The sequence below is a fragment of the Thunnus maccoyii genome, chromosome 13 (assembly GCF_910596095.1).
Source record: "Thunnus maccoyii chromosome 13, fThuMac1.1, whole genome shotgun sequence".
NCBI classification, from domain to species: Eukaryota; Metazoa; Chordata; class Actinopteri; order Scombriformes; family Scombridae; genus Thunnus; species Thunnus maccoyii.
This window is the reverse complement of record NC_056545.1, coordinates 1,529,561-1,785,989: the sequence shown is the minus strand read 5'-3', so window position 1 is coordinate 1,785,989 and position 256,429 is coordinate 1,529,561. Positions and strand designations below refer to the sequence as shown.

The window sequence follows — 256,429 nt, the reverse complement described above, 5'->3', positions numbered from 1 at the left end:
AGCTAGATAAGCTAGAAGCTAAACTTTAATACTGTGAAAGCTGGAAGTTGACATGAAATGACTGAAAAGGCTGAAAGAGGTATTTGATGATGTGGGATGAGAACCAGTTGGTTCTTCCAGCTCTTGACATTAAATCAATTCATGCTTTATAATCTGCATTTTCATGGCTTAAAACCAACCCTGTCTGCAAAAGAGAGGTTTAAAACAACAAAAAGCTAACTTGAGTCTGTTTTTAACAAGATGGGAGTACTGCCAAGTACTCAGATACTTTAATTAAGTAAAAGAACCAACGCAGCAATGTAAAAATACTCGATTACAAGTAAAAGTCCTGCATGAAAAATTCTACTACAGTAAAAGTACATAATTATTATGAGCTTGATGTAGTTCAAGTATTGCAGTAAAACTTTCAACCTTAAAACTCAGGAGATAAAGACACAGGTGCAGAAACCTCCATAGATAGAGCTTTGAATGGACAGAGGACAACTGTTAGGGTGATCTCTTTCAGCCAAGCAAACTGGGAGATCCACATCTGCAAATGTGAACTCTTTTGTTTATTTCAATAAAACTCTGAAAGACAACTTGCTCTCTATGAATTCATCTTTAAATTTCCACAACGAATCTGGTGATGAGGATGGGATGTCAACATGTGAACCAGTGATGGCTCATCGCTGAGGCAAAAAACCTGCACGGCAGTGGTCAGGGGACCTTGACAAGCCCCAAACCTCCCCTCTAAGTGCATCTTAAGCAAAGTCTCATTGGGTGAGAAGGGGGCAACCAAGGTGTTGAGTTTGCTGGAAATCCGTTGAATTCACTCAGAGGAATTGTCTGGTAAGAGAAAAAAGTGTTCTGTGATATTAACATAATTGTGACAGCAAACAATGGATGTTGAAAAAGATCAGACAGAGTGGTAATCCTGGAATACTGTTCAGAGTCAAATCTGTTCCACTTTTACATTTGAGAGCAGTGAAACATATTGAACACTGTGTTCTTTTGGCCTGATCATTTTGTGAAGCTGATACACACTCTTTGGGTGTTCTGAGTTAAATTATTATTATTCAAAAGGTATCATTCAAAATTGTTTTTGCTTTTTCACATTCAATGAACCTATTGTGGCTGTTGTACGTGACAGCAGACTATAGTGATATAGTGTGTTCTGAGATAGATAGAAGTGAGAAGTGTGTGTGTGTTTGGTGTGTGTGTGAGAGAGAAAAAGGAGAAGGAAATGGCAGGACAGATGGGGTCAGTTTGCATACTGCATTTCAAGTGAGGCAACTCAAAGTGCTTCTCATAAAACATTGAAAGCATTCAGCAAGTGTGAAAGAAACACATTACAAAAGGATGGTCTTAAAATGTTTGATCTGGACCTGCTCTACATGAGAGGTGTCATGAGATTGCTTTTGTTGTGATTTGGTGCTGTATGGATGGAAAATCAGGCTATCAGATAACCAGTCACTGTTTCTTTTTTTGTTCCCCATCAGATGGTGCACTGTTAAAGATTTTGTCAAAGGTTTTCCAATAAATTACTGTAAAAGTGTCTTGCTGTTGCTGGAATTAGCAGTTTGTTGCTGTTTTTATAAATATATCATAGAGTTGTAGCTTTCTACTTTTACAGTAAAATACTGCCACAAGATTGTGGTTCACTGCTGTTCACTTGTACCATTTCATCAGCCAAGGCTGGCAGTAGTATGCTGCATTCTTTCCCAATCTTTTGTGTTGATTACATAATTGGCTTTTTACTCACGAAGCTTTTATTGCACTTACAGTAACACAAGTGTCCATGGACAGGAGGGGACTGACTCTGCTCCCTCAGAACTCTGCAACCCCTGGGATTGGCCAGGATGCACCTTCTGAGTGGGCAGACGGAAACTTTAAAAACAGTGTCTTATCTGAGACTCTATGCTGCTTTTTTTTGCTTCTGTTTGCTTTTGTCTTTGTCTTCTTGCTTTCTGCCATGGCGGTTGAAAGCTTGCATTTTGCTAGTCTGAAGATGTGACTCAGAGCAACAGGAAGTGAAACCTCAGAATCTGGAGTCATGAGTTGAGGGTCAAGCCTATAAAAGCATGAGAGTCTAAACCAGGGGTTCCCTTCCAATGGGAACTTTTCAAGTCCAGACTGGCCGACTCACTCATTATTTCAATATCCAGACTCCAGCTCCTCACCCCAGCACATCAGACTGCATTCTCCACAAGAGGCCGCCCCAGGGAGCAAAATGCGGGTGACCAACGCTCAGCACTGTACCTTAACGCCTCCTGTGTAGACACTGGGAGCTCTTGCAAATGCTGCTCTGCTAAACATGCTCTGCTTACTGTGGAGACACACAAGGAAACTATATTGAGTCTCTAGCACATTTTGCTGCCAGTTATGGTTGTGCTAGCTTCTCTGTCTTCTGCTCTGCTCTATTTGTGTTTGTGCTTAGCATAGTTTGTAACATATAATAAAGTTTGGTAAATTCTTGTAAACTTAGCTACTGGCTGAAAAAGCCCCTCCTTTCAACCAGCTGCAGAGGGAGGAGGAGGAGGACACGATGAAGATACTGACTGATGTCTGTGTTCTTCATCTTTTCTAATCTTCAAGATTTTACCTTTAAGAGGAATTTTATGGGTTTCACATTCAATCAGTGGATGTTTTCTGTAGACGGTACATAAACACATCAATAAATGAATACATAAATGTGGTACTCTAAAGTGTTAGTAGCCACATAATCTGTCATTCAGTCAAAGTTAATGAAGTTCACTGACACAATGCAGGTAACGATTCATAAGAAATACTGTGCTGCATTTTAATCACAGCCAATGTGTGTTTATATTAAAAACCAACATCCCAACAATTAGGGAAGTCTCTTAAAAACAATGTGCATTCACTGAGAAACTTAATTATGTGTAGATTTTAAACAAGCAAGTATTGTACTTTGGTACAATATTTATACTTTACACGAGTGTTTCCATTTTATGCAACTTTATACTTTTACTTCTGAAGTGGTTATACCCCCTGCTGGTGTGGATAAGGCACCGACAGACAGCTGTCCTCTACCTCTGACCTAGGTATCGAACATAGTTCCCAAAATCTACAGACGCACGACCACCCTGGCCTTGCTTAGGGAACCAAAATTCAGCCTGGCTTCCATAATCACCAGCTGTCGTTGAACCACTACCAATGGGCCTATATAGTTAAGTATGTCCTGACAGCCTTGGTCACAACGAAATGTGTAGGTGCAATAGGTGTTGGAGGTTTGAAAATACTCCAAGATGACCTACAAACTGGAGGAGGCCCACTCTTGCAGTCGAGGGCACTCGTCCGGTTTTATAGGGCAGCCTCAGAGCCCTAGCCCTAACAGTTTAGCCAATTAGACTCCTAATTATAAACCCTCAACCTAATATTGTACTGAAATCCTACCTCTAACACATGTACAACTGTATATTAGCATTAGTAACTGAACCTGAACCATTACTACACTATCATTTAATATACAGCACAAATTTTTAACTTAACAAGAGTCAATAAATGTTTAATCTAATCAATTACAGAAACTACTATCAGCCTATACCAAGGGAGGCGTCTTTTCTTACCTTAAAGGAACACAAGATGCAAGATGCATGAATGCAGCTCCTGTATTGACTCAGAATTTCAGGTGGTTGCCTGATGATGAAGTTTTGTGATGTTTGTTTGTATTTGTATAGTCATTCTTGAAGGTTCAGTTCTAGTTTAGTACACGTTACACAAGGTGTGCAAATTCCTCAGAAACTGGTGCAACACATTAAGTTATGTTAATTTGTCCCCAACTTTAATTAAATAAAGTAGTTTAAAGTAGGCTTGAATAGAGCTTGTCTTGGTCACATATGGTGGAACTTTCAACACTTGACTACATCATAAAGGCAACTATTAGTTTTTACTCCACTACAATTATCTAAAAGCTATAGCATTTTTTTCTGATTAAGATTTTGTGTTAAAAAGATAGATAGAATCAAAATACATAAAACAATGAGGTAGGTAAGAGAAAGGTTAAATTACATACAATAATTAAATGGACTAAAACAGATATATATAAAAATAAATAAATAAAAAACTTTTCTGACAGCACAAGACAATAAACTGCGGTTTTGGTTGAAATGAAAGTGGAAGTACCTGCTCAGCTCAGCCAAACCACTGTTCACCGGAAAGGGGGAGCTGTGCATTTGACACTGGATATTATGAGGATTTTTAGTCAAAGTTAGAAAAGTAAAAGATTGATGGTGAAATATCTGTCTTCATGTTATTATTTGATCATTTAATGTAGATAAACAGGGTGGCAAGCAGTTTGTAAAACATTATTTAAGTTGGTATCTGCCACGCAGCCGCATAAAAGACCGATTCAAATTTCTTCCCGCCACTGAGAGCAACTCTAACTGTCGACACAGTCCGGCTGTGGTGGAAGAAAAGGACAAAGTGAGTATTAACATTTCTAACAACACATTACTTATTCCTTTTGAAAAATGAATCTACTGTGAGGTGAGATCCTTAATCACATTAAAATACTAAACCAACCAGGTTGGAACAAAGCAAGGTGAAGAGCCCGACAGATTAGCCGCATGTTCTGGCTGTTATGTTTTACTGGATTAATGTGTCCTGTACAGTAACTTAAGGTACACATTGTTCATTGTTTGTGTAGTATTATTTGGAGAGGGCTGTTTGTCCCACAGATGACTGTCAGCTGTGTGTTTATCAGTATGTTTTACTATATTTAATTATACCTGATAATATTCTCCTGTGAAATCAAGTGTTGGCAGCTGGACTGTTGGATTATTACATTCTCAGGGACATGCAAAAAAAACTTATGTTTGGATAGAAGACAATCGGAAATATAGTGTATGTCATACAATAAACTACTGTTATCTAAACATAGATATAATATAAAATATATACCAAATATACCCAGAGTATTTAAAATTTGTATTTTTGTCACATTTCGTCCTCAGTTTCTTAATAATGTGCTCTGAAATGCACTTTGTACATGCAAAGATATGTATTTATGTTAAGAAAAAAGATGACGTGTATTTTTGAAGGATATTTTTGAAAAATAAATTTGCTTGGCTTGAATTCTTTAAAAGTGGGTCGCAACTTAATGACCATGGGAAAATGTGGGTCCCATGGTGAGACCAGTTGCGAACCCCTGGTCTAAGAGACAGATTGATGGTTTAGATGAACAAATCATTGTTCAAGTTAATTCAGGAAGGTCAATTGGAGAAAAACAGTCTAAATATATATCAGGTTTTACAGCTGTTTCTAAGGTTCCTGTGTCTGGGGATAAATCAGTGCCTGTTGAGGGCAGGAGGTGTTGAATTTTGTCTCTAATAGTTAGAATTTACACTGTATACACATTAGTAATCATTCTGTTTGTCTTATTTTTCTCATTTTTCTGTCTTTTGTCTATTTGTCAGAGATGCCAAACATTTTAGAGAAAAAATGGAAAACAGCCCTGACCTCCATCCTTGAGGAGCTGGATAAGTCAGAATACAAGAAGATGCTGTTTTGTTCCTGTTTTGACAAAATCCCTAAAAGTGTGAAGACTGGCACGTCCAGAGAGAAGATGCCCCAAATAATCATCCAGCACTTAGGAGTAGATGAGTCCGTCTCTGCAATCAATGAAGCAATGGATCTGATACCGAGGAAGGACTCTGCAGTCCAGGACCTGTTGCGCCCCTTTGTGGACAAACTGAGCAACAAACATGAAGAAGAGAACAGAGGTGAGTTCACACACTTATTAGTTGTTTATGTGAGGCCTCCGCAGACGCCTGCTATGAGCGTGCACAGAGGCTTTTATGGTCAGTGCATTGTCTGTGAAACAGGAGGCAGCAGCACAGACCAGGGTTTCTGCAGGTTCACCAAGTTACGTTTAAGACTTTAAGACCTTTTTAATATCATATAAAATGACATTTAATACCTGTATCACTATAAAACCATCTAAAGAAAGTATGGTGGAAAACCAGAAGGCACAATATGACCTACAATTACTTATTATATCAAAATTTCATTTTTGCTGAAAAATGTGATGATTTAATGCTTTTCTCTGTCATACATGACAGCAAATTGAATATATTTGGGTTTTGGACAGTTCAGATATAACAAGACATCTGTAGACGTCAACTTTGATACTGGGAAATTGCAATTTTTTTACCATGTTCTGACATTTTATAGACAAAAAGATTCATTTTTTCAATAGTCCTACATCAACACCACATCTCTCTACAGACAAAAGGTACCACTGGAATAGTCAAAAATGCTAAATGAGAGAATACGTTTGTTTGATTGTTCCGATAGATTCCATGAAGGAAAACAGGGAGGAAACAACCAAAAACCAGAGGGTGACGATGACAACGTTGGCTGAAACCAAAGGTAGGCTTCTCAAAAGATACACGTTAACATCTCTGCAAACCTACATGGAGAAGAGTGTTTTGGGTAACGGTAGATAGCAGAGGAGCTGACATGTACACCCTCCAAATCTTAACAATTGTGTTTGCAGCCTTGCAAATCGATCAAGTTGATGGGTTGCTTCAGTTCCGCACACTATACTAGTAGCTCCCAGCAAATTTAATTTTTTATTTCAATCTACCAGAGAACCTCCACTATCCAAATGTGTCGGAGAACGTGAAAAGCCCTCTGTAGAGCCAGTGTTTTGTCCATTCTGGGCTACTGTAGAAACATGGTGGTGCAACATGGTGGGCTCCATGGAAGAGGACTTTCTGTAGATATAAAGGGCTCATTCTAAGCTAACAAAAACACAACAATTCTTATTTTCAGGTGATTATATACTAATTAAAACATACTTATGAATATTATATTCTTTTTCTGCCAAGTCTTTTCTGCTCTATTCCACAAATGGGGATAAACAGACAGAATGATGTCAAACAAAACCTAAACAGCCTCTGCTGCACAGAGGAAGGCATCAGTGTGAAACTGACTGACTGAATGTTTGTTTCTTCTTTTAAAGATCAATTGAAGAGCAGCCAACCTGACAAGGTAAGAATAAAATAAAAAAATACAGTCACTTTGATATATTGATGCCCTGTTGCCTTTGTTGTAAATGTAGTAAACTAGTGAGTTATGCTCACAGCAATTGTATCGCTGAGTTTCTAGGCTGTGTTCAGACAGAAAGCAGCTCTAAGTTGCAAAACGCAGCCCCTTCATTCATTTCAGTGATATTCAGTGAGATCAGATAATGCAGAGGACTCCAGCAAAAAGATGTACATCCAAAAAGTTGAACCTGGATCAGCTTTTGCCAGTGTTGCATCAAAGCCTTTATTCTTTTCTTGTGTTTCGCTACAATATTGACGTAAGCATATGTTTATTTTCTAGGAGAGAAAGATTCCACCATTGTTGAGTGCATTTCTTTGAGACTTTGTACTGATTTATTCATGTTTGCGTTTATGTTGTCTGAGGGAGATTTCTTTGTCTCCTTTTGTGTCCAGAGAAAAACCATCAAAGATGTACTGGCCAGCGGTGAACTGGGTAACGCAGCCATAACTGGGAAAGTTGTACAGAAATCTGCTCTGCGCACATATGAAACCCAACAAAAGGAGAAAAAGTTTTTCTTTTATCTGGGAGTCAGTGATGAGGAATCCTGCATTAAAGTGATGGTGTACGGAGAAGATCGCCATCAAGATATCCAGGAGGGGAGCTGCTATTCGTTCAGAGATGTAATCATGGAAGAAAATGTCATGAAAGTTACCAAATGGAGCAAAGTGGAAAGAACGAGTCCCATTGACGTCCCTGAGAAGCTGGAGGTGGAAGCTGAGATGCTCATTTATCCCCAGAGGCCAGTTTGCAGCATAACAAAGGCCAAAGAGTACGCTGACAAGACAGTAGTGAGTGTTGAAGGAACTGTAACAAAGGTGAGTTTCCATAAGACATCCAGCAATACTAATGGTGAAAAGTGCCAAGAGTTGGACTATCTGCCAGTGGGATAACAGTGGAATACTGTTATCATGTGGCACACAGCAGAGACATACCATAATCAGCAGTAAAGAATCACCATAAACTGGTGAGGGGTGATATATCAACATACCCTTTCATGTACCATATGCAGGTCAAACAGCAGCAACATACCATTAGTAAAAGTGGCAAAACACTAAGAATCAGCATATGACACTAAAACAGTGTGCTTGAGAAAACTTACCTGAATTGGAAGTGATAATCTGTTTATGAATCACACACAGTATCGATATAATAATCAGTGGCATATGTTGGTAAGAATCGGTATATGCTGGTGAGAAGTGGTTTATGACAGTGGAACATGCATGTCATATACCAACATACCAACATAACATACCGTTTATCTCCACCATTCTGGTTTGTAGCACTTAAACCATAGTGCTACAATCCAGAATGGCCGCCTTTAGCTTCCCTACATCAGGCCTGTTCAAAATTGTTTGCTGCCTCACCTCCATGAACAAACTAAATCCTGTCTTGTTTCCTTTTTGTATCCTGTTTAGCATTTTGGTAGCAAAGACAACCCACTGACCTCTGACAACATCAATATAATCAGTTCTACAGGAAGTAGAGGTGGAATCACACCTCGGGTTATGTTACATGGAATGTGAAAATCATCCAATACATGTAATTAGACTGACAAACCCAGTGTAACTAAAGATTGCACAATCTTTTGTCGAATTTGTTGAAAATGAAGGAACTTGTTGGATTGTTTCCATTATTGTTGTTTTTTTAGATTGGTCCCGTCGAAGTCGTCAACATGAAGAACCAACGGAGGAAGAAAGACAAGCAAGATTTCCATCTTAATGATGGGAAAGATTCCATCAGGATCACCTTGTGGGGCAAAGACACCAAACAACTCAGAGGAACATCAGATGGGGACTTTGTCAGAGTGACCAACGTGAAGACCAGTCACTACTATGAAACCGTCTCGCTGAACTCAACCGATTTCACCAGAATTTTCAAGGTAGCTGCTGCCAACATGCTGCACACTGTTCTACTGATGCTACTATCAGTTTGGGATATTTTAGTTTTTCTCTCAAGACACAAACAAGTTGTTAAAGAGTTGTTTGTTGCTCAGTTTGTTGGTTGAATGAGGAGCTTCTGGATGTCATAATCAGTGACAAAACATCACTAGTAGTCTTTGATAGAACTCTGTTTACATGTAAGTGATCTACCAGAAACACGTTGTAGAGCAGGTTTGTGTACAATACGGGGAGTAACTAACAGGGAGTTTGTTCCAGACATGTGGAGCATAAAACTGGACGCTGCTTCCTCATTTTTAGTTTTGACTCTGGGGACAGAAAGTAGATCTGTCCCAGACCACCTGAGAGGTCTGGATGGTTCATAACGTAGCAGCAGATCAGAAATGTATTTCGGCCCTAAACCATTCAGTGCTTTATAAACCAACAGCATTATTTTAAAATCAATTCTTTGACAGACAGGAAGCCAGCGTAAAGATCTGAGAACTGGAGTGATGTGATCCACTTTCTTGGTCTTAGTGAGGACTCGAGCGGCGGTGTTCTGATCATTTTTTTAAGGAGACCTGTGAAGACAGGGTTACAGTAGTCAAGTCTACTGAAGATAAATGCATGGACCAGTTTTTCCAAATCCTGCTGAGACACAAGTTCTTTAATTGTTGAGGTGATAGTGGGCTGACTTTGTAATTGTCTAGATGTGGCTGTTGAAATTCAGGTCAGAAGAGACGTGTTGACAATCTGTAGAAGATCTGAGACCATGCATTTGGAAACAATTTTGAAAAATCTTGTAGGCAGAATATCAAGGCGGCAGGTTGTCCTTTAAGTTCTTATGGTTGATCCATCCATCGGCCTTGATGGATGGAAGATCAGGGGCTACTGACACAGGAGGGTTTGTTAGCCTGTCGACGGTAGCGAATAAGTTATGTGCATTATTATTGTCTGATTTTGAAATTTGAAGACTCATGTTTAACACTCAACTTTAAAAAAAATGTTGCTTTTTTCCCAGGGCTCTGTCACCCTTCTGAGAACTTAATATGTCAAATTCAGAAGTAAGATATATCAGCCTTCGGTTAGAGTCCCCCCTAAAATTTGGGAAACATAAATTGATGAGCAAGGTTACAAAAGCAGACTCATATTACGATATTGATATAATTTTGATATATTGCCCAGCCCTAATTGAAAAGCTCTTCTAGGGATGGGAGGTACAATCTATTTTAGGCTATAAATGCTGTGGTTTGTGCTATTAGTATGCTGTAAGAAACGAATTAAACATGACGCCCTCCTCCCTGCTTAGCTGTATACTACTGAGTGATTCTCAGTGTATTTCTCAACATGTCCTGTCTCTTGACTGTGAATGTTTATCTGTGTTTGCAGATTCAAAGTGCCATCCAGAATGTCAAATTGAGATTATAGGAATCAAAACTGCCACTAAGATGGAGACTCAGATGGAAGCAGGCTTCAACGACCAGGCGGAGACTCCACACAGCCAGATTCAAGATTCAAAAAAACTTTATTGTTTTGTTTATTGTGAATATTTCTGTATGAAGTGATTTATTTATGGCAGAAATGGAGGGGATGAAGGGAATTTAAAGGTGTTCCTCTTTGCATGTGTAACCTTATAGCGACAGCCTGATAGCAGTAGCTGGAAGAAGTGGTGTTGGTGAAGGGGTCCTGTGTGTAATGATGGTGGCTTTCCTTGTTTTATTGACTGGGTGTTTTGCCAGGGGGGTGAAAACACACTGGCACTCATTTACCATTGAAAACTTCTGGGAAACAATTTTTCTTCTGACTTCTGATCCCCTGAATTTTCATCTAAAAGTTGAAATTCTTAATTTGTCCAACAATTTGGTTTCTGACCAAATACCTGCTTCACAACTAATGACGTTCCCATCAGCCTCAGCTGTACTTTAGTACTTTACTCAGCTGTACTTTACTTTTACAGCTGTGAAATCCCTGTAACTCAATTGAGAAAATTTGCCTGACCTCCATAAAAAACTGTTCTTAAAGAAACCACAGTCCATCCTGTCAGACTGCTCCCATCCTTGCATCCAGAGTCCCATATCTTTCCTGTTGGCTCCTTTTCAGACTGCCGCTAGCTGCAACCAACAGATACAAGTACTTTTTTACCCTCTGCTATCAGTCTGGTAAATTCAGTAGGGAACAGGTCATCTCAATACCTTTATGTGAATTTCATTTTAATTGTTTGACTTTTATACATGTTTATTTATACATTCTAGGTTTGTTGTTGTCTTTGTTTACTGCTGTGTTTCTTGTGTTGTACCTCTACAGTTGACCTCTGGGGACAATAAAGCTTTTGAATCTTGAATCTTTTTTTTTTTTTACTGCACAAAATTCAATTACAAACCTTTATGGGATATTTGAATAATACAAAGTGTACATTTGTCTTGAAACAGTACTTAAGACTAAAAAAATGACAAAAATAAAAAACACATTTAAGTGTGACATTTCAAAAAGTTAACTAAGAGTGAAGGTCCTGTTCAAGCAGCATAAACAAGTCTAATAATAAAAAAAATGTTTCAGGGTGTTTCTGTCCGTCATGCATTGAAGAGATCTTGTAAATAACTGGAGTTCATTCTTCCATCTGTTGATTTTACCTTTAAATATTTACATCTATGAATAAAGTTTTACCCAATAAAATTAAGTTGTTTACCAGAAAATCCCATTTTTTCTCCTTCATAAGAACTCCAGTTTTAATGGACATCACATTTAAAGGTTGCATCAATATAACCTTAGATTGAAGCCAGCTATGAAATGAAAGCCAGAATTCCTGCACAGATTCACACTGGAAGAAAATATGTTCTACTGTCTCAATATATCTTGAATCTTTATGTTTAGTGCTAATTAGCAAGTGTTAGCATGTTAGCATGCTATTCTAATAATGTGAACATGGTAAACATTGAGGTAAATTCATAAATTCACCTGAAATGGCTGCTGTCACCAAGTCTGAAACTAAAGATTAAACTGATCACTAAAGCAACGATCAAAGAGCCTGAAAAACTCAGTATTGACAATATTGATTAAAGGATTACTATGCAGGATCCTTAAAAACAATGTATAGACTCATACATAAGTGATCCCTCACAATCATCACTTATGACCACTAGAAGTGTGTGGCAGTGTATTTATCTGCACCTGGCAGAGGTGTGAGTTTGTGAGTTGTGTGTGAGCTGAGCAGGTATAAGTTGAGCGGAGCATGATGGGAGTTGAAGTCCGTTTTGGACTCTTTTTGTTTGACTTGGTGCCTTTCTTTGTAGGCTTTGTGACTGCACGCAGGCCTGCTTTGTCTCATACACATGGTATGAGGCCCAACAGTGGTAAGCTAGAAAAAAGAAACCTTAAATTCATGCACCGAGATGGGGTCTTAACCCTTTTATAAAATATTAACTAGATTGACACAGCTGTTAAATATACAAATGTTAACTTTAATTTTTAATCCAGCTCCTGTGTTCTGCTACTCTGGTTTCTCCTTCAACATGTTACGGTGCGTACCATTATATGCAAAATGCAAGATGTAAACATTTTCGCACAGGATAGCAACAATTAAAGTGAGTTATGCATCTGTTGTTGAGTGACGGTATGGGGGTTGTGGGTGTGTGCAGTGGGGTAATACAGGGTTATTCCGTCTAAATCCAGAAGAATTCCAACTGCCAGCTTTATGCAGATGATGCGGTCATATATGTACCAGCCAAGTCACCTAGCAAGGCAGCAGAGATCTTGACTGCATGTTTGGATGATGTCCATCAATGGCTGCAACGTAATCATCTTGTCTTGAATTTGAAAAAAAACAGTTTCTATGTGTTTCTCCATTAGAAAACAGGGCTCACTTGAAAATTTTGAAATCAAGATACGGAATGAAGAAATCGAGGAGCTCAATGATTTCAAGTTTTAAGGAATAATCTTAGATTCGTAACTCAAATTTGATAAACATGTAAAGAAGATTTCAAAAACAGTAAAGTCGAACCTTAATTGTTTCAAACTAATCAGGCACTACATACCAACTCAGGCAGCTCAGTTATTTAAGATTTTCTCTCATTTTTTGTATTGTATGACAGTATGGACTCAAGCATCACCGTCCACAATCAGACACCTCACATCCTCATTCAATCAGGCACTAAAAATAATGGACAAAAAGTCTGTTCGGTGGCATCACTGTCACATACTGAAAAGACACAATCTACTTAGTTTTGAGAGCTTTTCTCATTTTTGTTTACTTAAATTAGTTTTCACATGTATCAGTAGTTTAGCCCCCGAGCCTCTTTCTAGATATATCCAAAGACAAGACAGTACCAGAGTAACGAGGAGCACGGTGAATGGCAACTGTAAAATACCATATCGTAGATCTAAATTTGGACAATCAGCCTTCTCCATACAGGCCTGTCAACTCTGGAACTCATTACCAACTGAAAATCAAATTAATTTCAGATATAAAATCTTTTAAAACAAAGATTAAGTGCTGGCTAAAAGCAAACCAGAGCTGTACCCATTTTTAGGTAATTGTATTGTTTTTTTGTTTTTTTTCCTCAAACTGTACATCACAATCAATGTAATTCAGTATGTGTATTTTTATTGTACTCCCGTACCTGTAGTGCACTGTGGTTTTTATGATGATGAAAGCTGTATATTTTAATTACACTGTATATGTAAAACCCAACTAGGGACAAAAGTTGAAAATTAGCAATAGCTATAAACTCTGTGCAGTACATCAGTTTCATGCTCTGTATCGGAACTATGTTAAATTGCATCGTCCCTATCAAATCAAATAAAAGAAAGACACTGGGTCTGTCATTCAGTTAAAGTTAATGAAGTTCGCTGACACAATGCAGGTAAATATTCATAAGAAGTATTGTGCTGCATTTTAATCACAGACAATGTGTGTTTATGTTAAAACCAACATCCCAACAATTATAAATATAAAATTAACACTGAGAAGCCTGTAGGTAATTATGTGTAGATTATAAACAAGCAAGTTCTGTACTTTGGAACAATATTTATACTTTACTTGAGTTTTTCATTTTATGCAACTTTATACTTTTACTTCACTACATCTTAAAGGGAAATATTAGTTTTTACTCCACTACATTTATCTAAAAACTATAGCATTTTTTTCTGATTAGATAGATAGATAGATAGATAGATAGATAGATAGATACTTAAATAAAAGATCTGAATACTTCTTCCATTTCTGACTGAGGCTGAACCGTTAACTCGTATCTGACAGTACAGTACAAGTACTACCACAAATACTACAGTTATTACTGTAGTAACTGTTATTACTACAGTTATTACTGTGTTTGAAAGTGAAAGTATCTGCTTGGTTCAGGTATGACTGGGCTAAAACATTGTTCACTTGAAAAGGGGGAGTTGTGTGTTTGAAACAGGATATTATGAGGATTAACAGTCAAAGTTAGAAAAGTAAAACACTGACAGTGAACTATCTGTCTTCATATAAGTATTTTATCATTTATTGTAGATAAATAGGGCAGCAAGCAATTTGTAAAATATTATTCAAATTGGTATCTGCCACGCAGCCACACTAAAAACATATTCAAATTTCTTCCCGCCACTGAGAGCAACTCTGTCAATAACCGATAAACCTCAAAGAAGGAAAAAGTCCGGTTGTGGTTGAAGAAAAAGACAAAGTGAGTATTAATATCTCTTACAACACATTGCTTATTCCTTTTGATAATGGAAACACTGTGAGGTGAGATCTTTAATTACATTAATTACAAACAAACACTAAACCAGCTAGGTTGGAACAAAGGAAAGGTGAAGAGCCTGGGGGGGTACTTTATCAAACCACCTGTTCAACAAGCATAAACGTGTAGAAAAGCAATATTTTCAACTGCTTTGCCCGCAGTCTCCCATCCATAAGTAAGTTTTACACAACCACAGAGCACCACAACGAAAGCTGTCTGTATGTAGCCTAACTGTTTATCTGAGTTTGCCACGTATCTTAACATTTGGCCAATTCTTGTAAACTTAATACTGGCTGAGACAAACCAGTACCTCCTCTCTACCAGCGGTACCTGCAGACAGTGAGTCATATCAGCAGTGGAGGGCGGAGGACAGGATGAAGGACTGTCTGCAGGGAGTAGCTGCACACACATGCTGTACAGTACCAGAAACAGGTTGTGATAACGAAAAGGAAAAACTATGAAATTAGGAGATTAACGGCAGTAATTACCAGTCGGGAGCACAGCGGGAGAAAGGGTTAAAAATAGAGAAACTCCCATGAAAATTGGGAGTGTTGGCAGGTATGTTGGTTGTGTTCTTGTTTTAACACGAGTGAAATGATTATAGCTGTGATCTGTTGTACTGGATTAATGTGTCCTGTGCAGTAATTTAGGGTACACATGGTTCATTGTTTGTGTGGAGTTATCTGTAGATGACTGTCAGCCGTGTGTTTATCAGTATGTTTTACTATATTTAATTATGCCTGATAATATTCTGCTGTGAAATCAAGTGTTGGTTTGTTTTGACAAAATCCCTAAAAGTGTGAAGACCGGCGAGTCCAGAGAGGAAATGCCCCAATTAATCATTCTGTCTGTCTTATTTTTCTCATTTTTCTGTCTCTTGTCTCTGTTTGTCAGAGATGTCAAACATTTTAGAGAAAAAATGGAAAACAGCCCTGACCTCCATCCTGGAGGAGCTGGATAAGTCAGAATACAACAAGATGCTGTTTTGTTATTGTTTTGACAAAATCCCTAAAAGTGTGAAGACTGGCACGTCCAGAGAGGAGATGCCCCAAATAATCATCCAGCACTTAGGAGTAGATGAGTCCATCTTTGCAATCAATGAAGCAATGGATCTGATACCGAGGAAGGACTCTGCAGTCCAGGACCTGCTGCGCCCCTTTGTGGACAAACTGAGCAACAAACATGAAGAAGAGAACAGAGGTGAGTTCACACACTTATTAGTTGTTTATGTGAGGCCTCCGCAGACGCCTGCTATGAGCGTGCACAGAGGCTTTTATGGTCAGTGCATTGTCTGTGAAACAGGAGGCAGCAGCACAGACCAGGGTTTCTGCAGGTTCACCAAGTTACGTTTAAGATTTTAAGACCTTTTTAATATCATATAAAATGACATTTAATACCTGTATCACTATCAAACCATCTAAAGAAAGTATGGTGGAAAACCAGAACTACTTATTATATCAAAAATGCCAAAAAACCTGTTTTCAGCTTCTCAAATGTGATGATTTAATGCTTTTCTCTGTCATACATGACAGTAAACTGAATATATTTGGGTTTTGGACAGTTCAGATATAACAAGACATCTGAAGACATCACCTTTGATCCTGGGAAATTGTCATTTTTCACCATGTTCTGATATTTTATAGACAAAAAGATTCAGTATATTCTAATCATTAGTTGCAGTCCTACATAAACAGCACATCTCTCCACAGACAAAAAGTGCCACTGGAATAGGTCTGGCCTGTACTCTAAAATGCTAAATGAGAAAATATGTTTGTTTGATTGTTCCGATAGACTCCATGAAGGAAAACAGGGAGGAAACAACCAAAAACCAGAGGGTGACGATGACAACGTTGGCTGAAACCAAAGGTAGGCTTCTCAAAAGATACATGTAAACATCTCTGCAAACGTACGTGGAGAAGAGTGTTTTGGGTAACGGTAGATAGCAGATGAGCTGACATGTACACCCTCCAAATCTCAACAATTGTGTTTGTGGCCCTGCACATCGATCAAGTTGATGGGTTGATTCATTTCTCGTCAGTAGGCCGATCAGAAAACAAACATATTACATACAAGTATGAAAGAAACTGACATGGGAACGTCTCATTACATTACTGCCCTACATCACATGATGACGATTGTGGAGTCCATCCTGTCATCATGTGTTGCCATGGTAAACAGTTTTAATCATCATTAACAGTGGCAGACCCACCAAAAGTAGACGAATACATTATCTGGAACACCAAGGTTCAGTCGGTCACAGAGAATAGAGAAATAGCACAATAAATTCAGACACATTACGAATAATATGAGAGGAAAAACAAGACAGAAAAGTTAGATATATAAATATAAACACATTTTCTCATTCAAGAGAACAGGAAGGTGTGTCCAGACATTTGACTGGTGCTATACATTAGAAAAAAATTACATCTTTGGCAAAATTACCAGAACGACCCAAATGCAAGCTGATTGTGCATTTTAGGACAAACAGTTTTCAGATGAAGACTGTATGAAGAGCAGTCTGAAATACCATAAATCATACTCAACATCTTTCAAATAAACCAAATACACTAATTAAAAAATACTTATATATATATAACTCCAGTTTTCAGATCACAACACTGATTACCAGTTTCTCGAAGAACTGACTTCAAAATACTACTACTTGTTCATAATTTACTGAATGGTTTAGGTCCAAGATACATATCAGATCTCTTGACTTCTGCTGGTTAATGAAATGAGACCAAAACAAACAAGAGCTCTGCTGCACAGAGGAAGGCATCAGTGTCAAACTGACTGACTGTGGGGTTACCCTAACCCTGACCCTGTTTGTTTCTTCTTTTAAAGATCAATTGAAGAGCAGCCAACCTGACAAGGTAAGAGTAAAATAAAAAATACAGTCACTTTGATATATCGATGCCCTGTTGTCTTTGTTGTAAATGTAGTAAATGAGTGAGTTATGCTCACAGCAATTGTATCGTTGAGTTTCTAGGCTGTGTTCAGACAGAAAGCAGCCCTAAGTTACAAAACGCAGCCCCTTCATTCATTTCAGTGAGATCAGATAATGCAGGACTCCAGCAAAAAGATGCCTTTATTCTTTTCTTGTGTTTCGCCACAATATTGACGTAAGCATATGTTAATTTTCCAGGAGAGAAAGATTCCAACATGGGTGAGTGCATTTCTTTGAGACTTTGTACTGATTTATTCAGACATTCATCTTTGCATTTATGTTGTCTGAGGGAGATTTCTTTGTCTCCTTTTGTGTCCAGAGAAAAACCATCAAAGATGTACTGACCAGCGGTGACCTGGGTAACAAAGTCATAACTGGGAAAGTTGTACAGAAATCTGCTCTGCACACATACCGAACCAAACAAAAGGAGAAAAAGTTTTTCTTTTATCTGGGAGTCAGTGATGAGACATCCTGCATTAAAGTGATGGTGTACGGAGAAGATCGCCATCAAGATATCCAGGAGGGGAGCTGCTACTTGTTCAAAAATGTAATCATGGAAGAAAATGTCATGAAAGTTACCAAACAGAGCAAAGTGACAAGAACGAGTCCCATTGACGTCCCTGAGGAGCTGGAGGTGGAAGCTGAGAGGCTCATTGATCACCAGAAGCCAGTTTGCAGTATAACAAAGGCCAAAGAGTATGCAGACAAGACAGCAGTGAGTGTTGAAGGAACTGTGACAGAGGTGAGATTCCATAAGACATTCAGCAATACTAATGGTGAAAAGTGCTGAGAGTTGGCCTATCTGGAACTTGTTGGATTGTTTCCATTGTTGTTGTTTTTTACAGATTGGTCCCGTCGAACTCGTCAACATGAAGAACCAACAGAGGAAGAAAGAGAAGCAAGATTTCCATCTTAATGATGGCAAAGATTCCATCAGGATCACCTTGTGGGGCAAAGACACCAAACAACTCAGGGAAATATCAGATGGAGACTTTGTCAGAGTGACCAACGTGAGGACCAATCACTACTATGAAACCGTCTCGCTGAACTCAACCGATTTCACCAGAATTTACAAGGTAGCTGCTGCCAACATGCTGCACACTGTTTGACTGATGCTAATGTCATTTTGGGATATTTTAGTTTTTCTCTTAAGACACAAATGAGTTGTTTGTTGCTCAGTTTGTTGGTTGAATGAGGAGCTTCTTGATATCATAATCAGTGACAAAAAATCACTAGTAGTTTTTGATAGAACACTCTTCCGTCAAGGTAGCTGCTGCCAATTTAATGTGAATTCTTAATTCCTTCAGCCTATTGGACCAGAACAGATGTGTTCTTCACAAATAGGTGGCCATCTAATAGAAATGGTGTGTTGATGCCATTTCCTTCTAACTATAAAACTTTTAATCCACCATAAATTAAGCAGTCTGGTGTAGTTATGAGTGATCTAGGTTGAGTTTTATAGTCATTTTATTGCATCAATCTTTGTGTTTGTACATTTTTTGTATGTATTTTCTAGTTTGGTTCTGTGTTTTGTGTGTTTTGTGTAATTGAAAGTAGGGCTCGGTGATATGTATAAAATCTAATATCATGATATTTTTTGACAAAATACTTCTATCGATATTGCAACAATATTGACGGGATGACTGTTGGTGCGTTCACAAAATATTTACACAATGAGATTTTTTATGAATAATCATCAGTAATGTGGATATATAATAAAACCAACAAATAATGTCAGCTGAGCAGAATTGGGCCAATAACCCCTCCAGATTAAAACTGAAAAAAGAGCCATCAGACTCTACAATCACTTAAAAACAAGCGACCCTCAAACATTCCACCAGAGATGAACCAGGAAAAGAGACTCAGTTCCCTAATCTCCAGCAGCCCTACAGTCAACGTGCCCAACCAAATTATAACAAGACAAAAAGAAAAATACATCTCTTATCGGAAAGACACCACAAAAACTCAAAGTAAAATGGAGTGTTACTTGGCCCTAAACTGACAGTACACAGTGGCAGAATATCTGACCAGTGTGACCAGTGTGATGAGACAGACGCTGACTCAGTGGACGCAGTCAGGACAGACTGTGTACACAGAGAACAGTGCAGACACAGTTACAGGTTTTTGCTACACTACAACAAATATGCAGAAATTAGAACATTATTCTTCACCAAAATTCAACACAAATATCAAGAATTTGCAACATAATCAGAAAGGAACCAATTTAAATATCTATTAGGTGAAAAACAAAATTGCTGCATTTTGGCAGCTTAATATCTGACCTCTTGCCACAACCTGAGGGACACCGAGTGAAACGCCACTAGATTACATACTGGTTGTTCTTTGTGTTCATATTGACTGTTGTTTGTTTGCTTGCTTGTTGATTGATGGTCATATTTGAGTTACAATGCCCTATTTATTCGGGTTTGTGATTGTACATATAGGCATACATTTGTAATTATTATTATTGTTGTAACTGTTGTCTTTATTAATTATGTATAACTAATGTGGTTATTACTATTATTATTGTTAATATTTGTTTACTTTGCCCATATAAGAACCTTTTCATGCCAATAAAGGTCATTAAATTGAAGACTGAATTGAAATTGATGAAGCATCTGTTAGCTACACTGACTAAGTGAATCTCAATTGTTCAAAGTGCTCAGATTCTCTGATACTGGTGCAGATTATGTCTGAATACAGAGTTTAGCGATTTAACGTTACCACCTGTGTGACGTCAGTACCACGGAAGCGGTAGCCTCCATGGATATAATCACCTTGACGTCACGCTAACTACAACAGTCACTTCCGGGTAAACAACTGGCGGCAGATCATCAAACTTGTTTATTTCTGTTACCATTTTCAGCTGTAACTGTAACGTTCAAAGACATATCATTAAACACGGTGGTCCGACCTATCTGACGTTTCTGCTGGGCTTGTTTTATGTGCTGCGTCTTTGCTTTGTCTTGTTTTGAGGGGGATCGGCGGTAAAACCCGGAACGGACTTTTGACTTGTCTTTCTTTTATGTTCATTAAACTGGATTGAACTAAAGTGATTCGGGGTTGTGGGGGAAACAAAACGGACGAGTGGATTGAACTCTGAGACTGTGGGACAAGTTACACACACACACACACACACACACACACACACACACACACAGACACACACACACACACACACTGACAAACCCGAACCCGCCTCCTCTCTGTCTCGTTACTTGACACCACCATACACAACAAGACTGAGCAATTTTCTCTTCAGTTGAGAATTTATCACAGTCGTTCCTCGCCCCCGTTTGCTTCGCGCCATTAAATTGTATGCACGTAACGCAGGGGCTTTCGACCCGGAAGTTACCCAAATATGCCCATGGATGTATTATAAGAGCTCTTGTTATACATCCATGAATATACCGGGCTGCAGCGTTTAATCCCACCCACTGTGGGTTTGACTGTTGAATTCGGGCGGGTTAAACATTGATTGTGATTGGATGCTGGAATTTGGGCGGGTGAATGCTCAAATTACTGTAAAGAAACATTGTGATTGGTCCATGGTAACAGACCGTTTTGGCGCGGCAGGTTAACTTCTTCCCGCCACTGAGAGCAACTTAAACAGTCAACAGCTTACAGATCTCAAAGAAGGAAACAGTCCGGCTGTGGTTGAAGAAAAAGGACAAAGTGAGTATTAATATTTTTAAAAACATGATGTTTATTACTTTTGAAAAATGAATCTACTGTGAGGGGAGATCCTTAATCACATTAACTCCTAGACAAACACTAAACTAACCAGGTTGGAAGAAAGCTAGGTGAATAGCCCGACAGATTAGCTTCATGTTCTGGCTGTTTGTGTTCCTGTTTTAACATGACTGAAATGATTATAGTTATGATCTGTTTTATAAGATTAATGTGTCCTGTACAGTAACTGAAAGGTAACCATGGTTCATTGTTTGTGTGTAGTTATCTGGAAAGGACTGTTTGTCCCATAGATGACTGTCTGCTGTGTGTTTATCAGTATGTTTTATTATGTGAACCTACTGCTCTGAAGTCTGTTTTCTGACTATTTGCTCTGGTGAAATCAGAAATCAGTGTTAACAAAGTGCTTTTAGTGATGAAAAAAAAATCTAATTATGTTTGGATGCAATGCACACAATACCAGAGATATGTGTAATAAATGGCTGCTTACCCAATAAATATCAAACTAAAAATAGCTATTTTAAGATAGTGACAGACCAGAATAAACTCTCTATTAACTCTGTACTGCAGCACTTTGGCTACAAGGTTAAAGTGCCAACTTTAATTTGAGGCTATTCACATGTTTCACTGTGTGTTAGATGCCAAAGATTTCAGAGAAAGACTGGAAATCAGCCCTGACCTTCATACTCCAGGAGCTGAAGGAGGATCAGTACAATATACTGCTGGAATACTTGTCAAAAATCCCTCAAAGTCGGAGGAAGTCCAGAGAAGAGATGCCTCAAATAATCATTGAGCACTACGGAGTAAAAGAGTCCATTTCAGAAATCAAAGAAGCAATGGAGCGGATACCGAGGAGGGACTCTGCAGTCCAGGACCTGCTGCGCCCCTTTGTGGGCAAACTGAAGAACAAACGTGAAAAAGACAAAACGGGTGAGTTCATATAATTAAGGTTTTTAATTTTTGGTTTTGTCTAATAAGTATTTATCTCTGTTGGATGTTAGTGTTTCATTTTTAACTACATTGAATCACAGAGGATGTCAGAGTGAAAACTAATCTTTAAACAATCTTTAACATTGTTGAAATATTCACCTCTTCAGGTTTTATTTAGATGAGACACATCTGAGGAACCAGACACATATAGAGCTGCAATGATTAGTTGATTAGCTGATCAGGAGAAAACTAATCAAATATTTTAACAATCCATTAATGGTTTAAGTCACTTTTCAAATGTAAAAGTCAAACATTCTTTGGTTTCAGCCAAAACTATGAGGAGTTGTTGCTCTTCTTCGTAATATAGAATATTAACACAAATATTGTTGGGTTTTAAGTTGTTGGTTGGAAAAAAACAAGGAATCTGAAGACGTCGCCTCGGACTGACTAACTTAACTTAATTATAACGGGCATCAATATTTTCTGACATTTCATTGACTAAACGATTAATCGAGAAAGTTATCAGCAGATTAAACCATTTTTTCCCCCCAAAGACATTTTTTCTTCCTTTTTAATAATAAAAGACTATTGACAATTATGAATGAATTAAAAAAAAACTTGTTGACATTATTTTAGACTGTAATCAGGGATAACTAAATGTGATTTCAGTTCAACTTCAAGCGCAATAAAATGTCTTAACCTTTTAATAGGTTGTTCTAGTTTGACTTGAGACTGTTTCTCTTACATCACTGTCTGTTAAAGACATGTCAGCACAGTAAAAGTAAAACAGGCTTAATTATTTCTGAAAAAATGCCAAATGAGAGAATCCCAAAAGATTGACTCCATCTGGGAAATGAGGGATACATAACCAAAAACCGGAGGATAATGAAGTTGGCTGAGTTGTCATAGAAGAATTTAAGAAGAAGGGTGACATGGAACTAAACATGGAACTAAAGAAGGTGTTTAAATTTACATTTTCAAATTAAATTTTCAGGGAAAAAGAGGAAATATGCTGGTGATCCAGAGCATGAGGAGCAAAAGTCTTCAGCAGGTAGGTTAACACACACAGACCAGCTGTGAGATGAAGCGCAGCCGGTTTACTTTGATTTAATTACCTGATTTCTTTTGTCCTCTACTTCTGGTTTGTCATGTTGGCAGATCTGGGTAGACCCTGGGTAGATACTGTAATTGCCCAGCTATTATCATCAAAGGAAAACTCAGGTTTATCTCAACCTGGGTCTTATTTTCATAGTGTGATCCATCACTTCTATCATCTTTAATAACATACTGCCCAACAAGTAAATATCTGAGATCTGTAAATGGCTCAGCGCCCCTGCATAGTGATTTTTCTTTTCATGGCACTGATGTCCATAGTCATAATAGTCAGATATAAGATTCCTTAGTGTGGCCTTGATGTAAACTGACTTTATGAATGTAAAAACCCCATGTAAAACATGGAAGGCAGTTATATAATGTAGTGTACTTTCGTATTTAAATAGAAATATAATACACTAGACCAATAACAATAAAACAAATGTGAATAAATGGCCAGAATAATGCCAAGAAAAACTCAGTGCTCTGGTTTGTCATGTGAAGTTTTCTGGTTAATGAAATGAGAGCAAAACAATCTAAAGCTCCACAGCACAGAGGAAACACTGACTGATGTTTGTTTCTTCTTTTAAAGATCAACTGAAGAACAGCCAACCTGACACGGTAAGAGTTATGAAGTAAACTTCATGATTTATGGTACATCATGAAGTATCTTATTTATTAAAATATGTCTAATACAGCATTCCCACTGGCTCTGTTCTAGACATGAGGGATTTAAGGGATGTAAAAATACTCAAGAATCCTGTCTTTGAAAAATGTACTGTAGAGATAAATGAATAATTAACACAGGGACACAGGATTAGAGCTCTGAAAATGTGTTTTTCATTTCTTCGTTTCTTCAAGATACAGATACAGTTATCAGTTAGAACCGATCTCCATTCAGAAGCGGCTCCACATTATTGGACGTAATTATCGTTTGCAATTCAACGGTTGGAACAATAACAGTCATTTAATTTGCTTATTAATTGGCCACCGATGTTTCATGTATTCCTATTCTGATCAGATGGAAATTATGAACCATAAATACAATCACAAGTAGAATGTCAGTAAAATGTTTTAAAATATAAAAACTGTTTAGCTTCTGCATTATTAGTAACTGAGCATTAATGAAATGTTTGTTTTCCAGGAGAGAAACAACCAGACATGGGTACGTTTTCTTTCACTGCTCACAACTTTTGACTTCATACTGATTCATTCAGACATTTATGTTTGTATTTATGTTGCTTACATGGAGATTTTTTCTCTCCTTTATAGAGAAAAACCATCCGTGATCTGAAAGCCAGCGGTCAACTTCTTGACACAGAGGCCATTGTTGGGAAAGTTATGCAGAAATCAGGGCTGCACACATATAAAAAACAGGATGATAAGGAAAACGCTTTCTTTTATGTGTCAGTTGCTGATGACACAGGATTCATTGAAGTGACGGTTTATGGAAAACATCGCTATCAAGAAATCAATGAAGAGAGATCCTACTTGTTCAGAAAGCTAATTATAGACAAGAATGGTGTGAAAGTTATCAAAAAGAGCAAAGTGCCAGAAACACATGCTGTTGAAGTTCCAGCAGAGCTAGAGAAGGAAGCTCGGAAGCTCATTTGTATCCAGAGTCCAGTTTGCTCAGTCGCAAAAGCCAAAACATATCCTGAGAAGTATGGAGTGAGTGTTGAAGGAACTGTTACAGAGGTGAGTTTAAATTAGAGAACTTACTAGTCACCAGGATGCTTAACTACTGTGTACTTAAAGGATCATTCTAATGATTTTCTACATTTATCTTCTTGTCACCAAATCTCGTAAAATTTGTAAAACAAAACAAAAACCAAATATACAGTATATGTGGGCTTTTTCCAATCTTGTTTCTGCTGTTGGTTTGTTCAGATTTATCCCGTTAAAGAAACTGAGGTGACGTCCCAACAGAGGACGACAAAGACGCAAGAATTCCACCTAGAAGATGACACAGACTCCATCAGCATCTGCATGTGGGGAGGAAACACCGAGCAAAGCAAAGAAATATCAGTTGGAGACGTCATCAAAGTGACCAACGTGAAGACCAGTCACTACCATGATACCGTGTCGCTGAACTCTACTGGATTCACCAGAATTTTTACGGTAGTTTCTATCCACCTGCTTTAAGAGATCTGATGTTAATGTAATATTCTTGTTTTTCTTTCCAAGTCACAAGTCAGATATACTTGTTTAGTCTTCAGTAGAATTACAAGGTTCTGGATATGATATTACCATTTATCCCTGTAAAATCCATAAGCTGTTAACTACTGCATGTTTTTAATGTATTTCTCAGCATGTTCTACCTTTAACTATGAATATTGATGTGTCTTTGTGCAGATTGAAAGGGCTCCTGTCCAGACAGTCAGAATTCAGATTCAGGCGATCGAAAGCACCGATACGCAGACGCAGACGTTCCTGGACGCAGTGATCAACGGGCAGATAAAAACATTTGTTGTAGCTTCTCAACTTCTGGCGAGCGAGTTTGACTCGATTGATTTTAGAAAAAGTCTTCTTGATAAAATGCCATTCTTAGCAGATGTAGAAATACAAGGAAGTAAAATTAATAAAATGAAGTACATCACAAAAATCTGATAAACATAAACAAAACATAAAACATTAATTAGCAGTTGGGCCAGTACCACGAGCAGGTATGCTGACTATTATCTGATGGCTATGGTAAATTGAAGTATGGTTTTTAATCAGCTTTGACTGAGCACTTTGGTGATTTGTTCTCTTATTACATCCATTATCTGAACTAAGAGGGATATAATAGTTTCATAATAGTTTGTATAATTTTACTGTACAGAAATACATTTCCTTCACCCGTTCTCTCATTTTGTTGTTGATGTTTTAATGTTTTTTGTCGTGTTGTAAAAAAGCTGTTGGTACATTTTTATGAATGTTTTCAAAATGTCAGTATCGATTTCTGTCTCCTGTACATAAACATCTTTACTGTATTATCATATGTTAATAAAGTGTGGAAGCACACTGAATTCAGCAAAGAAAATAAATTGGTAATGTTTATTGTATTTATGCGACTCTCACAGTTCTGAAATGTTTATCTTGGAATGAAGAGAAATGAAAATGTGATTAACAGTTATTGTGAGAAGATGTAATTTGGTTTGTTTGTGGCTGGTTGTTAAAACTACAAGTGGAGAAATGTCACTGACTTTTTAAAGAAGTTATTGAAAGAAAGCAGACATAAAACTGACTAAAAGATGCACGCCCCTCCCCCCATATTTATACTATTACTTCACTACATCTTAAAGAGAAATAGATAGATATCAAAGTTCAATTATGTTAATATGATCACTTCATAAAATGATTAATTAGTAAAAAGCTGCTCCACTTCATAAACTACAGCTTATAAATTAAAACTTTTAAGCAACTTTATAAGATATAGCTGCTTAAATGTTAATGCATCAATGATTATGAGAATCCTGCAATATATAATATATAATAATGCTCTAAAAGTAGCCATTCTGCATAACAAGTACTTTTAGTTTTGAGACTGTAAATACATTTTGTTGCTAACACTGCAGTATTTTTTACAGTATGTTCACACGTTCACTTACAAGAAACTGCAGTTATTTGTTTGAATTGAAACCGAAAGTACACGCCGGGTTCAGACCGGGCTGAACCATTGTTCACAGGAAAGGGGGAGCGGTGTGTTTGAAACGGGATATTGTGAGGATTAACGGTCAAAGTTAGACAAATAAAATACCGATGGTGAAATATCTGTCTCCATATGAATATTTTAGCATTTAATGTAGATAAATAAGGTGGCAAGCAGGTTGTAAAACATTATTTCAGTCGGTATCTGCCACTCAGCCGCACAAACAAAAAAAAACTTCTTCCCGCCACACAGGAACTCACAGCTCATAGATCTGAGAGAAGGAAGCAGTTCAGCTTTGGTTGAAGAAAAGAACAAAGTAAGTATTCATATTTCTCACAACTTGCTCATTCATTCTGAAAATGAATATACTAAAAGATAAGACACAGATTCATGTTCTGGCTGTTTGTGTTCCTGTTTTAACACGACTGACATGATTACAGCTGTACAGGAACTTAAGGTTAGGTTAGTTCATTGTGTACGTTGGTGTTATCAGGAGAGGACTCTTTGTCCCACAGATAACCGTCAGCTGTGTGTTTATCAGTATCTTTTACTATATTTAATTATGCCTGATAATATTCTGCTGTATTACATCATCAGGGACATGCAAAAATATAATTATGTTTGGATAGAAGGCACTCAGAAATATACTGTACATGTCATACAATAAACTACTGTTATCTGAACATAGATATAATAGTCAAGTTCAAGTTCTTAATTGTTACATCTCATTATGCATGAATAAGAGAGTAAAAATCTTAAGTTTCAGCTCCTTGACAATGCAGTAAGGATAAAATAGTAAAATAGTAAAAGCAATAGTAATAGATAAGAGTATAAACAACAAGAAGAGTATGTATTAGTATTATGTGTTAGTAGCCTATATATGTAAAGTGCTATGTGCATGTGTCCTACCTATAATATATGAATAAATATCTATATGTGTAAATATACCAACAAAAAATACAATGTAAATCTGTATAGTTAATGCACTCAGTGTACTTAAATTAAGTACTACAAAAAATATGAGAAGGAGCACTGTGCTTTACTGCCTTATGTTCAAGTCTAGCATGTTTTTAGGAACTGTCAATAGAAGTATAGATTAGTACAGACTAATTTGGGAGTATCTTTCAGCCCTAAATAGCGTCTGCTATTGCTGGGTGATATGGACAAAATCAAATATCACAATATTTTTGACCAAATACCTCGATGTCAATATTTCAGCAATATTGTAGGGATGAATATTGGTGCTTTCACAAAATATTTATACAATGAGATTTTTGATAAATAATCAAGAATATGGATATAATGACTAAGTGGGAAAAGGCAACAGCGAGAACAGTCTGGTAAGTTCAGAAAATTACATCACTTTACTGTAATGCAGTTTTAAAACCAGGAAAAGACAACACTTATACCATATCACAACATTGCGATATCCAAAATCTAAGATGATATCGAGTCTCATAACACAGTATCGATACATCATCAATATATTTTCCAGCCCTGGCGTCTGCAGGTATTCCTTTCAGGCTGCATTCAGGACCACAGCAGCTTTCACCAATAAGGGAAGTGAATTCTGTATGTAGCCTGAGCAGAAAAATATGTCCATGGACTGTTTTGACAAAAATGGGAAAGTAGTAGAAATTACACCCCTGCACTGACAGACCGGCAGTGTTTCACCATCCTAGCTGACTCACAACTGTAATTTAAGGGTACAAACAGTTCAATGGGCCACTTCTCAAAGACTGAACCCAATAAGATACTGGAGATACTTGCTCCAGTATTTTCTTCTAACAATTTGTCCTATTCTGAGAACACCGACCTCCACTCAACTTTAATTTGAGGGTGTTTAGATTGACTCACCTTTTTAATCTCATGTTTAAGTAGTCTGGTATTTAACATTTTTGGAACTTTGGACAATTTTATTAATCTTACTGAAAAGTTTATATTTCATTCTACTATCATATTGAATGTTAACATGTTGTAACATGTGTTGTCCAGTAGATGGAAGCATAGACCTGCCAATACTAAACAAAGCACTGTATACACATTTGTTTTCATGACCTTCACTCAAGTCAAGTCAAGCTTTATTGTCAATCCACAGCATGTGGACATTGGACAGCAACATTATATTATAATGGCTGTAACAAGGATTTTTGGCACTTAAATAACAGTTTTTTGGAATTCAAGTCTTGAAAAGCTTCACCTACATTTGGAATAACAACATTTTGCAATGTTGCAATGTGTTTTTTTTCTGGTCTGTCTTATTTTTCTCACTTGTCTGTCTCTTGTGTCTTTATGTGTCAGAGATGTCAAATATTTCAGAGAGAGAATGGAAAACGGCCCTGACCGCCATCCTGGAGGAGCTGGATAAGTCAGAATACAACAAGATGCTGGGGTGTTGCTGTTTTGACAAAATCCCTAAAGGTGTGAAGACTGGCACGTCCAGAGAGGAGATGCCCCAAATAATCATCCAGCACTTAGGAGTAGATGAGTCCATCTTTGCAATCAATGAAGCAATGGATCTGATACCGAGGAAGGACCCTGAAATCCAGGACCTGCTGTGCCCCTTTGTGGACAAACTGAAGAGCAAACATGAAGAAGAGAACAAAGGTGAGCTCACATAGTTATTAGTTGTTTATGTGAGGCCTCTGCAGACGCCTGCTATGAACGTGCACAGAGGCTTTTATGGTCAATGCATTGTCTGTGAAACAGCAGGCGGCAGCACAGACCAGGGTTTCTGCAGGTTCACCAGGTTATGTTTAAGACTTTTAATATCACCTAAAATGACATTTAATACCTGTATCACCATTAAACCATCTAAAGAAGCAAAAATGTCAAATTTGTGCTGTTTTCAGTTTCTCAAATGTGATGATTTAAAGCTTTTCTCTGTCATACATGACATTAAACTGAATATATTTGGGTTTTGGACAGTTCAGATATAATAAGACATTTGAAGACGTCACCTTTGGTCCTGGGAAATTGTCATTTTTTACCATGTTCTGACATTTTATAGACAAAAAGATTCAATATATTTTTTCAATAGTCCTACATCAGCAGCACATCATGGACATGGGAATGTCTCATTACATTACCGCCCTGCATCACATGATGATGATTGTGGAGTCCATCCTGTCATCATGTGTTGTGTGTCTTGACAGATCATTAACAGTAGCAGACCCACCAAAAGTAGACAAATACAGTATCTGGAACACAAAAAGTTCAGTAGGTCACAGAAAATAGAGAAATAGCACAATCAATTTAATGACAATGTCAATGACAGAAAACCAGTTGGGACAATAAGGCCTATGATAATTTATTAAGAACATGAATTTATTGACATTTATATCACATTTTTGTCAGTACTTCCCAGCTGTTGATGTGGAGCTGTGCAAGTAAAGTGTGTGTTTAACTTTTCAAATTTGCTGATGAGGAGCAAAAGTTTGCCACTGGTGGGTTAATGCACACAACATAACAGATAAATAGTGATGAAGAGTTTTACAAAATATCTACAGCACCAGTCAAAAGTCTGGACACGCCAACAGGAAGGCGCTGTGTGTGTTTGACTGGTGCTGTACATTAGAATAAAATGAGAGGAAGGCATCAGTGTGGAAACTGACTGACTGACTGTTTGTTTCTTCTTTTAAAGATCAACTGAAGAGCAGCCAACCTGACAAGGTAAGAGTAATGAAATTAAGGTTAATGATGAATACTACACATTGCATACAGTCTCACGTCAAATTTTCACGCTACCATTATCGTAGGTAAAAAATATCACAGTAAGAGAAACTTTGAAGGGAGCACGACTTAGCTTAGAATGTAGCCCGCTTTCCCCTCTTCTGTTAACACTCCCAATGGCGGCTGCGCCACTACTGCAAGATTGGTGAGCGGACAGTATCGATGGGGAAACTGTCCATGATGGTAGTGAGGAGTGTGTAATCTGTTCTCAGGTTTAGAAGTTCCTGACGGCTGTAGGAGAGGTTAGCATTACCTAAGCTTTTTAGTAAATGTAAAACTAACATAAAAATAACAAAGATAACATGGCATAGTATTGGGAGCCGCCACTTTGTGGCTGCGTCTCGTGTGCCACCATCTTGACTAAGATCACCATGTGCTTGTTCAGAGCAGACACACGATTGTAAAACAATGTTTCTTCTATCTCTGACATAATAAACATGTTCAGCATTCTACTGTCTATTCTACTATATTAAAAATCTCTATTGCTCTTCATCACTTGTCACTTTATTGGAAAGGCAGGACTTTTGTCAGGATCTTGAAGAGTGATGACTAATGTTTTTTCAGTGAGCTGATTAGTGGACTTGTGATTTTTGAAAGGATCCTCTAAAATGAACCTGTTTCATTGTTGTTCAATCTCTTATTTTAGTCATTTTAGTTTGGTTTAAAGATGAGTGAGTCTTTTCTGCTTTTTTCATTTCTCTATGTGTTATGGATGTCATGGAAAGTGGAAAACTTCCCTGACCTCCATCCTGGACGAGCTCGATGAGACGGAATACAAGAAGATGTTGTTGAATTTGGACAAAATCCCTAAAGGTCTGAAGGCTAGTAAGTCCAAAGAAGAGATGCCCCAAATAATCATCCAGACCTACGGAGTAGAACAATCAGTCCTTGAAATCAAGGGCGTAATGGATCTGATACCGAGAAGGGACGCTGCAGTCCAGGACCTGCTGCGCCCCTTTGTGGACCAACTGAAGAAAAAGGACCAGACAATGAAGGGTCAGTTCACTGTTTGCAGTGTGAATCACTGGCTTTACCCCAGCCTCAGACTTTATTTCATTTTATAACAACATTGAACCACGATGGCTGTAATTAGGATTTTGGACAGTATTTTTGTGGCAGAGCTGTGACAGTTTAGTATTTTGCTAACCTTGAAATCCAGTTGGCAACTCTGTCTAGTAGTTTCCTTAGTAGTTTTCCTTCGCTGAGGCCCTAATAACAATAATAGACTAATGAAAAATGCTTTATGCCCAGTGGAAACATCCATACTGTATCTGGATTTCAATTAAATGTCTATTTATGCATAATTAAGTAACTAATTATGTAATTATGCTAAAAACAGCTGGTATTCATCCATTGTTTGGATTAATTCTACTGCTAGCAATTTTTGATCAAGTTGAACAACCAAAATGTATTTAAAGTAAAATCTGAGATGTATTTGCACTTTAAGCCTGTAGTTATTGTTTTACTCTTCACAAATATCCCAGATGGATGGAACCATTCCATCATATATTTTTTACTGTAATTTAACACTGTGTCTCCCTATTTTTGCAGTTGAAGAGCCATGTGGACAATCTTCAAAACCTGGTGGCAGTGAGTTCTTCTCTGTTTTTTTTTTTTTCAACATGACAAACTAGAGATGAGCTAGTGTAGAAAATGTGTGGCGTTGTTTTTGAGTTTCACATTAAGCTTTACACTCCCAACAGAGGATGTACCCTGGAAAAATATGTTATGTATCTAAAAGGTACCTTATAGTACTGTTCAGAGATTTGTCTCTCAAACTGAGGAAATGAAGGATAAAAACACTCAGCAGGCCAAATATTTGAGCCATCTTAGTGCTGCTGTGTTTGAATTTTTAATTTGAGTATTAGTTTGAACATGTTGGAGGAGTTACTCAGTAAATATGGGCTACACCACACAAGTTACAGCATTGAGTTAAGATTAAGGGTACAACTAACGATTTTCATTATCGATGAATCTGTCGATTATGTTCTCGATTTATTGATTCTTTATTTGGTCTATAAAATGTCAGAATCAGAGAATTTTGGCATTTTTACTTAAAAATGACTCAAAACGATAAATCAATTATCAAAATAGTGGGCGATTATTTTTTGTCAATTGACTAAGTCTAAGTCATTCTGAGAAAGATTAGAGAGAATAATTATAGAAGAGCCAGAGGAAACTTTCATTGCACATGTCCTCAGACGAGCTGCATCCTTTTACCTTTATGATCCACTGACCTGCACACTGTGTATTGTGTACAGCAAGTGTGATTTTATGCTGCATTCACTTGAGATGTGAAAAGCCGCTGGCAGCTGAAACCTGTAACTGTTTAGGTGGTGATATTATTCACCAAGATGGAAGTTATTATTTGGTCTTTTCATGGGATTTATCGACTGTAAGAAAAATATGCAGCATCACCAGCCTTATCCTTTAAAGTCTTTTCTCAAACGAACTTGAATGAGCGCACTTTTAAAAATAGAAGAAAAAAACAGAAGTGTGTAAAGAAACTTGTTTAAGATACATTTATTAAGCAATATACACTTATATATATATACATATAAATTTTCCCTTAATGTGTTTCAGCTGCAGGTCCCTCCGCTGGAGCAACTGGTGGAAAAACAATGGCAGGAGGTTGGTGTTAATTGCTTTTAATTGGTTACTTCAATTGAATTGGTTTTGCAGCAGATTCCTCCACCATTGTGTTCAGATTGATTAGAAACCCAGAATCTGACAATACAACCTACTAACTTATTTACTACATGGTTGGATATCTAGAACATGATCAACAGTTATGAAAGAAAACCATAGTCACTCTTAAATTCTGAGTCTTTCCACCCAAGAAAAACGACTCAACAGGTCGTAATGTCAGTCGCCCAAAAACGACACAGTTAGTAGCGACAGCTGCCATCTAGTGGTCGTAGTAATTCTGACCCGGAGCAGTGGTGCAGTTCAGATGAAGAATATTTATGTGGAGACGGTGGGCTGGGTGGATGGTATCACCCAAACAGTGGACTTTCCCAACCCGTCTCCAACTGGAAATCAGGACAGTTTTTTAAAAAGTGTGATTACGATCGTCCCCTAACCTTAATCCTGTGGTTATTATTGTAGCCATGACGACGAGGGTCACCTAACTTCAATGAAGTAGTAACTTTAACCCACATCATGTTTCTCTAACCTTAACAAAGAGATCATTTTAACTCAAACCATGATCTTTCCCTAAACCTAACCAGACATTAACCACAGCGTTGTCACATCATAAAACATCATTATTGTTTAACAGTGATGTGTAACAGACAGATGATGTCCTGCTGATCACTGCCGTGACTCCAAAACGACATGTGGGAGTGTTTTCTAATCTTTCAGCGTTAATCAGCAGGACAACATTGATCTTTGCTTTGCTGTAGCTTCATATTTAGTGGACAGATATAATCTTCTCATCTCACTTTGACAAGGAAGCAAATAAGCATATTTCCCAAAATGTCAATCTATTCCTTTAAAGATAATCATAAAATCTAAGACTACAAAATCACATTTGTTCACTTTCTTTCATCTCTTAACTGTAAATTTAAAACCTTATTTTTTAAGGTGTAGTTTAATTTAAATTAATGTTACATTTGTTTTTTAAAACATCAAAATGAACATTTAACCACTGATGTATGAGTCATGTGTGTTATATTTAATCCTCATTACCCACAGCAACAACAGTAAGGACTCATCCTGACGCCTGCATGAAGTTAAAATGCTTTAATAAAAACTCATAATATAATAATATTAAAGAATCTTCAGTCACAGAAAATCCAAGGCATGAATTGTCTGTGTTTTTAATATTTGATGAATGTCAGTCATCTACACTTAAAATACTGAAAGCAGTTGTTTTGTAGCATTTTGCAATGAAACCCCTCTTCAGAAGAAATGTATAAATTGTCTATATTTTTATTATTTACAAATCCAATCAATCTGTGTTTTTCTTCTCCTCTCTCCTCAGACAAGCACTTTGTGGATGAACATAGGGCCGATCTGATCCAGAGAGTGACCAACATTGAGCCCATTTTGGATGAGCTCTTGGGTGATTTCATCCAAACAGAAGCTTATAATAAAATCAGGGCTAAGACTACATCTCAGGAAAAGATGCGGGAGCTCTACGATGGTACACTGAAAGCTGGTGAAGAAGTCAAAGATGCCTTCTACAAACTCCTTGAGAAATATGAGGGATGTCTGGTCAGAGACATCAAGAAGAAGACCAAACATACTTGAACAAAAATGTTCTTTTTTTATACATAAGAAATCATTTTTATATCAGTGCTCTTTCTCTGTGGAGCTTTTCAGCAAATTTGTATGTCACAGTTTACAGTGGATGCTTAATGAGACTCAACTGTCATATATATATCATATATCAAATATGCTGAAAGCTTCTTTTTTATTTGTTTTTATTCTGTCCAATTATAATCCATTTACATTTCGGTGGTCAGTCTGTTTTTAAATTTATAATAAAATGTCCTGATTACTGTGTGGCTCTTACATTTGAGTGAGTTGACTGTTCTGAATGTGTGACTTGTGTTCAGATCCCAAAAGAAGAAGGTGCTACTGTACCATTGTTTGACCTACGTTTAGAGGAAGAACAAGTGCTGCAGATCCTCTCTGAAATGTTATGAATGTGAGAGGAGTGGTTGTGATCAACCTGTGTCCTTGTCTACCTGACCAGAGATGCAAACAACTCGCTTTTCGGCGAATGTCACTTTTTGTTGTTGACAGTTGATGATGGAGCTTTCCAGAACCGCCTATGTAGATACCAGATCAGGTGATCAGATGATTGGTTGATGATCGACTGTAGGTCGGAGAGTGTACGGATGCCGTGAGTTGCTGTTGCTACCATTTAAATTTGCAAATTTTGATTGTGCGATTGTTTGTGTAGAGAAATACATCTACATCTAATGAAATATAAATGCCAAACTTTCCATGTAATTATTTCATATCTGTTTGTGTAGAGAGTGTAAGGTCACTATGTATACAGATGGGTGACAAATTAAAGGAAAAACTGGTCCGGGTGAATATTTAACCCCTACAGTGAGGGGATCTGGGGGCTCTGTTATGCTTTGGGGGGCATTTTGCTGGTATGGTTTGGGTCCACTTGTCCCCTTAGAGGTGAAGGGTCACTGCTAATCAATACAAAGTTGTTGTGAGTGATCAGCTTTATCCTATGATGAAACATTTCTACCCTGATAGGAGTGGTCTCCTCCAGGATGACAATGCCCCAATTCACAGGACACGAGGGGTCACTGAATGGTTTGATGAGTATTAAATGATGTGAATCATTTGACAGACTGAAACAAACATGAATGTTTTGTTCTTTGGTTCATTCATTTCATGTTTTGAGTGACTAATGGCCTTTTGTAGGTCAAATTAGGTGTTGTGCTGTGAAAGGATGATTACACTTAATATTTATATATATTTATTTATAGAACTCTCTTTTTTATATACTGTTTTTTTTATCTGTGTTTTTAATGGTACTGTTCTCGTAATTTCGTTCTGATTTGCATCACTGATGTTTTTGCTGAATGACAATAAAAAGGAATCTTGATCTTGATTTTGAGAATTGTAAAGGAAAGAGATAAGGAATTGGTGGAAGAAAATGTATCTTGTTGCAAGAAAATAATTTACTTACAGAAGCCCTGAAAGGCAAGTGAGAAAAAAAATATTTCAGGAGATCCCATTTCTAAGCCTCTCCTGTGTTTATGACTAAAGAACAGGCGGAAAAACAGTTTTGCCAGGATAATTTTTTTGGTTTTTTTTTCATCTGAAAATAGTGATGATTTTTTTTTCTTTTTAGTCTTTTGTATATATTCTCTGAGTCTGTTTCATAAATTCTCCATCACTGGTTCAAACCTGTTTATTTTCAAAGGAAGAAACACTTTTGTACCTGCTGAATATGTCGACGTGTCTCTTCCATCAGGCTTCACTTCTTCCTGCTGTTTTCTGAAGAAAGTGTTTACATGTTGTTTGTCATTAATGCTACTGAGGATCAAACTGGACGGTGTTTAATGTGACAGAAGTTTAATGGTGGATAATCCTTTGCAATAAAGTGTGTGTGTGTGTTTAAAGTTTTAGAACGTCACGGGTTTGTTGTTTGAATGCATGACGCCATTTACCACACTCACGTACGCTCAAATTGTAATTTCATTTTATGCTATTCTATTTATTTTTAACAGGAAAAACAGTTAAAAACATCCCTGTTTTTAAGAGTGAATTCTCCATAAAAGATTATAGCAGAAAAGTAGCCTAACAACACAGCAATGTCAAAATACTCCATTACAAGTAAAAGCCCTGCATGAAAAATCCTACTACAGTAAAAGTACATAAGTATTATGAGCTTGATGTAGTTAAAGTATTGCAGTAACTTTTCTCATTATGGCATGATAAGTTGGCAAGTTGTTAAAACAAAACAAAGATCTAGTCTGACCAATGAGAGTCTACACTGGCTCAGGTGAAAATGACTGGTTTATATGGTTTGATTACGTTTATTTCATGATTGGAATGGGACATGCTGAACTATCGTCGGTCCAGGTATCGTCGGATAATTCCAAAATTGCACGGTCTTTTGAATTTGGCTTTCTGGATTTTCGTTGGGAAACAAAAAAGGAATAGATAACGTGATTTCGTTTTTAGTTTAAAATGAAAAAAGGAAAAAAAAAACATGTGACTTCCGTTTTTGGTTTCAAACGCAAAAACGAATTGGCTGAATGTCCGCAGACCTGTTCGATATTCAATCCAAAAAGGAATAACGATAAAACGAATCAACAAAAACCAAAAACGGGCCAGTTTGTGATCAGGAAGGTTACGGTCTTCTGTGGATAGAGGAGATACTGGGCTTTGATGCTGATGAGAGAGAGGCTGCTGAACTGAAAGCACATTCAAGTGCACATCATCATGTTATAACAACATACCAATCATGATAATGATATGATAGCTTATAGTTAACAGGCTTATATGTCGTTATAACGAGATACGTTGATCGTGTGCAGTAAATTTTGTGATATAGCCTGCAGTAGTGTTATAACAAGAAAAGCTTATTGTAAAACAACAAAAACTAAAATGGGACAAGTTGATATCTAGTAATAACGATAGAATATGTCAGAATAACATGAAAAATATCTTGTTACGTGAGAAGGATTTTGTTAAAACGAGAAACGTTTCAAGTTCAAACAGGAAATTGAGTAGACTAAACATTTGTCGTTGGGTGGCAGCAATGTGCAGCCCTTACTAAGCCACAGGTGAACAGGCTTTTATTTCCCACAACATAAAAGTGAAAACACTCGTAGGCTTACTTTAGGGAGAGGCAACCATTGTTCACTGTAGAGGGGGATTCAGTCAGCAAGAAAAATGGATATTATCAGGATTTAAAATCAAAGTAGGAAAATTAAAAAACAAAAAAACAAAACAAAAAGATGATATTAAAGTTTTTCTAAATATGTCTAACTTTTATTCTATCAAAATGGCAAGCCGGGAGGTAAATAATTGTAAGGTGGCAGCTTCCATTAACCTATCTCTGCACACACATTTATAATGTTTGTCTCCGCTCACAGAACAAAACAGTCTGCTTTGGCTTGAAGAAAGAACAAAGTGAAGATTAGGCCTTTAATTAACAGATTTCAACACTGTTCTTATTGTTGTTTGTTTTGTGAGACGAACCTACTGTGATCTTCATCATCACATTTATTACAACACTAATCTATCCAGGGTGGGCCAACAGCAAAGGTGAGTACCCTGAAATTTGTGTTTTAATGGTGACAGATAGCTTACGTCATGGCCACCTATTCACTTCTGGATTTATTTGTCATCAGTGGATAATATTTAAGGTAGAAATGTAGAAGCTACCTCGTTTCACCTGAACTAACCCGAGCTTTGTCTTCTGGATCCGAAGCAGGACATAAAACTCACGTCTCCCAAGCGTGAAGTTCACTTGTTAATTTACATAATTTCCTTTATTTATTGAATGTTTCCTTAAATTAAACATTTAATTGTGAATTTGATTTACTGACTTTGTATTCACACATAGACTGTACAGCAAAACTAGTTTTTCGTGTTTGTAATCAGGGAGAGAGGATCTCTCAAACCTCCGTTCAGTCTTCTCTTGTGATCACACACTTGATATTAACATGCGTCTTAACCCTGCATGCCAGCATGGACTGAGGTGCACCTGCCTCAATAACGGCCTGAACCAACAGTCCCAAAAAACCTCTGTTCCTCCTTCAGGTAGCCTTATAGCTGCCATATCTCAGTAATTGTTGCACCTCCCTTTTTTCACTCGGTGCAACCTGCCACAACTATTTAAAAACCACAATAGAAGTGACTTTACAAACCAAAATTGCCAGCTGGTTTGCATTTAGGATAAATTAGCCTATTTCATTTATGTTCAATGACTAATGTTAGCTGAGCTGACACATCACATAACAAGACAAAGTTACAAAAGAAAATTCTACATAGTTAAATATCCGTTTCATACCTCTAATCTGTTATCACAGCGCAGAGTAACAGAGACACCGTTTCTGAAGGCACAAACGTAACTTTACTATACTTCAACTGTTTGGTGGGTTGGGCAAATGGCTGTGATTGGATGTATGGCCGTTCAATCAATCTAACTTGACCAATAGGTTTTCATGTATGGGGAACTAAGTTTCGATTTATCAATAACTACCTCGGCGATTGAATCATGTTTCCGTGAATGTTCAGGTGTCACAACACTCATAACACCTGCGGCTGTGACGCACCTGGAAAAATAAAGGTGAGTACCCTGAAGTTTCTGTTTTAATGGTGATAGATAGTCTACGTCATGGCCACCTATTCACTCTGGATGTATTTGTCATCAGTGGATAATATTTAAGGTAGAAATGTAGAAGCTACCTCGTTTCACCTGAACTAACATTGATGATCCTGAGTTTTGTTTTCTGGGGCTGGAGCAGGAAATAAACCTGGCTCAGCTCCCAAGCGTGAAGTTCACTTGTTCATGTTAATGAACCTGCTGCGTCTCATTTGTATTCATGTTCGGCAGCAGTGATCAGCAGCTGTCCTGTAGGTCCTGGCTGCCACTGCTTCAGCCTCGGACGGTTTGAGTCGAGCCCCGCTTATTTCTGGTCCTCAAAACTGGTATTTTAGAGCAGAACAACGTGGAGCGTCGAGAGGAAGGGCACGGAGCACAGAGATTGGTCCATAATGAAAGTTGAAGAATGTATCTGTGACAGTTTCTATTCAGTCCTTTTGTATCATTCAGAGCAGACACATGGTTGTAAAACAATGTTTGTTCTATCTCTGACATAATGAACATGGTCGGCATTCTACTGTCTGTTCTACTATCCTTAAACATCTCTGTTGCTCTTATTCACTTGTCACTTTATTGGAAACTCAGGACTTTTGTCAGGATGCTGTAGAATGATGACTAATGTTTTTTTCAGTGAGCTGATTGGCTGGTTGGTGACATGTTTAGATTTTTGATAGGATCCTCTAAAGTGAACCTGTTTCATTGTTATTCAATCTCTTACAAAGTTTATTCCTGTAAACTGTTGTATAAATGCTGCGATGGGATAAAAGGTGGACAGAAGATTTATAGGAAATTTTGTTTTATTTAGGTTTAAAGATGAGTGAGTCTTTTCTGCTTTTTCATTTCTCTGTGTTACAGATGTCGACGAAATTTGAGCATAAGTGGAATACTTCCCTGACCTCCATCCTGTTGGAGCTGGATGAGTCAGAATACAAGAGGATGCTGTTTAATTTGAACAATATCCCTAAAGGTCTGAAGACTAGCAAGTCCAGAGAGGAGATGCCCCAAATAATAATCCAGTACTATGGACTAGAACAATCAGTCTTTGCAATCAAGAAAGTCATGAATCTGATACCGAGGAGAGACGCTGCGGTCCAGGACCTGCTGCGCCCCTCTGTGGAGCAACTGAAGAAAATACAACAGACAAAGAACAAGGGTCAGTTCGCAGTTTGTAAATAATTGACTTTAGCTTTTGGTGAAGTGTTCACCCCAGCCTCAGTCTTTGTTTCATTTTATAACAACATTGAACCACAATGGCTGTAATTAGGATTTCTTTATATTTTGCTAACCATGAAATTCAGTTGGCCCCTTTGTCTAGTAGTTTCTGGGCCAGTGCTCAGTAGTTCTGGCAAGAAATTAACAAATTCATCTTGTACCGATTCTTTTTTGAGTTGCAAAACTTACATGATTTGTCAACAGGTGAACCTATAAACAGACTAATGAGACACCACCTCTCTGTATTGCCTGGTCTGTGCACTGAAGGGGTTAAACTCTTGATAACCTGTAATTATGTGTTGAGGTTTTAACTGCTGTCGACTGCTCATTAATAACATATGGCCCATCAAAACTAGATAGATACAGTATCAATCTATGAAAATGCTTACTGGCTATATTAAAGATGAAAAATACAAGATGATCTACATCATAAAATACAGTGATGTTTTCTGTTCACATGAGAAAAATGTATAAATCACAGTACATGAAGTTTAGTAGTATTCTCTTTAGATAATACCCCTGTAGTAGCTTTTCTTCTTGGGGTCCACAGACGTTTTAGAAAAGCACAATATGACAGTCATTGATCAAAGGCACGCACATTAAAAATATGATTATTAACAATCTCAACATCAGTGACATCAGTGTAGAAACACATTTACTGATGTTTGTTTTTCTTTTAAAGATAAAAAGCCGAGCAGCAAACTCAACAAGGTAAGAGTTCCCTTTTAAATAAATCATTTAATGCTGTATATGGTAACATATACCATACACATAAATCAATAATATATCAATAAATCAGTGCGCTTTAAAGACATTAAAGAAAAGAGCGACTACATGTTCAAAAAGGTAATAGTGGAGGGAAACATCATCATCAAAGTTACCAGACTGACCACAGTGTCAAAGACAAGAGCCATTAAAGTCCCAGCAAAGGTGCAGAGGGAAGCTCAGATGATCATTGACCTGAAAGCAGCTTCTTCCATGGTCCAAACATCAGCTCAGAAGATGCCAGTGAACGTTCAATGAACTGCTAAAGGGTTGAGTTTCCTTTAGAGACATAACCACTCTACTAAAGAAGTAATATTCTGGGTCTGAAGTGATAAAGTTAGTGAAATAGTGCTCCAGATTTTTCGATGCTTTAGTTCTTGTTGATACTGCACTTGTTTTTTCACTTCTGCTTAATAATCCAACTCGAAATCATAGTATTATCTGTTTTTAAATGTTCTGTGTTGTCATTGGTTTGTTCAGATTGGTCCTGGCAAACCAGTAAAGTCCAAACAGAAGATGACAGGAACACAAAGCAAAGGAACCAAAGTGACGCCCAAGACAACAAAGGTAGATGATATTCACACAGTGATGTAAACATCTGTTTGAAATATGATCGTTTTTCTCTCAAGTCAGCTGTGTTCACTTTTTTTTTTTTGGTGGAATGAGGCTCATCTGGACACTGACAGTCATATAGTACAGTGGGTGAAATAAGTATTCAACACGTCAACATTTTCTTCAGTAAACATATTTCCAGTGCAGCTATTCACATGCAATTAAGACCAGACATTGGTATTAACTCAATAAGACAACACAGCTAAAGAAACCATAACATTCTAATCAATGAAAAAAGTTATGGGCATTAAATTGGAATAACACAGGATAAAAGTATTGAACACACCAACTGAAATACTTGGTGGAGAAGACTTTGTTTGCAATGACAGCTTCAAAGCTTCACTAGTATAAGACTGGAACAATGTATGCAAGTATAAAACATATGTACATAACATAAAACGGGTCCTTTCAGTGGAGTCAGAGTCAAAACAGTGGATTAAAAATTGGGTTTGTCTCTCTAAAATCCACAGAACATAAACAGTATCTGTACTTACAATATTTACCATTTACAATTATTGTTGACAACACAATCTCTCACTCACTAACTCCACTCATATACTCACACATACACACTCAAAATAGTGGCTGTACTCACAACAATATTTGGCAATATTTACAATTTTTACATTTTACAGTATTAGTATCATTTTCTAAATGCTGATATTGATTTGGTATCTATGTATTCATTCTTGTGACATCCCTAATTATATCCACTTTGTAATGTGGTTATCAAGTTGTTTAGAAGAATGATCCAAAGACTACCCGGGGTCCTTGAGAGGGCTGCAGGTGGTTCCCAGCAAAAGCACGAATAGATTAATTTCACTTATATTACACTAACTTCCAGGTATTGCATCTTCTTAAAGGGGATTTTTTCAGACAAAATCCTCTCAAACACGGGTCTGTGGTCTATTGTGCATCTATTTTGGAGTCCTTAATATGAAAATTTAAGATTGCCTGGTTTCTTAAAATCCCAACAGTGCTGGATTTTTCTAGCTTCCATTTATGTCCATTGCTCACTTTTTGCTCCTCTGAAGTGGGCAAAAAGTTGTTGTATGTCATGTCTTTTTATTTGGAACACTCAGTAAATTTGAACCCATGATTTGAAAGTTTTTGTTTTTTATAAATGAAATTCTGAATGAATGTTTCATAAATTTCTGCTTTATTTTTTTCATCAATTTAATAAATAAGTAAGTAAGTAGTAGTTATAGTAGTATGCATATTTATAATGTCTTTGTCATTGTTCAACAATGTTCATAGTATTATCTGTTTTTAAACGTTCAGTTTTGTGTCATTGATTTGTTCAGATTGGTCCTGGCAAACCAGTAAAATCCGAACAGAAGAAGACAGGAACACAAAGCAAAGGAACCAAAGTGACGCCAAAGACAACCAAGCTAACTGGTATTCGCACACTGCAGAGATCCATTATGTTAACTGTTTGAAATACGATTGTTTTTCTCTCAAATCAGCTGTGTTCACTTTATTTGGTAGAATGAGGCTCATTTGAACACTGACAGTCATATAATACATTAGACCATCCTCCCCGCTCAGATCATAAGCTGTTTGAAATGTACTTTCAGCATCTCCTTAACTTGGACTATGAATGTCAATCTGTCTTTGTGCAGGTTCGAAGTGATGACGTCCAGATTGGGAGGATTACGATCACAAGAGTAATAAAATCCACTAAGACAAAGTTTCACCTGGAGGCAGAGTTCAACAACAGACAGCAGACGTTTGTTGTGACATCTCGACTTCTGGCAAAGGCTTTTGGCTTCAAACTGGAGGATGATTTTAAAGAGAGACTCCTTGATTTAATGCCATTCTCAGCAGACGCAAAAATACAAGGAAATAAAATTACAGAGATGAAAAACATGTAAAAATGACATACATTATTAGACCTTGTTCTTGTAGCTTTGGTCTAACCAGGCAGCTGGTGGGTGGGATGATAGGCTGAGTGTGTGCAACCTCTGACGGGGATGTGTGTATTCTGTCTGTTTGCTCCCAACTTTAATGATTACATTCAGTCCAACTGAAATCACATTTAATCATCTGTCTTTGCAGTCAAAATAATGTCAGGGTGCTATATATAAGTGTTGCTAATGGTTCTTGTTCTTTCTTACACGGTTATATTTGTGTTTATGTTTATTGCTTAATGTTCATGTTTACTGCATTTTCTGTTGACCACTGGATCACATTGAATTCCTTGTACTTGTTATACGTTGAATAAATCTGATTCTGATTCTTTATTATTAGTGTGAAGAAAAAAGGTCTTTGGGGAAATATCAGAAATACTCTGGTCACAACATGGAACTCAACTGTATCACTCCCAAGTTATATATTCTATTTGTTTTCTGTTAATTGTTGGTCTGATCAACAAAAGAACCATTATCAACTTACATCATTTATTAGAAAGATTTTTCTTTTCATGATCTATTATTTCCCCCGTTAACTTTTATTATGGATAAAATTAAAGTCGGAGAGTCTGTCTGTCAGCAAGAAACACTTTTAATATTAATTATATATCTATATTTTACATCATTTATCACCATTTCCATTCAGTCACATGTGAGGCTGAACATTCTTAAGCATCACATTTGATATGAGTTGCATCATTTCAATTTTCCCTAAAACATTTAGCCTAATAAAACATTTCCAGCGTTCAAAAGACAATCTTATTATATTCTGAGTTATTAAATAATGAATTCACGATCAGAATATTAATAATTATGCAAATTATGAATAAATAATATAAACACATTCTACCAGTAGAAATGGTTCCTGTGCCTCTGAGCAGGACACAGTATAAATACTGAATGCAGGTTTTTATTCATGTGCAGGTGTTTGTCAAACAGGTAACAGGCTGCAGAGATGAAACAGCTGCTCTGGTAGTGATAACTGTGAACCTTTATTAGTGTTATCACAATGCACAAGTGTGCAGACACAAACTCCATCAAAAGTCTCTACAGCTGTTTAAGCTGGTGGACAGCTGATCAGCTGTGATCAGCTGCTGCCGTCACATGATGCTTCATTCTCATTCAGGAATGGACGTCTCATTTCTCTAAGAACATATTTCCTCCAGTTGAAATGCAAATTTAGTTTCTCAAAAGGTCCTTGGTCCCCTGGGAAAGTTCCTGCAGTGGAAACACCTTATCTTTTTAAAATTTATCAGATTAATAACATCTTTATTGAACAAAATATCATTAATGAAAGCAGTGAGACCACTTTTATTTAGAATTTTATCTGAATCTTTCCATACAACTGCAGCACAATTGATTGGCCAGCAGATGTCACTGTTTACTTAAAATGGTTTGAAACAACGACCCACGTTCAGCACAGGTACTTTACAGTGGTTCAGTGCTTCAGAAAGATTATTAATTACTAATTAATCTCTGGTTGTTGAGACATCTGACTGTGAGCTCAAGTGTCCAGACTTAATCCTGAGAACGAACAGGTGAATTTGCACATTTTCATTCGCATAAAGTCAGAAAAACATGAATTAAAACGAACATGTATTTATACTAAAGTTATACAAAAGTGACCACAAAATATTAAGAAGTAGTTTATAGTCTCCCATCATCATATCCAGTTATTCATGTTTTTTTTCTGACTTCAAGCAGGTTATATCATGTTCACGTTATCTAACCAACGTTGTTGCCGTGGTAGCGACTTGTTGATCACAACGTAGACGCACACTAAAGCATACGCTGCTTTATCGTCTATTTTTTTCTTAATCGGACCATCAAATTCTGATAATGAAATGAATCATTTCATGGACGTTGTGTGATGCTCAAAACAATTTATCAACCATTTTACAGCCACAACAGGGCTGGTTACGACCAGTATATACTGACCATCAGGGGTGGAGCAGCGATTTTAAAAGTGTGGGGGTTCTAGGGGTAGGACATGAGCACCACAACCCCCCACCTTCAACCCCCATTCCAGTCTCCACAGAATGCCAAATCAAAATTAATGCCATGCATTTCAACATTTTTCTACCACAATAGTTGTAACCACTGCTTCAACTTACCATAAAATAATTATGGAGACCATATAACTGTAACAACTCAGGAGAATGTATTTAGGGTCTGGTGGCAGTTTACTACCTGGAGCATAGCTATCCTTATCATATTTCAGATAATCACAGCATATCCTTATCTCATTTCCTTACAGACCTTACAGACATGAAATTAAAGGAAACTTACACTTCCATTAAAATTAAATGGATAGGTATAAATGCAAAACAAATTGAACCCTGGTAACAAATCAGTATCTTCAAATAATTGGCTTAATAACATTAAAGGTTCAACCTTGAAATGTTTTATTTTGCCCTTAAAACTTACATAGTCCTTTCTGAGTCCAAGGACTAGTAGAACCGAAACAGACTTCTGAAAAAAGGGTCTGTTTGAGGAGGAATTCAAAGGGGACCTTTAATTGTCTTTAATTAGGAAATTAAATACCGAAAGTTGTCAGGAAGTAGCAGCAGCCGTCAGTTCCTGTCAAACAGCCACAGGGAACAAGCCGTCCCTCTTCATCTAAAGTCCACCTCAAAGCTAACAGGAGAAAATCACATAAACTGGTGATTTGAGGCTAAACTAGCTCTAACAGGCTAACTGCCACAGCTACAACCATCTGTGCCCTTTTTAAGCTCAATAATAAACAGTAATGTTACTGTTCTTTAGCTTTAATACACAATATAAACTATAGCTCACTGTAACTTCTATTAAATGCAAAACACACATTACTCCCTGACATAAGGAGTAAAACTATGACGTCTAAAGCAACATATTCCTTTGGCATTTAGCTTCAAACACCATAAACCATATGAATTTACATTAACTTGTATAAACAAAGTCCGTCTAGCATGGTGGCTAATTATTAATTAGCTTAACTCACAACCTGAGTAACATTAGTGAGTGGTGGGGGCAGCAAGCAGACTGACGTTAAAACAAACAAACAAAAATAAGAAAAAAAAGAAAACTAGTCCGCCCCAAGGGAAATTCCCATCTTTTTGCCCGCTACCAACTCATTTGCCAGGGCGGACTAGACAGAAAAGAAAACTTTAAAAAACAAACAAACAAATAATACAAATAATCCCAAGGCAAGAGCAGCTAACGGACCACTGATGTTCTGTTGATTTACTTTCACTCCGACTATCAGCCGCCTTCAACCCAGCAGGGAAGCAGGTCAGTCGTTCCTGCCCTCTCACCTTCCCTGCATCATGGATGTATGAAGATAACCCTGCATGCCAGCATGGACTGAGGTGCACCTGCCTCAATCCAACGGCCTGAACCAACAGTCCCAAAAAACCTCTGTTCCTCCTTCAGGTAGCCTTATAGCTGCCATATCTCAGTAATTGTTGCACCCCTCTATCCAGGGTGGGCCAACAGTAAAGGTGAGTACGCTGAAATTTGTGTTTTAATGGTGCTTTGTCTTCTGGATCCGAAGCAGGACATAAAACTCACGCCTCCCAAGCGTGAAGTTCACTTGTTAATGTACATAATTTCCTTTATTTATTGGATGTTTCCTTAAATTAAACATTTAATTGTGAATTTGATTTACTGACTTTGTATTCACACATAGGCTGTACAGCAAAACCAGTTTTTCGTGTTTGTAATCAGAGAGAGAGGATCTCTCAAACCTCCGTTCAGTCTTCTCTTGTGATCACACACCTGATATTAACATGCGTCATAACCCTCATGCCAGCATGGACTGAGGTGCACCTGCCTCAATCCAACGGCCTGAACCAACAGTCCCAAAAAACCAAAAAACCTCTGTTCCTCCTTCAGGTAGCCTTATAGCTGCCATATCTCAGTAATTGTTGCACCTCCCCTTTTTCACTCGGTGCAACCTGCCACAACTATTTAAAAACCACAATAGAAGTGACTTTACAAACCAGCTGGTTTGCATTTAGGATAAATTAGCCTATTTCATTTATGTTCAATGACTAATGTTAGCTGAGCTGACACATCACATAACAAGACAAAGTTACAAAAGAAAATTCTACATAGTTAAATATCCGTTTCATACCTCTAATCTGTTATCACAGCGCAGAGTAACAGAAGCACCGTTTCTTAATGCACAAACGTAACTTTACTATACTTCAACTGTTTACTCTTCCTGGCCTGGTGGGTTGGGTTGGGCTGGTGGGTCAAATGGCTGTGATTGGATGTATGGTCGTTCAATCAATCCAACTTTTCATGTATGGGGAACTAAGTTTCGTTTTATCAATATTTGCCTCTGGAAAAAGTGGAGGGGATGGAATCATGTTTCTGTGAAACTGCGGGTATCACAACACTCATAACACCTGCAGCTGCAATGCGCCTGCTGGCCATCAAGCATACTGGGACAGATACAGGTGGGCTGTCAAAACATTTTTACCGGCCCTCTCTATGTGCCTGTCAGGCCATATTCAGACCAAATCAGGTTTTGCAGTGCACTGCTGCAGGGTTGAGCCCACGTGTGGGGACGTGTTTCTAGCTCACTCTACCACAGTTGCTCTCTCTCTCTCTCTTTTTTTCTCTTGTCTTTTTTTAAAATTAGTCAGGAAGCTGAGAGAAAAGTCTAACTTTACTTTCAAATTTACAAAGAGAGATGTCCTCCCATCCTCCTAGTGACGTCTTTGTACTCAGACAATCACAGCCCAGTACTTTCCTTTACTCTACGCCAATGTAGTGAACCAGCAGCAGAGATGAGAAGTGTTGTTGTGAGCCAATAACGTGCCACCATGTCTTAACCACAACCCAGAATTCACGTTACGTCACATCATCAACATCCTGCCACAAACCAGGAACAACAGGTTCCCAGGGTGTGTAGAGAGATTCTAGCATGCGTTGGTTACATTTGATCGGTTGCAATAAGGATGTTTTACACTTTGTTAACAGTTTTGTGAATTACGAATCTTGAAAAGCCTTGCCTTCGTTTGGAATAACAATGTTTTGCAGGGTGGTAACATTTTGTTTTCAGTGCTTCCTCTTTCTGACTGGTGGCTGAGTTTACGGCCGGTGGACAGTGTTCATCAGCCACCTCTTTTTTTCATTTTCTGTCTCTCGTCTCTCCGAGCGTTGGAGATGTCGACAAGGATTTCAGAGAGAGAATGGAAAACGGCCCTGACCTCCATCCTGGAGGAGCTGGATGAGTCAGAATACAACAAGATGCTGCTGAGTTTGCACAAAATCCCCAAACGTGCAAAGACTGGCAGATCCAAAGAGGAGATGCCCCAAATAATCATCCAGCACTACGGAGTAAATGACTCCATCTTTGCAATCAAAGAAGCAATGGAGCGGATACCAAGGAGGGACTCGGCAGTCCAGGACCTGCTGTGCCCCTTTGTGGACAAACTGAACAAAGTGTTGGAGAATTCTGCTGACGTCTCGACAGAGCTGGAGACGGAAGCTCAGACGCTCATCGAGCACCAGAGGCCAGTTTGTTCCATTGCAAATACCCAGATGTGTGTTGAAAAGAAAGATATGAGTGAGGGAACCCTTGTGAAGGTTAGCATCCATTACATAAATATTTGTCTTGACTGCTCTATACTTAATGCCTGCATATCCAGGGTTTGATAATGGTACCATATCAATAAACAGATAAATGTGGATTAACAGTGATTATACATTTTAAAAGTATGATGACCAAAGACACCCACAAATGCAGAGACTTCATCAAGGTGACTAAAAGGTTAAATCACTACAAAACTGTAGGGCTGGAATCACCAAAATGTATAAAGTAGCTGCTACATCCACACTGCAGAGATATCTGTTTGAAATATGTTTGAAATATGAAATATGTTTTATGTCTGTCAGCTGCTGTTTGTTCAGTTTGTTGGTAGAAGTGTTGCTACTGATAACAAAAATACACAGAAAAATACACTCTGCCCAGACTTCACTGTTGGAAAGAGTTTCACTTCCTCAAACTTTCCCCTAAACAACACACAAACCTACTCTGGCCATATGAGTAGGAGTGGTACATTGCATTTCCCTTTTATTAAAAAGCTGGAAAAAATACAGTAGACGTTTTTGTCAAATGTTACATGAGTGATGTATAAACCACAGCAGAACAAAATGAAAACTGAACTATAAATAAAAATTGAAAATAAGTCACTTCTCAGAAATGCAGTTCTGGACAATGACATTTATAATACATAACAACCAACTTGCCAACTTGTCATTGTGCAGGTTCAAAGTGATGTCGTTCAGACCAGAAGACATAACCGGACTGACAAAAGTAAGTGGGGCAGAGACTCACCTGGAATGCAGAATCAAAAAATAAATGGCTGCCAGCAGGTATTTAGATACAACTCACTACAAATAATTTACAAATACAGGAAATTTCCTAAATTTGAGATTACAATTAATTAATTTTCAATTATTTCAAGGCTTCAATTTACAGTGCAGAAAAGAAGGAAATATCAAAGCAGAAAGAAGAAAAGAAGCAGAAAAGAGAACAAGAAACAGACAAACTGAAAAATATCATCAGAGAGCTGAAGGAGGAAAGAGAACGAGAAACAGACGAACTGAAAAATATCATCAGAGAGCTGAAGGAGGAAAGAGAACGAGAAACAGACGAACTGAAAAATATCATCAGAGAGCTGAAGGAGGAAAGAGAACGAGAAACAGACGAACTGAAAAATATCATCAGAGAGCTGAAGGAGGAGAGAGACAAATGCGTCAGTGAACTGACAAAAAGAATAGATGCAGCAGAGTCAAGAATTGCAGAACAAGAGGAACGTGAAATCGCTGTGACCAAAATGCTTCACCACACTCTGTGCCAAAAGACACAACTGGAAGAGAGATGTGAGAATCTCGAAAAACACTACCGAGCGAACAATCTAAGAATTCATTCAGTGCCTGAGAAATGTGAAGGAAATAACATAGTTGGGTTTGTGGAGACCCTAATACGGGAGAACCTGGATGTTAAGGGTGAAATCCACATTGAACGAGCGCACCGGGTGAACAGGCAGAAGAAGAACGACATACGTCCAAGGTCAATAATGGTTCGCTTCCAAAACTACAGCGTGACGGAAAGGGTGCTTCAGGCCGCCTGGGCAAAGAAGGACATTCGGGTGAATGACAGCAGGATATATTTTAATTCAGACTTCACTACCAAGGTGTTCAAGGTGCATGCACAATACAGGAAAGTAAGAAAGCAACTTAAGGACAAAAATATCAAGTCGCGCATTATTTCTCGTGCAAGACTGAGAATATTTGAGAAAAATGGAAATATTAAGGTGTTTGACAACCCCCAAGCTGCGGCAGAAGGTCTACGAGAGTTTGGCATCAACATGGAGATTCCAGCCGGGGAGCTGGACTTGGAGTCTCAGCTGCAGGCTGCAAGCAGCAGGAAATAGAGAGGAAAGAAAATTAGTATTTCCTGATTTCTTCCTGAGCAGTTGGGAGACTCAGCAGTAACATATTTCTCTGTTCTCTATTTCTCTGTCTAGTTTGGCACTGTCTCATCAGGCGAGGACAGAATAGTGTGGTGGAAACTGCCGTCCTATGACCAAACGAATGTGCTAGTGAGTGTGCAAAAATAAAATTATGTCAATAAGAGACAGTTCCCAGGGAAGTTAGCAAGAAGGCTAATCAGTGGTGTAGCATTTTGGTTTCCTGTGTTTTTTGAGAGAAGTGGAGGATGCTGTGACAGTATTATTTCTAAGATAAACCAAAGCGTCGAGGTAACTAATGAACTCAACAATAATGACCAAATACTTTTGAATATGATTAAAATACAAGGTGAAGTACAATATGATGTTTTGTGACTTTGCGGGGTGTTCTCTATTTGCAATGCCATTTATGCACAGTAAACCTATTCACATTGAACTCAAAGTTCAATGTATGTTTTGTCTTTCTCTAGAAGTTTTGAGTTTGATACTATGTTGTGACCTGAAGATTTATTGGCCCATATTGGCCCCAGATTTGTTGATGTTGAATTATTGAAGCACATGTATGACATTAGTCTGCTGATCCCAGAAGAAGTTGCAAAAAAACTGATTGGTTATTGGTGATTTTATACTCTCATATGTTAACATTTGCATAGTTCTGCTCATTTTTATATCTGTTTTATCTTATATTTGTATTAGTACTAAAAAAGCTTGTATTTCATTTCCTTTCAATCAGATCCATAATTCGGACAGTCTGCTCTACTGTAATGTGAAATCTTATATATAGATATGTATGTTCAGGTTATATGATTCTGCCTTCACGTCTTTTCTTGCTGTTATTCCTTGTTTAGAATGTGGAACCGTTGCTGCTCTATTATATAGTTCAAGAAAAGTCGATAGCTTTTCTTGAACTAAAATAATGAATGTTTCTGTTGTTTATTTATATTGTGCGTAAGATGCAGCCAATAAAAGATTTTTAATATTTGTATTGTAATATTTGAGTGAAGTCTGTGCTGAGAATATTAACACTGAGTCATGTACATGTAAGCAGAATTTTGATGTTGTCCAGGTAGATTTAACAACAACTTACACTGTTGGGTATAGTTCATCTAAGATAATACATATTTTATAAACTGATCACTTTATATGCATATAATGTATTGATCTTAAAAGTAGCAAGTAACTCCAGCTGTCAGATAAATGTACATAGTTCAATAAAAAATACATTATTTCCCTCTGAAAGGTGGTGGAGAACAATTTATTAAACAGAAATATTAATGTAAAATACCCTGAAATTGTATGTTAAGTACAGAACTTGGGTACCACTGCATACTAAAACAATCATATACATAATCTTATAATAAGAACAAATCACCCATCACACAACTTTTATATTAAGACCGTATTTTGTAAAAGTAAAGTGGTTTTACAAACCAATGTTTGTTAAAAGTATTTCAAGAACTACTATTATGCAACAGTAGTCTTAGATTATTTTCCCTCCCTCACATCATATTTATATGAAATCTGGCTGATTTAACTCTTAGTGCGTGCCAACAGTACTTCCTGTGCCACGCCAGCAGAGGAAAAGTGCTGACAGAACAAACGTCCACTGCTCAGTTTTCACTTCCTCAAACCTTAAAATAAGTCACTTCTCAGAAATCTATTTTTGTGGCGCTGTTGTTGCTTCACTTCTGCTGAATCAGTGTGCAGCAATTATCAATGAAAAACTGGAGGAAAGACTTTACCTTAAAGGACGGTTCATAATGTTTCCAGTGTGTTAAACCAGCAGTCAGGTGTCTGTAATCATTCCTCCTGTTCATACTGGATATTAAAAGATCCTTCAAATGTGCTTTCAATGGAAGTGATGGAGGATAAAATCCACAGTCTTTTTAGCATCAAATTCCCTCTTTGTGTTTCCTCGGACAGTGTTTCCCTGTTGAGCTGCAGGTGGAAGTATAGTAACAAAAAGAGGAACTTTGGCACTAAAAAGACTGTAACGTTGAAAGATATCTACTTGATTTGACTCATTTGGACGCTGAAGCTTCTATTTTTTTTTCTTAATCGGACCATAATTTACAAGATGAACATCATGCTGTATTGAAGAAGACTTGAAACTAGGGATTGAGACCATAAACTCATTAGGACAGTGTTTATTGAGGTAATAAATCAAGAGAGAAGTAGGGTCATTTTCTCATAGACTTCCATACAATCAGATTTCTTCATGGAGTCGGTGGAGTCGCCCCCTGATGGCCATTAGAGAGAATGCAGGTTGGTAGATCAGTCGTATGGTACAATATTGTATTTGTATGTTTGTCTTAACCTTTGTGATTTATGCCAGTTCATTCTGCATCCTCCTGGTGGTTGTTGTTTTTTTTATTTAAACAAACAAAGTTTTTATTATGGTTGTCATGTTTCATGTACTTCATGCTCATGACAGTTTGTTGATGAAATTCCCACTTTTTTTTAGGACATGAATTATTTATTTATTACTTGTTCATTGCGAGTTTGCTGTATGTTTGCTGGTAATTTTATTGGTTAAAAAATATGTTTACAAACTTAACCTACAATTACACACACAGCAAAGATGTCAGTGGAAATTATGAGACACTTTGTTACTTTGTTCACTTCTTTGGTTTACTTGTTAATCAGCAGGACCAACTTATTGGTTGTACTTGGTTTTGTCATAATTATAATGGACTTGGACTTTAATGCATTTTTTAAAAAAACTTCTGCATTATTATAGGATCTAATTGTTAACTGCCTGTTTTGTGTTGTTCATATGGCCCATGCTGTGCACTCATTCATTCATGAATAAATATTTTTGTATGTTTATGACCATCAGGTTGATTTCAGACTTCAGATAAACTTAAATACATTTTTGTACAGAAGGAGGACTGTGGATTTTGTCCTCCATCACTTCCATTGTAAGGTCATTATGAAGGGATCTTCTAATGGTCAGTATGAACAGGAGGAATGATTACAGCAAGAAAAACAGCTTTAATGTTCATTTGAAGACTGACTGTTGGTTTAAGACACACTTGAAAAACTGTCCTTGAAAGAACTTCTGCAGACGTTTCATGTTTCCTTTTGCCTGAAAATACCAAACAAACAAACAAACAATGAAAAAAACAATATCAATGGCTGCAGATGTTGCATCATAACTTTTAAACAAAGTGGTTCAGTGCTTCAGAAAAGTTATTAATTATTAATTAATCTGTAGTTGTTGATATTTCTGAGTTTGGACTCAAGTGTTCAGACTTAATCCTGAGATCCAGAAATCACAAGAAAGAAGAACAAATAACTTTTATTTCTACTCGACTTTATTAAAAAATATTATCAACAAAATCATCAGGAAACATGCACACACACACACACACACACACACACACACACACACACACATCAGTATCCGTCCATGTGAACTACATACATACACAGTTTCTGTTCAACAGGAGGAAACAGACATCATGTAGAGATTCCTGTTTGTGGAGAAACACTGAAACTGGTTTTAATTGGAAAAGAAAAGAAGGAACTCTTGGCAAGCTGACAGTTAATCTACAACAAAAAGAAAAAAAATGACCAATCAATCAATCAATAAGTGAAGGGTTTCATTCCAAAAAACACTTTGCATCTAATTTATTAATAATTAAAGGTGGAGGATAAAAATGACCTGATATTTCCTGTTTGATTTTCCAAAAATATACAGTATTTATATCATTACATGCAGCTTGTTTTGGAAGGAAACTCTTCACTCTAGAAAATCTGACGAGCCGACATCCAAACTGTAATCAATCAAGCTCCAATAAAAAAAACCTCTTGTTGTTGTTGTTGTTGTTGTTTATCTCCGGTAACGTGCACAAACACTCTTCTGATTCACATTCAAACCAAAACAGAAAAACAAGAAATCTACAAAAATAGACCGTTAGGCATTTTACACTTTGCATGTTGAGTTTTTCTCTGAGTCGCGTCCCAAAAAAAAAGAAAAACAAAAAAAACAAACAAAACAAAAAGCAACTTGTTCGCGTCGTTTGCACAACATCACCGCTCTTCTTCTTTAATATTAAGATAGATCTTTATTCACATATTGACAGATGAACAAATGCTACTGTCGCACTACGCTAAGCTAACAGCTGCTTTTTTTTTTTTTTTTTTTTTTTAAACTTACTTAAGATAAAACCAAATCTTCGAATAGAAAAATAACGAGCAGTCATGTTGTCAAAGAAGAGATGGGAGTCAGAGCCCGACGACCACACACACAGCGCTGAGCTGCGGGGGGGTCAGAGGTCAAATCATTCAAAAGTTACATCTACAAAGACGCTTTTCAAAAAAAACAGGCAGAAACAAACTCAGAAGACGGTGTTTTTTTTTTTTGGGAGCATTTCAATGTAAATGATTCAGTGAGAATCTCAATAAACAATAAACGTTGCTGAAGATCATTTAAAGGATCAGATCAGAGTGTTTGAAAGTTTGGACCCTTTATTTTTATTTAGAAACGTTTGTATTTTAGTTTCTGTTCCAGGAAGTCGTTGGTTTCTGTTTATTTATGTTTCTGTATGTTCAGGAAACTTTATCGACACACTGTTACGACCATTTAATGTTTAAATGGTCTTATTATTTATTTTTAATATGTGTTTTTAATCCAGGAGTCTTGAGAGAAGTATTGATATCGATTTTTACTGGTGAATTAAAGTAAATATTTCTTAAAAGTTAAAGTTTAGGTTGTATTTGATTTATTTTTGCAGTTTAAGCACAAATGAATTAGAAACTTCATGCAGCTCATCGTCTCTTTAACACAATTCTGACTTATTTTAAACAGAAATTGTAAATAAATGAGTGAAAACCAACTGCAGAGCTGCAAAAAGTCAATTAAATCAACCACTTTGATGATCAAGTCATTTCAAAACGGTTCATTTTTAAGCAAAAGTGCCAAATGTGACGGATCCAAGTTTTATTTTTCTTGCTCTTCTATTATATTAAACTGAATATTTGGAGGTTTTTGGACTAAGATGTTACACTAGACATTAGGAACAGTGAAAATCTGCAAATTAATCAATAATAAATAATAATGGTTAACTGCAGAAACACATTCAAACATTTACTGAACTGTTTACTGTGAGATTTGTAATAAAAAGGAGCAAAAACATGAAACATCTGGTTTGATCCTTTAAGATGAAAATATGACTTCAAGTTGTTTCTCTTTGAATCAAACACACACACAGATGTTGAGGAATGAAATATTGAAGCTTTGTGTCCGTTTTCTACAGAAGGAACTGAAAGCGAAGACGTGAAGCTGAATAAATGTAAAAAAATGTTTGTCAGCAGTCAGAAACGGGATCAATGGACTCAGTTTTTGAGTTTTTTTGCTCCTTTTTTCTTTCTGTGTGTCAGAGGTTCATGATGTTTGAGCAGCTGATCTTTCAGCCGGTGAAGACCTCATGTATGCTTTGATTGAAGTAGCGGCATGTTCTTCCCTCCTGCTCTGTGCTCTCATTGGCTGACGATGAGCTGTCGCAGGTACGACTGCGTGAGGCCTCGCAGCTCCTCCAGCGTGTAGTCCTCCGGCATCGGCAGGCGGGTGATGTTCTGCGCCAGCTGGTTGAGCGGCATGTTGTGGGAGTCGGACGCTGCGTCGCCGTGCTGCAGCTTCAGCACCACGCGCAGGATGTTGGCTACACGCTTCGCCATCTCTGCACGGAGGGAAGAGGAGGTCGGTTAGTCGTGCAGGTTTTCGTTCTCGACAGACAACAGCAGCTGGTTTCGCTAATCAGTTACCGACCTGAACAACCTCGTTCATCAGTTTTCTCTACAAATAATCTGTAAACACACGACGAAGGAACTCTCAGACTCTCCTGCTGTGTGTCCAGCTTTCAGTAATAGTTATGACATATTTTGAACTGTGAAGTTCATGTACGGTTACACTTCTACTGCTGAGAAACCAGCTGACGGACTATCTGACCTCTCAGCTTCAACCTCAGCAGGAAACCTTCCTGTCTGCAGTTCCTGATCTGTTTTTAATGAGGACAGATGTGTCAGTGAATCCAGCCGCAGACCGTCGTGCTCTTACCTGATTGGGCGAGGCGGTCTCTGGCGGTGCTGCAGGGCAGCAGCTCGATTCTGCTGCATAGAGACGTGACGTCGGTGTAAAGACGCTCCAGCTCGTAACCGGCATTCTCCATCTGACGGAGGGAGGAAAACACTCAGAGTCACTTCACACACGTATACATCTAAAGCTCTAGAAGTTCAGGTACTCTGGAGCGAAACACTGTTTGTGTTTCCAGGTTGATCCTACAGATTAGACTCATGACGAATTAAAACATCAAACGTAACATTTACACACGAGGAAACAACAACACAGATGTGTCCTGTTGTTCTTTGTCTTTATGCAGCTGAATAAAAGCAGCGTTTGTCTCCAGTTAATCATCAGCTGAGTGTTTGATGATTTTATTTCTGCTTTAGAACCAAACGACACAAAACAATCAGAAATCAATGTTTGTTTCTGTCATTCGCAGCTTTGCTCTCTCTACCGCCGCTCCCTCTCTTCATTCACTCTCTAGCTCGCCCGACCACCGCCGCTCTCTTTCTTTTTTAAAAATGAGTCAGGAAGTCGACATCAAAGCTGAACTTCACTTTAAATGTTAACAAATGAAGACAAATGTCTTCCCTTCGTCCTGAATCGATACTGGAGCACGTCTTTGTTTTATGAATGAAGCCGTTCACAAGCTGAAGCAGCTGCTGTTTGTGTTTGACCAAACAGCAACAGTCATCACTGCAAACCCCGCCCCCCAAAGGTCCTGTGCTTTTGGAAAGTACTCCAAGTACTGTTTTTGGGGGGTAAAACAATCTCTCTGGAGCTTAACTTAGACTCTGGTCCCTCCGATGGAAACGCAGTTAGAGGAACTGAGTTCTTCCAAAGGTTCCTGCAGTGGAAACCTCCAGTACTGTACTGGAGTATTTCCATTTCATGCTACTTTCTACTCCAGTTCAGAGAGAAATATTGTAGATTTAACTCTTATGCATTTATTTGAAAACTGCTACAGTACATACTACATACAAAACATGATCTCTTTCTAAAACAATAAATAAGTATCATAAAACCAACCGGGGCCATTCTGCACAATGAGGACTTCTACTTCTCGAGTATTTTCTTGCCAAAACTTCTGAGCTTTAACTCAAAAGTTGTACTAAAGTACTAAAGTTACAGATTTTGAATATGTTGGTAAACATATGAACCTGCTCAATGTCCCGTAGAGTCTTGATGACCCTGATGTAGTCCAGGTAAACCCTCCCTGCAGTGTCCCAGTCCTGGATGGTGGTGCTGTGTTCAGGGACCGCCAGTCCCTCCAGGAACTCCAGCAGGTAGTCGTGGTTGTCGTTGATGATGCAATCTACGGGAGGACGGAAGGGACACAATGACAAGATTACAAAACCGGAAAAATGTTTGGCTTCTCTGAAAGATCAATAATATATCATAATAATAATAATAATAATAATAATAATAATAATAATACTACATTTAATTTGTACTGCAGTTTTCATTCATAGTGAAACTCAAAGTGCTGCAGTATTAATAACATGATAAACATTTAATTTTTTTTAAAAAAAAGGATTAAAATCAGATTAAGAAGAGAAGATTAATACCAAAAATCCAAATTAATCAGATTATAAAAAACGACTTTTGCAGGAGAAGCACTGACCAGAAGTCACAAACAGCAACTTATTTGTGTTTTCTTGATTATTGTAAACTATGTTCAGCTCTGATACGTGAGGACATAAAATATGTTAAAAACAGTTTAAACTGATGTGATTGTTTTTACCTGAGGCCAGGTGTTGGATCAGCAGCCGGTGACACTGGTTCCAGTATCCGGCTCGGTACAGGTGCAGCGCCTCCTGGTGTCGGTCGCCGTCGCGCCGCGCTCGGGTGGCCTTGGCCTCGTGGATCCACTGCTCCGGGATCAGCAGCCTCTCGGTCAGGAAGCGCTCCCTCCGGACCGACTCGTCCGTCTCCTGCAGGGGGCAGTGGAGCGTCAGCAGCTCCCTCACCGCTCGCTCCCGCTGACTGGAGACGCACAGAGGAAGATCATTAACGTCACAGCTCTCAGTGTTTCCCCTGTAGTAGTACACGAGAACCCCCGCCAGGCTAAAAAACATTTTTTAAATGCCAAAAATAACGACTAATAACCATTCATTCAGAAACCAATAGCGTTTCAAAACGTGAGACAACATCTGTGTCGTTGACATGGAAACTGCAGGTAGCGTAACTCCTTTTAAGGAATAGCGCAGTACGTGAGCGAGAGAGCGAGCGTCAGAAAAGTGACGGTGAATGTGAGCGGAGCAGAGGAACAGGTTAACAGTAAGGCCGTAGTGAATCAGGCGGGGCAGCGTTCAGCTGCAGGGTGGAGTGGAGGTGTGGGGTGGGGGGGGGTGTGAGCGTGTTTATTTGTCCTCCGGAATGTAACCGTTGTGAAACAATCAGAAAATAACGTTTTATTGATCTGATTCACCGGTTTTCTCGCTCCCTCTCTCTCTCGCTGGTGCTCTCGCTCTCTTTCTCTCATCTTTTTTAAAATGAGTCAGGAAGCAGATGTCATTAGTTAGTAAATTGTCTTCCACACCAGGTGCTCAAGCTGTAAAGACTGATAATTACACCTTGAGGTGGACGGGCAGTCCACGCCTTTACTTGAAGAGTTTACCAACTTTTATGTCAACAGTGTCACGGCTCTTGTCAATCAGATGTAATTGTCTTTTTAATATAGACGTCAGCTGTCGATAACCTTCAGCTCAACATCTGAAAACTAAAGATCACAGTCTTCAGGAGACACAGAAGAAACAGAAACTTTGTGAAACCAGTTAAAAATGTGAGAGTTTAAGTTTCTTGGCACTAAAAATCTCTGCCAACTTTAAATGAGAAAGCAACATGTACAACGTCTGCAAGGTTTGGCTCTTTGGAGGATCATAAAACTTGTTTCCAGGTAAAGCTGTGGTCTAGTTTTCTCTGTGACAAGTTTGGTTTTGGTCGTCTGACTTCTGCTGAATCAGACTGCATGAAGGATTTCTGATCCTTGTTCTTGTTCTTGTAACGTTTACTTGACAGGAGGAATAAAACTTTAACTTCAGGGCTGCAACTAACAATTATTCTCATTATCGAAAAATCTCTCAATTATTTTCTCAGTTAATCGATTACTTGTTTGCTCTATAAAACGTCAGAATCACTGCATCCTAAAGCCAAAGATGACGTCCTCAAATGTCTTGTTTTGTCCACAAAGATAATCAGTTTACTGTCACAGAGACTAAAGAAACCTGAAAATATTCACATCTGAGAAGCTGATAAATTGTTGCAGCTGTAGTTAACTTCACTGTCATGTTTTCTTTTAGTGTCTATAACAGAATAAGGGGAGATCGACGTACGTGTGGTCGGGGATGTGCAGCAGGATGAAGACGGCCAGGTGCCAGAGGCCGGCGCTCTCCAGCTGAGCGGCGTAGCTGGCGTGGAGGAGTCCCTGCCCCGAGACGCTCAGGTGGCTGTAATGCAGCGCCTGCAGGACGCCCCACAGGTGCCAGCTGAGACGGTAATCCAGACGCTCCCAGGTGACCGTCAGAGGGTCCAACAGCTGCTCCAGCCTGTAGTGTCTGCAGGAAAACACACAGAGAGAGAGAGAGACGACTTGTTTCCATGTTCGGACGCTGGAAAAACGGTCAGGATTTATAAAAGTGGAACTGGGAATCTAAATGTGATGTTGAACAGATGTGTATTGACCAGACATGTTATCGAAATAGAGCTACAACGCCCGGTGGAATCCCGGGGTAAGTTGAACATCAGCAGATGAAGGTTTTAAAGTTTGGTTCAGGTGCAGGTTGTAGTTCCTGATGTTTACCTGTCGCTGTAGAGTTTGAGCAGATGGAAGCAGAGGTCGTACAGCTGCCGTTTAGACTCTTCCTCCTCCTCCTCCTCCTCCTCCTCATCCATGTCTGGCTGTTCCGCCTCCAGGTACGGAGGCAGGGGGGCGCAGGCGTACCTCCCGCCCTCACACGAGCCCTGCAGGACGGAGAGGACAACAACGATGATCAGTGGACGACAGCAGCCAGATGTTTTCAGTGAAACGTAACCCGCGTTTTAGATGAACTGAACACCTTCACGTATAAATATCGTGACCACAGAGCGGCAGGTAGTGGCTCACCTGGAAGGCGACTTCGTATTTGGTGAGTGCGTCGGCCACGGAGGCGGTGGGAGGCAACATGAACCAGAGGTGGACCGCCACACAACGCTTCCAGTCCAACTCTGAGCACACGTTCACCACAGAGTCAGACGACTGCCACACCTGCAGGGACGGACAGGAAACACCGTCAGCATCGAACTACAGACGCTGAACAACACGCAGACACACTTTTAACATCATTTACTGTCTAGAAGCTACAAAACAGACTCTGTAACAAGCCTCAGGTAGATTAAATGTCCCACTGATGAAGGAAAACGTTATACTTTGGATTATTAGTCAAGCATTTATCATCTTTTATCTCTTTGGTGAATCTCTCCAGTTTAATAAAAGTATTTCTGTGATTTTCTCAAACTCAGGAAACAAATCAAACGTGTCGTACAGGTTTCCCGGCGAGCAGCGTGAAGATGCGCAGTCGTTCCTCAGGCAGGTAGCTGTCGGACTGCATGCGGTTCCAGTCGGCGAGCTGAAGGGCCAGAAGGTCCCGGCTGTACTGAGAACCCATCGCCTGAGACAGCAGCAGGGACAGACGGTGGTCTCCTGAGGACAAAAACAGCTGGATGTTAGCAGTGATGTCAGCATTAGTATGAAGATATTTATCAAACAGACGCTCTCTACATACCACAATAACTGCTCCAGAGGAGTTTTAAAACCACGACTGTGACTTCAAACAGATTCAGTGTAACGCAGGACGACTGCAGCTGCTTTATTACAGGGCTGATGTTGCATCTGGACTTTTCAGAGTCTAGTTTGATATTTTCCCTGATGAAGTTTTTAAATTTAGAACAAACTTCTTCAGACCAACTTCAGATCACATTTCTGGCCTCAAGAGTTTCTGCAGAGTTTTGAAGAAACGACGTTCAGGATGAAAACTATTTGTTCTTTGTGTTTTGCATAAAGAATCAACTCTGACTCGTGTCTTCCTGTCTGCAGTGTTTCCATATTTCTGATACTATCATCATAGTTGTAAACCTCCAGTCGCCTCCTCACCTTCCTTCTGTGCGAGCCGACACGCCTCACTGATGCGGTTTCCCGTCAGGTAGCTGAAGATGGCCTCGGTGTGGCGTCCTTTCCCTGCCTGAGCCACCTCCTCCTCCACCCTGTAGGTGGCGCCGCGGGACAGCCAGGCTGAGAAGGTCCGCCTCCTCTCCAGCTGCTGCTGATACTCGCTGGGCGTCTCCATGTCTGGCTCCTGGTCTGCGGGGCCCAACCGGCCCCACAGGGCCTCACACAGGGTCCAGACCTCGGCCCAGTAACCCAGCAGGGCTGAAGGAGAGAGAGAGAGAGAGAGAGAGATAGAGTTATGAAACATAAAACATCACTCAACCCTACGTAGATACTTCAGCTGGTTACTTACGGTCCGCGTCGCCCTGCTTGTCGCTCAGCTCCATGATCCACTCGGCGTACTCGTGCAGCGCCGCCACGCCGGGCTCCGGTTGGACCAGAGGGCAGGCAGAGGCGTCTGTGGTGCTGACGGTGCTGTGCTTGAGGCAGATCTCCAGGGGGCGCTGCAGCACCACCTGGCTCTCCTCCTCCTCCTCCTCCTCCTCCTCCTCTTCTTCACTGATCTTCCCTCCCGGAGGCTCCAGACCCTCCAGCTGCTCCAACACCACCTTATAGGGGCTTTCTGTCAGTCTGCAGGAGAGAACAGCTGCGTTTACAACCAGTGTTGACGGACAGCAGACGGAGGAGATCACATCAACAGTCAGACTGATGGCTGCTTTGTTGCACCAGTAACCACATCTAAGTGATGTCACAGTGAACATTTACATCACTGCAACAAGTTGAGATGTTAAGTTGGTCTTTAAGCCCAGTTTACACTTCCTGCGACTTTGTGAAATTTCATCATCTGCCTCCGTCGTCGAGGGTCCAGACTGATGATCAGCATTATATTTTATTCACACTTCACTCTGCAACAGCTGAGCAAGCAAGCAAAGTTTATTTACCTTTCACAAACACCAGTTACAAAGTGCTTCGCAGTCACAGAAATAAAATAAAATAAAATAAAGTGAAATAAAAATAAAATAAAATCAGAATAAAGAAGAGCAAAGACATCAGATAAAATACACAAGTAGAGCAGATAAAATGGACAAGTTAATATAAAATAGCACAAACTACCCAAATGCCTGTCTGAACAAACGGGTTTTTAGCTGCTTTTTCAGGGAGTCTACATTATCCTACGCTAACCCCCCTAACCCCTAACGCTAAGGGTTAGCATTAGGGGTTAGGGGTTAGGATTAGGGTTAGGGTTAGGGTTATGGGTAGGGTTAGGATTAGGGTTAGGGGGTAGGGGTTAGTGGTTAGGATTAGGGTTAGGGGTTTGGGTTAGGGTTATGGGTTAGGGTTGGGGGTAGGGTTAGGATTAGGGTTAGGGGGTAGGGGTTAGTGGTTAGGATTAGGGTTAGGGGTTTGGGTTATGGGTTAGGGTTAGGGGGTAGGGGTTAGTGGTTAGGATTAGGGTTAGGGGTTTGGGTTAGGGTTATGGGTTAGGGTTAGGATTAGGGTGTAGGGGTTAGTGGTTAGGATTAGGGTTATGGGTTAGGGTTAGGGGGTAGGGGTTAGTGGTTAGGATTAGGGTTAGGGGTTTGGGTTATGGGTTAGGGGGTAGGGGTTAGTGGTTAGGGGTTTGGGTTATGGGTTAGGGGGTAGGGGTTAGTGGTTAGGGGTTTGGGTTATGGGTTAGGGGGTAGGGGTTAGTGGTTAGGATTAGGGTTAGGGGTTAGGATTAGGGTTAGGGGGTAGGGGTTAGTGGTTAGGATTAGGGTTATGGGTTAGGGTTAGGGGGTAGTGGTTAGGATTAGGGTTAGGGGGTAGGGTTAAGGGTTAGTGGTTAGGATTAGGGTTAGGGGGTAGGGGTTAGGGGTTAGGATTAGGGTTATGGTTATGGTTAGGGGTTAGGATTAGGGTTAGGATTAGGGTTAGTGGTTGGGGTTAGCTTGTTAAGGTTGTTGGAAGACTATTCCAAAGCTTTGGGGCTGCTGACTGGAAGGCATGATCCCCCGGGTCTTAAAATGTGTACGAGGTACACTTAGAAAGCCCTGGGTAGAGGATCTAAGAGCTCGACTAGGGTGTAGGGGTGCAGAAGGTCACTAATGTACTATGGAGCCATGTAGGGCTCTATAATTGAGCACCAACATTTTAAAATGAATTCTAAAAGCCAGTGCAGTGAGATTAAAGTAAAGGTTGTATGTGACCATCTGTTGGATTGTGTTAAAAGCCCAACAGCAGCAGCAGCAGCAGCAGCGTTTTGGACAGTTTGTAAACGTTGTATGGAAGATTTATTCAGACAAGTAACAGCTGAGTGACCATCATTAAACATGATGAACATCCTCTAAAACTCATCTGTTCATGTGCAAAAGATCCTGAGTAACAAGGACTGAACATGAAGAATTTTCAGTCTACGAGGGAAAATCGATGTAATCTAAGTTTTAAAAATGTTGATAATTTTCAAACACTCATCTATGTGTGTGTGTGTGTGTCTTACGGTTTACTCCTGGCAGGTTTCGGCAGGAAGCTGAAGTCGGTCTTGTTGGTCAGTTCTTGGTCGAGCTGTTTGGACGGCGGTGAGCTCAGCCGGTGGCCGCAGTGCGCCAGCGTCCAGCCGGGACCCCACCCCACCCGAAACGATCGACCAGCAAACAGCCCCGCGTCCATCAGCAACCCTCCCTGCAGAAACAACAACACAGTTATTATTATAGTGGAGAAAAGGTCCTGTGAGGAAGCAGCAGCTTCATAATCTATAAAGTAAACAGACAAGTGGTGACTCTTCCAAAACAGGAAGAAACCAACATTTATATGACAAACCTGCTGAACGGAAAGATTTAACCATCACTTGCAAACAGAATTAATTATTTCTGCTTGAATCTGAAGGTTAAATGTACTTTTCTCAAAGAAAGAAGAAGTTTCACATGAAGGCTTTTATTGTTCACCAGATGTTTTAAGTTCCTTTTGGATCTGATGACAATTTCACATGTTGCTCTCATGTCTGAATAAACTTTTAGTTACAAGTCGGGAGTCAAACTGAAACACAAATCTGAACTGAAGTCTGTCAGATGAACACAAAGAGTCAAACATGTTTCACTTCAACACATTTATAATCTCCATCTTCATCTCTGACGCATAAAGAAAGTCTAATCAGTTTAATAAACTATGAAACGCTCTCGTATCAGATCAGTCTATAAAAAACTATGAGCATGTGGGACCATCTGTGTAGGTCTGTTAGCCGCTAACTTCCGGTTAGCGCTCCGCTAACTTATACGGGTATAAAATGATTCAATCGTGCGTCTCTTCTAGACTTTCCAAATGTTATCACACCAAATGGATTAACTTTTGATAGTGAAACGAGTCATTTCGAAGGGGTTGATGCTCAAAATAATTTATCCACCGTTTTACAGCCGCAGCAGTAGTGACGGATCAGACTACTGCAGCCAGGAGGCACAAGCATCCATCGGCAGGGTTTGTGTAATTACTCTCGCTGCCAGAAGGGAGAGACGCTCATTCATTAAGACTTCAACAGCAAAATAAGTTTGAAAATCTATCAGTGACGCAGCCTGAGAGACAAGATAGACTCTAACTGTCTGAATAAAACTGTGAGGAACATTAACGTAAACGTTTCCTCTGTCTGAAATGTTACGTCTGAAAAAATTTCCTTTAAAATATTAGTTATATATTTTTAAGTCAACTTCAAAAACTTAAAAAAATAAAATATGATCAATGCAGGTTTCTGCCAACATCGTTAACTGACGAATAATAATTTCTCTCTTTCTCTCTGCTGGATGTGTTGGTTTGTGTCGTTGTTCTATAAAACTCATTCAGACGTTACATGTATATAAAATAAACCATGTTGAGGGTACCAACCTTCCCCTGCGTGACCGACTCTTTGAGGGGGACGGGGCCGCCCAGCCGTCGGACCCCCACCGTCCTGATGGCGGGCTCTGGAGGCCGAGAAGGCAGCAGGAAGGAGGAGGGGCTGGGCCCCGCCCAGTGTAACGACCGGGAGGATTCGACCGCCGCCGGAGACGCCCCCGACAGAGGAGCAGGAAGAGAAGGGCGGGGAGAGTCTGACAGCTGAGAGAGGAGGAGGCCCGAGGTAAAACGAGCCTGAAGGAGACCACCGACTGGAGAGAGAGAGAGGAGATGAAAAGATCAACAAGACAAAAAACAACAAGAAATCAGCTGATAGTAGCTTCTTTATTAAGACTCTTCCACCATCAGGCATGTAATCCAGTCCTGCATGTTTCTCCTCAATCTAACACACCTGATTCTAATTATTAACTCATTATCAAGCTTCAGCTGCTTGATAACGAGTTAATAATTAGAATCAGGTGACCTCTGATTGAGTCTATATGACAAGTAACATGAATTCAAACATTTGTCTTTGTTTACTATAATAAAACTACAATAAAACTATGAAAAAACAATGTTATTACCAGTAGGCCCAGCCCACTGACTCAAAACTGAATATATATACATATAAATGTATCAATATGAACACACTGAACACAGTATTGATACAGTTAAAATGAACCACTTCTGCTGAATCTAACCCAATGTTAACCTTTACTACGACAGTGTTCAGACTGTAGTCGGGAGGCACAGAGGAGACTTTGTGTTCTGATTCAGAGCTGAAGTTGTCAATAACTCGCCTTCACTTTAATCAGCAGGTGCAAAACACAGGAACTTGGTTTAGATCTCGGGGAGTTGTAGCATTTATTCACTGACAAACAGCCTTAACTGAACACACACTGCTCGGCTACGTTAGCAGCTTTACTGCTAACTTCATACCGTCTGCTCCGGCCGCCAGCATCACCCTCACACACACACGCTAAAAACACAAGTGGAGGTTTCCTACCGGAGGGTCGGCTCTGAGCTCCCGGCAGGATGAGGCGAGGGGACGAGACGTCAGCAGGGACCTTCATCGCTCCATGGTCGTGGAACATGTCGCTCTCCTCCTCATCCTCAGCAAACAGAGATGCCTTCATAATCTGACAACACCAGGAAGGAAACAGTTTTATATTGTGGCGGCGGTCTGATGGAGTGACGTACTTCCTGTCTGGGGGCGGAGACTCTTGACTCTACCTGCAGGGTGTGAGGGTTGATCCCCAGCGAGGACGCTATGTGGCTGGACGCAGAGACGGCGTCGTGCTCCGCGGAGATCAAACCTCCGAGCTTCCCGGCCGTCGTGTCCATGTCTCCCACCAGCAGGTCGCCGTCCTCCTCTCCTCCCAGCGTGCTCTCTGTCGGGAAGCTCTGGGTGATGTCAGCCATGTCGCTGTCCAACTCCGCCACGCCGCCTGGAAGATCCACGACGACGGTGGACTGAAGACACACACAGATGAAGAAGAGAGTGTTACAGTACAAATAAGGCACATTCTTCTTCCTCATCAAAACCTGGCGCCTACATTACCCACAATGCAACTCAACCTCTGACAGTTTGGTCTGAGATTGTGGTGTGTTATGCTAGTAGCAGCTAATGTAGCCTGGAGCTGTTAGCCTCCAGCAGAGACGAGGAGCTACAGACGTCTGCTAACTCTAAACCTCCAGATTTGATTACGTTTCTAACTTTTAGTCGTCAGCCCCGACTGATGCCGACTCAAGTGACATCATCAGTGACATCATCAGCTCCCTAAAAAGGATTTATACTACTTTTTACACCTGAAAACACACTTATGTGTAGCGGTGGAAAGAAACTAAGTACATTTACTCAAGTACAGTTTAGAGGTACTTGTACTTTACTTGAGTATTTCCATGTGATGCTACTTTCTACATTTCAGAGGGAAATATTGTACTTTCTACTCCACTACATTTATTTGACAGCTTTAGTTACTTTTCAGATGAAGATTTGACACAATGGATAATATAACAAGCTTTTAAAATACAACACATTGTTAAAGATGAAACCAGTGGTTTCCAACCTTTTTGTCTTTTGACGTCTTACAAAAAGCAGTGTGTAGTCGGGGTCACATTTCACATGTCTATGAGTTGTTAACAGCTCCACCAAATAGTGATTTTTCCCTCTAAACTTCTCACATGCTTTCATTTCAATAAATGTTCAAATGATCCAATATTTCAGCAAAAATCAATCTCATAAAACTTATGTACTTTTACCATAGTAGCATTTTTCATGCAGGACTTTTACTTGTAGTGGAGTATTTTTACATTGTGGTACTTTTACTCGAGTAAAGGATGTGAATATTTCCATCACTGCTGAGGTGGACTGATCACAAACAGACAAACATAAACCTGCGTTGGTTGATCAGTTTGTTGACTGACATCAATAATTTACTACTTTCTTTGTTTTTTGCCTTTATAAATTCTTTCTGGCCTTCTTTTTTGGGTTTAGGAACAAACAGAGTCAAAGGTCAGTGTGTTGAACCCAAATAAATGACTTGAATTTGGTCAAATATTACATTTAATTGAATTTAATGAATAAAATCTCAAATATCTGAGTTTTATTATCTTACAGCTAAAAGTTCCAGCTAAGAGTTTCCTTTGAAGACCTTTAAATATATATTTATAGATATATTTTATATTTTGGATAATATGGATTTTATAAACTGAATAACAAATTTTATGCAAAACAAAATACTATATCTGCAAACAAATCATTACATAATTCTACATAGAGGCAACTTAATTTCTACAGAGACCCGGTGGTACAGAGCTCCAGATCCAGTGTTACCGGATTGTTTTGGTTTGTTGGTGAGCTGACTGTTAGCTCATTATTAATTATGACTTTAAAAGTTTGTGATCATTTAATAAGTTTTAATGGTTCAAATGTCATATTAAATGTTGTGTGTGTGTTCTGGTCCTTTAACAGTCAGAATCTGTCAGATGAGTTGATGTGTTTTTGTTCTCAATCTGAATCTAAATTCCATTTTCATATATAAACTTTTATTTAGTTGTATATTTTATCATGTATGAGGATGTACAGGTAACTCATAAACATTTAATTATGATTATTACACCAGCAGATCAGAATGATTCATTAATAACCTGCAAGTTCTCTTTTAAATTATAATTACATCAACATTTCATTACAGATCAAAGTCAGTCATTGGATCTGAAAATGAGTTTTATATTAATGGTTAGTCTGGATCAGCTACCTGTCAACAGACTGCACTATGATAGCTTAACGTTTAAGGGCTTGTTGCTATGACAACAGTTCAGATCAATTTTAAGCTTCAAAAAAAACAAAAAATCTAGAAACACTCATCCACACACTCACTCACACTTACTCCCTCACTCTCTCTCACACACTCACTCACTCAATCTCACACACACTCTCTCACTCACACTTACTCACACACACACACTCACTCAGTCACAACAACCTGGTCCATTCACATTAATATCAATAAACAATAACAGACATATTTATTAAAACTGTGAAACATGAGAAATATGGAGTCAAACTTCCTTCAGAGGAATCAGAGTCTGTTTATATTCTGACATTAAATACTGTTTATTTTCTGTTTCTACTCAGACACTGAATAAAGTCTGAGACTCATTTTGGCACCAACAATAAAAACTATTCAGACAAATATAAAATATATAGAAACATAACTGACATGATGCTGATGCTCAAACATGAGGTTTTATCAGCAGTTTGAATCATGAATCAACTGGTTTAGCAGCGTTTAAGTTGCTCTTTATACAAACTGAAGACAAAAAGGTTCAAATTCAATTAACTTTATTAGTTTGACTTTCATTATTCGCAGAATGAAGTTTAATACAAAACGTGTGTCACACATGTTTAAAGCAGGTCAGAGTTTAACATGTTTCCCTGCTCCAACTTTTAACTTCATATCAAACACAAGAAACTCATAATAACAATAATAATAATAATAATAATAATAATAATAATAAACATACTTTATATTCTTTGTGTGAAACATTGAAGAACAAAACACAAACTGTATCAACACGTCCTACATGTTGTATCCTCAGACTGACATCAAACACCGAGACGTGTGTGTGTGTATGTGTGTGTGTGTGTGTGTGTGTGTGTGTGTGTTGATATGTGTGTGTGTGTCGGATATGGAGATAAAACTCAAACCAGCTCTATAAACACACATGTATATTCAGAGGAAACCATCATCATCATCATCATTAACTGTCACATTTACCTCTTTAATGATTTCTTATCAAACACACACGTGAACGAGACTTCCTGTTCTCACACAGAAGCTTTTATTAATCATTCGTACATCGTGGTTTATGTCCGAGTAATTTAATGTAGTTAAAACATCGGTTTGTTTGCCTACAAGTGAAAAATGTGATGTTTAACATCTATTATAGAGCTGCAACAGTGTTTTAGGATGAAACTCAGTCACTGCTGGTAAACAACTGAACAACTTCAACACAGCATCTTCCTCTCTACCCGCTCATCCTCATCTTCATCCTTCAACTTTCACTGATTATCACTAAATATTTGTATATTTGTGTCGTTTAGGTTCCTGGAAGCTTTATTACTTTGCTGAATGAGTTGCACAATTTAAAAAAAAAAACGTTCAACATGAACGCAGAGAAAGTCATCAAGAATGAACCAGAACTCAACAAATATCAGCCAAGATATTGATTATTTACTCCGACATCGATGTATCGGCCTCTAACTCTGTGCTAATGAGCCACACGTCCACGTCTCTGCACACTGCTCTCACGTCAACAACGTCAAACGAAGACCAGCGACCACATTTACAATCTCAGATCTCTGTGAAAACATTCGATATTTCTCATTATTTAAAGGCTACACTCAATAATCAATAAAAAAAAAAACGGATCATAACCACAAATCAACTCCAGCGATATATAAACACTTCAGAGGCTTTTCCACCCTGAGAAGAATAAATATTTGGTGGAAAACTTTTACACCATCACTCAGAACACTCAGAGCGACGAGGAAACTGAATCTACTGAACTGTTTTGAAAGTGACGCGCTACCAGCGAACAGACAGGTGTGTCAGTGAGGATGAGGAGGATGAGTGTAGATGGGCGCAGGCGGCTCTACCTGGGCCTGTGGCGCCATCTGCTGCTGCTGCTGCTGCTGGGAGGGAGGAAGTTGCTGCTGCTGCTGCAGCATCGTCGTCGTCGTCATCGTCTTCAGCTTCTTGGGGTCGGCTTTGAGCGGGACGTCGTCTTCCTCGTCCGAGTCCTGGAGTCCGTATTTGGAGAAATGGGCCACCTGGGAGAGGAAGGAGGAGTCAGATACACCTGAGCAAACATCACAGCACAGAGCTGGAAACTGATCTGAGGACCAGATCAGACCAGGTCCACGTTATAGTCTAATATAGTCGATATGTGGATCTGAGCATGCTCAGTATCAGCTCTGATCACATGGCAGGTTTTCACTTCAGTTATAAAGACTTAGTTAGTGTTTTTTCTAGGCTTGTAGTCTGCTGGTCGGTTAGTTGGTCGATATGCTCTCGTCTGACTAAATTCTCATTGGTCGAATAATCTCCGTGTTATTTTCATAAGGAGAAAAGTGCTACATCAACAGCTTTAATCCAGGATTAATCCATTATTTCCTGCGGCGGGAGGGACAGACTAACAAATTACCTGAAAACCACGGGGGTGTATTCAAAACACCCCCGTGGTTTTCACAACTTTGAACTCGCCCAACCTGATGGAGCCTGCTGGGTGTAACTGTACTCAACGTTTACTGAACGTTTACTGAACGTTTACTGAATCTGTGTTTCTCCATAATGACACAACGAGAACCCCCGCCAGGCCAAAAAATATATATTTTTTAATATTTGAAATCCGAATGAATGGATACAGCGTTTGGGAGTCTCTGAGCAGCGCTGTACCGGTACGTGAGTCTACGTCCGTGACGTTGCCTGGGAAACCACTGGTCGCGCGGCTCCGTTAAGGAGTATGTTTGCATAGCGAGCGGGAAAGAGCGAGGGACAGAGAAGTGACGGTGGATGCGAGCGGAGCAGAGGAAAAGGTTAGTAGTAAGTTGTCAGTCTGGCAGTAAATGTACAGACTACAGTGTGTCAGTTAATAAATGCTAAAAAGTCACGTCTGTTGTTTTGTCAAATGCTGGAACAGTGAAGGAGGTTAGCTCCAAAGTTAGCAACAATAGGTTAGCATAACCTGAAGATGCTAAACAGAGAAATACAGAACAGAGAAACTATTCTCTGTTTTTAGCTTCTTAGCTTAGCTTCTTGTTTGTTTGATCTGATTTAAAGCAGCTGAGGTTGATTCCTCTCAAACTGACCTCGAACACCCAGGATCCGGTCTCGGTTCTGTACTCCAGGAAGCGAGCTCCCTGTTTGCGGGAGGCTTTCTCCAGCCGGCCCTCGTAGTTCATGTCTGTCAGACGCTCGGGGCTCCTGATCTGAGTGCAGGTCGTCTTGTCGTTCGGCCAAACGCCGTCCAGAGTGACCTCCGCCCGCCTACGACCGTACAGAGAGAGAGACGGGGTCAGGTTAGCTACGAGAACTGGATCTGCACTACAACAACCTGCTCAACAGTCACCAACACCTGTTTCACCATCAAACCAGCCGAAGTATGAAGGTATGACGGAAAACTTTTTCTTAAACAGATAACGATCAACATTTCAGCAAACAATCTTCAGTCCACCGTTCATTCCTGTCACTCACCTGTTTAGCCCCTCCCCCTCCGGCGGCTTGTTTTTGTCATCCGGGTACACGATGACCTCTTTGCGTCTGAAGTGGACGATCTCGTCGAGGTTCAGTCCCGTCACGTTCACCTCGCCGGGGAAGAAGATGGAGCCGTAGCCTGTGAGGGGCCAATCAGAACAGAGCGGTGAGGACGTCCGTCCAATCAGAGCTCACGTGCTTTACGAGGCTTTTAAACTGAAGTAAGCGAGTGACGACGTTACCTTTCCTGCCGACGGAGAAGTTCTCCACCACACACTCCCCGTTTTCATCCACCATCTCGGCCAGCTCCTCCATGGAGGGGATGGTGTAATAACCAACACGGTTCAGAACGATGCCTGGAGAACAGCAAACACAACGAAACTCAAAGATGATCTTCTGTTGGTCCAGTGAACAAACTTAATGTGTCTGTAGAAATCTGAGTCTTAAAGTTGACTTTGGCAGGTCGACACAGCTGCTTAGAAACATTCATGAATGTAATTTTAATCTGTTAGTATGACTTTTATCTGACCCTATGTATTTCACTGATTTTGGATGTTGGACAGATGACCTAAATATTCCATAATTTGCATGTCATTTTAGGTAGTATGATATAGCCCTTCTTGGGGGGACCTTTAAATACAAATAATGGGTTTATGGTCAAGTTTGGGACTGTTCCAGATGTGGTATGTTGTGACACATAATATGTTGTGACGTAGCTGTCAATTACTTGATTGGAGGGCTCCCAACTGACCTAGTGCCCATGGAAAACCTATGTTATTCATGTGACAAGATACAGATGTGTAACCCCATATAAGCTATGCACCGACAGGGGTACGGTGCCCAGACCATCTTTGTACATGGAATGGACCCGATGGCCATCGTCTAATAAACGTCTTCAAAATAAGAACTTCGCCAGCTCTTCCTTTGAACGATATCATCACACATCCTTCCTTTCATAATCTAAAAACTATTTGATTTGGATCATGTTTTGTCTTTAAGATGCTCTGTGCACACTGGTCTGTGTTTGTCAGGGACCAGCTCACAATCAACCGTCTTTGACTCATAATATTTGTAATGAAGACTTTGAAGGAATTTAATAAAGAGTGTCTTGAGTTATGGCCAAAAACGTGTTTTGTGAGGTCACAGTGACCTTGACCTTTGACCACCGAATTCTAATCAGTGCATTCTTGAGTCCAAGTGGACGTTTGTGCCAAATTTGAAGAAATTCCTTCGAGGCGTTCCTGAGATATCAAGTTAACGAGATGGAACGGACAGACGGACGACCCCAAACACAACACGGCTGTCGCTGTCACGGAGGCATTTTAAAAAAAAACTCAACTGTACAATTTAAAACTTCTCTGAAAACAGGTTGAATCTGGTCGCAGAGAGATCGACAAAGGTCCTGTTTACACCTGCTATTAACATCTGTCTCTACTGCTTTATTCATGTCTTTAAGTCTCACATAGCTCTGGTATGAAATGAATATTGTTTAACTACTTGTTTTAGTCAAAAGGAGAGAAAAACCTTCTATGAACACCTCGTCAGTTCACCAGCCCGTCAAACTAAAGTAAACACAAAGGCTCTGTTTACACCTGGTATTAACATCCGTCTCAGGTGATCCGATCACTAGTGGACAGCTCTAAATACAGGTGTAAACACACCCAAGACGCATTGAGGACAGAATGAGATGCGATCACTCAGACCACATCCGGAGGTGGTCTGGACCGCATGTGGCCACATTCTTTTAGCAAACGCAATGCATCCTGGGCCACACTGAAGGACCGCCTACTCAACTGACGTCCTCTATTTTCCAGCAGACTAAACACCAACTGGTCTCATAACAGGACAAACAAATTATTTTGTTTTTCATGTGAATTAAGAATGTACTCCACGTCCCGTGTTGTCTCCTAACAGGTTTCCCTCTTCAAATCAACAGTTAGAATAGAAATTAAACCATTAACTTTTCGCTTGACTACGTAGCTGGATAGTTTCCTTTGTCCTGTCAAGTTGATAACGACAGTTTTTAGTTTTGCTGGTCGACATAATGAACTCAGGACAGTTTGAACCTGGACTGTGTGTGTAACAGCTGATCTACTGGATGTGTAGAAGAACACAGAACATTAATTAACATTAGATCCTGTCAGCAGAGATTTAAATAATCAATCAAGTTATGCTGCTGTGTCACAGTGTCGGTTAATAACAATGACGAGCTGTCCACTTGTGATCGGATCACCCGAGACGCGCGTTAATACGTCAGGTGTAAACAGGGCCAGAGACGTTACGGGTCAACATGTTCAGGTGTGAGAAGGTTGGTATCTGACCTGCTGGGTGAGGAGACTGCGACTCCTGCTGCTCCTCCTCTCGACCCTCCAGCAGAGACTCCTCCCCCAGAGACGCAGACACGTCCTCGCTGCTCAGCTGAGGACAGAAATAAAAAACAATTACAGTAAAAATCTTGAGTTCATACACACAGGAAACTGTATAATATCTCACTAATTCATGTCTGTCATGTGATGTTTGAGACTCTTTACAGTACAAACTATCTGCTGTTTATGTGTGAAAACATGACGTCAGCTGGATGTCAAAGCTTCCTTTGTTGTCTCGCTGTCCGACATGCACATGTTGCCTCTGTGTATCTGAGCGTCCCGGGCTGCGAGCTGTGTGTGTGTGTGTGTGTGTGTGTGTGTGTGTGTGTGTGTATGTGTGTGTGTGTGTGTGTGCGCGCTGACCTCCAGGCCGTTCCTGGCAGGTTTGTGCATGTTGAGGTCGCTGATGGTGTCCTGCAGGCTGGTCTGGTTGCGGCCCTGCGGGATCGGCTTGGCGATGGGGTTGACGTAAAACTGGGTGACCTCGGGGTCGTCGTCCGCCTGGCTGCTGGGGCCCGGTAACTCCCTCAACTCGTCCTCGTCCTCCATGTGGCTGCAGAGAGGAGAAGAGGAAGAAGAGGAAGAGGAGAGAGCCCTGCAGCATTAAGACTTTATCCACAATATTCAACTTATCAAACATTACGCTGGTGTTTAATATACAGTTAATTAAAGCAGAGTGAAGCAGAAACACTGTGTGTGTGTGTGTGTGCGTGTGTGTGTGTGTGTGTGTAGAGACCTGTGTCCGTTCTGTGGATACTCTGATGGTGAAGCGAGGTCGTCTGTCTCTTTGTTGATTGGACTGCTGTACTGACTGCTGTTCAGGTTCTTCAGGACAAGTTTCTTGATGCTCTTTCTGTCGACAAAACACACACAAACACAGTTAGTACTACATTAAAGGCAACTTTTGTACTGTGGCAGCACACTGAAGTTGTGTAAGATTTCTTTTAGGGATGCGCGATATTGGATTTTTGCCGATATGCAGATATATTTCCAACTCATTGTGGCCGATACTGATATATGCACATGTTTTTTTCCAGCTGGCTGAGGAGACTATTATGCATGCAAGCATAGATTGTACTAAGTATGATCAAGAAAGACAATATATGAAGGAAGAATTGAGGAACACTGGACTTCAGGAGCTCAGTGTTCAAACTTTAATGAACCTGCCAAGTGGGAGCAGCAGTAGTTGCTCTTAATCTCTGGTCCACACTCCGGAGCAGAAGGTGGCGGTAATGCACCTAATACGCTGGTTGACAACCGCCGTTATAAACCAAAAAGAAGAATTTTTTTTCCAGACAGAGTGATACCTCCTGTCAGCCGAGGTGTTTCCTATCTGTGCAGCCGAACGTAGCAGCTCCTCTGTGGACTGTTTCACCCTGACGGTCCCGGTGTTTCCTCCGCAGGCTGCACTTCACTCAGCTGCTTCTTCCCGCTTTAACCTGAATAACAAACCGTGGCTCACATGGAGAGCTGAGGCTAATGTTAGCTGGGAGGCTAGCGGAGCGTTAGCAGCAGCATGACTGGAGTTAGCCTCAGCCAGCTAGCCTCCCAGCTAACATTAGCCTCGGCTCTCCACATGGATCCAACCGGAGCACCGAGCCCCGGTTTGTTATTCAGGTTAAAGTGGGAAGAAGCAGCTGAGTGAAGTGCAGCCTGCGGAGGAAACACCGGGACCGTCACGGTGAAACAGTCCATAGAGGGAAACACAGTCAGGCGGCGGAGGAGAAGGCGTTATATCAGCCTCTCATCATAATCAGCAGAATTCACCGATGCCGATATTTCATTTTAGAGCTTTTATCAGCCGATACCGATGACGTGCCGATAATATCGTGCATCCCTGATTTCTTTCGTCTTTCTAGTTCTGTTCACAGATCATCTGTTGCAGGTCAGTCCGTCCTCCTCTGATGCTCCTCATGAGGTTTCTCCCAGTTTTTCCCTGTTAAAAGGGTTTTTAGGGAGTTTTTCTTTATTTGAATCGAGGGTCTAAGGACAGAAGACGTCGTATCGCTGTACAGATTATAAAACCTCCTGAGGCTTTATGATACTGGGTTATACAACTGATGTACACAGCTTCTAATCTAAAGTAGTCAGTTTGTTCTCCACTTTACTTTTTTTTGTATCTGTATATAGATTTGATTTAATTTTGACTAATTTTGGTAAATTTTGATTTTTTTTTTTTATTCCTCTGCTTGCTTTATATTTTTTTTGTGGCCTGTTTCCTGTCTGGGATCAATTAAGCACCACCTCACCTCGTCTTAATTAAACGTTTACTTTTTTCTTTAAAATTTGAAGTGATGAAACCTTGAAACCACAGACTGTATAAAAATATGAACGTAGTTACCATGACGACACCCGTTGGTTTCTGAAGAGCGGTTTTGAAGCTCAAAGCGAGCCGCTCCGGCCGTCGCCATCTTAGCAGTATGTGACGCTGCCTAACTCCCAGCCAATCAAAAATGGGTAAAGAGGCCGAATGGCTGAAACAAGCCACCTAGCGGCTGGCGGACCTGTCACTCAAAGCAGCCATGTCCTTCATTATACATAACTTTACAGCTTAATAACATTTAAACGGGTGAGTTATAAAAAGATAAAGTTGGGTATTTTAACATGGAGGTCTATGATTGACTCGCTTTTGGAGCCTCAAGTGGTCGTTCAAGGAACTGCAGTTTTTGGCACTTCCTGTTGGCTTCATTTTACAGCCCCGGAGGTTGCCGCTTCGAAAAAAACAACAACAACAACCCAAACAGCTTTTCAGACATCGTTGCCATGGCGACAGTACAGGCAGTACCTGGGTATGAAGGCTCCGTTGGTGAGCGACGGCTCGTCGTCGTCCAGGCCGTCGAACAGCTGTGACTTGGAGGCGCCCGACGACGTCAGCGCTTTGGGGCGGACCCGGGTCGCCGGTCGAGGGGTCAGCTTGTAGTGGGTGGGAGTGGTCAGAGCCTTCTGGGCCGTCGGATTGGTCGGTTTCAGACGCTGTCAGAACACACAAAAGGAGATGTAACAAGAACGGACAAATGTCAATAAAAACACAAGAGCAGTTTCTTCAGATGACTGTCTGAATAAAGCGCTTCTGTTCAGTCGCTCTCACCTCCTCTTTCTTCTTCGGGTCTGAAAGCGGGTTTCTGAACAGCGGCGAGTCTCCGTACGGCGAGTACGCCAGAACGCTGAGCTGCTGCTGCAGCATGGCCTGCTGGGCGGCCGCTGCGTTCGGATCGGTGAGCGCTGGAGAAGAAATAACAGATAACTTCACTGCTCCGTCTGGTCACACAGTCAATATAAAACACAAGACAGTTTGATTTGATGGGAGAACTGGGATTGTTTTACATCGACTGGACTGGTTTACTGGTTAGAGTTTAATATTAAATAAGATCAAGACGCATTGTAAACTCTTAATTTCCTCCAAACGTAGCCTCTGCTCACCGACGGGTTGCTGTGAAGCTCCGAAGCCCAGCGTGCTGGTTCCGCTGTTGAATCCGGCTGCTCCGAACGTTCCCATCGTTCCCAGTGTGGTGCCCAGTTTGTTCTGGTTATTCCCAAAGAGAGACGTCTGCCCAGTGCCCACTGCTGAACAAACACACCTCTGCATTAATATGATAATAATAATAATAATAATAATCTCTACTCATCGTTATATCGTCTCGTTTTGTTTTACATGTGTAACTTTGTTTGTAATTGGTCGATTATTTTCATGATTGATCGTTTAGTCTATAAAATGTATAATCAATATATTCAAACCGCTTCTTTTGGCAAATCAACAGTCCAAACTAGAGCTGCAGCAATTAGTCGATTAATCAATTAGTCGCCAACTACTTTGATAATTGATTAATCGTTAAATCGTATCGTAAACTTCATATCTTCAGGTTGCATCTCGGGCTTTGGGACATTTTACAGACCAAACAACTAATCGAGAAAATGATCCAGAGATTAATCAATAATGAAAATAAACAGCACATATTCATATTCTCCATTACGAAGCTGAAACTAGAGACCAGTCAGTATATTTGCTTCATAAATGACTTCAACGAATATTATAACGATCATCAAAATACTAAAACAATCTAAAATACTAAATAATCAACTAATTGATTAACTGACTAATTGTTTCAGCTCTGCTGCTGTGAGTAAACTACTGGTTCTACTGGTACCTGTTCCAAAGCTGGTTCCCAGTCCGGTCCCCAGTCCTCCGGTGGCCGGCTTGTTCCCGAACAGACTCCCCGCCGCCGGGTTGGCGCCAAAACCTTCAGTCAGCCAGAAACAAACAGTAAACGTTAATGTGGATGCAGTTGGTTTATGTTCAGAGTTAAATGCTAATGAAGCAGCAGTACTGTTGCTATGGTTACCGCCAGCTCTAATTTAGAATACTGGCTGTTGAACAGAACGGCGTGGTTTAAACAAATACTTTGACCCGGCTCCGCTCTGAGCACCGGCGGACGTACCGAAGGTGGAGGTGTTGGTTCCGGTTCCCAGTGTGAGAGCCGGCTTGTTGCCGAAGAGCCCGGTGCCGGCGCCGAAGGACGGAGCGCTGGTGGTGGTGGTGCCGAACCCGGCCGTCTTATTACCGAATAAACTTTGCTTTAAAAAGACAAAAACACACACAGTAACGTTAAAAACACGTCAGAAAACCATTTGATTTATTCAAAACTGCAGAGCGGATGCACTCGTCATGAATCTTTCTGTTCTGATAATACAAACACATCCTTCAGTCCCTGGTTGGTACCTGTGTGCCGACATTTCCAAATCCGGCGTTCGTTTGGCCGAACAGTCCGGTGGCCGTCCCGAAACCGGTGGCGGCGCTGGTCTGAGCCGTGCCGAACAAGCCGCCCGACTGAGACGCCGCCGTGTTTCCAAACAAACCCTGAAACACAAACATCGAGACGTCCTCAACACTCCGGCTATTATTATGAAAAGTGACAAAATGAAAAGGCCAATTTCAGTGATGTGATTTCATATCATGTCGTGGTGATTTAGGTTTCTTAATGCCTTGGACTTGAAAAGGAGCAAAGCTGCAAGCAGAAACAAGAGAAGACAGAAGCAGAAACAAGAGAAGACAGAAGCAGAAACAAGAGAAGACAGAAGCAGAAACAAGAGAAGACAGACGCAGAAACAAGAGAAGACAGAAGCAGAAACAAGAGAAGACAGACACAGAAACAAGAGAAGACAGAAGCAGAAACAGGAGAAGACAGACGCAGAAACAGGAGAAGACAGAAGCAGAAACAAGAGAAGACAGAAGCAGAAACAAGAGAAGACAGAAGCAGAAACAAGAGAAGACAGACGCAGAAACAGGAGAAGACAGAAGCAGAAACAAGAGAAGACAGAAGCAGAAACAAGAGAAGACAGACGCAGAAACAAGAGAAGACAGAAGCAGAAACAAGAGAAGACAGAAGCAGAAACAAGAGAAGACAGACACAGAAACAAGAGAAGACAGAAGCAGAAACAGGAGAAGACAGACGCAGAAACAGGAGAAGACAGAAGCAGAAACAAGAGAAGACAGAAGCAGAAACAAGAGAAGACAGAAGCAGAAACAAGAGAAGACAGACGCAGAAACAAGAGAAGACAGACGCAGAAACAAGAGAAGACAGACCCAGAAACAAGAGAAGACAGACCCAGAAACAAGAGAAGACAGACGCAGAAACAAGAGAAGACAGAAGCAGAAACAAGAGAAGACAGAAGCAGAAACAAGAGAAGACAGACGCTGAAACAAGAGAAGACAGAAGCAGAAACAAGAGAAGACAGACCCAGAAACAAGAGAAGACAGACGCAGAAACAAGAGAAGACAGAAGCAGAAACAAGAGAAGACAGAAGCAGAAACAAGAGAAGACAGACCCAGAAACAAGAGAAGACAGACGCAGAAACAAGAGAAGACAGAAGCAGAAACAAGAGAAGACAGAAGCAGAAACAAGAGAAGACAGACGCTGAAACAAGAGAAGACAGAAGCAGAAACAAGAGAAGACAGAAGCAGAAACAAGAGAAGACAGACGCAGAAACAAGAGAAGACAGACGCTGAAACAAGAGAAGACAGACGCAGAAACAAGAGAAGACAGAAGCAGAAACAAGAGAAGACAGAAGCAAGAGAAGACAGAAGCAGAAACAAGAGAAGACAGAAGCAGAAACAAGAGAAGACAGACGCAGAAACAAGAGAAGACAGAAGCAGAAACAAGAGAAGACAGAAGCAGAAACAAGAGAAGACAGAAGCAGAAACAAGAGAAGACAGACGCTGAAACAAGAGAAGACAGAAGCAGAAACAAGAGAAGACAGAAGCAGAAACAAGAGAAGACAGAAGCAGAAACAAGAGAAGACAGACGCAGAAACAAGAGAAGACAGACGCTGAAACAAGAGAAGACAGACGCAGAAACAAGAGAAGACAGAAGCAGAAACAAGAGAAGACAGAAGCAGAAACAAGAGAAGACAGAAGCAGAAACAAGAGAAGACAGAAGCAGAAACAAGAGAAGACAGACCCAGAAACAAGAGAAGACAGACGCAGAAACAAGAGAAGACAGAAGCAGAAACAAGAGAAGACAGAAGCAGAAACAAGAGAAGACAGAAGCAGAAACAAGAGAAGACAGACCCAGAAACAAGAGAAGACAGACGCAGAAACAAGAGAAGACAGACGCAGAAACAAGAGAAGACAGAAGCAGAAACAAGAGAAGACAGACGCAGAAACAAGAGAAGACAGAAGCAGAAACAAGAGAAGACAGAAGCAGAAACAAGAGAAGACAGACGCAGAAACAAGAGAAGACAGACGCAGAAACAAGAGAAGACAGACGCAGAAACAAGAGAAGACAGAAGCAGAAACAAGAGAAGACAGAAGCAGAAACAAGAGAAGACAGAAGCAGAAACAAGAGAAGACAGACGCTGAAACAAGAGAAGACAGAAGCAGAAACAAGAGAAGACAGAAGCAGAAACAAGAGAAGACAGAAGCAGAAACAAGAGAAGACAGACGCAGAAACAAGAGAAGACAGACGCTGAAACAAGAGAAGACAGACGCAGAAACAAGAGAAGACAGAAGCAGAAACAAGAGAAGACAGAAGCAGAAACAAGAGAAGACAGAAGCAGAAACAAGAGAAGACAGAAGCAGAAACAAGAGAAGACAGACCCAGAAACAAGAGAAGACAGACGCAGAAACAAGAGAAGACAGAAGCAGAAACAAGAGAAGACAGAAGCAGAAACAAGAGAAGACAGAAGCAGAAACAAGAGAAGACAGAAGCAGAAACAAGAGAAGACAGAAGCAGAAACAAGAGAAGACAGAAGCAGAAACAAGAGAAGACAGAAGCAGAAACAAGAGAAGACAGAAGCAGAAACAAGAGAAGACAGAAGCAGAAACAAGAGAAGACAGACGCAGAAACAAGAGAAGACAGACGCAGAAACAAGAGAAGACAGAAGCAGAAACAAGAGAAGACAGAAGCAGAAACAAGAGAAGACAGAAGCAGAAACAAGAGAAGACAGAAGCAGAAACAAGAGAAGACAGAAGCAGAAACAAGAGAAGACAGACGCAGAAACAAGAGAAGACAGACGCAGAAACAAGAGAAGACAGAAGCAGAAACAAGAGAAGACAGACCCAGAAACAAGAGAAGACAGACGCTGAGGAGTCTCACCATGCTGCTGGTGTTGGCCTGTCCCATGGTGTTGGTGTTGCCGAAGGAGAAGCCGGTGCTCTGCGTGGTGGTCGTCTGACCGAACGGCTTGAAGAGACTTGAGGCGGCTTGTTGCTGGTTCTGTTGGCCGAACAGGCCGCCGGTGGTCGCATTGAAACCAGCAGCAGGTGCTAGAAGAGGACAGACACACAGCACATCACCTCACTCGCTCTAATGATAATAATGTTCATCTGAATCAAAGTGGTGGACCAGCATCCATAGAGCCGTGCTGCGTCAACGCTCACCTGCGCCAAAGGTGCTCTTGTTCTGTCCGAAGGAGAAGCTGGTGTTGGGGGCGGAGGTGCCGAACAGGCCGGTGGTGGCGCTGGACGTGGCCGTAGCCGAACCAAACAGACCGCCCGTCCCTGCGGCTATCGGGTTGGTCGGGCCCTTCCTGCCCGCCTGGTAGTCCTCCAGCCTCAACTCCTGCAGGGAGACACGGCAGAGAGACGTAAAGACTGAGAGGAAGTCACAACATGAGCAGAGTACAGACGAGATGGATACATGGAAGGATGAGAACAGACAACTCGCTCCGACAAATCTCTTCCTAAGTTTGATGTTTTATACGTTTCCAGTCTGAGCAGGTCTGACACTGATGTGTGAATGACGTGTGTCGGCCGACCGAACTCACCTCCAGCGATTTGTTCTCGTACTCCTTCATGGCCGTGATGCACTGGTGCTTGGTGTTGATGCTGGTGGTCACGCCCGCTTTCACCATTGTGTCACTTCCTGTTGGAGGCTGAAAGGGTTAAAAAAAAAAACAAAAAAACAAAAGCATTATTATTTAAAAATAATAATGTTTTGGATCAACGTGTTTTGTGTGTTTATTCAGTAAAATTTGATGAAAAAAACAAGTCTGATTTTTGTATTTTTTTTTAAATATATGACACAATTTCAATACTTATATCAATTATTACGGTTTATTGACTTACATAACCTTTTAGCTGAGGTTGTACAGATTCTAGGGATATGAAGCTTTTGAAGATACTCCAAAAAAATACCAACGTAGGCTCTGGCGGACCGTTCAAAGAGTTAAGTGTTTGATACTAGCAGGAAATCATACAGTGTTTGTCTGCTGTTGGACGTCGAAGTGCAGCTTTAGATTTCAACTGACAACCAAACTTCACAAAAAGAGACTGAAAAATGTTTCTCCATATAAATTAAAAAGGGTTTTTTGGGTTTCTGTCCTGTTGCTACAGCAGGAAGTGCTTCGTTAAAGACTCACGTTGAATTTTACGGTCGTTCCTGGCTGCTGTGCGGCGGAGAACCCGGAGCCTCCGAACAGGGAGTTGGACCCGCCGAAAGGGTTGGAGGTGGTGTTGGTCGCCCCGAACAGCCCGCCGCTGCTGGTGCTCGTCCCGAAGCCTGGAGGACACGATGGGAGGCGGACGATTCATTAGACAAACCAATCAACATGACAGCTGGACAGACTGCAGCGCTGGATTACTGTTATTTCACATCCTTTAAAGTTTTGTGGTTTTATTTCATACTTCTAAAAGGTCATATTACTTCCCCCTCATATCCTTGCTATGTCTTCTGTTCAGGCTACTGTGATCAATCAAACTGTGACTCTCTTTAACGTCCCCACTGGTCGATTTCAGAAGCTGTCAGTACTGATCTAATCTGATAGAAGTCAAGTATAAAAAGCGTTCTCACTTCCAAAAGATGAGGGTTTGTTGGCGCCAAAGGCATTGTTCTGCTGTGAGAAGAGTCCTCCGGTGGTGCCTGATCCGGTGTTACCAAACAGGCTGGTCGAAGTGCCGCTGGCTGCACCGAAACCGAAGCCAGTACTCGTGGAGGACGTCGCCGGCTGGCTGAACGTACTGGACCCAAACAGACCGCCTGGAGGAAACAAACAGCTTTATTTAACATCTTTAAAACAGGTGTAAATCAATACACACTGATACCATTGACCTGTCTTCTAAAAGATAGAGGTGGTTGAATTAAAAACACGAAGTCTGAAAATCTAAACCAGTTTCCCAGACATCTGGCTGTTTCACTTCAACACAAGAGCTGACGAACCAGGTTTATTCTGTGTGGAACCAAAGAGACCTCCGGTGTTGGTTGTCGCCCCAAACGCAGACGTCCCGAAGCCTCCCGTCGTCCCGAAACCCGTGTCTGCAGATACAGAGGTCACATGAGGACAGACTGACGCTTCCAATCATCTGCCAGGAACTAAAACTACAGACACTGAAACACTTTCAGACTGCATTTCACTCACAACAGACCAGATCAGGATCATCATGATACTCTGATAGTTGATCAGTATCAGGGCTGGACCATGATACTCTGATAGTCGATCAGTATCAGGGCTGGACCATGATACTCTGATAGTTGATCAGTATCAGGGCTGGACCGTGATACTCTGATAGTTGATCAGTATCAGGGCTGGACCGTGATACTCTGATAGTTGATCAGTATCAGGGCTGGACCGTGATACTCTGATAGTTGATCAGTATCAGGGCTGGACCATGACACTCTGATAGTTGATCAGTATCAGGGCTGGACCATGACACTCTGATAGTTGATCAGTATCAGGGCTGGACCATGATACTCTGATAGTTGATCAGTATCAGGGCTGGACCATGATACTCTGATAGTTGATCAGTATCAGGGCTGGACCATGATACTCTGATAGTTGATCAGTATCAGGGCTGGACCATGATACTCTGATAGTTGATCAGTATCAGGGCTGGACCATGATACTCTGATAGTTGATCAGTATCAGGGCTGGACCATGATACTCTGATAGTTGATCAGTATCAGGGCTGGACCATGATACTGATAGTTGATCAGTATCAGGGCTGGACCATGATACTCTGATAGTTGATCAGTATCAGGGCTGGACCATGATACTCTGATAGTTGATCAGTATCAGGGCTGGACCATGATACTGATAGTTGATCAGTATCAGGGCTGGACCATGATACTCTGATAGTTGATCAGTATCAGGGCTGGACCATGATACTCTGATAGTTGATCAGTATCAGGGCTGGACCATATCCACGGTTAAACGTCATTTTCAGTCATATTTGTTTGAAAGAACAGCAGGCGATGTTTCCTTTCTCCGACATGTTTATACTGACTGTTTGTTGTTGTAGGTATTTTCATATATTCATGTTGTTGACACCTCACCTTGCTAACCGCTAACATAACAGATTTACTGTTCACTGACTTTCAACAAAGTCACACCATGAACAAACTGCTCTACTCATAATGATCATTTGAGCCATTATAGAGAAAATGTTATGATCCGTTCGGACATTATGTCTGTTTGCTTAAAGGTGTGCTATGCAGGATTTTCCTAAAATAACAACGTATAGACTCATACAACAGTAATCCCTCTAAATCATCACTTATGACCCACTACAAGTGTGGCGGTGTCTGTATCTGATTATTTTGTTGTGTTCGGGGACGTTTCTGAGCTTCAGCCTGTGGGCAGAGGGTGTGTAGCATCCAGCAAACAACAACACGCAGGATGTGAGTGCTGCGCACCGTAAACACATAGCGACATAAACAAGAGGAAGCTACGTAAATGGCGGACACAGCGCCGATGTTCTGCTTGTTTAACAGCTACGGCAGCGAGCGGTCGTAGTGTGTGTGTGTGTGTGTGTGTGTGTGTGTGTGTGTGCGTGTGTGTGAAGGAGGAACCAACTTTGAATGTTGTGTTTACAGACAGCAACCAATAAATCCTCCATAGTGAATCTTTAACTACAGACTCTAAATGTTCAGGAGTCAAAACATAATAGTGACTTTGTTTCAAGCCTCGACTCGGTCTGGTACTGTTGTGACTTTGAATCCTCTAGAAATAAAACACATTAATAAATACAATAACTTACTTTGCTGTCCAAAGGTCGATGAGGTGCCAAATCCCCCCGTCCCTCCACCGAAGGGAGTACCAAATGACTTGTTGAACATCTTGCCCTGCTAGCAGGACAGCATAAGTCTTCTGTATGGAGACAAACAAGAATATCAACTTCATTAACTTTAAAATAACTGCACTGCTAAAGCAACGTGTTTATATCCCGCAGCAGCGTTTCACAACATCAGTCAACGTGACAGTTAAAAGGTTTAGATTGAGCTAAACGGCTGCCACAGAAAATTATAGTTTAATTTTTATAAGACTTAACTACCACAATAATAAACTGCTACAAAGCTCAATATGGAAGGCAGAATCTACATTTTACAGATTGAATCCCTGTTTGAAGAGTTTTGGTTTTCTTTACTCGTCCAACATGAATCTCATTCAGTTTACAGTTAACTGCTTTAACGTAGAGCTGCAACGATTAGTTGATAAGTTGTCAACTATTAAATTAATTGCCAACTATTCTGATAATCGATTTAAAAGATTGTCCAAACTCTCTGATTCCAGCTTCAAGTGTGAATATTTTCCTTTATATCCGTTTCTGGTGTTTTATGACAAACTGAATATCTTTGAGTTGTTGACAACGTCATCTTCAGCTTTTGGGAAACATTGACCGACATTTTTCATAATTTTCTGACACTTTAGACACCAAACAACTACGATAACCAAAGTACAACGAACTGACATATGAATTATATTATAAATGGAACTCAAGTACAGTATTTTCTTTATAATATAATTTCAAACACATGGTTCTCATGTACAGAAAATACATTAAACATTAGCATTGAAATATAGTTGTTTCTGTGATATGCAGTATGCTTTTTATCCACGGAAGTAATTACATGCGACTCTTCGGTGATAGTAGTTTTGTTGTTGTTTATTTGTTTTAAATCGTTGTTTTCCTTTGCTTGCAATTTTACCACAAAAAAGGCACATAAAACATCGCAAATTGTTTCGCAATTTTTAAGAAAAGTCGCTGCAAAATCAATCATTTTTGACTGCAATAATCACACCAAAACTCCCGGAGAGAATAAACACTGCTCTACCGTCACTAGTTTTACATTACAATTGAAATAATGGCTGAAAAGGAACCTAACCACACAGATAATAAACAGAGAGCATTTTAGTTTTGTCTGATGTAATTCTTTAAACGGGTGGTGCCTTTAGTTTTGTATGATGTAATGTTTATTTACTCCTGTACTGATTCCAACACCTGATACCGTCATTCTCTTCTAAATGTGCCTGCTTAGGGACTGCTGATGGCATTTAGCTACCGTGCCCCTGATAAATAAACAAATAAAATAAATAATATAAATAAACATATTTAGGTGAGGGTCCCCTGGCCTGAAGCAGAGGACCCTTACCTGTCTCCCGGCTCCACGTGCAGCTAACCGGGCCGTGCTGTCAGTCAGAAGTATTGATCACAAATACAACGCTGACGTCAGCCGTGTTGGTTAGTCAGGTGAGTCTGAACTAGATAAGAACCGAGTCCGTCACTCAGCGGGTCGGAACCAGGTGAGACCGGTTATTAACCGCAGGTAAACAAACGCCCTGAGTAGCCCGAAGCAGTTTCCGTTTTAGCCAACAACATGTTAGCTCAAAATATTCACCGCACAGACCGAGTTACCAACAACTCAACTCTTCTTCGCTAAATGTCAAAAAGAATTTTTTTAAAAAGAAAAATCAATATATACACATATTATTATGGGACATTTATCAAGAAACGGACAGCTGCAAGTTGTAAGTTTAGTGCGTTTTCAAGCTAACGTTAGCCAGTTAGCTCTCCCGCTAGCCGCTCAGCGCTGCTACGTAAATGATAGCAAAACAAAAGTAAACCCGACAAAGAACAGTTGTTACTTTCACAAACATTTACCTTAAACAACGTTGCTGTGGATGTTCGGTTTCTGTATCGACCACAACGTTAAAACTACTGTCTTCAAAATGTCCAGCGATAAAAATCTCTTTAGCTAAACATCGGAATAGCCGGATAGCTTCACAACGAGGAGGGAAAACTGTCGAGCAGCAACCGTCATCACGCACTTTCATACGTCATGCGTCATGACGTTAAGTTCCTTTTGTTAAAGAATTTTTTGTTCTTCTCAACTTTATTGAAAACTGTCAAATTCAAAAACTAACAAATAAACAAGTACGAACAACAAAAAGAGTAAATAAAGTGCCAGGGAATTAAATTATGACATAATAAAAGAAAAATAAAAACATTTGCTAAAACGATTGTGCAAGAAGCTTTTTAAATTCAATAAATATAAAACAATACACAGGAGGAGGAAAAAAATACATAAATAAATAAAAGTGGTACAGATAAATATTCAAGTAACATTAGTCAGTAATTTTATATGTTTTAAAAATTGTTTGAGTCTATGTTGCTTTTTATTTTGACCGAACTTATCTTGACCTTATTCCTAACTGATATTGAGTCTATTATAACTCTATATCATGCTGCAAAATAAAAAAGCAACAGACATTTTGACCACTACACTTTATACTTTAGTACAGAAACTCTTACCTATTTTTTGAATTATTACTTAATTTATTTAAATTAAATTCATATTTTATATAATCAAATCATCTCAAGTGGAACAAAAGAGGAAATTCATTTGGTCAGAGGTGCTAAAGAATAAACAGGAGCAGTACAAAAATACATAAACTAAAATAATAATGATAATAGTTTATGTATAGAGCTTTTTTCAAGCAATAAGCACTTTGCTCATTCACAGGACATAAGCAGCATTTCAAAGAAACATTGCAAAATACATTGAACAAATGCAAATACAGGAACAGAGACAATCTATGAAAGGAAAGCAGTGCATTGTTGTCTCAGGGTGCTCTGTATATTCACCATCCCTATTAGTTCATTGATCTCGACAATGTATGACTTCATTTGCATAGCCTACATTGAGACGAAGCAAGGGGCTGCAAGGATTATTCTTATTATAGATTAATCTGCAGATTATTTTACTGATTAATCGTTTTGTTTGTAAAATGCCAGTAATGACTAATGACTAATTTCAAATGTCTTGTTTTGTCCGACCAACAGTCCAAAGATATTCAGTTTACTATATGATGACCAAAAGCACCAAATCATATTGATGAAATTTTGATTAAAAAACTACTAAAATGATTAATTGTTTATCAAAACAGTTGCAGACTAATTAATTAATCATTGCAACTCTATATTTAATGATATTTTAGTCCAACTTGAGCACAAAGAAAAGAAATGATAAAGAAATAAAGAAATGGTTTTCTCGGTTCAGTGTGGAAGAACTTGACTGGCCTGCATAGAGCTGTGACCTCAACCCCAATTTAGAACAACCCAGACTTCTCCATCAATAAAAAAAAAAAATTACGTTTCACTGCCTGGAAGGATAAATTAATCTTCACCATATCATTCAAGATAGTACCTTTGCTAAAATGTCAGACTCCCTCAACCGTAAAACAGCTGATTTCAATAAAACCTGCTCTACAGTCATCAATAAATGATCCTGCTGATGTCTTCTTTCGATAAAGCATAAATGAATGAATACACACTCTTTTATTTGTTACTATTTTATTTTATTATTTTCCTTTTTTATCTTATTTTATTTCTTTAAGTTAAATATAACTATTTACCCGCCATATACTGATGTGTTTTATTTTATTATGCAAATACAGCTTCCCCCTGATGTTTACTTTTATTTTTACTATGGTAATTACCGCAGTAGTATTTTATACATTTTGATTAATTAATCACTATTTAATCTTGTTTTACTTTATTTTTGCATCACACCCTCATTGATGGGTAACTCATTATTATAATGAATTTTGATATGAATGGCGTTAATGATGAAGATCATGTATTATGGTGATCATTTTGATGATGACGAATGATATTGTTATTATTATATTACATATATTACATACTATTATATATGCGGATAACAATGTGGAAGATGTTGCTGCTACATTTATTATTATTATTGATACATTATTATTATTATTATTATTATTATTACCATTATTCTTGTTGTGGTGGTGGTGACATCATTATCATCATCATTATTATCGTTATGAATGCTGTACAGACAGTCTGGTAGGATGAGGATTGTTAATACTGCAAATGTTAAATAGAACAATGATTGTGAGGCTGATTAGTATTATTATTATATAGATTATTATTTGTAGGTGGAGATTGATGATCATGATGATGATGATTACTGTTATGCTTACAAAATATTACACTGATTTTTTCTAATAATACAATGATGTTGATTTTATACCAATGATGATTATTATTATTTTTATTGTTATTACTAATGTTAATAAGATGACAAAGATGATGATGATGGTATTTCTTTTTCTTCTTTTGTTTATTTGTTTTAAATCATTATTATTATTTGCTTATTATTATTACTATTATTGATATGAGTCATTTTCCACTAGAAGAAACAGACAACAACACACAGAGATCTTCAATCTCAGGCTGTAAACACAGAAACTGCTGACACAACAACCCATTTATTTCACTTTTTTTATTATTATTATTTGGGGGGAAATGTAGTATTTGTTAACAGGACAAATTTCAGTCTCTTAAGTTCACATCAGTCATTAAACTTACTTAATTATTTTCATTTCTACCATTTTACAAGCGCAACAATACACAGGCATCTTCCCGTTCAGACTAAACACAGACATACAATTAACAATTACACTGAATCTCCTCACTCAACAATCCACTCTGTTCATCTACTTGTTCTCTTCTCTTAATTTAATTTTATTAACTTTTTTTTTTATCTTTTATAAATTATTTTTTTATGTGCTCTTCATCCCAACCATATCTGATTTTTGGGACCACCTCGGACTGGGTTCTGGTGGCTGGGGGGGCTTGGTGGGTTTGGGGGACTGGACTAATTCGGGACAGCTTGAAGTCAGAGGACCTGTTCCCCAATAAGCCTCTCTCCAAATAGAAAGCTGCTCCTCAGACCCCTCCTGTGGGGGGTGGGGGCTGTTCTAAAGGGGATTTCATTTATTTCCTGCCTGATTTTATGCTGACCTATGGAGGCCAGTCTGATTACAGCATGAGTTGAACAAACACATAGAAAGGTTCATTCCATGTATCTCAGGATGAGTTCTCAGCCTTGGCTGGGAAGACTGAGAGTTTCAGTCGACAGCATAAATAGTAAACAAGAACAGGTCTGATGGTCTGATCTCTGAGCCCATAGATGAGAGCGCTCAGACATCTGGGGAGAATGATAATAAACACATAAAAAATATTCTGAACACGCACAAGCATTATTCTCGTGACAGTTTTTGAGATGGCTATAAGTAATGGGTTGTGTATAGTTGAAGAGAGACTGAGGCCCAGCTGCACCAGGTGCAGCAGCAGTGTGTTACGAGCTTTATGGGCTGAAGCTTTGTCTGTGGAGGCTGACCTGGCTGCTATAATCACACCAATATAAGAAGAAATGACTGCCACACCAGCTGATATAAACAGAAAACAAGTGTAGGCTTTGTCATAATGATCAGATATTGGCACAAGAAACATGACAAATGTGCTGCAAAAATGTTTCATATGCAGGCTCTCCAGGTCCTGAAATGGAAAATTTAACAGCAAAAGAACTCGTGTGAGGACATTTAGTGAACAAAAAGCCCAAACCATGGTGATGGCCACCCCTGTGTTTCTGATGGTGTTGATGGTAGCGTGCCTCAGTGGGTAGCACACAGCTACATATCTCTCCAGAGACATCACCACCAGTGTGAGAGGAGAGATTTCATTTGTAAGATTGGCGATCATAATAAGAACAATACACACAGGATATGTCAACATTACTCTACAAATAGACAGTATGTACAGTATCTGGCTCAGTGTCATCTGTACAGTGTCTGCAAAAAGGAGGTTATACAGAAGAATGTAACGAGAAGTCTCACGAAACACCAGTTTACTCCTCAAAGTGAAAAGCATGGTCACATTAATGAAGAAGAATATACAACATGGTACTGTAGTCAAAGTGGTAAGCATCACTCTTTCCACTAACCCCAGTCCAACAGTGATGTTGGTCTGAGACTGAGTTGCATCAGACATCTCAGAGAAACATTTAATGCATAATAATTATGAACCTGTTGATGTCATTGGAACATAAAAGCACAAAAAAAAATGAAAATCCAACATATTTTAAGCACAAATGAATGTTGAGTCACATCAAAAACCTCAAATCATCAAAATTCATTTTCCCTACACAGATATTTACCAAGTTGAAGTCAATGCTTCTTTCCATGTAGGCAGAGCTGGTCTGCAGGGTTTGCCTGCCTTCACATACTATATATCAGCTTTGTCCTACAACATCATGTGACACTGTGACACGTGAACATGGTGAACAGCTTTGTAATAATGGGTGTAATGTATTGTTATATTGTTTCTAATTGGACCATGTACAGTATGAAACATAAATGTTGGCATTTGATGCACTGCACCAGATTTAGCTTCAAGCTGATTTTTATCTGCAGTCCCTTACAATTAAAACATATAGCAGCACAATAACAAACAGTACAAAGAAAAAAACACACATTATACAAAATACAAAGCTGCACACAAAAGCACATCGCATACACCCACAATGTCAACTAGAAATTAATAATGTCAGTTTGTCAAATTAAAAGATTATTTGCATTAATGAGAAGACATGAGACATGAGATGAAATTTAGATTCAGTGGTTACAGAGCTGAGTGGTTTTTAGCAGATTTTTTAATTTGGTTTTGAACTCTTCATATCATCAGGTAGGGCATTCCACTGAGTTGTGGCTTTCACAGAGAAAGCTGACTGTCCAAATGCAGTGCGACGAAATGGTACAATCTTGTATAGAGGATATTCTGGAGGATCTAATAGAACTTACTGAGTGAATGAACACAAAGTCACATAGTGGAGGAGGACAAACCATTTAAAATTGTATGAACTAGGCACAAATTTGAGAATAATGTAAAATTCCCAAAGCTCAGTAAATTGTATTTCTCCAGAACCCTACAGTGATTGAATGGCATTGGTATTTTGTCCGGAGTTTTTAGAGTTTTGTTTGTAAAAGGACTCAAGAGGTTTTATGGTTGTTTCTCCAGCCTGCCCCCAACATGTGATGCAATAAGACATATGGAAAGAATCATAGCTGCATAAATATCTTGGCTGCGTCCAAAGAGAGACAGTTTCTAATATGTCTAAAATGTGCTAAGTTGTACCTTATGTTTTTAACCGTTTTTTTTAACATGTTTCTTGAAGTTCAAATTTGGATCCAGTGTCACACCAAGATATTTAAAATCACTAACTATATCGATCTTTTCACCTTAGATGAGAATATCAGTGTATGTCAGGAGGTTGTACTTTTGTTAAAAAAAACATGCCTTTTGTCTTGTTTACATTTAGACTCAGACATGATTGATCAAGCCAATGTGTGATCCTTTCCAATGTGATTGTTAGCTTAACAGCAGCTAACTCAGCTGTTTTTGCGTGTGTATACACAACGGTGTCATCTGCATACATTTGTAGTTCTACATCATGACACTGTTGAGGGAGATCATTAATATATAGACTAAATAATAGGGGACCTAACATTGACCCTTGTGGAACACCCATTGTGCACTTCATGTTACTGGACAGTGTGTCACCAACTTTAACACATTGTCTCCTATTAGATAAATATGAAGACATCTATGCCAGTGCTCTAGATGAGAAGTTAATTTAGAGAGTTTCAATATTAAAACATCATGATTGACTGTGTCGAATGCTTTACGCAGATCTAAAAATACAGCACCAACTACTCCTCCTTTGTCAAGTCTTGATTTAATTTGCTCGATTAAGTGCAAGGTAGCAGTTTCAGTGGAATGATTTGCTCTAAAGCAAAATTGCATACAATGTAGACCAAAATTGTTTGTATTAAGAAATATTGTCATTTGTTTAATGACAACTTTCTCAGCAGCCTTTGAGAGTACTGGCAGTATACTTATTGGTCTGTAGTTACTGGCTTCAAGGCGGTCTCCAGATTTAAAAATAGGCGTGACAACGGCACATTTCCAGTCATCAGGAAAGGGGCTGTGTTAAAAAGACAAGTTAATTAAATGAGCAATAGGGGGAGTTAAAATATCTTCGTGTGATTTGACAAACATGGTGTCAAATTGTAAAGCATCTCTACTTTTGGAGCTTTTTTAAGGAGCTGGTGATTTTGTTTGCCTGTAACTCATTAGTCTCTACCAGCTCAGAAACCTGACCTGTAGCATCTATAGGAGCAATATCCAGTTTCCTTTTCATTATTTTTTTCCTAACTCATTCACAGACTCATAAAAAATATATTAAAGACAGAAGCAACAGTAAGATGATCTTCAATTAACAAAATTTTGGGTCCCTCCTTGTGAGATTATCAATGTTTTTCCAGATCAATTTACTGTTGCCTTTTGCCTCATTCAATATATTGAGATAAAAACGCAATTTAGCTTCTCTTAGCTCTTGGATAACTTTGTTCCTTAAACCTTTATAAATCAGCATGTCAGTGTCTCAGTGTTTAATTGCCTTCCTCAGTGCAGCATCTCTAGATTTCATAAGTTCCCACAGATTTTCATTAAACCACAGTAAATTGTTTTTATTTTTAGATGTTATCTCTATCTTCACATTAAATCTTTCCCTCACAGTATTGATTCTGTGATTAAAAGTATCACAGCCATAGTCCAGATCATCAGCGGACAGTACATCATCCCAGCTCAAGCTGTTAATTTCATTGATAAATTCTTCTTCTTAGCTCTGGGTATGCATTGAAGGATAATTGTCTTAGTTGCCATGGTATGTCTTACACAGTGTAAACTTAGTAAGTTGGACCATTTCATAGTCCAACTTTCAAGTATATTGTAGGTTATATTTAGTTGTTAATCTAGAAGCATAAGATGTATAAAGCTGCAGAATTCACACTGTATCCATAAACCTTAGCAGAATAGCTAAATAGGCCCGTTGATAATAGTAATAACATACTTCCATGTTGCTGCAACACAAAGGGAGGAAGTCCTGGTGACAGCCAGATCACAACTTTCATTTAGGAACTATTTTTGAACTAGTAATGGATGTTTTGACTGGATGTTCAAACAATGGTCAAACAACATTTCACTGTTTGCTGGGGTCTAATAGAACTACAGACACTGAATGTAGCAGCAAAATCTGCAGCAGATTTCTTTAATTCCTAAGATGACTGAATGATCATATTCAAACCAAAACTCATCTGTGCTGCCTTGAATGAACACACTGCTGCTTACAACTCTGGACTTGAAACTGCAGAGTCATGTGGTCAAAGATGCCTCCAAGTATGTAGCAAAAATTTTAAACTATGATAAACCACAAAGGCAGACCCCCTACTACATTCTTAAGCCCACACCTTTTTGAACATTTACTGCTTCCACATAGTTTTAGATACAAGCTTCATTTGAACTTTAAATGAGTCATGAGACATTGACCTACAAATCTTGAATTTACATGTTTTTTCTATCTTTTATTGTTTTTGAGATATTAGAGTGTGAGTTTTAAAGTCTTTTCTTGCTCCTCCTGTGATTTTATAATGAGTGTGTATTGCGGAATGTTTCACAGCACTGAGGGAGTGACATCACCAGGAGCAGTTGGAGAGGAGGATTTCAGAGTACGCTTCTTGTGAAATCTCCTCATAAATCCCATGACTTTGGCCAAATCTAACATTAAAAATCATATTTTAGTAGGAAATTTCGTGGCGAATCCATTGATACAGGTTTGAAAGTGGTACTTATAGTTTAGATGTCAAAAGCCTCTATTTGACACAAAGTTCATGCCCATAGATTGCCTTCCCATTGTTTTACCTCGTAAGGTGTGATGTGACAGTGTAACTTTCAGGGCTTATAAAATCCAAACCATTCAAATTATTACAAAGTTTTTAACAACTTTTTTTCAGAATAGTGTCATGAGTCACCTATTAAAGTTTGAAGCCGATACCATTTACGCCGTCGGAGGAGATAGCGTTTGTTCTTATTTTGAAAGGCTAATTGCGGACTTCCTGTTGGATTTAGGTCAGGGGTGTCAGCATATGATTTGTAGGTCTTGATGAGATGAATAATTGAGTTTTAGTTTGATCTTTCTATGACATTTCTATGTTTAGGGGGTCAAATTTAGGGTTTAAGTGGCGTAATAATAAAGAAACAAACAAATAAACACATGAAAAACAACAGGGTCCTCGCCCTTAGGCGAGGCCTTTTGGGCTCGGTCCCTAATTATTCGTCTCATCAAGACCTACAAATCGTACACTGACACCGCTGACCTAAGTCCAACAGGAAGTCCGCAATTAGCCTTTCAAAATAAGACTTTGCCCCAATTTTGGCCCCCGAACAAACGCTATCTCCTCCAAGGGCATTAATGGTATTGGCTTCAAACTTTAATATATGACTTATGACACTATGCTGAAAAAAGTTGCTGAAAACTTTGTAATAACTCGAACAGTTTGGATTTTATAAGCCCTCAAAGTTGCAGTGACACATCACCCTTACAATGTAAAACAAGGGGGAGGCAATCTATGGGCATGAACTTTGTGTCAAACAGAGGCTTCTGATGTCTAAACTATAAGTCTGACCACTTTCAAACCTGTATCAATGAATTTGCCATGACATTTCCTATTAAAATATGATTTTTAATGTAAGATTTGGCCAAAGTCATGGGATTATATATATTATATGTTATAAAATCACAGGAGGAGCAAGAAAAGACTTTAAAAGTCAAACTCTAATATCTCAAAAACAGTAAAAGATAGAAAAAACATGTAAATTCAAGATTTGTAGGTCAAAGTCTCGTGACTCATTTAAAGTTCAAATGAAGTTTGTATCTAAAACTATGTGGAAGCAGTAAATGTTCAAAAAGGTGTGGGTTCGCTCACACTCTCCATTCAAATATATGAGTATTTTTCTGTGTCCAGCTGCAGTTACTTATTGTCTCTACACACCTGACAGTACACATTTCAATCAAACTTTCAAAATAAAAGCATACCACACTTGTAAGAAATATCCCCCATTTTTAAAAAGCAAAATGATCTGATCCTGACAGGCCAGAATGCAAGGTCCTGACCAACTCTGATTTTTTATTTTCTCTTTCTTCCTTCCTTCGGTTAATATTGTCTCCCTCTTATGCTCTTTCTCTACTCTATATTTTTCACACACACACACACACACACACACACACACACCACACACACACACACACACACTCACTCACACACCTACCTACCTAAACACATGCGTATTACAATAAGAAAATCTAAGCCAAACTTCATGCCTATTTCTTTTTTGGCTTGTTTGTTTGTTTGCTTTTCATTGTCATTACTGTTGTTGTTGTTATTGCTGCTGTTTTGCCTTTTCTCTCTCTTTTGTTTTGCTTTGTTTAAGATTAGTTCTTCGTGTTGTCTTGTGCTGTCATTTTTTTGTTGTTGTTGGTTTTCATGTTTGTCACTTGTATTGCACTATAAACAAATAAAACAATTTTTAAAAAATGTATGTGCATTTACAAAGGACATGATATAATGTAGCTACAGCTCATGCATTTTAATTTTGAGTGTTTACATATTTATAAACATGTCTTGGATGTTACAGAAAGAGGGAATAAATCTTAGTGAGTTAGTATGGAAAACATTCATTTGTTTTTGGTTGTCAGAATGATGATTTTGACAGGTTTCTAACACTGGATGTCAATAAATATTTACCAAACTACAGATGAACATAGGTATTCTCAAAAAATGTTTTTCATTTATTTCTTGCCTGATTTTATGCTGACCTATGGAGGCCAGTCTGATTACAGCATGAATTGAACAAACACATAGAAAGGTTCATTCCATGTATCTCAGGATGAGTTCTCAGCCTTGGCTGGGACAACTGAGAGTTTCAGTCGACAGCATAAATAGTAAACAATAACAGGTCTGATGGTCTGATCTCTGAGCCCATAGATGAGAGCGCTCAGACATCTGGGGAGAATGATAATAAACACATAAAAAATATTCTGAACGCGCACAAGCATTATTCTCGTGACAGTTTTTGAGATGGCTATAAGTAATGGGTTGTGTATAGTTGAAGAGAGACTGAGGCCCAGCTGCACCAGGTGCAGCAGCAGTGTGTTACGAGCTTTACGGACTGAAGCTTTGTCTGTGGAGGCTGACCTGGCTGCTACTATCACACCAATATAAGAAGAAATGACTGCCACACCAGCTGATATAAACAGAAAACAAGTGTAGGCTTTGTCATAATGATCAGATATTGGCACAAGAAACATGACAAGTGTGCTACAGAAATTTTTCATCTGCAGGCTCTCCAGGTCCTGAAATGGAAAATTTAACAGCAAAAGAACTCGTGTGAGGACATTTAGTGAACAAAAAGCCCAAACCATGGTGATGGCCACCCCTGTGTTTCTGATGGTGATGATGGTAGCGTGCCTCAGTGGGTAGCACACAGCTACATATCTCTCCAGAGACATCACCACCAGTGTGAGAGGAGAGATTTCATTTGTAAGATTTGCGATCATAATAAGAACACCACACACAGGAAATGTCAACATTATTCTACAAATAGACAGTATGTACAGTATCTGGCTCAGTGTCATCTGTACAGTGTCTGCAAAAAGGAGGTTATACAGAAGAATGTAACGAGAAGTCTCACGAAACACCACTTTACTCCTCAAAATGAAAAGCATGGTCACATTAATGAAGAAGAATATACAACATGGTACTGTAGTCAAAGTGGTAAGCATCACTCTTTCCACTAACCCCAGTCCAACAGTGATGTTGGTCTGAGATTGAGTTGCATCAGACATCTCAGAGAAACATTTAATACATAATAATTATGAACCTGATTATGTCATTGGAACATAAAAGCGCAAAAAATCTCCTCCTGTTTGTATTCTGAGAACAATGAAAATGCAAGGTATTTTAAGCACAAATGAATGTTGAGTCACATCAAAAACCTCAAATCATCAAAATTCATTTTCCCTACACAGATATTTACCAAGTTGGAGTCAATGCTTCTTTCCATGTAGGCAGAGCTGGTCTGCAGGGTTTGCCTGCCTTCACATACTATATATCAGCTTTGTCCTACGACATCATGTGATACTGTGACACGTGAACATGGTGAACAGATTAGTAATAATGGGTGTAATGTATGTCTTACACAGTGTAAACTTAGTAAGTTGGACCATTTTATAAAGTATATTGTAGGTTATATTTAGTTGTTAATCTAGAAGCATAAGATGTATAAAGCTGCAGAATTCACACTGTATCCATAAACCTTAGCAGAATAGCTAAATAGGCCCGTTGATAATAGTAACAACATACTTCCATGTTGCTGGAACACCCAGGGAGGAAGTCCTGGTGACAGCCAGATCACATTTTGGAACTATTTTTGAACTAATAATGGATGTTTTGAATGGATGTTCAAAAAATGGTCAAACAACATTTCAGTGTTTGCTGGGGTCTAATAGAACTACAGACACTGAATGTAGCAGCAAAATCTGCAGCAGATTTCTTTAATTTCTAAGATGACTGAATGATCATATTCATATCACAAACCACAAAGGCAGACCCCCTACTACATTCTTAAGGGGTAACAATGAACTGATCTACTAACAAGTATTGTGTGTGTATCCAAAGCCTGATATATCTTATTCCTCTGTGCTGTAGACCTCTGTTGTTGTCCAAAACTATTAAAAACATGTCAGTGAGCCACATTGCTGCACTGGGTGACATGTTCCTCACTCATTGTGATTCTTAAAATACATTTGTCATCTTTAGGAAACTGAGTCAGTTTGTTTCTTGCTAAATCATGAATGCTAGAAATGCTGACTTATAAAGCCCTGTCAGATAACAGCATGTGTTGCACAAATACATACAGAGATTTATTTAATTCCATGTATCCTAAGGTGAGACCTCAGCCCTGGCTGGGAGTTTCAGTTGACATCATAGATAATAGGCCTACAAGAGGAGGTTTGGTTAGACTTCTCTTCCACTGCCTTTAAGCCAAGAAATGTATCATTAACATGATCCCATCATCCATGATAACACTATCATGTTTAGTACCATTCAACTTGTTTCACTTTCAGAATGCTAAAGCTACTACTGAAAATGCAAAATTAGGAATCATGCAATTGTTAAATTGTAAATACTTTGATTAAAAGAATAACCACATTTAGGAATTGTACCCACCTGTCCATGGACAGAAGGGGACTGACTCTGCTCCCCCAGAACTCTGCAACCCCTGGGATTGGCCAGGATGCACCTTCTGGGTGGGCAGACTGAAACTTTAAAACAGTATCCTATCTGAGACTCTAGGCTGTTTTAGGCCACTCTTTTGGGCTGCTTGTTGCTGATTCTTCTTGCTTTTGACTTTGTCTTCTTGCTTTCTGCAAGATCATTGAAAAAGATGTTTTGATGTCTTCCAGTCAGGATTTTGACCACACCAAAGCACTGAGACTGCTCTTTTTAAGGTCTTCAATGACATACACTTAAACACTGACAGTGGTAGAACTTCACTATTAGTATTACTGGATCTCAGTGTTGCATTTGACATAGTTGACCACAACATATTACTAGACAGACTGGAAAACTGGGTGGGACTTTCTGGCACAGTACTAAACTGGTTTGAATCCTACTTAAAGGACAGGGACTACTTTGTGTCTATAGGTAATTACACATCTGACATGCGGAGTTCCCCAAGGCTCCATTCTGGGGCCTCTTCTGTTCAACATCTACATGCTCCCACTAGCTCAGATTATGGAAAACAACAAAATATGCTACCACAGTTATGCGGATGACACAAATTTACAAAACCACATCACCAGGGGACTATGGTCTAATACGAGCACTGAGTAAGTGCATTGAACAAATCAACAATTGGATGTGCCAGAATTTTCTTCAATTAAACAAAGATAAAACTGAAGTAATTGTTTTTGGAGCCAAGGAAGAACGTTTAAAAGTCAGCGCTCAGCTTCAATTGATAATGTTAAAAACTACAAACCAAGCCAGAAATCTTGGTGTCGTCATGGACTCAGACCTGAATTTCAACAGCAACATTAAGACAATTACAAAGTCAGCCTACTATCACCTGAAGAATATATCAAGAATTAAAGGACTTATATCTCAGCAGGATTTGGAAAAACTTGTCCTGTATTTATCTTCAGCAGACTCGACTACTGTTATGCTGTCTTCATAGGTCTCCCTAAAAAATCGATCAGACAGCTGCAGCTGATTCCGACGCTGCTGCTCAAGTCCTCGCTAACACCAAGAAAGTGGATCATATGACTCCAGTTCTCAGATCTTTACACTGGCTTCCTGTCTGTCAAAGAATTGATTTTTGGATTGATATTGCTGTTGGTTTATAAAGCACTGAATGGTTTAGAGCCAAAATACATTACTGATCTGCTGCTACTTTATGAAGCATCCAGACCTCTCAGGTGGTCTGGATCAGGTCTGCTTTCTGTCCCAAGAGTAAAAACTAAACATGGAGAAGCAGTGTTCAGTTTTTATGCTCCACATATCTGAAACAAACTCCCAGAAAACTGCAGGTCTGCGCAACTCTCAGTTCTTTTAAATCACAGCTGAAGACTTTTCTGTTTGCTGCCTTTTATTAAACCAAATTTGAGGGTTAATAGCTTCTTTTTATTTCCAAATTTAACACTTTTTAATTGTTTTTATGTCTTTAATTGTGTTACTTTTATATTCTGTTTTGATGCCTTTTATGCTCTATGTAAAGCACTTTGAATTCCCTTGTTGTTGAAATGTGCTATACAAATAAACTTGCCTTGCCTTGCCTTCTGCCATGCAGGTGGAAAGCTTGCATTGTGCTAGTCTGAAGATGTGACTCAGAGCAACAGGAGGTGAAACCTCAGAATCAGAATCTTTAGTCATGAGTTGAGGGTCAAGCCTAGAGGAGCATGAGAGCATAAACCAGGAGCTCTCTTCCAATGAGAACTTTTCAAGTCCGGACTGGCCTACTCACTAATCATTTCAAAAGTCCAGACTCCAACTTCTCACCTCAACACACTGGACTCCATTCTTCGCAAGAAGCCACCCAAGGGAACAAGCAAGTATTCATACAAAACCTTCATCAACTTGCTTAAACCCTGGTGCTTTCATAATTTGCGATTTCAATTGGCAATTCAGAACTAAACTGTTGTACCATTGATTTGACTCACTGATTCTCAGGTAACAGTCATCTCATCCGTTTGTCAGGTCTCTCATACCGAACTACACAAAAGATAACTTTGCATCATGCATATGAATCATTCACTAGCCATAGCCTTGTGTATCAGTTTCCCCTTTCCCCCTTGTGTCTTGTTTGTAAAATGTTGTAGTGTTGTAGTATTTTTAGCTGTAGTATTAGTAATAAATGCGTGTGTAATGAAAGTGGACTTTTTTGTGTTTTCTGGTACTTGCATCTCATTCACTTAACCTTAAAAAACCTATACGCTCGCAAAATCATAATTACAATTAATAACAACCATAATTCTAATTGACCTCTCTCGTGTGGCCAACAATGGAGACTATTTCCCATTACTATACCTACTCTAATATGAGTTATGTCACTTGACAAAAAAATTCATGTTGGAGTTAAACACAGTAATAACTCATAATTCCCCCATAAAATCATAAAGCTATTTGAGTGCACAAAGTCCTACACTAGCGACTGCCACACTTGTAGCTTTAGCCAGGCTTGCTAAAGCCAGCAAGATGAGCTGAAGTCAGACCTTTCAACTGACTGGGCAAAGTTTTTTCTTAAGAATGTAGTCAAATTCAATTTCAAATCCAAATAAGCTTTATTGGCATGACAGATCAAAAACCTATAATGCCAAAGCAGTGCAGAAAATTATGAACATTGACAGATGCTTAGCAATAAATATACAATAATATGCAAATATCAACAATCATATCAAATACAAAATAATAAAAGGCATTTTTAAACACTCAGAAACATTTAATACAGAGCTTGTTCATTTTAGCGTATGACAACATTTAACATATTTTGCAGCTATTAATGCACACTGACTTTTCTCACCACATACATAGGGCAGTTTCTGAGGATCAGGAAGATGGATAAATTCAGGATACATAATTCAGGATACATTTTCTTTTTTCAAAGAAAACCTCTCTCAAATTGTATAGTTCCCACATTATAATAGGAAGTGAGATGCTGTCTCCACCTCTCTTTTATGACAAAGTGAACACAGTTTGTTCAGCCTGTGATGGCCTTTTTCTTTGTTCAGAACTCAGTCACTGTCAACATTTTCTATCAGTCATGGTGGTCAGGTACTCTGCTACCATGTTCTCTCTGTTTAGGATCAAATACAATTCTAATTTTCTTTGTGATTTTGTGGTTTTGTTCCAATATTTGATATAATTTTCTTTTTGTTTTGAAATGATTTAGTTGGGCAGAGCTTCAGGACCAGCTGGCAGGAGTCTGGGTCACTAGATTGGAGCTGTTTATAAAATCTGATGGCTCGCTTTTTAATTTTAATTGTTAACACTGCACAGATTGCATTTATACCTGACTAAGGTCTGATCAAAATGCGAGCCAGACCACCTCCAGACGTGGTCTGGCTGATCTTATCACATTACGATCACATTGCATTCTGTGTGAATTTACACCTGCATTAATATGTTTCTTTTCCTTACCCAGATAGGATATTCACACACATATAATACAGCATGTTAAAGGCAGGTGTAAATGGGGTCTCCCACTCCAGGACACACAGTTGCATAGCTGATAGAGGTGTTGCTTCACTCTCATAGACTTAGGCTTGGCACTTCTTATTTTGTTGACAACAAAGGCTGACTAATGTGCAATGTGTTATCTGTTAACACACTTTACTCATTATGTTATGAACACTGTAAGCAACATTTTACCAATGAACATTTTAATAAAAAAGTTGCTGTTTGTAAAGTGTCTGTTATGTCGTGTACTATCCTTATATTTGGACAGTTTTATTGGAAAGAAAGGTAAAATATTGATACTGCACAAATTAATACTAGAACCAGCACTGTGGAAGGTAGTTTAAATAATATGTAAATGTGACCCAAATCGTGCAAAAATAAAAACTAGGTCCAGCAAGCTTTGAAAAAGACCACCCTCAGAAGTGGTCTGACTGCTTTTATCACATTACAGTTACAATGCATTTTGCATGAATTTACACCTGCTTTAACATGTTTTTTCCCTTATCCAGATAGGATATTCACACACAGATGATACAGCATGTTAAAGTCAGGTGTAAATGGGGTCTCCCACTCTGCAACACATACTCAAATAAAGGAGACCCTCTCATTTTCCAATGAAAAAAACCTGTTGCTCTTCGTGGGGACCCCACATCCATACCACCCTGGGTAAAGCAAAGGAAAAGAGTCCAACTCCTACTCAGGAGTTTTATTCTAAAGCCAATGTTGTGTATAGATGTGAGCCCAGCTGTATATACAGTAGTAGGTCTGTATGTATGCCTCTCTATACGTCAAGGGCCACAATAAAAATAAGTAGGTAAATATTGTCTTGACATTTTGTAGTTGTGTGTGATTTAATATCCTACTCTTTATGTCAAATACACTAAACTAAAGGCCTGTAGCATTCAAGGAACTCTGTGGTTTTTTTTAACACCAGTTGCAGCATGTAGTGCTCTACATACACCTGGCAGACATGTACACACATGTACAAACATGCCTTCTTGTACAGTTTTATTCATTCAACTGTTTGGCATTTACATTAAATATGAATAAAAGTACAATTTAAAAATATTAACCATCACTTAGACTTTGTTATTGGCCATAGTGGACCAAACCTTCATACTGTTTATAACATAGTTTTTTCCCCAATCACTTTTTTCCCCTGCCACTTAACAGCAGAAAATAACATGTACTACTGTAATTAAAAATCATTAATAATGCAATCTTTAGCTCTTTTATTTATGAAGAAAAATATCATTGTATTTTATACAACATACCAAGCTTGAATTAAATCAAAATGAATACATCTACTATATATGCTCCCCCTACATATTCCATGAAAAGATCTGAAGAGATTTCCCCAGAATAATACATTTGAATTTAAAACTGCCCTTTCAACATTTTAACATGAAATTAAAAGTAAAATGAAAACAGCTTCAACAAATTATAATCCTTTTCAAACACCTTTTGTTTGTTGTCAGACTGTTAATATTTTGACAGGCTTCTATTCTGTGGACAAAAATACTGATAAACCTACATATAAAAATTGTTATTGTGATTATTTATAATTTGTCTCCTGCTAAATCAAAGATATTCTACTTTTTGGGTTGTTAAACATATCAACCATATTTACAAGCACATGCAAAACTTGATCCAGTCCATGAAGCCTAAAGTGAGACCTCAGCCTTGGCTGAGATGACTGAGAGTTTCAGTCGACAGCATAGATGGTACACGAGGACAGGTCTGATAGTTTGGTCTCTGATGCCATAAATGAGAGAACTAAGACATCTGGGGAAAATGAAAATGCACACATAAAAAACATTCTGGACACGCACAAATACTAGCCTTGTTACAGTTTTTGAAAGAGCTATGAGGATTGGGTTGTAAACAGTTGAGGAGAGACTGAGGCCCAGCTGCACCAGGTGCAGCAGCAGTGTGTTACGAGCTTTACGGGCTGAAGCTTTGTCTGTGGAGGCTGACCTGGCTGCTACTATCACACCAATATAGGAGGACGTGATTGCAGCACCTGCTGATACAAACAGAAAACAAGTATAGGCTTTGTCATAATGATTAGACATTGGGCCAAGAAACATGGCTATGTCAGAGCAAAAGTCTTTCATCTGCAGGCTCTCCAGGTCTTCAAATGGAAAATCTAACAGCAAAAGAACTCGAGTGAGAACATTTAGTGAACTGAACACCCAAACTACAATGATGGCCACACCTGTGTTTCTGATGGTGATGATGGTAGCGTGCCTCAGTGGGTAGCACACAGCTACATATCTCTCCAGAGACATCAACACCAGTGTGAGAGGAGACACTTCATTTGTGAGATCAGCAATCATAGTGAGAACACCACATACAGGATATGTCAGTTTCATTCTACAGAAAGCCAATATGTACAGTAACTGGCTTAGTATCAGCTGTGCTGTGTCTGCAAAAAGGAGGTTATACAGAAGAATGTAACGAGAGGTCTCTCTAAACACTGGTTTACTCCTCAAGGTAAAAAGCATGGTTCCATTAATGAAGAGGAACACACAGCATGGCACTGTTATCAGAGTGCAAAATAACGCTCTCTCCAGTAACCCCTGAAACTGCTGTACAGAACTGACATTGGTCAGAGATTGGTTTGCATAAGTCATTTCAGAGAGACAGTAAAGACATTAACCTACTGATCTCATTGGAAAACTACCACACAGCAATTTTCTTCCAGTTTGTAATCCCACAACAATGAAGATCCAGCATCAGCAGAGATGCCTGTTGAGTTAACATGCAAAAATCTAAAATCATGCACATAAGTTATTCCTCTGCAAACAGTTAGAGCAGGTAAGAGTCAGTGCTTGTCTCCATGTAAGCAGAGCTGCTCTGCAGGGTTTGCCTGACCTCACATACTCTTTATGAGCTCTGTCCTCACACCCATTTCACATAACACCATCACATGACACCATCACCATCACCATTCCCGGTGTCCTGGTCTACCTGATCATGTTTTCCAGAGTGGAAATACAAATAAAAGAGAATCTATCCAACTTGGTGGATTTATGGAGAATGTGGTATTGTTTTTATTTGATGTATTACTTGTATTAAGTATTGTCCAAGCATATTATTCTATAGAAAGATTTCCCTTGCCAATTACATGGACATCCAGGCTGTCCTGAAGGTCTATTTCCTGCAAAATAAGAACACAAACAGATGTCCAAATTTAGTGTATTCTGAACAGTGTTGGGCAAGTTACTTTAAAAAAAAAAAAAATTAATTAGTGATTACACATTACTCATTGTAAAAGCAATTATATTAATTTACTCATTGCTCAGCAGTAACAGTAACATGTTATATTACTCGTCAGTTAACTTTTGTTACTCAGCCATCAGCTCCATCAAAATTGCCTTTAAACAGCTCCGAATCCTCCACAGCCACACGCTGTACCTTTTGTATTTAACACATGTAGAAACAGAAAATGAGATGTTTGTGGTTTAACAAGCAGGCAGGAGACAGTTTGGAAGGATTTACTGACCATCCAACAGCTAGTGTTAGCGTAGCCTCAGTAACGGTGTTTCCATTAATGTATTTTTATGTACATTTTGAAGTATTGTACTAGAAAAGGTTGATGAAAATGTCAAAATTCAAAAATAAAACTTCCTTAATTTCGGAAAAAAAGTTTTTGGCCTGCTTTGTTGGTCTTTGCCTTTTACAACAGAGTTAATGCGCTAAATGGGAGATGGAAACACCTTTGCTGAAGTAACTCTGATGTAGCAAACATTTAACTCACATGAGTGACCAGCTGTTTCTGCTTGTTGGCATCTTCCGGGATATTAACCTAAACCTACGAAAACATGGCTGGTAGCAGCTGACATGAAAGAACAATTACAACTTGCCCTGAAGACTCTCTCTCCATTTTTCTCTCGTAGATGGCCAAGGCGACTGGTTTTGTGTCCAGTTCACAATCTCTACGTCTTCTACCGTGTTTATTACAGCCATGTGTAATGCAGCTTATACTTATACAATACCAACTTCTGATGAAACTACACTACTCTAACCCTAACACTAAAGTTAATTATAACATTGTGGTCACCTAAATAACATCTTGTTCAGCGTTTGGTTGTAATAAAAGACCCATCAGTGAGTCGGATGATCAGTTTTTCTGGTGAGTACATTTTGTTATAACAGTTTTAGGCCTGTTTTTGCTAGCGAAAATTAGCATTAGCATTATCACTGTTAACCATAGATTGTAAATGCAGCTAGCGGTATGGTCAGTGCCACCCTCTCGTCCAAATATGGTAATTTCTGGCTCCAAAAATCAAACATGGCGACGGCCAAATCCAAGATGGCGATGGTCAAATTGCTACACTCGAGGCTTCAAAACGGCAGTTCGCAAACCAATGAGTGACATCATGGTGACTACGTCCATATTGTTTTTACAGTCTATGTCAGCAACAGACATCCTCCCATTGTAAACCACAGTGAGAGGAATCATCTTGTTTAAATGTTCCTTGCAGCATTTTGACCAATCGATCCCACATGTGAAGCATCACTATTGTGCTAGTGAGGTTCCATTAACAGCCTCTTGAGTGGTTTATTCTACCCTTTGGTACCACTGGCTTACTGCATGAAGTATGCTCTGCAGTATCATGTTGCAACTACAGCAACCAAGAATATGTTGTTAGGTTCTAAGTCAAGAAATGTTTGTACTTTAGGTCTGATGCAGTTTCTTGTGGTTTTGACTGAGGCCCTTAGTTCTAGTGTCGGAAATGTCACAGCATGCACTGATATTGTAGATAGAATGATATGCTTTCACTTTTGTGAATATCATTGGAGTTGATTAAATTTCTGACCTTGATGCCTGATTCAGTGGAAAGTGCTGTGGGTGTAAAGTTGCCATGAGATCTGTATTTACTGCATGCATCCATCATATCCATCCAACTTTAACACTACAGCGAACAGATTTGTGATCTATTTTCACTTCCACACATGTGCAATGTGTGGATTCAGCATTATTATTAGTCCCCTGTTGTTCTGATAGGAATATGGCACTGAGGGTTGCTGTCCTTATACTGGATTATTTGCAATTCTTTCTTATGCTACTGCATCCAGATTAAGAACAATCTGGATTTGCAAAGATTTTCTTGTGGGTAACAGCAAATCTGTAAATGATGATTTATTTTTTTCTCTGAGTTTTTACAAACACATTTAAGAGAAAACATAATCAAATATTAAGTTAATGAGGCCCATAGTTTGATTTCAGATGCAATGTGCTTTAATAGACCCAAAACACTGAAAAACATATCACCGTCTTCATACTTTCTGACTGCACTGTACATAGCATACTTCAAATCCACTGACATTAAAGAGACATGCTTTCAGATGTATTAAAATATTCTAATTTGTACTATACTAATACTAATAATTGGTGTCTCTTATGGTTTTTCCATAAATAAAGTTCAGATATTAGGGATGCATGATATTGGATTTTTTGCCGATATCCGATATGCCAATATTTCCAACTCATTGTGGCCGATTGCCGATACCGATATATGCACATGTTTTTTTCCAGCTGGCTGAGGAGACTATTATGCATGCAGGCATAAATTGTACTAAGTATGATCAAGAAAGACAATATATGAAGGAAGAATTTAGGAAGACTGGAGTTCAGGAGCTCAGTGTTAAAACTTTAATGAACCTGCCAAGTGGGAGCAGCAGTAGAGTTTTCTTAATCTCACATCTCTACACATACAAGGAATTTGCCTTGGTGTTGTGGCGCATAACAGTCAAAAAGTAGAAGGTAAAGAGAAAAATACCACTACCATGAAAGATAGGTGATACAACTATATAAATAAAAACATACAGTTTAAATGTGAAATATTGTAAATATTGTAAAAAATATATTCTAAGTGAAAAGAGCTATGGAATTGTACAAGATATTGACTGGCAATGTGTAAAAGTTCACATAATAAAAACAGCATAAACAGGTAAAATTGCAGTAAATCAAAAAAGTATTGTCACTATAATCTTATAAAATAGTGTCAATCCTATCCTGATGTGCACTGGAATACTTTTTTGATTTACAGTAATTTGCCCTGCAGCTGGCACCCACGAGAGAGGCACTCCTGTGCACGGGTTATCGTCTTTACAAATAAGTTAATGTAACACATCTTAAAAAAAATCTGACAGGGAAGCCGACCAGGAACAGAAATTAACCACTGAGCCAGCAAAGATCCCTGACAGAGAAACTGAAATACACTTGAAATTGAAATGCATTAAAACACAAACGATCTCTGACACAGTCTCAACTAAATTTACAGTTTCACAAAAGATGTATTACAGGGCCTTTTATCTAAAATACATTATTTCGAACAATTGTTAATAGTTTTGTGTTTACCACTATCTATCAATCCATCAGGATTGTAGAGAGGAGACACTGGCAGAGACCAGATGGTTATGTTTTTTCCCTCAACCTGCACTATATGTGTCATTAAATGTGGCAACAATCTGCAATGTTCTAAGTCTGTGAAATGGTATTTTCCCCTGTTCTGTGTCCGTTCGAAGGCCGTGAAGTGATGTTTGTCTTTGTCCTGACATGTTGACCGTGATAGAAATAAGTTCTAGAGTCTTGTGTCATATTTGACAATATGAATGTTTTTTTTAAAAATATAATAAAAATATTTTTCAATTATGAATAATGTAAACTGAAAAGCTTTATTTATTTCAAGCCATATCATCTACTAGATTTTAATCAAATCAGATTGATCCCAACATACGGTGATGTAGTGTATCTACTGAGAGAGAACGCTGACCTCAGCTTTGGCTGGGATGACTGAGAGTTTCAGTCGACAGCATAGATGGTACATAAGGACAGGTCTGATGGTCTGATCTCTGAGCCCATAGATAAGAGAACTCAGACATCTGGGGAAGAGGATAATACACACATAAATAACAATCTGGATACGCACAATTATTAACCTACTTCCTATTTCTGAAATAGCTACAAGCAGTGGATTGTGCATAGTTGAGGAGAGACTGAGGCCCAGCTGCACCAGGTGCAGCAGCAGTGTGTTACGAGCTTTACGGGCTGAAGCTTCATTTGTGGAGGCTGACCTGGCTGCTACTATCACACCAATATAGGAGGAAGTGATTGCCACACCAGCTGAAACAAACAGAAAACTAGTGTAGGCTTTGTCATAATAATCAGACAATGCACCAAGCCTCATAGCTATGTCAGAGCAATAGTCTTTCATCTGCAGGCTCTCCAGATCTCCAAATGGAAAATTTAGTAGTAAAAGAACTCGAGTGAGGACATTTAATGAACAAAAGGCCCAAATTACAACAATAGCCACACCTGTGTTTCTGATAGTGATGATGGTAGCGTGCCTCAGTGGGTAGCACACAGCTACATATCTCTCCAGAGACATTAACACCAGTGTGAGAGGAGAGATTTCATTTGTGAGATAAGCAAGCATAGTAAGAACACCACATACAGGATATGACATCCTTAATCTAAAAGCAGCAATGATGTACAGTAACTGGCTCTGTGCCAGCAATACAGTGTCTGCAAAAAGTAGGTTATACAGAAGAATGTAACGGGAGGTCTCACGAAATACTGGTTTACTCCTCAAAGTGAATAACATGATCCCATTAATGGAAAGAAACACACAGCATGGCAGGGTTGTCAGAATGGAGAACATCACTATACCAAGTAGCCCCTGATACTGTGGTCCAACAGTGATATTGGTCTGATACTGATTTGCATATGACATCTTAGAGAAACAGGTGAGACATGAACAATGTCTTGTTGATGTAACTGTAAAAGCAAACAACAAAGCAACAAATCTTCTCCAGTTTGTATTCCTAAAACAGTGAACAGTCCTCTTTAGAGCTAAACCCCAAATCATCCACATATATGTTTTTCAGTGCAGAAAGTTTGCAGGTTTGAGCCCATGCTTGTCTCCATGTGGGCAGAGCTGTTCTGCAAGGTTTCCCCACCCTCACATATTGTTTATGAACTCTGTCCTCATACCAAGGTCATGTGACACCATCACATGTCAGCAGATCAGTAGTGGAAGAGAAAAGCTGACTACAGCAGACTAATGACTAATGGAGAATCAGGTATATACAGTGTATATTTTTGTCTCCTCACCTTGTTTCTACCTGGTCAGCCGTCATACTGGAGATGAAGAGAGGAAGACCAAATTCTGTCCAAACCTTCCTAACAGATCCACAATGACACTCCTCTCTTCACCCTTAATATTTAAAAATACTGAGACATAGTACCATGTTAAAGAACATAATCAAAATAAGTTTGTGATGCAGGCAACTATAAGCCTACTTTAGGCTAAATGTGGAGCTGTAGGTAAATATAAATATATGATCAGACATTCTGGTTCTTATCTACAATCCTTTTATGTAATGTTTTAGTGCAAAAATGCACCTTTGTATTGTTTTTCTAGAAATTGCTAATGAAGCACAACCACTTTTCAACTTTCTCCGCAGCCACTTCCTCGAGTCTGTCCTGGGCCAGATGTTATGTACAGTATAATCTCAATGTAATGTGGACCTTCCCCGGCATCTCCTTTCAATCTCCACATGGTGTAATCCAGGAGGCTGTTTGAATGTCTCCTTTGTTTTTTGGTCTAGAGTAAAGTCAGAAGAGCTGTATTAGAAGATGACAGGGAACGAGCCGGCACATATGAGGTTAAAAGTCTGAGATGTAGCTGGGGGCCAGCTCCATCTGGGCTTTAAAATAAGCACAATTTTCAAATCTATCCTAAAACTAACTGGCAACCAGTGCAAATATGCTAGAATGGGTGTGATATGCTCTTGTTTTTTTGGAACCAGTTAAAATCCTGGTGGGAAAGCGTTCCCGTGTCTTCCATCTCTGCTCCATCCACACTGGGTGTTTAGGTTCAGGAGTTCCTGAACATTTTCCTTCCACCGTCCATCTCCAGTCAGGGTCAATAGTTCTCCGCCCCTCCCTTAGTCCCCAATAGTTTTCCAGAACGTCTTTGAGGCCAAACAAACATGGCCTCCAACAACCACATGTTTTCACATAAGTGAGGGCCATGAGTGCTGGGACCAGGAAGACTGTACAGTTGAACAGACTAGCTGATGACAAACACTCTGTTTAGCAAGGCCACAAAGGAGCTAATCTAATGTTAGCTCGCTAATGTTGAACTAAACTGAATCTGCATTAAAAGACCATACCAGTATTTTTCAATCAATCAATAGCTTGTTTCCATCAACATGTTTTTAGGCTTTTTTATTTTTTAAGTATTGCATTAGAAAAAGTTGTTGGGAACAGTTAATTCGAAAAAACGTCCTCAATTTTGTAAAAAAAAAATTATGCAGGTTTTTTGCCTTTTTCAAAAAAGAGTTAATGCACTAAATGGGAGATGGAAACACCTTTGCTGGGTAAGTTCTGACGTAGTGAACATTTAACTCACATGACTGATGTTTCATCTGCATGAGCGTGATTCCGATGTTTTCTACACTGTGCATGTTGACACTTTGAAATAAAGATTAAGAAAAACGTATGTTTCCGCCCCAATGAAGAGATGAAAAATGACGGCAGATAAAAACAATCGATCAGTGTGGAGCGATGAGGAGACTAATGCTCCCCAAATTACTACTTGAAACAAAAGAAATATCATATTTCCATCATGTTTTTTATGTTATTATTCACTGTTTGAGGTTTGACTGGTGCTTGTGTTTCTTGTTGAGCCCTGTTCTTCTGCAGTGGTATAACTGGAACCTGATTGGAGGATTAGCACCACCTGCTGCTTATCTTGATGAACCAACTCCTAATATTCACATGACAGTAGTGGATGTAAATGCGCATAAATTGGCATTTTCTTTTGCTGATTTTCTGAAATTTCAGTTAAAATTTCCAATACATTTGGATGGAATCCCAGCTAATCAATCTTTGTTATACCCAAGTTTGGGTTTGGTCGCTGCAAATCAATTCACAGTTGTGAGTGATCACCTTTATCCTATGATGAAACATTTCTATCCTGATGGGAGTGGTCTCTTCCAGGATGACAATTCCCCAATTTATATGAGGGGTCACTGAATGGTTTGATGAGTATGAAAATTATGTGAATCATATGCTATGGCCTTCACAGTCACCAGATCTCAACCCAACTGAACACCTATGGGAGACTTTGGACCATGTTAGACAACGCTCTCCACCACCATCATCAAAACACCAAATGAGGGAACATCTTTTGGAAGAATGGTGTTCATCCCTTCAGTAGAGCTCAGAGACTGTAGAATCAATGCCAAGGCACATTGAAGCTGTTCTGGCAGCACGTGGCGGCCCAACACCTTACTAAGAAACTTTATGTTGGTTTTTCCTTTAATTTGTCACCCGTCTGCACCTTCCTACCTTGGAAGAATCTCCTCAACCTACCTTGGATTATATAACACCCAAAGTCTAAAACCTTTCTACAGTCCTTACAACGGTAATCTACCCTAAAACAACCAGATGGAAGTAATTCAGATGATCTGGGCAAGCCAGAATAGCTTCAGCCTTCCTAAGAATATGTTTATTATAGATATCAGAGAGCTGAACCTGCCACACAAAGTAATTTTACTGGACACATTGACAAGACTGTTTAATCTATTTTTGTTGGCTAAGGTAACCATACCACACCACAATGCAAACAGAGCAGATTGAATGAAACTTTGATCGAGAGTTAACTTTTCTATGAAAATACAGACGCAGTTAAGCTTTCTCATAAACCTAATCAACATGTGATTAAAAATGTATGACAGTTAATGCTGGACTAGGAGGAGATTTCCTGAAATCAACAATCATGTCCTTTGTTTTGAATTTTGGACCCCATATATTTTTATTTTGCATTGCTGTGTAAAATATACCTAACTATGCAAACGGGAGAAGGAACAGTCTCAGGTCGTGGCAACTTTAGATTCATAAAAACACACAAAAATCTTGACAAGTGCACCTTGAAATGGGCAAGCACAGTTTTAACTTTACAAATTTTAAGTTTAGACATTCAGTAAAGATCGAAGATAAGTTTTCTCTATTTACTTTGTTTTAACTTGTTCAACTTTGCCATAATTTTTCTCCACAGAGGAACCCCATCATCCCCTCTCCATTAAGATTCCTGATCAACCCTCACAGGAATCATTAACCATGACAATATTTACTGAAAACATTAATTAGTAAGGCTTTGAATATTTAATGTGTCTAAATTAGCTATCCGGGGACCAGGTCAGATGGGAGGGATTTCTCTTTGTGACAGAAAAACAACATTTACTCTCAAGAAATCAGCAAAAGTAATTTATTTACATTTATTTAAATGAAAATATTTGAAACTATCACTTTGATCGATTTAAGTACTCAAACTCAAACAGATTCCAAACTTTAGTTAGGAATCTGTCTTCCCAAGAAATACAGAATCAATTGTTTCAGTAACCTCCCTAAAATGACATATGTTTATGTTCAAGTGACAGTGCATTAACATCAGTTCTTTGTTATTTTCCTTCATGCTTTTTATATACTTTTTTACTTCTGTCTCTGGATAACCATAATTTTACAGCGCAAATCAAAACATTCTCAGCTCAGGTGAACAAGTCTTTCTGTCACCTATACAGAATCCACGTCTACTTGCCTCCATTCCCATCTTTCCATATGACATTGTGACACCTCTAAAATTAAGTTTGGGTCAGTGTGGAAATGATTTAAACTCAAGAACAGGTCTTGAACTCTTGTGTCTCAGCCAAACAACATCAAACAGTAGGGGCTGATCATTTTTGTCACAATAGTAGTTTAAGGTTGCTTAAAAAGACATTTAAAAAGAAAGTCTAGCACAAGGTCTCGTCCATGTCATTCTTAATACATAAAGATATATGTGATCTCATAACTTAAGTGTCAGATATTGATAACACAAAGAGAACAAAAAGGGTCTTTCGCAAACACCTTTTCTGGGGACATTTCTAAGATTAACCGAGGCAGCTCCATTAGTACAAACTGGGCCTATTTCAAGCATCATTTACCCAAAACTTGCGACTGACTTGGATTGCCATCTTTTGATGCATTCTAGAAAAAGAGCAAGAGCCTTACGCTTTGAGAGACTTTTTTCAGAGCCCCTGCAAACCTCATATTTGCAATTTGAATGTTCGAAGACTTTTGCATGAGTAATAGTCATAATTGCAATTGCTCAAATGAATCTCTACAATGCACTTTTATGACTCATTCTAGAGGACGCAGAAAACTCAGCTTAAGCTCTGAAACCTTAAAGTGCTCGCTACACCAACCAAAAATTGACCTCACAAATTCCCTGTAACCCTAGGCCCCCAAGATAGTTTTGTTCAACTTTGGAGAAGGAGGTAGCAAGATTTATGTCTATTTAATTAACAATTTAATTAACAGCGGGAATAACTCTGTAATGACTTTAGACAACTACTTTTCGAAAATACCCAACTCCATTCTCAGAACCCACGAAGTAACTGACCAAGACTGTTCACCACAATGAGGAGCAAAATGAGGACGCTTTCTACAGGCAATGGACAGAATAACTGATAATGCAGATGCAATGTATGCTTGGTTGTTGTACCTGAGGTTACAGAAGGAATGGATCTTGTGAATTTTTTCAGGCAGTGGTTACCTGATCTTACAATAACAACCAAGACAGGAAGCATCAAGTTGGACCGTGCACACTGCTTCCTAGCCCAAAAAACGGTCCCAAACAACACCCCCGACTGATCATTGTGAAGTTTCACAACATCACCAACAAACAATGTGTCATGAATGCAGTTCATTGTTTTGCTGCAGGAACGAACCATCCCACACACTGGACCAAGGATTTCTTTCTTCAGTGATTGCTCAGCAGCAGTCGTCAAGACACGCAAAGCCTTGATGTGATCAATCAATCAATCAATTTTATTTAAAGTGCAGAATCACCATGCAACATGGTCCCAATACACTTTACAGTTAAAAATGACAACATACAGCAATCAGTTTACAACAATAACAATTAAAAGTGAAACAACCATATTAAAGACATCAATGTTAAATAGATATTGAAAGGTGATGGGCTTGGCTAAGTTTTAGTGAATGCACAGTAACTGATGCAACACTTAAGATGTCGGTCAACAGCACAGAGAGGAGGTTTTGAACACTGGAGAGCATTTGTGGACTTGCTTGTATTTTGTTTTGTTTTCATGTTTTTACACAGCTCAGTGTATTTTTCAGTGTATTTTTGGGTCTGTACTTGGAATATAGAAGGGATTCATAATCCCATAGAATGTATGAAAATACTTTTCTTCTTGAAAAAGAAAATATAGAAATTGCACTGGTGCAAGAAACTCATCTTGATGACATGGAACAAAACAAGTTACAACAGGGGATATTTGGACAAGTATTCTTTGTGTCATTTACAACCAGAATTAGGGGTGTTGCTATTAGGTGGACTCTGCCTTTAAAGGTGCTTAATTGTGTTAAACATAAAATACATACAAGGGCAAGGTATTCAAATAATAAATGTTTATCATCCACCAGCTTACCCATCAGATTTTCTTACTAAAGTGCTCTTGGACCTTGCAGAAATGACAGATGACACAGTTATTTGGGGTGATGATTTTAATTGTATATTAAATTCACTTATATATAGATTTCCTCATGGCACTATGGCTCCTTCCACCCAAGCAAATGTTCTTCGTGCTATTTGTGAAAATCTTGGATTTGATGAATGGAGAAGTCTTCACCCCTGTAACAAAGAGTATACTTTCTTTTCTGCACCACATGGGTGCCAGACTAGAGTCAATTATTTTTTTCAACCCAGAACTGAATTACACTCAGTTTTGTCTTGTAGTATAGGCAGTATAATCATCTCTGACAATGCCAGTGTGTTTATGAATGTAAAACTGCCAGTGGAGACTTAACACAGTTATTCTTAAAGATAATACTTTTACATCTTATTTTTCCACTGAATTGAAGGCATTTTTGTCCATTAACTTACAATCAATGGATAATCCCTCACTTTTATAGAAAACTTGCAAAGCCTATGCAAGAGGGTTGATCATATCATAATCTGCCACCAGGAGGCACCAACAAATGGAAAAACAAAAGTCTTTAGAGGGTAAGACAGAGTGTCAGATAAAGAAAAAGCTTACATTACCTCTCCATCACCTACTTTATGGAAAGAAATATCTGCTCTCAGATCAGTTATAAATTGTGTCTTTACTAAAGATACAGAGAAAAAAATGAAGTATACCAAACACCGCTTTTATGAATATGGAGATAAGACAGGGAAAGGTCTTGCATACCTTGCTAAAAAAAAAAAAGTAGAGTCCCAGTCTATAGCAGCTATTGTTAATGCTGAGGGCAACAGAGTATATGAAAATAGGTTGATAGATGACCACTTCAAGAAATTTTACACAAATTTGTACTCTTCTGAAGAGAAGTGATGTACCTCAATTATTGGAAGACTTATTTGCTCAGATCAAGCTCCCAATAATATCAGAAGAACAGAAAAGTCTTCTCAATGGCCCCATTAGAGGAGATTAAGTAATTAATGCCATGAGGAATCTCAGAGTGGAAAGTAACTTGCTTTTAGAGCCATTACTTGATATGTTTAATCATTCATTCTCTACTACAGAATTACCACAGACTCTTAAGGAGGCTGATATATCACTTATATTTAAAAAAGGGAAACACCCTGAGTCTTGTTCCTCCTATAGACTGATAGCTATTTTAAATGTAGACCAAAAGTTGCTTTCTAAAATTCTAGCTACTCATTTATAGCACCTTTTGCCTATACTAATTAAAGATCAGACTGTTTTTTTTTTTTTATAAAAGGCCAAAATTCAGTCTCTTTAATGTTATTCAGGCCTTAGAACAAAAATCTGTAGATGATCTAATGCTTTATGCTCTGCAAAACACATTATGTTCCGCAAACATTGATGCATAGATACTTTTTATGACAGAAATTGAAAAAAATTAAATGAAAAATATCATTGTGGCATGTGCACAAGTTTGGGCACCATAAAGTCCCTGAAGTCTTTTTACAAGGTCTCAGACCTTAATCAACCCGTTAGGCCTGAGGCATGTCAACAATTGTCATTAGGAAATGTGAGCTGCTGCCAGTTTCAAAGCTTTACAAATACTCTACTACTCAAATAGTACTGTTCAAACCTTGAGCAAACATTCAGCACCCATGAGTTCCTCGCTGAAAATGAAAGTTATTGATGCCCACACTGCAGGGGAAGGCTGCAAGAAGATTGCAAAGCCTTGTCAGCTTGCAGTTTCCACAGTGTGAAATGTAATTAAGAGATGGTAGTTTAGGGCAACTGTAGAGGTCAAGATGAGATCTGGAAGATCAAGAAAACTCTAGGAGAGAACTGTTGATATGCTGGTCAGAGAGGCAAATTAAAACCCACATTTGACTGCAAAAAACCTGCAGGAAGATTTAGCAGACTCAGGAGTGGTGGTGCAGCAATGCACAAACAAGACCTTCATGGAAGAGTCAGTAGAAGAAAACCTTACTTGTGTCCTCATCGTAAAATCCAACATCAGAGGTGAAACTGAACATCTACAGAGGCCTGATGCCTTTTGACAACAAGTGCTGTGGACTGTTTAAATAAAACTCTCTCTCTCATTTAGAAAAGGTATGTTTGGAGAAAAAAACGGAGCAGCATTTCATTAAGTATTAAGTTGTATTTGTGCTGGTTCCTTTGGAATATCTTACAAGTATTCTACACACCAAAACAGATCAGTTCTACAAAGTCTGGCAGCCCTTTCTGAATTATCTTGGACCTGATTTTTCTTCCATTATTTTACAAGAAGTCTCTTGTAACCTGCGACTTACTTGCAATATATGCTACTTCCTGTAACCTCCTGTATGTTTGTGAACGAAACTGTTTTTGTTTGTTTGCATGTTTTATTATTGCTTATATGTTTGTCTTATTATTATTATTATTGTTCTTGTTGAAAAACATGAAAATCCATTAAATGTATTATTAAAAAACTATGCTCTACTATATGTTGGCAAACAGGGAGAATGAACAGTCTGAGGCTGTGGCAACAGAGAAATTGCTCTTTGTTATAGCCATACTTTAGCCTGAAATGTGAAATGACACAGTTGTTTATTTACAACTTTGTGCGAACTTATACTTATTTACAAGTTCATTCATTTAAGATTCAAGTTAACTTTGAGGATAGACATTGAAAAGTTTTCTTCATTCACTTTGGATTTACACATCACCCCCTCTCCATTGAGATTACTGATAAACACCCATAGGAGGCATTAATTATGTCAATATTTACTGAAAACATTAATGAGTAAGGGTTTGAATATTTAATGTGTCTAAATGAGTTATCAGGGGAGCAGGTCAGATGTGGGGATTTCTCTCTGTGATACCTCAGAGTCTTTCAGCAAACTAAAAACATCATTGCTGTAACAACAATAACACACCTCATTACTTGGTTAGAAGAAATCCAACTTTTACTGACTTGCATCTAATTACTGTTTTACACTTTGTTGTAGGCATTAGATATTAAAGTGGAACCATATGAAACCTCATATAAAATATAATAGACAACCAACAATACAGTTTTTAGATTGTAGGGATACAACACATGGCCATCAGAAGTCAAATCCAAATTTGGAGGAAGTTAAAGAACTTAAATGGTATACTGAGGTAGCTGTCAATCAAACAAGCATGTTATTCATATTCAGGGTGGTGTGAAGAGAACTTGTGAATTGTGAATTAGTTTCTGAAAGTGCACAAGTGTTTGGCTGAAACTACAAAACTAAATGGCTCAAGTGTTTTCCTTATAACAGAAGCAATAAAACAAAACCTACAGACAGGAGAGGTTGTGGCATGGCGTGGCGTGGCGTGGCGTGGCGTGGCGTGGCAAGTTAAGACTGCAGTGAAATAAATCAATAATTAGTGGAAAGTGCCAAGCTAACATATTGGTAACTCCAGAAATAACATTGTAACAATATTATGCCAACATCGCTTTCAGAAACTATATCATTGTGTTGCTGTCCGCCGCAATTCAACAAAGATGTTGTACAACAACTCATCCCTCATATTAAGAAGTATGGTGGGGAATCAGGGCATTGAAAAAGCTCAAATCAAATGCCATGGGACAATAAATATTGGACACTGCCATCTGTACAATAACTTCATATTGCCACACTACCGTGAGCTTCAAAAATGAAACAAAGGACAAGGGAAGCAGCAAAAAACCACAGCGGGAAGGCTTGTAGATTCAACCCAGCTGACTGTCACTCTGAGTCTGCTGCTGTGCAGGGACGTTCATCATTGCTCTGGTCCAGCTTCTGCTAGAGCGGTGAAGTGTCCGTGCATTTACTGTGGAAAGACAATGAGAGCGAACGCAGAGGCCGTTGCCTGTGATCTGTGCGACGAATTTGTTCACATCAAATGTGGAAATATCAGCCTAAAGACCTATGAACTGGCTGCTAGAAATCACTATAATATACAACTGGTATGTAACAGTTGTTAAGTGAGGAAAGTAAGTAAGGAAAGTAAGGAAATGTGCGCCCCCGATGTGCTGGATTACAGCTGGGAGGGGGTATGCTTTGTGGAGGGGGCAGAGGACAGACTAGACATACCCATTGTAGCAAGTGTCCAGACCACCGAAGCAAAGTGACTTTTATGAACTTTTAGAGATGGCTTGTGTTGAGAGTAATGTGTTGATGGAGAGGGAGTGAATTATTCTAGGTGATTTTAACACAGATGTATTGTTGGCTCCTAGCAAAAGCTGCCTGGTTAAAAATTCTCAAACATTTGTAGAGTTTTTGGACTAAAACAACTTATATCTGAACCAACCAGAGAAGGTGTAAATAGTCAGTCTATTCTGGACCTGGTAGTGGCCACGGACAATGAGATCTGCCAGTCACGTGTCTGGACATTAGTCTCAGTGACCATAAAATAATATTCTGCACCTGCAAGGTTACTAAATCCCAGATTAATCCTGTAAATCACCGCTCTGTTAAGTTATGATGTACTAGACAATACAATAAGGAGGTTTCTGAGCATAAGCTTGCTGAACAAGATTGGACTGTTGTTTTTGAAAGTAATGATGTCATGGCATGAGATTTGTTTGAAGGAAGGTTTTTAGCTGTGCTGGATGTAGTTGCACCAGTGAAAGAGGTAAAATAAAAGAGAAGTGCCAAATAGATGACAGCTGAGATTCTGGATCTCATTAGACAGAGGGATTGTTATTTGATGAAGTTTAAGAAGTCTAATCTGCATACTGACTATGACAGATATGTACAGTGCAGAAATCAAGCTAGATGTAAAATACAAAAAGCCAAGGTCCAGTATTACATGGATGCTGTTGTGGAGAATGTTCATCAACCCAAACAACTGTGGAAAGTCCTTAAAGACATGAGCTCAACAGGGAAATGTAACACAAAATCATGTAATTTTGGAATAGATATTGAAAATACCATGTGTTTTGTTAAACAAAGGATTTCTGGACATTTCAATACATTTATTTATAACCACTGCCGCTAGTCTGGTTTCTAAACTACCAAATGGCTCTGGGAGATATGAACTCCCATTTCTGAACACTTTTTATCAAAACAAAAATGTTATTCCTGACACCTTTGAGATGGTAAAAGTAATGGAAATGCTATCCTCACCATGTACAAACAAAGCAACTGGCTGGATCTAATTCCAGCCAGATTTTTGAGGGACAGCACCAGTGTCACTTGTGGGGTCATTGCTCATATTTTGAATCTTGTTAAAGCAGGGAAAAGTTCCAAGTCAGTTGATTAGGCCAGAGTCCTCCCCCTGTTTAAGAAGAAGAGTGGGGAAACTATAGGCCAGTATCAATCCTACCAACCATATTGAAGTTATTGGAGAGGATAGTGTTTGATCAGGATGAAGAGTGTCTGATCCAGCACCTTCTGTATGAGTTTCAGTCCGGTTTTAGAGCAGCCTACTCCACCAATACCTGCCTCACTCACCTTTGTGATTACATCAGATCCAGGTATGTATGTTGAAGGGACCTTGTCAGGACCAAGGGATATAACATGCAGTGTGCCGTAAGGCTCAATATCAAGGCCTCTTTTATTCCTCATTTATGTAAATGACATGCCACCAAATCAAGGTCACTCTTAGGAGAGAGTGGCTCATAGACAACAAGCCATGTCATGTATGTTACTTGATTATGATACCTGCTCTGTTAGCACCATTTAGCAAAAGTAGCGAACGTTCAACCAAATGGGTCTGAGGAAGCGGGATGTGTTTCCAGAGCGTGAAAGGCAACACCCTGCACTCCTTATTTAGAAGGTCCTGGTTCTAAAATGGAAGAGATGGCTCTGACCAGAAGCTGCAATGGCTTCATACTGGCTACAATGCAAACCAACAGGTGACGTCATACATCTGTACCTCCATCTTTATATAGTCTATGGTCTAGACCTAATCTGTATTCTGGCCCTATCTAAGGTTAGCTAACATAACTAGAAGTTATGAAGTACCCCATTTACTCCAAATAATATATATACTTCACTGCATTACATTACATCACTGTGTAAAGTACATCTACTATATGTTGGCAAACAGAGATTGCTCTTTGTTATAGTCACACTTTGGCCTGAAATGTGAAATGACACAGTTGTTTATTTACAACTTTGTGCAAACTTATACTTATTTACAAGTTCAGTCATTTAAGATTCAAGTTAACTTTGAGGATAGACATTGAAAAGTTTTCTTCATTCACTTTGCACTTACACATCACCCCCTCTCCATTGAGATTACTGATAAACACCCATAGGAGGCATTAATTATGTCAATATTTACTGAAAACATTAATGAGTAAGGGTTTGAATATTTAATGTGTCTAAATGAGTTATCAGGGGAGCAGGTCAGATGTGGGGATTTCTCTCTGTGATACCTCAGAGTCTTTCAGCAAACTAAAAACATCATTGCTGTAACAACAATAACACACCTCATTACTTGGTTAGAAGTACAACTTTTACTGACTTGCATCTAATTACTGTTTTACACTTTGTTGTAGGCATTAGATATTAAAGTGGAACCATATGAAACCTCATAAAAAATATAATAGATGACCAACAATAAAGTTTTTTAGATTGTAGGGATACAACACATGGCCATCAGAAGTCAAATCCAAATTTGGAGGAAGTGAAATAACTTAAATGGTATACTGAGGTAGCTGTCAATCAAACAAGCATGCACTAAAACAATATTGCCTTTACAATGCAATTTTTAAAAATTGAATATTTAACCCATAAGTTTTCACACTAACTCCCTGTAGCGCTGAAAAGTGTTTTGCTGTTTGTATTTTGCTCTTTTGAAGAGGGCAGTGACTATAGCCAACTTGTATTCAGTGAATTCTGGCAACATAGATAAAACGTATCAAAACATTTAGTGAAATTCCTCAAAATACTCTACATAAGATCAGTAGGTTCCTTATATTCAGCATGGTGTGAAGAGAACTTGTGAGGTTGTGAATTATTTCAAATTGCTCTTTGATTTCTTTTGATCAGTTTCTGAAAGTGGACAAATATTTGGCTAAAACTACAAACCTTAATGGCTCAAGTGTTTTCCTTATAATGGAACCAGTAAAACATGATTTGATGGCTGCCAAAACTCCAAAAACACATTGCAAAAAAAACCTTCAAAACTGATCAGCTGACATAACAACGTAGAGTATTAATAACTTGTATTTTTTTGCATAGAGGCCTCCGCAGAAGCCAAGTAACACTTTGTGTTTGTTTGTATCTGTGCCTCGGAGACAAGAGACATACAAAAGAGGAACCCCATAAACTACGTAACTAAAGCTTTGTCCTACACAGAGATTAATCCACAGCAAGTTAAGACTAAGACTCCTGTCTCACCATCCTTGTGGAGCCGTGAGGTGACTTTTGCCCTGATTTGCATAATGCTAACATTCTTCATCGTTTGACCCCTCCATTTTTTCATGTTTTTGATCAGTCCTACGCCACCTGGAGTCCCACAATGTCTTGAAAAATGATATGCTTGCAATATGTTTATATTTGTTCTGAACAGCCAACTTCAAAGGCGTACTAAAAAGCTGACCGTCATATAGGGGGACATGACACTGTTTAAATACAGGGATAATGGCGCATATTTTCAGTCTCTGCTAAATGTCATCCATAGTGTTGTTGTGCTGTGTTGTTTACATGAAAAGTGACAGAAATAAGAATAAGGATGAAAAAGAAGAGCTAGAGACAGAAGTTCAAACCCTGGCTCCTTTCTCACCTCTGCACAGCTGACCAATCACAAGTGGGTATGAATGTATGAAAGTTACAGAAATGGCTCTACACAACCCCTTTTGGCATTGTAGACACAGGCACAAGTGATAGGTAAAACTACAAGTAGTAAATAACATCTGTAGTTAGGCCAACATTGTACTTGAGTAAAAAACAGCCTTTTCTCTGGCGATGCTGGAAACAGGACAGTGGTGTGAAGTGTGTGAAGCCTAGCCACCGCCGGTGTGGGGGTTGTACATAGATTTCTCTGTTTTTTGGCCTTTACACAACAGTTACTTTTAGGAAATTGTTGAAACAACCTATTATGCTAATGTTAGGTCTAGTACGCAAAACTACACACTGAAAATGAAGTATTTTCTGTCAGTAATCAGTAATTAGTAATTTCATGTAAAAATCAAAACTACTTGAATGTCTGAGTTTGGATACGTTAACTGGAAACTAAACTAAACTAACTAAAAAGTGAGTGGAAGCAGTGAAAAATGGAAAAGTTTTGAGGAGACAGTAGTAGAGATGACATCATTAATTTCTAATGTGATGATGATGAAGTTCATGTAACAGTGTCCTGTGAAGTGGGTGTAATGAAAAACTATATATACTGTATGTTGCTGGAAAAAACAGCTCCAGACCAGTTCTTCCTTCCTGGTGGAAACGAACACCGTCTGACTGCTCAACACTGATGGATAATTTGGGTTTCTACACTCAACAGCTGTTTGTGCTGATGGGTCATTTTTAACTACTTTGTCATGATGAACTTTAGTTTGTACGTTATGTGGTTTACTAGTACAACTACAGCAAGCCAAAGAAGTCTTTTTTCCTCACATATGTATAATGTTGTCTTTGCTGCAGCCTAAGGCCAATATCACTGCTGGTCTCCACTATCAAACTTCACAGGAGGTAATGATGTTTGGCATGTTATCCATGGGATCAAGCTGCTCTTTTCTCTACATTAACAGTGTTTTGCTGTTCACCCTGAGGAGTAAGCAGGTGTTTTGTGAGACATCCCGTTACATCCTGCTGTACAACATGCTCTTTGCAGACACTGTTCACATGGCATCAAACCTCCTGCTTTACTTTTTGGCTTCCTTACGGATAAAAATTACTTATTACGCGTGTGGTGCCCTCGTCCTGCTCTCAGTTTTCACAGCCACAATCTCCCCTCTCTCCCTGGCTGTGATGTCACTTGAGAGATATGTGGCTGTATGCTATCCACTGAGACATGCTACAATCTTCAACATGAGAAGCACAGGCATGGCCATTGCTCTGGTGTGGGGCTTCAGTTTTATCCACATCCTCATTCGAGGTTTTATGTTGTTATATTTGTTCACAAAACTCTCCCTAAAGCAGATGGGTGACTTTTGCTCAAAAGAGGCCGTCTTTTTTGCACCAATGTTTAATGATTTTGAAGAAGCTTACGCCAGCACTCTCTTTCTGTCAATAGGTGTAGTAATCATCGCCTCCTACATTGGTGTAGCACTCGTAGCCAGGTCTGTCTCAACAGACAAAGCCTCGGCCAGAAAGGCTCTTCAAACTCTCCTTCTTCACCTGATTCAGCTAAGTCTGATTCTCATCTCCACCTTCATCTCCACCATCCTCATAGCCATTGCTAGAACAGTGGGGAGATTAGTCCTAATGCGTATTTACAATGCATGCTTTGTGTGCTTGAATATTCTTCCAAGGTGTCTGAGTGCTCTCATTTATGGACTCAGGGATCAAACTATCAGAGCCATCTTCATGCAGAATCTCTGCTGTCATTTGAGATGCTCAGTTTTCCTCAACAAGAACCAGTGAGAAAATTTACATTTTTTGTTTGTTCTCTGACATATATTTAAAATGACGATAATAATACAGAGCCGTGTTTACCATTTAAAGAGGCTTAGATGGAAAGAAAAGCATAAATGTCCCTTAATTCAGCATATAATAAATCAGACAACATGTATGTGTTCTTTCACAATGTCTCAGTGGTTTACTCATTTCTGTCTGAGAGCTGTCTCCAGATAGTTACGACCATGACAAGCAGTGAAGCTATACTGTATGATGAACTCCTTGTCTTGTCACTGCATATTAAGTCAGTTCTTTATATATTTCATACTTTTTCACAAAAATTACATATATATATATGAATGTATATGAATGAATATATATATATATATAGTATATATTAACTACTTTCTTGTTTCTAAAACGTTTTATTGTTAACATCATCAGAGGTGCAAATAATTTCTCTTACAAAAGAACAAACAAGCAGGAATTAAACTTTGCACGACTAATATACAAGATGTGTACATGCCAATAAACAGTAGGAACAAGATTATTCAATGATAGTTAGGAGCTATACTCATTGATAAACTCATGTAGAAGATTAAAATGGCTTTCCTTTCTGTTAATAATTTGTGGTTTTATGTTTGTAAGTAACACATTAAAGCACTTATATACAATTGACATTTCAACCCCTAAAATGTGTCAATGGTTAATTTATTAGTACTGCAATAAATAGAAATATATGTCATGTTGGTGCCTGGAAATTGACATTTCACAGGTTGTTTAATGCGTAATAAAGCTTGAAACCAAAGAGAAAATTGCAGAATGATGTTTTTTATTGACGAAAAGCCAAATCAAACAGATGTAGACACAAAATTTATGCCTACACAGACCATATGCATTCACTGCATGTTTGAATGTGTCCACCTATGCAGACTCAGCCAACTTTGCCTCAGCAAGTCATCCCTGGACCGTCTACAAATGGTCCAGAATGCTGCTGCAAGGCATTTGACCAGGTCCAACTCACATCACACCCCTCTAATCTAGAAGGCCAAAAGCTATGGCCTTCACAGTCACCAGATCTCAACCCAACGAAACAACTATCAACAACAACAACCATCACCAAGGCTGAAGAACAGCATTCCTCAAAAAGATATTCCAAACATTTTCTGCTGTTGCTACTTCACATTAAAAGCTTCTCACTGGTGTACGACTGTGTGGCTTTTATTATGAAGCATGTACAGACTGCACTATTGGTCAGCAAATATTGGTCTACACAGCAACATGTTTTGTGCTGTTTGGTCAGCATATCAGTTTTAAATATTGCAAAGGAGGATGGGTAAAAGAGGAAATAGCCACAGTGAGCTGGTAGATGAAGAGCAGCAGGCCACAGGCTCTTTTAATACAGTTGTGGGAACCAGTGAACATGTAATATGTCATAAAGGTAAACAACTTCTGTCCTGTCTGAAGGAAAACCATTTGCACTGTGCATCACAGATATAATTGCAGCAGTTCACTATTCAGCGTGAGCATTTCTGTCATATGGAAGAAGGCCATTCAATTGCAAATCCTTGTGGAGCCGTGAGGTGACTTTTGCCCTGATTTGCATAATGCTAACATTCTTCATCATTTGACCCTTCCATTTTTTCATGTTTCTGATCAGTCCTACGCCACCTGGAATCCCACAATGTCTTGAAAAATGATTTACTTGCATCCCATAGAAAGTGAATGAGGGCAAACATTTTTGTAATTGTGAAACACCGACAGTGTAGTTTGTGTTAACAGAAGGTTAATGTTCCAGACTTCATTATAACTCTGAGGACAGAAGATTACATATTTTGTATGCCTTACTAGATATATATTTGAGAGTAGTTTTCTTAAAACCATTGTTTAGGCTATTAAGTAACACCAAACATGGTATGTTATAGTTGCAGTGATATTGAGTATTACTGCTGTAATAAACGTCACTACGTTAATATGACATGTTGGAAATGAAATGTGTTTATAGTTGTTCTGAACAGCCAACCTCAAAGGCGTACTAAAAAGCTGACAGTCATATAGGGGAGGGGTGACATGACACTGTTTAAATACAGGGATAATGGCGCATATTTTCAGTCTCTGCTAAATGTCATCCATAGTGTTGTTGTGCTGTGTTGTTTACATGAAAAGTGACAGAAATAAGAATAAGGATGAAAAAGAAGAGCTAGAGACAGAAGTTCAAACCCTGGCTCCTTTCTCACCTCTGCACAGCTGACCAATCACAAGTGGGTATGAATGTCGGTGCGTCAATTTCAGAAAGTAACAGAAAGTTACAGAAATGGCTCTACACAACCCCTTTTGGAATTGTAGACACAGGCACAAGTGATATAGGTAAAACTACAAGTAGTAAATAACATCTGTAGTTAGGCCAACATTGTACTTGAGTAAAAAACAGCCTTTTCTCTGGCGATGCTGGAAACAGGACAGTGGTGTGAAGTGTGTGAAGCCTAGCCACCGCCGGTGTGGGGGTTGTACATAGATTTCTCTGTTTTTTGGCCTTTACACAACAGTTACTTTTAGGAAATTGTTGAAACAACCTATTATGCTAATGTTAGGTCTAGTACGCAAAACTACACACTGAAAATGAAGTATTTTCTGTCAGTAATCAGTAATTAGTAATTTCATGTAAAAATCAAAACTACTTGAATGTCTGAGTTTGGATACGTTAACTGGAAACTAAACTAAACTAACTAAAAAGTGAGTGGAAGCAGTGAAAAATGGAAAAGTTTTGAGGAGACAGTAGTAGAGATGACATCATTAATTTCTAATGTGATGATGATGAAGTTCATGTAACAGTGTCCTGTGAAGTGGGTGTAATGAAAAACTATATATACTGTATGTTGCTGGAAAAAACAGCTCCAGACCAGTTCTTCCTTCCTGGTGGAAACGAACACCGTCTGACTGCTCAACACTGATGGATAATTTGGGTTTCTACACTCAACAGCTGTTTGTGCTGATGGGTCATTTTTAACTACTTTGTCATGATGAACTTTAGTTTGTACGTTATGTGGTTTACTAGTACAACTACAGCAAGCCAAAGAAGTCTTTTTTCCTCACATATGTATAATGTTGTCTTTGCTGCAGCCTAAGGCCAATATCACTGCTGGTCTCCACTATCAAACTTCACAGGAGGTAATGATGTTTGGCATGTTATCCATGGGATCAAGCTGCTCTTTTCTCTACATTAACAGTGTTTTGCTGTTCACCCTGAGGAGTAAGCAGGTGTTTTGTGAGACATCCCGTTACATCCTGCTGTACAACATGCTCTTTGCAGACACTGTTCACATGGCATCAAACCTCCTGCTTTACTTTTTGGCTTCCTTACGGATAAAAATTACTTATTACGCGTGTGGTGCCCTCGTCCTGCTCTCAGTTTTCACAATCACAATCTCCCCTCTCTCCCTGGCTGTGATGTCACTTGAGAGATATGTGGCTGTATGCTATCCACTGAGACATGCTACAATCTTCAACATGAGAAGCACAGGCATGGCCATTGCTCTGGTTTGGGGCTTCAGTTTTATCCACATCCTCATTCGAGGTTTTATGTTGTTATATTTGTTCCCAAAACTCTCCCTAAAGCAGATGGGTGACTTTTGCTCAAAAGAGGCCGTCTTTTTTGCACCAATGTTTAATGATTTTGAAGAAGCTTACGCCAGCACTCTCTTTCTGTCAATAGGTGTAGTAATCATCGCCTCCTACATTGGTGTAGCACTCGTAGCCAGGTCTGTCTCAACAGACAAAGCCTCGGCCAGAAAGGCTCTTCAAACTCTCCTTCTTCACCTGATTCAGCTAAACCTGATTCTCATCTCCACCTTCATCTCCACCATCCTCATAGCCATTGCTAGAACAGTGGGGAGATTAGTCCTTATGCGTATTTACAATGCATGCTTTGTGTGCTTGAATATCCTTCCAAGGTGTCTGAGTGCTCTCATTTATGGACTCAGGGATCAAACTATCAGAGCCATCTTCATGCAGAATCTCTGCTGTCATTTGAGATGCTCAGTTTTCCTCAACAAGAACCAGTGAGAAAATTTAAATTTTTTGTTTGTTCTCTGACATATATTTAAAATGACGATAATAATACAGAGCCGTGTTTACCATTTAAAGAGGCTTAGATGGAAAGAAAAGCATAAATGTCCCTTAATTCAGCATATAATAAATCAGACAACATGTATGTGTTCTTTCACAATGTCTCAGTAGTTTACTCATTTCTGTCTGAGAGCTGTCTCCAGATAGTTACCATGACAAGCAGTGAAGCTATACTGTATGATGAACTCCTTGTCTTGTCACTGCATATTAAGTCAGTTCTTTATATATTTCATACTTTTTCACAAAAATTACATATATATATATGAATGTATATGAATGAATATATATATATATAGTATATATTAACTACTTTCTTGTTTCTAAAACGTTTTATTGTTAACATCATCAGAGGTGCAAATAATTTCTCTTACAAAAGAACAAACAAGCAGGAATTAAACTTTGCACGACTAATATACAAGATGTGTATATGCCAATAAACAGTAGGAACAAGATTATTCAATGATAGTTAGGAGCTATACTCATTGATAAACTCATGTGGAAGATTAAAATGGCTTTCCTTTCTGTTAATAATTTGTGGTTTTATGTTTGTAAGTAGCACTTTAAAGCACTTATATACAATTGACATTTCAACCCCTAAAATGTGTCACTGGTTAATTTATTAGTACTGCAATAAATAGAAATGTATCTCATGTTGGTGCCCGGAAATTGACATTTCACAGGTTGTTTAATGCGTAATAAAGCTTGAAACCAAAGAGAAAATTGCAGAATGATGTTTTTTATTGATGAAAAGCCAGATCAAACAGATGTAGACACAAAATTTATGCCTACACAGACCATATGCATTCACTGCATGTTTGAATGTGTCCACCTATGCAGACTCAGCCAACTTTGCCTCAGCAAGTCATCCCTGGACCGTCTACAAATGGTCCAGAATGCTGCTGCAAGGCTTTTGACCAGGTCCAACTCACATAACACCCCTCTAATCTAGAAGGCCTAAAGCTATGGCCTTCACAGTCACCAGATCTCAACCCAACTAAACAACTATCAACAACAACAACCATCACCAAGGCTGAAGAACAGCATTCCTCAAAAAGATATTCCAAACATTTTCTGCTGTTGCTACTTCACATTAAAAGCTTCTCACTGGTGTACGACTGTGTGGCTTTTATTATGAAGCATGTACAGACTGCACTATTGGTCAGCAAATATTGGTCTACACAGCAACATGTTTTGTGCTGTTTGGTCAGCATATCAGTTTTAAATATTGCAAAGGAGGATGGGTAAAAGAGGAAATAGCCACAGTGAGCTGGTAGATGAAGAGCAGCAGGCCACAGGCTCTTTTAATACAGTTGTGCGAACCAGTGAACATGTAATATGTCATAAAGGTAAACAACTTTGTTTTGCTGTCCTGTCTGAAGGAAAACCATTTGCACTGTGCATCACAGATATAATTGCAGCAGTTCACTATTCAGCGTGAGCATTTCTGTCATATGGAAGAAGGCCATTAAATTTTGTAAACATGCACAATCCCTTACCTTGTGAGACAGCTGGATTCGCAAGATCACAACATCACAAGACCACGTGAAAACCAACTAAACCAATTTAACACTTGTAATCTTGTTAGGCTACAAGTTATGTGATTGTGTCCAAACCACGAGTGGTTTGGATCAATCAGCGTCTTAAATCCAGCTGCCTCGCAAGGTAAGACGGTGATAGACGGTGATAGATGGTTCATCCAATGATGAACTGTAAAATAGTAACTTACTGTAAAATAAATTACAGTAAGTTACTTGTCAATTGCTGCCAGTTATTTAAAGTAGGTTTCTTACAGTGTGTTTATACCTATACTGAGTAAGTTGAATACTGACTTACTGGTTATCGTTTACTGTCATTGTTTCCAGAACCACACAAGTCCTGCACCTGGTTACATATAAATATAACAGTGATACAGCATTAGTGGAAATTGGTTGACCAGTAAAGGGCTAAACTGTGCACCTGTTCCTGTGATTTTCTGACCACATTCACACACACATAAACTTCACCTACTAAAACCAGTAACCTGATTGAAGGATCTGTCATCCTTCGTTATAAACATCTCAATTGGTCAGGTCATGCACTATCCATCGACAGGCATTCTTGTTGCTACTGTATCGCAACTTTTACAACATGAAAATATTTAAAGTCATATGCTTTCATGCCCACGTTAAACATAAAAGAACAAAAATAAACAATACTGGACCAGGGAATTGGTACATAATGGTGAAGGAATTACATTACTTAATGCTAATACAGTATGTTAGAGGGTAACATATTAGCAATTGGTGATGTAATTCCTCTCACATTATTTACCAATTCCCTGGTTCATGTCATCATGTCTTCCATAACGGCACTCAGCATTTTTGTTTTTACAATACTATTACTTACATGTGAAGGTGTCAGGTGAAGTGGGTGTGAGGACTGAGCTCATATAGTCTGTGAACGCAGGCAAACGCTGCAGAGCAGCACTGCTGACACTGAAACAGACAAGGCCTCTAACCTACTAACTGTCTGCACAGGATAAATGTATGTGGACGATTCAGAGTTTTGCATGTGATCTCAACAACATCTGTGCTCAAAATTCGAGGGATCTTCATTCTTATGGGAACACAAACTGTACAAGATTCATTTTGCCTTTGTGCTTCAATAAAATCAACAGTTTCATACTTTTATTACAGGATTCTCTAATATGTTGTATGCAAATCAGTCTCAGCAGTATCAGGAGCTACTGGGAACAGTAGTAGAACATTTGTGTCACATCCCCAAATTTAATCCAGGGGATGAAAGAGCCATACATAAAACAAAATGAGCCCGGGAGAAAGGAATAAAAGGTAACTGATGCTTTCATGAAATAAAGAATTTACAATATAACAATAGCAGTAACTTGAAGCTGGCCTCTTCTGAAAAAAGGGGGAGGCTGGTCCACCTATAACAGAGAATCAAAAAATATTTAAATTAAGTTAGGCCAAACCAAAAATGATCACCACCCTCCCTTCCAAATAGGAGTAAAATCTACCAAACTGAGTACACAACCTTTCACATTTGATTAACCACACACACACACACACACAGGACAGTGTGTCAACCACTACATTGTCCATCCCTCTCTGATCTCAATGTTGAGACCCTGCGCCAAGCATGTGGTTGTACATTCAAGACAAAAAGACAAGAGGGTTGTGGCCAGTGTCCATGATCACTGGGGATGGAACCAACATACACTTCAAAGTGCTGGGTGGCAAGGACCACGGCTAATGTCTCCTTCTCAAAAGTGGAATGGTTCAGTTGATGGCGTTTGAACTTGATAGAGAAGTAACACACTGGGTGGCTCTCATCACCCTCGCCGTCCTGCAGCAGCACAGCACCGGCTCCAGAAGCACTGGCATCCACTTTTAGCTTAAAGGGAAGAGAGAAGTTAGGAACAGCCAAGACAGGACCACTGTAGAGGAGGGACTTAGCAGGATTAAAGGCATGGTCATATTCTTCATCCCACACAAAAGGAAGGACTACACAGCTTAGTAAGCGGAGCAGCCACCACAGAGAAACTTCTGCAAAAACACCAACAGTAACCAGCCATGCCTAAGAAAGTCAAAGTTCATGTTTGGTAGTAGGAACAACATAGCTGAGACCTTGACATCTGCCAGATGGACTTGTCCATGACCAACCTGTTTCCCTAGGTATGTAATGGTAGCCTTACCAGACTCATATTTAGCAAGACTGGGGGTCAACAACGCCTCAGCAAGTCATTTGAACACCTCTGCCAGATGGGAAAGATGGTCCCCCCCGGTGTTAGTGTACATCACCACATCATCAAGATGCATATTACAATGGGGGATCTCCTAACACCAAGTGCATCAGGCACTGAAAAGTGGGTGCATTGCTCATACCAAATGCCATCACTGTATACTGCAAAAAGTAGACAGGTGTTACAAATGCAGAGATGTCAGAAGCTCTGGGGCTCAAAGGAATCTGCCAGTATCCTTTGTGTAGATCTAGCATGGCGATGAACACAGCTGAACCAATGCTATTGATGTAGTCTTCTGTGCAAGGTGAGGGGAAGGAATCTGGTACAGTTACTGCGTTAACTTTACAGAAGTCTTACAGAAACAAGGGGTGCCATCAGATTTAGGAGTTAGTAAACACAGAGAACTCCAGGGATTATAACTAGGCTTGGCTTAACAGTTTTCCAGCAAGCATTCAGCCTCTTTCTTCATTATCTCTCTTTCCTAAAATGTTTCCAAGCATGTTGTTGAATATGAGCAGCAGAACTGACATCAATGTCATGCTGTAACACATTGATACAAGATGGCACATCACTTAACAGAGTGGGGTAGGAATGGAGTAAATGGACTACTTCATCGTGCTGACGTTCAGGCAGGTAAGAGAGTTGTGACTCAATATTTGAGATAAACTCAAACAACCTACCACACTGCTGACCATCAGTAAGCTCTACCAAACCATCATCAGGCAAAGATCCAGCACAAACCAAAAAAGCAGATCTTTCACTGGGGGCAGCAGTCTCTGCAGATTTTCCTGCTTCCCCTGAGCAGCTTCTTGGGAATGATAGGACTTTAACATGTTAAAATGGCATAAGTGTTTTTCTTCTCCGCCCAGGTGCGTGGATGACATAATTGGTATTGGAGACTATGCTTTCTACCACATAGGGACCTGAAAAGCTGGCAGTGAGGGCAGAGCCAGGCACTGGTAGTAAGACCAAAACCTGATTCCCAGACTGAACTGTTGCTCAACCACTTTCCTGCCAAACCACTTCTTCATACTACTCTGGGAGGAAGAGAGAGCTTCTCTTGCCGATTAGGAGGCACAATGCAGCTGTTCTCTACACTAGGAGACAAAATCCAACACATTAGTCTTTGAAGAAGAACCAGAAATGAACTGCTCTTTGAACACTTTCTTAGGGCCCAAAAGACCCCTGTTTAGTATCATGGATGGCAAAGAGAACAAATGGGTACCCTTCATCCCAGCTTCATCTTGTATCATGACAGTACTTTCTAAACACTGACTTCAGGGTTTAATGCCAATGTTCAAATGTGCCTTGTGACCCTAGGTGGTACACACTGGACACTGAGTGAGAGACACCTAAAGACTGTAAAGTCTGTTTGAAAGTTGAAGAGAGAAAATTAGTTCCTTTTCTGGTGAGGGTCTGCACAACTTTTTGTAGCCCAAAGGTAGTAAAGAACTTTGTTAGAGCTCTAGTTATGGCTGATTCAGTGATCTTCCACAAAGAGATTACTTCAGGGAACTGGATGGAAGCACAATTACAGACAGCAGAACAGACAGGACAGGAATACTGTCAAACTCAGCGCTAACACACACATCCTTTTTCCTGCAATAATCAAATTGACTGAAAGTAGGATTAGCCAAAAACTCATCCAAGTTAAATGTTGCCATTCTCACTCTCAAGCAAACACATGGACACACACAGGACAACACCATAGCTTTCACCAGGCTAAACTAGGCTAGGCTATGCTAGGCTAACATGAGATCCCCACCACTACAACTCACCCATATAACTACAGTCCACATTCACCACATCTACCAGTGGTGAATACAATGATCCTGATACTGGATGCCACACACACAATGGTCAAATACTCTGCCCGACCTTACAAAAACAAATTCCCCCAGATCCTGCCTAACCCAAACTTTACCTACCTATCTTCTAGAGCATGCCGGGCCTGAGGTGACTTAAAAGGCTGAAACTTCAGTGGCCAGAGCCCTGAAACACCTAACTCCACCAGGGAACTTTATCCCTGCCTAGGGTTTACTTTACAAAAATAAGAAAGGCAAAATAAAAAAGGAATGCCCGATAGAAAGACTGATACAGCCCAGCTGGACACTCACCTATCTAACTGAGGGAGCCGTTGTAATGCTTAGTGAAGGCTAGACAATGGACACCCGACACCAATACCCACTGCGACATCCACCAGAGACAACACACAAAAAACAATAAAACAATAAATAAACTTAATTAATAAACTTAAAACAATAAATAAATTCATTGGTCTTCTTTCGATTCTGGACGAGCCCCCAAATGTGTTACGTCCCAAAATTTAAATTCAGGGGATGAAACAGAGCAACACATTAAACAAAATCAGCCCAGGAGAAAGGAAGAAAGGGAAACTGATGTTTTCATGAGCAAAAAAGGGGGAGTCCGGTCTAGCTACAACAGAGACCACAAACAGTAGGCCAAACCAAAAATGATCACCACCCTCCCTTCCAAACAGGAGTAAAACTTACTGAACCTGGTACACGACCACTTGCATATGATTAATCACACACACACAGCGCAAATGCTGCCAAATGACCCACTGGCCCCGTTTATACCTCTCCTCAGGCTTTTTTAAGCTCCAGGCCTTCATCATCATCATTGCTCACAGGTATGATCCACCACCCACAGCAGAGTAGGAGGGGGGGAGGTGGAACCTGGAGAAACACGAGAGGAAAAACACACACACATAGACACCTATGAAACTAAGGCCATGAGAATTTGTCATTTCCAGTTGACATTGTGGATGCATGTGATGTGCTACTGTGTGTAACTTTGTATTATTTGTCCTGTGTTTTTGTTTTTGCTTTTTTGCTTCGTATTGTTGCATATGCTTTAATTATGGAATTGCAAATGAAATTTTGCTGTAAGGTATCTCTGGTACAGTATGTAAAGTAATAATATTTATGTTTAATTCTGTACATGGTCACTCACAAATAAAATAAATAAATAAACTAGTATCCTTTAGGATGAGGGGTTGACATTTCTTGTAATGTTTATGTTGAAAATAAAACTATATGTAGTTATACTATCTCTTCATTCAGTTAAACTTGAATAGATTAAAAGTTGTTTTTCCTTGTTTCCCTGAATCTCTACAACTAAAGTGGCAAGTACAAAGTTACGATGACCCATAAAGTCAAAATGGCAACATTTATGAGAAAAATACGCCAGTTTAAAAAAATACCAGAACTTTCCTATAACATGTTGTTATAATGTCTGTGTGTTTCAGGTCTGCCACACTCCTCTCTGCATGTTTGGATTGCCTGCACCTGAACTGTGTCTGATCGTCAGTGAAGTTGTATATCAAACCTCTGAACCAGTGCTTCAGCCATTTTGCCACTGAGCTACTGGTTGGGCTGGGGCTGTCAAGTTTGCTGTTCATACTGTGTTGCTGTCAGCACCTTGGATATAGCTCTGTGTAACTTGCTGATGATTTTCAGGAAGCCTTGTAGGGGTTCTCTGGCTTTTTTTTTTGCTCTCCCTTTTTTCTCCTGTTTTGTGGCTAGCCAGGCAGCGTAGCATCATCCTTTTTTCCATTCTGCAACAAGTGAGACTTTTCTTTTCTAGTTAGAGAGGGATTTTGTTTGGTGTTTTGGCCTTGGAGACCCTGACACCGAAGTTGCTTCCTTTTCTTTTACTATATCAGTCAGTTTATCTGTCAATAATCCTTTTTGTTAATAAATGGTGCTCCCTGTTACACTTTGCAATTGTTTTAGTGGCCTCTCTCTCACAGTTTTTGCATAGGGTTTTGGGTCACCTAATTATGTTAATCCTTGTGTCCCCCTCTAGACAGTAAAGGTCGTAACACATGTCCAAGTAGAATCCCAAACCACATCTGTTAACGGTGCTGACGTAATGTCACATGAACAAGGTGGAAAGACATAGTTCATAAACAACATGTGAGAGCAGGCAAACCCTGCAGACCAGCTCTGCATACATGGAAACAAGCTGCTTACTGTCTGCACAGGGTAAAAGCATATCAATGATTGTGGGTTTTAGATGTGAACTAAGAGGTCTTCACTGCTTTAAAGATGGGATGTTGTCACTGTTAGAGATACAAACTAGACAGCATTTATATATATCAACAGGTTAATCTTTTTGATGTTTATAGTGTTTCTTTAAGATGTTGTATGCAAATCAGTCGCAGACCAACATCACTGTTGGACTGCAGTATCAGGAGTTACTGGGATTAGTGATGTTTTCCATTCTGACGTCAGTGCCATGCTGTGTGTTTCTCTTCATTAATGGGACCATGCTATTCACCATGAGGAGTAAACCTGTGTTTCGAGAGACCTCCCGTTACATTCTTCTGTATAACCTCCTTTTGGGAGACACTGTACATATGGCACAGAGTCAGTTAATGTACATTCTAGGTGCTTGTAGATTAAGGCTGACCTATGCTGTATGTGGTGTTCTTGTTATGCTCGCCGAGCTCACAAACAAAATCTCTCCTCTCACACTGGTGTTGATGTCTCTGGAGAGATATGTAGCTGTGTGCTACCCACTGAGGCACACTACCATCATCACTGTCAGAAACACTGGGGTGGCCATATGTGTGATCTGGACCTTCAGTTCAGTAAATGTCCTCACTCAAGTTTTATTGATGTTAAATTTTCAGTTTGAAGACCTTGTGAGCATGCAGATGGCAGACTTTTGTGGCAAAGACAGTATGATGCTTGATCAAATATCAGATCTTTATGAAAAAGCCTACACTTGTTTTCTGTTTGTTTCAGCCGGTATGGTAGTCGCTTGTTCCTATGTTGGTGTGATGATAGCAGCCAGATCAGCTTCCACAGACCAAAGTTCAGCCAGTAAAGCTCGTAAAACACTGCTGCTGCATCTGGTGCAGCTGGGCCTCAGTCTCTCTTCAGCTATACACAACCCATTACTGTTCTTTATCTCCAAAAACCTAAAAAGGGTCATATTTGTGCGCATCCAGATTGTTATTTATTTTTGTATTATCATCCTTCCCAGATGTCTGAGTGCTCTTATCTATGGAATCAGAGACCAGACCATCAGACCTGTTCTCATGTACCATCTATGCTGCCAGTGGAGATGCTTACCTTTGCTCTCAGTTGTCCCAACCAAGGCTAAAATCATACTTGTCACTTAATAAATCTCCATATATTCAACTACATAGAGAATAGAAAAGTCAAGTGAGTTCCTGATGCTTTTGTGATCTGTTATATATAAATGTACACTGAAATAAAATAATGTGGCTTACGGTATTATGCCCCGCTCTACTTGAATTGTACATAGTAATCACATAGTTTCTTCTTACTTGAACTGAGTGCAGACTGCACTCCCATAGCTGTAACATTACAGACAGTAGGTAGTTAGAGGGTCAGTCAAAGCACACCATTGAAATTACTGCAACCTTGAATTTTCATTCAAGAGATAAAGTCTACTTAGAGAATTACAAAGTTTTTTATGTAAGAAAATGTAATCAAGCAGAAGAGTAAGTGAAACAGGACGTGCAATAATTAAGTCACAAGAAGATATGACATAACATCTGACTTCTAACAAGTTATTGTCTAATATTAACAACAGGATAGTTTTACTTTTCAGTCATAGCTTATACACACAATTGAAAAGTTCTTTACTCCTCAGCCATAACATGAGTTTACATGGCTAGTAAGAGCTGTAGAGAGCATTCAAATTAAGTGAACTCTTATTTCAACATGCTTGTAACTGCAAATTGTCATTGCATGGCACTGCAGCCCATGAAGTTCAAATATGAGTGTGTTTGTATTTGTCTGTTGATATTTAGTCATTTGCATGAATTGAATCCAAATTGTTAGCAAAGCTGTGCACAAACTAGTTAACAAGCAGAAGAGTGAGTGAAACAGAGGACATGCAATAATTAAGTCACAAGAAGATATGACATAACATCTGACTTCTAACAAGTTATTTTCTAATATTGACAACAGGATAGTTTTTCAGTCATAGCTTATACACACAATTGAAAAGTTCTTTACTCCTCAGCCATGACATGAGTTTACATGGCTAGTAATAACTGTAGAGGGCATTCAAATTAAGTGCAGCCCATGAAGTTAAAATACAAGTGTGTTTGTATTTGTCTGTTGATATTTAGTCATTTGCATGAATTGAATCCAAATTGTTAGCAAAGCTGTGCACAAACTAGTTAACAACACTAATATCTGCTGTTACAAAATATGTAAAAATGATTTCCTTGCACAGTATCAGAAAATTAAACCACTAGAGCAGCTGTCCTCCTGATAAATCCTGAGCTCCATCAGATTTTATCTCAGAAAATAAAGTTTAATTCTATTTCTCCTAGAGAGTTTCTCACACTGCTTGACATTATTTAAAAAGCAATACAGCCTACAGGGACCGGAAGAGGTAGAGTTTAATGTCCACAGTAAGCGGCTGTGTCGCGTTCCAGCACTCTTGGGCATGCCTGGTTTTAATGGCGTCTTCACCATAGCAACGGTCGCTGAGGATCATGGGTAGGCTAATGTAGCCGCTTCTGTTATTGTACAAAACTGACAAAAATACTTGATTTCTGAACCAAAATTGTATGGTCTTTTGAATTTGGTTTTCTGGATTTTTGTTGGGAAGCAAAAAAGGAATAGATTATGTGATTTCGTTTTTCATTTTTGGTTTAAAATGAAAAAAGGAAAAAACCATGTGACTTCCGTTTTTGGTTTCAAACGGAAAAACGAATTGGCTGAATGTCTGCAGACCTGCTCAATATTCGAGCCAAAAAGGAATAACGGTAAAACGAATCGGCAAAAACCAAAAACAGGCCGGGTTTGATTAGTTTTTCGTTATTTGATTCTGACACCAAAAACGTTTTTTTGTTTTGAAACGATTTTTGAATTACAAATGAATTACGAATTATCCGATGATACCAGGACCAAAAAGCAACAATAGTTAAATTAAGTTAGGCCAAACCAAAAATGATCACCACCTTCCCTTCCAAATTGGAGTAAAATCTTCCAAACTGGGGACACAACCATTCGCATTTGATTAACCACACACACACACACACACACACACACACACACAGGACAGTGTGTAAACCACTACATTGTCCATCCCTCTTTTGTGCTTGATCTCAATGTTGAGACCCTGCACCAAGCATCAACCACTGGTTGTGGTTGTACATTTGAGACAGAAAGACAAGAGGGTTGTGGTCAGTGTCCATGATCACTGGGGATGGAACCAACCAAGTGCTGGAGGGCAAGGACGACGGCTAATGTCTCCTTCTCAATAGTGGAATAGTTCAGTTTATGGCGTTTGAACTTGATAGAGAAGTAACACACTGGGCGGCTCTCCTCACCCTCTCTGTCCTGCAGCAGCACAGCACCGGCTCCAGAAGCACTGGCATCCACTTTTAGCTTAAAGGGAAGAGAGAAGTTAGGAGCAGCTTAGTAAGCGGAGCAGCCACCACAGAGAAACTTCTGCAAAAACACCAATAGTAACCAGCCATGCCCAAGAAAGTCAAAGTTCATGTTTGGTAGTAGGAGCTAGATAGAACATAGCTGAGACCTTGACATCTGCCAGATGGACTTGTCCATGACCAACCTGTTTCCCTAGGTATGTAATGGTAGCCTTACCAAACTCATATTTAGCGAGACTGGGGGTCAACAACGCCTCAGCAAGTCATTTGAACACCTCTGCCAGATGGGAAAGATGGTCCCCCCCGGTGTTAGTGTACATCAACACATCATCAAGATGCAGGTGTTACAAATGCAGAGATGTCAGAAGATGTCAGAAGCTCTGGGGCTCAAAGGAAACTGCCAGTATCCTTTGTGTAGATCTAGCATGGCGATGAACACAGCTGAACCAATGCTGTTGATGTAGTCGCCTGTGCAAGGTGAGGGGAAGGAATCTGGTACAGTTACTGCGTTAACTTTACAGAAGTCTTACAGAAACAAGGGGCGCCATCAGATTTAGGAGTTAGTAAACACAGGGAACTCCAGGGATTATAACTAGGCTTGGCTTAACAGTTTTCCAGCAAGCATTCAGCCTCTTTCTTCATTATCTCTCTTTCCTAAAATGTTTCCAAGCATGTTGTTGAATATGAGCAGCAGAACTGACATCAATGTCATGCTGTAACACATTGATACAAGATGGCACATCACTTAACAGAGTGGGGTAGGAATGGAGTAAATGGACTACTTCATCGTGCTGACGTTCAGACAGGTAAGAGAGTTATGACTCAATATTTGAGAGAACCTCAAACAACCTACCACACTGCTGACCATCAGTAAGCTCTACCAAACCATCATCAGGCAAAGATCCAGCACAAACCAAAAGAGCAGATCTTTCACTGGGGGCAGCAGTCTCTGCAGATTTTCCTGCTTCCCCTGAACAGCTTCTTGGGAATAATAGGACTTTAACATGTTAAAATGGCATAAGTGTGTTCTTCTTCTCCGCCCAGGTGCGTGGATGACATAATTGGTATTGGAGACTTTGCTTTCTACCACATAGGGACCTGAAAAGCTGGCAGTGAGGGCAGAGCCAGGCACTGGTAGTAAGACCAAAACCTGATTCCCAGACTGAAACTGTTGCTCAACCACTTTCCTGTCAAACCACTTCTTCATACTACTCTGGGAGGAAGAGGGAGCTTCTCTTGCCGATTAGGAGGCACAATGCAGCTGTTCCCTACACTAGGAGACAAAATCCAACACATTAGTCTTTGAAGAAGAACCAGAAATGAACTGCTCTTTGAACACTTTCTTAGGGCCCAAGAGACCCCTGTTTAGCATCATGGATGGCAAAGAGAACAAATGGGTACCCTTCATCCCAGCTTCGTCTTGTATCATGACAGTACTTTCTCAACACTGACTTCAGGGTTTAATGCCAATGTTCAAATGTGCCTTGTGACCCTAGGTGGTACACACTGGACACTGAGTGAGAGACACCTAAAGACTGTAAAGTCTGTTTGAAAGTTGTAGAGAGAAAATTAGTTCCTTTTCTGGTGAGAGTCTGCACAACTTTTTGTAGCCCAAAGGTAGTAAAGAACTTTGTTAGAGCTCTAGTTATGGCTGATTCAGTGATCTTCCACAAAGAGATTACTTCAGGGAACTGGATGGAAGCACAATTACAGACAGCAGAACAGAAAGGACATTAATATTGTCAAACTCAGCGCTAACACACACATCCTTTTTCCTGCAATAATCAAATTGACTGAAAGTAGGATTAGCCAAAAACTCATCCAAGTTAAATGTTGCCATTCTCATTCTCAAGCAAACACATGGACACACACAGGACAACACCATAGCTTTCACCAGGCTAAACTAGGCTAGGCTATGCTAGGCTAACATGAGATCCCCACCACTACAACTCACCCATATAACTACGGTCCACATTCACCACATCTACCAGTGGTGAATACAATGATCCTGATACTGGATGCCACACACACAATGGTCAAATACTCTGCCCGACCTTACAAAAACAAATTCCCCCAGATCCTGCCTAACCCAAACTTTACCTACCTATCTTCTAGAGCATGCCGGGCCTGAGTTGACTTAAAAAGCTGAAACTTCAGTGGCCAGAGCCCTGAAACACCTAACTCCACCAGGGAACTTTATCCCTGCCTAGGGTTTACAAAAATAAGAAAGGCAAAATAAAAAAGGAATGCCCGATAGAAAGACTGATACAGCCCAGCTGGACACTCACCTATCTAACTGAGGGAGCCGTTGTAATGCTTAGTGAAGGCTAGACAATGGACACCCCGACACCAATACCCACTGTGACATCCACCGGAGACAACACACAAAAAACAATAAAACAATAAATAAACTTAATTGATAAACTTAAAACAATATATAAATTTACTGGTCTTCTTTCGATTCTGGACGAGCCCCCAAATGTGTTACGTCCCCAAATTTAAATTCAGGGGATGAAACAGAGCAACACATTAAACAAACTCAGCCCAGGAGAAAGGAAGAAAGGGAAACTGATGTTTTCATGAAATAAAGCAAAAAAAAAGGGGGAGGCCGGTCCAGCTACAACAGAGACCACAAACAGTAGGCCAAACCAAAAATGATCACCACCCTCCCTTCCAAACAGGAGTAAAACCTACTGAACCTGGTACACGACCACTTGCATATGATTAATCACACACACACAGCGCAAATGCTGCCAAATGACCCACTGGCCCAGTTTATACCTCTCCTCAGGCTTTTTTAAGCTCCAGGCCTTCATCATCATCATTGCTCACAGGTATGATCCACCACCCACAGCAGAGTTGGGAGGGGGGAGGTGGAACCTGGAGAAACATGAGAGGAAAAACACACACATATAGACACCTACGAAACTAAGGCCGTAAGAATTTGTCATTTCCAGTTGACATTGTGGATGCATGTGATGTGCTACTGTGTGTAACTTTGTATTATTTGTCCTGTGTTATTGTTTGTTTGTTTGTTTTTCCTTCATATTGTTTTGTTATTGTGCATATGTTTTAATTATGGGATTGCAAATGAAATTTTGCTGTAAGGTATCTCTGGTAAAGTATGTAAAGCAATAACATTTATGTTTAATACTGTACATGGTCACTCACAAATAAAATAAATGAATAAACTAGTATCCTTTAGGATGAGGGGTTGACATTTCTTGTCATGTTTATGTTGGAAATAAAAGTATATGTAGTTATACTATCTCTTCATTCAGTTAAACTTTAATGGATTAAAAGTTGTTTTTCCTTGTCTCCCTGAATCTCTACAACTAAAGTGGCAAGTACAAAGTTACGATGACCCATAGAGTCACAATGGCAACATTTATGAGAAAAATACACCAGTTTAAAAAAATACCAGGACTTTCCTATAACATGTTGTTATAATGTCTGTGTGTTTCAGGTCTGCCACACTCCTCTCTGCATGTTTGGATTGCCCGCACCTGAACTGTGTCCGATCGTCAGTGAAGTTGTATATCAAACCTCTGAACCGATGCTTCGGCCATTTTGCCACTGAGCTGCTGGTTGGGCTGGTGCTGTCGAGTTTGCTGTTCATATTGTGTTGCTGTCAGCACCTTGGATATAGCTCTGTGTAACTTGCCGAAGATTTTCAGGAAGCTTTGTAGGGGTTCTCTGCCTTTTTTTTTCTCTCCTTTTTTTCTCCTGTTTTGTGGCTAGCCAGGCAGCGTAGCATTGTCCTTTTTTCCATTCTGTAACAAGTGAGACTTTTCTTTTCTAGTTAGAGAGGGATTTTGTTTGGTGTTTTGGCCTTGGAGACCCTGACACCTAAGTTGCTTCCTTTTCTTTTACTATATCAGTCAGTTTATCTGTCAATAATCCTTTTTGTTAATAAATGGAGCTCCCTGTTACACTTTGCAATTGTTTTAGTGGCCTCTCTCTCACAGTTTTTGCATAGGGTTTTGGGTCACCTAATTATGTTACTCCTTGTGTCCCCCTCTAGACAGTAAAGGTCGTAACACATGTCCAAGTAGAATCCCAAACCACATCTGTTAACGGTGCTGACGTAATGTCACATGAACAAGGTGGGAAGACATAGTTCATAAACAACATGTGAGAGCAGGCAAACCCTGCAGACCAGCTCTGCATACATGGAAACAAGCTGCTTACTGTCTGCACAGGGTAAAAGCATATCAATGATTGTGGGTTTTAGATGTGAACTAAGAGGTCTTCACTGCTTTAAAGATGGGATGTTGTCACTGTTAGAGATACAAACTAGACAGCATTTATATATATCAACAGGTTAATCTTTTTGATGTTTATAGTGTTTCTTTAAGATGTTGTACGCAAATCAGTCGCAGACCAACATCACCGTTGGACTGCAGTATCAGGAGTTACTGGGATTAGTGATGTTTTCCATTCTGACGTCAGTGCCATGCTGTGTGTTTCTCTTCATTAATGGGACCATGCTATTCACCATGAGGAGTAAACCTGTGTTTCGAGAGACCTCCCGTTACATTCTTCTGTATAACCTCCTTTTGGGAGACACTGTACATATGGCACAGAGTCAGTTAATGTACATTCTAGGTGCTTGTAGATTAAGGCTGACCTATGCTGTATGTGGTGTTCTTGTTATGCTCGCCGAGCTCACAAACAAAATCTCTCCTCTCACACTGGTGTTGATGTCTCTGGAGAGATATGTAGCTGTGTGCTACCCACTGAGGCACACTACCATCATCACTGTCAGAAACACTGGGGTGGCCATATGTGTGATCTGGACCTTCAGTTCAGTAAATGTCCTCACTCAAGTTTTATTGATGTTAAATTTTCAGTTTGAAGACCTTGTGAGCATGCAGATGGCAGACTTTTGTGGCAAAGACAGTATGATGCTTGATCAAATATCAGATCTTTATGAAAAAGCCTACACTTGTTTTCTGTTTGTTTCAGCCGGTATGGTAGTCGCTTGTTCCTATGTTGGTGTGATGATAGCAGCCAGATCAGCTTCCACAGACCAAAGTTCAGCCAGTAAAGCTCGTAAAACACTGCTGCTGCATCTGGTGCAGCTGGGCCTTGGTCTCTCTTCAACTATACACAACCCATTACTGTTCTTTATCTCCAAAAACCTAAAAAGGGTCATATTTGTGCGCATCCAGATTGTTATTTATTTTTGTATTATCATCCTTCCCAGATGTCTGAGTGCTCTTATCTATGGAATCAGAGACCAGACCATCAGACCTGTTCTCATGTACCATCTATGCTGCCAGTGGAGATGCTTACCTTTGCTCTCAGTTGTCCCAACCAAGGCTAAAATCATACTTGTCACTTAATAAATCTCCATATATTCAACTACATAGAGAATAGAAAAGTCAAGTGAGTTCCTGATGCTTTTGTGATCTGTTATATATAAATGTACACTGAAATAAAATAATGTGGCTTACGGTATTATGCCCCGCTCTACTTGAATTGTACATAGTAATCACATAGTTTCTTCTTACTTGAACTGAGTGCAGACTGCACTCCCATAGCTGTAACATTACAGACAGTAGGTAGTTAGAGGGTCAGTCAAAGCACACCATTGAAATTACTGCAACCTTGAATTTTCATTCAAGAGATAAAGTCTACTTAGAGAATTAGAAAGTTTTTTATGTAAGAAAATGTAATCAAGCAGAAGAGTAAGTGAAACAGGACGTGCAATAATTAAGTCACAAGAAGATATGACATAACATCTGACTTCTAACAAGTTATTGTCTAATATTAACAACAGGATAGTTTTACTTTTCAGTCATAGCTTATACACACAATTGAAAAGTTCTTTACTCCTCAGCCATAACATGAGTTTACATGGCTAGTAAGAGCTGTAGAGAGCATTCAAATTAAGTGAACTCTTATTTCAACATGCTTGTAACTGCAAATTGTCATTGCATGGCACTGCAGCCCATGAAGTTCAAATATGAGTGTGTTTGTATTTGTCTGTTGATATTTAGTCATTTGCATGAATTGAATCCAAATTGTTAGCAAAGCTGTGCACAAACTAGTTAACAAGCAGAAGAGTGAGTGAAACAGAGGACATGCAATAATTAAGTCACAAGAAGATATGACATAACATCTGACTTCTAACAAGTTATTTTCTAATATTGACAACAGGATAGTTTTTCAGTCATAGCTTATACACACAATTGAAAAGTTCTTTACTCCTCAGCCATGACATGAGTTTACATGGCTAGTAATAACTGTAGAGGGCATTCAAATTAAGTGCAGCCCATGAAGTTAAAATACAAGTGTGTTTGTATTTGTCTGTTGATATTTAGTCATTTGCATGAATTGAATCCAAATTGTTAGCAAAGCTGTGCACAAACTAGTTAACAACACTAATATCTGCTGTTACAAAATATGTAAAAATGATTTCCTTGCACAGTATCAGAAAATTAAACCACTAGAGCAGCTGTCCTCCTGATAAATCCTGAGCTCCATCAGATTTTATCTCAGAAAATAAAGTTTAATTCTATTTCTCCTGGAGAGTTTCTCACACTGCTTGACATTATTTAAAAAGCAATACAGCCTACAGGGACCGGAAGAGGTAGAGTTTAATGTCCACAGTAAGCGGCTGTGTCGCGTTCCAGCACTCTTGGGCATGCCTGGTTTTAATGGCGTCTTCACCATAGCAACGGTCGCTGAGGATCATGGGTAGGCTAATGTAGCCGCTTCTGTTATTGTACAAAACTGACAAAAATACTTGATTTCTGAACCAAAATTGTATGGTCTTTTGAATTTGGTTTTCTGGATTTTTGTTGGGAAGCAAAAAAGGAATAGATTATGTGATTTCGTTTTTCATTTTTGGTTTAAAATGAAAAAAGGAAAAAACCATGTGACTTCCGTTTTTGGTTTCAAACGGAAAAACGAATTGGCTGAATGTCTGCAGACCTGCTCAATATTCGAGCCAAAAAGGAATAACGGTAAAACGAATCGGCAAAAACCAAAAACAGGCCGGGTTTGATTAGTTTTTCGTTATTTGATTCTGACACCAAAAACGTTTTTTTGTTTTGAAACGATTTTTGAATTACAAATGAATTACGAATTATCCGATGATACCAGGACCAAAAAGCAACAATAGTTAAATTAAGTTAGGCCAAACCAAAAATGATCACCACCTTCCCTTCCAAATTGGAGTAAAATCTTCCAAACTGGGGACACAACCATTCGCATTTGATTAACCACACACACACACACACACACACACACACACACAGGACAGTGTGTCAACCACTACATTGTCCATCCCTCTTTTGTGCTTGATCTCAATGTTGAGACCCTGCACCAAGCATCAACCACTGGTTGTGGTTGTACATTCGAGACAGAAAGACAAGAGGGTTGTGGTCAGTGTCCATGATCACTGGGGATGGAACCAACCAAGTGCTGGAGGGCAAGGACGACGGCTAATGTCTCCTTCTCAATAGTGGAATAGTTCAGTTTATGGCGTTTGAACTTGATAGAGAAGTAACACACTGGGCGGCTCTCCTCACCCTCTCTGTCCTGCAGCAGCACAGCACCGGCTCCAGAAGCACTGGCATCCACTTTTAGCTTAAAGGGAAGAGAGAAGTTAGGAGCAGCTTAGTAAGCGGAGCAGCCACCACAGAGAAACTTCTGCAAAAACACCAATAGTAACCAGCCATGCCCAAGAAAGTCAAAGTTCATGTTTGGTAGTAGGAGCTAGATAGAACATAGCTGAGACCTTGACATCTGCCAGATGGACTTGTCCATGACCAACCTGTTTCCCTAGGTATGTAATGGTAGCCTTACCAAACTCATATTTAGCGAGACTGGGGGTCAACAACGCCTCAGCAAGTCATTTGAACACCTCTGCCAGATGGGAAAGATGGTCCCCCCCGGTGTTAGTGTACATCAACACATCATCAAGATGCAGGTGTTACAAATGCAGAGATGTCAGAAGATGTCAGAAGCTCTGGGGCTCAAAGGAAACTGCCAGTATCCTTTGTGTAGATCTAGCATGGCGATGAACACAGCTGAACCAATGCTGTTGATGTAGTCGCCTGTGCAAGGTGAGGGGAAGGAATCTGGTACAGTTACTGCGTTAACTTTACAGAAGTCTTACAGAAACAAGGGGCGCCATCAGATTTAGGAGTTAGTAAACACAGGGAACTCCAGGGATTATAACTAGGCTTGGCTTAACAGTTTTCCAGCAAGCATTCAGCCTCTTTCTTCATTATCTCTCTTTCCTAAAATGTTTCCAAGCATGTTGTTGAATATGAGCAGCAGAACTGACATCAATGTCATGCTGTAACACATTGATACAAGATGGCACATCACTTAACAGAGTGGGGTAGGAATGGAGTAAATGGACTACTTCATCGTGCTGACGTTCAGACAGGTAAGAGAGTTATGACTCAATATTTGAGAGAACCTCAAACAACCTACCACACTGCTGACCATCAGTAAGCTCTACCAAACCATCATCAGGCAAAGATCCAGCACAAACCAAAAGAGCAGATCTTTCACTGGGGGCAGCAGTCTCTGCAGATTTTCCTGCTTCCCCTGAACAGCTTCTTGGGAATAATAGGACTTTAACATGTTAAAATGGCATAAGTGTGTTCTTCTTCTCCGCCCAGGTGCGTGGATGACATAATTGGTATTGGAGACTTTGCTTTCTACCACATAGGGACCTGAAAAGCTGGCAGTGAGGGCAGAGCCAGGCACTGGTAGTAAGACCAAAACCTGATTCCCAGACTGAAACTGTTGCTCAACCACTTTCCTGTCAAACCACTTCTTCATACTACTCTGGGAGGAAGAGGGAGCTTCTCTTGCCGATTAGGAGGCACAATGCAGCTGTTCCCTACACTAGGAGACAAAATCCAACACATTAGTCTTTGAAGAAGAACCAGAAATGAACTGCTCTTTGAACACTTTCTTAGGGCCCAAGAGACCCCTGTTTAGCATCATGGATGGCAAAGAGAACAAATGGGTACCCTTCATCCCAGCTTCGTCTTGTATCATGACAGTACTTTCTCAACACTGACTTCAGGGTTTAATGCCAATGTTCAAATGTGCCTTGTGACCCTAGGTGGTACACACTGGACACTGAGTGAGAGACACCTAAAGACTGTAAAGTCTGTTTGAAAGTTGTAGAGAGAAAATTAGTTCCTTTTCTGGTGAGAGTCTGCACAACTTTTTGTAGCCCAAAGGTAGTAAAGAACTTTGTTAGAGCTCTAGTTATGGCTGATTCAGTGATCTTCCACAAAGAGATTACTTCAGGGAACTGGATGGAAGCACAATTACAGACAGCAGAACAGAAAGGACATTAATATTGTCAAACTCAGCGCTAACACACACATCCTTTTTCCTGCAATAATCAAATTGACTGAAAGTAGGATTAGCCAAAAACTCATCCAAGTTAAATGTTGCCATTCTCATTCTCAAGCAAACACATGGACACACACAGGACAACACCATAGCTTTCACCAGGCTAAACTAGGCTAGGCTATGCTAGGCTAACATGAGATCCCCACCACTACAACTCACCCATATAACTACGGTCCACATTCACCACATCTACCAGTGGTGAATACAATGATCCTGATACTGGATGCCACACACACAAAGGTCAAATACTCTGCCTGACCTTACAAAAACAAATTCCCCCAGATCCTGCCTAACCCAAACTTTACCTACCTATCTTCTAGAGCATGCCGGGCCTGAGGTGACTTAAAAGGCTGAAACTTCAGTGGCCAGAGCCCTGAAACACCTAACTCCACCAGGGAACTTTATCCCTGCCTAGGGTTTACAAAAATAAGAAAGGCAAAATAAAAAAGGAATGCCCGATAGAAAGACTGATACAGCCCAGCTGGACACTCACCTATCTAACTGAGGGAGCCGTTGTAATGCTTAGTGAAGGCTAGACAATGGACACCCCGACACCAATACCCACTGTGACATCCACCGGAGACAACACACAAAAAACAATAAAACAATAAATAAACTTAATTGATAAACTTAAAACAATAAATAAATTTACTGGTCTTCTTTCGATTCTGGACGAGCCCCCAAATGTGTTACGTCCCAAAATTTAAATTCAGGGGATGAAACAGAGCAACACATTAAACAAACTCAGCCCAGGAGAAAGGAAGAAAGGGAAACTGATGTTTTCATGAAATAAAGCAAAAAAAAGGGGGAGGCCGGTCCAGCTACAACAGAGACCACAAACAGTAGGCCAAACCAAAAATGATCACCACCCTCCCTTCCAAACAGGAGTAAAACCTACTGAACCTGGTACACGACCACTTGCATATGATTAATCACACACACACAGCGCAAATGCTGCCAAATGACCCACTGGCCCCGTTTATACCTCTCCTCAGGCTTTTTTAAGCTCCAGGCCTTCATCATCATCATTGCTCACAGGTATGATCCACCACCCACAGCAGAGTTGGGAGGGGGGAGGTGGAACCTGGAGAAACATGAGAGGAAAAACACACACATATAGACACCTACGAAACTAAGGCCGTAAGAATTTGTCATTTCCAGTTGACATTGTGGATGCATGTGATGTGCTACTGTGTGTAACTTTGTATTATTTGTCCTGTGTTATTGTTTGTTTGTTTGTTTTTCCTTCATATTGTTTTGTTATTGTGCATATGTTTTAATTATGGGATTGCAAATGAAATTTTGCTGTAAGGTATCTCTGGTAAAGTATGTAAAGCAATAACATTTATGTTTAATACTGTACATGGTCACTCACAAATAAAATAAATGAATAAACTAGTATCCTTTAGGATGAGGGGTTGACATTTCTTGCAGTGCTTATGTTGAAAATAAAACTATATGTAGTTATACTATCTCTTCATTCAGTTAAACTTTAATGGATTAAAAGTTGTTTTTCCTTGTCTCCCTGAATCTCTACAACTAAAGTGGCAAGTACAAAGTTACGATGACCCATAGAGTCACAATGGCAACATTTATGAGAAAAATACACCAGTTTAAAAAAATACCAGGACTTTCCTATAACATGTTGTTATAATGTCTGTGTGTTTCAGGTCTGCCACACTCCTCTCTGCATGTTTGGATTGCCTGCACCTGAACTGTGTCCGATCGTCAGTGAAGTTGTATATCAAACCTCTGAACCGATGCTTCGGCCATTTTGCCACTGAGCTGCTGGTTGGGCTGGTGCTGTCGAGTTTGCTGTTCATATTGTGTTGCTGTCAGCACCTTGGATATAGCTCTGTGTAACTTGCCGAAGATTTTCAGGAAGCTTTGTAGGGGTTCTCTGCCTTTTTTTTTCTCTCCTTTTTTTGTCCTGTTTTGTGGCTAGCCAGGCAGCGTAGCATTGTCCTTTTTTCCATTCTGTAACAAGTGAGACTTTTCTTTTCTAGTTAGAGAGGGATTTTGTTAGGTGTTTTGGCCTTGGAGACCCTGACACCTAAGTTGCTTCCTTTTCTTTTACTATATCAGTCAGTTTATCTGTCAATAATCCTTTTTGTTAATAAATGGTGCTCCCTGTTACACTTTGCAATTGTTTTAGTGGCCTCTCTCTCACAGTTTTTGCATAGGGTTTTGGGTCACCTAATTATGTTACTCCTTGTGTCCCCCTCTAGACAGTAAAGGTCGTAACACATGTCCAAGTAGAATCCCAAACCACATCTGTTAACAGTGCTGACGTAATGTCACATGAACAAGGTGGGAAGACATAGTTCATAAACAACATGTGAGAGCAGGCAAACCCTGCAGACCAGCTCTGCATACATGGAAACAAGCTGCTTACTGTCTGCACAGGGTAAAAGCATATCAATGATTGTGGGTTTTAGATGTGAACTAAGAGGTCTTCCCTGCTTTAAAGATGGGATGTTGTCACTGTTAGAGATACAAACTAGACAGCATTTATATATATCAACAGGTTAATCTTTTTGATGTTTATAGTGTTTCTTTAAGATGTTGTACGCAAATCAGTCGCAGACCAACATCACTGTTGGACTGCAGTATCAGGAGTTACTGGGATTAGTGATGTTTTCCATTCTGACATCAGTGCCATGCTGTGTGTTTCTCTTCATTAATGGGACTATGCTATTCACCATGAGGAGTAAACCTGTGTTTCGAGAGACCTCCCGTTACATTCTTCTGTATAACCTCCTTTTTGGAGACACTGTACAGATGGCACAGAGTCAGTTAATGTATATTCTGGCTGCTTGTAGATTAAGGCTGACCTATGCCGTATGCGGTGTTCTTGTTATGCTCGCCGAGCTCACGAATAAAATCTCTCCTCTCACACTGGTGTTGATGTCTCTGGAGAGATATGTAGCTGTGTGCTACCCACTGAGGCACACTGCTATCATCACTATCAGAAACACTGGGGTGGCCATATGTGTGATCTGGACCTTCAGTTCAGTAAATGTCCTCACTCAAGTTTTATTGATGTTAAATTTTCAGTTTGAAGACCTTGTGAGCATGCAGATGGCAGACTTTTGTGGCAAAGAAAGTATGACGCTTGATCAAATATCAGATCTTTATGAAAAAGCCTACACTTGTTTTCTGTTTGTTTTAGCCGGTATGGCAGTCACTTTTTCCTATGTTGGTGTGATGATAGCAGCCAGATCAGCTTCCACAGACCAAAGTTCAGCCAGTAAAGCTCGTAAAACACTGCTGCTGCATCTGGTGCAGCTGGGCCTCAGTCTGTCTTCAGCTATACACAACCCATTACTGTTCTTTATCTCCAAAAACCTAAACAGGATCATATTTGTGCGCATCCAGATTGTTCTTTATTTTTGTATTACCATCCTTCCCAGATGTCTGAGTGCTCTTATCTATGGAATCAGAGACCAGACCATCAGACCTGTTCTCATGTACCATCTATGCTGCCAGTGGAGATGCTTACCTTTGCTCTCAGTTGTCCCAACCAAGGCTAACATCATACTTGTCACTTAATAAATCTCCATATATTCAACTACATAGAGAATAGAAAAGTCAAGTGAGTTCCTGATGCTATTGTGATCTGTTATATACAAATATATTGTGATCTGTTATATATAAATGTACACTGAAATAAAATCATGTGGCTTGTGGTATTATGCCCCACTCTACTTGAATTGTACATAGTAATCACATAGTTTCTTCTTACTTGAACTGAGTGCAGACTGCACTCCCGTAGCTGTAACATTACAGACAGTAGGTAGTTAGAGGGTCAGTCAAAGCACACCATTGAAATTACTGCAACCTTGAATTTTCATTCAAGAGATAAAGTCTACTTAGAGAATTACAAAGTTTTTTATGCAAGAAAATGTAATCAAGCAGAAGAGGAAGTGAAACAGGACGTGCAATAATCAAGTCACAAGAAGATATGACATAACATCTGACTTCTAACAACTTATTTTCTAATATTGACAACAGGATAGTTTTACTTTTCAGTCATAGCTCATACACACAATTGAAAAGTTCTTTACTCCTCAGCCATGACATGAGTTTACATGGCTAGTAAGAGCTGTAGAGAGCATTCAAATTAAGTGAACTCTTATTTCAACATGCTTGTAACTGCAATTTTGCAATGTCATTGCATGGCACTGCAGCCCATGAAGTTCAAATATGAGTGTGTTTGTATTTGTCTGTTAATATTTAGTCATTTGCATGAATGCATTGAATCCAAATTGTTAGCAAACCTGTGCACAAACTAGTTAACAACACTAACACCTGCCGTTATTATTATTTATTTGCTCAGATTTTCAGGTATGTGATCACTTTTCATCGGAGTTCCAAAGTTTGTCGTAGAGTTATGGAGAACATTGATTCTGGAAAGTGGTGTTGCTGTTCACTTCTTTAAAAGTCATTTTACAATGCTCTGAGAACTACAGACAAAATTTAACTCATCTCCGTTGTATTGGGGTGGAGGCAGAAATCTAAGCAATATCTCAAAACTTGACAAAAAACACAAAACTATCTGCACGGGTAGATACCACTGGAGGGAAAATATGTTTTTGTGATTTGGCTGAACACACCCTTGATATTTAGCATGCAATGTTTACCATGACTGCATGTTATCATTAAATATTAGCATTTTGACATAATCACATTCAGCAAGTAACCATGACAACCATTTTAGCATTCTAACACACGAGCTATTGAAGTGAAATAAAATGAACATGTAAATCTGACCTCACAAACACAGGATGAATGCCCCTGCCTGTATATATTTACATTTTTTTTTTAACATAAAATACTGAAAGAACACCAGAGAAAAAAATATTAATTTAAAAAGAGTTTCAGGGTTTTTCTTTGTAGTTTGAAAAAAGGAAATAATTCAGACAATTGTGTGAATATTTTTCATTCCGATTGAACTTCTGCCTGCATGGCAACTTATTTTTTAGTGTTCTATAAACAGTATGATATCAGGCCTGGAATTAAGTAACTTTTAGGGCAAAGCCACTTTGGCCTTTGATAAATACAAATTTATTGGGGCATTATGGCCAAAATGTAGGCCACCAAGGCCAAAACCAATGGTGCAATAACAATAAGGGATAACTACATTGTATGAAGACAAAACCGTATATAATCAACAATTAGGAGTCAGTGTATTGAAATAGAGTTTATTAAAACTACACAGTGAATGTTTGACTTTTCCACAAAATGCTTTCTGATTGATTTTTTAAAAAATGTGAACATTCATTATATTAATTGTTACTGTTTAATAATAAAATAAAGTCTATAAATGGGATAAGGGTGATCGATCTGAACAAGTTTCAACACCCGTGCAACTATTAACATTTAAGATCATAGGAGCAGTCGCAAAAATTACTTTTTTAAACGATAAATATTAAAAAATACCGATGTACTGACCATCCTGACTTCTCAAGGAGAGGCTCGGATGAGAGCTGCGAGTCATGTAACAGCCGACAGACTGTCCTGATCTGTCTTAACTGAGAAGTGACTGCTTACAGAGTAATGGATGTGTGCATGTGTGTGTATGTGTGTGTGTCTTTGTGTTTGAGTGTTAATGTTGCATCACGCTAAAATATTAGCAACCCGTAAGATCTCACAGCAAGTTACAAACTTTATGTACATTCGTAGTTAGCTAACCGTAAGCAGCAATATCCTGGTTAGGCATGCCAACAGTTAACCACCAAGATTACTTTTGACCAGTTACACATGTCGGTCTATAGCTTAATTTGCATAAACACACTGCTAATGGCTGGACAATTACATGCTCACAACATCAGATTTGTAAAACTGGCTCCTACATGGAGTGTTGCAATACAAGTTGTTTGTAGCATTAATGTTGCTAGGCTAGCGAGTGTCATAAAGTCTGTTTATAGTGAGGGTGTTAGAGTCAGTCAGCTCTAAAGGTGTTTTGTTAGTCCAGTTTAACCTGCAGGAGTTTCTGAAGTCTTGTGTAGTGTGTTTTTCTGCCATGGAGGAAATAAATTCATGACAAGTAAAAACGAGTCCAAAGCATCTTCTGACGTCTCTACTGCAGAAACAGAATATGTCAAGCTGCCAAATACAACTGTGACAGATGATAAGGAGCTCAAAAAGATAAACAGGCAGTCTGATAAATGCTAACAGCTGGAGAAAATAATTTTATTGTCCAGTGTTTAGCCGCTTGTGTTTACCACATGACGTTGTTAGCTAATGTTAGCTTGCGTGCTAGCTGTTAATGTCATACATATATTTGTGGGAGTGGGAGAAATCTTGTGCTATTGTTGATGTCCAACATGATGACGGAGACATTAGGGAATGTTAAGTCTGTTTATTTGCTGCGTCGCATGTAGTTTTAAGTGGAAAACCTGCAACTCTCATTTAAGGGCACAACGGCCAGTTCATAACAGGGCATAGCAAACCGGCCGTGTGGGTAATTAATTTTAGAAGGGGCTTTACAGCCACACTCCGGGGCATCCATGGCACTGGCTGTTTGGCTGTGGTATAATTCCTGCTCTGTGATAGAGATATAGAACTTAAAACTGTTCCCTTCAAAGAGACTGTCATCCTTTGATGTCAGTGTACTGTTTGCCAGCACCTCCACTAGGGCCACGGAAGTGGATATTAAATAGCAGCTAACACAGGACCTCAGCTGGCAAATTAGAACCAACCTGAACTTGTGCCAGATCATCCAACTACTAAAGCTGTGCTGTGATAGCATGTTTGTGAACAAATGGGATTTTTATGAACAAACTATAGGAACAGCCCTTGTAGCCCTTGTAGCTAACTTGCACATAAAATATTTCCTTAACAACAGCTTCTCCTGCCCTGTAGTGCCATCTATAAGCCTGTTGTACTTGGATATAAACAGGGCCAATATGTCCTTAAGCTCTTAATAATTAATGTTTGCAGTTCTTTACAAGTTGGTGAATCAAAGACTATAAACCTTCATAAATTTTCCGTCAAGAGTCACTCAGTGGTGAAGTTGTTCTCTACTGGGGTCTCTTGGACGAGGCCCTTATTTCTTACTCAGTTCCCTTTTGGGATGTGCAACTGTTGTCAGATGGGTTGTGACAACCTCTTTCTATACTGTAGAACTGATGGGGTTGAATTTTCTGTCCATCACAAAGGACAAGGGGGAAACTGTCTTTGTTGACTAACCTTTTTAAAGGAAGATCATCATGCCCTCACTCAGGTCATGAGTTATTCATCCACAGACCCTCTTTTTACAATTATTATAATAAAACATCAATAACAACAACAAAAATAAACAATACCACACTACTCATAATTCTATCATGTTGTATGATGTAATTCCTCTCACATTATTTACCAATTCCCTGGTCCATGTCATCATGTCTCCCATAACGGCACTCAGCATTTTTTACAACACTATTGCTTACATGTGAAGGTGTCAGGTGAAGTGGGTGTGAGGACTGAGCTCATATAGTCTGTGAAAGCAGGCAAACGCTGCAGAGCAGCACTGCCGACACTGAAACAGACAAGGCCTCTAACCTATTAACTGTCTGCACAGGATAAATGTATGTGGATGATTCAGATTTTTGCATGTGAACTCATCAACAGATATCTGTGCTCCAAATACGAAGGATCTTCACTCTTATGGGAACACAAACTGTACAAGATTCATTGTGACTTTGTACTTCAATAACATCAACAGTTTCATATTTTTATTACAGGATTCTCTAATATGTTGTACGCAAATCAGTCTCAGACCAACATCACTGTTGGACTGCAGTATCAGGAGCTACTGGGAACAGTGTTGTTTGCCATTCTGACGTCAGTGACATGCTGTGTGTTTCTTTCCATTAATGGGACCATGTTATTCACTTTGAGGAGTAAACCTGTGTTTCGAGAGACCTCCCGTTACATTCTTCTGTATAACCTCCTTTTTGGGGACACTGTACTGCTGGCTCATAGCCAGTTAATGTACATTCTCGGTGCTTGTAGATTAAGGCTGACCTATCCTGTATGTGGTGTTCTTATTATGATCGCCAGTCTCACAAACAAAATCTCTCCTCTCACACTGGTGTTGATGTCTCTGGAGAGATATGTAGCTGTGTGCTACCCACTGAGGCACACTACTATCATCACTGTCAGAAACACTGGGGTGGCCATATGTGTGATCTGGACCTTCAGTTCAGTAAATGTCCTCACTCAAGTTTTATTGATGTTAAATTTTCAGTTTGAAGACCTTGTGAGCATGCAGATGGCAGACTTTTGTGGCAAAGACAGTATGATGCTTGATCAAATATCAGATCTTTATGAAAAAGCCTACACTTGTTTTCTGTTTGTTTCAGCCGGTATGGCAGTCGCTTTTTCCTATGTTGGTGTGATGATAGCAGCCAGATCAGCTTCCACAGACCAAAGTTCAGCCAGTAAAGCTCGTAAAACACTGCTGCTGCATCTGGTGCAGCTGGGCCTCAGTCTGTCTTCAACTATACACAACCCATTACTGTTCTTTATCTCCAAAAACCTAAACAGGATCATATTTGTGCGCATCCAGATTGTTATTTATTTTTGTATTATCATCCTTCCCAGATGTCTGAGTGCTCTTATCTATGGAATCAGAGACCAGACCATCAGACCTGTTCTCATGTACCATCTATGCTGCCAGTGGAGATGCTTACCTTTGCTCTCAGTTGTCCCAACCAAGGCTAACATCATACTTGTCACTTAATAAATCTCCATATATTCAACTACATAGAGAATAGAAAAGTCAAGTGAGTTCCTGATGCTATTGTGATCTGTTCTATATAAATGTACACTGAAATAAAATAATGTGGCTTATGGTATTATGCCCCGCTCTACTTGAATTGTACATAGTAATCACATAGTTTCTTCTTACTTGAACTGAGTGCAGACCGCACTCCCATAGCTGTAACATTACAGACAATAGGTAGTTAGAGGGTCAGTCAAAGCACACCATTGAAATTACTGCAACCTTGAATTTTCATTCAAGAGATAAAGTCTACTTAGAGAATTAGAAAGTTTTTTATGTAAGAAAATGTAATCAAGCAGAAGAGAAAGTGAAACAGGACGTGCAATAATTAAGTCACAAGAAGATATGACATAACATCTGACTGCTAACAACTTATTTTCTAATATTGACAACAGGATAGTTTTACTTTTCAGTCATAGCTCATACACACAATTGAAAAGTTCTTTACTCCTCAGCCATGACATGAGTTTACATGGTTAGTAAGAGCTGTAGAGAGCATTCAAATTAAGTGAACTCTTATTTCAACATGCTTGTAACTGCAAATTTGCAATGTCATTGCATGGCACTGCAGCCCATGAAGTTCAAATATGAGTGTGTTTGTATTTGTCTGTTGATATTTAGTCATTTGCATGAATTGAATCCAAATTGTTAGCAAAGCTGTGCACAAACTAGTTAACAAGCAGAAGAGTGAGTGAAACAGAGGACATGCAATAATTAAGTCACAAGAAGATATGACATAACATCTGACTTCTAACAACTTATTTTCTAATATTGACAACAAGATAGTTTTTCAGTCATAGCTTATACACACAATTGAAAAATTCTTTACTCCTCAGCCATGACATGAGTTTACATGGCTAGTAATAACTGTAGAGGGCATTCAAATTAAGTGCAGCTCATGAAGTTAAAATACAAGTGTGTTTGTATTTGTCTGTTGATATTTAGTCATTTGCATGAATTGAATCCAAATTGTTAGCAAACCTGTGCATAAACTAGTTAACAACACTAATATCTGCCGTTACAAAATATGTAAAAATGATTTCCTTGCACAGTATCAGAAAATTAAACCACTAGAGCAGCTGTCCTCCTGATAAATCCTGAGCTCCATCAGATTTTATCTCAGAAAATAAAGTTTAATTCTATTTCTCCTGGAGAGTTTCTCACACTGCTTGACATTATTTAAAAAGCAATACAGCCTACAGGGACCGGAAGAGGTAGAGTTTAATGTCCACAGTAAGCGGCTGTGTCACGTTCCAGCACTCTTGGGCATGCCTGGTTTTAATGGCGTCTTCACCATAGGAACGGTCGCTGAGGATCATGGGTAGGCTAATGTAGCCGCTTCTGTTATCGTACAAAACTGACAAAAATACTTGATTTCTGAACCAAAATTGTATGGTCTTTTGAATTTGGTTTTCTGGATTTTTGTTGGGAAGCAAAAAAGGAATAGATTATGTGATTTCGTTTTTCATTTTTGGTTTAAAATGAAAAAAGGAAAAAACCATGTGACTTCCGTTTTTGGTTTCAAACGGAAAAACGAATTGGCTGAATGTCTGCAGACCTGCTCAATATTCGAGCCAAAAAGGAATAACGGTAAAACGAATCGGCAAAAACCAAAAACAGGCCGGGTTTGATTAGTTTTTCGTTATTTGATTCTGACACCAAAAACGTTTTTTTGTTTTGAAACGATTTTTGAATTACAAATGAATTACGAATTATCCGATGATACCAGGACCAAAAAGCAACAATAGTTAAATTAAGTTAGGCCAAACCAAAAATGATCACCACCTTCCCTTCCAAATTGGAGTAAAATCTTCCAAACTGGGTACACAACCATTCGCATTTGATTAACCACACACACACACACACACACACACACACACACACACACAGGACAGTGTGTAAACCACTACATTGTCCATCCCTCTTTTGTGCTTGATCTCAATGTTGAGACCCTGCACCAAGCATCAACCACTGGTTGTGGTTGTACATTCGAGACAGAAAGACAAGAGGGTTGTGGTCAGTGTCCATGATCACTGGGGATGGAACCAACCAAGTGCTGGAGGGCAAGGACCACGGCTAATGTCTCCTTCTCAATAGTGGAATAGTTCAGTTTATGGCGTTTGAACTTGATAGAGAAGTAACACACTGGGCGGCTCTCATCACCCTCTCCGTCCTGCAGCAGCACAGCACCGGCTCCAGAAGCACTGGCATCCACTTTTAGTTTAAAGGGAAGAGAGAAGTTAGGAACAGCCAAGACAGGACCACTGTAGAGGAGGGACTTAGCAGGATTAAAGGCATGGTCATATTCTTCATCCCACACAAAAGGAAGGACTACACAGCTTAGTAAGCGGAGCAGCCACCACAGAGAAACTTCTGCAAAAACACCAATAGTAACCAGCCATGCCCAAGAAAGTCAAAGTTCATGTTTGGTAGTAGGAGCAACATAGCTGAGACCTTGACATCTGCCAGACCAACCTGTTTCCCTAGGCATGTAATGGTAGCCTTACCAAGCTCATATTTAGCAAGACTGGGGGTCAACAACGCCTCTGCCAGATGGGAAAGATGACCCCCCCCCCCCCCCCCCCCACCGTGTTAGTGTACACCACCACATCATGAAGATGCATATTACAATGGGGGATCTCCTAACACCAAGTGCATCAGGCACTGAAAAGTGGGTGCATTGCTCATACCAAATGCCATCACTGTATACTGCAAAAAGTAGACAGGTGTTACAAATGCAGAGATGTCAGAAGCTCTGGGGCTCAAAGGAAACTGCCAGTATCCTTTGTGTAGATCTAGCATGGCGATGAACACAGCTGAACCAATGCTATTGATGTAGTCTTCTGTGCAAGGTGAGGGGAAGGAATCTGGTACAGTTACTGCGTTAACTTTACAGAAGTCTTACAGAAACAAGGGGCGCCATCAGATTTAGGAGTTAGTAAACACAGGGAACTCCAGGGATTATAACTAGGCTTGGCTTAACAGTTTTCCAGCAAGCATTCAGCCTCTTTCTTCATTATCTCTCTTTCCTAAAATGTTTCCAAGCATGTTGTTGAATATGAGCAGCAGAACTGACATCAATGTCATGCTGTAACACATTGATACAAGATGGCACATCACTTAACAGAGTGGGGTAGGAATGGAGTAAATGGACTACTTCATCGTGCTGACGTTCAGGCAGGTAAGAGAGTTGTGACTCAATATTTGAGATAAACTCAAACAACCTACCACACTGCTGACCATCAGTAAGCTCTACCAAACCATCATCAGGCAAAGATCCAGCACAAACCAAAAGAGCAGATCTTTCACTGGGGGCAGCAGTCTCTGCAGATTTTCCTGCTTCCCCTGAACAGCTTCTTGGGAAGGATAGGACTTTAACATGTTAAAATGGCATAAGTGTTTTTCTTCTCCGCCCAGGTGTGTGGATGACATAATTGGTATTGGAGACTTTGCTTTCTACCACATAGGGACCTGAAAAGCTGGCAGTGAGGGCAGAGCCAGGCACTGGTAGTAAGACCAAAACCTGATTCCCAGACTGAACTGTTGCTCAACCACTTTCCTGTCAAACCACTTCTTCATACTACTCTGGGAGGAAGAGAGAGCTTCTCTTGTCGATTAGGAGGCGCAATGCAGCTGTTCCCTACACTAGGAGACAAAATCCAACACATTAGTCTTTGAAGAAGAACCAGAAATGAACTGCTCTTTGAACACTTTCTTAGGGCCCAAGAGACCCCTGTTTAGTATCATGGATGGCAAAGAGAACAAATGGGTACCCTTCATCCCAGCTTCATCTTGTATCATGACAGTACTTTCTAAACACTGACTTCAGGGTTTAATGCCAATGTTCAAATGTGCCTTGTGACCCTAGGTGGTACACACTGGACACTGAGTGAGAGACACCTAAAGACTGTAAAGTCTGTTTGTAGCCCAAAGGTAGTAAAGAACTTTGTTAGAGCTCTAGTTATGGCTGATTCAGTGATCTTCCACAAAGAGATTACTTCAGGGAACTGGATGGAAGCACAATTACAGACAGCAGAACAGACAGGACAGGAATACTGTCAAACTCAGCGCTAACACACACATCTTTTTTCCTGCAATAATCAAATTGACTGAAAGTAGGATTAGCCAAAAACTCATCCAAGTTAAATGTTGCCATTCTCATTCTCAAGCAAACACATGGACACACACAGGACAACACCATAGCTTTCACCAGGCTAAACTAGGCTAGGCTATGCTAGGCTAACATGAGATCCCCACCACTACAACTCACCCATATAACTACGGTCCACATTCACCACATCTACCAGTGGTGAATACAATGATCCTGATACTGGATGCCACACACACAATGGTCAAATACTCTGCCTGACCTTACAAAAACAAATTCCCCCACATCCTGCCTAACCCAAACTTTACCTACCTATCTTCTAGAGCATGCCGGGCCTGAGGTGACTTAAAAGGCTGAAACTTCAGTGGCCAGAGCCCTGAAACACCTAACTCCACCAGGGAACTTTATCCCTGCCTAGGGTTTACAAAAATAAGAAAGGCAAAATAAAAAAGGAATGCCCGATAGAAAGACTGATACAGCCCAGCGGGACACTCACCTATCTAACTGAGGGAGCCGTTGTAATGCTTAGTGAAGGCTAGACAATGGACACCCGACACCAATACCCACTGTGACAGCCACCGGAAACAACACACAAAAAACAATATAACAATAAATGAACTTAATTAATAAACTTAAAACAATAAATAAATTTATTGGTCTTCTTTCGATTCTGGACGAGCCCCCAAATGTGTTACGTCCCCAAATTTAAATTCAGGGGATGAAACAGAGCAACGCATTAAACAAAATCAGCCCAGGAGAAAGGAAGAAAGGGAAACTGATGTTTTCATGAAATAAAGCAAAAAAAAGGGGGAGGCTGGTCCAGCTACAAGAGAGACCACATACAGTAGGCCAAACCAAAAATGATCACCACCCTCCCTTCCAAACAGGAGTAAAACCTACTGAACCTGGTACACGACCACTTGCATATGATTAATCACACACAGACAGCGCAAATGCTGCCAAATGACCCACTGGCCCCGTTTATACCTCTCCTCAGGCTTTTTTAAGCTCCAGGCCTTCATCATCATCATTGCTCACAGGTATGATCCACCACCCACAGCAGAGTAGGAAGGGGGGAGGTGGAACCTGGAGAAACACGATAGGAAAAACACACACATATAGACACCTACGAAACTAAGGCCATAATTTCCACTTTGTCATTGCCAGTTGACATTGTGGATGCATGTGATGTGCTACTGTGTGTAACTTTGTATTATTTGTCCTGTGTTATTGTTTGTTTTTTTTCTTCGTATTGTTTTGTTATTGTGCATATGTTTTAATTATGGAATTGCAAATGAAATTTTGCTGTAAGGTATCTCTGGTACAGTATGTAAAGCAATAACATTTATGTTTGATACTGTACATGGTCACTCACAAATAAAATAAATAAATAAACTAGTATCCTTTAGGATGAGGGGTTGACATTTCTTGCAGTGCTTATGTTGAAAATAAAACTATATGTAGTTATACTATCTCTTCATTCAGTTAAACTTGAATGGATTAAAAGTTGTTTTTCCTTGTTTCCCTGAATCTCTACAACTAAAGTGGCAAGTACAAAGTTACGATGACCCATAAAGTCACAATGGCAACATTTATGAGAAAAATACACCAGTTTAAAAAAATACCAGGACTTTCCTATAACATGTTGTTATAATGTCTGTGTGTTTCAGGTCTGCCACGCTCCTCTCTGCATGTTTGGATTGCCCGCACCTGAACTGTGTCCGATCGTCAGTGAAGTTGTATATCAAACCCCCTGAACCAGTGCTTCGGCCATTTTGCCACTGAGCTGCTGGTTGGGCTGGTGCTGTCGAGTTTGCTGTTCATATTGTGTTGCTGTCAGCACCTTGGATATAGCTCTGTGTAACTTGCTGATGATTTTCAGGAAGCTTTGTAGGGGTTCTCTGCCTTTTTTTGCTCTCCCTTTTTTGTCCTGTTTTGTGGCTAGCCAGGCAGCGTAGCATCATCCTTTTTTCCATTCTGCAACAAGTGAGACTTTTCTTTTCTAGTTAGAGAGGGATTTTGTTTGGTGTTTTGGCCTTGGAGACCCTGACACCTAAGTTGCTTCCTTTTCTTTTACTATATCAGTCAGTTTATCTGTCAATAATCCTTTTTGTTAATAAATGGTGCTCCCTGTTACACTTTGCAATTGTTTTAGTGGCCTCTCTCTCACAGTTTTTGCATAGGGTTTTGGGTCACCTAATTATGTTACTCCTTGTGTCCCCCTCTAGACAGTAAAGGTCGTAACACATGTCCAAGTAGAATCCCAAACCACATCTGTTAACAGTGCTGACGTAATGTCACATGAACAAGGTGGAAAGACATAGTTCATAAACAACATGTGAGAGCAGGCAAACCCTGCAGACCAGCTCTGCATACATGGAAACAAGCTGCTTACTGTCTGCACAGGGTAAAAGCATATCAATGATTGTGGGTTTTAGATGTGAACTAAGAGGTCTTCCCTGCTTTAAAGATGGGATGTTGTCACTGTTAGAGATACAAACTAGACAGCATTTATATATATCAACAGGTTAATCTTTTTGATGTTTATAGTGTTTCTTTAAGATGTTGTACGCAAATCAGTCGCAGACCAACATCACTGTTGGACTGCAGTATCAGGAGTTACTGGGATTAGTGATGTTTTCCATTCTGACGTCAGTGCCATGCTGTGTGTTTCTCTTCATTAATGGGACTATGCTATTCACCATGAGGAGTAAACCTGTGTTTCGAGAGACCTCCCGTTACATTCTTCTGTATAACCTCCTTTTTGGAGACACTGTACAGATGGCACAGAGTCAGTTAATGTACATTCTGGCTGCTTGTAGATTAAGGCTGACCTATCCTGTATGTGGTGTTCTTGTTATGCTCGCCGAGCTCACAAACAAAATCTCTCCTCTCACACTGGTGTTGATGTCTCTGGAGAGATATGTAGCTGTATGCTACCCACTGAGGCACACTACTATCATCACTATCAGAAACACTGGGGTGGCCATATGTGTGATCTGGACCTTCAGTTCAGTAAATGTCCTCACTCAAGTTTTATTGATGTTAAATTTTCAGTTTGAAGACCTTGTGAGCATGCAGATGGCAGACTTTTGTGGCAAAGAAAGTATGACGCTTGATCAAATATTAGATCTTTATGAAAAAGCCTACACTTGTTTAATGTTTGTTTCAGCCGGTATGGTAGTCGCTTGTTCCTATGTTGGTGTGATGATAGCAGCCAGATCAGCTTCCACAGACCAAAGTTCAGCCAGTAAAGCTCGTAAAACACTGCTGCTGCATCTGGTGCAGCTGGGCCTTGGTCTCTCTTCAACTATATACAACCCATTACTGTTCTTTATCTCCAAAATCCTCGACAGGATCATATTTGTGCGCATCCAGAATGTTTTTTATTTTTGTATTATCATCCTTCCAAGATGTCTGAGTGCTCTTATCTATGGAATCAGAGACCAGACCATCAGACCTGTTCTCATGTACCATCTATGCTGCCAGTGGAGATGCTTACCTTTGCTCTCAGTTGTCCCAACCAAGGTTAACATCATACTTGTCACTTAATAAATCTCCATATATTCAACTACATAGAGAATAGAAAAGTCAAGTGAGTTCCTGATGCTATTGTGATCTGTTATATATAAATGTACACTGAAATAAAATTATGTGGCTTACGGTATTATGCCCCGCTCTACTTGAATTGTACATAGTAATCACATAGTTTCTTCTTACTTGAACTGAGTGCAGACTGCACTCCCATAGCTGTAACATTACAGACAGTAGGTAGTTAGAGGGTCAGTCAAAGCACACCATTGAAATTACTGCAACCTTGAATTTTCATTCAAGAGATAAAGTCTACTTAGAGAATTATAAAGTTTTTTATGCAAGAAAATGTAATCAAGCAGAAGAGAAAGTGAAACAGGACGTGCAATAATTAAGTCACAAGAAGATATTACATAACATCTGACTTCTAACAACTTATTTTCTAATATTGACAACAGGATAGTTTTACTTTTCAGTCATAGCTTATACACACAATTGAAAAGTTCTTGACTCCTCAGCCATGACATGAGTTTACATGGCTAGTAAGAGCTGTAGAGAGCATTCAAATTAAGTGAACTCTTATTTCAACATGCTTGTAACTGCAAATTTGCAATGTCATTGCATGGCACTGCAGCCCATGAAGTTCAAATATGAGTGTGTTTGTATTTGTCTGTTAATATTTAGTCATTTGCATGAATTGAATCCAAATTGTTAGCAAACCTGTGCACAAACTAGTTAACAACACTAACACCTGCCGTTATTATTATTTATTTGCTCAGATTTTCAGGTATGTGATCACTTTTCATCGGAGTTCCAAAGTTTGTCGTAGAGTTATGGAGAACATTGATTCTGGAAAGTGGTGTTGCTGTTCACTTCTTTAAAAGTCATTTTACAATGCTCTGAGAACTATAGACAAAATTTAACTCATCTCTGTTGTATTGGGATGGAGGCAGAAATCTAAGCAATATCTCAAAACTTGACAAAAAACACAAAACTATCTGCACGGGTAGATACCACTGGAGGGAAAATATGTTTTTGTGATTTGGCTGAACACACCCTTGATATTTAGCATGCAATGTTTACCATGACTGCATGTTATCATTAAATATTAGCATTTTGACATTATCACATTCAGCAAGTAACCATGACAACCATTTTAGCATTCTAACACACGAGCTATTGAAGTGAAATAAAATGAACATGTAAATCTGACCTCACAAACACAGGATGAATGCCCCTGCCTGTATATATTTACATTTTTTTTACATAAAATACTGAAAGAACACCAGAGAAAAAAATATTAATTTAAAAAGAGTTTCAGGGTTTTTCTTTGTAGTTTGAAAAAAGGAAATAATTCAGACAATTGTGTGAATATTTTTCATTCCGATTGAACTTCTGCCTGTATGGCAACTTATTTTTTAGTGTTCTATAAACAGTATGATATCAGGCCTGGAATTAAGTAACTTTTAGGGCAAAGCCACTTTGGCCTTTGATAAATACAAATTTATTGGGGCATTATGGCCAAAATGTAGGCCACCAAGGCCAAAACCAATGGCGCAATAACAATAAGGGATAACTACATTGTATGAAGACAAAACCGTATATAATCAACAATTAGGAGTCAGTGTATTGAAATAGAGTTTATTAAAACTATACAGTGAATGTTTGACTTTTCCACAAAATGCTTTTTGATTGATTTTTTTAAAAATGTGAACATTCATTATATTAATTGTTACTGTTTAATAATAAAATAAAGTCTATAAATGGGATAAGGGTGATCGATCTGAACAAGTTTCAACACCCGTGCAACTATTAACATTTAAGATCATAGGAGCAGTCACAAAAATTACTTAACACTTTTTTAAACGATAAATATTAAAAAATACTGACGTACTGACCATCCTGACTTCTCAAGGAGAGGCTCGGATGAGAGCTGCGAGTCATGTAACAGCCGACAGACTGTCCTGATCTGTCTTAACTGAGAAGTGACTGCTTACAGAGTAATGGATGTGTGCATGTGTGTGTATGTGTGTGTGTCTTTGTGTTTGAGTGTTAATGTTGCATCACGCTAAAATATTAGCAACCCGTAAGATCTCACAGCAAGTTACAAACTTTATGTACATTCGTAGTTAGCTAACCGTAAGCAGCAATATCCTGGTTAGGCATGCCAACAGTTAACCACCAAGATTACTTTTGACCAGTTACACATGTCGGTCTATAGCTTAATTTGCATAAACACACTGCTAATGGCTGGACAATTACATGCTCACAACATCAGATTTGTAAAACTGGCTCCTACATGGAGTGTTGCAATACAAGTTGTTTGTAGCATTAATGTTGCTAGGCTAGCGAGTGTCATAAAGTCTGTTTATAGTGAGGGTGTTAGAGTCAGTCAGCTCTAAAGGTGTTTTGTTAGTCCAGTTTAACCTGCAGGAGTTTCTGAAGTCTTGTGTAGTGTGTTTTTCTGCCATGGAGGAAATAAATTCATGACAAGTAAAAACGAGTCCAAAGCATCTTCTGACGTCTCTACTGCAGAAACAGAATATGTCAAGCTGCCAAATACAACTGTGACAGATGATAAGGAGCTCAAAAAGATAAACAGGCAGTCTGATAAATGCTAACAGCTGGAGAAAATAATTTTATTGTCCAGTGTTTAGCCGCTTGTGTTTACCACATGACGTTGTTAGCTAATGTTAGCTTGCGTGCTAGCTGTTAATGTCATACATATATTTGTGGGAGTGGGAGAAATCTTGTGCTACTGTTAATGTCCAACATGATGACGGAGACATTAGGTAACGTTAAGTCTGTTTATTTGCTGCGTCGCATGTAGTTTTAAGTGGAAAATCTGCAACTCTCATTTAAGGGCACAACGGCCAGTTCATAACAGGGCATAGCAAATCGGCCGTGTGGGTAATTAATTTTAGAAGGGGCTTTACAGCCACACTCCGGGGCATCCATGGCACTGGCTGTTTGGCTGTGGTATAATTCCTGCTCTGTGATAGAGATATAGAACTTAAAACTGTTCCCTTCAAAGAGACTGTCATCCTTTGATGTCAATGTACCATTTGCCAGCACCTCCACTAGGGCAACGGAAGTGGATATTAAATAGCAGCTAACACAGGACCTCAGCTGGCAAATTAGAACCAACCTGAACTTGTGCCAGATCATCCGACTACTAAAGCTGTGCTGTGATAGCATGTTTGTGAACAAATGGGATTTTTATGAACAAACTATAGGAACAGCCCTTTCTATCCTGTAGAACTGATGGGGTTGAATTTTCTGTCCATCACAAAGGACAAGGGGGAAACTGTCTTTGTTGACTAACCTTTTTAAAGGAAGATCATCATGCCCTCACTCAGGTCATGAGTTATTCATCCACAGACCCTCTTTTTACAATTATTATAATAAAACATCAATAACAACAACAAAAATAAACAATACCACACTACTCATAATTCTATCATGTTGTATGATGTAATTCCTCTCACATTATTTACCAATTCCCTGGTCCATGTCATCATGTCTCCCATAACGGCACTCAGCATTTTTTACAACACTATTGCTTACATGTGAAGGTGTCAGGTGAAGTGGGTGTGAGGACTGAGCTCATATAGTCTGTGAAAGCAGGCAAACGCTGCAGAGCAGCACTGCCGACACTGAAACAAACAAGGCCTCTAACCTACTAACTGTCTGCACAGGATAAATGTATGTGGATGATTCAGATTTTTGCATGTGAACTCATCAACAGATATCTGTGCTCCAAATACGAAGGATCTTCACTCTTATGGGAACACAAACTGTACAAGATTCATTGTGACTTTGTACTTCAATAACATCAACAGTTTCATATTTTTATTACAGGATTCTCTAATATGTTGTACGCAAATCAGTCTCAGACCAACATCACTGTTGGACTGCAGTATCAGGAGCTACTGGGAACAGTGTTGTTTTCCATTCTGACGTCAGTGACATGCTGTGTGTTTCTTTCCATTAATGGGACCATGTTATTCACCTTGAGGAGTAAACCTGTGTTTCGAGAGACCTCCCGTTACATTCTTCTGTATAACCTCCTTTTTGGGGACACTGTAATGCTGGCACAGAGTCAGTTAATGTACATTCTGGCTGCTTGTAGATTAAGGCTGACCTATCCTGTATGTGGTGTTCTTATTATGATTGCCAGTCTCACAAATAAAATCTCTCCTCTCACACTGGTGGTGATGTCTCTGGAGAGATATGTAGCTGTATGCTACCCACTGAGGCACACTGCTATCATCACTGTCAGAAACACTGGGGTGGCCATATGTGTGATCTGGACCTTCAGTTCAGTAAATGTCCTCACTCAAGTTTTATTGATGTTAAATTTTCAGTTTGAAGACCTTGTGAGCATGCAGATGGCAGACTTTTGTGGCAAAGACAGTATGATGCTTGATCAAATATCAGATCTTTATGAAAAAGCCTACACTTGTTTTCTGTTTGTTTCAGCCGGTATGGTAGTCGCTTTTTCCTATGTTGGTGTGATGATAGCAGCCAGATCAGCTTCCACAGACCAAAGTTCAGCCAGTAAAGCTCGTAAAACACTGCTGCTGCATCTGGTGCAGCTGGGCCTCAGTCTCTCTTCAGCTATACACAACCCATTACAGTTCTTTATCTCCAAAAACCTAAACAGGATCATATTTGTGCGCATCCAGATTGTTATTTATTTTTGTATTACCATCCTTCCCAGATGTCTGAGTGCTCTTATCTATGGAATCAGAGACCAGACCATCAGACCTGTTCTCATGTACCATCTATGCTGCCAGTGGAGATGCTTACCTTTGCTCTCAGTTGTCCCAACCAAGGCTAACATCATACTTGTCACTTAATAAATCTCCATATATTCAACTACATAGAGAATAGAAAAGTCAAGTGAGTTCCTGATGCTATTGTGATCTGTTCTATATAAATGTACACTGAAATAAAATAATGTGGCTTATGGTATTATGCCCCGCTCTACTTGAATTGTACATAGTAATCACATAGTTTCTTCTTACTTGAACTGAGTGCGGACTGCACTCCCATAGCTGTAACATTACAGACAGTAGGTAGTTAGAGGGTCAGTCAAAGCACATAATTGAAATTACTGCAACTTTGAATTTTCATTCAAGAGATAAAGTCTACTTAGAGAATTATAAAGTTTTTTATGTAAGAAAATGTAATCAAGCAGAAGAGGAAGTGAAACGTGCAATAATTAAGTCACAAGAAGATATGACATAACATCTGACTTCTAACAACTTATTTTCTAATATTGACAACAGGATAGTTTTACTTTTCAGTCATAGCTTATACACACAATTGAAAAGTTCTTTACTCCTCAGCCATAACATGAGTTTACATGGCTAGTAAGAGCTGTAGAGAGCATTCAAATTAAGTGAACTCTTATTTCAACATGCTTGTTACTGCAAATTTGCAATGTCATTGCATGGCACTGCAGCCCATGAACTTCAAATATGAGTGTGTTTGTATTTGTCTGTTGATATTTAGTCATTTGCATGAATTGAATCCAAATTGTTAGCAAACCTGTGCACAAACTAGTTAACAAGCAGAAGAGTCAGTGAAACAGAGGACGTGCAATAATTAAGTCACAAGAAGATATGACATAACATCTGACTTCTAACAACTTATTTTCTAATATTGACAACAGGATAGTTTTTCAGTCATAGCTTATACACACAATTGAAAAGTTCTTTACTCCTCAGCCATGACATGAGTTTACATGGCTAGTAAGAGGTGTAGAGAGCATTCAAATTAAGTGAACTCTTATTTCAACATGCTTGTTACTGCAAATTGTCATTGCATGGCACTGCAGCCCATGAAGTTCAAATATGAGTGTTTTTGTATTTGTCTGTTGATATTTAGTCATTTGCATGAATTGAATCCAAATTGTTAGCAAAGCTGTGCACAAACTAGTTAACAAGCAGAAGAGTGAGTGAAACAGAGGACATGCAATAATTAAGTCACAAGAAGATATGACATAACATCTGACTTCTAACAACTTATTTTCTAATATTGACAACAGGATAGTTTTTCAGTCATAGCTTATACACACAATTGAAAAGTTCTTTACTCCTCAGCCATGACATGAGTTTACATGGCTAGTAACAACTGTAGAGGGCATTCAAATTAAGTGAACTCTTATTTCAACATGCTTGTTACTGCAAATTTGCAATGTCATTGCATGGCACTGCAGCCCATGAACTTCAAATATGAGTGTGTTTGTATTTGTCTGTTGATATTTAGTCATTTGCATGAATTGAATCCAAATTGTTAGCAAACCTGTGCACAAACTAGTTAACAAGCAGAAGAGTAAGTGAAACAGAGGACGTGCAATAATTAAGTCACAAGAAGATATGACATAACATCTGACTTCTAACAACTTATTTTCTAATATTGACAACAAGATAGTTTTTCAGTCATAGCTTATACACACAATTGAAAAATTCTTTACTCCTCAGCCATGACATGAGTTTACATGGCTAGTAACAACTGTAGAGGGCATTCAAATTAAGTGCAGCCCATGAAGTTAAAATACAAGTGTGTTTGTATTTGTCTGTTGATATTTAGTCATTTGCATGAACTGAGTCCAAATTGTTAGCAAACCTGTGCACAAACTAGTTAACAACACTAATATCTGCCGTTACAAAATATGTAAAAATGATTTCCTTGCACAGTGTCAGAAAATTAAACCACTAGAGCAGCTGTCCTCCTGATAAATCCTGAGCTCCATCAGAGCTGTCTAAAAAATTTTATTTCAGAAAATAAAGTTTAGTTCTATTTCTCCTAGAGAGTTCCTCACACTGCTTGACATTATTTAAAAAGCAATACAGCCTACAAGGACCGGAAGAGGTAGAGTTTAATGTCCACAGTAAGCGGCTGTGTCGCGTTCCAGCACTGTTGGATACGCCTGTTTTTTTCCCCACTCTTCTATCTTTACGCACAGGGTCGATTTTTGTTGGTCCGGCTTGCACATGATAGAAAAAAAAATATTATTGCAACAACACAAATGGGCCTATAGGTTGCCAGCTACCTGGAAGCAGTGGTGCAGCATCCCCAGCACCCCTACTTTCCAAGGCTATGGATATAGACAAGGCCAATATGTTCTTAAGCTCTTAATACTTATGGGTCATATTTGCAGTTCTTTACAAGTTGGTGAATCAAAGACTATAAACCTACATAAGTTTTCTCAGCTGATTGTGCATTCCTAGCACAAAGAATATGACTGTTTCACCGTCAAGAGTCACTCAGTAGTGAAGTTGTTCTCTACTGGGGTCTCTTGGACGAGGTCCTTATTTCAATCAATCAATCAATCAATTTTTATTTATATAGCGCCAAATCACAACAAAAGTCATCTCAAGGCACTTTTCACATAGAGCAGGTCAAGACCGTACTCTTTAATTTACAGAGACCCAACAATTCCCCCATGAGCAGCACTTGGTGACAGAGGTAAGGACAAACTCCCCTTTAACGGGTAGAAACCTTCAGCAGAACCCGGCTCTTGGTGGGCGGCCATCTGCTTTGACCGGTTGTGTTGAGAGAGAAAAAGAAAGAGGGAAAGGGGGAGGGGGGACACAGAATAACAACAATCATAACAACAATCATAACAATAATGACAATGACAGAGCCGCAGCCAGGGAAGGATGCCAACAGGACTGTGAAAGACCGCGAAGGCTCGGCCCAGAACCCAGGGTTTCCTGTGAGATGAGAAAGCACAAAAAAACTCTGGGGAAGAAGCAAAGTTAGTGACATGCATTGATGTTACATGAATGCATACAAGACCGCGAAGGCTCGGCCCAGAACCCAGGGTTTCCTGTGAGATGAGAAAGCACAAAAAAACTCTGGGGAAGAAGCAAAGTTAGTGACATGCATTGATGTTACATGAATGCATACAGATGGAGAGGAGGAGGAGGAGAGAGGAGCTCAGTGCATTACGCGAAGTCCCCCAGCAGTCTAGGCCTATAGCAGCATAACTAAGGGCTGATCCAAGGCAAGCTCAATGGCTAAGTATAAGCTTTATCAAAAAGGAAAGTTTTAAGCCTACTCTTAAACATAGAGAGGGTGTCTGCACCCCGGACCGAATCTGGAAGATGGTTCCACAAGAGAGGAGCCTGATAGCTGAAGGCTCTGCCTCCCATTCTACTTTTAAAGACTGTAGGAACCACCAGTAAGCTGCATACTGGGAGCACAGTGTTCTAGTGGGATAATACGGTATTATGAGCTCTTTAAGATATGATGGTGCCTGACCGTTAAGGGCTTTGTAAGTTAGGAGAAGGATTTTACATTTTATTCTAGATTTTACAGGAAGCCAATGTAGCGAAGCTAAAATGGGAGAAATGTGATCTTTTTTTCTAGTTTTAGTCAGTACACGTGCAGCTGCATTCTGGACCAGCTGGAGAGTTTTTAGAGACTTGTTAGGGCAGCCTGATAATAAGGAATTGCAATAATCTAGCCTAGAAGTAACAAATGCGTGGACTAGTTTTTCTGCATCTTGTTGAGACAGGATGTGCCTGATTTTTGCGATATTACTGAACTGAAAAAAGGAAGTCTTTGAAATTTGATTTATGTCGGAGTTAAAGGACATATTCTGATCAAAAATAACTCCCAGATTCCTTATGGTGGAGCTGGAGGCCAGGGTAATGCCATCCCGAGTAGCTATATCATTAGATAATGTGTTTCTAAGGTGTTTAGGGCCAAGCACAATAACTTCAGTTTTATCTGAGTTTAATAGTAGAAAATTGCAGGTCATCCAGGTCTTAATGTCCTTAAGGCATGCTTGGAGATTAAGGCTGACCTATCCTGTATGTGGTTTTCTCGTCATGCTCATCAATCTTGCAATTGAAATAGCTCCTCTCACACTGGTGGTGATGGCTCTGGAGAGATATGTCGCTGTGCGCTACCCACTAAGGCACGTTACCATCATCACCATCAGAAACACAGGCATGGCTATTATTGTGGTTTGGGCATTTAGTTCACTAAAGTGAAAACTGTTTCCTGTCTTCTTACATCATCTGGGTCCTCATTGTCTGCTCTTGTCGCAGGCTGTGGTGGCTGTCCACATCCAATACAGAGGACCATTCTTTAGTGAAGATAGGGGTAGTGATCTACCATTCATGCACAATTAAGTGTTGACATCACATGGGTCAGATGGTGACACCTGAACTGGTTCCATTTGCTGAAGCAGCTGGGAAGTGAACATTGAATTTAGAATATATTATCACAGAACTTCTGTACAGCTGAATTCACACAGTAAGAAAGCAATGCATGCAACTCAACTGTATAACCATTGACTCTACATGTTATTGGTGGTCTCATGTACGCAAATTATCTTGCTTTTAGTTTGTCAAGCATACATTTGTGTCACATCCCCAAATTTAATCCAGGGGACGAAAGAGAGCAATACATAAAACAAAATGAGCCTGGGAGAAAGGAAGAAAAGGAAACTGATGCTTTCATGAAATAAAGAATTTACAATATAACAATAGTGGTAACTTAAAGCTGGCCTTTTCTGAAAAAAGGGGGAGGCTGGTCCCCCTATAACAGAGAAAACGGTCCAGGTATCAGCGGATAATTCGTAATTCATTTGTAATTCAAAAACCAAAAAACGGTAAATCTGTTATTTGTTTAAAAACAAAAAAAAAAAAGTTTTTGGTGTCAGAATCAAATAATGAAAAACCAATCAACAAATTGGTTTTTGCCAATTCATTTTATCATTATTCCTTTTTGGATTGAATATCAAACAGATCTGCGGACATTCAGCCAATTCGTTTTTGCATTTGAAACCAAAAACGGAAGTCACATGTTTTTTCGTAATTTTCATCAAAGTGTACATATGTAGTGTACACCACCACATCATCAAGATACATATTACAATGTGGGATCTCCTAACACCAAGTGCATCAGGCACTGAAAAGTGGGTGCATTGCTCATACCAAATGCCATCACTGTATACTGCAAAAAGTAGACAGGTGTTACAAATGCAGAGATGTCAGAAGCTCTGGGGGCTCAAAGGAAACTGCCAGTATCCCTTGAGCAGATCTAGCTTGGCAATGAACACAGCTGAACCAATGCTGTCAATGTCTGAACTGTTGCTCAACCACTTTCCTGTCAAACCACTTCTTCATACTACTCTGGGAGGAAGAGAGAGCTTCTCTTGCCGATTAGGAGGCACAATGCAGCTGTTCCCTAAACTAGGAGACAAAATCCAACACATTAGTCTTTGAAGAAGAACCAGAAATGAACTGCTCTTTGAACACTTTCTTAGGGCCCAAGAGACCCCTGTTTAGCATCATGGATGGCAAAGAGAACAAATGGGTACCCTTCATCCCAGCTTCATCTTGTATCATGACAGTACTTTCTCAACACTGACTTCAGGGTTTAATGCCAATGTTCAAATGTGCCTTGTGACCCTAGGTGGTACACACTGGACACTGAGTGAGAGACACCTAAAGACTGTAAAGTCTGTTTGAAAGTTGTAGAGAGAAAATTAGTTCCTTTTCTGGTGAGAGTCTGCACAACTTTTTGTAGCCCAAAGGTAGTAAAGAACTTTGTTAGAGCTCTAGTTATGGCTGATTCAGTGATCTTCCACAAAGTGATTACTTCAGGGAACTGGATGGAAGCACAATTACAGACAGCAGAACAGACAGGACAGGAATATTGTCAAACTCAGCGCTAACACACACATCCTTTTTCCTGCAATAATCAAATTGACTGAAAGTAGGATTAGCCAAAAACTCATCCAAGTTAAATGTTGCCATTCTCATTCTCAAGCAAACACATGGACACACACAGGACAACACCATAGCTTTCACCAGGCTAAACTAGGCTAGGCTATGCTAGGCTAACATGAGATCCCCACCACTACAACTCACCCATATAACCACGGTCCACATTCACCACATCTACCAGTGGGGAATACAATGATCTTGATACTGGATGCCACACACACAAAGGTCAAATACTCTGCCTGACCTTACAAAAAGAAATTCCCCCAGATCCTGCCTAACCCAAACTTTACCTACCTATCTTCTAGAGCATGCCGGGCCTGAGGTGACTTAAAAGGCTGAAACTTCAGTGGCCAGAGCCCTGAAACACCTAACTCCACCAGGGAACTTTATCCCTGCCTAGGGTTTACTTTACAAAAATAAGAAAGGCAAAATAAAAAAGGAATGCCCGATAGAAAGACTGATACAGCCCAGCGGGACACTCACCTATCTAACTGAGGGAGCCGTTGTAATGCTTAGTGAAGGCTAGACAATGGACACCCGACACCAATACCCACTGTGACATCCACTGGAGACAACACACAAAAAACAATATAACAATAAATGAACTTAATTAATAAACTTAAAACATAAATAAATTTATTGGTCTTCTTTCGATTCTGGACGAGCCCCCAAATGTGTTACGTCCCCAAATTTAAATTCAGGGGATGAATCAGAGCAACGCATTAAACAAAATCAGCCCAGGAGAAAGGAAGAAAGGGAAACTGATGTTTTCATGAAATAAAGCAAAAAAAAGGGGGAGGCTGGTCCAGCTACAACAGAGACCACAAACAGTAGGCCAAACCAAAAATGATCACCACCCTCCCTTCCAAACAGGAGTAAAACCTACTGAACCTGGTACATGACCACTTGCATATGATTAATCACACACACACAGCGCAAATGCTGCCAAATGACCCACTGGCCCCGTTTATACCTCTCCTCAGGCTTTTTTAAGCTCCAGGCCTTCATCATCATCATTGCTCACAGGTATGATCCACCACCCACAGCAGAGTAGGAAGGGGGGAGGTGGAACCTGGAGAAACACGAGAGGAAAAACGCACACACATAGACACCTATGAAACTAAGGCCATGAGAATTTGTCATTTCCAGTTGACATTGTGGATGCATGTGATGTGCTACTGTGTGTAGCTTTGTATTATTTCTCCTGTGTTATTGTTTGTTTGTTTGTTTTTCCTTCGTATTGTTTTGTTATTGTGCATATGCTTTAATTATGGAATTGCAAATGAAATTTTGCTGTAAGGTATCTCTGGTACAGTATGTAAAGCAATAACATTTATGTTTGATACTGTACATGGTCACTCACAAATAAAATAAATAAATAAACTAGTATCCTTTAGGATGAGGGGTTGACATTTCTTGCAGTGCTTATGTTGAAAATAAAACTATATGTAGTTATACTATCTCTTCATTCAGTTAAACTTGAATGGATTAAAAGTTGTTTTTCCTTGTCTCCCTGAATCTCTACAACTAAAGTGGCAAGTACAAAGTTACGATGACCCATAAAGTCACAATGGCAACATTTATGAGAAAAATACACCAGTTTAAAAAAATACCAGAACTTTCCTATAACATGTTGTTATAATGTCTGTGTGTTTCAGGTCTGCCACACTCCTCTCTGCATGTTTGGATTGCCCTCACCTGAACTGTGTCCGATCGTCAGTGAAGTTGTATATCAAACCCCCTGAACCAGTGCTTCGGCCATTTTGCCACTGAGCTGCTGGTTGGGCTGGTGCTGTCGAGTTTGCTGTTCATATTGTGTTGCTGTCAGCACCTTGGATATAGCTCTGTGTAACTTGCCGAAGATTTTCAGGAAGCTTTGTAGGGGTTCTCTGCCTTTTTTTTTCTCTCCTTTTTTTCTCCTGTTTTGTGGCTAGCCAGGCAGCGTAGCATTGTCCTTTTTTCCATTCTGCAACAAGTGAGACTTTTCTTTTCTAGTTAGAGAGGGATTTTGTTTGGTGTTTTGGCCTTGGAGACCCTGACACCTAAGTTGCTTCCTTTTCTTTTACTATATCAGTCAGTTTATCTGTCAATAATCCTTTTTGTTAATAAATGGAGCTCCCTGTTACACTTTGCAATTGTTTTAGTGGCCTCTCTCTCACAGTTTTTGCATAGGGTTTTGGGTCACCTAATTATGTTACTCCTTGTGTCCCCCTCTAGACAGTAAAGGTCGTAACACATGTCCAAGTAGAATCCCAAACCACATCTGTTAACGGTGCTGACGTAATGTCACATGAACAAGGTGGGAAGACATAGTTCATAAACAACATGTGAGAGCAGGCAAACCCTGCAGACCAGCTCTGCATACATGGAAACAAGCTGCTTACTGTCTGCACAGGGTAAAAGCATATCAATGATTGTGGGTTTTAGATGTGAACTAAGAGGTCTTCACTGCTTTAAAGATGGGATGTTGTCACTGTTAGAGATACAAACTAGACAGCATTTATATATATCAACAGGTTAATCTTTTTGATGTTTATAGTGTTTCTTTAAGATGTTGTACGCAAATCAGTCGCAGACCAACAACACTGTTGGACTGCAGTATCAGGAGTTACTGGGATTAGTGATGTTTTCCATTCTGACATCAGTGCCATGCTGTGTGTTTCTCTTCATTAATGGGACCATGCTATTCACCATGAGGAGTAAACCTGTGTTTCGAGAGACCTCCCGTTACATTCTTCTGTATAACCTCCTTTTTGGAGACACTGTACAGATGGCACAGAGTCAGTTAATGTACATTCTGGCTGCTTGTAGATTAAGGCTGACCTATGCTGTATGTGGTGTTCTTGTTATGCTCGCCGAGCTCACAAACAAAATCTCTCCTCTCACACTGGTGTTGATGTCTCTGGAGAGATATGTAGCTGTGTGCTACCCACTGAGGCACACTGCTATCATCACTATCAGAAACACTGGGGTGGCCATATGTGTGATCTGGACCTTCAGTTCAGTAAATGTCCTCACTCAAGTTTTATTGATGTTAAATTTTCAGTTTGAAGACCTTGTGAGCATGCAGATGGCAGACTTTTGTGGTAAAGAAAGTATGACGCTTGATCAAATATCAGATCTTTATGAAAAAGCCTACACTTGTTTTCTGTTTGTTTCAGCCGGTATGGTAGTTGCTTGTTCCTATGTTGGTGTGATGATAGCAGCCAGATCAGCTTCCACAGACCAAAGTTCAGCCAGTAAAGCTCGTAAAACACTGCTGCTGCATCTGGTGCAGCTGGGCCTCAGTCTGTCTTCAGCTATACACAACCCATTACTGTTCTTCATCTCCAAAATCTTCGACAGGATCATATTTGTGCGCATCCAGAATGTTCTTTATTTTTGTATTACCATCCTTCCCAGATGTCTGAGTGCTCTTATCTATGGAATCAGAGACCAGACCATCAGACCTGTTCTCATGTACCATCTATGCTGCCAGTGGAGATGCTTACCTTTGCTCTCAGTTGTCCCAACCAAGGCTAACATCATACTTGTCACTTAATAAATCTCCATATATTCAACTACATAGAGAATAGAAAAGTCAAGTGAGTTCCTGATGCTATTGTGATCTGTTATATACAAATATATTGTGATCTGTTATATATAAATGTACACTGAAATAAAACAATGTGGCTTATGGTATTATGCCCCGCTCTACTTGAATTGTACAGTGTAATCACATAGTTTCTTCTTACTTGAACTGAGTGCAGACTGCACTCCCGTAGCTGTAACATTACAGACAGTAGGTAGTTAGAGGGTCAGTCAAAGCACACCATTGAAATTACTGCAACCTTGAATTTTCATTCAAGAGATAAAGTCTACTTAGAGAATTAGAAAGTTTTTTATGCAAGAAAATGTAATCAAGCAGAAGAGTAAGTGAAACAGGACGTGCAATAATCAAGTCACAAGAAGATATGACATAACATCTGACTTCTAACAACTTATTTTCTAATATTGACAACAGGATAGTTTTACTTTTCAGTCATAGCTTATACACACAATTGAAAAGTTCTTGACTCCTCAGCCATGACATGAGTTTACATGGTTAGTAAGAGCTGTAGAGAGCATTCAAATTAAGTGAACTCTTATTTCAACATTCTTGTAACTGCAAATTTGCAATGTCATTGCATGGCACTGCAGCCCATGAAGTTCAAATATGAGTGTGTTTGTATTTGTCTGTTAATATTTAGTCATTTGCATGAATTGAATCCAAATTGTTAGCAAACCTGTGCACAAACTAGTTAACAACACTAACACCTGCCGTTACAAAATATGTAAAAATGATTTCCTTGCACAGCATCAGAAAATGAAACCACTAGAGCATGAGGGCTGAATTACCTCACACAATTTACCCTTTCACGTTACCTTTAACAAATACTGGATCTTAAAGGGTCAGTTCAGCCAAGTGAAAAAAAGGAAAAAATAGTGTTTTCTTACTTACTGATTTGCCATGTAGCCATGGAAATACGTTTATTTGCTCAGATTTTCAGGTATGTGATCACTTTTCATCGGAGTTCCAAAGTTTGTCATAGAGTTATGGAGAACATTGATTCTGGAAAGTGGTGTTGCTGTTCACTTCTTTAAAAGTCATTTTACAATGCTCTGAGAACTACAGACAAAATTTAACTCATCTCCGTTGTATTGGGGTGGAGGCAGAAATCTAAGCAATATCTCAAAACTTGACAAAAAACACAAAACTATCTGCACGGGTAGATACCACTGGAGGGAAAATATGTTTTTGTGATTTGGCTGAACACACCCTTGATATTTAGCATGCAATGTTTACCATGACTGCATGTTATCATTAAATATTAGCATTTTGACATAATCACATTCAGCAAGTAACCATGACAACCATTTTAGCATTCTAACACACGAGCTATTGAAGTGAAATAAAATGAACATGTAAATCTGACCTCACAAACACAGGATGAATGCCCCTGCCTGTATATATTTACATTTTTTTTTTTACATAAAATACTGAAAGAACACCAGAGAAAAAAATATTAATTTAAAAAGAGTTTCAGGGTTTTTCTTTGTAGTTTGAAAAAAGGAAATAATTCAGACAATTGTGTGAATATTTTTCATTCCGATTGAACTTCTGCCTGCATGGCAACTTATTTTTTAGTGTTCTATAAACAGTATGATATCAGGCCTGGAATTAAGTAACTTTTAGGGCAAAGCCACTTTGGCCTTTGATAAATACAAATTTATTGGGGCATTATGGCCAAAATGTAGGCCACCAAGGCCAAAACCAATGGTGCAATAACAATAAGGGATAACTACATTGTATGAAGACAAAACCGTATATAATCAACAATTAGGAGTCAGTGTATTGAAATAGAGTTTATTAAAACTATACAGTGAATGTTTGACTTTTCCACAAAATGCTTTCTGATTGATTTTTTTAAAAATGTGAACATTCATTATATTAATTGTTACTGTTTAATAATAAAATAAAGTCTATAAATGGGATAAGGGTGATCGATCTGAACAAGTTTCAACACCCGTGCAACTATTAACATTTAAGATCATAGGAGCAGTCACAAAAATTACTTAACACTTTTTTAAACGATAAATATTAAAAAATACTGACGTACTGACCATCCTGACTTCTCAAGGAGAGGCTCGGATGAGAGCTGCGAGTCATGTAACAGCCGACAGACTGTCCTGATCTGTCTTAACTGAGAAGTGACTGCTTACAGAGTAATGGATGTGTGCATGTGTGTGTATGTGTGTGTGTCTTTGTGTTTGAGTGTTAATGTTGCATCACGCTAAAATATTAGCAACCCGTAAGATCTCACAGCAAGTTACAAACTTTATGTACATTCGTAGTTAGCTAACCGTAAGCAGCAATATCCTGGTTAGGCATGCCAACAGTTAACCACCAAGATTACTTTTGACCAGTTACACATGTCGGTCTATAGCTTAATTTGCATAAACACACTGCTAATGGCTGGACAATTACATGCTCACAACATCAGATTTGTAAAACTGGCTCCTACATGGAGTGTTGCAATACAAGTTGTTTGTAGCATTAATGTTGCTAGGCTAGCGAGTGTCATAAAGTCTGTTTATAGTGAGGGTGTTAGAGTCAGTCAGCTCTAAAGGTGTTTTGTTAGTCCAGTTTAACCTGCAGGAGTTTCTGAAGTCTTGTGTAGTGTGTTTTTCTGCCATGGAGGAAATAAATTCATGACAAGTAAAAACGAGTCCAAAGCATCTTCTGACGTCTCTACTGCAGAAACAGAATATGTCAAGCTGCCAAATACAACTGTGACAGATGATAAGGAGTTCAAAAAGATAAACAGGCAGTCTGATAAATGCTAACAGCTGGAGAAAATAATTTTATTGTCCAGTGTTTAGCCGCTTGTGTTTACCACATGACGTTGTTAGCTAATGTTAGCTTGCGTGCTAGCTGTTAATGTCATACATATATTTGTGGGAGTGGGAGAAATCTTGTGCTATTGTTGATGTCCAACATGATGACGGAGACATTAGGGAATGTTAAGTCTGTTTATTTGCTGCGTCGCATGTAGTTTTAAGTGGAAAACCTGCAACTCTCATTTAAGGGCACAACGGCCAGTTCATAACAGGGCATAGCAAATCGGCCGTGTGGGTAATTAATTTTAGAAGGGGCTTTACAGCCACACTCCGGGGCATCCATGGCACTGGCTGTTTGGCTGTGGTATAATTCCTGCTCTGTGATAGAGATATAGAACTTAAAACTGTTCCCTTCAAAGAGACTGTCATCCTTTGATGTCAATGTACTGTTTGCCAGCACCTCCACTAGGGCCACGGAAGTGGATATTAAATAGCAGCTAACACAGGACCTCAGCTGGCAAATTAGAACCAACCTGAACTTGTGCCAGATCATCCGACTACTAAAGCTGTGCTGTGATAGCATGTTTGTGAACAAATGGGATTTTTATGAACAAACTATAGGAACAGCCCTTGTGGCCCTTGTAGCTAACTTGCACATAAAATATTTCCTTAACAACAGCTTCTCCTGCCCTGTAGTGCCATCTATAAGCCTGTTGTACTTGGATATAAACAGGGCCAATATGTCCTTAAGCTCTTAATAATTAATGTTTGCACTTCTTTACAAGTTGGTGAATCAAAGACTATAAACCTTCATAAATTTTCCGTCAAGAGTCACTCAGTGGTGAAGTTGTTCTCTACTGGGGTCTCTTGGACGAGGCCCTTATTTCTTACTCAGTTCCCTTTTGGGATGTGCAACTGTTGTCAGATGGGTTGTGACAACCTCTTTCTATACTGTAGAACTGATGGGGTTGAATTTTCTGTCCATCACAAAGGACAAGGGGGAAACTGTCTTTGTTGACTAACCTTTTTAAAGGAAGATCATCATGCCCTCACTCAGGTCATGAGTTATTCATCCACAGACCCTCTTTTTACAATTATTATAATAAAACATCAATAACAACAACAAAAATAAACAATACCACACTACTCATAATTCTATCATGTTGTATGATGTAATTCCTCTCACATTATTTACCAATTCCCTGGTCCATGTCATCATGTCTCCCATAACGGCACTCAGCATTTTTTACAACACTATTGCTTACATGTGAAGGTGTCAGGTGAAGTGGGTGTGAGGACTGAGCTCATATAGTCTGTGAAAGCAGGCAAACGCTGCAGAGCAGCACTGCCGACACTGAAACAGACAAGGCCTCTAACCTACTAACTGTCTGCACAGGATAAATGTATGTGGATGATTCAGATTTTTGCATGTGAACTCATCAACAGATATCTGTGCTCCAAATACGAAGGATCTTCACTCTTATGGGAACACAAACTGTACAAGATTCATTGTGCCTTTTTACTTCAATAACATCAACAGTTTCATATTTTTTTTCACAGGATTCTCTAATATGTTGTATGCAAATCAGTCGCAAACCAACATCACTGTTGGACTGCAGTATCAGGAGCTACTGGGAACAGTGTTGTTTGCCATTCTGACTTCAGTGCCATGCTGTGTGTGTCTTTCCATTAATGGGACCATGTTATTCACCTTGAGGAGTAAACCTGTGTTTCGAGAGACCTCCCGTTACATTCTTCTGTATAACCTCCTTTTTGCAGACACTGTACAATTGGCACAGAGTCAGTTAATGTACATTCTGGCTGTTTGTAGATTAAGGCTGACCTATCCTGTGTGTGGTTTTCTCACCATGCTCGCCAGTCTCACAAATAAGATCTCTCCTCTCACACTGGTGTTGATGTCTCTGGAGAGATATGTAGCTGTGTGCTACCCACTGAGGCACGCTACCATCATCACTATCAGAAACACTGGGGTGGCTGTTATTGTGGTTTGGGCATTTAGTTCAGTAAATGTCCTCACTCAAGTTTTATTGATGTTAAATTTTTATTTTGAAAACCCAGAGATCCTGCAGATGAAAGACTTTTGTGGCAAAGACAGTGTGATGCTTGATCCAATATCAGATGTTTATGATAAAGCCTACACTTGTTTTTTGTTTATATCAGCCGCTATGGTAGTCACTTGCTCCTATGTTGGTGTGATGATAGCAGCCAGATCAGCCTACACAGACAAAGCTTCAGCCCATAAGGCACGTAACACACTGCTGCTGCACCTCGTGCAGCTGGGCCTCAATCTTTCCTCAACTATACACAACCCATTGCTTATAGCTATCTCAAAAATCCTAGACAGGATAACAAGTGTGCGCATACAGATTGTCCTTTATGTGTGTATTATCATCCTTCCCAGATGTCTGAGTGCTCTAATCTATGGAATCAGAGACCAGACCATCAGACCTGTTCTCATATACCATCTGTATCATCTGTGCTGTCAGTGGAGACGCTCACTGTTTCTCTAAGTTGTCCAAGCCAAAGCTAAAATCTGCATACTTATCATTTCCTAAATAATGTTGTTTGTACTCCATGCATTGTCTCTGTGCACTGCATGTTGGCACCTATGGCACCTTTATGGCACCTATTCATGTTTTTCTCTCCTTGCCAGATCTTTTCTTTTGTAGTATTAACTCTCAGATGTAGGTCGCCTTAGATACAATTGTCTGTTAAATGAAATTCTAACATTGTGTAACATCCCAGCAAACATTATTTGGACGGTGACATCATGTCTCTGGCCAAAAATGGTTCTGGTCGGAGACCAAAAACAGCAACATGCACACGAAAAGCAAATCATGAAATTCAAGTCAAATTGCTTTTTAGTGGATGTTGGCACATATTTGGAATACAGATATGCATATCTAGGTGTCAGTTTCTCCTAATAATTTGGTTTTAAAACTGTTGTGAGCAGACAGTCACATGGTGTCATTCTTTCAATGTTTAATAAAGGTCCACCTGGACCTGACTTCCAAAACCCTTCAAATACTTCTCAGAGTTTTGCTGTGCGACACATCTGTGCGTTTTTTGTTTTGTATTTTTTATACAAAAGCTTTTTTTTCACATGAATTGGTTGTGAGTAGTTTGTCCCAGAGACTTCCTCTCCACATAGAACAACATTGGGCATTATAAGTTTTTAACAGTTTAGCAGTGCCGTGGGCTTTATTTGGGTTGATAAAAGTTTTGAATGTTTTATTGTTGAGTCACATATATTCATCATGGATGTATTATCTTCATATTTTTGATATGAGCATAGCATCATCTCACAAGAATACATGTTGTTCAGCACGAGAGTTGAAAGCTGAGGATTTGCAGTGCTGCTTGTTTGGAAAAGCAACAGGAACAAGAGGATAGAAATGTGCAGAAATAATACTGTTGAATAAGTTTGCTTTTATGTTGGCATGTATATTCTATAATGCTCATGTTGATAAAGAGTTCAGTGACTTAGAGCCTCTGTTTTCCTCACAGAGATTTGATGAGGACTGTCAGCAGTTGTTTGACATCCTGGAGTGAACATTAGCATTGGCCTTCTGCAGCCACTGGAAACTGAAGGAAAGTGCATCAAATGGAATTAAAAGTTAAAAATTCAAATTTTCAGATTATCTACAAGAAGCTTTACTTTTGCTAATCATCTTTTTCTGTGACGTTTATCCAAATAAAATACTGTTGCACGTCAATATTGACGCAGTGTGTTTCTGACAAATGATGCATATGTCTTGTATTAAAGTGTAACTACACCTGTAGGTCTGACCCTAACTCCACCCATTGCATAATTTTGAAAAATGCTGAAAAAGTGGGCGAAGGGCTGAGAGGGGGCCAGGAGGGGCTGAGGAGAGGAGAGGGAGGGAAGGGGGGAGCGTGGCTGTGTGAGGCAGGAGGGCAGGAGTTGCTCAGTGACATATAATTATAATAATAATTAAAGCTGCAAGCAGCGATGATCAGGCCCTCGCACCTTTGCACACGTCGGGGCGAGGCGCAGTCGAAGGGCTGCTGTCATGGGCATGTAGATGTCTTCAGACCCGGGTTGTTTTCAGACAGTGCAAGAAGGAGATAAACATCACTTCCTTTGTCCACTATCTTGTCTGCTGCCGGGGCTGTGTCGTTGAAATTTTGTAGGGGGCGCTATTCAGCCAGTTTGCATCACTGACTGAATATTGGCATGTAGACGTGTTCAGGCCTGGACTGTTATCAAATGTGAAGTTTCAGGCAGATCTGACCATGTACACTGAAGTTATAGCAATTTCCTCTGTAATGGCGAAACATCAAAACTCAACGCCACGCCATGGCCACACGCTTTAACAATAGCTAAATCTTTTGATAACTTTTGATCACAAACTAGTCTAGATGACACACACTGATTTTGAAGTTGTTAGGATGAATTCTGTAGGAGGAGTTTGTTAAAATACAAGGTATGCAAAATTGCCAAAATTGAGCACTAAATTCAAAATGGCCAACTTCCTGTTGGGTTTAAAGTTTGGGTCCAAGAGACTTTTTTGTGCATCCTAGCATGATACATGTGTTACTAATTTTTGTACATATAGGTTTAACGTGGCACGGGGGCTGCTTCGTTGAATTATTGTAGGGGGCGCTGTTGAGCCATTCTGCCACACTCATGCCTGCCACCTATACAATATTACAGACTTTAAGATCTGCCATGTGTGTGCAAAGTTTTGTGAGTTTTAAAGCATGTGTAGTCCCTTAAAAACAGCTTCCTATTTTGTGGCAAAGCATGTGTCACTTTGGCAATGGTGTTTGATTATGGGTCATGAGCTGCAGAATGTAGCATCACTAAGGTCTTACATCATAGCTGAGTCAATTTCAGGTGCATCGGCCAAATTTACTAGAAGTAATTAGACAAAGTATGATGCATGTTACTTCATGTTGACAGTAGGTGGCGCTATGACTGTCACTAAATATGGGCCTGTACATGTCTTCAGACAGGGACTTTTAACAAGCATATGAAATTTGGAAAAGATCAGACCATGTGGAGTCATGTTATAAGGCTTTGAAATTTCAGGGCAAGACATAAAAATTCGCTACATCGTCATGGCAACACCTTTCGACAAAAAGTCACTAACTTCAGAATATACAATCTCCAAGGTCTTGAGGCTATTCTGAGTAAATTTGAGGTGGATCCGATCACCGTGCTACCCACAGGGCCTCAGAGCGTAAAATATGTAGCTTCCTATTGCCAGTAGGTGGCGCTATGACACAGATCCAATATTGACACATGGATCTGTTCAGGAATCTGTTCTCTTTTCAAGCGCAAAAGGTTTGGGTCTCTTGGGATCATGTATGCCAGAGTTATGGACAATTTTCATGGTGAAGGATCGAAATTCATCACCTGGCCACGCCCCCCTGGCAATGTCGAACACTCACCGTTTTGAGTTTTCATCTCCAAGGTCTGTGGATCATACTGACTGAATTTGAAGTTGCAGAGGTCAAATCTCTAGGAGGAGTTCATTAACGTATGCGGGCTGGAAATGGCAAAATCGGCGCCAAAATTGCAACTTTGATCCAAAATGGCCGACTTCCTGTTGGACTTAGGGTATGGTTCCGGAGACTTTTTGGTGCATCTGGTCATGATATATATGCACACCAAATTTCATTCTTCTACGACAATCTGTATCGAGGAGCTCAATTTTCTTAATTTTCTAGGGGGCGCTATTGAGCCATTTTGCCCCGCCCATGTTTGCAACCTACAAAACATTAAATTTTTCGCCACCTCTGATGTATGTGCAAAGTTTAACAACTTCTCATGCACGTTTAGGCCCTAAAAATGCATTTGTTTTGGAAGAAGAATAATAATAGAGAAAAATTCCTTCAATTACAAGAGGGCCTTCACACCGCTAGGTGCTCGGGCCCTAATAATAATAATAATAAGAGGAAAACAAACAACATATAAATGACATTTAAACAAGCCAGAAGTCAGAGCTGGAAACCACAAAAACAACAGAAATCCTCCTGACATCTTGCCCTGCAGCTCTTGAAAGGCACAATATATAATTTCTGCTGCTAGGTGTCTCTCAATCAAAACAATAACAAAAGATGGAGTTTGATGACGTTATGAAGTAGCATGGGATCATGGTAGTTGTTGTCTTTATTGTTAAACAACCAGCTTCTTCGAGTTAGGATTACTTCAGTGTTCATCGTTCAGGATGTTTTTACCGGGAGCCGAATTATCCGCAGAGGTCTCCTCCTCTCCAGAACAAACATACGCAGGGATTAAAACCGGTAAAAACACTGAATAAAGCAGTTTCATGTAAGAAAAAATCAGTGTTTTTCTGGTGCTGTTTGATGGGCACAGGATGTCTGGGAGGGGCTGCTAGTTGAGCTGCTGCTAACGTTTGCTCAGCTTGCTTCTCTGATAACTTAACATCCAGATGTCCGATGACTTAAATCCTTCATCCAGTTAAAAGATACAGTTAAAAATCACCACCATGTGGCTTAAAACCGAATAAAAGTCCATTTATGACAGTTTCTTGTGGACAACCACAACACCGATGTATTATTTTGTATGTGAATACTCTTTGGGAGATGCCATTGAGCTCGCCTTGGACCAGCCCTTCGTTATGCTGCTATAGGCCTAGACTGCCGGGGGACTTCCCATGATGCACTGAGCTCCTCTCTCCTCCTCCTCCTCTCCATCTGTATGCATTCATGTAACATCAATGCATGTCACTAACTTTGCTTCTTCCCCGGAGTTTTTTGTGCTTTCTCATCTCACAGGAAACCCTGGGTTGCAGGCCAAGCCTTTGTGGTCCTGTTGGCGTCCTTCCCTGGCTATTGCTACTGCTGTTGCTGCTGTTATTGTTATTGTTATGATTGTTGTTATTCTGTTCCCCTCCTCCCCCTTTTCCTCTTTCTGTCTCTCTCTCAACACAACCGGTCAAAGCAGATGGCCGCCCGCCAAGAGCCAGGTTCTGCTTGAGGTTTCTACCCGTTAAAGGGGAGTTTTTCCTTACCGCTGTCGCCAAGTGCTGCTCATGGGGGAATTGTTGGGTCTCTGTAAATTAAAGAGTACGGTCCAGACCTGCTCCATGTGAAAAGTGCCCTAAGATGACTTTTGTTGTGATTTGGTGCTATATAAATAAAAATTGATTGATTGATTGATTGATTGATTGATTGATTGATAAATCTGTTCCCAGATCCTGTTCCCAGGTATTTTTGATTTGGGTTGGGAGACTTAGATTAGCCGAGCCCATGGACCCACAAATAACAGTCGGGCGGCTGGGGAAATGAGGAAACTGTTAAATCTCTAATTTGGAGCCAGTGTTTTCTAAGTGCTTTCTAAATTGGATCCATATTTTGAGAGAGCAAGTCACAACTGGACTGGTGTTAACAAATGTAGAAGGGAGGGGAAGCTTTTCCATAAAACACAAATTTTAATTTGGTAAAAGCAGTTAGGTGACATACATGTACATTATCATAAACAAAAGTTACTATATTGTAACTGTACAGCAGAGCCCGATGAACGTTCGCCCTGCCACGACATGTCATCAGACTGCCTCACTGAACCCAAGTGACTATAGGTTAGTCACCGCGGCCCTCCTACTACTTTACAATTCCAGCTGAGAGATGGCCCCTTTTCCACCAGATACTCTAGAAACGAGAGAATCTCTCCTTTCCTCACACCAGTGTTGGAATCCCAACCACTTTGCAAGCAATAGTGGATCCTGCTCTCACTGCTTGGATGGTCTGCACCACTTGCACATACAGTCCAGCCTGCATCAGCCTGTCTCTCTCTGAAGCCAAGCCTGGAGAGGTTGGCCCATTTTGGGTGGCCTCCTGTGACAGGGCCCCTCAGACTTGGGGGATGGACCAGGGCTGGGCTGCCAACATCTGGGGCATTTCTGCATAATACTGCATGATACAAACTTCAAGGCTAAACAATGTCGTATGGAAATGGAAACATTAAAAATGGTAATTATAAGTAAGTAAAGGAATTACAAATTATGACAGCCAAATATAATAAATTATTGTTCAGTAAAGTTGTTAAAAGTTTAATGTGGCTCAAACAGTCTTCCTATGATCAGGGAGAAACATGTAAAACTGTCTGACAGGGCAATCACTGACACAATAACAACTACAAGGTGACCTGACCTTAAACCCAATGGAGATCAATAAATCATTCACGTTTTTATGTGTCCCCAAATGACACAAAATGTCAAAGTTTGTTCTTGGATCAGATGCAATTTCAGACTTTGTCAGAAAGTGGAAAGCAGAAATTGGACCGTAGTTTAACAACAGAGGATTTATCAGAAACCATTCAGAGTATACAAAGTGGAAAAATACCGGATGGCTTTTACAAGCCAGGAGGATAATTGCATTACTATGGAAGGTCAAGGGTCAAGGACACTTTTATCATTTCCCTCAGGAGAAAATTGTCTTGGATAAAGGGGATGGATAATAATAAAGGGAACTTGAGGCACTATTAGAACACCTGTTGTATGAATATGAGTGGTTATAGTTTTAATGAACTACATAGACCTCTAGGTGTAACGTTTTCATGGCCATGTTTAAAACAGTCAAAAGCAAAAACCCTTACAAAACCACAAGAGAGCAATTATAATTGACACTACATTTCTAATAATTACTTCAAATTGGGTAGATGCTGTAGACATAATAACATGGATCAGTGTATCACGTGTATCAAGTGTATCATGTGATTGTGTAATGTGAAATGAATGTGAGGAGAGAGCTTATAAACAATATGTGAGGGCAGGCAAACCCTACAGACCAGCTCTGCTCACAGGGACATAAGCATGTTCTCTAACCTGGTAATGTATGTGGATGAATTTGGGTTTTGCATGTGAACTCAATGTTATTCTCTGCTCTAAAGGTGACATATCTTTGCTGTTCTAGGAATACAAACAAGAATAGTTTGGTTTTTGCAGTCCTCATCAACAGATTAATATTTTGCATGTCTCTTGGATCCTTTTCTAAAATGTCAAATGCTTCTCAATCGCTGACCACCACCACTGTTGGACGGGGATTACTGGAAAGAGTGATGTTTTGCACTCTGACCACCGTACCATGCTGTGTGTTCCTCTTCATTAATGTGACCATGTTATTCACCTTGAGGAGTAAATCTGTGTTTTGTGAAACTTCACGTTACATTCTTCTGTATAACCTGCTATTTGGAGACACAGTACAGATGGCAGTGAGCCAGTTACTGTACATCATTGCTGCTTTTAGATTAAGGCTGACATATCCTGTATGTGGTGTTCTTGTCATGCTCACCAGTCTCACAATTGAAATATCTCCTCTCACACTGGTGGTGATGTCTCTGGAGAGATATGTAGCTGTGTGCTACCCATTGAGGCACACTATCATCATCACCATCAGAAACACAGGGCTGGCTATCGTTGTAGTTTGGACGCTCAGCTCATTAAATGTCCTCACTCGAGTTCTTTTGCTGTTAGATTTTCCATTTGAAGACCTGGAAAGTGAACAAATGAAAGATTTTTGTGCCATGGAAAACATGTTGCTTGGCCCCATGTCTGAACATTATGACAAAGCCCACACTTATTCTCTGTTTATATCAGCTAGTGTGGCAATCACCTCCTCCTATATTGGTGTGATAGTAGCAGCCAGGTCAGCCTCCACAAATGAAGCTTCAGCCAACAAGGCCCGTAACACACTGCTGCTGCATCTGGTGCAGCTGGGTCTCAGTCTCTCCTCAACTTTACACAACCCCTTTCTCAAAGCTATCGCAAAGGTCTTAGACAGGATAGTATTGGTGCGTATTCAAATTGTTATTTATGTGTGTGTTGTCATCTTTCCCAGATGTCTGAGTGCTCTCATCTATGGTCTCAGAGACCAAACCATCAGATCCATCCTTATATACCATCTATGCTGTCGAATGAAACTGAAAGCCAAGGCTGAGGTCGCACCTTAAGATACATGCAATGTATCCTAAAGGATATGTTCACTTTTTTCAAGTCTGTCTTAAAATAATATTCACATGCTCATAAGCACTGTAATCCCTTGTGGTCCCTTCCTAATGCAATTCAAATGTTATGGATGACTAAATCTAGAGTCTTCATTCTGTACAAAAATGCATTCTGTAGTTTAGCTGAAGCTAATATGAGATCTGAGTTAAATCAAGTGGCTATCTTCCAAGTTAGTCTTTTCAGTAAAGATTCCCTGGAAAGTGGGGTGATTTATAGAATGAAGTTTTGTGCAGAATGAGTGTAGTTGATTTTGTCCTCCCCATCTCTTCCATTGGAAACATGTTAATATGGGATCTCTGTGAGGTCACCATGAAGGGTAGGAAAAACAAACAAAAACATTTTTAATGTATATTTTGGCATATGAGAATTGTTTCAAGACCATTGTTTTATTGAAATATGGAATATGGAGTGAGAGGATTATATCTTAAAATGTTGAAGTGGGATTTGCTGCACTTGATATTTATGGTCGATGGTTTATAAATATTTCTGTTAAACAAAATAAAGTAATGTGATTTACCATTTAACCTTTAATAGATTATATATATGACAATTAGAACAAGGAACAGAAGAAGAAGAACAGAGGACATGCTGTAATTCAAAAGTGAATAAAGTAAAATAAATATCTTCATCTCAATGTTAATTTCTGGACAAACAGTGCCTCTTATTATTTCAAGATTGACAGAATTTATTAATCTTATTAATAAATATTAATCTTACTCATAAGATCAAATTTTTGGTAATTTACTGTGGTTCTCTGGCTAGCTATATTTGTGCATTTACAAATTCAAAATATACAGTAAAATATAAGGGAATTAAGAACCTACTTTGATTTGTAATGTGTGCCCTTATATAACTAACACTCAAAATTAAGAGTACAATGTTTATTACTCACAACAGTTATCTTGCACCAGCAAGCAAATTCAATAAACAGAAAACACATTATTTTTAATGTTTTTACTGACTTTCAACAGTCAGTACAGTACCAACAGTACGAGACAAGAACATTTACAGACCTTCATCCCCTCCCTGCCCACCCTCACCCAACTCAGGTCATGAAACACCATTATTGGAAAACCAATAACAAAGGTAGGGGGTCAGAAAAAGGGTACAAGAAGACTTGGGGAAAAGACAGTTGGGGGTGGGGGGCAGGGTTGTTCAATCCTCTTCCATGTTTGGTGAAATGTTGTTGAAAAGGGTTCCAGGTTTCTTGGAATGTTTTTTTCGAGCCCATGAGAGTTAATCTAAGTTTCTCAAATTTCATATTGGGGGGGGGCAGAATAACAACAATCATAACAATAACAATAAGTATAAGTAGCAATAGCCAGGGAAGGACGCCAACAGGACTGCAAAGGACTGCAAAGGCTCGGCCTGCAACCCAGGATTTCCTGCGAAATGAGAAAGCACAAAAACTCTGGGGAAGAAGCAAAGTTAGTGACATGCATTGATGTTACATGAATGCAAATGCATACAGATGAAGAGGGGGAGGAGGAGAGAGTAGCTCAGTGCATCATGGGAAGTCCCCCAGCAGTCTAGGCCTATAGCAGCATTATATAGAACTTCATTTAATCCGTCAATCGTGTGCTGGGGTAGAAGTGTGCTTCCATTTCAGTAGAATCAAATGTCTGGCCAGTAATGTCGTGAAGTCGCCAGGGCTTGCCACGTAGCAACAGGCCGGTACTAGGTGGCATGCCAAAAATGACAGATAAAGAATTAGGAGCAATATCCACATCATAAACCCAGTTTATGGTTTCAAATATGTTCGACCTGAAGGTTATTAACTTGGGACAACACCAGGATATGAGATTAGCAGGGGATTGTTTGCACAGATTGCAGGCATCAGTGACATTAGGATGTATTTTGGCCAGTCTGGTGCTAGTATAATGGATGCCTTGTAGAATTTTGCATTGAATTAACCCATGATGGGCACATATGGAGGAGGAATGGACCACGTCTAGAATATGGTCCCACTGTTCAATCGATAAGTCTGTTCCCAGATCCTGTTCCCAGGCGTTTTTGATCTGGGTGGGGAGACTTGGACTGGCCAAGCCCATGGACCCACAAATAATTGAGTTGACCTTCCTTTGGTTAGGATCCATAGTCAGAAGGACGTCAGTCAAGGTTTCAGGGGAGCAGTTGGGGAATTGAGGAAACTGTTTTTTGACAAAAATGTTCTGTGACAGCAGAAGATAGTTAAAAAAATTTTTGGAATGGCTGAGTCAAAGTCCTCATCTTAACCCTATAGAAATGCTGTGGAAGGACCTGAAGCGGGCATTTATGCAAAGAAGCTCACCAACATCCCTGAGTTGAGACTGTTCTGTGAGGAGGAATGGGCTGAAATTCTTCCAAGCTGACGTGCAGAGCTGATTAACAGTTACTGGAAACATTTGGTTGAAGTTATTGCTGCAAAAGGGGGTCACACCAGTTACTGAAAGCAAGGGTTCACATACTTTTGCCTTGTACAAATATGTAAGATTGTATAATTTTCCTCGATAAATAAATGAAAAAGTTTAAAGTTTAAAGCACATTTTGCGTACAACTAAGCAGCACATTAAGGCCATATCTAGACATCCCTTTGCCACCCCAGTTAAAAATTCCTACAACTGCAAACTAAAACCAAGAAATTGGCTCACATCACTCCAGTTCTCAGGTCTTAACACTGGCTTCCTATCTGTCAAGAACTGATTTTAAAATACTGCAGTTGGTTTATAAAGCACTGATTGGTTTAGGGCCAAAGCACATTTCTGATCTGCTGCTACGTTATGAAGCATCCGGACCTCTCAGGTCATCTGGGACATATATACTCCACATATCTGAACAAACTCCCAGAAAACTGAAGGTCTGCTGCAACTCTCCGTTCTTTTAAATCAAGACTGAAGACTTTTCTATTTGCCACTGCCTTTTCTTAAATAAAAAAAATTAATTTCTTACACTGCACTGTAACTTTTATTCTTGTATTTTATTTGTCTTATTCTATTTTAGCGTGTTCTTATTTTCTATTCTTTTAGCTCTTTACTGACTGTTTTTGATTGTATTTAAGTGTCCTTATATTGTGTGTTTCTTTTGCATATTATCACCTTGCCTTGTTGCTAAGTAAACTTGCCTTGCCGAGTTTGGCAATGCCAGGCTAAGAAAAAGTATACTGGTATGCTAAATAATTTCCAACAACCATAACAGCAGTTGCATTAGAAGAGAGTTGTTGTTAATTAGAGTTCCAGCTTTGTATCTTACAGTCAGGCCAGCAGGGTATGTGATCAGCAGGAAAGACTCATGTACACAGTTATCTGCTGGACCAGCCACTTCAAAATAGCATATTTTTATTAGAATGCTGGACTTTTTGTCAGGAGCAGACTGATTATCCACCTTAGTGTGGGCTGGACCGAGCTTCTCTACTGAATCTCCAGGCAACAGAATATACAATGACATGAACTAGAGTATTGAGTAAGAATTGTAAAGGGATTACATCATCCATCACTGTTTAACATTACTGATCTAGTTACCATACTTACATGTCATGGTATCACATGAAGTGGGTGTGAGGATTGAGATCTTAAAATGCATTTAAGGTCAGGCAAACCCTGCAGATCAGTTCCCCCCACATGGACTCAAGCACGGCCTCTAACCTGCTAACTGTCGGCACAGGGAATGTATGTGGGTTATTTTCTATTTTACATGTGAACTCAACAGACATTTCTGCAAAGATGATGGGTTTTTACTGTTCTAAGGATAAAACTGTTTAATTGTCCTTTTGTGTCATAATTGCATTGAAATTTTGATGTTTTCTTTGAGATCTTAAATGTGTTTTCCAGTTAGTCAAATTTACTGTATAACAGGGTAAAACCCTTCCGATGTATTATCTCATTTTCACAGGGGTCCGCTAAATGTCTCTTTAATATGTCAAATGCAACTCCATCTCAGACCAACATCACTGTTGGACTGCAGTACCGAGGACTACTGGAAATTGTGTTGTTTTCTGCACCAATTACACTGCCATGCTGTTTGTTTCTCTTCATTAATGGGATCATGCTTTTCACCTTGAGGAGTAAGTCTGTGTTTAGGGAGATCTCCCGTTATATTTTTCTGTATAATCTACTTTTTGCAGACACTGTGCAGATGGCACTAAGCCAGTTAATGTACATTCTGGCTGCTTGTAGATTAAGGCTGACCTATGCTGTATGTGGTGTTCTTGTTATGCTCGCCGAGCTCACAAATGAAGTGTCTCCTCTCACACTGGTGTTGATGTCTCTGGAGAGATATGTAGCTGTGTGCTACCCACTGAGGCACGCTACCATCATCACCATCAGAAACACAGCAGTGGCCATCATTGTAGTTTGGGCATTCAGTTCACTAAATGTTCTCATCCAAGTTCTTTTGCTGTTAGAATTTCCATTTGAAGAACTGGAGAGCCTGCAGATGAAAGACTATTGCTCTGACATAGCCATGTTTCTCAGCCCAATGTCTGATCATTATGACAAAGCCTTAACTTGTTTTGTATTTCTATCAGCTGGTGTGGCAGTAACTTTGTCTTATATTGGTGTGGTGATAGCAGCCAGGTCAGCCTCCACAGACAAAGCTTCAGCCCGTAAAGCTCGTAACACACTGCTGCTGCACCTGGTGCAGCTGGGCCTCAGTCTTTCCTCAACTATACATGACCCATTGCTTATTGCCATGTCAAAATTCCTAGACAGAGTAGCAATTGTGCGCATCCACAGTATTCTTTATGTATGTATTATCCTTCTCCCAAGATGTCTGAGTGCTCTAATCTATGGCATCAGAGACCAGACCATCAGACCCATCCTCATGTACCATCTATGCTGTCGATTGAAACTGCCAAGGCTGGGGTCTCAACCTACATGACATTGAATTATTCAAGCATTATTCTTATTTTAAGAGATATATATTCATTTGAAAGAAAGATCAATGTCTTTAATGTCTTTAAAATTTAAATACAGAATAAAATAATGTAGTATTGCAACAGTACTTTATATCCTTCCTGAGTTATCTATACTCTGCACATACTGTATTTGAGTTCATTGTTTTTTTATTGTTGGCAAATGCAATATGCAGAAGTGATTTTAATATTTGTATATATTTTAATGTATTCAAACACTTCACTCTACATCAACAAAGTCCCAACACTGTGGCAAAAACTTAAAGTCCCCCTCCACTTAAAAATGTGTTCTTCTTATTCCTTCACTTGGATGTTTGATCTTCACTTTGAAGAATGATGTATGTGCAGTTTGTTTTCACATTCATCTGCTGAAAGTCTCTCTGTGCTCTGAGTATAAATGAATATAATTTATTAAGGTGTCTTATTATGAACATGATTTATGACACCACAACTAGTTTGGAGCCAGTCATGGTCCAATATGCAGTTTACACAAGTGTGATGTGGAAACTTGAAGCCTGCAGTGCACAAACACTGAGAATGGACTTTACAGTGAAGGTGGAGACAGGTGGAAAACTTTTGAAATTCAAAATATTTGCATATTCATATTCAATAGAGAGGAGTAGATGTCACTATATATTGTATATATTTACTATATTTTAATTTTTAATTGTGAATTTTATCTATATATTTATATCACCTGTCTTTTGTGGTAGCTGTGTTTTTCTCATACATTGTATAGGTACTTGAGTTTTATCTTACTTTCTAACTTTTTGTTATGCACAACAACACCAAGGTAACGTCAATAAATTGGCAATAAACCTGTTTCTGATTCTGATTTTAAGGACTTTTTTTTTTAAAGAAATTCAAGCAAGGGGGTTTTCAATGAAATGTTAGATGTAATGTGTTAGTTCATTTAAGGTAGTTATTCCATTTTCCCCCAGATATTAGTTGCTTCGTCAGTAGACAGTTTAATACATACAATTATTACATATCGTAATTCATATCATTATGCCTGTTGAGAGAGTGAAGTGAAAGGTCAATCAATGTAAAACAATGTCTAAGCTACAGGTTGGACAACACAGTGGGGCTTGGAGATGTGCTGACAACAGTAAGCAGGATTGGGTATCGTTTGGATTTTAATGATTCTGATACCGATTCTGATTCTGATTCTGCTCATCAATTCTAGTTCATAATGATTCCTAAAACCGATTCTTTGAGGGGCAGGGTCAAACAGGTCACATGCTTATTTCACAGAGAAAACAAAAAAAAATCATAATTGACTTCAAATAGTTTATGGAACCTCTAAATGAATTTTATACAGTTTAGTGTATTCACAGTTTGGTGTTCTACAAAGACGTATGGTTCAGTAATAATATTTTCATTCTATTTTTTTTTATTCACTGTGTAACTGTACCAGTGTAACACTGAAACCAGATGAAATGACAACATGGCTAGTTGGCAACAGTCTAAAAACCAATTCATTTAGAGTTTAGGGAGTTGCAGTCCATGTAGGTGTTGATGAGAGAGAAGTAGCAGTGCACTTTTCTTACAATCAAACCAAAATAACAAATCGCAACGAAATCAAATAACAAATATAAAAAACTCAAACCCTGGTCCAGGCTAGAAGGTGTAAAAACTTCCAAAATTAAAAACAATTCTTGTTCAGAAAAATAATCATGTCTGCCTTCTCAGGCAGTATGCACAAGCTCTTGGCACAGACTGTGCAGTGGAGAAAACCTGTTCACTGGGTGTGTAGTAGGCCTGGACACACAAATATGAAAAGGCCATGTCTGACGGTAAACGATACATCATTCACAGGTTCCACCACCAGGTAGCAGGGTTATCAGATGTAACAATTGATGGTATATCCTGATAGATTTGCATCTCCTTCTCTGCCTGGTCCTGGATGGACATGGACCTCTGCTGGGACGTCATCTTTTGTGTATTCTCATCGGCATAAAGCTCCTCCAGCGGAGACATTTTAGGTCTTTTGCAGGGAGGTGGTTGCTTAATTAATAAAGAACAGGCTTATCAGTAAAAAAGTAAAAACATCCATTAAAGGCATGATCATGATTAAAATTAAAAACATATCAAATATAATTCCAGCTACCATTTACTCACATTCCTCACTCTCTTTAGATCAAACATTTTAAGACGGAGGGGGAGACAGTATATATTTGTGAATGAATGACATTTCACCTGCTCAGAGTCAGTCAGCTTTCCGGCCAGGAACTTCCCCTTGATCTGGTCCCAGACAGTAGCACAGTTGTCCATCTTTTGTTTGAAGCGTTGGTCTAATGCAGTGGCCACTTCAAGGAAGTTCCTGATGTCATCACTCTGTAAAACATAAATATTCTTTAAATGTACAATGAAGTCACAGGAAAAGAATTTTTTCATGTGTTCTTCATTCATTTCATTATAGCCTCAGTCATTTACCTGGTGCCGCTTGGACAGGTTTTCCCACACTTGCTTCTTAAGGTTGAATACAAATACTGTATCCAAGTCAATTAGGATTATAATAGTTATTAATCTTAATTATGAAAGATGCAGAAAAACTAGTCCACGCATTTCTTACTTCCAGGCTGGATTATTGCAATTCCTTATTATCAGGCTGCCCTAACAAGTCTCTAAAGACTCTCCAGCTGGTCCAGAATGCAGCTGCACATGTACTGACAAAAACTAGAAAAAGAGATCACATTTCTCTCATTTTAGCTTCGCTACATTGGCTTTCTGTAAAATCTAGAATAGAATTTAAAATCCTTCTAACTTAAAAAGCCCTTAATGGTCAGGCACCATCATATCTAGAAGAGCTCATAGTACCGTATTATCCCACTAGAACACTGCGCTCCCAGAATGCAGCTTACTGGTGGTTCCTACAGTCTTTAAAAGTAGAATGGGAGGCAGAGCCTTCAGCTATCAGGCTCCTCTCCTGTGGAACCATCTTCCAGATTTGGGTCCGGGGTGCAGACACCCTCTCTATGTTTAAGAGTAGGCTTAAAACTTTCCTTTTGATAAAGCTTATAGTTAGGGCCGACCAGGCTCGCCTTGGATCAGCCCTTAGTTATGCTGCTATAGGCCTAGACTGCTGGGGGACTTCCCATGATGCACTGAGCTCCTCTCTCCTCCTCCTCCTCTCCATCTGCATGCATTCATGTAACATCAATGCATGTCACTAACTTTGCTTCTTCCCGGAGTTTTTTTTTGTGCTTTCTCATCTCCCAGGAAACCCTGGGTTCTGGGCCGAGCCTTTGCGGTCCTTCCAGTTCTGTTGGCATCCTTCCCTGGATATTGCTGTTGCTGATGCTGTTGTCATTATGATTGTTGTTATTCTGTGCCCCCCCCCCCCCCCCCCCCCCCCCTTTCTCTCTCTCTCTCAACCCCAACCGGTCAAAGCAGATGGCCGCCCACCAAGAGCCGGGGTCTGCTTGAGGTTTCTACCCGTTAAAGGGGAGTTTTTCCTTACCGCTGTCGCCAAGTGCTGCTCATGGGGGAATTGTTGGGTCTCTGTAAATTGAAGAGTACGGTCTTGACCTGCTCTATGTGAAAAGTGCCTTGAGATGACTTTTGTTGTGATTTGGTGCTATATAAATAAAAATTGATTGATTGATTGATTGATTGATTGATTGATTGATTGATTGATTGATTGATTGATTGATTGACAGTGAGCCTGCATTCTGAGAGTGCAGTGTACTAGTAGGATAATAGGGTACTGTGAGCTCTTTAAGATATGATGGTGCCTGACCATTAAGGGCTTTGTAAGTTAGGAGAAGGATTTTAAATTCTATTCTAGATTTTACAGGAAGCCAATGTAGCGAAGCTAAAATGAGAGAAATATGATCTCTTTTTCTAGTTCATGTTAGTACACCTGCAGCTGCATTACGGACCAGCTGGAGAGTCTTTAGAGACTTGTTAGGGCAGCCTGATAATAAGGAATTGCAATAATCCAGCCTAGAAGTAACAAATGCGTAGACTAGTTTTTCTGCATCTTTTTGGGACAAGATGTGCCTGATTTTTGCGATATTACGTAAGTGAAAAAAGGCAGTCCTTGAAAATGGTACTATCAATTCACACTGGGGTATGAATTGGTCTTCCCATCTTGCTGGCTCTTGAAGCTTGAAGGATCAAAGGTGGTGTGGGTCACTGGTCTGGTTTGGTGACCATGCAGGAGATAGGGGTTCCTTATCTGATCCCTTTCTGTTTGCAGGGGGTTGTTTAGATGGTCTGATCAGTGAGGAGTTTGGGACTCTCAGTTATATATTATTGGCCAGCATTCCTGAGGCGTTGAAGAAAGAGCTGGTCTGTTGGCTTGTGCTGTCTGCCTTCAAACATGCAGTTTTACCCTATACTGACAAAGAGTCATAACTTTATTGATCCATGTATTCCTATAGCTCTCAGTAGTAACAACTTCATGAGCTTCTTTAATGATAAAATTCTAACTATTAGACACGGAATCCATCACCTTCTGCCCTCAACAGGCACCGATTTATCCCCAAACACAGGAACCTTAGAAACAGCAGTAAAACCTGTTATATATTTAGACCGTTTTTCTCAAATTGAATTTCCTGAACTAACTTCAATGATTTCTTCATCTAAACCATCAATCTGTCTCTTAGACCCATCCTACCTAGGCTGCTCAAGGAAGTCTTACCCTTAGTTAGCACTTCTTTACTATATATATGATCAATATATCTTTAGTGACAGGCTATGTACCACAGTCCTTTTAAAGTAGCTGTATTTAAACCTCTTCTTAAGAACCCTACTCTTGATTCAGACATTTTAGCCAACCATAGACCTATATCTAACCTTCCCTTTCTCTTTAAGATCCTTGAAAAAGAAGTCGCCAATCAGTTGTGTGACTTTCTACATAACAATGGTCTATTTGATGATTTTCGGTCAGGATTTACAGCGCATCATAGCACAGAGACAGCACTGGTGAAAGTCCCAAATGATCTCCTAACTGCATTGGACAAAGGACTTCTCTCTGTACTTGTCTTGTTAGATCTGAGTGCCGCATGTAACACCATTGACCATCACATCCAATTGCAGAGACTGGAATATTTAATTGGCATTAGAGGAACTGCATTAAGCTGGTTTAAATCCTGTTTATCAGATCAATTTCAGTTTATACTCGTTAATAATGAATCCTCCATGTATGCAAAAGTTAGACACAGAGTTCCACAAGGTTTTGCACTTGGATCAATGCTATTCACCTTATATATGCTTCCTTTGGGTAATATTATTCAGAAACACTCCATAAAGTTTCATTGCTATGCAGATGATACCCAATTATATTTATCAATGAAGCCAGATGAAACCAATCAGTTAAAGAAACTCTAAGCATGCCTTAAGGACATAAAGACCTGGATGACCTGCAATTTTCTACTATTAAACTCAGACAAAACTGAAGTTCTTGTGCTTGGCCCTAAACACTTTAGAAACACATTATCTAATGATATAGCTATTCTAGATTACCCTGGCCTCCAGCTCCACCGTAAGGAATCTGGGAGTTATCTTTGATCAGGATATGTCCTTTATCTCCCCCATAAAACAAATGTCAAGACTGCCTTTTTTCACTTACCTAATATTGCAAAAATCAGGCACATCCCATCTCAAAAAGATGCAGAAAAACTAGTCCATGCATTTGTTATTCTTAGGCTGGATTACGCAATTCTTCATTATTAGACTCTCCAGCTGGTCCAGAATGCAGCTACATGTGTACTGACAAAAACTAGAAAAAGAGACCATATTTCTCCGATTTTCGCTTTGCTGCATTGGCTTCCTGTAAAATTCAGAATAAAATTTAAAATCCTTCTCCTCACCTACAAAGCCCTTAATGATCAGGCACCATCATATCTTAAAGAGATCATAGCACCCTATTATCCTACTAGTACACTGCACTCTCAGAATGCAGGCTTACTTGTGGTTCCTACAGTCTCCAAAAGTAGAATGGGAGGCAGAGCCTTCAGCTATCAGGCTTCTCTCCTTTAGAACCATCTTCCAGATTCGGTCTGGGGTGCAGACACCCTCTCTACGTTTAAGAGTAGGCTTAAAACTTTCTTTTTTGATAAAGCTTATAGTTAGGGCTAGGCAGGCTCACCTTGGATCAGCTCCTAGTTATGCTGCTATAGGCATAGACTGCAGGATGACTTCAAATGATGTGCTGAACTCCTCTCTCCTCCTCCTCCTTTCCATCTGTACACATTCATTTACTATTAATGCATATTACTGACTCGGCTTCTTCCCCGGAGTTTTTGTGTTTTCTCTTCTCACAGGAAAATCCAGAGTCTGGGTTGTGGACATTGGGGGCCATGGCTGCAGGGATGGTGGCATGGTCCTGTGCGTGTATTGCCTTGACACCTCTTCCTGCTATTATTGCTATTATTATTTTTAGTAATATATCTATTATTATTATCGTTGTTATTGTTATTATTGTTGTTGCTGTGCTTCTCTGTGTCTCTCTCCCCTTCCCTGTTTCTCTCTCAACCCAACCAGTCAAGGCAGATGGCCATCCACCTAGAGCCTGGTTCTGCTTGAGCTTTCTTTCTGTCAAAGAGGAGATTTTCCTTGCCGCTGTTGCTATGTGCTGCTCATTGGGGAATGTTGGGTCTCTATAAATTAAAGAGTAAGTTCTAGACCTCCTCTATGTGAAAAGTGCCCTGAGATAACTTTTGTAAGGATTTGGTTCTATATAAATAAGATTGAATTGAATTGAATTGAATTGAATTGAATTGAATTGAATTGAATTGAAGTGAAGTGAAAAGGTGAACCTAAATTTTAAAGGAACATTCAACAAATTGGATGAATTTGGATTTTAGTTCACTTTGTTGGAGCTTGGTACACAGCAGCACTCAAAGATGATTTTTGATCAGTATCAATACTAATGTCCTCCATTAACAAGCAGAAAATATTTTTAACATAAAAAAACCATAACTGCTCTACCACTCATCAAATCTTCAAAATCCCTACAATGCAAAAAACCTTTGCTCTAGAGAACAGAGGCCAACAGTCAGTGTGACTGTTTTAATGATGTTGACTGAAAACGGCATTCAGCTTTCCATTTGTAACTTGACCTTGCAAACTGAATATAAAACCTCATTTACAGTGTCAGATGCAAATATTTACATGGCTGAAGTTCCGTGTTCAATCTAATCTTTTATCCTAATCTGTGACTTCAACCTGAGATAATTACATTCATACAATATCACAAACTGTACCAACAAACTCATGAAGGCATTTTACAAGAAACAATCCTCATTTTGTTATTTTGGAAACTTGGGGAGCATTCCTATGAAATCCCACTATTAATATGAAATGTTTGACCCATCATTAGGCCAGTCAATATCAGACTGTGCTCTAATAAATGTACCAAACCCTCTGATACAACAGATACTCAGCTGCTTATTCAGGCATTATACTGGTAATTTAAAGATCGAATATAAGTGATTGGGGACAAAATCCACAGTCCTCGTTTTGTGCAAAAAGTTAATTAAAAGTTTATGTTAAGCTAATTCTCTATGGTCTACTGTAGGGAATGTTAAGTGTTCAATATAGTGCATTAGAATCATAACTTTGGCTAGGTATTGCAACAGGAATATATATATTTTCTATAATTATTTATGGTCAGAACACATTTTGATTAAAAGTTTTCTGTCTTTTTTATTGTTTGCAATTTCAATGGGGACAAGGTCTATGATGATTTTTTGTATATCTCAGTCTAATACCCATTTTACTGTATTTGAACATTAAGCCCACTACAATGGATTCCCAAATCCACAGCAACAACCAACAGACCCAGACTGTAACTGCCTTGACCAGCTACACGCCCAGCCAGAATATTTTCTCAAAATATGTGTGATTGGACGAGAGTATTTCCCATAGAGTCCAGTAGAGGGTGGAGCCTGCGTGAGATAGAACCAAAGTAACTGTTTTTGGAGCCAAAGAAGAGGAATTAAAAGTCAGCACTCAGCTTCAATCGATAATGTTAAAAACCACAAACTAAGCCACAAATCTTGGTGTAATCATGGACTCAGACCTGAATTTCAACAGCCACATTAAGACAATTACAAAGTCAGCTGAAGAATGTATCAAGGATTAAAAGACTTATGTCTCAACAGGATTTGGAAAAACTTGTCCATGAATTTATCTCCAGTAGACTTGATTAGTGTAACACCGTCTTCACAGGTCTCCCTAAAAATATCGATCAGACAGCTGCAGCTGATTCACAACGCTGCTGCTCGAGTCCTCACTAAGACTAAGACAGTGGATCATACATCTCCAGTTCTCCGATCTTTACACTGACTTCCTGTCTGTCAAAGAATTGATTTTAAAATACTGCTGTTGTTTTATAAAGCACTGAATGGTTTAGGGCCAAAATACACTTTTGGTCTGCTGTTATGTTGTGAACCATTCAGACCTCTCAGGTCGTCTAGGGCATCTATGCTCCACATATCTGAACAAACTCCCAGAAAACTGCATGTCTTTAATGACTGTTTTTGATTGTATTTAAGTGTCCTTATATTGTGTGTTCCTTTTGCACATTATCTCACTTTGCCTTGTTGCTAAATAAACTTGCCTTGTCTAGTTTGGTGATGCCAGGCTAAGAAAAAGTATACTGGTATTCTAAATAATTTCCAACAACCATAACAGCAGTTGCATTAGAAGAGAGTCATTGTTACTTAGAGTTACAGCTTTGTATCTTGCATTCAGGCCGGCAGGGTATGTGGACAGCAGGACAGACTCTAGAATGTACACAGTTATCTGCTGGACCAGCCACTTCAAAATAGCCTATTTTTATTAGAATCCTGAACTTTCTGTCAGGAGCAGACTGATTATCCACCTTAGTGAGGGCTGGACCGAGCTTCTGTACTGAATCTCCAGGCAACAGAATATTCAATGACATGAACTAGAGTATTGAGTAAGAATTGTAAAGGGATTACATCATCCATCACTGTTTAACATTACTGATCTAGTTACCATACTTACATGTCATGGTATCACATGAAGTGGGTGTGAGGATTGAGATCTTAAAATGCATTTAAGGCCAAGCAAACCCTGCAGATCAGTTCTTCCCACATGGACTCAAGCACGGCTTCTAACCTGCTAACTGTCGGCACAGGGAACATGTATGTGGGTTATTTTCTATTTTACATGTGAACTCAACAGACATTTCTGCCAAGATGATGGTTTTTTACTGTTCTAAGGGTAAAACTGTTTAATTGTGCTTTTGTGTCATAATTGCATTGAAATTTTCATGTGTTTTTTTTTTTTGAGATCTTAAATGTGTTTTCCAGTTAGTCAAATTTACTGTATAACAGGGTAAAACCCTTTCAGATATATCTCATTTTCACGGGGGTCCCTTAAATGTCTCTCTAATATGTCAAATGCAACTCCATCTCAGACCAACATCACTGTTGGACTGCAGTACCGAGGACTACTGGAAATGGTGTTGTCTTCTGCTCCAATTACAGTGGCATGCTGTGTGTTTCTCTTCATTAATGGGATCATGCTTTTCACCTTGAGGAGTAAGTCTGTGTTTAGGGAGACCTCCCGTTATATTCTTCTGTATAATCTACTTTTTGCAGACACTGTGCAGATGGCACTAAGCCAGTTACTGTATCTACTGTCTGCTTGTAGAATATGGCTGACCTATCCTGTATGTGGTGTTCTCGCCATGCTCGCTGATCTCACAAATGAAGTGTCTCCTCTCACACTGGTGGTGATGTCTCTGGAGAGATATGTAGCTGTGTGCTACCCACTGAGGCATGCTACCATCATCACCATCAGAAACACAGGTGTGGCTATTGTTGTAGTTTGGGCGTTCAGTTCACTAAATGTTCTCATCCGAGTTCTTTTGCTGTTAGATTTTCCATTTGAAGAACTGGAGAGCCTGCAGATGAAAGACTTTTGCTCTGACATAGCCATGTTTCTTGGCCCAATGTCTGATCATTATAACAAAGCCTTCACTTGTTTTCTGTTTGTATTAGCTGGTGTGACAGTAACTTGTTCCTATATTGGTGTGATGATAGCAGCCAGGTCAGCCTCCACAGACAAAGCTTCAGCCCATAAAGCTCGTAACACACTGCTGCTGCACCTGGTGCAGCTGGGCCTCAGTCTCTCCTCAACTGTACATGACCCATTGCTTATTGCCATGTCAAAATTCCTAGACAGAGTAGTACTTTTGCGCATCCAGAGTGTTCTTTATGTATGTATAATCCTGCTCCCAAGATGTCTGAGCGCTCTAATCTATGGCATCAGAGACCAGACCATCAGACCCATCCTCATGTACCATCTATGCTGTCGATTGAAACTGCCAAGGCTGGGGTCTCAACCTACATGACATTGAATTATTCAAGCATTATTCTTATTTAAAGAGATATATATTAATTTGAAAGTAAGATCAATGTCTTTAATGTCTTTAAAATTTAAATACAGAATAAAATAAAGTAATATTGCAACAGTACTTTATATCCTTCCTGAGTTATCTATACTCTGCACATACTGTATTTGAGTTCATTGTTTTTTAATTGTTGGCAAATGCAATATGCAGAAGTGATTTTAATATTTGTAGATATTTTAATGTATTCAAACACTTCACTCTACATCAACAAAGTTCCAACACTGTGGCAAAAACTTAAAGTCCCCCTTCACTCAAAAATGTGTTCTTCTTATTACTTCACTTGGATGTTGATGTGAAGAATGATGTATGTGCAGTTTGTTTTCACATTCACCTGCTGAAAGTTTCTCTGTGCTCTGAGTATGAATAAATATAAGTTTTTAAAGTGTATTATTACAAGCATGATTTATGACACCACAACTAGTTTGGAGCCAGTCATGGTCCAATATGCAGTTTACACAAGTGTGATGTGGAAACTTGAAGCCTGCAGTGCACAAACACTGAGAATGGACTTTACAGTGAAGGTGGAGACATCTGGTGTCCAGAAGGAAAACTTTTGAACCTCAAAATATTTGCATATTCATATTTAATAGAGAGAAGGAGCAGATGTCAGTTTATATATATGTACTGTATATATTTACTATATCTTAATTGTTAATTTTATGTATATATTTATATCACCTGTCTTTTATGGTAGTTGTGTTTTTCTCATACATTGTATGGGTATTGATTTTTATCTTACCTTTTAACTTTGATTGTTATGCACAACAACACCAAGGTAACGTCAATAAATTGGCAATAAACCTGTGTCTGATTCTGATTTTAAGGACGTTTAACAAAGCATTTGCACTTTTTTGAGGAAAACACATCAGATACAAATATTACTCAAAGCAAATGATTTTTCTATAATTAATACACATCTGGAGGAGATTTTTAAAGAAATCCAAGTGAGGGGTTTTCAATGAAATGTTTGAATATTGTAAATTTATTGTCTATATAAAGTTCATTTAAGGTGGTAATTCCATTTTTACCCCAGATATTAGTTGTTCCATCAATAGACAGATATATATATATAAGGTAGTGTGGGTAGTTTGCTTGTTGAAGTTACAGTGAGCTGTCTGGGCTCACTCATTCATGTGGAATTGATCCCGTTTTTAATTGAGTGATTGTTCAGTCACCTGTTGATGTTGTATGATTAGTGAATGAGTGTGCAGGAGGTCTGGCTGCTTGCTTCTGACAGTTTCTTTAGTTTGTTTTTAAGCTGAGCCGTATATTGAGTAATAAGCTTAAAGTAACTAGAATAACAAGTGTTAACTAGTGGTTTAACTGATCGTAGTTGATCCCTGATCCGTACGGATCGCCGCCCACGGTTCGGCAGGCATATGAACTGGGGATTAATTGCAAAATTTAACATCTCATTTCATACAAAGTAAACAAACTACTGTAAATACAAGTCATAGGCAGACTGTGTGTCGCTAACAGGGATTTTGAAGGATAACAATCAAACCAGCATCTAACGCGTCCAAAGTGACATCTGTAGGTATGTTTACCTGCTGTTTGATGTGCTGCAGCTGAGCAGCTAATTAGCATCTAGCTGCTAACTGATGTTAGCGGTGAATGTTTGTTTTGTGGCTTGTTCAACAAGGTGCAGGACAAGACGTGTGTTCATGTTTCTAAGTTATCATCAAGTTTTGATGATGTGGACAGAGGCTGTTTCAGACACTACCGTGTTTAAAATAGGAAGGTATCATGCCTCATATTGCAATAATTGAGCATTGAATATTTCATATATTTTATTTTAGTTTATTTAAACATTGGACATCTTAAATATTGTTTGTCTTGAATGTTTTCATTTAAGACCATGGGCAAAAGTTCATTGCTGTTTCGTGCGATCAGTGTGTTACTGAATAAATAGAAAACAAAGTTTTATTTGTCTCCCCCCCTTTTTTTTTGCTGATCCTAAAAATCCGATTCATGACTCAAATACTTGATATGATCCGAACCATGAGTTAGTGTTAACATGTCAACTTTGTGGACTATATTTTGTATGTCATGCACATAGATCAGAGTGTGTAAGTCATGTATTTGATACATGCATTAATACTTTCTGATGTGAACCTACACTTTTAGATCTGTGAATGTTTTTAGTGTTCAGTCTTTCTAGTATTCAGCACTGATCAGAACCTGTATCACATTATAAGCTTTGGGGTACTTTATATATTTCTGTATACTAAGAAAATACATAGGAAACACGTGTAAATCATGTGATATCTTGTCTGTTTTTGATGAGAACATAAATCTGTTGTCACAATAGAACAATACTATAAACTTGAATTTCACTTTGTTGGTAAAATCACTCATCTGAACCAGTCCATGGCTAAAATGAGCTCTTCTTTGTTTAGAAACAATATGTATATGCTAAAGGTCTTAAAAGAAGCAGCCTTTACACCATTCAGGGGTTTTTGTTTTTAAAAGCAAATTGTTTTATTGGCATATAAAATTGCCCCCCACCCCTCTGATTTCATCAGGTGGGGGACAATGATATAGTTTGATGCGGTATGTTGGTTTTCCTCCTGTCCTCCCCAATTTTTTGAGTCACCAGCCGCCACTGGTGTGGGGGTTGAATGCAACTCATTTTTGTAGGATACAGCAGAAGAGCCTATATACATACAGTACATTATATACAAACTTTGTATGAAGTTTGGTGTTATTATCATTTATTTTATAATAATTATAGGTTTTATATTTATAATTCAGTGGTGGGGATGACCTATGAGGGGAAGGGAAAAATGGAGTGAGGGTGACAGTTTAGTGATAAAGTGCTGCAGAAAAATACCATCAAAACTAAAATTTGTAGCTCTGTTTTTGCTTTATTAGGGCCCGAACACCTAGCGGTTCGCTCACACTCTCCATTCAGATATAATGTATTTTTTTGTGTCCAGCTGCTTATTGTCTCTACACACCTGAGAGTACACATTTCAATCAAACTTTGACCAGGTCATGTGGGTTAAAAGTCTTTACTTTTCTAAAAATAGACTTGATGAAAATCAGGAAATTAATTTGTTTTACACACAAACTCATCAGGGGTTTTAAATTTACTAATTGAAATTCAAGTGAATGGGCCAAAAACTTGCATCATTTTGATGACACAGGTGTGAGCAAGACAGACACGTCTCACCCTTCAGAAAATTCACACCGTTGAGATTTGATGTTTCGCGATGACAGAGGAAGTCGCTATAACTTTATTGTAAATGCTCCAGTCTGCACCAAACTTCTCCCGGCCTGAACAAGTCTACATGACATTATTCCGTCGGTGATGAAAACTGGCTGAATAGCGCCCCCTACCAAATTTCAGCAAAGCAGCCCCCGCAGCAGGCAAAATAGTGGACAAAGGAAGTGATGTTTATCTCCTTCTTGCACTGTCTGAAAACAGCTCGGGTCTGAAGACATCTATATGCCCGTGACAGAAGCCCTTCGATTGCGTTGCGGCGTTGAGGGCCCGTTCAACGCTGCTTGCAGCTTTAGTTAGAGTTCCAGCTTTGTATCTTACAGTCAGGCCAGCAGGGTATGTGGACAGCAGGACAGACTCTAGAATGTACACAGTTATCTGCTGGACCAGCCACTTCAAAATAGCCTATTTTTATTAGAATCCTGGACTTTCTGTCAGGAGCAGACTGATTATCCACCTTAGTGTGGGCTGGACCGAGCTTCTCTACTGAATCTCCAGGCAACAGAATATACAATGACATGAACTAGAGTACTGAGTAAGAATTGTAAAGGGATTACATCATCCATCACTGTTTAACATTACTGATCTCATGGTATCACATGAAGTGGGTGTGAGGATTGAGATCTCAAAATGCATTTAAGGCCAGGCAAACCCTGCAGATCAGTTCCTCCCACATGGACTCAAGCATGGCTTCTAACCTGCTAACTGTCGGCACAGGGAACATGTATGTGGATTATTTTCTATTTTACATGTGAACTCAACAGACATTTCTGCAAAGATGATGGGCTTTTACTGTTCTAAGGGTAAAACTGTTTAATTGTGCTTTTGTGTCATAATTGCATTGAAATTTTAATGTTTTTTTGAGATCTTAAATGTGTTTTCCAGTTAGTCAAATTTACTGTATAACAGGGTAAAACCCTTCAGATATATTATCTCATTTTCACAGGGGTCCGATAAATGTCTCTCTAATATGTCAAATGCAACTCCATCTCAGACCAACATCACTGTTGGACTGCAGTACCGAGGACTACTGGAAATTGTGTTGTTTTCTGCTCCAATTACACTGCCATGCTGTGTGTTTCTCTTCATTAATGGGATCATGCTTTCCACCTTGAGGAGTAAGTCTGTGTTTAGGGAGACCTCCCGTTATATTCTTCTGTATAATCTACTTTTTGCAGACACTATGCAGATGGCACTAAGCCAGTTACTGTATCTACTGTCTGCTTGTAGAATATGGCTGACCTATCCTGCATGTGGTGTTCTCGCCATGCTCCTTGATCTCACAAATGAAGTGTCTCCTCTCACGCTGATGGTGATGTCTCTGGAGAGATATGTAGCTGTGTGCTACCCACTGAGGCACGCTACCATCATCACCATCAGAAACACAGGTGTGGCTATTGTTGTAGTTTGGGCGTTCTGTTCACTAAATGCTCTCATCCGAGTTATTTTGCTGTTAGATTTTCCATTTGAAGAACTGGAGAGCCTGCAGATGAAAGACTATTGCTCTGACACAGCCATGTTTCTCAGCCCAATATCTCATGATTATAACGAAGCCTTCACTTGTTTTCTGTTTGTATCAGCTAGTGTGACAGTAACTTGTTCCTATATTGCTGTGGTGATAGCAGCCAGGTCAGCCTCCACAGACAAAGCTTCAGCCCATAAAGCTCGTAACACACTGCTGCTGCACCTGGTTCAGCTGGGCCTCAGTCTTTCCTCAACTGCACATGATCCGTTGTTTATTGCCATTTCAAAAAACCTAGACAGAGTAGCCATTGTGCGCCTCCAGATTATTCTTTATGTATGTATTATCCTTCTCCCAAGATGTCTGAGTGCTCTAATCTATGGCATCAGAGACCAGACCATCAGACCCATCCTCATTTACCATCTATGCTGTCGATTGAAACTGCCAAGGCTGGGGTCTCACCCTAGGTGACATTGAATTATTCAAGCATTTTTTTCTTATTTAAAGAGATATATATTAATTTGAAAGAAATATGAATGTCTTTAATGTCTTTAAAATGTAAATACTGAATAAAATAATGTAGTATTGCAACAGTACTTTATATCCTTCCTGAATTATCTATACTCTGCACATACTGTATTTGAGTTCATTGTTTTTTAATTGTTGGAAAATGCAATATGCAGAAGTGATTTTAATATTTGTAGATATTTTAATGTATTCAAACACTTCAGTTCCAACACTGTTGCAAAAACTTAAAGTCCCCCTCCACTCAAAAATGTGTTCTTCTTATTACTTCACTTGGATGTTGATGTGAAGAATGATGTATGTGCAGTTTGTTTTCACATTCATCTGCTGAAAGTTTCTCTGTGCTCTGAGTATAAATAAATATAAGTTTTTAAAGTGTATTATTACAAGCATGATTTATGACACCACAACTAGTTTAGAGCCAGTCATGGTCCAATATGCAGTTTATACAAGTGTGATGTGGAAACTTGAAGCCTGCAGTGCACAAACACTGAGAATTTACTTTACAGTGAAGGTGGAGACATCTGGTGTCCAGTAGGAAAACTTTTGAAATTCAAAATATTTGCATATTCATATTCAAAAGAGAGATGGAGTAATAATAATAATAATGGTAATAAATTTTATTTATATAGCACCTTTCCTAACATAAAATGCAGCTCAAAGTGCTTTACAGAAAGAGGTGAAAACAAACAAAAAACAGATATTTAAAAATATTAAAAGAAAGGGATAAAAGAAATACAATAAACAATAAAAAAAACTACAGTGATAAAAAGAGGTAATAAGATAAAAAGAGGTAAAATCATGAGATAAGAAAGATAAAACAGGTAGTAAAAACAGTAAAGAGCAAATAAAAAGTTGAGTTAATTAAAAGCAAGACCATAAAATTAAGTTTTGAGCTGCTTCTTGAAAATATCAATAGAGGATATCATTTCAGTTAGTCAAATTTACTGTATAACAGGGTAAAACCCTTCAGATATATTATCTCATTTTCACAGGGGTCCGATAAATGTCTCTCTAATATGTCATATGCAACTCCATCTCAGACCAACATCACTGTTGGACTGCAGTACCGGAGACTACTGGAAATTGTGTTGTCTTCTGCTCCAATTACAGTGGCATGCTGTGTGTTTCTCTTCATTAATGGGATCATGCTTTTCACCTTGAGGACTAAATATGTGTTTAGGGAGACCTCCCGTTATATTCTTCTGTATAATCTACTTTTTGCAGACACTGTGCAGATGGCACTAAGCCAGTTACTGTATCTACTGTCTGCTTGTAGAATATGGCTGACCTATCCTGTATGTGGTGTTCTCGCCATGCTCGCTGATCTCACAAATGAAGTGTCTCCTCTCACACTGGTGGTGATGTCTCTGGAGAGATATGTAGCTGTGTGCTACCCACTGAGGCACGCTACCATCATCACCATCAGAAACTCAGGTGTGGCTATTGTTGTAGTTTGGGCGTTCAGTTCACTAAATGTTCTCATTCGAGTTCTTTTGCTGTTAGATTTTCCATTTGAAGAACTGGAGAGCCTGCAGATGAAAGACTTTTGCTCTGACATAGCCATGTTTCTTGGCCCAATGTCTGATGATTATAGCAAAGCCTTCACTTGTTTTCTGTTTGCATTAGCTGGTGTGACAGTAACTTGTTCCTATATTGGTGTGATGATAGCAGCCAGGTCAGCCTCCACAGACAAAGCTTCAGCCCATAAAGCTCGTAACACACTGCTGCTGCACCTGGTTCAGCTGGGCCTCAGTCTTTCCTCAACTGCACATGATCCGTTGCTTATTGCCATGTCAAAAAACCTCAAAAGAGTAGCAATTGTGTGCATCCAGAGTATTATTTATGTATGTATTATCCTTTTTCTAAAATGTCTGAGTGCTCTAATCTATGGCATCAGAGACCAGACCATCAGACCCATCCTCATGTACCATCTATGCTGTTGATTGAAACTGCCAAGGCTGGGGTCTCAACCTACATGACATTGAATTATTCAAGCATTTTTTTCTTATTTAAAGAGATATATATTAATTTGAAAGAAATATGAATGTCTTTAATGTCTTTAAAATTTAAACACAGAATAAAATAATGTAGTATTGCAACAGTACTTTATATCCTTCCTGAATTATCTATACTCTGCACATTGTTTTTTAATTGTTGGCAAATGCAATATGCGGAAGTGATTTTAATATTTGTATATATTTTAATGTTTTCAAACACCTCACTCTACATCAACAGAGTTCCAACACTGTTGCAAAACTTAAAGTCCCCCTTCACTCAAAAATGTGTTCCTCTTATTCCTTCACTTGGATGTTGATGTGAAGAATGATGTATGTGCAGTTTGTTTTCACATTCATCTGCTGAAAGTTTCTCTGTGCTCTGTGCTCTGAGTATAAATAAATATAATTTCAGAGTCATTAAAGTGCATTATTACAAGCATGATTTATGACACCACAACTAGTTTGGAGCCAGTCATGGTCCAATATGCAATTTATACAAGTGTGATGTGGAAACTTGAAGCCTGCAGTGCACAAACACTGAGAATGGACTTTACAGTGACGGAGGAGACATCTTGTGTCCAGTAGGAAAGCTTTTGAAATTCAAAATATTTGCATATTCATATTCAATAGAGAGAAGGAGTAGATGTCAGTTTATATATATATATATATATATATATATACTGTATATATTTACTATATTTGTGCTGATATGCTGCAGTAAGTAGGGTTGGGTATCGTTTGGATTTTAATGATTCTGATACCGATTCTGATTCTGATTCTGCTCATCAATTCTAGTTCTTAATGATTCTCAAAACCGATTATTTGAGAGGCAGGGTCAAACAGGCCACATGCTTATTTCACAGAAAAAAACTTTTATTTTGAAAAAACTTTATACAAGTCATATTCATATTCATAATTGACTTCATATAGTTTATGGAACATGTAAATGAATTTGATACAGTTTAGTGTATTTACAGTTTGGTGTTCTTAAAAGACATGTGATTTAGTGATATTTTCATTCAATTTTTTTTTTTATTCACTGTAGTGTAACTGTAACACTGAAACCAGATGAAATGACAACATGGCAAGTTGGCAACAGTCTAAAAACCAATTAATTTACAGTTTAGGGAGTTGCAGTCCATGTAGGTGTTGATGAGAGAGAAGTAGCAGTGCACTTTTCTTACAACCAAACCAAAATAACAAATTGCAACGAAGCCAAATAACAAATATAAAAAACTCAAACCCTGGTCCAGGCTAGAAGGTGTAAAAACTTCCAAAATTAAAAACAATTCTTGTTCAGAAAAATAATCATGTCTGCCTTCTCAGGCAGTATGCACAAGCTCTCGGCACAGACTGTGTCTCCCGCAGTGGGGAAAACCTGTTCACTGGGTGTGTAGTAGGCCTGGACACACAAATATGAAAAGGCCATGTCTGACGGTAAACGATACATCATTCACAGGTTCCACCACCAGGTAGCAGGGTTATCAGATGTAACAATTGATGGTATATCCTGATAGATTTGCATCTCCTTCTCTGCCTGGTCCTGGATGGACATGGACCTCTGCTGGGACGTCATCTTTTGTGTATTCTCATCGGCATAAAGCTCCTCCAGCTGAGACATTTTAGGTCTTTTGCAGGGAGGTGGTTGCTAAATTAATAAAGAACAGGCTTATCAGTAAAAAAGTAAAAACATCCATTAAAGGCATGATCATGATTAAAATTAAAAACATATCAAATATTATTCCAGCTACCATTTACTCACATTCCTCACTCTCTTTAGATCAAACATTTTAATGACGGAGGGGGAGACAGTATATATTTGTGAATGAATGACATTTCACCTGCTCAGAGTCAGTCAGCTTTCCGGCCAGTAACTTCCCCTTGATCTGGTCCCAGACAGTAGCACAGTTGTCCATCTTTTGTTTGAAGCGTTGGTCTAGTGCAGTGGCCACTTCAAGGAAGTTCCTGATGTCATCACTCTGTAAAACATAAATATTCTTTAAATGTACAATGAAGTCACAGGAATAGAATTATTTCATGTGTCTTCATTCATTTCATTATAGCCTCAGTCATTTACCTGGTGCCGCTTGGACAGGTTTTCCCACACTTGCTTCTTAAGGTTGGATACAAATACTGTATCCAAGTCAATTAGAATTATGATTGTTATAAATCTTAATTATGATTTTGCAAGGGTATAGGTCTTTTAAGGTTAAGTGACTGAGATGCAAGCACAATAAACCACAAATAAGTTCACTTTAATTACATACACATTTATTACTAATACTACAGCTACAAGTACTAAACACTACAACATTTTACAGAAAAGACACAAGAGGGAAAGGGAAACTGGTACACAAGGCTATGGCTAGTGAATGATTGAAATGCATGATGCAGAGTTATCTATTGTGCAGCTGGTATGAGAGACCTAACAAACAGATGAGATGACAGTGAGTCAAATCAACGGTACAACAGCTTGCCAATTTAAGTTACAAATTATGAAAGCACCAGGGTTTAAGCAAGTTGATGAAGGTTTTGTATGAATACCTGCTTGCTCCCTGGGGTGGCTTCTTGTAGAGAATGGAGTCCGATGTGCTGGGGTGAGGAGCTGGAGTCTGGATCTTGTAATGATGAGTAAGTCGGCCAGTCCGGAGTTGAAAAGTTCCCATTGGAAGAGAGCTCCTGGTTCATGCTCTCCTAGGCTTGATCCTCAACTCATGACTCTAGGTTATTGACAGAAAGTAGCATAGAGTCTCAGATAAGACACTGTTTTAAAGTTTTGGTCTGCCCACCCAGAAGGTGCATCCTGGCGAATCCCAGGGGTTGCAGAGTTCTTGGGGAGCAAAGTCAGTCCCCTCCTGTTCACGAACAGGCGGGTACAATTTCTGAATGTGGTTATTCTTTTAATCAAAGTATTTACAATTTAACAATTGCATGATTCCTAATTTTGCATTTTTGATAGTAGCTTTAGTGTTCTGAAAGTGAAACAAGCAGAACGGTACTAAACATGATAGTATTATCATGGATGAGGGGATTATGTTAGTGGTAAATTTCTTGGCATTAAGGCATGGAATAAAAATCTAACCAAAGTACATAACAACACAAATTGTGATATACACACATACTAACATAAGATATTAATTATCCTTAGACAAAATCTAAAACTACATTTGTAAGTCCATGGGTTTTACAGTCCTTTGTTCACTTTGATCTGACTGCAAACAGCAGGGGTCCATGCCATTTGATTGTGTGTGTGTGTGTGTTGTAGTAAATGTCTGTGAGTGTCGTGGCATATTGTGCAGCATGTCTTGTGCCTTATGTTGGTTTGCCCAGTGATCAGTTCTTGGGTTGGTCATTCAAGTCCTGAAAGTCAAAATCCACAGTGGGATTAAAGTTGATGCCAGCTCGTCTCTGTGTGTGACTGACTCTGAGACGTGAGTTATGATAGCCAATGGTGGAAGTCATTTATGCAAATGATACTATCAATTCACACTAGGGTGTGAATTGGTCTTCCCATCTTGCTGGCTCTTGTAGCTTGAAGGATCAAAGGTGGTTTGGGTTATTGGTCTGATTTGGTGACCATGTACGAGATAGAGGTTCCGCATCTGATTCCTTCCGGTTTGCAGGGGGTTGTTTAGATGGTCTGGTCAGTGAGGAGTTTGGGACTCTCAGTTATATATTATTGGCCAGCATTTCTGAGGCATTGAAGAAAGAGCTGGTCTGTTGTTTGAGGCTTGTTCTGTCTGCCTTTGACAAATGCAGTCTTACCCTACACTGACAAAGAGTCATAACTCTATTGATCCATGTAATCCTATAGCTCTCAATTCATCACCTCCTCCCCTCAACAGGCACCGATTTATCCCTAAACACAGGAACCTTAGAAACAGCAGTAAAACCTGTTATATATTTACCGTTTTTCTCAAATTGAATTTCCTGAACTAACTTCAATGATTTCTTCATCTAAACCATCAACCTGTCTCTTAGACCCCATCCCAACTAGGCTACTTAAGGAAGTCTTACCCTTAGTTAGCACTTCTTTACTAGATATGATGAATATGTCTTTAGTGACAGGCTATGTACCACAGTCCCTTAAAGTAGCTGTATTTAAACCTCCTCTTAAGAAGCCTACTCTTGATTCAGGCATTTTAGCCAACCATAGACCTATATCTAACCTTCCCTTTCTCTTTAAGATCCGTGAAAAAGAAGTCGCCAATCAGTTGTGTGATTTTCTACATAACAATGGTCTATTTGAGGATTTTCAGCCAGGATTTACAGCGCATCATAGCACAGAGACAGCACTGGTGAAAGTCCCAAATGATCTCCTAACTGCATTGGACAAAGGACTTCTCTCTGTACCTGTCTTGTTAGATCTGAGTGCCGCATGTGACACCATTGACCATCACATCCAATTACAGAGACTGGAACATTTAATTGGCATTAGAGGAACTGCATTAAGCTGGTTTAAATCCTGTTTATCAGATCAATTTCAGTTTATACTCGTTAATAATGAATCCTCCATGTATGCAAAAGTTAGACACAGAGTTCCACAAGGTTTTGCGCTTGGATCAATGCTATTCACCTTATATATGCTTCCTTTAGGTAATATTATTCGGAAACACTCCATAAAGTTTCATTGCTATGCAGATGATACTCAGTTATATTTATTAATGAAGCCAGATGAAACCAATCAGTTAAAGAAACTCTAAGCATGCCTTAAGGACATAAAGACCTGGATGACCTGCAATTTTCTACTATTAAACTCAGACAAAACTGAAGTTCTTGTGCTTGGCCCTAAACACTTTAGAAACACATTATCTAATGATATAGCTGTTCTAGATTACCCTGGCCTCCAGCTCCACCGTAAGGAATCTGGGAGTTATCTTTGATCAGGATATGTCCTTTATCTCCCCCATAAAACAAATGTCAAGACTGCCTTTTTTCACTTACCTAATATTGCAAAAATCAGGCACATCCCATCTCAAAAAGATGTAGAAAAACTAGTCCACGTATTTGTTACTTCTAGGCTGGATAATGCAATTCCTCATTATCAGACTCTCCAGCTGTTCCAGAATGCAGCTACATGTGTACTGACTAAAACTAGAAAAAGAGATCACATTTCTCCCATTTTCGCTTTGCTGCATTGGCTTCCTGTAAAATTCAGAATAGAATTTAAAATCCTTCTCCTCACCTACAAAGCCCTTAATGATCAGGCACCATCATATCTTAAAGAGCTCATAGTACCCTATTATCCTACTAGTACACTGCACTCTCAGAATGCAGCTTACTTGTGGTTCCTACAGTCTCCAAAAGTAGAATGACAGGCAGAGCCTTCAGCTATCAGGCTCCTCTCCTTTAGAACCATCTTCCAGATTCGGTCCGGGGTGCAGACACCCTCTCTATGTTTAAGAGTAGGCTTAAAACTTTCCTTTTTGATAAAGCTTATAGTTAGGGCTAGGCAGGCTCGCCTTGGATCAGCTCCTAGTTATGCTGCTATAGGCATAGACTGCCGGATGACTTCAAATGATGTGCTGAACTCCTCTCTCCTCCTCCTCATTTCCATCTGTACACATCCATGTACTATTAATGCATATTACTGACTCGGCTTCTTCCCTGGAGTTTTTGGGCTTTCTCTTCTCACAGGAAAATCTAGAGTCTGGGTTGTGGACATTGGGGGCCATGGCTGCAGGGATGGTGGCATGGTCCTGTGCGTGTATTGCCTTGACACTTCTTCCTGCTATTATTGCTATTATTATTATCAGTAATATCTCTATTATTATTATCATTGTTATTGTTATTATTGTTGTTGCTGTGCACCTCTGTGTCTCTCTCCCCTTCCCTGTTTCTCTCTCAACCCAACCGGTCAAGGCAGATGGCCATCCACCTAGAGCCTGGTTCTGCTTGAGCTTTCTTTCTGTCAAAGAGGAGATTTTCCTTGCCGCTGTTGCTATGTGCTGCTCATTGGGGAATGTTGGGTCTCTATAAATAAGATTGAATTGAATTGAATTGAATTGAATTGAATTGAATTGAATTGAATTGAATTGAATTGAATTGAATTGAATTGAATTGAATTGAATTGAATTGAATTGAAAAGGTGAATCTAAATTTTAAAGGAACATTAAACAAATGAGATGAATTTGGATTTTGGTTCACTTTGTTGGAGCTTGGTACACAGCAGCACTCAAAGATGATTTTTGATCAGTATCAATACTAATGTCCTCCATTAACAAGCAGAAAATATTTTTAAAAGAAACATAAACATAAAACATAAAAAAACCATAACTGCTCTACCACTCATCAAATCTTCAAAATCCCTACAATGCAAAAAACCTTTGCTCTACAGAACAGAGGCCAACAGTCAGTGTGACTGTTTTAATGATGTTGACTGAAAACAGCATTCAGCTTTACATTTGTAACTTGACCTTGCAAACTGAATATAAAACCTCATTTACAGTGTCAGATGCAAATATTTACATGACTTAAGTCTCATGTTCAATCTAATCTTTTATCCTAATCTGTGACTTCAACCTGAGATAGTTACATTCATACAATATCACAAACTGTACCAACAAACTCATGAAGGCATTTTACAAAAAACAATCCTTATTTTGTTATTTTGGAAACTTGGGGAGCATTCCTATGAAATCCCAGTATTAATATTAAATGTTTGACCCATCATTAGGCCGGTCAATATCAGACTGTGCTCTAATAAATCTACCACACCCTCTGATACAACAGATACTCAGCTGCTTATTCAGGCATTATGCTGGTAATTAAAAGATCCAATATAAGTGATGGGGGACAAAATCCACAGTCCTCGTTTTGTGCAAAAAGTTAATTAAAAGTTTATGTTAAGCTAATTCTCTATGGTCTACTGTAGGGAATGTTAAGTGTTCAATATAGTGCATTAGAATCATAACTTTGGCTAGGTATTGCAACAGGAATACATATTTTTTCTATAATTATTTATGGTCAGAACACATTTTGATTAAAAGTTTTCTGTCTTTTTTATTGTTTGCAATTTCAATGGGGACAAGGTCTATGATGATTGTTTATATATCTCAATCTAATACCCATTTTACTGTATTTGAACATTAAGCCCACTACAATGGATTCCCAAATCCACAGCAACAACCAACAGACCCAGACTGTAACTGCCTTGACCAGCTACACGCCCAGCCAGAATATTTTCTCAAAATATGTGTGATTGGACGAGAGTATTACCCATAGAGTCCAGTAGAGGGTGGAGCCTGCGTGAGATAGAACCAAAGTAACTGTTTTTGGAGCCAAAGAAGAGGAATTAAAAGTCAGCACTCAGCTTCAATCGATAATGTTAAAAACCACAAACTAAGCCACAAATCTTGGTGTAATCATGGACTCAGACCTGAATTTCAACAGCCACATTAAGACAATTACAAAGTCAGCTGAAGAATGTATCAAGGATTAAAAGACTTATGTCTCAACAGGAATTGGAAAAACTTGTCCATGAATTTATCTCCAGTAGACTTGACTAGTGTAACACCGTCTTCACAGGTCTCCCTAAAAATATCGATCAGACAGCTGCAGCTGATTCAGAACGCTGCTGCTCGAGTCCTCACTAAGACCAAGACAGTGGATCATATAACTCCAGTTCTCCGATCTTTACACTGACTTCCTGTCTGTCAAGGAATTGATTTTAAAATACTGCTGTTGTTTTATAAAGCACTGAATGGTTTAGGGCCAAAATACGCTTTTGGTCTGCTGTTATGTTGTGAACCATCCAGACCTCTCAGGTCGTCTAGGGCATCTATGCTCCACATATCTGAACAAACTCCCAGAAAACTGCAGGTCTTTAATGACTGTTTTTGATTGTATTTAAGTGTCCTTATATTGTGTGTTCCTTTTCCACATTGTCTCACCTTGCCTTGTTGCTAAATAAACTTGCCTTGTCTATTTTGGTGATGCAAGGCTAAGAAAAAGTATACTGGCATCCTAAATAATTTCCAACAACCATAACAGCAGTTGCATTAGAAGAGAGTCGTTGTTACTTAGAGTTACAGCTTTGTATCTTGCAGTCAGGCCGGCAGGGTATGTGGACAGCAGGACAGACTCTAGAATGTACACAGTTATCTGCTGGACCAGCCACTTCAAAATAGCCTATTTTTATTAGAATGCTGGACTTTCTGTCAGGAGCAGACTGATTATCCACCTTAGTGTGGGCTGGACCGAGCTTCTGTACTGAATCTCCAGGCAACAGAATATTCAATGACATGAACTAGAGTATTGAGTAAGAATTGTAAAGGGATTACATCATCCATCACTGTTTAACATTAGTGATCTAGTTACCATACTTACATGTCATGGTATCACATGAAGTGGGTGTGAGGATTGAGATCTTAAAATGCATTTAAGGTCAGGCAAACCCTGCAGATCAGTTCCCCCCACATGGACTCAAGCACGGCTTCTAACCTGCTAACTGTCGGCACAGGGAATGTATGTGGGTTATTTTCTTTTTTACATGTGAACTCAACAGACATCTGCAAAGATGATGGGTTTTTACTGTTCTAAGGGTAAAACTGTTTAATTGTGCTTTTGTGTCATAATTGCATTGAAATTTTAATGTTTTTTTTTTTGAGATCTTAAATGTGTTTTCCAGTTAGTCAAATTTACCGTATAACAGGGTAAAACCCTTCAGATATATTATCTCATTTTCACGGGGGTCCGATAAATGTCTCTCTAATATGTCAAATGCAACTCCATCTCAGACCAACATCACTGTTGGACTGCAGTACCGAGGACTACTGGAAATGGTGTTGTCTTCTGCTCCAATTACAGTGGCATGCTGTGTGTTTCTCTTCATTAATGGGATCATGCTTTTCACCTTGAGGAGTAAGTCTGTGTTTAGGGAGACCTCCCGTTATATTCTTCTGTATAACCTACTTTTTGCAGACACTGTGCAGATGGCACTAAGCCAGTTACTGTATCTACTGTCTGCTTGTAGAATATGGCTGACCTATCCTGTATGTGGTGTTCTCGCCATGCTCGCTGATCTCACAAATGAAGTGTCTCCTCTCACACTGGTGTTGATGTCTCTGGAGAGATATGTAGCTGTGTGCTACCCACTGAGGCACGCTACCATCATCACCATCAGAAACACAGATGTGGCTATTGTTGTAGTTTGGGCGTTCAGTTCACTAAATGTTCTCATTCGAGTTCTTTTGCTGTTAGATTTTCCATTTGAAGACCTGGAGAGCCTGCAGATGAAAGACTTTTGCTCTGACATAGCCATGTTTCTTGGCCCAATGTCTGATTATTATAACAAAGCCTTCACTTGTTTTCTGTTTGCATTAGCTGGTGTGACAGTAACTTGTTCCTATATTGGTGTGGTGATAGCAGCCAGGTCAGCCTCCACAGACAAAGCTTCAGCCCATAAAGCTCGTAACACACTGCTGCTGCACCTGGTGCAGCTGGGCCTCAGTCTTTCCTCAACTGTACATGACCCATTGGTTATTGCCATGTCAAAATTCCTAGACAGAGTAACACATTTGCGCATCCATAGTATTATTTATGTATGTATAATCCTGCTCCCAAGATGTCTGAGTGCTCTAATCTATGGCATCAGAGACCAGATCATCAGACCCATCCTCATTTACCATCTATGCTGTCGATTGAAACTGCCAAGGCTGGGGTCTCAACCTACATGACATTGAGTAATTCAAGCATTTTTTCTTATTTTAAGATATATATATATATATATATATATATATATATTAATTTGAAAGAAATATGAATGTCTTTAATGTCTTTAAAATTAAAATACAGAATAAAATAATGTAGTATTGCAACAGTACTTTATATCCTTCCTGAATTATCTATACTCTGCACATACTGTATTTGAGTTCATTGTTTTTTAATTGTTGGCAAATGCAATATGCAGAAGTGATTTCAATATTTGTAGATATTTTAATGTATTCAAACACTTCACTCTACATCAACAAAGTCCCAACACTGTGGCAAAAACTTAAAGTCCCCCTCCACTCAAAAATGTGTTCTTCTTATTCCTTCACTTGGATGTTGATGTGAAGAATGATGTATGTGCAGTTTGTTTTCACATTCATCTGCTGAAAGTTTCTCTGTGCTCTGAGTATGAATAAATATAAGTTTTTTAAAGTGTATTATTACAAGCATGATTTATGACACCACAACTAGTTTGGAGCCAGTCATGGTCCAATATGCAGTTTACACAAGTGTGATGTGGAAACTTGAAGCCTGCAGTGCACAAACACTGAGAATGGACTTTACAGTGAAGGTGGAGACATCTGGTGTCCAGAAGGAAAACTTTTGAACCTCAAAATATTTGCATATTCATATTCAATAGAGAGAAGGAGTAGATGTCAGTTTATATATATGTACTGTATATATTTACTATATTTTAATTGTTAATTTTATGTATATATTTATATCACCTGTCTTTTATGGTAGTTGTGTTTTTCTCATACATTGTATGGGTATTGATTTTTATCTTACCTTTTAACTTTGATTGTTATGAACAACAACACCAAGGTAACGTCAATAAATTGGCAATAAACCTGTTTCTGATTCTGATTTTAAGGACGTTTAACAAAGCATTTGCACTTTTTTGAGGAAAACACATCAGACACAAATATAACTCAAAGCAAATGATTTTTCTATAATTAATACACATCTGGAGGAGATCTTTAAAGAAATCCAAGTGAGGGGTTTTCAATGAAATGTTTAAATATTGTAGATTTATTGTCTATATAAAGTTCATTTAAGGTGGTAATTCCATTTTTACCCCAGATATTAGTTGTTCCATCAATAGACAGATTAATACATACAATTATAACATATCATAATACATATGCTTATTATATGATTGGGAGAGTGAAGTGAAAAGTCAATCATTGTAAAACAATGTCTGAGCTGAATTGAAACTTCAAAGGAACATTCAACAAATGAGATGAATTTGGATTTTGGTTCACATTGTTGGAGCTTGGCACACAGCAGCACTCAAAGATGAACCAGTTATTTTTGATCTGTTTCAATACTTATTTCCTCCATTAACAACTAGAAAATATTTTTAGCATAAAATAACCATGTATGCTCTATTGCTCATCACATATTCAAAATCCCCTCAATGCAAAAACCTTGGCTCTAGAGAACAGAGGCCAACATCAGTGTGACTGTTTTAATGATGTTGACTGAAAACAGCATTCAACTGTGCATTTGTGACTTGACCTTTCAAACTGAATATAAAACCTCATTTACAGTGTCAGATGCAAGTATTTACATGGCTGAAGTTTCATGTTCAATCTAATCTTTTATCCTAATCTGTGACTTCAACCTGAGATAGTTACATTCATACAATATCACAAACTGTACCAATAAACTCACAAAGGCGTTTTAAAAGAAACAATCCTCATTTTGTTATTTTGGAAACTTGGGGAGCATTCCTATGAAATCCCAGTATTAATATTAAATGTTTGACCCATCATGAGGCCGGTCAATATCAGACTGTGCTCTAATAAATCTACCAAACCCTCTGATACAACAGATACTCAGCTGCTTATTCAGGCATTATGCTGGTAATTAAAAGATCCAATATAAGTGATGGGGGACAAAATCCACAGTCCTCGTTTTGTGCAAAAAGTTAATTAAAAGTTTATGTTAAGCTAATTCTCTATGGTCTACTGTAGGGAATGTTAAGTGTTCAATATAGTGCATTAGAATCATAACTTTGGCTAGGTATTGCAACAGGAATATATATTGTTTCTATAATTATTTATGGTCAGAACACATTTTGATTAAAAGTTTTCTGTCTTTTTTATTGTTTGCAATTTCAATGGGGACAAGGTCTATGATGATTGTTTATATATCTCAGTCTAATACCCATTCTACTGTATTTAAACATTAAGCCCACTACAATGGATTCCCAAATCCACAGCAACAACCAACAGACCCAGACTGTAACTGCCTTGACCAGCTACACGCCCAGCCAGAATATTTTCTCAAAATATGTGTGATTGGACGAGAGTATTACCCATAGAGTCCAGTAGAGGGTGGAGCCTGCGTGAGATAGAACCAAAGTAACTGTTTTTGGAGCCAAAGAAGAGGAATTAAAAGTCAGCACTCAGCTTCAATCGATAATGTTAAAAACCACAAACTAAGCCACAAATCTTGGTGTAATCATGGACTCAGACCTGAATTTCAACAGCCACATTAAGACAATTACAAAGTCAGCTGAAGAATGTATCAAGGATTAAAAGACTTATGTCTCAACAGGAATTGGAAAAACTTGTCCATGAATTTATCTCCAGTAGACTTGACTAGTGTAACACCGTCTTCACAGGTCTCCCTAAAAATATCGATCAGACAGCTGCAGCTGATTCAGAACGCTGCTGCTCGAGTCCTCACTAAGACCAAGACAGTGGATCATACAACTCCAGTTCTCCGATCTTTACACTGACTTCCTGTCTGTCAAAGAATTGATTTTAAAATACTGCTGTTGTTTTATAAAGCACTGAATGGTTTAGGGCCAAAATACACTTTTGGTCTGCTGTTAGGTTGTGAACCATCCAGACCTCTCAGGTCGTCTAGGGCATCTATGCTCCACATATCTGAACAAACTCCCAGAAAACTGCAGGTCTTTAATGACTGTTTTTGATTGTATTTAAGTGTCCTTATATTGTGTGTTCCTTTTGCACATTATCTCACTTTGCCTTGTTGCTAAATAAACTTGCCTCGTCTAGTTTGGTGATGCCAGGCTAAGAAAAAGTATACTGGTATCCTAAATAACTTCCAACAACCATAACAGCAGTTGCATTAGAAGAGAGTCGTTGTTACTTAGAGTTACAGCTTTGTATCTTGCAGTCAGGCCGGCAGGGTATGTGGACAGCAGGACAGACTCTAGAATGTACACAGTTATCTGCCGGACCAGCCACTTCAAAATAGCATATTTTTATTAGAATGCTGGACTTTTTGTCAGGAGCAGACTGATTATCCACCTTAGTGTAGGTTGGACCGAGCTTCTGTACTGAATCTCCAGGCAACAGAATATTCAATGACATGAACTAGAGTACTGAGTAAGAATTGTAAAGGGATTACATCATCCATCACTGTTTAACATTACTGATCTAGTTACCGTACTTACATGTCATGGTATCACATGAAGTGGGTGTGAGGATTGAGATCTTAAAATGCATTTAAGGTCAGGCAAACCCTGCAGATCAGTTACCCCCACATGGACTCAAGCACGGCCTCTAACCTGTTAACTGTCGGCACAGGGAATGTATGTGGGTTATTTTCTATTTTACATGTGAACTCAACAGACATCTGCAAAGATGATGGGTTTTTACCTTTCTGAGGATAAAACTGTTTAATTGTGCTTTTGTGTCACAATTGCATTGAAATTTTGATGGGTTTTTTTTTTTAGATCTTAAATGTGTTTTCCAGTTAGTCAAATTTACCATATAACAGGGTAAAACCCTTCAGATATATTATCTCATTTTCACAGGGGACCGATAAATGTCTCTCTAATATGTCATATGCAACTCCATCTCAGACCAACATCACTGTTGGACTGCAGTACCGGAGAGTACTGGAAATGGTGTTGTCTTCTGCTCCAATTACAGTGGCATGCTGTGTGTTTCTCTTCATTAATGGGATCATGCTTTTCACCTTGAGGAGTAAGTCTGTGTTTAGGGAGACCTCCCGTTATATTCTTCTGTATAATCTACTTTTTGCAGACACTGTGCAGATGGCACTAAGCCAGTTACTGTATCTACTGTCTGCTTGTAGAATATGGCTGACCTATCCTGTATGTGGTGTTCTCGCCATGCTCGCTGATCTCACAAATGAAGTGTCTCCTCTCACACTGGTGTTGATGTCTTTGGAGAGATATGTAGCTGTGTGCTACCCACTGAGGCACGCTACCATCATCACCATCAGAAACACAGATGTAGCTATTGTTGTAGTTTGGGCATTCAGTTCACTAAATGTTCTCATTCGAGTTCTTTTGCTGTTAGATTTTCCATTTGAAGAACTGGAGAGCCTGCAGATGAAAGACTTTTGCTCTGACATAGCCATGTTTCTTGGCCCAATGTCTGATCATTATAACAAAGCCTTCACTTGTTTTCTGTTTGTATTAGCTGGTGTGACAGTAACTTGTTCCTATATTGGTGTGGTGATAGCAGCCAGGTCAGCCTCCACAGACAAAGCTTCAGCCCATAAAGCTCGTAACACACTGCTGCTGCACCTGGTGCAGCTGGGCCTCAGTCTTTCCTCAACTGTACATGACCCATTGCTCATTGCCATGTCAAAATTCCTAGACAGAGTAACACATTTGCGCATCCATAGTATTATTTATGTATGTATAATCCTGCTCCCAAGATGTCTGAGTGCTCTAATCTATGGCATCAGAGACCAGATCATCAGACCCATCCTCATGTACCATCTATGCTGTCGATTGAAACTGCCAAGGCTGGGGTCTCAACCTACATGACATTGAGTAATGTCAAGCATTTTTTCTTATTTTAAGATATATATATATATATATTAATTTGAAAGAAATATGAATGTCTTTAATGTCTTTAAAATTAAAATACAGAATAAAATAATGTAGTATTGCAACAGTACTTTATATCCTTCCTGAATTATCTATACTCTGCACATACTGTATTTGAGTTCATTGTTTTTTATTGTTGGCAAATGCAATATGCAGAAGTGATTTTAATATTTGTAGTTATTTTAATGTATTCAAACACTTCACTCTACATCAACATAGTCCCAACACTGTGGCAAAAACTTAAAGTCCCCCTCAACTCAAAAATGTATTCTTCTTATTCCTTCACTTGGATGTTGATGTGAAGAATGATGTATGTGCAGTTTGTTTTCACATTCATCTGCTGAAAGTTTCTCTGTGCTCTGAGTATGAATAAATATAAGTTTTTAAAGTGTATTATTACAAGCATGATTTATGACACCACAACTAGTTTGGAGCCAGTCATGGTCCAATATGCAATTTACACAAGTGTGATGTGGAAACTTGAAGCCTGCAGTGCACAAACACTGAGAATGGACTTTACAGTGAAGGTGGAGACATCTGGTGTCCAGAAGGAAAACTTTTGAACCTCAAAATATTTGCATATTCATATTCAATAGAGAGAAGGAGTAGATGTCAGTTTATACATATGTACTGTATATATTTACTATATTTTAATTGTTAATTTTATGTATATATTTATATCACCTGTCTTTTATGGTAGTTGTGTTTTTCTCATACATTGTATGGGTATTGATTTTTATCTTACCTTTTAACTTTGATTGTTATGAACAACAACACCAAGGTAACGTCAATAAATTGGCAATAAACCTGTTTCTGATTCTGATTTTAAGGACGTTTAACAAAGCATTTGCACTTTTTTGAGGAAAACACATCAGACACAAATATAACTCAAAGCAAATGATTTTTCTATAATTAATACACATCTGGAGGAGATCTTTAAAGAAATCCAAGTGAGGGGTTTTCAATGAAATGTTTAAATATTGTAGATTTATTGTCTATATAAAGTTCATTTAAGGTGGTAATTCCATTTTTACCCCAGATATTAGTTGTTCCATCAATAGACAGATTAATACATACAATTATAACATATCATAATACATATGCTTATTATATGATTGGGAGAGTGAAGTGAAAAGTCAATCATTGTAAAACAATGTCTGAGCTGAATTGAAACTTCAAAGGAACATTCAACAAATGAGATGAATTTGGATTTTGGTTCACATTGTTGGAGCTTGGCACACAGCAGCACTCAAAGATGAACCAGTTATTTTTGATCTGTTTCAATACTTATTTCCTCCATTAACAACTAGAAAATATTTTTAGCATAAAATAACCATGTATGCTCTATTGCTCATCACATATTCAAAATCCCCTCAATGCAAAAACCTTGGCTCTAGAGAACAGAGGCCAACATCAGTGTGACTGTTTTAATGATGTTGACTGAAAACAGCATTCAACTGTGCATTTGTGACTTGACCTTTCAAACTGAATATAAAACCTCATTTACAGTGTCAGATGCAAGTATTTACATGGCTGAAGTTTCATGTTCAATCTAATCTTTTATCCTAATCTGTGACTTCAACCTGAGATAGTTACATTCATACAATATCACAAACTGTACCAATAAACTCACAAAGGCGTTTTAAAAGAAACAATCCTCATTTTGTTATTTTGGAAACTTGGGGAGCATTCCTATGAAATCCCAGTATTAATATTAAATGTTTGACCCATCAGACTGTGTTCTTATAAATCTACCAAGCCCTCTGATACAACAGATGCTCAGCTGCTTATTCAGGCATTATACTGGTAATTAAAAGATCCAATATAAGTGATGGGGGACAAAATCCACAGTCCTTGTTTTCTGCGAAAAGTTAATCAAAAGTTTATCTTAATCTAAATCCCTATGGTCTAATGTAGAGAGCGTTAAGTGTTCAATACAGTGCATTAGAATTATAACTTTGGCTAGGTATTGTAATGGGAATATATATTTTTTCCATAGTTATTCATGGTCAGAACACATTACATTTTGATTTGCTTTGTTTGAGGTGGTAGATAAGAGTGTCAGATGAATAAATGGAGATGTCGGATATTGTAGCGTGTCTAGATGGATCATGGTTGGGGGAAGAAACAGTGAACTCAGGGCAGTGCAGAAAGCCGAAGAACGCCAGTAGGTACATGGATTCCAGGACTTTATCAATGTAAGGGGATTGATAACCTGTACAGAGAGTTCTGATGCAAGTGAAAAGGAGGTCTGAAGTGAGGGGCGAACATTTTGGCAAGAGATGTGGTTCAGCCTTATGGAGACCTTTGATCAACATGCTGATGTATGAGTGGGACAAGGCTGGACACGGTGCTCCTGAGGACAGTCTTATGAAGAAGTTGATTCCGCTGATGTAGACCTGTATAGTGGAAGACTTAATCTTGAGGATAAAATGGGCGAATGTGATAAACCTGGAGAGGGTCACGACATTAAGTGAGGTGAATGGAAGGCCATGGGAGGCATGGAAACCTTTGAAGCAGTTCCATCCGGTCAAATATGATGAGAATGTTCAGAGAGCAAGGCTGTAGAGGATCATATCTCGAGGTGATAACTTAATGTTTATGTTAAATGTCAACTGAAGATGGTGGCTGAAAACGGGGGGACTAGGGTCAGAAGAGGGTCAGCGTCTGGTGCCAATTGTTTTAATTTCTGAAATGAGAAACGAGACAGAGAGAGAGAGAGAGAGAGACAGTCTGTCACGGGTCATGTGAAAACTGAGACAAAGGGGAAAGAAACTTTTAAGACTGTATTCAGACCAACTCAGACAGTGAGGCGAAAATGCCTGTCCTCCCATTCATTTGAATGGGAGTAGTGTGTTTCAGCTGCAGGTGTTTTGGCTGCTGCCTTGTTAATGAAATGTTCAATGTAAATAAACTTGCCTGGCCGAGTTTGGCGATGCCAGGCTGAGAAAAAGTATACTGGTATCCTAAATATTTTCCAACAACCATAACAGCAGTTGCATTAGAAGAGAGTCGTTGTTACTTAGAGTTACAGCTTTGTATCTTGCAGTCAGGCCGGCAGGGTATGTGGACAGTAGGACAGACTCTAGAATGTACACAGTTATCTGCTGGACCAGCCACTTCAAAATAGCCTATTTTTATTAGAATGCTGGACTTTCTGTCAGGAGCAGACTGATTATCCACCTTAGTGTAGGTTGGACCGAGCTTCTCTACTGAATCTCCAGGCAACAGAATATACAATGACATGAACTAGAGTATTGAGTAAGAGTTGTAAAGGGATTACATCATCCATCACTGTTTAACATTAGTGATCTAGTTACCATACTTACATGTCATGGTATGACATGAAGTGGGTGTGAGGATTGAGATCTTAAAATGCATTTAAGGCCAGGCAAACCCTGCAGATCAGTTCCTCCCACATGGACTCAAGCAGGGCCTCTAACCTGCTAACTGTCGGCACAGGGAACATGTATGTGGGTTATTTTCTGTTTTACATGTGAACATGTAAAACTGTTTAATTGTGCTTTTGTGTCATAATTGCATCGAAATTTTTATGTTTTTTTTTTTGAGATCTTAAATGTGTTTTCCAGTTAGTCAAATTTACTGTATAACAGGGTAAAACCCTTCAGATATATTATCTCATTTTCACAGGGGTCCCATAAATGTCTCTCTAATATGTCATATGCAACTCCATCTCAGACCAACATCACTGTTGGACTGCAGTACCGGAGACTACTGGAAATTGTGTTGTTTTCTGCTCCAATTACACTGCCATGCTGTGTGTTTCTCTTCATTAATGGGATCATGCTTTTCACCTTGAGGAGTAAGTCTGTGTTTAGGGAGACCTCCCGTTATATTCTTCTGTATAATCTACTTTTTGCAGACACTGTGCAGATGGCACTAAGCCAGTTACTGTATCTACTGTCTGCTTGTAGAATATGGCTGACCTATCCTGTATGTGGTGTTCTCGCCATGCTCGCTGATCTCACAAATGAAGTGTCTCCTCTCACACTGGTGGTGATGTCTCTGGAGAGATATGTAGCTGTGTGCTACCCACTGAGGCATGCTACCATCATCACCATCAGAAACACAGCAGTGGCCATCATTGTAGTTTGGGCGTTCAGTTCACTAAATGTTCTCATCCGAGTTCTTTTGCTGTTAGATTTTCCATTTGAAGAACTGGAGAGCCTGCAGATGAAAGACTATTGCTCTGACACAGCCATGTTTCTCAGCCCAATGTCTGATCATTATGACAAAGCCTTCACTTGTTTTCTGTTTGTATCAGCTGGTGTGACAGTAACTTGTTCCTATATTGGTGTGATTATAGCAGCCAGGTCAGCTTCCACAGACAAAGCTTCAGCCCATAAAGCTCGTAACACACTGCTGCTGCACCTGGTGCAGCTGGGCCTCAGTCTTTCCTCAACTGTACATGACCCATTGATTATTGCCATTTCAAAAAACCTCAAAAGAGTAGCAATTGTGCGCATCCAGAGTATTATTTATGTATGTATTATCCTTCTCCCAAGATGTCTGAGTGCTCTAATCTATGGCATCAGAGACCAGACCATCAGACCCATCCTCATTTACCATCTATGCTGTCGATTGAAACTGCCATCGCTGGGGTCTAAACCTAGGTGACATTGAATAATTCAAGCACTTTTTCGTATTTAAAGAGATACACATTAATTTGAAAGAAATATGAATGTCTTTAATGTCTTTAAAATTTAAATACAGAATAAAATAATGTAGTATTGCAACAGTACTTTATATCCTTCCTGAATTATCTATACTCTGCACATACTGTATTTGAGTTTATTGTTTTTTAATTGTTGGCAAATGCAAATGCAGAAGTGATTTTAATATTTGTAGATATTTTAGTGTAGTCAAACACTTCACTCTACATCAACATAGTCCCAACACTGTGGCAAAAACTTAAAGTCCCCCTCAACTCAAAAATATGTTCTTCTTATTCCCTCACTTGGATGTTTCATCTTCACTTTGAAGAATGATGTATGGTCACATTCATCTGCTGAAAGTTTCTCTGTGCTCTGAGTATAAATGAATATGATTTATTAAGGTAAAATATTAAAAGAAAGGGAAAAAAAGAAATACAATAAACAATAAAAAACACTACAGTGATAAAAAGAGGTAAAATCATGAGATAAGAAAGATAAAACAGGTAGTAAAAACAGTAAAGAGCAAATAAAAAGTTGAGTTAATTAAAAGCGATGTTTGTTTAATGATAAAAGGCTATCTTTGTAATGTTGTGGACATGACTTTTAAAATTCAATTCACAGTCAAGGATAACACCTAAGTTTTTTACTTCTAGTTTAATCTGTAGAGCCAGATTTCCAAGCCTGCTTGAAAGTTCTTCTCTCTGTGCATCTGTGCCAAATATAAGAGCTTCTGTTTTGTCTTTATTTAATTTAAATAGGTTACAACTCATCCACTGTGTAATGCTAGAGAGTAGATGTCAGTTTATATATATACTGTATATATTTACTATATCTAAAATTTTTAATTATGAATTTTATGTATATATTTATATCACCTGTCTTTTGTGGTAGTTGTGTTTTTCTCATACATTCTATAGGTATTTGAGTTTTATCTTACCTTCTAACTTTGATTGTTATGCACAACAACACCAAGGTAACATCAATAAATTGACAATAAACCTGTTTCTGATTCTGATTTTAAGGACTTTCAACAAAGCATTTGCACTTTTTTGTGGAAAAACACATCAGACACAAATGATCAAAACAAATGATTTTTCTATACATTAACACACATCTGGAGGAGATCTTTGATGCTTGGCACACAGCAGCACTCAAAGATGATGAACCAGTTATTTGTCATCAGTTTCAATAATAATTTCCTTCATTAACCATTGGAAAATATTTTTTAAAGAAACATATTTTTAACTTAAAAAAAACATATTTGCTCTACTGCTCATCAAATATTCAAAATCCCTACAATGCAAAAAACCCTTGGCTCTAGAGAACAGAGGCCTTGCAAACTGAATATAAACCTCATTTACAGTGTCAGATGCAAGTATTTACATGGCTGAAGTTCTGTGTTCAATCTAATCTTTTATCCTAATCTGTTACTTCAACCTGAGATAATTACATTCATACAATATCACAAACTGTACCAACAAACTCATGAAGGCATTTTACAAGAAACAATCCTCATTTTGTTATTTTGGAAACTTGGGGAGCATTCCTATGAAATCCCAGTATTAATATTAAATGTTTGACCCATCATTAGGCCAGTCAATATCAGACTGTGCTCTAATAAATCTACCACATCCTCTGATACAACAGATACTCAGCTGCTTATTCAGGCATTATGCTGGTAATTAAAAGATCCAATATAAGTGATGGGGGACAAAATCCACAGTCCTCGTTTTGTGCAAAAAGTTAATTAAAAGTTTATGTTAAGCTAATTCTCTATGGTCTACTGTAGGGAATGTTAAGTGTTCAATATAGTGCATTAGAATCATAACTTTGGCTAGGTATTGCAACAGGAATATATATTGTTTCTATAATTATTTATGGTCAGAACACATTTTGATTAAAAGTTTTCTGTCTTTTTTATTGTTTGCAATTTCAATGGGGACAAGGTCTATGATGATTGTTTATATATCTCAGTCTAATACCCATTTTACTGTATTTGAACATTAAGCCCATTACAATGGATTCCCAAATCCACAGCAACAACCAACAGACCCAGACTGTAACTGCCTTGACCAGCTACACGCCCAGCCAGAATATTTTCTCAAAATATGTGTGATTGGACGAGAGTATTACCCATAGAGTCCAGTAGAGGGTGGAGCCTGCGTGAGATAGAACCAAAGTAACTGTTTTTGGAGCCAAAGAAGAGGAATTAAAAGTCAGCACTCAGCTTCAATCGATAATGTTAAAAACCACAAACTAAGCCACAAATCTTGGTGTAATCATGGACTCAGACCTGAATTTCAACAGCCACATTAAGACAATTACAAAGTCAGCTGAAGAATGTATCAAGGATTAAAAGACTTATGTCTCAACAGGAATTGGAAAAACTTGTCCATGAATTTATCTCCAGTAGACTTGATTAGTGTAACACCGTCTTCACAGGTCTCCCTAAAAATATCGATCAGACAGCTGCAGCTGATTCAGAACGCTGCTGCTCGAGTCCTCACTAAGACCAAGACAGTGGATCATATAACTCCAGTTCTCCGATCTTTACACTGACTTCCTGTCTGTCAAAGAATTGATTTTAAAATACTGCTGTTGTTTTATAAAGCACTGAATGGTTTAGGGCCAAAATACACTTTTGGTCTGCTGTTATGTTGTGAACCATCCAGACCTCTCAGGTTGTCTAGGACATCTATGCTCCACATATCTGAACAAACTCCCAGAAAACTGCAGGTCTTTAATGACTGTTTTTGATTGTATTTAAGTGTCCTTATATTGTGTGTTCCTTTTGCACATTGTCTCACCTTGCCTTGTTGCTAAATAAACTTGCCTTGTCTAGTTTGGCGATGCCAGGCTAAGAAAAAGTATACTGGTATCCTAAATAACTTCCAACAACCATAACAGCAGTTGCATTAGAAGAGAGTCGTTGTTACTTAGAGTTACAGCTTTGTATCTTGCAGTCAGGCCGGCAGGGTATGTGGACAGCAGGACAGACTCTAGAATGTACACAGTTATCTGCTGGACCAGCCACTTCAAAATAGCCTATTTTTATTAGAATGCTGGACTTTTTGTCAGGAGCAGACTGATTATCCACCTTAGTGTAGGTTGGACCGAGCTTCTGTACTGAATCTCCAGGCAACAGAATATTCAATGACATGAACTAGAGTATTGAGTAAGAATTGTAAAGGGATTACATCATCCATCACTGTTTAACATTAGTGATCTAGTTACCATACTTACATGTCATGGTATGACATGAAGTGGGTGTGAGGATTGAGATCTTAAAATGCATTTAAGGTCAGGCAAACCCTGCTGATCAGTTCCTCCCACATGGACTCAAGCAGGGCCTCTAACCTGTTAACTGTCGGCACAGGGAACATGTATGTGGGTTATTTTCTATTTTACATGTGAACTCAACAGACATCTGCAAAGATGATGGGTTTTTACTGTTCTAAGGATAAAACTGTTTAATTGTGCTTTTGTGTCATAATTGCATTGAAATTTTAATGTTTTTTTGAGATCTTAAATGTGTTTTCCAGTTAGTCAAATTTACCATATAACAGGGTAAAACCCTTCAGATATATTATCTCATTTTCACAGGGGTCTGATAAATGCCTCCCTAATATGTCATATGCAACTCCATCTCAGACCAACATCACTGTTGGACTGCAGTACCGGAGACTACTGGAAATTGTGTTGTCTTCTGCTCCAATTACAGTGGCATGCTGTGTGTTTCTCTTCATTAATGGGATCATGCTTTTCACCTTGAGGAGTAAGTCTTTGTTTAGGGAGACCTCCCGTTATATTCTTCTGTATAACCTACTTTTTGCAGACACTGTGCAGATGGCACTAAGCCAGTTACTGTATCTACTGTCTGCTTGTAGAATATGGCTGACCTATCCTGTATGTGGTGTTCTCGCCATGCTCGCTGATCTCACAAATGAAGTGTCTCCTCTCACACTGGTGGTGATGTCTCTGGAGAGATATGTAGCTGTGTGCTACCCACTGAGGCACACTACCATCATCACCATCAGAAACACAGGTGTGGCTATTGTTGTAGTTTGGGCGTTCAGTTCACTAAATGTTCTCATACAAGTTATTTTGCTGTTAGATTTTCCATTTGAAGAACTGGAGAGCCTGCAGATGAAAGACTATTGCTCTGACATAGCCATGTTTCTCAGCCCACTACCTGATCATTATAACAAAGCCTTCACTTGTTTTCTATTTGTATCAGCTGGTGTGACAGTAACTTGTTCCTATATTGGTGTGGTGATAGCAGCCAGGTCAGCCTCCACAGACAAAGCTTCAGCCCATAAAGCTCGTAACACACTGCTGCTGCACCTGGTGCAGCTGGGCCTCAGTCTTTCCTCAACTGTACATGACCCATTGATTATTGCCATGTCAAAATTCCTAGACAGAGTAGCAATTGGACGCATCCAGAGAGTTCTTTATGTATGTATTATCCTTCTCCCAAGATGTCTGAGTGCTCTAATCTATGGCATCAGAGACCAGACCATCAGACCCATCCTCATTTACCATCTATGCTGTCGATTGAAACTGCCAAGGCTGGGGTCTCACCCCAGGTGACATTGAATTATTCAAGCACTTGTGCATATTTAAAGAGATATATATTAATTTGAAAGAAATATGAATGTCTTTAATGTCTTTAAAATTTAAATACAGAATGAAATAATGTAGTATTGCAACAGTACTTTATATCCTTCCTGAATTATCTATACTCTGCACATACTGTATTTGAGTTCATTGTTTTTTAATTGTTGGCAAATGCAATATGCAGAAGTGATTTTAATATCTGTAGATATTTTAGTGTAGTCAAACACTTCACTCTACATCAACATAGTCCCAACACTGTGGCAAAAACTTAAAGTCCCCCTCAACTCAAAAATATGTTCTTCTTATTCCCTCACTTGGATGTTTCATCTTCACTGAAAGTTTCTCTGTGCTCTGAGTATAAATTAATATGATTTATTAAGGTAAATATTAAAAGAAAGGAAAAAAAATACAATAAACAATAAAAAACACTACAGTGATAAAAAGAGGTAATAAGATAAAAAGAGGTAAAATCATGAGATAAGAAAGACACAACAGGTAGTAAAAACAGTCAAGAGGAAATACCAAAAGTTGAGTTAATTAAAAGCAAGACCATAAAAATAAGTTTTGAGCTGATTCTTGAAAATATCAAGGATGCTTGTCTTATATGTGGTGGGAGTTTGTTCCAGATCTTTGGTGTATAGCTGCAAAAAGCTGCCTCACCTTACATTTTGCATTTTATTTGTGGCACATTTAACAAGCCAGTGTTAAGTGACCTAAGCGAACGGTTTGGAACATATTGGGCTTTAAAAACAAGTAAAAGAATTTTTTAAAATCTTTCCTCAATGTAACAGGTAGCCAGTGCAATGACACTAATACTGGTTTAATATGTTCCCTTTTCCTAGTGTTGGTTAAAATTCTTGCTGCTGACTTTTGAAAGAGTTGCAGCCGATCAATGGTTTTATTTAGTAAACCAGTATAAAGTGTATTACAATAATCTAAGCGTGAACAAACAAAGGCAAGAGTGAGTTCCTTGGCATCCTCCAAAGTAAGGTAGGGTCTGACTCTTGCGATGTTTGTTTAATGATAAAAGGCTATCTTTGTAATGTTGTGGACATGACTTTTAAAATTCAATTCACAGTCAAGGATAACACCTAAGTTTTTTACTTCTGGTTTAATCTGTAGAGCCAGATTTCCAAGCCTGCTTGAAAGTTCTTCTCTCTGTGCATCTGTGCCAAATATAAGAGCTTCTGTTTTGTCTTTATTTAATTTAAATAGGTTACAACTCATCCACTGTGTAATGCTAGAGAGTAGATGTCAGTTTATATATATACTGTATATATTTACTATATCTAAAATTTTAATTATGAATTTTATGTATATATTTATATCACCTGTCTTTTGTGGTAGTTGTGTTTTTCTCATACATTCTATAGGTATTTGAGTTTTATCTTACCTTCTAACTTTGATTGTTATGCACAACAACACCAAGGTAACATCAATAAATTGACAATAAACCTGTTTCTGATTCTGATTTTAAGGACTTTCAACAAAGCATTTGCACTTTTTTGTGGAAAAACACATCAGACACAAATGATCAAAACAAATGATTTTTCTATACATTAACACACATCTGGAGGAGATCTTTGATGCTTGGCACACAGCAGCACTCAAAGATGATGAACCAGTTATTTGTCATCAGTTTCAATACTAATTTCCTTCATTAACCATTGGAAAATATTTTTTAAAGAAACATATTTTTAACTTAAAAAAAACATATTTGCTCTACTGCTCATCAAATATTCAAAATCCCTACAATGCAAAAAACCCTTGGCTCTAGAGAACAGAGGCCTTGCAAACTGAATATAAACCTCATTTACAGTGTCAGATGCAAGTATTTACATGGCTGAAGTTTCATGTTCAATCTAATCTTTTATCCTCATCTGTGACTTCAACCTGAGATAATTACATTCATACAATATCACAAACTGTACCAACAAACTCACAAAGGCGTTTTAAAAGAAACAATCCTCATTTTGTTATTTTGGAAACTTGGGGAGTATTCCTGTGAAATCCCACTATTAATATTAAAGCTGCAAGCAGCGTTGAACGGGCCCTCACGCCTCTGCACACGTCAGGCCGCAACGCAATCGAAGGGCTTCTGTCACGGGCATGTAGATGTCTTCAAACCCGAGCTGTTTTCAGACAGTGCGAGAAGGATTTAAACATCACTTCCTTTGTCCACTATTTTACCTGCTGCTGGGGCTGCTTTGCTGAAATTTCGAAGGGGGCGCTATTCAGCCAGTCTTCATCACTGATGGAATAATGTCATGTAGACTTGTTCAGGCCGGGAGAAGTTTGGTGCAGACTGGAGCATTTACAATAAAGTTATAGCGACTTCCTCTGTCATGGCATAACATCAAATCTCAACAGTGTGAGAATTTTCTGCAGGGTAAGACGTGTCTGTCTTGCTCACACCTGTGTCATCAAAATGATGCAAGTTTTGGGCCCATTCACTTGGATTTCAATTAGTAAATTGAAAACCCCTGATGAGTTTGTGTGTAAAACAAATTAATTTCCTAATTTTCATCAAGTATAATTTTAGAAAAGTAACCTGGTCAAAGTTTGATTGAAATGTGTACTGTCAGGTGTGTAGAGACAATAAGTAACTGCAGCTGGACACAGAAAAATACTCATATATTTGAATGGAGAGTGTGAGCGAACCGCTAGGTGCTCGGGCCCTCATAAAGGAAAAACTGCAGTACAGAGCTACAAATTTTAGTTTTGATGGTATTTTTCTACAGCACTTTATCACTAAACTGTCACCCTCACTCCATTTTTTCTCTTCCCCTCATAGATCATCCCCACTACTGAATTGTAAATATAAGACCTATATTTATTGTTAAATAAATGACAATAACACCAAACTTCATACAAAGTTTGTATATAATGTACTGTATGTATATAGGCCTTTCTACTGTATCCTACAAAAATGAGCTGCATTCAACTCCCACACCAGTGGCGGCTGGTGACTCAAAAAATTGGGGAGGGCAGGAGGAAAACCAACTTACCGCATCAAACTATATCATTGTCCCCCACCTGATGAAATCAGAGGGGTGGGGGGCAATTTTATATGCCAATAAAACAATTTGCTTTTAAAAACAAAAACCCCTGAGTGGTGTAAAGGCTGCTTCTTTAAAGACATTTAACATATACATATTGTTTCTAAGCAAAGAAGAGCTCATTTTAGCCATGGACTGGTTCAGATAAGTGATTTTACCAACAAAATGAAATTCAAGTTTATAGTATTGTTCTATTGTGACAACAGATTTATGTTCTCATCAAAAACAGACCAGATATCACATGATTTACATGTCTTTCCTATGTATTTTCTTAGTATACAGAAATATATAAAGTACCCCAAAGCTTATAATGTGATACAAGTTCATATCAGTGCTGAATACTAGAAAGACTGAACACTAAAAACATTCACAGATCTAAAAGTGTAGATTCACATCAGAAAGTATTAATGCATGTATCAAATACATGACTTACACACTCTTATTTATGTGCACGACATACAAAATATAGTCCACAAAGTTGACATGTTAACACTAGGGGTGCAACGGATCACAAAACTCACGGTTCAGATCATATCATTTTTAGGATCAGCAAAAAAAGACAAATAAAACTTTGTTTTCTATTTATTCTGTAACACACTTACAACATGAAACAGCAATGAACTTTTGCCCATGGTCTTAAATGAAAACATTCGAGACAAACAACATTTAAGATGTCCAATGTTTAAATAAACTAAAGCTCAGCTGCAGCACATCAGACAGCAGGTAAACATACCTACAGATGTCACTTCAGACCCCTTAGATGCTGTTTTGATTGTCACCCTTCAAAATCCCTGTTAGTGACACACTGTCTGCCCATGACTTGTACTTACAGCAGTTTGTTTACTTTGTATTAAATGAGATGTTAAATTTTGCAATTAATCCCCAGTTCATATGCCTGCCGAACCGTGGGGGGCGATCCGTACGGATCACCTATCAACTACAATCAGTTAAACCACTAGTTAACACTTGTTATTCTAGTTACTTTAAGCTTATTACTCAATATACGGCTCAGCTTAAAAACAAACTAAAGAAACTGTCAGAAGCAAGCAGCCAGACCTCCTGCACACTCATTCACTAATCATATAACATCAACAGGTGACTGAACAATCACTCAATTAAAAACGGGATCAATTCCACATGAATGAGTGAGCCCAGACAGCTCACTGTAACTTCAACAAGCAAACTACCCACAACACCTTATATATATATATCTGCTGCATTCTGGTTAAGGAAATAAATTCACACAACAGCCACACAGAGAGACATTTAACCATCAGAGATGAAATTAGCAACCAAAGAGACAGAGAGAGAGAAGCTGTATCTGACTCACGTTATTTGATGTCTTCTTCTTTCTTTCATGGAGATGAAGTATTCATGTCATAACATCCATTTGTGGCTGTTGGTCGGCTTGTTTGTTAGTTAACAGAACTTTATGGCTGCTGCTTTACCAGTCTGATATCATTAGCAACAATGACAAACAAGCTAACTCTCCTGGTTGTTTCTCCAGTTGCTTCTCTCTCCAGCCGCTCCCGGGCGGTGTCCTGCTGCTGCTGCGCTGCACAGTCCAGATCATTTCTCCCATTAGTTTGACAACAGTCCTTAATAGTCCTTCCATGGATGTATAAAGAGTCCTTCAGGCTGCTACAACAAGCTAGCTGTTGCATTGGCTAACGCAAGGAGCTATCTACTGCTGCTACTCTGCCTTACAATGGAGAGAATGGAATATGAATTCTGGAAACTATCATTGGACCAACGCGATGTCAATATTGCATTCTAGTTGTTGATTGGTTAGGGAGACCGTCCTCCCTTGGAGCATCATTTTACGTGTCTCCGCCAAAGAAGAGAGAAAAAATATGTACTACTGCTGCTACTACTATTCCTACTAATAATAATAATAATGATACTGAGATTCGGTAATGGTTTATTTCAACCAAATATTCTTCTTTATATCTTGATGTCCCTCTTGTTTCTCAAAAAATAGAGGAGGATCAACCTCCTTTTTTCGTAGGAAATTTTGGTTGCGAATCAATTGATACAGGTTTGAAAGTGGTCAGACTTATAGTTTAGACGTCAGAAGCATCAGTTTGACACAAAGTCCATGCCCAGAGATTGCCTCCCCATTGGTTTACATTGTAAGGTGCAATGTGGCACTGCAACTTTCAGGGCTTATGAAATCTAAACCGTTCAAGTTATTACAAAGTTTTTAACAACTTTTGTTCATCACAGTGTCATAAATCATGTATTAAAGTTTGAAGCCGATACCATTAACGTCCTCAGAGGAGATAGAGTTTGTTCAGGGTCCAAAATTAGGGAAAAGTCGTATTTTCATGTGTGTATTGTGGACTTCCTGTTGGATTTAGGTCAGGCGTGTCAGCGTATGATTTGTAGTTCTTGATGAGACAAATAATTGAGTTTTGGTTCAATCTCTCTACGGCATTCCTACGGGCCATGGCAGCCATTTTAATTACATAGGTGGCGCTCTCAAGCACAGTTTGGCACTTTGGGGCTTAATTTTTACATTTTATCAAACATTTCACCAGACCTGATGTGCATGCCAAATTTGGTGAGTTTTTGAGCATGTTTAGGAGGTCAATTTTAGGGTTTAAGTGGCATAATAAAAAGAAAGAAAGAAAGAAAGAAAGAAAGAAAGAAAGAAAGAAAGAAAAAGAACAGATACAAGAGGGCCTTCGCCCCTTTGGGTCTCAGGCCCTAATTAAGTGTTTGACCCATCATTAGGCCAGTTGGTATCAGGCTGTGCTCTAATAAATCTACCAAGCCCTCTGATACAACAGATGCTCAGCTGCTTATTCAGGCATTATACTGGTAATTAAAAGATCCAATATAAGTGATGGGGGACAAAATCCACAGTCCTTGTTTTGTGTGAAAAGTTAATCAAAAGTTTATCTTCAGCTTATTCTCTATGGTCTACTGTAGGGAATATTAAGTGTTCAATACAGTGCATTAGAATTACAACTTTGGCTAGGTATTGCAACGGGAATATACATTTTTTTCCATAGTTATTCATGGTCAGAACACATTACATTTTGATTTTCACTAACAAAGACCATGCCAACGAAGATATGAGTTTGAAATGACTGTAGGATGAGGGATGCAGGGTAAGGGATGAAGGGATGAAAGGATAAGGGATGAGGGGATGAGGGATGAAGGGATGAGGGTGTAGGTAAAGGTATGCATGTGGGCGTTTCTGATATCGTTTGTGTCATGGTGGTTATAGGTAAAGTATGCAGGGGAGGACCAGCAGCCGAGGATTTTAATGCTGCGGTTGGGGATTCCTTGCCTTGAAGCTGTGGATGCAGCTCCAATACGGAATGAATTTCCAGAGTATAGTTTGGGTGGTATTCCTGATCTGGTTAGTACTTGGAGCATGTGGTGGTGGAACCAGAAGCATGTGGCCAAATTGCCCGTCTCTGTGATGAACAGAGAATCACCAGTAGGAACATGGATTCCAGGATTTTATCAATGTAAGGGGATAGATAACCTGTACAGAGAGTTCTGATGCAGCGGGCAAGGAGGTTTGAAGTGTGGGGCGAACATTTTGGCAAGAGATGTGGTTCAGCCTTACGGAGACCTTTGATCAACATGCTGATGTATGAGTGGGACAAGGCTGAACACGATGCTCCTGAGGACAGTCTTATGAAGAAGTTGATTCCGCTGATGTAGACCTGTATAGTGGAAGACTTAATCTTGAGGATAAAATGGGCAAATGTGATAAACCTGGAGAGGGTCACGACGTCAAGTGAGGTGAATGGAAGGCCACGGGAGGCATGGAAACCTTTGAAGCAGTTCCATCCGGTCAAATATGATGAGAATGTTCAGGGCGCAAGGCTGTAGAGGATCATATCTCGTGAGGTGATAACTTAATGTTCATGTTCAATGTCAACTGAAGATGGTGGCTGAAAACGGTGGGACTAGGGTCAGAAGAGGGTCAGCATCTGGTGCCAATTGTTTTAATTTCTGAAATGAGAAACGAGACAGAGGGAGAGAGATGAAGAGAGAGAGACAGTCTGTCACGGGTCATGTGAAAACTGAGACAAAGGGGAAAGAAACTTTTAAGACTATATTCAGACCAACTCAGACAGTGCGCGAAAATGCCTGTCCTCCCATTCATTTGAATGGGAGTAGTGCGTTTCAGCTGCAGGTGTTTTGGCTGCTGCCTTGTTCATGAAATGTTCTATGTAAATAAACTTGCCTGGCCGAGTTTGGCGATGCCAGGCTAAGAAAAAGTATACTTGTATCCTAAATATTTTCCAACAACCATAACAGCAGTTGCATTAGAAGAGAGTCGTTGTTACTTAGAGTTACAGCTTTGTATCTTGCAGTCAGGCCGGCAGGGTATGTGGACAGTAGGACAGACTCTAGAATGTACACAGTTATCTGCTGGACCAGCCACTTCAAAATAGCCTATTTTTATTAGAATCCCAGACTTTTTGTCAGGAGCAGACTGATTATCCACCTTAGTGAGGGCTAGACCAGGCTTCTGTACTGAATCTCCAGGCAACAGAATATACAATGACATGAACTAGAGTACTGAGTAAGAGTTGTAAAGGGATTACATCATCTATCACTGTTTAACATTACTGATCTCATGATATCACATGAAGTGGGTGTGAGGACTGAAATCTTAAAATGCATTTAAGGCCAGGCAAACCCTGCAGATCAGTTCCTCCCACATGGACTCAAGCACGGCCTCTAACCTGCTAACTGTCGGCACAGGGAACATGTATGTGGGTTATTTTCTTTTTTACATGTGAACTCAACAGACATTTCTGCAAAGATGATGGGTTTTTACTGTTCTAAGGGTAAAACTGTTTAATTGTGCTTTTGTGTCATAATTGCATTGAAATTTTAATGTTTTTTTTTTTGAGATCTTAAATGTGTTTTCCAGTTACTCAAATTTACTGTATAACAGGGTAAAACCCTTCAGATATATCTCATTTTCATGACGGACCGATAAATGTCTCTCTAATATGTCATATGCAACTCCATCTCAGACCAACATCACTGTTGGACTGCAGTACCGGAGACTACTGGAAATTGTGTTGTTTTCTGCTCCAATTACAGTGGCATGCTGTGTGTTTCTCTTCATTAATGGGATCATGCTTTTCACCTTGAGGAGTAAGTCTGTGTTTAGGGAGACCTCCCGTTATATTCTTCTGTATAACCTACTTTTTGCAGACACTGTGCAGATGGCACTAAGCCAGTTACTGTATCTACTGTCTGCTTGTAGAATATGGCTGACCTATCCTGTATGTGGTGTTCTCGCCATGCTCGCTGATCTCACAAATGAAGTGTCTCCTCTCACACTGGTGGTGATGTCTCTGGAGAGATATGTAGCTGTGTGCTACCCACTGAGGCACGCTACCATCATCACTATCAGAAACACAGGTGTGGCTATTGTTGTAGTTTGGGCGTTCAGTTCACTAAATGCTCTCATACAAGTTATTTTGCTGTTAGATTTTCCATTTGAAGAACTGGAGAGCCTGCAGATGAAAGACTATTGCTCTGACATAGCCATGTTTCTTGGCCCAATGTCTGATCATTATAACAAAGCCTTCACTTGTTTTCTGTTTGCATTAGCTGGTGTGACAGTAACTTGTTCCTATATTGGTGTGATGATAGCAGCCAGGTCAGCCTCCACAGACAAAGCTTTAGCCCATAAAGCTCGTAACACACTGCTGCTGCACCTGGTGCAGCTGGGCCTCAGTCTTTCCTCAACTGTACATGACCCATTGCTTATTGCCATGTCAAAATTCCTAGACAGAGTAGCAATTTCACGCATCCATAGTATTATTTATGTATGTATTATCCTTCTCCCAAGATGTCTGAGTGCTCTAATCTATGGCATCAGAGACCAGACCATCAGACCCATCCTCATTTACCATCTATGCTGTCGATTGAAACTGCCAAGGCTGGAGTCTCACCCCAGGTGACATTGAATTATTCAAGCACTTTTGCGTATTTAAAGAGATATATATTAATTTGAAAGAAATATGAATGTCTTTAATGTCTTTAAAATTTAAATACAGAATCAAATAATGTAGTATTGCAACAGTACTTTATATCCTTCCTGAATTATCTATACTCTGCACATACTGTATTTGAGTTCATTGTTTTTTAATTGTTGGCAAATGCAATATGCAGAAGTGATTTTAATATTTGTAGATATTTTAGTGTAGTCAAACACTTCACTCTACATCAACATAGTCCCAACACTGTGGCAAAAACTTAAAGTCCCCCTCCACTCAAAAATGTGTTCTTCTTATTCCCTCACTTGGATGTTTCATCTTCACTTTGAAGAATGATGTATGGTCACATTCATCTGCTGAAAGTTTCTCTGTGCTCTGAGTATAAATGAATATGATTTATTAAGGTAAAACATTAAAAGAAAGGGAAAAAAAGAAATACAATAAACAATAAAAAACACTACAGTGATAAAAAGAGGTAAAATCATGAGATAAGAAAGATAAAACAGGTAGTAAAAACAGTAAAGAGCAAATAAAAAGTTGAGTTAATTAAAAGCAAGACTATTGCGATGTTTATTTAATGATAAAAGGCTATCTTTGTAATGTTGTGGACATGACTTTTAAAATTCAATTCACAGTCAAGGATAACACCTAAGTTTTTTACTTCTGGTTTAATCTGTAGAGCCAGATTTCCAAGCCTGCTTGAAAGTTCTTCTCTCTGTGCATCTGTGCCAAATATAAGAGCTTCTGTTTTGTCTTTATTTAATTTAAATAGGTTACAACTCATCCACTGTGTAATGCTAGAGAGTAGATGTCAGTTTATATATATACTGTATATATTTACTATATCTAAAATTTTAATTATGAATTTTATGTATATATTTATATCACCTGTCTTTTGTGGTAGTTGTGTTTTTCTCATACATTCTATAGGTATTTGAGTTTTATCTTACCTTCTAACTTTGATTGTTATGCACAACAACACCAAGGTAACATCAATAAATTGACAATAAACCTGTTTCTGATTCTGATTTTAAGGACTTTCAACAAAGCATTTGCACTTTTTTGTGGAAAAACACATCAGACACAAATGATCAAAACAAATGATTTTTCTATACATTAACACACATCTGGAGGAGATCTTTGATGCTTGGCACACAGCAGCACTCAAAGATGATGAACCAGTTATTTGTCATCAGTTTCAATACTAATTTCCTTCATTAACCATTGGAAAATATTTTTTAAAGAAACATATTTTTAACATAAAAAACATATTTGCTCTACTGCTCATCAAATATTCAAAATCCCTACAATGCAAAAAACCCTGGCTCTAGAGAACAGAGGCCTTGCAAACTGAATATAAACCTCATTTACAGTGTCAGATGCAAGTATTTACATGGCTGAAGTTCTGTGTTCAATCTAATCTTTTATCCTCATCTGTTACTTCAACCTGAGAAAATTACATTCATACAATATCACAAAATGTACCAACAAACTCATGAAGGCATTTTACAAGAAACAATCCTCATTTTGTTATTTTGGAAACTTGGGGAGCATTCCTATGAAATCCCAGTATTAATATTAAATGTTTGACCCATCATTAGGCCGGTCAATATCAGACTGTGCTCTAATAAATCTACCACATCCTCTGATACAACAGATACTCAGCTGCTTATTCAGGCATGATGCTGGTAATTAAAAGATCCAATATAAGTGATGGGGGACAAAATCCACAGTCCTCGTTTTGTGCAAAAAGTTAATTAAAAGTTTATGTTAAGCTAATTCTCTATGGTCTACTGTAGGGAATGTTAAGTGTTCAATATAGTGCATTAGAATCATAACTTTGGCCAGGTATTGCAACAGGAATATATATTGTTTCTATAATTATTTATGGTCAGAACACATTTTGATTAAAAGTTTTCTGTCTTTTTTATTGTTTGCAATTTCAATGGGGACAAGGTCTATGATGATTGTTTATATATCTCAGTCTAATACCCATTTTACTGTATTTGAACATTAAGCCCATTACAATGGATTCCCAAATCCACAGCAACAACCAACAGACCCAGACTGTAACTGCCTTGACCAGCTACACGCCCAGCCAGAATATTTTCTCAAATATGTGTGATTGGACGAGAGTATTACCCATAGAGTCCAGTAGAGGGTGGAGCCTGCGTGAGATAGAACCAAAGTAACTGTTTTTGGAGCCAAAGAAGAGGAATTAAAAGTCAGCACTCAGCTTCAATCGATAATGTTAAAAACCACAAACTAAGCCACAAATCTTGGTGTAATCATGGACTCAGACCTGAATTTCAACAGCCACATTAAGACAATTACAAAGTCAGCTGAAGAATGTATCAAGGATTAAAAGACTTATGTCTCAACAGGATTTGGAAAAACTTGTCAATGAATTTATCTCCAGTAGACTTGATTAGTGTAACACCGTCTTTACATTTCTCCCTAAAAATATCGATCAGACAGCTGCAGCTGATTCAGAACGCTGCTGCTCGAGTCCTCACTAAGACCAAGACAGTGGATCATACAACTCCAGTTCTCCGATCTTTACACTGACTTCCTGTCTGTCAAAGAATTGATTTTAAAATACTGCTGTTGTTTTATAAAGCACTGAATGGTTTAGGGCCAAAATACACTTTTGGTCTGCTGTTATGTTGTGAACCATCCAGACCTCTCAGGTCATCTGGGACATCTATGATCCACATATTTGAACAAACTCCCAGAAAACTGCAGGTCTTTAATGACTGTTTTTGATTGTATTTAAGTGTCCTTATATTGTGTGTTCCTTTTGCACATTGTCTCACCTTGCCTTGTTGCTAAATAAACTTGCCTTGTCTAGTTTGGCGTTGCCAGGCTAAGAAAAAGTATACTGGTATCCTAAATAATTTCCAACAACCATAACAGCAGTTGCATTAGAAGAGAGTCGTTGTTACTTAGAGTTACAGCTTTGTATCTTGCAGTCAGGCCGGCAGGGTATGTGGACAGCAGGACAGACTCTAGAATGTACACAGTTATCTGCTGGACCAGCCACTTCAAAATAGCATATTTTTATTAGAATGCTGGACTTTTTATCAGGAGCAGACTGATTATCCACCTTAGTGTAGGTTGGACCGAGCTTCTGTACTGAATCTCCAGGCAACAGAATATACAATGACATGAACTAGAGTATTGAGTAAGAATTGTAAAGGGATTACATCATCCATCACTGTTTAACATTAGTGATCTATTTACCATACTTACATGTCATGGTATGACATGAAGTGGGTGTGAGGATTGAGATCTTAAAATGCATTTAAGGCCAGGCAAACCCTGCAGATCAGTTCCTCCCACATGGACTCAAGCACGGCCTCTAACCTGTTAACTGTCGGCACAGGGAACATGTATGTGGGTTATTTTCTTTTTTACATGTGAACTCAACAGACATTTCTGCAAAGATGATGGGTTTTTACTGTTCTAAGGGTAAAACTGTTTAATTGTGCTTTTGTGTCATAATTGCATTGAAATTTTAATGTTTTTTTTTTTGAGATCTTAAATGTGTTTTCCAGTTACTCAAATTTACTGTATAACAGGGTAAAACCCTTCAGATATATCTCATTTTCACAGGGGTCCCATAAATGTCTCTCTAATATGTCATATGCAACTCCATCTCAGACCAACCTCACTGTTGGACTGCAGTACCGGAGACTACTGGAAATTGTGTTGTCTTCTGCTCCAATTACAGTGGCATGCTGTGTGTTTCTCTTCATTAATGGGATCATGCTTTTCACCTTGAGGAGTAAGTCTGTGTTTAGGGAGACCTCCCGTTATATTCTTCTGTATAATCTACTTTTTGCAGACACTGTGCAGATGGCACTAAGCCAGTTACTGTATCTACTGTCTGCTTGTAGAATATGGCTGACCTATCCTGTATGTGGTTTTCTCACCATGCTCACTGATCTTACAAATGAAGTGTCTCCTCTCACACTGGTGGTGATGTCTCTGGAGAGATATGTAGCTGTGTGCTACCCACTGAGGCACGCTACCATCATCACCATCAGAAACACAGGTGTGGCTATTGTTGTAGTTTGGGCGTTCAGTTCACTAAATGTTCTCATACAAGTTATTTTGCTGTTAGATTTTCCATTTGAAGAACTGGAGAGCCTGCAGATGAAAGACTATTGCTCTGACATAGCCATGTTTCTTGGCCCAATGTCTGATCATTATAACAAAGCCTTCACTTGTTTTCTGTTTGTATTAGCTGGTGTGACAGTAACTTGTTCCTATATTGGTGTGGTGATAGCAGCCAGGTCAGCCTCCACAGACAAAGCTTCAGCCCATAAAGCTCGTAACACACTGCTGCTGCATCTGGTGCAGCTGGGCCTCAGTCTTTCCTCAACTGTACATGAGCCATTGATTATTGCCATGTCAAAATTCCTAGACAGATTAACACATTTGCGCATCCATAGTATTATTTATGTATGTATTATCCTTCTCCCAAGATGTCTGAGTGCTCTAATCTATGGCATCAGAGACCAGACCATCAGACCCATCCTCATTTACCATCTATGCTGTCGATTGAAACTGACAAGGCTGAGGTCTCACCCTACATGACATTGAATTATTCAAGCATTATTCTTATTTTAAGAGATATATATATATATATATTAATTTGAAAGAAATATGAATGTCTTTAATGTCTTTAAAATTTACTGTATTTGAGTTCATTGTTTTTTAATTGTTGGCAAATGCAATATGCAGAAGTGATTTTAATATTTGTAGATATTTTAGTGTAGTCAAACACTTCACTCTACATCAACATAGTCCCAACACTGTGGCAAAAACTTAAAGTCCCCCTCAACTCAAAAATGTGTTCTTCTTATTCCTTCACTTGGATGTTTCATCTTCACTTTGAAGAATGATGTATGGTCACATTCATCTGCTGAAAGTTTCTCTGTGCTCTGAGTATAAATG

General features: G+C 39.0%; 31 protein-coding genes across 34 annotated transcripts; 26 read left to right on the top strand and 5 right to left on the bottom strand.

Moving 5' to 3' along the window:
• The first annotated feature begins 4,360 nt into the window (after nucleotides 1-4,360).
• LOC121909804 lies at nucleotides 4,361-11,502 on the top strand. Its single transcript, XM_042430528.1, has 7 exons — nucleotides 4,361-4,422; nucleotides 5,415-5,720; nucleotides 6,295-6,369; nucleotides 6,965-6,993; nucleotides 7,443-7,865; nucleotides 8,699-8,929; nucleotides 10,317-11,502. The coding sequence occupies exons 2-7, from the start codon at nucleotides 5,417-5,419 to the stop codon at nucleotides 10,353-10,355; spliced, it is 1,101 nt and encodes a 366-aa protein (XP_042286462.1). The 5' UTR covers nucleotides 4,361-4,422; nucleotides 5,415-5,416; the 3' UTR covers nucleotides 10,356-11,502.
• Nucleotides 11,503-15,555: 4,053 nt separating this feature from the next.
• Nucleotides 15,556-20,318, top strand: LOC121910485. The gene is made up of 6 exons (XM_042431717.1): nucleotides 15,556-15,859; nucleotides 16,451-16,525; nucleotides 17,504-17,532; nucleotides 17,805-17,825; nucleotides 17,926-18,348; nucleotides 18,452-20,318. The coding sequence occupies exons 1-6, from the start codon at nucleotides 15,556-15,558 to the stop codon at nucleotides 18,713-18,715; spliced, it is 1,116 nt and encodes a 371-aa protein (XP_042287651.1). The 3' UTR covers nucleotides 18,716-20,318.
• A 478-nt stretch (nucleotides 20,319-20,796) lies between these two features.
• On the top strand, nucleotides 20,797-26,358 carry LOC121909803. Its single transcript, XM_042430526.1, has 8 exons — nucleotides 20,797-21,281; nucleotides 21,935-22,226; nucleotides 23,221-23,277; nucleotides 23,911-23,939; nucleotides 24,463-24,483; nucleotides 24,591-25,016; nucleotides 25,209-25,439; nucleotides 25,674-26,358. Exons 2-8 carry the CDS (start codon nucleotides 21,935-21,937, stop codon nucleotides 25,926-25,928), a joined length of 1,311 nt encoding a protein of 436 aa, XP_042286460.1. The 5' UTR covers nucleotides 20,797-21,281; the 3' UTR covers nucleotides 25,929-26,358.
• Nucleotides 26,359-27,036: 678 nt separating this feature from the next.
• LOC121909805 (apoptosis-associated speck-like protein containing a CARD) lies at nucleotides 27,037-35,204 on the top strand. The gene is made up of 7 exons (XM_042430529.1): nucleotides 27,037-27,268; nucleotides 29,254-29,559; nucleotides 30,596-30,624; nucleotides 31,410-31,680; nucleotides 32,236-32,274; nucleotides 33,268-33,315; nucleotides 34,670-35,204. The coding sequence occupies exons 2-7, from the start codon at nucleotides 29,256-29,258 to the stop codon at nucleotides 34,936-34,938; spliced, it is 960 nt and encodes a 319-aa protein (XP_042286463.1). The 5' UTR covers nucleotides 27,037-27,268; nucleotides 29,254-29,255; the 3' UTR covers nucleotides 34,939-35,204.
• Nucleotides 35,205-47,613: 12,409 nt separating this feature from the next.
• LOC121910875 (uncharacterized protein PF11_0207-like) lies at nucleotides 47,614-51,756 on the top strand. Its single transcript, XM_042432256.1, has 3 exons — nucleotides 47,614-49,575; nucleotides 50,257-50,364; nucleotides 50,457-51,756. The coding sequence occupies exons 1-3, from the start codon at nucleotides 49,153-49,155 to the stop codon at nucleotides 51,426-51,428; spliced, it is 1,503 nt and encodes a 500-aa protein (XP_042288190.1). The 5' UTR covers nucleotides 47,614-49,152; the 3' UTR covers nucleotides 51,429-51,756.
• Nucleotides 51,757-55,192: 3,436 nt separating this feature from the next.
• On the bottom strand, nucleotides 55,193-89,194 carry nup98 (nucleoporin 98 and 96 precursor). Of its 4 annotated transcripts, none has more exons than XM_042430635.1 (35): nucleotides 89,017-89,194; nucleotides 87,115-87,224; nucleotides 85,298-85,393; nucleotides 84,932-85,117; nucleotides 84,501-84,640; nucleotides 83,907-84,014; nucleotides 83,521-83,701; nucleotides 83,237-83,406; nucleotides 80,362-80,499; nucleotides 80,081-80,216; nucleotides 79,790-79,882; nucleotides 79,065-79,208; nucleotides 78,733-78,866; nucleotides 78,430-78,617; nucleotides 76,381-76,497; nucleotides 76,008-76,197; nucleotides 75,600-75,696; nucleotides 73,521-73,634; nucleotides 73,279-73,417; nucleotides 72,894-73,071; nucleotides 71,682-71,855; nucleotides 67,751-67,990; nucleotides 67,524-67,656; nucleotides 66,530-66,789; nucleotides 65,157-65,338; nucleotides 63,030-63,307; nucleotides 62,663-62,938; nucleotides 62,055-62,212; nucleotides 61,637-61,777; nucleotides 61,334-61,494; nucleotides 60,867-61,088; nucleotides 59,276-59,517; nucleotides 58,692-58,846; nucleotides 57,526-57,637; nucleotides 55,193-57,148 (listed from the first exon to the last, which is right to left on the bottom strand). In XM_042430635.1, the coding sequence occupies exons 2-35, from the start codon at nucleotides 87,191-87,193 to the stop codon at nucleotides 56,949-56,951; spliced, it is 5,562 nt and encodes a 1,853-aa protein (XP_042286569.1). In that variant the 5' UTR covers nucleotides 87,194-87,224; nucleotides 89,017-89,194; the 3' UTR covers nucleotides 55,193-56,948. The 4 variants fall into 4 exon arrangements, with proteins under 4 accessions (XP_042286569.1, XP_042286570.1, XP_042286571.1 ...); XM_042430636.1 differs by having other exon boundaries at nucleotides 79,065-79,205; XM_042430637.1 differs by lacking the exon at nucleotides 85,298-85,393.
• Nucleotides 89,195-92,256: 3,062 nt separating this feature from the next.
• On the bottom strand, nucleotides 92,257-93,219 carry LOC121910483 (odorant receptor 131-2-like). Its single transcript, XM_042431715.1, has one exon. It carries the CDS (start codon nucleotides 93,217-93,219, stop codon nucleotides 92,257-92,259), a length of 963 nt encoding a protein of 320 aa, XP_042287649.1.
• A 5,788-nt stretch (nucleotides 93,220-99,007) lies between these two features.
• LOC121910482 (odorant receptor 131-2-like) lies at nucleotides 99,008-99,970 on the bottom strand. Its single transcript, XM_042431714.1, has one exon. It carries the CDS (start codon nucleotides 99,968-99,970, stop codon nucleotides 99,008-99,010), a length of 963 nt encoding a protein of 320 aa, XP_042287648.1.
• Nucleotides 99,971-106,091: 6,121 nt separating this feature from the next.
• Nucleotides 106,092-107,771, bottom strand: LOC121910315 (odorant receptor 131-2-like). The gene has a single exon (XM_042431488.1). It carries the CDS (start codon nucleotides 107,492-107,494, stop codon nucleotides 106,523-106,525), a length of 972 nt encoding a protein of 323 aa, XP_042287422.1. The 5' UTR covers nucleotides 107,495-107,771; the 3' UTR covers nucleotides 106,092-106,522.
• On the bottom strand, nucleotides 106,822-112,603 carry LOC121910314 (odorant receptor 131-2-like). The gene is made up of 2 exons (XM_042431487.1): nucleotides 111,644-112,603; nucleotides 106,822-106,881 (listed from the first exon to the last, which is right to left on the bottom strand). The coding sequence occupies exons 1-2, from the start codon at nucleotides 112,601-112,603 to the stop codon at nucleotides 106,849-106,851; spliced, it is 993 nt and encodes a 330-aa protein (XP_042287421.1). The 3' UTR covers nucleotides 106,822-106,848.
• A 14,397-nt stretch (nucleotides 112,604-127,000) lies between these two features.
• Nucleotides 127,001-127,888, top strand: LOC121910481 (odorant receptor 131-2-like). Its single transcript, XM_042431712.1, has one exon. It carries the CDS (start codon nucleotides 127,001-127,003, stop codon nucleotides 127,886-127,888), a length of 888 nt encoding a protein of 295 aa, XP_042287646.1.
• A 3,183-nt stretch (nucleotides 127,889-131,071) lies between these two features.
• On the top strand, nucleotides 131,072-131,923 carry LOC121910478 (odorant receptor 131-2-like). Its single transcript, XM_042431708.1, has one exon. It carries the CDS (start codon nucleotides 131,159-131,161, stop codon nucleotides 131,921-131,923), a length of 765 nt encoding a protein of 254 aa, XP_042287642.1. The 5' UTR covers nucleotides 131,072-131,158.
• Nucleotides 131,924-139,890: 7,967 nt separating this feature from the next.
• Nucleotides 139,891-140,880, top strand: LOC121910477 (odorant receptor 131-2-like). Its single transcript, XM_042431707.1, has one exon. It carries the CDS (start codon nucleotides 139,891-139,893, stop codon nucleotides 140,878-140,880), a length of 990 nt encoding a protein of 329 aa, XP_042287641.1.
• Nucleotides 140,881-147,491: 6,611 nt separating this feature from the next.
• On the top strand, nucleotides 147,492-148,481 carry LOC121910476 (odorant receptor 131-2-like). The gene has a single exon (XM_042431706.1). The coding sequence runs from the start codon at nucleotides 147,492-147,494 to the stop codon at nucleotides 148,479-148,481; it is 990 nt and encodes a 329-aa protein (XP_042287640.1).
• Nucleotides 148,482-155,091: 6,610 nt separating this feature from the next.
• LOC121910475 (odorant receptor 131-2-like) lies at nucleotides 155,092-156,081 on the top strand. The gene has a single exon (XM_042431705.1). It carries the CDS (start codon nucleotides 155,092-155,094, stop codon nucleotides 156,079-156,081), a length of 990 nt encoding a protein of 329 aa, XP_042287639.1.
• Nucleotides 156,082-160,270: 4,189 nt separating this feature from the next.
• On the top strand, nucleotides 160,271-161,260 carry LOC121910474 (odorant receptor 131-2-like). Its single transcript, XM_042431704.1, has one exon. It carries the CDS (start codon nucleotides 160,271-160,273, stop codon nucleotides 161,258-161,260), a length of 990 nt encoding a protein of 329 aa, XP_042287638.1.
• A 6,712-nt stretch (nucleotides 161,261-167,972) lies between these two features.
• Nucleotides 167,973-168,962, top strand: LOC121910473 (odorant receptor 131-2-like). Its single transcript, XM_042431703.1, has one exon. It carries the CDS (start codon nucleotides 167,973-167,975, stop codon nucleotides 168,960-168,962), a length of 990 nt encoding a protein of 329 aa, XP_042287637.1.
• A 3,851-nt stretch (nucleotides 168,963-172,813) lies between these two features.
• LOC121910472 (odorant receptor 131-2-like) lies at nucleotides 172,814-173,803 on the top strand. Its single transcript, XM_042431702.1, has one exon. It carries the CDS (start codon nucleotides 172,814-172,816, stop codon nucleotides 173,801-173,803), a length of 990 nt encoding a protein of 329 aa, XP_042287636.1.
• Nucleotides 173,804-182,249: 8,446 nt separating this feature from the next.
• On the top strand, nucleotides 182,250-183,239 carry LOC121910470 (odorant receptor 131-2-like). Its single transcript, XM_042431698.1, has one exon. It carries the CDS (start codon nucleotides 182,250-182,252, stop codon nucleotides 183,237-183,239), a length of 990 nt encoding a protein of 329 aa, XP_042287632.1.
• A 4,390-nt stretch (nucleotides 183,240-187,629) lies between these two features.
• LOC121910469 (odorant receptor 131-2-like) lies at nucleotides 187,630-188,589 on the top strand. Its single transcript, XM_042431697.1, has one exon. The coding sequence runs from the start codon at nucleotides 187,630-187,632 to the stop codon at nucleotides 188,587-188,589; it is 960 nt and encodes a 319-aa protein (XP_042287631.1).
• Nucleotides 188,590-195,065: 6,476 nt separating this feature from the next.
• LOC121910468 (odorant receptor 131-2-like) lies at nucleotides 195,066-196,019 on the top strand. The gene has a single exon (XM_042431696.1). The coding sequence runs from the start codon at nucleotides 195,066-195,068 to the stop codon at nucleotides 196,017-196,019; it is 954 nt and encodes a 317-aa protein (XP_042287630.1).
• Nucleotides 196,020-199,965: 3,946 nt separating this feature from the next.
• LOC121910467 (odorant receptor 131-2-like) lies at nucleotides 199,966-200,928 on the top strand. Its single transcript, XM_042431695.1, has one exon. It carries the CDS (start codon nucleotides 199,966-199,968, stop codon nucleotides 200,926-200,928), a length of 963 nt encoding a protein of 320 aa, XP_042287629.1.
• Nucleotides 200,929-210,335: 9,407 nt separating this feature from the next.
• LOC121910463 (odorant receptor 131-2-like) lies at nucleotides 210,336-211,298 on the top strand. The gene has a single exon (XM_042431692.1). It carries the CDS (start codon nucleotides 210,336-210,338, stop codon nucleotides 211,296-211,298), a length of 963 nt encoding a protein of 320 aa, XP_042287626.1.
• Nucleotides 211,299-215,773: 4,475 nt separating this feature from the next.
• LOC121910462 (odorant receptor 131-2-like) lies at nucleotides 215,774-216,517 on the top strand. The gene has a single exon (XM_042431691.1). It carries the CDS (start codon nucleotides 215,774-215,776, stop codon nucleotides 216,515-216,517), a length of 744 nt encoding a protein of 247 aa, XP_042287625.1.
• A 1,073-nt stretch (nucleotides 216,518-217,590) lies between these two features.
• LOC121910632 (odorant receptor 131-2-like) lies at nucleotides 217,591-218,517 on the top strand. The gene has a single exon (XM_042431887.1). It carries the CDS (start codon nucleotides 217,591-217,593, stop codon nucleotides 218,515-218,517), a length of 927 nt encoding a protein of 308 aa, XP_042287821.1.
• Nucleotides 218,518-227,285: 8,768 nt separating this feature from the next.
• LOC121910461 (odorant receptor 131-2-like) lies at nucleotides 227,286-228,248 on the top strand. Its single transcript, XM_042431690.1, has one exon. The coding sequence runs from the start codon at nucleotides 227,286-227,288 to the stop codon at nucleotides 228,246-228,248; it is 963 nt and encodes a 320-aa protein (XP_042287624.1).
• A 3,854-nt stretch (nucleotides 228,249-232,102) lies between these two features.
• On the top strand, nucleotides 232,103-233,065 carry LOC121910457 (odorant receptor 131-2-like). The gene has a single exon (XM_042431686.1). It carries the CDS (start codon nucleotides 232,103-232,105, stop codon nucleotides 233,063-233,065), a length of 963 nt encoding a protein of 320 aa, XP_042287620.1.
• Nucleotides 233,066-236,803: 3,738 nt separating this feature from the next.
• Nucleotides 236,804-237,766, top strand: LOC121910455 (odorant receptor 131-2-like). The gene has a single exon (XM_042431685.1). It carries the CDS (start codon nucleotides 236,804-236,806, stop codon nucleotides 237,764-237,766), a length of 963 nt encoding a protein of 320 aa, XP_042287619.1.
• Nucleotides 237,767-241,650: 3,884 nt separating this feature from the next.
• On the top strand, nucleotides 241,651-244,085 carry LOC121910454 (odorant receptor 131-2-like). Its single transcript, XM_042431684.1, has 2 exons — nucleotides 241,651-242,357; nucleotides 243,992-244,085. The coding sequence occupies exons 1-2, from the start codon at nucleotides 241,651-241,653 to the stop codon at nucleotides 244,083-244,085; spliced, it is 801 nt and encodes a 266-aa protein (XP_042287618.1).
• A 6,383-nt stretch (nucleotides 244,086-250,468) lies between these two features.
• On the top strand, nucleotides 250,469-251,431 carry LOC121910453 (odorant receptor 131-2-like). Its single transcript, XM_042431683.1, has one exon. The coding sequence runs from the start codon at nucleotides 250,469-250,471 to the stop codon at nucleotides 251,429-251,431; it is 963 nt and encodes a 320-aa protein (XP_042287617.1).
• Nucleotides 251,432-255,106: 3,675 nt separating this feature from the next.
• Nucleotides 255,107-256,069, top strand: LOC121910452 (odorant receptor 131-2-like). Its single transcript, XM_042431682.1, has one exon. The coding sequence runs from the start codon at nucleotides 255,107-255,109 to the stop codon at nucleotides 256,067-256,069; it is 963 nt and encodes a 320-aa protein (XP_042287616.1).
• Nucleotides 256,070-256,429: the final 360 nt, after the last annotated feature.

What these genes read in the sequence shown, in the direction of transcription:
- LOC121909804 (XM_042430528.1), top strand. Translation starts at nt 5,417, where the DNA reads ATGCCAAACATTTTAGAGAAAAAATGGAAAACAGCCCTGACCTCCATC. An exon ending in ACATGAAGAAGAGAACAGAG is followed by an intron (nt 5,721 to 6,294) that starts GTGAGTTCACAC and finishes TTGTTCCGATAG; the next exon opens with ATTCCATGAAGGAAAACAGG. An exon ending in ATTTCACCAGAATTTTCAAG is followed by an intron (nt 8,930 to 10,316) that starts GTAGCTGCTGCC and finishes CTGTGTTTGCAG; the next exon opens with ATTCAAAGTGCCATCCAGAA.
- LOC121910485 (XM_042431717.1), top strand. Translation starts at nt 15,556, where the DNA reads ATGTCAAACATTTTAGAGAAAAAATGGAAAACAGCCCTGACCTCCATC. An exon ending in ACATGAAGAAGAGAACAGAG is followed by an intron (nt 15,860 to 16,450) that starts GTGAGTTCACAC and finishes TTGTTCCGATAG; the next exon opens with ACTCCATGAAGGAAAACAGG. An exon ending in AGAGAAAGATTCCAACATGG is followed by an intron (nt 17,826 to 17,925) that starts GTGAGTGCATTT and finishes TTTTGTGTCCAG; the next exon opens with AGAAAAACCATCAAAGATGT.
- LOC121909803 (XM_042430526.1), top strand. Translation starts at nt 21,935, where the DNA reads ATGCCAAAGATTTCAGAGAAAGACTGGAAATCAGCCCTGACCTTCATA. An exon ending in AGAACAGCCAACCTGACACG is followed by an intron (nt 23,940 to 24,462) that starts GTAAGAGTTATG and finishes TTTGTTTTCCAG; the next exon opens with GAGAGAAACAACCAGACATG. An exon ending in AGAGAAACAACCAGACATGG is followed by an intron (nt 24,484 to 24,590) that starts GTACGTTTTCTT and finishes TCTCCTTTATAG; the next exon opens with AGAAAAACCATCCGTGATCT.
- LOC121909805 (XM_042430529.1), top strand. Translation starts at nt 29,256, where the DNA reads ATGTCAAATATTTCAGAGAGAGAATGGAAAACGGCCCTGACCGCCATC. An exon ending in ACATGAAGAAGAGAACAAAG is followed by an intron (nt 29,560 to 30,595) that starts GTGAGCTCACAT and finishes CTTCTTTTAAAG; the next exon opens with ATCAACTGAAGAGCAGCCAA. An exon ending in ATCTTCAAAACCTGGTGGCA is followed by an intron (nt 32,275 to 33,267) that starts GTGAGTTCTTCT and finishes AATGTGTTTCAG; the next exon opens with CTGCAGGTCCCTCCGCTGGA.
- LOC121910875 (XM_042432256.1), top strand. Translation starts at nt 49,153, where the DNA reads ATGTCGACAAGGATTTCAGAGAGAGAATGGAAAACGGCCCTGACCTCC. An exon ending in GTGAGGGAACCCTTGTGAAG is followed by an intron (nt 49,576 to 50,256) that starts GTTAGCATCCAT and finishes GTCATTGTGCAG; the next exon opens with GTTCAAAGTGATGTCGTTCA. An exon ending in AAATAAATGGCTGCCAGCAG is followed by an intron (nt 50,365 to 50,456) that starts GTATTTAGATAC and finishes AATTATTTCAAG; the next exon opens with GCTTCAATTTACAGTGCAGA.
- nup98 (XM_042430635.1), bottom strand. Translation starts at nt 87,193, where the DNA reads ATGTTCAACAAGTCATTTGGTACTCCCTTCGGTGGAGGGACGGGGGGA. An exon ending in GAGGGGGAGGGGCTAAACAG is followed by an intron (nt 73,072 to 73,278) that starts GTGAGTGACAGG and finishes GTACGGTCGTAG; the next exon opens with GCGGGCGGAGGTCACTCTGG. An exon ending in CTCTACGGGACATTGAGCAG is followed by an intron (nt 57,638 to 58,691) that starts GTTCATATGTTT and finishes TCCCTCCGTCAG; the next exon opens with ATGGAGAATGCCGGTTACGA.
- LOC121910483 (XM_042431715.1), bottom strand. Translation starts at nt 93,219, where the DNA reads ATGTCTGATGCAACTCAGTCTCAGACCAACATCACTGTTGGACTGGGG.
- LOC121910482 (XM_042431714.1), bottom strand. Translation starts at nt 99,970, where the DNA reads ATGTCTGATGCAACTCAATCTCAGACCAACATCACTGTTGGACTGGGG.
- LOC121910315 (XM_042431488.1), bottom strand. Translation starts at nt 107,494, where the DNA reads ATGACTTATGCAAACCAATCTCTGACCAATGTCAGTTCTGTACAGCAG.
- LOC121910314 (XM_042431487.1), bottom strand. Translation starts at nt 112,603, where the DNA reads ATGTCATATGCAAATCAGTATCAGACCAATATCACTGTTGGACCACAG. An exon ending in TCATCCCAGCCAAAGCTGAG is followed by an intron (nt 106,882 to 111,643) that starts GTCAGCGTTCTC and finishes TTGTATCAGCAG; the next exon opens with GTGCTGCAATCACGTCCTCC.
- LOC121910481 (XM_042431712.1), top strand. Translation starts at nt 127,001, where the DNA reads ATGTTTGGCATGTTATCCATGGGATCAAGCTGCTCTTTTCTCTACATT.
- LOC121910478 (XM_042431708.1), top strand. Translation starts at nt 131,159, where the DNA reads ATGCTCTTTGCAGACACTGTTCACATGGCATCAAACCTCCTGCTTTAC.
- LOC121910477 (XM_042431707.1), top strand. Translation starts at nt 139,891, where the DNA reads ATGTTGTATGCAAATCAGTCGCAGACCAACATCACTGTTGGACTGCAG.
- LOC121910476 (XM_042431706.1), top strand. Translation starts at nt 147,492, where the DNA reads ATGTTGTACGCAAATCAGTCGCAGACCAACATCACCGTTGGACTGCAG.
- LOC121910475 (XM_042431705.1), top strand. Translation starts at nt 155,092, where the DNA reads ATGTTGTACGCAAATCAGTCGCAGACCAACATCACTGTTGGACTGCAG.
- LOC121910474 (XM_042431704.1), top strand. Translation starts at nt 160,271, where the DNA reads ATGTTGTACGCAAATCAGTCTCAGACCAACATCACTGTTGGACTGCAG.
- LOC121910473 (XM_042431703.1), top strand. Translation starts at nt 167,973, where the DNA reads ATGTTGTACGCAAATCAGTCGCAGACCAACATCACTGTTGGACTGCAG.
- LOC121910472 (XM_042431702.1), top strand. Translation starts at nt 172,814, where the DNA reads ATGTTGTACGCAAATCAGTCTCAGACCAACATCACTGTTGGACTGCAG.
- LOC121910470 (XM_042431698.1), top strand. Translation starts at nt 182,250, where the DNA reads ATGTTGTACGCAAATCAGTCGCAGACCAACAACACTGTTGGACTGCAG.
- LOC121910469 (XM_042431697.1), top strand. Translation starts at nt 187,630, where the DNA reads ATGTTGTATGCAAATCAGTCGCAAACCAACATCACTGTTGGACTGCAG.
- LOC121910468 (XM_042431696.1), top strand. Translation starts at nt 195,066, where the DNA reads ATGTCAAATGCTTCTCAATCGCTGACCACCACCACTGTTGGACGGGGA.
- LOC121910467 (XM_042431695.1), top strand. Translation starts at nt 199,966, where the DNA reads ATGTCAAATGCAACTCCATCTCAGACCAACATCACTGTTGGACTGCAG.
- LOC121910463 (XM_042431692.1), top strand. Translation starts at nt 210,336, where the DNA reads ATGTCAAATGCAACTCCATCTCAGACCAACATCACTGTTGGACTGCAG.
- LOC121910462 (XM_042431691.1), top strand. Translation starts at nt 215,774, where the DNA reads ATGGCACTAAGCCAGTTACTGTATCTACTGTCTGCTTGTAGAATATGG.
- LOC121910632 (XM_042431887.1), top strand. Translation starts at nt 217,591, where the DNA reads ATGTCATATGCAACTCCATCTCAGACCAACATCACTGTTGGACTGCAG.
- LOC121910461 (XM_042431690.1), top strand. Translation starts at nt 227,286, where the DNA reads ATGTCAAATGCAACTCCATCTCAGACCAACATCACTGTTGGACTGCAG.
- LOC121910457 (XM_042431686.1), top strand. Translation starts at nt 232,103, where the DNA reads ATGTCATATGCAACTCCATCTCAGACCAACATCACTGTTGGACTGCAG.
- LOC121910455 (XM_042431685.1), top strand. Translation starts at nt 236,804, where the DNA reads ATGTCATATGCAACTCCATCTCAGACCAACATCACTGTTGGACTGCAG.
- LOC121910454 (XM_042431684.1), top strand. Translation starts at nt 241,651, where the DNA reads ATGGCACTAAGCCAGTTACTGTATCTACTGTCTGCTTGTAGAATATGG. An exon ending in ATTTACCATCTATGCTGTCG is followed by an intron (nt 242,358 to 243,991) that starts ATTGAAACTGCC and finishes ATTAACACACAT; the next exon opens with CTGGAGGAGATCTTTGATGC.
- LOC121910453 (XM_042431683.1), top strand. Translation starts at nt 250,469, where the DNA reads ATGTCATATGCAACTCCATCTCAGACCAACATCACTGTTGGACTGCAG.
- LOC121910452 (XM_042431682.1), top strand. Translation starts at nt 255,107, where the DNA reads ATGTCATATGCAACTCCATCTCAGACCAACCTCACTGTTGGACTGCAG.